Source organism: Ovis aries, chromosome 1, assembly GCF_016772045.2.
Source record: "Ovis aries strain OAR_USU_Benz2616 breed Rambouillet chromosome 1, ARS-UI_Ramb_v3.0, whole genome shotgun sequence".
Taxonomy (NCBI): domain Eukaryota; kingdom Metazoa; phylum Chordata; class Mammalia; order Artiodactyla; family Bovidae; genus Ovis; species Ovis aries.
In genome coordinates this window covers 247,883,946-248,105,844 of record NC_056054.1, presented here as the reverse complement: position 1 = coordinate 248,105,844, position 221,899 = coordinate 247,883,946, and the positions used below count along the sequence as shown (strand labels likewise).

The 221,899-nt window shown below is 40.0% G+C and overlaps 1 protein-coding gene, 1 non-coding gene and 1 pseudogene across 7 annotated transcripts; 1 reads left to right on the top strand and 2 right to left on the bottom strand.

The window, feature by feature from the left end:
• Positions 1-37,532: 37,532 nt before the first annotated feature.
• On the bottom strand, positions 37,533-38,161 carry LOC101108626 (translationally-controlled tumor protein-like; annotated as a pseudogene).
• Positions 38,162-42,404: 4,243 nt separating this feature from the next.
• Positions 42,405-167,078, top strand: RASA2 (RAS p21 protein activator 2). Of its 6 annotated transcripts, XM_060395186.1 has the most exons (25): positions 43,718-54,697; positions 54,784-54,888; positions 70,062-70,179; positions 74,976-75,079; positions 84,328-84,422; positions 93,978-94,054; positions 113,372-113,455; positions 115,043-115,115; positions 118,542-118,618; positions 120,463-120,564; positions 130,931-131,087; positions 133,601-133,749; positions 135,867-135,981; positions 136,469-136,543; positions 136,983-137,106; positions 139,900-140,006; positions 143,350-143,433; positions 143,890-143,967; positions 147,997-148,070; positions 148,633-148,742; positions 159,646-159,728; positions 160,584-160,792; positions 161,499-161,602; positions 161,946-162,135; positions 164,003-167,078. In XM_060395186.1, exons 3-25 carry the CDS (start codon positions 70,103-70,105, stop codon positions 164,028-164,030), a joined length of 2,376 nt encoding a protein of 791 aa, XP_060251169.1. In that variant the 5' UTR covers positions 43,718-54,697; positions 54,784-54,888; positions 70,062-70,102; the 3' UTR covers positions 164,031-167,078. The 6 variants fall into 6 exon arrangements, with proteins under 6 accessions (XP_060251176.1, XP_060251162.1, XP_027815600.1 ...); XM_060395193.1 differs by lacking the exons at positions 43,718-54,697; positions 54,784-54,888 and adding an exon at positions 42,405-42,555 and having other exon boundaries at positions 148,633-148,739; XM_060395179.1 differs by lacking the exons at positions 43,718-54,697; positions 54,784-54,888 and adding an exon at positions 42,413-42,555.
• On the bottom strand, positions 156,488-156,594 carry LOC114111029 (U6 spliceosomal RNA). The gene has a single exon (XR_003587155.1). It is a non-coding gene; the product is annotated as a U6 spliceosomal RNA (small nuclear RNA).
• Positions 167,079-221,899: the final 54,821 nt, after the last annotated feature.

Genomic DNA, 221,899 nt, shown 5'->3' with positions numbered 1-221,899 from the left:
CCCCGTCCATCACCAACTCCCGGAGTTTACTCAAACTCACGTCCATCAAGTCAGTGATGCCATCCAGCCATCTCATCCTCGGTTGTCCCCTTCTCCTCCTGCCACCAATCTCTCCCAGCATCAGGGTCTTTTCCAATGAGTCAACTCTTCGCATGAGGTGGCCAAAGTATTGGAGTTTCAGCTTCAGCATCAGTCCCTCCAATGAACACTCAGGACTGCTCTCCTTTAGGATGGAGAGTTTTTAGATTAACATTAATACAGTCTGCTTCCCAGGTGGTGCAGTGGTAAAGAATTCACCTGCCAATGCAGAAGATGCAAGACATGTGGGTTAGATATCAGAGTCAGGAGGATCCCCTGGAGAAGGAAATGGCAACCCGCTCCAGTACTGTTGCCTGGAGAATCCCATAGACAGAGGAGCCTGGCAGAATGAGACAAACAATAAAAGGACATTAGGTTCCGCTTCAACCTTGGGTTGTACTTGACCAAGTGTTTCCCATTCTAGAAACAAGTTATACTTGCTTCTTACCTGGAAGGATGGGAGGTGACCCCACCGCACACATGCGCACACACACACACACGGTGAAGTTACATGCAAAAACCCCTGGAGCAAGGATAGACACCATGGTAGGGTATGGCATGATACTCCCAGAAGGGTAAAAAGAGGTGTTTGTTCTTTGCAGGTTCTTTGCCTGCAAAGAGTGAGAAGCGTCTGTGAGTCATGTATGGGCCAAAAGCTAGCCATGGACAATCGCTACAGACCATGGACCAGCTTGCCCGCATTCTCGAGTGGCCACCAATAGAACACAGAGATTCTACCACAGGCCATTTACCCATAAAGGGTGAAAAGGAAGAAGCTGCATTTGCAGGCTCGGGGAGGAAGGAATAGAGCACCTGAAAACCACTGAATTGCTGAACAGTAGCACCTACCTTCGGAGAAGGCAATGGCACCCCACTCCAGTACTCTTGCCTGGAAAAATCCCATGGACGGAGGAGCCTGGTGGGCTGCAGTCCACGGGGTCGCTAAGAGTCGTACACGACTGAGTGACTTCCCTTTCACTTTTCACTTTCATGCATTGGAGAAGGAAACGGCAAACCCACTCCAGTGTTCTTGCCTGGAGAATCCCAGGGATGGGGGAGCCTGGTGGGCTGCTGTCTATGGGGTCGCACAGAGTCGGACACGACTGAAGCGACCAGCAGCAGCAGCACCTATCTTGCATACTGGGCTTCCCAGGTGGCACCAGAGGTGAAGAACACCACCTGCCAATGCAGGAGACATAAGAGATGCAAGTTCGATCCCTGGGTCAGGAAGATACCCTAGAATAGAGCATAGCAACCCACTCCAGTATTCTTGCCTGGAGAATCCAATGGACAGAGAAGCCTGGCCTCCTATGGTCCATAGGGTCACGAGGAATCAGACACGCACGTTGCATACTGGCCAAGGCTAAGATGCTGCCAGCCTCTTAGGCCAAGTGAGGATACCAACTTTGTAAGCCATTAGGATATGTGGTCTGTTTCCTATGCAGGCAGTCGGATAATTGCACCTTACAGTCACTGGGCAATTGATGTGTGATGGTCCCATGAAGCCAGAAGGAAATACACAGGTACTGTGGCAGCAGGAAGCCTTAAGGGAATGGGAGGAAGCTGTCCATTTGGAAAGAGTTCAAAGGAAGAAGCACGTGAGCTAGGCCTACACCAGCCAATGCATTGCATTTTCATGGTCACAGTGACTGGATCAGCAATGTGCACGTGACCCACTCAGAGCCAAAGAGACTTAGTGACTCCTGGAAATGCTGTAAATGAGAAGAGGTGATTCTCTCCTGACTGGACTTGCAGCTGCGGAGATAGAGTCTGGACATACTGCCTCCTCCTGGCCTGGAGCTGAGCCTGGCCACCTTGAGCTCCTGAGATCGTGACGGTCTCAGTGGAAGAACCTCAAGATGGAAGAAGTTGAGTCCTGATGACATTGTTTGAGCCCTGAGTCCAGCCACATCTGAAGTCAGTGCTACTCCTGGGTTTCCAGCGAGGCAATGAGCTCCCCTTGTACCCATTAGGGCAGCATTCCTGTTTCTCCTGGTGTGGGAAAGAGGAGAAGGGTGTTCTCTGAGCAAGTTCTGACATCTCAGGATTCCTGATATGCAGGTGGAACTGAGATAAATCCAGGCAGCTGAGGCAAGCTCCTCAGGCTCGAATGGTCACCAGAAGTTATCTTACAAACATCCATGCCATTCTCAATCTTGAGCAACATTCCTGACCCCAGAGTGGGAGCCAACAACTTCAAGGTATGAATTTGAGCTCTAAGGTCAACACCAAGATACCAGCATTTCTATTGCATGTCTCCCACAGAAAACAGCATATATTTAGAAGCATCTCACTGAAAATGAAATGGAAACTTCAGCTCAAGATTTAGAAGAGCTTCCAGCTGGAGACAAATGATAAATTAATTGGATCACTCCCGTGATTACTAATTTAAATGTGTAAAGTCTCACACATTTTTTAAATGTGTGAGGGAAAGTCTCTGATTTTCCCTTTATTCAAAATTCTGCCTTTATCCCTTTCTTTGAGTGGTGGTTAAAAAAATACATATGGAGGGTCATTTTTTTTCTTCTGTTCTTTTTTGCTTTTTTTGTTTTTAAAGAAAAAACATACACAAACTAAAGTGCAAATTTCAAGTGTACAGTAGCTTGATGGATGTAACATGTAAGACAAGCAACTCTTCCTCTCTGGGTGTGTGTCCTCTTCTACCAAGAAAGTGAGGGAGCATTTCCTAAGTTTCTCCTCAGAGACCTCTTCCAAGCCAGTGACACCCATTCTGCATGTTTTAATGCAACAGCACCTCTATCTTGATGGCAGTATATCTTTCACCCCACACCTGATGCAGGGGCCCTGTGTGATTGGCCCTGGATAAATCCCTGTTAGGGTGAGTTCCCCCCAACAGCCACCTTGACACTGCCTCCAGAAGAGCCCAGCTTTCGGAGCAGGAGCCTGTTGACCAAAAAGCCTACGGCCCATAGGACTGCCACACTTGTCATAGTGCACACAGCACCTGGCTAAGGGGAGCCAGGCACCCCCGTCACAGCCATGCTAGCAAATGCTCACACACAAATTTAATACATAATTAGGTGGATGGATGAATCTCCGTTCCAGATCCTTCAGGGAGAGGAAAAGGACTAAACAAAGAAGAAAGACGATTCTGAGGTAAGCAGGCTGTTGTCTTGACTGGAAAGGGATTCCCTAGCCATCTCACCTGATGTTTATTTTCAAATCAATTTCCAGTTCCTCTGCAGTGTAACTGTGCAGTCAAACTCCCTGGAAATTCTCTGGAGTCCAGCATCTTGCTTTAAGCCATAATGAAACCAGAGTGTTTATAAATTATTTGCTGAAGGGTTTACTTTATGCCTAATAATGTTAGATCCCTTCCCAGGATTGGGGGATATATGTCAGTTAAGAGGCTTTGGAGAGCTATCTACAGAAAAACCAACTTAACAAGAAATTCTGAAACTTGGTTGTGTCAACAAGGACTTAGGCCTTGATTCACACCTGTCAGCGCTGAAGCATGTACCCTCAAAGAGAGAAGATGGCCAAAGCCGGTGCAAGCATCGGGCATTTACACCAAGAGCCAGAAGAGAGGGCAGCATGGCAAGACCTTTCTCCCTTCTTCCAAGTCTCCCAGTAGTCCACCAGTTAAACTAATCCTCGGTAAAGAGGAAGCAGATGGTTGTGATAAGTGTTATCCTGCAAGCTGGGCTCATAGTCACCAAATGGCTGCAGGAAGCCTGGACTCTTTGAGCACAGGAGAAGAAATGAGTTATGAGTGAGCAACCAACCTGTTTGCCACAGGACAGCCACATGGGCAGTTATTGGCAATCTCCCAGGTCAAGCCAAATTGAACTAAATAAATTATTTTTTAACTTTAAATAATCCCATTTCCATAGTAAAATTGGATGACAGCCAATGGACCAGGCAGCCAAGGGCTCTGTGCAAAAAGCCCTGGTGGCTTCTGGAGGCCTTCAGTGACAATGAGGGCCTTCTTGCTCTGTTTACCACAGATCGTCTCCAGCAAATGCAGAGACTCAATAAGTGCACTTGGCCTCTTCCTGGGTAAAGGTCACAGCTCTGAGAGAAAGCCGCTCATTGTATGGCCTCACAGAACAGTCATCATTTGTTTCTTCTCAGTGAAACTCAGCAGCCTGGGAACAGAGCTGAGCGCCCTTCAACTTCCCTGGTGAGCTCTGCCTCAAGAGCACACCCACAGGAGCCGGGATAAATGGCCCCGTGAAGGAGGTGTGGGGGTGGGGTGGGCAATGACCCTGGGAGGGCCAGAGGTTGAGGGCAAGGGGTGATTTCCTGGGAAGTACCAAAAATGTCACCTAAGAGGCTCATGTACTAACAACTCGCCTTTTATTTCCACCGTTTCTCTGCAGTTATGGAGGCAAGACCAAGGCTACCCTGATTACAGTGTGTGTGTGTGTGTGTGTGTGTGTGTGTGTGTGTGTGTGTGTGTGTGTGTGTGTCTTAGAGATCAGAAGCTGGGTATGTGTGTGTGAGTGGGAGGGAGGTGAGCAGGACCAGAGGGCCAGAGAGCAAGTGGCACCTGTTGTAATTAACCCACCCCACTCCCTGGGATCACCCTAGGTCCACAGGGTACCACACTTTATCCTCCTTCCCAGGGTTGGGAGGAGCCCATGAGATCATGGCAGAAGAACAGGTGTATGCTGGATCAGTGATCATTGTCATGTGCTCTCTGGGCCTCTTTTTAAACTTCATCCACTTCCTGCTTCTTCTCTCATCCTTTTCTCCTTGTTTCTAGACATGGCTGCAGAAGTCAGGAGCCCACTTCCTCCAAGAACAGGATATAACCACTAGAGGCACCCAAGATTATTTCAGGATAAATGAACATTTTGTGGTTTAATAGACATGCATTTTTAAAACTTTTTCAGTCAGTTCAGTCACTCATTCGTCAGTTCAGTCACTCATTCGTGTCTGACTCTTCATGATGCCAGGCTTCCCTGTCCATCACCAACTCCCAGAGCTTGCTCAAACTCATGTCCATCGAGTCGGTGATGCTATCCAACCGTTTCATCTTCTGTCATCACCTTCTCCTCCTGCCTTCAATCTTTCCCAGCATCAGGGTCTTTTCCAAGGAGTCAGTTCTTTGCATCAGGTGGCCAATGTATTGGAGCTTCAGCTTCAGCATCAGTCCTTCCAGTGAATATTCAGGACTGATTTTCTTTAGGATTGACTGGTTTGGTCTCCTTGCAGTCCAAGGGACTCTCTAAAGTCTTCTCCAACACCTCAGTTCAAAAGCATCAATTCTTCAGCACTCAGCTTTCTTTATGGTCCAACTCTCACATCCATACATGACTACTGGAAAAAAACATAGCTTTGAATAGATGAACCTCTGTCAGCAAAGTAAAAACCAAAACTTCTTACTACAAAAAAAAATTGTGAGTTGTATGGTGGTCATGAGAATTCCTTTGGTTCTTGAATTATTTCTTCAGGAAAAGAATGTTGAACTCCCCATAGTGCTAGAGGAAAATGAGACCTGGATGGAGGGAATTTGGATGGATGGCATCTTGGAAATAAAAGTAGTGATTTCAGTATTAAAAAATCAAGACTTCGGGCTCCTCTACATCATATTCCTGTTACATATATGTCTCAGGTGGAGCACTTTCTCTTTGCACATTAACAAAAATCTTCCTGTAAATTACTCAATGGAAATAGCTGCTTTTTAGGGAATAATATAGGGAGTTGATAATTTTTTTATTGTACCCTGATTTCTAATTCTACTTTCATCTAAGTCTTTTAATAAACCTCTAAATATCTTTCTTTTTATTTCTTCATCCAGGAAATTATAGAACATTTCTGATGTTTCAATGAGTTTTTAGTTAAGAATTTTAAAGGTAATAACGATAGTCTTTCAAGGGCTTCTCTGGTGGCTCAAAAAAGAATATGCCTGTCAAGCAGGAGACATGAGTTCAATCCTTAGGTTGGGAAGATCCCCTGGAGAAGGAAATGGCAGCCCACTCTAGTATTCTTGCCTGGGAAAGTTCATGGACAGAGGAGCCTGGAGGGCTACCATCTATGGGGGTCACAAGAGTTGGACATGACTTAGCAACTAAACAACAGCAATATAGTCTTTCAAAGAAAGTCTAACTGAAATAAATTTCAGTACCCTAGAGGCTTCCCTGGTGGCCCAGTGGTTAGTGCTTCACGCTTCCTTTGCTGAGGGCATGGGTTCAATCCCTGGTCATGGGAACTAAGATCCCGCATGACACGTGGCCAAAAAGAAAATTTTAGTACCCCAAATAAGAAGCTACTTCATATACAAGATTACATAGCTCACATTTCTGTGCCATTCTTTTTTATTAATTCTTCTTTTCTTGTTACAGACTCAATGTAACTAAGACATCTACTGTCCAATCCTAAGAAAAAACAAATTTCAACTGATTTTGGGTTTAAAGAATTCACTTAGTCAGTTTTATACCTGTGAGTAAAACTATTTTCCCCCTACCCTGCCCCAATCTTGGAAAACCTCTTCATGGTGCTTCCTGGACTTAATACTTTCCCAGATGAAAAATATTTTCATATCACAGCAGCTCAAGAAACGTTTCCCACATTTAATGTTCTTGTTCTAATGAGTATTGCCATCTCCTCAGTCCCACTTCATCCTCCTCCCACTTTTAGAACAAATGTCTCAGTTAGAAAATGCCTCTCGGGTGTTCCCCGGCAGTCCAGTAAGGACTCTTTCATTGTCACGGGCCTGGGGCCTGGGTTCAATCCCTGGTCAGGGAAATAAGATCCCATAAGCCTCGTGGCTCAGACTTGAAAAAAAAAAATCAAGAAAGAAAGGAGAGAAAATGCCTCTCTTCTTCAGTGGAATTTGAACCTAGGGTCACATCTTGTTTTCTGGACCTCCAGTCACTGAGAACGTACATATAAGCTTAAGGTATTTAAATTACTGTACACACACATACACAACTAACATCTATTTTCATATCATGATAACTTTTTAAAATGAACTATATCTTAAATATGAGAGCAAAAGCAACAAAGAAAAAAATAGATAAATTGGACATTATCAAAATGAAAAACTTTTTGCTTCAAAGGACATCATTTGAAAATGAAATACACCCCTCAAAATGGTAGAAAACATTTGAAAATCATTTATCTGATAACAGACTTATATCCAGAATATATAGAATACAGTGATAACTCAATAATAAAAAGATAAATAACCCAATTTAAAAATTAGAAAATGATCTAAATATACATTTTCTCAAAGAAGGCACACAAATGGCTGGCAAGTACATGAAAAGATGCTCAATACCATTAATCATCAGGGAAATACAAATCAAAACCACAGTATAGTACCACTTCACACCCAGTAGAGTACCTATAATAAAGAAAGATAACAGCAAGTGTTAGGAAGAAGGCTGAGAAACTGGAACCCTCATACACAGTTTGTGACAGTGTGAAATCTTGCAGCCTCTTTGAAAGCAATCTGGCAATTCCTCAAAAGATTAAACATAGGATTACTATATAACCCAGTAATTCCACTCTTAGGTATGTACCCAAAGAAATGAAAGTATATGTCTACATAGACTTGTACACGAGTGTTCATAGCAGCATCTGGCCATTCATAATGTCTGCAAGGTATAAATAACCTAAATACCCATCAACTGATGAAAGGATAAATAAAATGTGGTATATCCACACTGTGGAATATTATTTGGCCATAAGGAGGAATGAAGTACTAATACATACTACAATGTGGATGAACCTTAAAAACATACTAATAAGTTAAAAAAAATCCAGAGAAGATCCCATGTTACATGACTCCATTTATATAAAATTTCCAGAATAGGCAAATCTATAAAGATATAGAATATCCATAATCACCGAGGGCTGGCTGGAGGGAAGTGGAGAGTGACTCCTCATAGGCTTGGAGCTTCTTTTGGGGGTGAGGAAAATATGGTAAAATTGTGATGATGGTTGTATGAGTCTGTGAATATATTAAAAACCGTTGAGGTGTACGCTTTCAATGAGTGAATGGTATGATGTGTGAATTTCACTGTTACTAAAAAGTGAATTATAAGCAGTAACACATTTTAAATAATCAGTGAAAAAATTTCCCCCCTCTTTACAGCTGCCTTAATTGTCTTGTGTTCAAGTATTCTGAAAGACCTTGATGAATAATATGCAAGGAGATACCCTTTAAAATATTTAAATCATCTTACAAATATAAGAAAGTACACTCAATGTTGAAGCCATTGTTATTTGGTCAGTGTGTATTAGTTCCTTCATATCAATGCTCAATAAATACTTGTTGAATAGGATGGAAAGGGGTGAATCAAAGTTCTAAAGTTGTATTTGGGGAAAGAGCAAGATCATTTGAATCGTTCATTTGGAACAGAGAACAAGAATAGGTAATCACAATTCCAAAGGGAATAGTAGTAAAGAAGATTTAGATGTTGAAAGTTACTAGTTACTGGAGTTAAATATGTGTGGTATTGATACAATAATTGACAAACTGCTTGAAGAAACAGAAATAAGTCGCCAACTGATTTTTACCTATAAGATTATTGAGTTTATAATAAAAGAAGGAACAGAAACCAATGAAAAGAAATCGGCCTGTTAAACAGATGGTGTTGAGGTTACTGCCTATTTGGAAGAAATATGTGAAACTTGGCTCAAGCGATACACTCAATGTCAAATGAATTAAGGAGTGCAATGGAAAATATAAAATCAGAAAAAACAGGGCATCCCTGGTGGCTCAGTGGTAAAGAATCTGCCTGCTGATGCAGGAGCCACGGGTTCGATCCTTGGTCCAGGAAGACCCCGTATGCCGTGGAGCAACTAAGCCCGTGTGTCACAGCTGCTGAGGTCTGCATGCCTTGAGCCTGTGCTCCACGAGAAGAGAAGCCTCTGCAACCAGAAGCCCACACACCGCGACTAGCGAGTAGCCCCTGCTCGCTGCAACCAGAGGAAACCTGCGCACAGCAACGACAACCCAGCACAGTCAAAAATAAATAAATACAATGTTTAAAAAAGAAATAAAATCCGAAAATAAAAACTAAGTGCACATATACCCAGTCTCCGGTCAGAAAAGATATTCTGAGCATAAAAGTGGTGATAAAAGTTATCACAAAGGAAAAGATTGAATTTGGATCCATAAAAACTGACAATTTCTATGAAAATAGTACAGAGAAGGCTACACACACACACACACACACACACACACACACACACAGACTAGGAGAAAATAGCAGCACATCACATATACATATAAATGGTTCGCATCGTGGCAGTCCAAGCATTGGTTGGAAAAGAACTTCCAGGCACAGAGTATTTCAGAAAGGGGTGAGTTTATTAAGGGCAGGGAGCAGAGATAATGAGGGCACTGCAAATGCAGCGGACTGACCTCCTGATAGACCATGGAGAGCCAACCATTAAAACAGCAGGCTGGCTTAAGGGCGAGCCGGCCCCTTTTGTGTGTTTGTAGCCAGTTTTTATAGCCTCCAGACAAAGAAAATTACTGCTGGAAGGATGGCATCAGGTGATCAGTTAGGGTGCTGTATGGTGAATACCTGGGTAGGCGTTTTTGCCTAATTTAGGGTCAGGAAACTGGCTGGTAAGGATTGAGGTGCTTTTGGCCACAGTTACAATGGGGCTCAATCAGTTCCAGAGGTGACTGGGCTCTGCATCTGTGGCCTTGGTACAAAGGCTCACACCTGTGACCCTGGGATCGGACTCCACAGTTCTGTTGTATATGCAGTTCAGATCTGTTGTATATAACTATTTCCTAGGAATCAGTAAAAAGAAAACATGCTTCTCCTCCCACCTCCCCAAATAAAAGAATCATAAAGAGGTTCCACTTCTGATATGGAACCTGGAATCAGGAAAGCAAATAAAAGATAACATGTTGTTGTTAAGTTGCTCAGTCATGTCTGACTCTTTGCGACCCCACAGACTGCAGCATGCCAAGCTTCTCTGTCCATCACCAACTCCCAGAGCTTGCTCAAACTCATGTCCATTGAGTTGGTGATGCCATCCAACCATCTCATCCTCTGTCGTCACCTTCTCCTCCTGCCTTCAATCTTTCCCAGCATCAGGGGTCTTTTCCAATGAGTCAGCTCTTCACATCAGAGGGCCACAGTATTGGAGTTTCAGCTTCAGTCTAGTGAATATTCAGGGTTGATTTTCTTTAGAATTGACTGATTTGATCTCCTTGGAGACCAAGGGACTCTCAACAGTCTTCTCCAGCACCAGTTCAAGGCATCAATTCTTCGGTGCTCAGCCTCTTTTATTGTCCAGCTCTCACATCCATATATGACCACTGGAAAAACCATAGCTTTGACTAGACAGACTTTTGTAGGCAAAGTAAAGTCTCTGCTTTTTAATACACTGTCTAGGTTTAATACACTAATACAATGTCTAATACATTGCTTTTCTTCCAAGGAGCAAGCATCTTTTAATTTCATGGCTTCAGTCATCATCCACAGTGATTTTGGAGCCCCCCAAAATAAAGTCTGTCATTGTTTCCCCATCTATTTGCCATGAAGTGATGGGACCAGATGTCATGATCTCTGTTTTTTGAATGTTGAGTTTTAAGCCAGCTTTTTCACTCTCCTCTTTCACCCTCATCAAGAGGCTCTTTAATTCCTCTTTACTTTCTGCCATAAGGATGATGTCGTCTGCATACCTGAGGTTATTGATATTTCTCCCGACAAGCTTGATTCCAATTTGTGCTTGGTCCATGGGAGAAGGGAATGGCAAAACATTTCAGCATTCTTCCCTTGAGAACCCCATGAAAAGTATGAAAAGGCAAAAGAAAAAGATAAAATATTAAATACCAAAACATTGGACTTTAAAAGAGAGTTAGGCAATCTGTCCAGACTGGCAAATGAGCATTTCCTCTTCAACACTGATGTGATAAAACTACTGACAGGAGACCCTGGGAACTCAGCATCATTTAAGTCATACATTTCTCCTAAAACGGACAAATAGGCCAAGATGTGCATATGTGTTTGACATATAATGTTTGAATATATATGTGTCCCTAAAAAGTATAATTAGTAGCATCTTTGTTTGGAATTCCATTAACTATTATGTTTGTGCTTTTCCAGTTTAATAACAGATATTTATAATAATGACCAAGGCACTGCATGTTCTTGAAGTTTCCTTTCAATAATCCTTCATCAACAAAAGTGCTGTCACACCATTGTTCTAGAATGTATTGCTATCACAGATATCTGTGTCTTAAAGCCACTAATGCATACACTGTTTTTTCTACTATACACTCCTTATGTGTAATGGAAATTTTACTATTTACTGTAGAAGATTTCTTTCTCTGAAATGTGGTGAATGGAATTAAACAAAGCTACTATTTAATAGACAAAGTTAAAAATGGCAAGTTTTGCTGAGGAAATGAAGCCAAATTTTTTTAATGTCTAAGAAAAAAATGTAAATGACAGGGAAGATCCTCAATCAGCAAAACTTAGATGGGACTTCAGCATGTTTATTTTAAAGAAATAAAATGATTGAGCAAAAAACTAGACTTTTTGTTTTCTCCAACAGGTGGCACTACTCTAGCACCCTGCCGCATGAACGCAGGCTGGGGAAAGGCCACCAGAAACCACCAAGCCCATTTCCTGTAGCAGTGATCATGGGATCTGTTATTTACGTTTGACTGTGGCCCTCAAGAACCTCCTTCTGTCATAAAGCATAACCTAGTACAGGCCCACACATAGAAAAGCACTTCATAAGTGTATCTGTGTATTTGTGGAGGATGATTCCAATCATTCTTCCTAAATTCACTCATTTGTTCATGCATTTACATAGTCAATAAATATTTATTGTGGGCCTCTCAAATATCAGGTGGGCCCCATGCTTAGGGCTGGAGGTATAATTATGAAGAAAATACATGGACCCTATTCCTATGGTTTCATGGAGGACACAGACATTACTGAAATGCTCACTTTAATGAAATCATCACAAATTATGATAAGTGATCCAAAGGAAAAGTACAAGTCATATAACAGTACAGACACCAGGATAAGATGGAGCTAAGACAGAAAGGCTGCACAAATATGGATGGAATTCTGCACAGAATGAAACAGGAATTGTCTAAAATGTTCAGATCTACCCCGTGAGGATCTATTTAGTTATTAGGAGGATAAATAGCACTCTTCAGAATCATCCACCACCCTTGCCATGGTAACCAGTAGACACAATAACCAACAGGCACAGAACACTGTCCCGTTCATCTCCCACTAAAGACTGCACTTCAGCCGAAGTCTGGGATAATTTCACATGTTCTCTCCTAAGTGGCTTTCCTTCTTCTAGCTTCTATCCCTTTAAATATAGTAATTCCATCAGAGGCTACACATAACCTACAACTTAAACTTCCCCAACATGGTTTTCTTAATATTGGTTCTCTTCTCACGAAAGAGTCAAAAGCTCTGACTCCCTCAAAGCTGACATTCCAGTTTCTCATTACTTCACAAAAGGATCTCCATGACACGCTCTAACTTCCTTTCAGTCTGCTTCCCACTGGGCCCTCTACAGATCTTGTAGGCATTTCTTAGTATACCTACCATCTTGGAACAGACATTGCCTATCTCTGTCCCCTACCTCTGTTCCATGCCTTTGCTCCATACCATTCCAGGCATTTGTGTAGTTTTCTTTCTTATCGATCAATGATGTCTTCCTTAAAAGAAAACCACCGGCTTTTTAGGTGGTTGAAAGTCCTTTTAAAAAAGAAATAAATAGACATTGGAGTAGAAAATGGCAACCTACTCCAGTATTCTTGCCTGGAAAATGACATGTACCAAAGAACCTGGTAGGCTACAGTCCATGGGGTCACAAAGAGTCAGACACAGCTTAGCATGCACACAATGTATAATATATAATTTTTACTGTTGTGTAAAGCAAAGAACAATCTTTCTCAAAATATTATAACTTAATACAAAATCTTGAACAAAAAAAAAGAAAGAAGGAAACATGATGAAAAGAATAGGGGGTTTGTTTTAAACACACTTGCTTGGCAAAGTAAAAGTTGATAACTCACACGTGGAATCTAAATATGACACAAACAAACCTATCTGTGAAACAGAAACAGACCTACAGATATAAAGAACAGACTTGTGGTTGCCAAAGGGGAGGCAAATAGGAGAGGGATGGATTGCAAGTCTGGGGTGAGCAGATGTAAACTTTTATATACAGGATGGATAGACAGCAAGGTCCTACAGTATAACACAGGGAACTATATTCAATATCCTGTGATAAACCATAATGAAAAAGAGCTTGAAAAAGAATGTGGATATATGTATAACTGAGTCACTTTGCTATACAGTAGAAATTAACCCAACATAATAAATCAACTATATTTCAACGAATATTTTTTTAAATCGGTAACTCTATGCTAGTCTTCTCATTAAAAATATTTTATTACACTGATCTTTTGAATTGTAGAGTCTGGGAAGCACAGCCCTACAAAGAAATCTCCCTTGGCAGGCTCTGGCCTGATTTCATTTGGGAGAGAAAATTACCCCACACATAGGAGAACTGTCCTAGTCCTGAGGCCCTGTGATTCCAGGCCAAGAGAACTTAATGGATGGTAAACAGATTTCCTTTCTGTTCAGGTTTGCCCTCAGAGCTCTGGTTTCCTGTCTGAGGACCTACATCTTCTTCCGGCCATTCACTGGACAGACGCGGTCTACCCACAGGCTGCGGGCTTGGCCTTGCAGGCCTCTATGGAACAACCACATTAGAACATGACATGTGATAGGAAAAATGATCAAGTTCATAACGGTGATAATTTCATTTTGGAATATCCAAATATGCTGGTTTTTTTTTTTTTAAATTTCCTTACACTGCCCTTCCCCCTGCTTCATATTTCTAGCGGTTTCTACTTGCCTCAGGAAGGTTTAGGGTTGTTACAGAAGGGAACAAAGAGAAAGAGGAAAAAAAAAAAGTTAAGTATCAGCTTCCAAATAGGATTTTAGGATTTTTCCATCAGATAATCTTGAAAGCTAGGTTTCATAAGAGAAATAAAATATGTTCTGGATTCCTTGATTTCTCTTGTTGGCATAGCTTGCAAGGCCTCCTCTGTCTGTGCAGGCTCTGGAGTCCTGAGAGCCACCTATCCCAAAGCCTTCTTGGGAATCAGCCCTGGGCCCCCGCCCGCCTGAGAAGGGAATTTGCCAGTACTGGTGGAGGCTGAGCGCTGAAGCTCTCAGGTGAAGAGAACAGATCTGTGCTGGTGCAGACCGAGTGCTAAAGCTCTCAGGTTGCGAGCAGATCTGAGGAAATGACCACTGTTGGCTGTTCAGATAGCACAGAGGAGACAGGAGTGAGGGGCTCCATGGCCAGGAATACCCCTAGAGGAAGCATGGTCTGCCTAGGAAATGAGGTGCCCGTGCTGAGTGACACACAAGGGGTAGGGCCACCACCACCCCTACACACCAGACCCTGCCTGAGTAGGCTCTGGAAGGGGACTCCCACCACAGCAAGCAAGCCCCAGTTTGCTGCAACTGCCTGCGGATCTCTGCCGCCACAGACGCTTTGTGCATAGCCCAGTGTGGCCACCGTACCCTTCCCTAGCCTGAGTGAGCAAGTGTGTCCCAATCAGCCACTTCTTTTACTCCCTTTCATCTGGGCAGAGAACAGATGCCTGAGGGTGGCACACACACAGAAGTGGGGCTGAAACCAAAGCTGAGCCCCAGGGGCAGTGTAACTAAGGAAGAGGAATGGAAATCTCTCTGCGCAGCTGCACAAGTCATGGATTAAATCCCCGCGATTAGCATGGTAAATCCTGTGTCTGGAATATCTGAAGAGACAGCAAGCATTCCCAGAACTGAGAATGGCCTGACTTCAGCAGGAGTGGACTTTGTGAGCAGGTGCACACTCTGGACCTGCTCAGAGTCTGGTCTGGCCCCATAGTGCCCACATCAGGTCCAGATACCTGCACTGTGTAGGCTCTTGATTCCCCAGCCAGAAAGAGGTCAGGCCTGGGCCACTGGAGGGGGAGTGCCAAGTCCAGGATATCGGACTGCCAGAGAATTCCTGGATCCAGGGAATGTTAACTGACATGCACATTGCTGGAGATATTCGTCTCAACACCAAGAACTGGCTCCTCCCAACTGACTACAGGCTCCAGTGCTGGACACCTCATACCAAACAACTAGCAAGATAGGAATACAGCCCCACTCATCAGCATAAAGGCTGCCTAAAGTCATACTAAGCTCACAGATGCCCCCAAAATACCCCATCTGACACAGCCCTGCCCATCAGAAGGAAGACTCAGCTCTACCCACCAGAGCACAGGCACCAGTCCCTCTCCCCAGAAAGTCTACAAAGCCCCTGGACCAAATTCACTCACCAGGGGATAGACGACAAAAGCAAGAGGAACCATAGTTCCTGCAGCCTGGGGAAAGACCATAAGCACAGTAAATTAGGCAAAGTGAGATGATAGAATATGCTGCAGATGAAGGAGCAAGGTGAAAAAAACAAAACACACAAGACCAAATGAAGAGGAAATAGGCAAACTACCTGAAAATAATTCATAGAGGTGTTAGTAAAGATGATCCAGCATGATGTTAGATGGTGTTAGTAAAGGTGATCCAAGATGATGTTAGATGGTGTTAGTAAAGGTGATCTAAGATGATGTTAGATGGTGTTAGTAAAGGTGATCTTGGAAACAGAATGGCGGCATAGATTGAGAAGATACGAGAAATGTTTAACAAGGACATGGAAGAACTAAAGAACAAACAAGGAGTGATGAACAACAGACTAACTGAACTGAAAAACACCCTAGAAGAAACCAACAGCAGAATAACTGAGGCAGAAGAATGGATAAGTGAGCTAGAAGATAGAATGGTGGACATAAATGCTGTGGAGCAGAATAAAGAAAAAAGAATTTTTTTAAAAAATAAGGACAACCCCAGAGACCTCTGGGACAACATTAAGTGTCCCAACGCTCAAATTATAGAAGTCCCAGAAACAGAAGAAGAAGAGCAAGAGGAAGGGGTCTGAGAAAAAAAGTTGACGAGATTATAGTCAAAAATTTCCCTAATGTGGGAAAGGAAACAGTCAACCAAATCCAGGAAGTGCAGAGTCCCATACAGGATACACACAAGGAGAAGCATGCCAAAACACATATTAATCAAACTAACAAAAATTGAATACAAAGAAAAATATTTAAAAACACAAAGGAAAAGCAACAAATAATATACAAGGGAATCCCCATAAGGTTATCTGCTGATTTTTCAGCAGAAACTCTGCATGCCAGAAAGGAGTGGCAGGATATATTTAAAGTGATGAAAGGGGAAAACCTACAACCAAGATGACTCTTGCAAGGATCTCATTCAGATTTGACAGATAAATCAAAAGCTTTACAGAAAAGCAAAAGCTGAGAGAATTCAGCACCGCCAAATCAGCTTTACAACAAATGCAAAGGGAATTTTTCTAGGCAGGAAGCACAAGAGAAGAAAAAGAAGTACAAAAACAAACTCAAAACAGTTAAACTGGTAATAGGACATACATATCAATAGTTACCTCAAATGTAAATGGATTGAATGCTCCAAACAAAAGACATAGACTGACGGAATGGATACAAAAACAATAACTTATATATGCTGCCTACATAGGACACATAGAGACTGAAAATGAGGGGATGGAAAAAGATACTCCATGCAGATGTAAATCAAAAGAAAGCTGGAGCAGCAGTAATTATATCAGACAAAATAGACTTGAAATAACCAAGAGACAAAGAAGGACATAACATAATGATCAAGGGAGCAATCCAAAAAGGAGATACAACAATTGTAAATATTTATGTACCCAACATAGGAGCACCTGAAGATGTAAGGTAAATGCTAACAGCTGTAAAAGGGGAAATCGATAGTAACACAATAACACTCCACTTATACCAATGTATAAATAATCAAACAGAAAATTAATAAGGAAACACAAGCCTTAAATGACACATTGAACCAGAGAGACTTAATTGATATTTATAGGATATTCCATCTGAAAGCAACAGATCTTTCACACAACTTTCTTCTCAAGTGTACATAGAACATTCTCCAGGGTAGATCACATCTTTGGTCACAAATCAAACCCTGATAAATTTAAGAAAATTAAAATCCTATCAAACATCTTTTCTGACCACAATGCTAAGAGGTTAGGCATCAATTACAGGGGGAAAAAACTGTAAAAAAAAAAAAAAACCAAACCAAACACATGGAGGCTAAACAATATGCTATTAAATAACCAACTGATCACTGAAGAAATCAACAAGGAAGTTAAAAAATCTAGAGACAAATGACAATGAAAACACAATGACCAAAAACCTATGGGATGCAGCAAAAGCAGTTCTAAAAGGGAACTGCAATAGAACCCTACTTTAAGAAACAAGAAAAATCTCAAACAAATAACCTAATCTTACACCTAAAGCAAATAGAGAAAGAACAAAGAAAACCCCAAAGTTAGTAGGAGGAAAGAAATCATAAACATCAGAGCAGAAATAAATGAAATAGAAACAAAGAAAACAATAGCAAAGATCAATGAAACTAAAAGCTGGTTTTCCAAGAAAATAAAATTGATAGACTTTTAGCCAGATTCATCAAGGAAAGAAGGAAGAGGATTCAAATCAATAAAATTAAAATTAAAAAGAAGTTACAACAGACATCACAGAAATACAAAGGTCATGAGAAACTACTACAAACAACTATATGCCAATAAAATGGAAAACCTGGAAGAAGTACAGACTCTTAGAAAAGCACAAACTTCCAATACCGAACCAAGATGAAACAGAAAACATGAAGAGACTGATCAAAGTAATGAAACTGAAACTGTGATTTACAAAACCCCCATCAAACAAAAGTCCCGGACCAAATGGCTTCCCAGGTGAAGTCTATCAAACATTTAGTGAAGAGCTAACACCTATCCTTCTCAAGCTCTTCCAAAAACCTGCAGAAGAAGGAACACTCCCAAGCTTATTTTAAGAGGCTACCATCACCTTGATACCAAAACCAAACAAAGATACCATAAAAAAAGGAAATTACAGGCCAATATCACTGATAAAAATAGACACAAATATCCTCAAAAAAATACCAGCAAACCGAATCCAGCAATACCTTAAAAGGATTATAATCAAGCGGGATTTATCCCAGGGATGCCAGGATTCTTCAATACATGCAAATCAGTCAATGTGATATACCACATTAATAAATTGAAGAATAAAAACCATATGTCTTCCCTGGTGGTTCCATGGTAGAGAATCAAACTGCCAATGCAGGGGACATGGGTTCGATCACTGGTCCAGGAAGATGCCCCATGCCATGAAGCAGCTAAGCCCATGTACCACAGCTACTGCGCCTGTGCTCTGAAGCCCAGAAGACACAACCACTGAAGCCCGTGTGTAGAGCCCATGCTCTGCAAAAGAGAGGCCACCAAAATGAGAAGCCCACATGCCCCAGTTAGCGAGTAGCATCCACTGACTGCAACTAGAGAAAACCCTGCACAGCAGCTAAGACCCAACATCACCAAAAACATAAGGTAAATCATTTTTTTAAGTGTATCTGTTTAAAAAACCATATGATCATCTCAGTAGATGCAGAAAAGCTTTTGACAAAGTTCAACACCCATTCATGATTAAAAAAAAAACATCAAAAAAATGGGCACACAGTATAATAAAGGTCATATATGACAAATCTACAGCAAATATCATTTTCAATGGTGAAAAACTGAAAGCATTTACTCTATGATCAGGAGCAAGACAAGAGTGTCCTCTCTTGCCACTATTATTCGTTATAGTTTTGGAATTCCCTGCCATGATAATCAGAGAAGAAAAAGAAATAAAAGGAATCCAAATTGGAAAAGAAGTAAAGCTGTCACTGTTTTCAGATGACATGATACTATACCTTGAAAATCCTAAAGAGGCCACCAGAAAACTTTGGGGCTAATCAATTAATTTAGTACAGTTTCAGGATACAAAATTAATATACAGGAATCTCTTGCATTCCTATCCACTAACAACAAAAGATCAGAAAGAGAAATTAAGGAAACAATCGCATTTACCATTGCAACAGAAGAATAAAATACCTAGGAATAAATCTGCCTAAGGAAGAAAAAGACCTGTATGCAGAAAACCATAAGCTGCTGATGAAAGAAAATAAAGACAACACAAACAGGTGGAGAGATACACCACGCTCTTGGATTGGAAGAATCAATATTGTGAAAATGACTATATTACCAAAAGCAATCTACAGACTCAATGAAATCCCTATCAAATTACCAATGGCATTTTTCATAAAGTTAGGACAAAAATTATACAATTTGTATGAAAACACAAAAGACCCTGAATAGCCAAAGCAATCTTGAGAAAGAAAGATGGAGCTGGAGGAAACAAGTTCCCTGGCTTCCAAATATACTACAAAGCTACAGTAATCAGGACAGTATGGTACTGGCACAAAAATAGAAATATAGATCAGTGGAGCAGGATAGAATAATAGAATTCTGAGATAAACCCACTCACCTATGGTCACCTAGTCTATGACAAAGGAGGCAAGAATATACAATGGAGAAAAGATAGCCTTTTCATTAAGAGGCATTGGGAAAACTGGACAGCTATACGTAAAAGAATGAAATTAGAACACTCCATAACACCATACACAAAAATAAACTTGAAATGGATTAAAGACCTAAATGTAAGGCCAGACACTATAAAACCCTTAAAGGAAAACATAGGCAGAACACTCTTTAACATACATTGCAGCAAGATCCCTTTTTACCCACTTTCTAGACTAATGAATATAAAAGCAAAAGTAAACAAATGGGACCTAATTAATCTTAAAAACTTTTGCAAAGCAAAAGAAACCATAAACAATATAAGACAATTCTCGAATGGGGGAAAATATTTGCAAACAAAATCACTGACAAAAGGTCAGTCTCCAAAATATATAATAAGTTCATGCAGCTCAATATCAAAGAAACAAATAACCTAATCAAAAATGAGTAGAAGACCTAAATAGACATTTGTCCAAAGAATTTATACAGATGGCCAACAAACATATGAAAAGATGCTAAACATCACTAGCTACCAAAGAAATGCAAATCAAAACTATAATGAGGTATTACCTCACCCTAGTCAGAATGGCCATTATCAAAAAAATCTACAAACAATAAATACTGGAGAGGGTGTGGAGAAAAAAGAACCCTCTTACACTGTTGATGGGAATGTAAATTGATACAGTCACTATGGAGAACAGTATGGAGGTTCCTTAAAAAACTGAAAATAGAACTACCAAATGACCCAACAATTCCACTACTGGATATACACCCAGTGAAACTGAAAGTCGCTCAGTCATGTCCGGCTCTTTGCAACCCCATGGACTGAATAGTCCATGGAATTCTCCGGGCCAGAATACTGGAGTGGATAGCCTTTCCCTTTCCAGGGGATCTTCCAAATCCTGGGATTGAACCCAGGTCTCCGCATTGCAGGTGGATTCTTTACCAACTGAGCTATGAGGGAAGCCCAGAGTAAACTATAATTCAAAAAGATACATGCACCCCAATGTTTATTGCAGCACCATTTACAACAGCCAGGACATAGAAGCAACCAAAATGCCCATTAACAAAGGAATGGGTGAAGATGTGGTGCGTATATACAGTGGAACATTACTAGCCATAAAAAGGAACAAAATGGTGTCATTTGCAGAGAAATGGATGGACCTAGAGACTGTCATACAGAGTGAAATAAGTCAGAAAGAGAAAAACAAATAATCATATATTAGCTCAGTTGGTAAAGAATCTCCCTGCAATGCAGGAGACCCCAGTTCGATTCCTGGTTCGAGAAGATCTGCTGGAGAAGGGATCGGCTACCCACTTCAGTATTCTTGGGCTTCCCTTGTGGCTCAGCTGGTAAAGAATCCACCTGCAATGTGGGAGACCCGGGTTCGATCCCTGGGTTGGGAATATCTCCTGGAGAAGGGAAAGGCTACCCTTTCCAATATTCTAGCCTGGAGAAATCTATGGACTGTATAGTCCATGGAGTCACAAAGAGTCAGACACAACTGAGCAACTTTCACTTTCACTTCCACTTTTCAATGCATGACTAATGTATTAACCTAGAAATCTAGAAAAATATGGAATCTAGAAAAATGGTAAAGATGATCTTATTTGCAAAGCAGAAATAGAGACACAGAGGTAGAGAACAAACGTATGGATACCAAGTGGGAAAGTGTGGGGGGAATGAATTGGGAGATTGGGATTGACATGTATATACTACTCTGGGGATTCCCAGGTGGTGGAGTGGTAAAGAATCTGCCTGGCAATGCAGGAAATGCAGAAGACATGGGTTTGATCCCTGGGTCACGAAAATTCCCTAGAGTGGCAAACGGCAATCCAGTATTCTTGTCTGGAAAATTCCATGGACAGAGGAGCCTGGTGGGCTACAGTCTGGTGGGCTACATGGGGTCGAAAAGAATCAGACACAACACGTATATAGAACAGACAACTAGTGAGAACCTACTGCATAGCACAGGGAACTCTACTTGGTGCTCTGTGGTGGCCTAAATGGGAAGGAAGTCCAAAAAAAGGTGATATATGCATATGCGTAGCTGATTCACTTTGCTGTACAGCAGAAACTGACGCAACAGTGTAAAGCAGCTATACTCCGATTTTTAAAAAAAGAAAAAAAAGTAAAGGGGACATGCCTCATTCCCTATAAGATCATATAAAATTGAATTGGTCAAATAAATAGGAATAGGCACTGAAAAAAATGTCCTCTGATGCTTCATAACAAGCCCAACTATTTTGTACTTTGCATATTTCCTTTAGTTACATGGTGGCTTATTCCTTTAGCACATTTTTCTCTTGCAGTTTTGAATCTGTGAGTGATTGATACCATAAAGATATGTGTTTGTCTACTGGCTAAAAAAAAAAAAAAAAAAAGACCTGTGGTTGCCAAGGGGGAGGGAGATGGGGGAGGGATAGATAGGGACAGATTAGGAGCTGGGAATTAGCAGATGCAAACTATTACATACAGAATGGATAAACAAGGTCCCATAGGGAGCTATATTCAATACCCAGTGATAAACTGTAATGGAAAAGAATATGAAAAAGAAAAAAAATACGTATGTAAAACTGAGTCACTTTGCTGCATAACAGAAACGAACACAACATTGTAAATCAACTTATACTTCAATAAAATAAATTAAATAAAACAAAACAAAAGTCAACTTGATCATAGAGCTTTACACGGGGAAGTAGAGAAGGAAAAGAAAGAGGAACCCCCACCTCCCCACCCCCCACCTCATCAGTACTAGGTTGTCAGAGATGACTCTAATCTCCTTTTCCCTGATTCCACCCAAAGTGGGCAGGTTTGTTAAGTAGGTGGGGGAAAGGCTGGGGGCATCTGAAGTCTTCCTCTTTGGGGCTCTGGGAGGGGCTCACCTTGCAGGTTGGCTGGCATCACCCTGGGAGTGGCTACATCCCAAATGAACTCAGTAGCATGGCGTGATTCTGCAGGGAGAGAGGCAGAATCTAATTTCCTAGGCTGGCCCCAGGAATAAATTGGGTGAAGGAGCTTCCATCTGGTCCGGAGAAGAGGCCTGGGGAGTAACTGAGTTGAGAGCCAATGACCACACCTCAACCCTCATGAAGGGAAGGTGAGTCAACAGCAAGACCCAGGGTGGACATTCTCAGCAAGAGCCAGGTGGAGGATGAGGGGCCTGCAGCAGCAGCAGTCAAAGCAGAGACAGAGGCATCAGTGAGCTTCCAAGCCAGGAGGATTCAGACCACAATTACTATAAACACAGCCTCAGCAGCAAGTCTTCACTGAACTCCCAGGGATGGGTTAGATACAACCCAGGAAAGTCCAGACCCCTGGCCCCCACAACAGAAACCAATAAGGAAGCAGAAGATGCTACATGGGTCTGAGGTTTCCATATTCTTCTCTCTGTCCCTCCAGGGTTGTCAGCCATAATTCCACCAAAAATTCAGACAGCATCTCAAAAAGAGAAAAAAGGAGGATGCAGTTGCCTAAGAGACACAGCATTTTTTTTAATACCTAAAAAGATGATAATACCTAAAGGTAAATACCATGTACCTAAAATGTCGATTTAAATTGTGCCAGAATATTTCGCCTTCTATTTAGTGGTTGGAAGCATGTAAGAAAGATGAGAACAATTTTGGAGAAATGAAATGCTACATCTTCTTTGCACATTTGTGAGTAGGGTGAAAAACTCAGCAACTCTTCACACATGTGCGTGCTGCCAGGTCTCCCTGTCCTCCTCCTGGCTGCTAAATTTGGTACAGCCTGAGCCGTTCAGTCCCTCCCATCCACCCGCATCCAACTGTGGAGAAGAGCTGGGAAGGTCCAGATTAGATCATTGGAGAATCAGGGAAAAGGCAGAGGGATAGAGTACAAGTCACAGGGATAGATTCTAAGGGGGAATGGAGAGTGGGGGTATGACTGTTTACCAGAGGCAACAAGTGGAAGTGGGTGGGGGCTGCAGATGGACGTAGAGAGAGAATGGGTGGGTGAGAGCTGCTAATCTGGGGACAGAGAGTGAGGAATGGAGGGTTGGATATTAGAGAAAAAGAAAGATATTTTGATAAAAGCTGCTCTAGATTCCATACTGGGGCCTCATTTATATTCCTTGTGATAGAGGCCTCCTTGGTGGAACAGTGGATAAGCATCTACCTGCCAATGCAGGAGACACAGGTTTGATCCCTGATCAGGGAAGATCCCGCATGGTGCGGGGAAACTAAGCCCATGTGCCACAAGTACTGAGCCCACACTCTAGAGCCCAGGGGCTGCAACTACAGAGCTCACACACTGCAACTACTGGAGCCCAGGTGCCCTAGAGCCCATGCTGGGAAACAAGATAAGCCACTGCAATGGGAAAGCTGCACGCCACAATTAAAGGAAAAGGTCACACAGTAACAAAGACCTCATAGCCATAAATAGGGATATGTGTATATTGTGTATATTATATATTATATATATATATATATATATAATGCTTAATCACTCAGTTGTCTCCGACTCTTTGTGACCCCATGGACTGCAGCCTGCCGGGATCCTCTATACACGGGGATTTTCCAGGCAAGTATACTGGAGTGGGTTGCCATGCCCTCCTCCAGGGAATCTTCCCAACTCAGGAATCAAACCCAGGTCTCCTGCACTGCAAGCGGATTCTTTACTGTCTGAGCCACCAGGGCTTATATATATATATATATATAATATATATATATATATATATTCCTTGAGATGAAATGTGTAAATCCTATCTGGACTTTGCTTCTTGGAACCCCATCTACTTAGGGCCTAGACCATGTGGATCTCAGTTTTGACAGGTCTCTGACTTACACACACAGTGACCCCGCTACTATATAGAAAGAAAAGAAAGTGGAGTCGCTCAGTCGTGTCCGACTCTTTGCAACCCCATGGACACCAGGCTCCTCCGTCCATGGGATTTTCTAGGCAAGAGTACTGGAGTGGGTTGCCATTTCCTTCTCCAGGGAACTTCTCGACCCAGGGATCAAACCCAGGTCTCCCGCATTGTAGACAGACGCTTTATCATCTGAGCCACCAGGGAATGCATTAACACAGAGCAGAGGATGATTTTGACTCCCAAATGACATTTGGTGATGTCTGAAGACATTTGTGACGGTCACAACTGAGAAGGTGCTAGTGGCATCTAGCCAGACATGCCACTAAACATCCTGCAATGTGCTGGACAGTGCCACCCCCCACCCCCAGCGAAAAGTTCTCTCAGCCAAAATGTCAATAGAGCCACAGCTGAAAAAACCCAATACAGAAAGATGGAAGAAAGGGGCCACTGTTTCCTTTCCTCTTCTCTTCCCAAAGACCAAGTGAAAGACAGCTTTTCTTTTTCATTTTAAACACTTTGTGATATTAATTCTTAAAATGCACTACTTACTCACAGTTGTATCAGCCAAATCATAGAATTCAGATTTCTGGAACATTTAGGATGGGAGAGGGTCCACTGAAGAATTTCACACCCTATGGAAAAATAGAGTTGAATATGAAGGTTTCTAGAAAGTTCATGAAAAGTCCTTATACATTTTTTATTCTTTATATAAAATTATAAAGCTAGCACACCAGATTAAATAACTATCACACTTTAGATGTGATCAATATGAGTAGTCATAGTTACTCTCCATCTTTTGCTTACTACCAGTGAATCCTAGGGAGAAGGCAATGGCACCCCACTCCAGTACTCTTGCCTGGAAAATCCCATGGACAGAGGAGCCTGGAAGGCTGCAGTTCATGGGATCACTGAGAGTTGGACACGACTGAGTGACTTCACTTTCACTTTTCACTTTCATGCACTGGAGAAGGAAATGGCAACCCATTCCAGTGTTCTTGCCTGGAGAATCCCAGGGACGGGGGAGCCTGGTGGGCTGCCGTCCATGGGGTCGCACAGAGTTGGACACAACTGAAGCAACTTAGCAGCAGCAGCAGCAGTGAATCCTAAAGGAAATCAACCCTGAATAGTCACTGAAAGGACTATCCCTGAAGCTGAAACTCCAATACTTTGGCCACCTGACGGGAAGAGCTGACTCATTGGAAAAGACCCTGATGCTGGGAGGGACTGAAAGCAAAAGGAGAAGGGGGTGGCAGAGGATGAGATGGTTAGATAGCATTACTATTCAATGGACCTGAATTTGAGCACTCTAGGAGATAGTGGACAGAGGAACCTGGCATGCTATAGTCCATGGGGTCACAAAGAGTCACACATGACTAGTGACTGAACAACAGTAAAATTGAATCCTCAGAATCTAGCTCTTCTCCCATCCCTCCTTTCAGGACACTTTCACTGAGATCCTAATAACTTTTTTGTGTCATTGCAGATAAGACATCTATTAAAATGGATTATTGGGGATAAGGAGGTAGCCACCAGCTGATAAAGCCCTCTAGAGATCTGAACATAGTAACCAAGTATGAAAACAACTTGAAACTTTGAAATTAATTTTCCAGCTTCTACAACAACCCACAAAAAATAGAAGATGGTTAGATCTAGCCCACTTCGAGACAACAGTTCATGACCCATGAGCTTCTGCTCTCCTCTACTACCTCTGCCAAAAATGAAAAAAAATTAGCTGCTTGTGAAATACACAGCCTCAGCTCAGGGGAAGGATTGCAAACCCTAGACCCTACCTCCTTCCCTTCCGCCTTCTTCATCTGGCTTCTGAGATGTTGCCTTTTCCTTACATCTAAGCTTTCTGCAAAGCTGTTCAGCCCAGTATGGTTATGTGGTCTGATTGGTTTCCTTTGCGGGCTTTAAATTCAGAATTTTAAGCTCATTTGTTAACAGCTTCTCTGAACAGACTATCTCATTCATTTGCTCATTCATTCATCATTCAGCAGTCATTGAATAACTGCCTTCGGTGTTCTCCCATGTTTTCTATGCATAAGAGAGGCAAAGACAAACAAAATATCATCCAGTTGTAATAGGAAAAAACAAATCTGACTCAATATTGGATCAGTTTCTTTAACTTTTACCTTTTTATTCTGTTGCTTTTTCTACAAGTCGAGTGTTGCCTATAGTCTGAAATATACAGGATAGCCTATTGTCAAGGCTCTGACCTTTAACTGTGTAACATCTTTCCATTAGTATAGAGATAAAAGGTTGCAGAACAGAGAATAACCTTTGTGTTGTTGCAGGTTTACAGGAACATCATAGCCTAACCTCTGTTTGACAGCTGCTGAAGAAAGGATACTGACACCAAAAAGTCTGCAACAGCCAACTACACCTCCTCCCCTCTTAGTATGAAAGAAGCCTGAATTCAGACTCTAGTAATATGATTCTTTGGGACACCAGTCCACCATCTTCTCTGTCTGCTGGCTTTCTGAATAAAGTTGCTCTTCCTTACCCCAACAACTTGTCTACAGAACAAACTTAGATATGGTAACACAGTCTTTGAGAATCTTACATAGAGGTGAACAAATAGGAAAGGTAAATGTGTTTTGGGAATTACAGTGAATGTACGTACAGCGTACTACAGTGGAACTAAGACAGAAGAGGCCAGTTCTACAGGGCAAGCCAGATATATCCCAGGTGCCCATGTGTTACAGAAATATTTTCAGTTGAACCTATTATTGAAAGATAAATAGGTATGTTGGTGTGATGCACAGAACTGGCTGCCTGTTCTGAGGGTATTTCTCTTCCTTTTTTCGGTCACAACATTAATTTTGTTTAGGTCTCGGGTCTCAGGCAGAAATGCACTTTGGGAAGGAGAGTCCATCTCCAGATTCAGGGGTATTAATGTTGACTAGACTAAGACAGTTATACATTCATCATGAGATGTTAAGGAGAAGAAACCTGGTCAGGGTTTGAAGGAGTATGGTGGGGATGACTTGCAAAAAAAAAAAAATCTGGGAAGGGTTTTCCCTCTAATAAAAACTGAAAATTACACTTTAGGAGAAAATGCTCATTCCTGTAATTGGTTATGGGATATCTGGAGCTGCAGCAGTCATCTTGTGCCCATGAGCTCAAAGTAAGAAAAAGGCAAAGAAGATAACTCAGAACCTTGACATTGTTGTGTTGATAAATTAATCATCCTGGGGCTGTGTACCTGACTATACCCCACCCCAATTTTTATTGTAATAAAATACACATAACATAAAATTTACCATAGATTTGACTGTACAGTTCAGCACTTTAAGTATCGTCACACTGATGTGCAACCATCACCTCTATTCATCTCCCGAACTCCTTTCATCTTGCAAAACTGAAACTCTGTACCCATCAAACAATGACTCTCCATGTCTCTCTCCTCTCAGTCCTTGGCAACTACCATTCTACTTTATGTCTGTAGGATTTTGACTACTCTAAGTTCCACATAAAAGTCCAATCATGCACTTTATGTATTCTTATGACCAGCTTATTTCACGTCACGTAACAGCCTCAAGGTTCAGCCATGTTGTAACATGTCAGATTTACCTTCCTTTTTAAGATTGAATAGGATTCCATTATCTGTATATGCCACATTTTGCTTAGTCATTCACCAAATGTCCATTCATCAGTGGACATTTAGATTGCTTCCACCTTTTCACTATTGTGACTGATGCTGCCATGAGAGTGGGCACACAAAGCTTTTTGAGACTCTGCTTTCAGTTCTTTGGAGTATATACCCAGAAGTGGAATTGCTGGATCATGTAGTAATTCTATTTAAAAATTTTTGAGGACCCATAGGACTCCTTTTTACGGACAAAATAACCTGTAATTGTTTAAGCCATTTTCTGACAGTTTTTCTGTTCAGTTCAGTTCACTTCAGTCGCTCAGTCATGTCCGACTCTGTGACCCCATGAATTGCAGAATGTCAGGCCTCCCTGTCCATCACCAACTCCCGGAGTTCACTCAGACTCACGTCCATTGAGTCGATGATGCCATCCAGCCATTGCATCCTCCGTCATCCCCTTCTCCTCCTGCCTCCAATCCCTCCCAGCATCAGAGTCTTTTACAATGAGTCACCTCTTTGCATGAGGTGGCCAAAGTACTGGAGTTTCAGCTTTAGCATCATTCCTTCCAAAGAACACCCAGGGTTGATCTCCTTCAGAATGGACTGGTTGGATCTCCTTGCAGTCCAAGGGACTCTCAAGAGTCTTCTCCAACACCACAGTTCAAAAGCATCAATTCTTCAGTGCTCAGCTTTCTTCACAGGCCAACTCTCACATCCATACATGACTACTGGAAAAATCATAGCCTTGACTAGATGGACCTTTGTTGGTAAAGTAATGTCTCTGCTTTTGAATATGCTATCTAGGTTAGTCAAAACTTTCCTTCCAAGGAGTAAGCGTCTTTTCATTTCATGGCTGCAGTCACCATCTGCAGTGATTTTGGAGCCCAAGAAAATAAAGAGTCTGACACTGTTTCCACTGTTTCCTCATCTATTTCCCATGAAGTGATGGGACCGGATGCCATGATCTTCGTTTTCTGAATGTTGAGCTTTAAGCCAACTTTTCCACTCTCCACTTTCACTTTCATCAAGAGGCTTTTTAACCTCTTCACTTTCTGCCATAAGGGTGGTGTCATCTGCATATCTGAGGTTATTGATATTTCTCCTGGCAATCTTGATTCCAGCTTGTGCTTCTTCCAGCCCAGTGTTTCTCATGATGTACTCTGCATAGAAGTTAAATCAGCAGAGGGACAATATATAGCCTTTATGTACTCCTTTCCCGATTTGGAACCAGTCTGTTGTTCTATGTCCAGTTCTAACTGTTGCTTCCTGACCTGCATACAGATTTCTCAAGAGGCAGGTCAGGTGGTCTGTATTCCCATCTCTTTCAGAATCTTCTACAGTTTATTTTGATCCACACAGTCAAAGGCTTTGGCATAGTCAATAAAGCAGAAATAGATGTTTTTCTGGAACTCTCTTGCTTTTTCAATGATCCAGTGGATGTTGGCAATTTGATCTCTGGTTCCTCTGCCTTTTCTAAAGCCAGCTTGAACATCTGGAAGTTCACGGTTCATGTATTGCTGAAGCCTGGCTTGGAGAATTTTGAGCATTACTTTCCTGGCGTGTGAGATGAGTGCAATTGTGTGGTAGTTTGAGCATTCTTTGGCATTGCCTTTCTTTGAGATTGGCATGAAAACAAGAGCTTTTCTGTTACTTGCAGCCAAACGCCTCCTACTTAGTATGATGAAAGGAGGGAGGGAATATTGGACAAAGAGTGTATTTGAGTACAGTAGATCTGCACAGAACCACCTGGCACATTTAGGAAATGGCAAAGAGTTTGACATATCAGCACATGAAGTGAAGGAATGCATCAGTTTTATTTGTTGTAGAAAAAACAGAGCCCACCTTAGCTACTTTAAGCTGGAAACAAATGCATTGAAGTAGCTGGTAACTAAGAATCTCCTGGAGGGTCAAAGAGTCAAGTTGAACAGTTTTTTCACCTGATCACTCAATACCCAGCTAATCACAATCCCCAAGTCACGCATCTGGTAAACACACACAGACACTGTGGTTTGCACAGGATACAGTAACCCAGGCTTCTATGTTTACTGCCTGAGGTCTTTCCGCTATGTTTTGCCACCTTCATCAGCAATGGCCTCTTCTTCCTCATATTTCTCTCCTCTGAATTAAATTCTCTCACAGCTAAAGCTTGGAGAAGGAAATGGCAAACCACTCCAGTATTCCTGCCTGGGGAATTCCATGGACAGAGGAGCCTGGCAGGCGACAGTCCATGGGGTCACAAAGAGTTCAGTTCAGTTTAGTCGCTCAGTCATGTCCGACTCTTTGCGACCCCATGAATCACGGTACACCAGTCCTCCCTGTCCATCACCAACTCCCGGAGTACACCCAAACCCATGCCCATTGTGTCAGTGATGCCATCCAACCATCTCATCCTCTGTCGTCCCCTTCTCCTCCTGCCATCAATCTTTCCCAGCATCAGGGTCTTTTCAAATGAGTCAGCTCTTCGCATCAGAGAGATGGAGTTGGCGTTTCAGATTCAACATCAGTCCTTCCAATGAACACCCAGGACTGATCTCCTTTAGAATGGACTGGTTGGATCTCCTTGCAGTCCAAGGGACTCTCAAGAGTCTTCTCCAACACCACAGCTCAAAAACATCAATTCTTCTGTGCTCAGCTTTCTTTATAGTCCAACTCTCACATCCATACATGACTACTGGAAAAATCATAGCCTTGACTAGTCAGACCTTTGTTGGCAAAGTAATGTCTCTGCTTTTGAATATGCTATCTAGGTTGGTCATAACTTTCCTTCCAAGGAGCAAGCGTCTTTTAATTTCATGGCTACAATCACCATCGTCAGTGATTTTGGAGCCAGAAAAATAAAGTCAGCCACTGCTTCCACTGTTTCCCCATCTATTTGCCATGAGGTGATGGGACCAGATGCCACGATCTTAGTTTTCTGAATGTTGAGCTTTAAGCCAACTTTTTCACTCTCCACTTTCATTTTCCAGAGGCTCTTTAGTTCTTCTTCACTTTCTGTCATAAGGTTGGTGTCATCTGCATATCTGAGGTTATTGATATTTCTCCCGGCAATCTTGATTCCAGCTTGTGCTTCTTCCAGCCCAGTGTTTCTCATGATGTACTCTGCATAGAAGTTAAATAAGCAGGGTGACAATATACAGCCTTGACGTACTCCTTTTCCTATTTGGAACCAGTCTATTGTTCCATGTCCAGTTCTAACTGTTGCTTCCTGACCTGCATACAGATTTCTCAAGAGGCAGGTCAGGTGGTCTGTATTCCCATCTCTTTCAGAATTTTCCTCAGTTGGACAAGACTAAATGACTAACACACATGTCTAAAGCTCCCTGGGGGAAACTGCATCCCAGTTTGAAAGGAGACTTTGACCTTGAGAAGGTGGGACACAATGTTCTGAGACTCATTCAAATGCAGTAGGAAAGAGGGATTTCCCTGGTGGTCCAGTGATTAAGACTCCACACTTCTACCTCAGGGAGCACAGGTTTGACCCCTGGTGGGGGAATTACAATCCCACAGGTCCCACAGGGCAGCCAAAATAACCCTCAACCAACTAAACAAAACAAAAAAACCAAAACACCAAATTCTATAGGAAAGAGTGCTCTAACTGAGTATGCCATGGGTATGAGAAAGGGAAATATGAGAGCTTATTATAGACTGAGAGTTTCCCAGGTGGCACAGTGGTAAAGAATCTCCCTGTCAATTCAGGAGATGTAAGAGATGCAGATTCGATCCCTGGGTCAGAAAGATCCCCTAGAGCAGGAAATGGCAACCCACTCCAATATTCTTGCTTGGAAAATCCCATGGACAGAGAAGCCTGGTGGGCTACAGTCCACGGGGCTGCAAAGAGTCAGACACAATTGATCACACACATGCACATGTGGACGGAACATCTGTGTCTCCCTGAAATTCATATTGAAGCCCTAACATATATATGATGGAGTGTGGCTATGTTTGGAGATGGGGCCTTTAAGGAAGTAATTAAGGTCAAATGAGGTCGTAAGAGAGGGGCCCTGATCCAATAGAATTTGTGACTTCTAACTGCAGGTGGTGACTGCAGCCATGAAATTAAAAGACACTTAGTCCTTGGAAGAAAAGTTATGACCAACCTAGATAGCATATTCAAAAGCAGAGACATTACTTTGCCAACAAAGGTCCATCTAGTCAAGGCTATGATTTTTCCAGTGGTCATGTATGGATGTGAGAGTTGGACTGTGAAGAAAGCTGAGCACCAAAGAATTGATGGTTTTGAACTGTGGTGTTGGAGAAGACTCTTGAGAGTCCCTTGGACTGCAAGGAGATCCAAACAGTCCATTGTGAAGGAGATCAGCCCTGGGATTTCTTTGGAAGGAATGATGCTAAAGCTGAAACTCCAGTACTCTGGCCACCTCATGGGAAGAGTTGACTCATTGGAAAAGAGTCTGATGCTGGGAGGGATTGAGGGCAGGAGGAGAAGGGGACGACAGAGGATGCAATGGCTGGATGGCATCACCGACTCGATGGATGTGAGTCTGAGTGAACTCTGGGAGTTGGTGATGGACAGGGAGGCCTGGCGTGCTGCGATTCATGGGGTCGCAAGGAGTCGGACATGACTGAGCAACTGAACTGAACTGAACTGAACAAGAAGGGACACCAGAAAGCTCATTCTCTTTCTCCATGTGTAAGCATCAAAGAAAGGCTATGTGAGGACAGAGTAAGAAGGCACCATCTGAAAGCCAGGATGAGTGCTCTTGACAGAAATAGAGTTGACCACAATCTTGATCTTGAACTTCTGGCCTCCAGAACTGTGAGAAAATGAATTTGTGCTATTTAAGCCTCCCAGTCTGTAGTCTTTTGTTATGGTACAGAGTTGCAGGGTGTCCCATGGTTCCCATCAACGCCTGAAAACCTCCAGTTTGCAACTACTTCATTAAGGATTTTTAGGTAGGAAAATGCAAATTGGCATTTTTGAAAGACAGCTCTGGTGGTAAAGCAGGTAGGGTGGGAGAGGGATAGGAAGTAAAGACCCTACTTAGGGGTGTCTCAGTAACTGAAGGGAAAGATGATGAGAAGCTGAGCTAAGCAGCTGCAGTAGAAACAGAGAGGACCAATTTGAAAGGAATTAAAGGGGCAGCATCTACAGAATCTGGTTACTGAATACAAAAGACGAGGAAGAAGAAAGTGATGACTGTCTAGTTTCTAGCTTGGGCAGTTGGCCAAGTGAAGATGTAATTCATCCAAGCAGAAAATGTAAGGAGGAACACGTGTGGGGAGAAAAAGAAATTCACTTTTATAAAGTCTCAAGTATCAACACACAAGATACTTATTCATGACATGGAAACAGAGTGTCTCACAGAGGACAAACCAGGCAGACACCACCTTAACCAAGCGATCAAAAAGTTAATGTCACCAGTAGTGGGATGGGTAGTCACCAGGAGCTTCCCAAAAAGATGTACTGAGAAGAACTCAGCATTGCTTATGTAGTATTCCTGCCAAAAACACATAACACAAACCGGGGGAATAGTCTGTAAAGTAACTGACTGGCCTATATTAATAAAAAATGTCAAGGTGTGAAAGACAAGGTAAAATCAAAGAACCTTCCCAGATTAAAGACATGTAACAGTTGAATGCAACTCGTGATCCAGGATTTTCTTTTTCTATAAAGATCATCATTGGGACAGTTGGAGAAACTTGAATGCGTTAGTCACTCAGTCGTGTCCGACTCTTTGCGACCCCATGGACTGTGTAGCCCACCAGACTCATATGTCCTTGGAATTCTCCAAGAAAGAATACTGGAGCGGGTTGCCATTTCCTTCTCCAATAAATTATATATATATATATATATATATATATATATATATATATATATATAGTATTGTTAATTTCCTGACTTTGATCATTGCACTAACTCATATAAGAGAACCCTGGTGTTTTAGGGTATATACATGCAAATATTTAGGGTTAGAGGCACTACACATACTCCAAAAGGGTTGCAAGAGATGGGGAAGAGGGAGAGAGGGATAGAAGAGAGGTGGGGAGAGGGAGATTCAGAGAGAATGGCAAAGCCATAAAGCAAATATTTTTAAATGACTGGCCTGTATTAATATTAACTGTATTAACATTTGGATGTATATCCAGGTGGCTCAAGTAGTAAAGAATCCTGTTGCCAATGAAGGAGAGGCAGGCAGGAGACATAGGCTCAATCCCTGGGTCGGCAAGATCCCCTGGAGAAGGGAATGACTACCCACTCCAGTATTCCTGCCTGGAGAATTCCATGGACAGAGGAGCCTGGTGGGCCACAGTCCATGCGGTCACAAAGAGTCGGACATGATTGAATAGCTTTCACCCTCACTTTCATCTATGAGCCTAAAATGATATCTAAAGACAAAGTGTTTTAAAAGAATATGTTTGTTGACTCAACAAATTAGATGTAGGTGCTTGCAGTTATCAGAGTTTTGTGCATTTTTTATTGAGTAAGCATCCTCCATTCCTAGAGAGTGAGCCCTTAGCAAACTCACCTCCTGGGTTCACGTCATCTATCCTTTTCACCCCATGCCCCTTTGCAGTCTCCCTGAAAGATACACACTCTCAGGCCTTCACTCTGCTTTCCCCAGGAACAGCCAGTCATTCAGATTCTTGAGACTCCATGTGCCCTTGGGCTGAGAGTCCCCTGGACCGACAGCCTCTTGGAGGGAGCATCCTTCACCTGCTGTCCTCCTGGGTCAGCCTCAGAGTTCCAGCCTGATTAAACTCATCATCCCTGTGTCCCATCCTTTCAGACTATCCTCCTCATAAGAAGTCAGAGAGAGTCTCTGGACCACTCCCTCCCAAGAACTGGGAGACCTTCCCCAGCCAGTCTCCTTAAAGGACCATCACTTTCTTTTGGAGTCTAGGGGTGATGAGTGGCATGATTGGTCTCTCTCGTCTCACTTTCTTGGTGTGACAGGACAGTACTATGGGTGCCTCCTCACTTCCTTATATGAGAGGCCAGATCTGTGCAGGATCCACAAGAGTCTGGAGACCCATTTTGCGGGCAGGCTTTGGCCATCTCCACATTCTGGCTTAATACAGCAAGAGGCTGGAAAAGTCTACCAGAAAGCGTTGTACCTGGCCTATGGCATTTCCCCATGCCCTTCTTGGGGGCAAAGATAAGGAGGGCATTTCTTATCAAGACAAGTGAAAGTGACCTCCAAGTGATGCTTCATTGCACCTGGGGGATGCAATGTGACAGAGCTGAAAAGTCTAAAGGCAGGAGGCTGAGGCTACTGCCCTAAGGTTGCAGAGCGAGGGAGAAGGAGGGAACTGGGATGAGGTGCAGTGGAAGGGAGCTTCTGTCTACTGAAAGGGCACACGATTCCCAGGAGGGATTGATCAGAGACATCTCTTTTAAGGGATTCATCCAAAGTTGGGGGTGTGGGGATTGACCCAGCAGAGAAGGGGGCTGAGGAAATCTAGGGGCCAAATGTTTGGTGTTGTCAGCTGTTGGCTGGAGGAGACATGGCCAGAGTTGAGATTCAGAACAGAACCTCCAAGAAAGTCACCTGAGTGGTCCATGAAAGAAAGAGGCTGCTTTGAGCATCATCAGACTCGGACAGCCACAGTGCCACATCATGCCAGGACAGGTCATCTAAGACCGGGTCATTCTCCATAACCCCTTCCCCTGGACCCCGCCTATCCCTAAGGAGTCAGCAACCACACTGAATGCAAAAGGAGCTCAGGAAAAAGGCAAGAAGTTAAACTCATCCACCCTCCTCTCGACAACCTTCCAGCCTGTTGTCATTCAGTCACTAAGCCAGCTCTTTGCCACTCTGTAGACTGTAGCACACCAGGCTCTTTTGTCCTCCACCATCTCCCAGAGTTTGTTCAAATTCATGTCCACTGAAGTCTGTGATGTTACCTAATCAGCTCATCCTCTGTTGCCCCCTTCTCCTTTTGCCTTCAATCTTTCCCAGCATCAGGATCTTTTCCAGTGAGTCCACTCTTCACATCCAGCCTGGGGCAGGTCTAAATCAGGGCAGAAGAAGGCGGCTTGATACTAAAGTGAGAAGTTTTGATTATTAGTTTGAACTAGACACTTAGATTACTGTCATGAGACATTTTGGGTCACTAAAAGTGACTAGACAAGCAGCAGAACCTGTATGACACTTCACCCAGGGTTGAAAGAGAAGGAGACCCAGAGTAGGGAGAAAAGCACTTGGAATCAGAAATAAAATTGTTTTGTACACACAGGATTCAGCTTATGCAATAAAATGGCCAGTGCAGGCAGGAATTACTAGCTCCTATTCCTCCAATTGGGCTTCCCAGGTGGCGCTACTGGTAAAGAACTTGCCTACTGGTGCAAGAGATAGAAGAAACGCAGATTCTTTCCCTGGGTTGGGAAGATCCCCTGGAAGAGGGCATGGCAACCCACTCCAGTATTCTTTTCCGGAGAATCCCATGGACAGGGGAGCCTGTTGAGCTATGGTCCATAGGGTCACACAGAGTTGGACACAACTAAAGCAACTTAGCATGCACGCACTCCTCCAGTCAGGTCCTTTCTTTCTGGAGTCATTTTTGTCTCCTGTTCCCTTCTTTGTTCAGATAAGATTCTCCTAAGGGTTCTTTTCTGGAGCTGGTGTTGCTGTTTTGGGATTAAATGCCCAAACAGCTTTTTTACCTCTAAAACACCGTGCAGAGCTGCTCAGAAGTTATTCTCACCATCAGGAGTGACTGACTGCCTTTCAGAACCAGGGTCTCCCAAACTTTCACCACTGAGAAAACTGCCCAGTGGGAGATGTATCTTCCTCGGATGGCCCTGGAGTGGTGTGACTGGGAATGTGCACTGTGGCCAGAGCTGCATCAGTTCCTGCCCCACGGTATCCTATTTACTAGCTGTCTGACCTGTGGGACTTTTTAAACCATCCTGTGCTGAGAGATGCAGAATAACTACAACCACAAAAGCAACGATAAGCAACAATCATATCAACCTGTGTGTGTCTTACGAAGAGACTGGCTCAATACAGGGCACTATTAGTTCTGTGTTTTGCCAGAAGAGAGAGACATTTTTCGGAAGAGTTCCTTTGTTATTGAATCTCTCTACCACCGAGCTTTGCTCCAGAGGAAGCTTTGGGCCAGTTCTATAGCCAGATCCTTTCTGTGCGCTCAATCGCTCCAGTCACGCCTGACTTTGTGATCCCACGAACTCTAGCCCACCAGGCTCCTCTGTCCATGGGGATTCTCCAGGCAAGAATACTGGAGTGGGTTGCCAGCTCTTCTCCATGGCTCCTTTCTACTGCTACCCAAGTCCCCTTTTCTCCTTTCTTAGGGTTTGGAAGAACTCAAGGGTATCATGTACTGCAGGCCCACTGCATTATTCTCCCACAGCTCCCAGAAGGTGGCACGTCGATCTTTAACCTGCCATGAGTAGAGCCTGCTGGGTCTCCAGCCCCATCCTTTTTCTTTCTTTCTTTTTTTTTTTTAAGTTTAAATCCATTTTATTTTTAACTAACCTACATGATATGATTTTTTTCCCCTCAAAAACAATGCCTCTGCTCCAAACAAATCAACGTTCAAAACAAATGAAGAACTTAAGATGACATCAGTCTCCTTTGTCTAAGTCCTGGTGTTGTGTGGATGAAAAGCAGCAGCCAGACAGTGATGATCATGGTGAGAGATCCAAAATCAGTGTCAAATTTGCCAACATTTTGCATTTCTAAGCCATCCTTAAAGATAATCGTCTATGGTGTCACATCATCCTCAGGGTAGTCCATCAGAGCAACCCTGCCATCTGGATCTTTTTCACTGATAAAGAACTGATAGTGTTTGAAATCAGCAAGGATGTGCTTGATTTTTTCTGCAGTCCTTGTCATAAAAGGTTTTACTTCTTCTAGTCTCCGTTCTTCAAATTTCCCTTTGATTGACTTCATGTAATCTTTGATGGCCTTCTTGTAGGCTTCTTTTGTGAAGCTGGTTTCCTAGAAGTGACGGTTCATGACAATCATCGACACCAATGATTACTTACTGTACTTTTGGTTCCTTTGCCCTCTGGGCCTTCAGCAGAGGCATTTCTGCCAATGAGCCTGTCATCAATGTTACCCTCCGTCCTACTGACCATCTTTCCCACCCCTCCAGACATAACCTGTCTGCGACTTTCTAGATCTTGCAGATGTCTGAAAAACATCTCATCATGGCTGATGAGGTCCCAGTAGATTGTCATGGTAGCAACTGGAGGGACGCCTTGGTGGTGCTAGCTTAGCAGGAGCACAGAGTGCAGAGCTAGTGCAGTGCTGCCGGAGAAACACTGGAGTGAGATGGGGGGCAGTGGCAGAGGGGGTGGAAAAGTCCTATCTTTCTTTGATGACCGCTGGAGGTACAAACTCAAATGTGTACCACGCAGGCAAGTGACAAAGTTCTTGGCCTCAGAAGACCTTGAAAATCAGCTGGGTCCTGCTCTGGGTCTTGCCAACTGGATAGAGCATGCTTCCAGTGTTCAGGGTGAATGGACAAATATATCCAGACAAATACAGAAATTTCTTGAGTACAGAGTAGGAGATGAGACAAGTGCATGATTGTTCAACTTTCCAATTTTCTTTTCAGACCCATTGTTGTATCAGTCTAAAATGACAGGAAGGGACTTCCCTGGCAGTCCCATGTTTAAGACTTGGCCTTCCAATGCTGGGGACTCAGGTTCGATCCTTGTTGGGAAAGTAAGATCCCACATGCCTCCTGGTCACAAAACCCAAAACATTAAAAAAAAAAAAGAAGAAGAAGAAGAAGATAATGTAAAAAATTCAGTAAAGACTTTGTAAAAAATAAAATGACAAGAAAAGTCACTGTCCGCAGTGGAGACGGAGTGGATATACCATCACAGTTTAAAAGGAAGGAGGCTAAGAAATGACTGGAGTCAGGCAGGCTTAAGGGCATAGACTGTGCCATGCTCCAACATTCTGGCCTTCAAGTTCCTGTTCTGGAAGCTGGGCAAACACGAGACTATTTTTAATAGAGGAGCTAGAGGTTTTGGGATAAAAATTGGCATGTGTTTTTTTTTAACACATCCCTGTTATGGCCCTGTTTGATCTTTAGGTAAACTGTTAAAAGTACATTCTGAATATTCTGCAAAATATTCTGAATGTTAAAGGTATTACTTCACCTTTCACCACTGTAACTTATCAAAAAGAAAAAGGCCAGTTGCATTTAGAGGCAAGTTGTACAATGTAACCGAGTGCATAATACTTGAGATACAAGTGAGATGAATAGGAAAGCAAGTCATCAATGACCAAAGGAATTTGCTTCTCCACTAATTCTGCCTAATGGGTGTACAGCCCTATGGAAATGAACTACATTTCAATATTAAAAACAAGCACATTTCTCTTCCCCATGACTCACCAGAAAGAATGCAAATAACTAACTCAGGGCCAGGAGGTAGCCTTTATATTGCTGGGTTGCCCTTATATATTGCCCTTATATTATGGGTTGGTGGGTGCTGACTCAAAACACTCCTCTATTTGGGGATTAGTTCCTAGCTGCAGGACATATTCTTAATGAGGTCCCCTACTTTAGCCACCATGATGCCAGCCAACTTATGGCGAAATGACTGAATGGGTTAAAAACTTGTGAAGAAATAGGAAAGGGCAGAGTAGTGAATGGAGGGGGTAGAGATAGGAGTGAGGGCCTTTAAACACATTCATTAATAATTTGAGGAAGGAAGTGAAGGGCAAGTTTGTGTATGATGCAATATTGTTCCAGTTACTAAACATCATGAAGAAATGAGAGGAACTGTAGTTGAATTTAAAACACAATGCAAGGGCCATTAAGGGAGGGGGATACAACAGGCTTCTTGTCATAGTGAGTAAATCTTTTGAGTCTTGACAGAAACTTATTTCCCAAATATTTTACGTTAAGGAAACGCTGACTCTGCTAAAAATCTCTGCAAAGCAGACCAGTACTAGCAAAAGAATATTAATGTCCTTAAATGTTTGAAATAGAGTAATTTAGGACTACTTTCAGATGGAGAAAAAAATGGAGTTTCTGAGTTTTAGTGAAATAGTATGATAATTCTGAAATCTGCAACAGGAAGTCTGCCTGGGAGGGAAAGAGGGAATTTTACACTTCTGTAAAATTGTTTTCAAACAGTTTAGTGATAGAGCTATGCACTTGGGGTTAAACTTGGGAAAGACAGAAAATTAAGAGAATCTGTACAGACAATATTTTAAAGAAAGGAAGAAACCTTGGAAAACTAGCCTTGAATTTAAAATTACAGATTGTTATTAAGGTGTCCCATTCTTATCTTAACTATTTGGACAGGTATGAAAAGGAATAATAAAGACAAATCAGAATTTCCCAAACAGAAACATTTCAAGTTTGCAGAGTGGAGGAATAACTGAGCTAATATGATTCAAGTCATTCATTCAAAAGATATTTATTGGGAGAGTTAAAAAAAAATGAACCTAGAAGAAGAGATAAACAAGTACACAGGTAACAAATCACCAGGTAGAAAACAATCAATGCCACGAACAAGTAAATATCAGAACCTCTGTCCACAAGAACCTCTTTCTGAGAGAACAAAAAGAGATGGATGGGGCAGCATTTGGTCAGGGAGGAGGAAGAACTGTACTAAAAGCGTCAGGCTGGTTGGAAAAGTGGCTCAGTGCAGTGAGAGATGCAGCGTCAGGTAGGCCAGGTCCAGGACCAACCCTGAAGACTCGCTCAAGGAATTTGAACTTTACCCTTCATCATTTCTAGTACTCTTTATGACCTGTAGTGTAGCTTGCTGCAGGCTGAAGGGATGAATGAAGCCATTGAAATGCTTTTTTGAGCAGACAAGTGACAAACTCCAATTTTTGTTTTAAAAAGATTAAGTGGTGTGTAGGAAGGAGGAGGATGGGATATCTATTCTAAAAGCTTACTGAGTTAACCCTACTTTGTGCCCAGCATTCCATTAGACGCTTCACACACACATTCTCAATAATGATTTAATCCTGAGAATCACCCTTTGAAGAAGGAAGAATAAGTACAGAAATTTCCATTTTATTGTTAAAAAAAAACAGGTTCAGAAAGGTTGCATAACTTTCCAAACGTCACACATGTAAAAGTGAATTAGTCTCCAACCCAAGTTTGTCTCATAAGCTCCTTCTTTTTGAAAACACACACAAACACTGTAACATGTTGACACTACTCAAATGAGGACAGGATGGTTTTAATAAGGACAATGACGGGGAATGGAAAGGAAGAGAGAGAAGAGATTTCAGCAGAGTCAGAAGTATGTGGCTAGTGAAACCTGTATGGGGATAAGGGATTCAAAAAAGAGCCTGTTTCCAGTCCAGATAACACAATGTGGCTGTGAACTCAGATCTGCAAATGAAGATAGGGAATTAAGTTTAGGGTTTATTGTTTGAAATGACAGCAAAACATTCATACAAGAGGAAGCAGGTTCATTTTCTCCAACATGTGTAAAAATCACATAGAGGTCACTGGCAACCCACGCAGAATTTAAACTGTCACTCCTAGGCCACAGACACATACCAAGGCCATTCTCTCTGGCTGTCCAGCCTTTGCACAGGTGGCTTCTGCTCCTTGGCACCTTTCTGCCTCTCCCTGTCTTCAGTTCATCCCTCATCCCATTTCCCAGGACAGCCTTCCCTGACTCTCCAGTTTAATCACCTTAATTCTTTTCTCCCAGTGCCTCTGTCCTTTTCTGCGTCTCCTCCCAGACTGAGCAGCTGGAGGGCTGGGGCTGTCTTCACCCTGACATTGTGCAGTCTCTGAAGGTATCTATTGTTAAAATCTGACCCTCAAAAAATATTTGTTGGCAGCCTGACTGATTGCTATTGTTGCCCTAGAAAACAACCCTACCCTGCCCTGTTAAGTCACAGTTTCTTCCTTCTTAGGACAGTGCAGTTAACCTCAAGACTAGGAAATCATCTTCCTCCTCACATACCAGGCTATTATTCATGCAGTTTACTCACTGCAAAAAAGTTCCCTTGAAAAAAAGCTAACAACTAGTCAAAGATTTACGAGCTTCCTAGTGTCAATCAACTTTTCAAACAGATCACTTCTGGGCTGGGGTGTGGGGAATGGAACCCTTCTTTGCTCTTTGTTTTCAAAATACCCAAGTGGTGGTAGAGGCTCTTCAAAATTCCTCTTCGGGAGGGTCTCAGGCGCTGCACTCAGGTTGTGATTGGAAGTATGGACCTTTTTTTGAACCAGCTTTCTCAGAGTAAACAGTGTTCTTACTTAAAAGTAAGAATTTCTCTCTGTGTGGTCCAGCTTGAGGGTGAGGGCATGTGGCTATCACTGGGGAAGTGGGGGAGTCTCTAAGGCACCTCGGCTCCTTTTGAAAAAGGTAGCGTTGAGGTCCACTGGCAACTGTCAAATTCCATTCTATGTTCTTTCCGCAGGTATTTCCCTTGAGCGTTAGATGTATAAATCCGCTGATGGGGCGGGGGCGGGGGGCGGGGTAGTTGCGGAAACCAATTCCCAGAAGGGTCTGGCGAATCTCGGGAGGGCTGGGGTTTTCTCATTGGGGTTTTAAGGCCGCTCACAGCCACGACTTGGAGCCACACTTGGCTAGAGTGTTGGCTTTTACAAGGCCAAGCCGAGGAAACGCACGAGGTGGGTTCGCGCCGGGCTGTACGGGTTCGGTGGAGGGGGGGCGGTGACTGTGGGGCCGCGGGTGGGGCGGGGGGGGGGGGGGGCGGGGCTAGCCAGGCCGAAGTCCCGGGGCGGGGCCAGGCGCGCGGCTCGCCCTCGCGGAGGCCGCGGGCTGGGCTCCGCCTCGCCGGGCTACGCAGGCGGCGGAGCTGCGGCACAGGCCGGGCGGCACCATGGCGGCGGCGGCGCCTGATGCTCTTGCGGGTTTTTCCGAGGCGCCGGCTCCGACTGCGACGGCAGAGCCAGCGGCCGGGGGCGAGGACAGTCGTGAGGTCCGAGTGCTGCAGAGCCTGCGGGGCAAGATCTGTAAGCGGGGGCCGGGGTGAGGGAACCCACCCGGCTGCGACGGCGGCCGCGGGGCTGAGGGGGCGGCGGGCGCGCGGGGGTGGTGGCGCCGGGACCGCGGGGCCGAGAGGGGCCTGGCCGGGGGCCGGGAGGAGGGCCGGCACGAGAGGCTGGAAGTGGGGGTGTGTTGGAGGAGGCGTCTCTCAGACGGGGCGGCGTGGGCTGAGGCTGCCCCAGTCCGGGGAATTTGCCAGGGACTGGGATGGGGGGGGGGCGGTGCTGGGGGCAGCGCCCGCGCGAGGGGCTTGGCTTTGGGACGCGGCCTGGAAGAGGGGACGCCCCGGCCCGGGGTGCGGCCGGGGGCGCGGGCCGGGGGCGTGAGGAGCTTCCGGCTGTCCTCCGACGCAGGCCTCCAGGCGGCTGAGGGCGTCGGGAGCCGCACCGTGGTGGGAGCCGGGCGGTAATTACCGGGGGGCGCGGCCGGAGGAGGAAGGCGTGGAAGTGGGGCTGGCCGGAGGGGAGGGGGCTGCCTGTTTTTCTGGGTTCTCGAGGTTGGAGAAGGCGCCCAGAGCTGGAGGAAGAGATACGCCCCGGGACTCGAGCGGCCGCACGGGTGCTCGAGAGTGAGCGTGCCGGGAGGGGCAGGGGCCGGACACCTGTACTCGCCCCACCTCGCTGCGGCGGGGACTTGAATCGAGAGACAGCGTGACTGACAGGTTCTTGAGGCAGGATGTAGTGGCTTCCTGTGAGCAGGTCTCAAAACACAGTCATCCAGCCCTCACTTAACCCACTTAATTCCTTTCTTTCTCATGCATTTAATTGTTTGTGAGTAAGCCAACCTACTTGCCTTCACATTTTTACTTAGAGGCCCCGAGTATTTCTATAGACAGACTATTTGAGTTCAGTCATTTGGACTTTTTTTTTTTTTTTTTTTAATGACCGTTTGGCTTTCGATTGTCAGTTTTTTTTTTTTCATAGTAGTTTGTTCAGAAGAAATGCTTTTTGGTGGGGGGCTATTTGTAATTTATATCAAATACAGCATATTTTTGCTTTGGTCGATAATTAGCTTTGCTTCCTTGATTCTGTATCCTCAGATTGGAAACATGCTTCATGTTTCATTTAAATAGCCCTTAGTCATGAGTATTTTTTGCCTTGAAGAAAATCAAATTGCTATAATATGGTTAACAACGCTCTTTCTTGAACAGGGTGTAAAATTTTCCTCTTTCCTTATAGTGATACTATTAATTGAGCTTAAATTCCCCCACTTTATTTTTTCAAGTTGCTCCCCCTTTCAAGAATTTAGGATTTTGTTAAACCTCAGAAGCAGACATCTTAAATTCTCTCACCTTTTTATTTCCACAAGTAGTCCTGCGGTTCTTAAGAGAGTACAGTTCTTAAAACCTGGAAAAAATGACAGCAGAGAAGATCTTGTCAGTATCTGAGTTCCCAACATAACCTTCTAGGATATAAAATGTTTTCAGTATTCAAATTAAGTATTATGCTTAATATTTCATAAATCTAATATTTGGGAAAACTGTAAATGAATGGGTTGGAGAAGGCAATGGTGACCCACTCCAGTACTCCTGCCTGGAAAATCCCATGGACAGAGAAGCCTGGTAGGCTGCAGTCCATGGGGTTGCTAAGAGTCAGACATGACTGAGTGACTTCACTTTGACTTTTCACTTTCCTGCATTGGAGAAGGAAATGGCAACCCACTCCAGTGTTCTTGCCTGGAGAATCCCAGGGACGGAGGAGCCTGGTGGGCTGCCATCTATGGGGTCGCACAGAGTTGGACACGACTGAAGCGACTTAGCAGCAGCAGCATAAATGTATGGGTAGAGCACCTCTCTTGATGTAGTTTTTCACATTTTCACTGCTTTATATTTTAGTGGCATTCTATGTTAGGTAACATCTGTTGGAGCCTTGCTGATTTATATAGCTGCAGATTATACCATGGAACTACATATACACATGTCTTGGAGTTGAGAGTTGGGCCGTTTTCCAGGAGTTAGCTGCCTGGCATCCCATTCTCACCTCCTCCATGGCAAAGGTAGCACAGTAAATGATAACATTGTGAGTGAAACTCTAGCCTACAAATAAAAAAACACAACTTTGTTTCTATGGGAGAGAGCAGCTCTACTCTCCAGACTTGGAGATTGAACATCTTATTGCCCAGAATGCTATTACCTCTTTAGCCATAGTTGAAGTATTACATCTGTTATCTCAAGTCAGTTTCTTGCTTTTTGAATTGCTCAGCCTATAGCTCAGGTCATGGCCTGTCTGTTGTATAGAAAAAAGGCATCAGGATACTTACTTATGAAGGTTCTCTCTATTTCCCTCTTTTTTTCTTTGCCCTCCTTTTAGCTGGTTGGTTGACCTTCAGAACCTGTGAAGAGGTGCAGTTTTCTGTTTCCCTGAAACTGACATGTGGGTTTTGCAGGTTGGGGGCTGGGGGGCTGGAAGAGTCATTATTAGCAGGTGCTAAAGTCACAGAAATGGGATGATAGTGGTTCTGACAATGCAGATATTAAGCAGCTTGAGGGTGGGGGTGAGCTTGTCAGCTCTCTTCACAATGCTAGGAGACCTTGGAGCCACTGGCCTGGAGATGTGCTGGCAGATTGCAGACTGCTGATTGAGAGTCTCTGACTTGGGGAATTAGAGATTCATAGGTCTGAAAGTACACCTGAAAGAAAATGTCCTTTTTCCTGGACTTGGACCCTTCAACTCCAAATTGTGCCAGCATAAAGTGAGGAGGAATGGGTTTATATATACACACACACACACACATATATACATATGTATGTATATATTTATGGGGCTTTCCCAGTGGCTCAGCAATTCCCGCGAATTGCTCCTGCAATTTAGGAGTTGTTGGTTCCATCTCTGGGTTAGGAAGATCCCCTGGAGGAGGGCATGGTAACCTACTCCATTTTTCTTGCCTGGACAATTCCATGGATCTTTAGACATTTCATTCCAGTATTTATTAATTTTCCCATATCCCATTTAATTTTCACACACATTTCCCACATACTCCTCAAGGTGAAATGACATTTTGTGGTCACTCTCCCACAGTCAACTTACATTTGCAAATCCAGGGTGCTATAGTATTTGAGCTTATATGCTGATCCCCAGTTGCCTGAGGTCATATTAGTGCAGTAGGAAACCATGGCAGCTCCAAATATTAATAATCAGCGTGCAGGTTTGGTTGTTGGATGTCCTAGAGTAGTTGTATGAACCTTTGATACAGGAAAGTTAAGGTTGTACTCCAGACTCCATCCTTTCATCTGAACTCCTGTGTAGTGAGTGACTGGTATGTTAGACTTCTAGAAACACTTTGGCCCCAGCCCTCTAAAAACAGCATACATAAGTGAAAGATGGGGATTAGGGCTTTCTCCTTTATACTCTCAGGCTTCATGCTCTTATTGTGTGATGTCCTCCTTTTTGGTTAGTACTTTTTGTTAAGTTTGCTCTCATCAGTTAAATCATGTTGCAAAAATGTCGCTCAAAGAACCCACACCGCCTTATGCATGGATTTACCTGCTCGAGGGAGACCAGATTGATGAGGGAGACCAGATTGATAAGGTAGCCAGTGAGGATCTGTGTGAATATTGAGATGTGTGGTACAGTATGAGATCTGTGGGACCGTGATGTGTCCCAGAACTTACATGTTCTCCTTGGTATCTTCAGATGAAGCATGACTTAGGACTGTTTGACAAAGTAGGATGTGTGGGGTCTGGTTAAGTGCTTGAGTTTAGATGCTTGGTCAAGTGAGTCTCACCTAGGTTTGATTCTGCACTTAATTTCTGACTTTTGTTAACCTCTGTGTGTCTCTGTATTCTTGTGTGTAAAGTGGGGGTAATAAAAACACCTCTATCTCACAGGATTGATTTGAGGATTAAATAAAACCCCTTCTCTGATCATTTCTCTTTCTCCTCCCAAGGAGCTGAATCAGACTTGGACCATCTCTTAGGAAGGAGTAAAGTAATAAATAAAAACTAATGTTTATTTTATGTTTTGGTACAATATGTGCTGGCATTTCCTGATGTACAAAGCTGATTAAAATCAAGAGTCCTGAATTCTGTTTCATACATTGTTAGTTGTTATTCATGTGACTTTAGGCAGCTCACTTACCTTTGTCATCTTTAAAATGGAAATAAATTCCTCATCACTAGGCATTTTTACTTGTTGTTCCCTCTGCTTGGGAGTGCCTTCCCTTTCCTCCACCCCATATTTATGTCAGGGAACCCCTGTTCATCCTTCAGAAGTTTTCTCCATGTGATCTCCTAGCCAGAGCCTTTTGGGGGAGCATTGCTACCTTCATTCCTGGAGAGACTGTTAGGCCTTTGTACTGTTGGGGGATCACAGTTTGTTGTTGATTTCCTTATTACAGCACATTTTATAGAAATCATTTATTTCCTCCATTAGACTGTGAATTCTTCCAAGGTAGAATTCATTCTTGTTCATGTTCTCTTTTTTTTTTAAACTATCCAGGTGTCAGCATGGTGCCTAGAACAAAATTGGCCCTTAGAAAATGCCTTACTTCTCTATATTATCCTGAGGGAGATTTTAGATACATGCTAGACATGAAAGTGTTCTGTAAATTTTACAGCTAAGCAAACTAGAAAGTTATTAAAAGAAAACTACATGGGCCTATGGCAGGAAGTTCATCCCTTTCAAAATCACAGTGCCAGGTGACCTTAGGTTTGAACTGTTGCCAAAGTTACCTCATTAGGAAAAGTATTAAATTTTTCTAAATGCTCAGATTGCTTGTTATTAGGGGATTGAATATTGTTACCTGACTGTATTCCATGAATATTGTTACTAATTGGTCCTGACCCTGTAACAGAAAAATCTCATAATCCCACTTTACACATTAGATGTTTTTACATGGCAGGTTTAATTTTTTTTGATAATAAAATACAAACCTAAGACAATTTATTGACCATGCAATAGAATTGAGGAGAGATTAAAAAGAGTTTATTCATGCTGAGAATTTATTATCAGATATTTGAAATGAGATGAGTTATTTAATAAGTTAATAGAAAGAGGTTAAAAAGGGTTTGTTCATGCCAAGAACTCATTATTGTCAGAAATTTAAAATGAGATGATGAGTTATTTACGATGGAGGAAGAATCCATCTTTCAGATGGATAGAAATGAGAGAAAAGGGTTCTTTGTAAAAGTTCACAGAGCAGTCTGCTAATCATTTGCTCTGAGGAAGACAGGAGGTAAACCTCAATGAGTTCATAGAATTTTTCTTTTTTAACTTAGGACTCTTTGAATAGACTCTTAAGAGACTGTGAAACTAATGTAGCTAAAATAAAACTATTGCTTTATCCTTTAATCGTAGATGCTAATCCTATTTCTTGTTAATGTGCTTTATGAAATTATTTGACTATAATAGCAGATTATGTTTTACCTGCTATACTAATGAAATTCTTTGTGCTTTTGAGAGCTGCTAACACTTTTGTTGTAATCAGTTAATATAAATCAAGAAACTTTTATGTATATTAAGAAATTTCTGTGATACTCTTTAGATTTGTATGTCATTGTCACCAAAAATCCCTAGCTAAAATAATTACACTTTATAAGGTTATACTAGTACAACTCATGCAAACATCAGTGTACAGTACTCGGTAAATTTGTTACTGTGAACTTAGTTCTAAGAATATCATTAATGACAGAATGAGTTTGGGCAAATTCTTTAACTTTGCTAAGCTTCTGTTTTCTTGCTTGCAAAATGAGAGGGCTGGATGTGGTCTTTCACGTCCCTTCCAGCACTGAGTCTTTGATTGTTGCGTTTTAACTTGAACCATTTAGTTTAACATAGCACATCAGGTGCTTTTATTTTAGTGCTTAAATGTGTTTAGTATACTTACTGTGTATGATATTTAGTATTTTTAAAAACTTATTTAAGATTTACTAGATAAGATTGTTTGAATCCTAACAATTTTTTTTTTCCTGTGACTGTTACTTTATTCAGCAGTACTCAATGCATATCTGAGTTTCTTTGAGGACCCTAGCCTACCAGACTATGAAATGGGCCTAAGCCCATGAGATGAGAAAAAGTTCTTACTAGTTTATCCTAAAGTGATAGTTTCTTTTAGACATCTGTATTCTTAGAGAATTATAGAAGGTTAGGTGGGGGAAGTAGAGAACATATCTTGTTCAGTCCTCTCACTTTACAAATGAAGAAGTTGACACTCAAAAACTCCATTAATGGACTGCTGGGTGTTAGTCCACTGCCATCAGTTTTTGCTAAAACGCTACATAGGATGAACTCATTAGTATGAATGTTGCAAAAGTACTGTGTTTAGTGGATGAAGATGACGCTGCCTGTCTAATGATAATATCCAGAAGAGTACAGATTTTCACTGAACCATCTATACATTCTCATCTGTTCCTTTTTAAGAACCGTGTGAAGTGGTTAGGGTTAACAGTGAAACTGTGTTTGTAATTTAAGTAGAGTTGAGCCTGGATGTTTACCTGTTTGTGTCATGCTCTGAACTCAGTTGTTTTCAGATGTGACTGTCCATCAGTGTCACCTGTGAACTTAAAAAAATTCTGATGCGCAGGCTTTACTCCAGACCTACTAACTCAGAATCTCTGGGTGGTGCTTGGACACGTGTAGGTTTAAAACATTCTGCAGGGGTGGGCAGCCAGAATGGTGACCCTCTGCTTTTACCCATTGAACAGACTAGCCACCCACTACCTGAATGATAGCAACCTGCTGTGTGTGACTGTTTAAAAGATACCAGTAGAAATGTCAGTGTGAGCACAGGGAGGTTTTCAATTGATTGTTTTTAAATGTCTTCCTTTTATTTGATTAGATAGTACAAATACTTGGTACCGTATTCAAGAGGTAAGTAATGGTATACATTAAAAAGTTAACTCCTTTCACTTCTTTTATCCTCTAGCCATTCCCTTCCCGGAAGCAAGCGTTACCAGTTTCTTGTGGATCCATACAGAGTTTATTTAGGCACTTACACTTAAATGTATGAGTATTGGTATCTCTCTCTCACCAATGTACACATCACAGAAAAATATACACATGGTTTGCATCTTGCTTTTTTATACTTAATGGTAATCTGAAGATTTTTCACAAATAAATGTGTGTGTGTATATATATATGTGTGTACATATATATGATTTGCTTTGCCTGTGTGTTCAGTCCTGCCCCACTCTGTGACCCATGGACTGTAGCCCGCCATGCTCCTCTGAACTTGAGATTTCCCAGACAAGAATACTGTAAGAATTTCTGCTCTAGCAGATCTTCCCAACCCGGGAATGGAACCGGCGTCTCGTATGTCTTCTACATTAGCAAGCCAAGTTCTTTACCACTGAGTCACCTGGGAAGCCCCACATATATGTGAGATATATATATATATCTCATACATACACACACACGGGAGAAGGGGTGGAGATGAGGGAAACTACCTCGTTTTTTTAACAGCTGCATAAAAGTTCATCATCTCAATACACCACAGTTTATATAGCCAGTCCCCTATTGATGGACATTTAGGTTTTTTCTGATCTTTGCTATTACAAACTTTACTGAATAAATAATTATGTTATTTTAAATATTTTTTTAAATATATAAGTTTATTAATACATAAATAGGTATGTTATTTTTAATGATTTCATGTGTCTATAGGATAAATTCCTAGATATTAAGTTGGTGAATTGAGTGGTATGTGCATTTTTATTTTGAAAAGACAGTGCCAAATTGCTTTTCATAGAAACTAACAATTTTTGCTCCCATCAGCAATGTAGGAATGCCTATTTCTTTATACCCCCATAGTGTGTATTTTAAAACTGCTTGATCTTTACTTGTCTGTTACATGAGAAGGAACGCTAATTTTTAGTTTTAATTTGCACTTCTAAAACAAAGTTGAGAATCTCTTCATATTTTTAAGAGTCATTTTTATTTCCATTTTTTGGTGTTGATTTGGTTTGCCTTTCCTACTGAATTATCAGTCTTCTTACTAATTTGTGGGAATTATGCTAGTAAGGAAGTTAATTTGTTTTAGTGGAAAGATTTTTTAAAATTTAGATGTCTTGGCTGATGTCTGCTTGTATTCTTGAGGAGAAGTTGGTTGTGACATACAATAAGGGGGGGTCTTGTTGGTTTCGTCTACTTAAATAATTTCTGATATTAGAATAGAGATGGAAAAAGAACTGTTTGAGGAAAAGTAAGTGAAGACTTACTATAAACAGGAACTAAAACGTAAACAACAGATTGGGAGTAGATATTTGCAACAAATTCTACAGACAAAGAGAAAACTCTTATATAACACTTAACCTGTGTGCCAAGCACTGTTTTATTTATTTATTTTTCTTTCTTTATTTTTTCTTTATATTTTTTTTTCTTTTTACAAAGCCTCCTAAGGCCTGCCATGTTGTCACACCACATTCTGTTGGTCAAAGTAAGTTACAGGGACATCTCAGATTCAGGGGTGGAGAAATGGAATCCACCTCCTGATGAGAGGAGTGGCAAAGTATGTAAATTTGAAATAGATGGATAGTTGATGACATTTTTTTTTGTGAAATAATCTACCATGATACCCAAGTGATGTGTCAAATTGGAAATTTTCTTTGGTTTTGTCTTTGTTTTTTTTTAATTTTTATTTTTACTTTATTTTATTTTACTGTATTGGTTTTGCCGTACATTGACATGAATCCACCACGGGTGTACATGCGTTCCCAAACATGAACCCCCCTCCCACCTCCCTCCCCACAACATCCCTCTAGGTCAGCCACTACATAATGACCAAGCACTGTTTTAAAGCACTTTAAGTATTTCAACTAACTTAACCCTCATGGTGACTGTAAGTACAGTTATTATCCCCATTTTTACAGATGAGGAAACTGAGGCATGGAATAGCTAAACTAAGTAACTAGCCAAGATCTGTCAGCTAGTGAGCCCTGGGCAGACTGGCTCTGTTCCTCTTAACCTACTATCTATACTCCCTATTTGTTCATATCCAGAATATATAAAAAGTTCATCCAAATTTTTAAAAGGAAAAGGCCATTAGAAAAATAAAGGATATAAATAGGCATTCCACAGAAAAGATACAAAAGGCCATAAACACAAGAAAATACTGGAAAGGTTTAACAAAAATTAATCAGGGAAATAAAATTTTAAAAAGTCATCAGTTTGTGAAAAAAACCAAAAACCCAAAAGCTCATTAATTTCAGTATTTGGTGAAAGTTTAAGAAAACAGGTACTTTCTTCACTGTTGCTTGAGTTTAAATTGGAAAGCAATGTTGGAGAGCATTTTTCCAATACCGGTTAAAAATTTAAATATGTATTGGGCTTCCCTGGTAGCTCAGCTGGTAGAGAATCTGCCTGCAATGCAGGAGACCCTGGTTGATTCCTGGGTCAGGAATATCCACTGGAGAAGGGATAGGCTACCCACTCCAATATTCTTGGGCTTCCCCAGTGGCTTAGATGGTAAAGAATCCACCTGCAATGCAGGAGACCTGGGTTCGATCCTCCTCCCACCCTCTGGAGGAGGGCATGCAACCCACACCAGTATTATTGCCTGGAGAATCCCCATGGACAGAGGAACATGGAGGGCTACAGTCTGTGGATTCACAAAGAGTTAGACATGACTGAGCGACTAAGTATACACAGCACAGCACACCCTATATGTTTCTACTTCTGCATATCTGCCCTACAGAAACACTTACACATTTGCAGAAGAGGTGTATACAAAGATGTTTATTGTTACCTTGTTGGTAAAACAAAACAGAGGCAACTTAAGTGTCCATCAGTAGAAAAATGACTAAATAGTATATTCATATACATATTTTATAACAGCTAAAAAGAATGAGATGTATCTATAGTGTGAAAGGAAAGAACTTCAAGAAGTATTATTGTGGGAAAAAGAACCCTGTCATTAGGGTGATATGTATAGTTATATGTATCTTATCCTCTTTATATGTGTATGGTAAAAAGGACAGAAAGATGTTTGAAAAGATGAACACCATTGGTTGTTAGTAGTGGACAAAGGGAATTGGCCTTATAATGATTTACTTTTCTAGGAAGTATATTTATGTATAAGCTATGTTATCAAAAAATGACTATTTGTATAAATGAATTTGATTTAGTATTAATCTTATGCTGTAAGAGCCTCTCTCTCTTTAACTGGTGCAGAGTATTCTGTCTGCAAAAACAGTAACCAAAGGTTCAGTCAGTTCAGTTCAGTCGCTCAGTCATGTCCAACTCTTTGCGACCCCATGGACTGCAGCACGCCAGGCCTCCCTGTCCATCACCAACTCCCGGAGTTCACTCAGACTCATGTCCATCGAGTCAGTGATGCCATCCAGCCATCTCATTCTCTGTCGTCCCCTTCTTCTCCTGCCCCCAATCCCTCCCAGCGTCAGAGTCATTTCCAATGAGTCAACTCTTCCCATGAGGTGGCCAAAGTACTGGAGCTTCAGCTTTAGCATCATTCCTTCCAAAGAACAGCCAGGGCTGATCTCCTTCAGAATGGACTGGTGGATCTCCTTGCAGTACAAGGGACTCTCAGGAGTTAGGTTGGATGATATTTTGAGTGCACATAAAGACAATTTTTCTCTGAAGTTTTTTGGTAACTGATACAACTTCACACCCACAAAACTGTAAGAATAATATAGTGAATTCCTATTTGCTCTGCCTGTTTTCAACAGTTGTTTGCATTCAGAAAGTTGACTTTTAAAAAATTCAGTGTTTCAGAGGAATGTAGTAAAAACAATAATTCCAGTCCCTTAAAATACTTTAACATGTGTGTGAGTGTTACAGAACCTTTTCATTTTGAATTTGGACAGTTTTACTTTATAAAAAAATTTTCTTAGTGGATGGGGGAAATGGACTAATATTTATTATTTACTCTTTCCCAGGCACTTTCGAGGATATTTTGTAAATTGTTTCATTAATTCAATTTCATGAAGAAATTTGTGCTTAATTCCAGTTTTAGCAAAGGAGCACACAGAAAGGTTATTTGCTCAGGGCTCAGTGGGGCAGAGCCAGGTATTCAGAAGGTATTTAAGACATCAAAGTCCATGTCTTTTTCTCTGTCAGGTTGCCTGTCATGGCATATTGGGAAGAGCTGATGAGTCCATTTCTTTTGTCAAGAAGTTGATAATTATCCCTAGATTGGTTTCTGTCTAAAGTAATGGATAGTCAATAAAATTAAAATGTTGAAATGCTATAAAAATTTATATTTAGTTCTTTTTTGAGGATCACAAAAAAATGTTACTCTTCCATTGGCTTGACTGTGCTCATGTGAGTTTCTGCATGTTAATTGTTCTCTTAGAACACAACACTCACATACATGCCACCTGTGTGGTGCAACTTCTTTATATCTTTTTTTTTTAAATCACTAGGTCACAGCTGAATCCCATTTTAGCTTCCTGGATGCTGTTACTAGAAATAGTGGCCTTATCCCATGTATGTATGACTTGTCCAAGTAGCCCTCAGTTCTGCCACCACCTGGTTATGGCCTTTACTTTACTTGCCATAGGAGGCTCTCTTGGTCAGCTCAAAAGCCTCTAAAGATTCATGTCGCCATAGGGACCACTGGTCTATCCTAGGAGAGCTTTCTACCATATGTGCTTCAGAGTTTGGGCTGCTGCTCGAGAAGGAGGCTGTGAGAAGCTTTGGGATCAGCACACGTTCACAACTGAAACCAGAAGTGGGCAAGGCAAACCACAGGAAGATCCTGCCTGCAACTTGGTGACGTCTCTCTATAACCCATGGACATTTCCTGGCAGTACCTTGCGAAACTTGTCTTTTCATGTACAGTAGTTTGTTCTAAACTGAGCTTCAGTCAGAGGTGATTAATATGATAGCAATATAGATAACTGTATGATAATTATTATGCACATGACTTGTGTAAAACACTCTAATTACATTCTGTAGATTTTCACACTGAAGAGCTGCATCTTGCCTACTAGGACATTTTGAGGAGTTGCCATGGAATTCATGCTTTAACCTTGGCTTTCTGCCTTGTCAAGAATTGTTCAGGTATTAAAACCACCAAGCAGTTCTTGGCTCACCACCTGAACTGTGCTGGATTCTGGGAGTCTTTTGCCCACTCAAGTGCTTGCTCAGTGCTGTTACCTTGTTTGTATTTTCCTAGTAATTGCACAGTACCTTATTTCCATGATGGAGCAGGAGTGCAGTGTTCGTGACACTTTATTATTCTCTATTTATTTAACTTCCAGGTCCCAGGTTAATATCATAATGGCCATTCTTAGGTCGAATCAGATTTCTGATAATAATTATGTAATGTGTTGATTTTTTAAGGTTGCCAGTCGAATCGGATTATAGAATCTCAGATGACTTTTTTTTTTTTAAGTAATTTTTCATTTACTGAGAGTGAGAAAAGCTGCTTGACAATCCAGTTCTCTGATCATGTTAATTTTATACACTGGAAAGCCCTGCATACTAGATATTCCAGCAGTCTCCATATGCCTATTTGTGACTCATTCTCTGTGTGAATAATATCACAAGTATAAATGTCTATCTCTTCAGTCGTGCTTTTAAAGTGACAACTAAAGATGAGGGAAGTAATAGCTATGTAATATTTGTCTCTCTTCAGTAGTTCTTAGGTGAGCTTCCAAGGTGGCTCAGTCGTAAAAAATCCACCTGCCAATGCAGGAGACTTGGGTTCAATCCCAAGGTCGGGAATATCCCCTGGAGAAGGAAATGGCAATCCATCCAGTGTTCTTGCCTAGAGAATCCCATGGACAGAGGGGCCTGGCAGGCTACAGTCCATGGGGTTGCAAGAGTTGGACGTGGCTTAGCAACGAAACAACAGCAACAGTTCTTGGGCACCCCACCTCCTTGTTGGTTACTGTACACCTGGGGCAGTCTGACATACTCTGAAGAGGGTGACTGTGAAACCATTCATTCGAAAGGTCTTTTTTGGCAGTTTTTCTCTTCTGTTCTCCTTGGAAAGCTGTAAAGAGAAATGAATGAGAGAGCTCTTGTCTCAGATTTCTTTATTCTGTAGAAAATATTTATTAGATTAAGTACATAGAAATTGGTTGAATGGTAAATGAAAATGTAGCATGTTGAAAGCATGAATTTTCTGCTGCTTTTCTAATAATCATCTAACCTCTCTGAGCTTCAGCTTCCTTTTGTATAAATTGGAGGTAGTAGTTTTTCTGATCTTACAGAATGGTTATGAAAAGATTGGATGACTTGGCATACTGCCTGGCACATTTTGCTCAGTTAAGTGCTGGCTGTAACATGAGTAGAAGTAATAATTGGTAAAGTTTATGTTCATAGTTTTCTTGATGAACAATTAATATAAATGTATATCTAGTTCTTATAGTGTTTATCAGGCTAAACTGGTCAAGGGTAGCAATATCTAAAAACATTTGAAATCAGTGTTGCCATGTGCTCTTTTTACAACTTTTCAGGATCTTAAAGTTAGGGGAACTTAGAAGATTAACTAGTTAAGGAGTTGCAAACTCCAGTCTACAGAGACCACCAGGCATAGTGAAGGAAAGCCAGGTGGGGATTGTTAGGATTTCAAGAGTATCTGTCTACAGTTTCCATTCAGAACCTCATTGCCAGGACTCTGATTGTTAAAGAGAAACCAGAAATGTGGATTTATTTATTGTTAACTCTTCCAGTTCTAGATGTTGGCTACATTTTTCCTAACACTGTGCAAGCCAAACAAATCTCTGGCTGGCTGACCCCCAATTTTTGCCCTCCCCCTCCATCTGAAAGAGTTCAGGCATCTCATTTTAGAGATTTGGAACCTGAGATACAGAAAGGCCAGGTGTTTTTGCATCAGTTTCTTCCAGTAGAAATGTATTATTTCTGAAATAAAAGTTTCATTAAAAAAATGAGCTCCTCTGGTGTGTCCAGTTGTTAAATTACAGGTAATCTTTGGTCAGACCTAATAGCTTGAGTGAAGGGAATTGTGTACAGATGCTATTTCTTAGGAATCTGTAACCAGGGAAGGGCACTGCTAGTTACTGTTTACTGAGTGTTTATTTTGTTCTAGGCCTTATGGTAAGTGCTTTACCTGAGCTGGGCTTCCCCGGTGGCTTAGCTGGTAAAGAATCCACCTGCAGTGCAGGAGGCCTGGGATCAATCCCTGGGTTGGGAAGATCCCCTGGAGAAAGGAATGGCTTCCCATTTCAGTATTCTGGCCTGGAGAATTCCATGGACTGTATAGTCCATGGGGTCACAAGGAGTTGGACACGACTTAGCGACTTTCACTTCACTTCACTTACCTCTGCTGATGGCCACAGTAGCCCTTGAAGCGTTATAATGACTTCTTTTACACAGGAGGTTGAGACTAGGACATGCAGAGTATTAAGCACAAAATTAACACTGAAACTCCTGTCTCCAAAATGAATTTAATCTGCTGTACTATGCCAGTACTGTAGATGTTTTCAGAATTATTTTCAACTTTTGTCTTACTGGTAAAGTTAAAATTAAACTTTATATGAAAATTGAAAGACCTTGTATGTTAACATTACATAGGATTGTCTTGAGACATCCCTGCAGTCCAATGATTAGGACTCTGTGCTTCCACTGCAGGAGGCACAGGTTTGATTCCTGGTTGGGGAACTAAGATCTCATATCCTGCATGGTGTGGCCAAAAAGAAAAAAAATTGTATCTATAACTAGATGGTATAATAGTGTTTTATTCTAAGCTTGTGTATACCGAAATTTATGTTTTCAAGTGTACATTTGATTCCTTCACTCCATTTTTTGGTTGAGTACATAAATGATGTTTGCATATTTTTATATCTTCCCCCCATCTAAAGTTCTAATCCTCTGTTTAGGTTGATACTCCAGTTATTAGAACATCATATCCTGAATCTGGGCAGATTCTGGATTTTCCCTCTGTAGTATCTCTTCCATATTTCTTTTTCCTCCATTGCCCCTTTGTTACCTTAATTTAGGCCCTGTAACTGTCAGTGATTTTCCTGAAGCATGGATTTGATCGCACAGAAACTTGCAGTGACGCTGTTGCTTGCTGAATGAGATTAGAACTCCTTGGCTTGACATCACAGGCTCCGTGCAGTGCCACCTTCCTTTTACAGCTGCGTCCTTTCTACTCCCCTTTCATCTCTCTGCTTGAATCAGTTTGTACTGTTAACTGCTTTCTTCTTGAAGGTGCTCCTCCTATTTCCACCTCCTGAGCTTGTTCCTGTTACGCCTTACCCCTCCAGTGTTATCCCTCTGTCCCCAATTTCTCTATTAAAAAAAAATTACTTGGAAGACATTATTATGAAGATTAAGTGACGTACATGTGAAGTCCCTAAAAAACATCATCTGTGTGTGTGTGTGTGTAACGTAAGTATTTGATAAATGGAAACTATTATTATGATTCAGCTTTCCTCCCACTGCAGATAAGGCCCTTTGCAGTTTCTCTTGGGAGTTATTCGCATTCTGAACCTCTTTTATTTCTGTGCTTAAGGTATTCTTTGCAATAGATGGGAGATCCTACAGGATCTCTTAGGATAGTTTCAGAAAGGATTAGCTGTCTGTTCCTCTAGGCACTTCTCTGTTCAGAAAGACATGAATAGCAATGGAAAGACTAGGCTTTGGAATTTGATTTTTGTCAATTCACTGTACTGTCAGTGTAACTATGATTTTTTTTCCAATTTAAGAGTAATGCTTATGTCAAAGGTTGTTGTACCAACCAAATGGGATATTTTAGAAAATGTTTAGTATTGTCTCGGAGCATGCAACTGCTTGAGAAATATTTGTCTTCTTTCTTATCCCAGTAATGTCTCCCTCTAGGACACAGAAACACACATACAGACCTATAGATATAAATGGTGCACATAGTCCCTGCAAAACACACATAAACACATATGTGCATACTTGCATTCATGCCCAGAAGCATATACACTGGAATCTCTCCCAGTACCTTGATACTTGGAATTCTAGTTCTAGGTAAAATTATATGGTAGGATCTGTATTTATACCCTTTGACCTTTGTATAGAATCACTGATCTTGTACACATAGAGTTGGGCATCTTTCTATTTCTGTTAATCTAGGTTATCAGTTTTGATTTCCAGTAGTGTTTATCTTCTTGGTTTAAATTGTTTACTTTTTGCCAATGACTAAAAGCTGTGTTCTATAAAATGCTTACTTGGCTTCCCTTTTTCTTCAGATATTTATGCAGAAGTTACCTTGTGGGTGGAGCCTTCCTTGGCACCCTTCCCTCTGCCATTTCATGTGGTACCTGTTCCTTCTTAATACTAACATACCATTTTATTTATTTTTTATCTGTCCATCTTATTAGCTCAGTGTGGACACGGTTTTTGTGTGTTTTTCGCACTCATGTATCCTTACTATCTTAGTAGGCACTCAGTAAATGAATGTGTGTATCTCAGGAGTGTTTTGTTTATTTTCAATATGATGTCTCTGTTTTAGCACTGTGGAGATTTTGAAATTTAGTGCTTTCGGTAACTATACAGGAGACATTTTCTTTTTAAACCTTTGGAGCAACTGACATGGATCAGCTTATAGCAAACATAAAAAAAGTTTATTTGCACTTTCATAATTTGTGATGTGGTGTTAGAACCTCTTCTTTGCTCATGCTAAAGTTATAAACATACACATTAGTAGATATTTCATTATCTGTTATAAGCTAAGCATGGTGCTAAAAATTGGTTTGGTCAGTTTATATTCAGCAAAGAGACATACAGCAGTCTCATTTGCTGGTTCCTTCTTGACTCTACTAACGCAAAATGATGGAGATCTCTGAGGCTCAGTCGTCAAATCTCTTCTCTTTTTTCCGTATTTACTGTTCTTATAATCGTGGGTAGTCTTATGGTTTGAGAAATACTATGTGCTTGCTAATGATTCTCAAGTTCTATCTCTAGCCAGCACTTCCTTGCCTGCTACACATCTGCACTTGGATATTTAAAGGCATCTCAGACTTAGTATCCTCTCTTTCTCAACAAGGAGCTCTTTGCTCTGGAAGTGGGATCTCTCTTCATCCAGCTGCTCTGGCTGAAACTCTGTAAGAAGTGATCCTTGACCCCCTTTCCTCTTACACCCACCCACATCCCAAATATCAGTAATCTTGTTGGCTTTATCTTCAAATTATATGACCAGTTGGCCACTTCTTTGCATGCCAAGACTGCCTGTCTGGTCTAAGTTAACTGTAATTGAAATTATTACAGTAGCCTCCTGTCCAGCTTCCGGCTTCCACCCTTTTCCTTCTGCTGATCCTTTAGAACAAAGTTAGATCATGCCATTCTTCTGCCCATAATCCTTCAATAACTTCCCATCTCATTCAAGAAAGCCTAAGACTTTCCATTGGCCACAAGACCCTATTCAACCTGCTTCCTTCCCCACTCCTATCTCATCTCTTACTGTTTCCTCCTTCCTACCTTGTTTATTGTTTTACAGCCATACTGGCCTCCTTGCTGTTCCTTCATTATGCCAAATTATCCTCTGTCAGGGCCTTTGCATATATTGTTTCTGCTTGTGTCTTTCCCTAGGTATCTGCATGACTCATTCCCTCATTGACCTCTTTCAGATATCTCGAGTATCTCCATATAAAGTCGTTCCTCGATTCCCTGTATAAAATAGCATTGCTGTCCTCCCTCTCTCTCCCCTCTGGGCGTGGCACTCCCTAAGTCTCTTCACCTTATTTTCTTCCATGGCAATAAATATTATATACTTGGTTAAGAGTTTATGATGTTTATTTCCACTGTCTAAATTGTACAGTGGTTCCATGTGGGCAGAGACCTATATTTTTTATTTATTGTTATATTCCCAGTATTTAGAAAGGTGCCTGGCATCCTGTAGGGACTTAATAAATATGTTAAATTAAACAGAACTGGTGCAATATAATATGATCCTTATAGTCGAAGTACAGATACATTGCAGTAGGAAAGAGAGGAAAAGGTGACATGACTACGTAGGAGTTGAGGGAAGATTGTACAGAGATGCCTTAAGCAGAGCTTTGTGGGGAAAAAGATCAGGTGAGAGCATCCCATGCGGTGAAAATAGCATTGTAAACGTTCAGAGGCATGAGAGAATACAGTGTTTTCAAGGAACTAAAAGTGCAGTACTGCTGGAGCATAACTTGTGGGGCTATGATTAAATAGTAAGTAGATAGTGCCAGATCATGAAGCATTTTTATGCCAGATTAAGAAATTTTAGATTTTATCCTGCAAGGCGGGCAGTGGTAGGTAGTGTGGAACCACTGAAGGCTTGAGCAGGAGTGGTATGTAACATATTTAAAAAAAGGAACTAGCAAGAGTCTGAAGGATGGGATCCAAGCTAAATATACCATTTTATTATATACTCTGTATTTGATGTTATAAGATTTCAGTGATGCAGGGAAACAATTACTATCACATGAATGGACAGGCGGCTATTTCATTTTATGGTTGGACAAAACCAGGGATGTGTCTGTCACGTGAAGGTGTTCTTGGCATACTTGCAGCCCATCTGTGAGGGAGAAGAAGTTTTAAATGCCCAGTGGAGAATTAGTTCATCTTTAAAACCCTTGCTTTAAGAGAGAAGGTTTGTTTTTTTGTTTTAATTTGGTTAACAATTACGTTGTAAGGCATGTAGACTAGAAAAGCTCTTAAAGAGCTATTGTTTAGTTGCTAAGCATGTCCTACTCTTTTGTGACCCCATGGACTGAATGTAGCCCACAAAACTCCTTCTGTCCATGGAATTTCCCAAGCAGGAATACTGGAGTGGGTAACCATTTTCTTCTCCAGGGAATCTGCCTGACCAGGGATCAAACTGTCATCTCCTGCATTAGCAGACCAGTTCTTTACCACTGAGCCACCAGGGAAGCCCTCTTAAAGAGTACCAGTTATGAATTCAACAAGAAATGGTCTTGTTACAGAGTAAAAGATGTTGTGCTTGAAGGCCAGGCTCCTTTCTTCATAGAGGAACAGTTGTTTGTCAGTAATAGGCCTCCTGTTAATTGATTCCTTGTTGAAGGAAATAGCAACACTTCTAAATGTAATCAGATCTGTACTGTTTGCTGTGGGGCCAATAATACATCTGCCTTTATAGGACAAGTTCCTACCTTTGTATATGCACAAAATTTTTAAAATGAAGACTAAGCTAAAAACATCTCCTACTTTCATTCAAATGCAAGTAAAAATTATTTCCATTACTTCAGCCATCTTGCTCAAGTGTTGTATCTTAGCAATTTATTGAATGTCTTGAACACTTTACTCTTAATAGAGTTAAAATAGGATGTGTAAATTTAAGGATAAGATGGAGGTACACAAAATAGTGCACATGGTTCAGATATTGAGAACTGGAGAGTTCCAAATTCATGGAGACATGATATTGTATTATCAAGTATGTTTTAAAAATCACATTTGTCTTCGAAGTTTTTATTTTGTATTAGGATATAGCTGATTAACAATGTTGTGGTAGTTTTAGGTGAACAGCAAAGGGGCTCAGACATACATATACATGTATCCATTCTACCCTGAACCCCCCCTCCCATCCATGCTGGCACATAATATTGAGTATAGTTCCATGTGCTATAAAATAGGTCCTTGTTGGTTCCCCATTTTGAACATAGCAGTGTGTACATGACCTTCTCAAACCTCCCAGCTATCCCTTCTCCCCAGGCAACCATAAGTTCATTTTCTAAGTCTGTGAGTCTCTTTCTGTTTTGTAAATAAGTTCATTTGTATCATTTCTTTTTATATTCCAAATATAAGGGATGTCATACGATATTTTCCCTTTTCTTTCTGACTGACTTCACTCAGTATGACACTGTCTGGGTCCATCCACGTTGCTGCAAATGGCATTTTTCATTCTTTTTAATGGCTGAGTAATATTCCACTGTATATGTGTACCACATCTTCTTTATCCAGTCCTCTGTTGATAGACGTTTAGGTTGCTTCCATGTCTTGACTGTTGTAAACAGTGATGGAATGAACATTGGGATGCATGTATCCTTTCGGATCATGCTTTTGTCTGGATATATGCCCAGGAGTGGGATTGCGTATGGTCATATGGTAGCTCTATTTTTGTTTTTTTAGGGAACCCCTCTCATACTGTTCTCCACAGTGGCTGTAGTCATTTACATTCCCACCAACAGTGTAGGAGGGTTTCCTTCTCTCCGCACCCTCTCCAGCATTTATTATTTGTGGATTTTTTGCTGATAGCCATTCTGACTGGTGTGAGGTAATACCTCACACCAATTTGCACAAATCAAATGCAAATATTTGATTTGCATTTCTCTAATAACTAGCAACATTGAGCAGCTTTTCATGTGCCTATTGTCCGTTTGTATGTCCTCTTTGGCGAAATGTGTCTTCAGGTTTTTGGCCCGTTTTTAAGTGGGCTGTTTGTTTTGATACTGTTAAGCATCATAAGCTATTTGTAAATTTTGGAGACTAATTCCTTATCAATCACATCTTTTGCACATATTTCTCCCAGTCTGTGGGATGTCTTTTCACTTTGTTTATTGTTGCCTTTGCTGTGCAAAAGCTTTTGAGCTTAAGTAGGTCCCATTTGTTTATTTTTGTTTTTATTTCCATTATTCTGGGAGATGGATTGAAAAAGATATTGCTGTGATTTATGTCAGAGAGTGTTCTGCCTATGTTTTTCTCAAGAAGTTTTATAGTGTCTGTGTAGGTCTTTAATCCATTTTGAGCTTATTTTTGTTCTAGTCCCATCACTTCATGGGAAATAGATGGGAAAACAGTGGAAACTGTCAGACTTTATTTTTGGGGGCTCCAGAATCACTGCAGATGGTGACTGCAGCCATGAAATTAAAAGACGCTTACTCCTTGGAAGGAAAGTTATGACCAACCTAGATAGCATATTCAAAAGCAGAGACATTACTTTGCCAACAAAGGTCCGTCTAGTCAGGGCTATGGTTTTTCCAGTAGTCGTGTATGGATGTGAGAGTTGGACTGTGAAGAAGGCTGAGCGCTGAAGAATTGATGCTTTTGAACTGTGGTGTCGGAGAGGACTGTTGAGAGTCCCTTGGACTGCAAAGAAATCCAACTGGTCCATTCTAAAGGAGATCAGCCCTGGTATTCTTTGGAAGGAATGATGCTAAAGCTGAAACTCCAGTACTTTGGCCACCTCATGCGAAGAATTGACTCATTGGAAAAGACTCTGATGCTGGGAGGGATTGGGGGCAGGAGGAGAAGGGGATGACCGAGGATGAGATGGCTGGATGGCATCACTGATTCGATGGATGTGAGCTTGAGTGAACTCCAGGAGTTGGTGATGGACAGGGAGGCCTGGCATGCTGCGATTCATGGGGTCGCAAGGAGTCGGACACGACTGAGTCTCTGAACTGTATAGAGATAAGGAATGATTTAATTTTACTTTTTTACATTTGGCTGTCCAGTTTTCCCAGCACCATTTGTTGAAGAGACTGTCTTTCCAACATTGGGTAGTCTTGCCTCCTTTGTCAGAGATTAATTGGCGGTAGGTGCATGGGCTTATTTCTGGGTTTTCTGTCCTGTTCCACTGATATATATTTCTATTTTTGTGTTAGTACATACTGTTTAAAAACCACATCTAAATGCTACAATAGGAAATGCAGAAGTGTTCTCTGAAAGCAGATAGTAACAACCATGCAGAGAGTCAGGATCTATCCTCCCTTTTCAAGTTGACACTTTCACCTTTTGGGTGTGCTGTGCTGTTCAACTCACTGTCTAATGGAACACAAAAGTCGTTGTCAGTGAGATATTACTTTATAATTTCTGAGTCCATGTTTGATCCAGATAGTCACATCTATTAATAGCTGAAAGATTTACCAAGCTCTGATGACCAGTAATATGAAATGGGATTTTTAGATTTGTTAGAAAAGGTAGAAAGGATAAGAAAAGAAGCTAGTCAGGATTAGGTTACAGAATCAACTCTAGCTAGTGTAAGCAGAAAGAGATTTAATAAAAGATTTTAAGTGACTTACATAGAATTGTTGGAAAGACTGAAGGAACAGACTTTAGTAAAACTTTTAAGTGCTCAGTCGCTTTAGTTGTGTCCTGACTCTTTGCGACCCTAAGGACTGTAGCCCGCCAGGCTCCTCTGTCCATGGGACTCTCCAGCAAGAATAGTGGAGTGGGTTGCCATTTCCTTCTCCAGGGGATCTTCCTAACCCAGGGATTGAACCCATATCTCTTACGTCTCCTGCATTGGCAAGTAGGTTCTTTACCATGGGCACCATCTGGGAAGCCCTTAAACTTTGAAAAACAATATTCAAAAGCCACATTGCATTGGGGCCATGAAGGGGGTTACCACCTCTTTTAGGATCAGGAAGGTGCCTGAAAAATTAGGAAATTGTAACTTTTAGCTGCTAGTCTTTAGAACCTTGTCACCTGTGCCATGATCAGAAATCTGTCACTGTTAGGAAACAGCCGGCAACAAGTAAACGGTTGTCACTGCTGCTGGCTCGTGCTGCTGCTGTCACGCACACGACCTGTGTGACAGAATGGATACTGTGTGTCCTTCCTGATACCTGTGAAACCTGTGACTGGATACCAGGACTGCAGCAAGTGCTGCTATAGAAAACCTGGGCATCTCCATGACAGTGCTTACTAGTAGAAGCAAACTAACTGCCACCTCCATTCTCTTTTGTCCTCCAAATTTCCAGAGTGCATCTGATTGATGGAATTTAAATCACAGCCACAACCCTAACTGCACGAGAGGCTGGGAAATGTAGTTTTTAGCTTTCTAGTCTCTGCAGTACAGGAAGTCATACTGACCCACCATATCTACCACAGATACAGACCCTGATTTTCCTGAAGGCCAGCCATCACCACGTAGGCTATAGATAAATTGAGAAAGATTGCAAGTAATACCATGAAATAATGTTGAGAAGCTTATAAGTGTTTGTATTTTAGTATATTTTTATTGTTTTATAATGAAACATTAAAAAATTGCTGAAATTGGTTCTCCACCTGTATGATGAATTCAATGGTCTGTGTATGCCCCAAGTTTCCTGACATTATTACCACAGAGGGGGCTCCGTGGTAAAGAATCTGCCTGCCAATGTGGGAGTTGTGGGTTCGATCCCTGGGTCAAGAAGATCCCCTGGGGAAGGAAATGGCACCCCATGCTAGTATTCTTGCCTGGGAACTCCCATGGACAGAGGAGCCTGGCAGGCTACAGTCCATGGGGTCGCAAAGAGTTGAACCCAACTGAGCGACTGAACACACACATCCACACACACAGTTTTATTAGTAGAGCTTCCCAGGTGGATCAGTGGCAAAGAGTCGGACATGATTTAGTGACTAAACAACAACAAATATTATTAGTGTTCTTGGGAGTTATAGTAAAGAAATAGGTTCAGAAGCCAAATTGCAGATTCAGGCTGTGAGTAGGAGGGGAAGAATTGGAGCAGAGATTATAGAATAAGTTTTCCAGACGCTTGCCTTTTAAGGAGCAGTAGTTTTTTGTTTGTTTATTTTTCGACCAATGCACTTATTTATATACAATAATTTACTAGAACCAGTGAGACCCTATGAAAATATCATATGTAGGACAAGTATAATCTTCTCAAGTTCCTCATTTCTTTGTGTGTAGCTTAATATAAAGAGTGTGCTGTTAAAATAATCTTTGTTTAGAGATATATGGAGTGCAGCATAATTTTTGTGAATTCTCTAAACATCAATTACTACACTTTTGATTTTTTAAAATAATTTGGCAATTAATTATTTTGATTAATGCCAGTTACTGCTGTAGTTTGGAGGTAGTTTAAAGACTTGAAAGTTGACTTAACATATTAGCGTGGTCGATTGGTGATCTAGCATTGATTAGATGATTTTACTTTATTTTGAACAGCAGGGACAGATATTCAAAGATTATGACAACTTTTCTATGAAGTGACGTTGAGCGCATTTTATATTTTATATATTCTGTAGAATTTGAATTTTTACTTATTCTGAGTAAATATCTAATACTGTCACTTTCATTGGATTCTGCAGAGAAAATAATCCCGTTTCCCTCTTAAAAAGATGGGTGGTGGAATATGTGTACATTTATACAGTGTAGTTTCTCAAGTTGCGCCGGTGTGAATGAAATAGCAACATGTTCAAGGGCAATGATTTAATATTCCAGATTCCCTCATTAGATATGGAGCATGTTTATTATGATTTTAATTCCAAATTTGTTTACATTGCAAGCCCTTTATGGTGACCGAGGTGGATTTTCTGCTAAAAAAAAGAAAAAATCCTCAAACCCTCTGGATTGTACAGAGGGGAGGCAAAAAAGGAAAGACTTAAAGGAGAAGGTCGAAAATAATGAAAATGAAATTGTTGGGCAGTGTGCTAGAGTGAGAGGGAGGAAATGGGGATGAGAGAACACAGTCGAGGGATGAGCTGTGGATAATAGGGACGGACATGTAATCTTTTGAGGAAGAGGAGAATGGATGGATACAAATTCAGGTATACATTATTTTTGCCTTTTAGGAAACTAGTGAATTTGTAAAGGCCAACCCATATTGGGCAGTTTAGGGGTCTCTTAAAAGATTAGATTCCTTTATTTTGACTTGAAATGAATATGTTTATTCTGTGACATGGTAACTTGATTTTTTTTCTAATCTCTCAGTGATGAACTAAATAACAGTATCTTACTGGTGCTCTTCCATTGATTTTTCTAATTTTACTTAATTTTACTTTTAATTTTTGAGAAGTATATTTTATTCAGTGGACTTACTCAGGACTTAAGCAGGAGAGACAACCTCCCAGATGGCTCTGAGGGACTTTTCCCTGATTTTTCTAATTTTAATTAAAAATCAATTGTGTATTGAGTTTTTCACAGGTACTTAAGTTTCTGATAGACTTCTTTAAAATAAATTGGTTCAAATGGCCTTTGGTTTTAAAGTTGGTAAGCAGAAAGAGACCTGAGTTTATCCAGCCCAGACTTTTGTCAGGAAAACTTGTTCTTCCCAGGTTTGTCTGAGGCCATTTGGCCACTTAGTACCAAAGGTAATACGGAAAGCTTAGTTTCATGATTCTCAGGGAAATGCTCTTTCCCTAATGCCTACCACCTTTTTTCCTAATTTAGTACAGTGGTGTCTGATTTCAGCACCCGCTTCTCACAAGAACTTCAAAACTAGTCTTACTTGATTCTTTAATATTCATTCAGCACATATTTCTCAATAGTTGACAGTCACTATTTGAGATCCTGAAATGAGGTAGCTAAGAACTCCCTAAGAATGAGGGAATCAGATATAAAAATGAAGAGTTTCAGATAGTTGTAAATGCTATCAAGAAAACAGAGAAATAGAATACAATAGCAGGAAAATCCCATGGACAGAGGAACCTGGTAGGCTGCAGTCCATGGGGTCGCTAAGAGTCGGAGACGGCTGAGCGACTTCACTTTCACTTTTCATGCATTGGAGAAGGAAATCGCTCCAGTGTTCTTGCCTGGAGAATCCCAGGGATGGTGGAGCCTGATGGGCTGCCGTCTAAGGGATCGCACAGAGTCAGACACGACTGAAGTGACTTAGCAGCAGCAGCAGCAGCAGCAGGATTATTTATTGTAGATAGAATAGTACGGACGGGTTTCTCTGAGGAAGTGGCGTTTGCGCGGAGACCTGAATGAGAGGAAGAGACAGCCATATGAAGATGGGTTGGAGGACTCCAGACATAGGTCCTAAGCTTGAACAAGTTTGACGTGGTTGATGAATGGAAAGAGGGTGAACACTGGGGAGAGTGGGAGGAGAAGAGGTCAAAGAGAGGACAGTTGAGTGGGGCTGGATAGACCAAGAGAATTTAGAAATGGATTGACTTCTGTTCTCTGTTTAGTTGCTCAGGAAGAATCTGAGTCTGATTCTTTGTGACCCTGTCCACAAGATTTTTCAGGCAAGAATACTGGTGTGGGTTGCTGTTTCCTCCTCCAGGGGATCTTCCCAATTCAGGGAGCAGACCTGCGTCTCCTGAATTCCTGGTGGATTCTTTACCCTCTGAGCCACTGGGAAGCCCCGGTGAAGTCAGATGGTATTGGAGTAGGGGAGTGATTGATCTGAATATTGTGTTTAAAAGATCACACTCCTTGCTGAAGAGTGAATTGTAGGATTATACTGATGAAGGCAAGGAGAAGTGGTTTCATTTGGGATTTATTATGGAGTTCTGTTGGATTTACTGATGGACTGGATGTGGGAGTGGGAAGTATGGGGAGCAGGTGAGAGAAAGAGAGGAAGATGGTGGTAGACTGGGGAAAACTGGCTTTTAGGGGAGGAAGTCAGATGGTTTGTTTGGGACTTATAAAATTTGAGAACTCTACTGGATATTCGAAGAGGCAGTTGAATATTCACGTCTAGTGTTGAGGAGGAGAAATCAGGCCTGGAAATGACCTCAGGCCTCTGAGAGGCATGGGCATTAACACCATATACTGAAGGAATTTGCTTAGGGAAAGAAGACGAGGTGGCCCAGAACTGAGCCCTGAGGCACTGCAACATTTAGAGGTGAGGAGGGAAAGAAGTCAGCAGGGGGCCAGTGATGTAGGAAGAAAGCTAGAAATACTGTGTTGTCGAAGCCAAGAAAAAAATGAGTTTTAAGGAGAGATGTTAGCCTTCACTTTATTAAACAGTGCTGCCAGATCAGGTATGATGAGGACAGAGCAATAACCTTGCAGTTGGCAATATGAAGGGCATTGGTGACCCTCCCTAGAGCAGCTTCATTGTCGTCATGGAGTTAAAAGCTGATTGGATGGAAGAATGAATGTAAGGTGTGGAATTAGAAACAGTGACTGTAGATGTTTGCTTTTGAGAAGTTTTGCTGTGAAAGGGAGTCTAGAAATGGAATGATGTCATGAGGGGGAGGTAGAATCAAAGGAGATTTTTTTTCTTTTTTGTGCTGTTTTTACAATTGGGAAATACCAGAGTTTATTTATGATCTGATGGTAATGATCCAGTAGAGAGGACAATTAATGATACAGGAAAGAGGGATTAGTTGTGGAGACAAGTCCTTGGGGTGGTGCCAGTGGGATGGGATGAGAGCACAAGTCGGGGGCATTGCTCTTTCCTGGGACCAGGGATCCAGTGGTATAACATGATCTCACATGCCTCTTTACACACAGCTCCTCCCCTCCGTCTCACCAGACTATTTTACAGCAAGTTTATTATCTTTCTGTAATCACTAATACTATTTTCTGTGCTATATCTTATATGTTTTTCATTTAATGCATCCCATATAAAGTTTAGCATGAAGCAGCTGGTGATATTTAACACCAGTTTTAATTTTTGTGCCAACAGGTGAAGCGAAAAATTTATTGCCATATCTTGGACCCAACAAGATGAGAGATTGTTTCTGCACCATAAATTTGGACCAGGAAGAAGTTTATCGTACCCAAGTTGTTGAAAAATCTTTAAGGTTTGTAAAAAATTAGTAAATTATCACTAATATGATATATATTGAATGATAACTTTTATATGTTTTCCTGACTGTTATCATCAAGAAGTCTTTCTTCATCTGAAACTTTTATTTTCCTTTTAGTTTCTGAATTACAGAATCTCAGAGTTTGAAGGAGCCTTAATGTTCATTGAGCTGGACCAAATCCATTATGCTTAGTTCCTCCTGACAATTATTTTTGACAAGTCGTCATCTGGCATTTGCTTAATGTTCCAGTGACCAAGGATTTCACTGCCTCCTAAGCAGCCTGTTAGGTCTTAAAACTATTCTGACTCTTGGAAAGCTCTTAGATTTAGTCGGTTAATGTCTGTCAAAAGGAAAACCTACTGTATGTCAAGAACTCGCTGGGCGCTATTTATTCATACATCCACGAAAACAAGATGGACGCAGTACTTGCTTTCATGTGGCTTTTCATTGCCTCAAAAATGTATCTTCCTTTTAATTGTTTCTAATTCTGTCATTGGATATATGGGGAACAAGTTTAATCCATCTTTCACATGATAGTCTTTGAAGTTTTTGAAAACAACCACCAATACCTCAGTTTTTTTCTCTAGGCTAAATTTTGCCCACTTATTTGAAATTTTCTCAAAGTACATCATAATTTTATTTTTCTTGAGAATAAATTATCCCTTAACGTTTATACAAGTCACTTAACTAAACAGTGCACTGTAAGGGAACGAGCTCTTAGGTAGATTTCTCATTTTTTGGAAGTGTAGTAGCACTGCAAGAGTATCATAGTAAATTCTAATTCATAAAATTGAAATGTGCCACCTCTTCCCTTTAATAGTGTTTGTGGATATAATTCTAGTGCAGAGCTGTGCTGGAGGGATACAGTCTTGTCCAGAGATAAAAGTTAAAATAAGGGAATCAGGAGTTGTTGGAATGAACATATGATGGATGAAATATTTAGTAGCCCAAGAAGATTTGAATATACTTCACATCTTTAATCATAAATCACCTGCCATGTTTTATTAGAATTCTGTAATTTACATAAATGATGAAACTGAGTCACCAAAAGACTGAATAACTTGCACATTTAATAAAGGAAGTTAGAAGCAAAACTGAGATTGGAACCTGAAACTGTTTCTTAATGTATGTTGATTACGTATCACATAAAAATCAGTGATATATAAAACTAGTAATTTTCAATAAGTTGAATACTTGTTTAGTTTCTACTACATAGCCTCGTAAATGAGGAACTAAAATTAGCTTACCTTTTGTTTTAAACCCTTGCCTTGCCAGGTATTTGTGTTGGGGAAAATTATAAAACCAGTTGTTTTTGCTGCTGCTGCTGCTTAGTCGCTCAGTCATGCCCAACTCTTTGCCACTCCCTGGACTGTAGCCCACCAGGCTCCTCTGTCCATGGGGATTCTCCAAGGCAAGAATACTGGAGTGGGTTGCCATGCCCTCCTCCAGGGGATCTTCCCCACCGAGGGATCGAACCCAGGTCTCCCGCATTGCAGGTGGATTCTTTACTGACTGAGCCACCAGGGAAGCTCAAGAATACTAGAGTGGGTGGCCTGTCCCTTCTCCAGGGGATCTTCCCGACCCAGAAATCAAACCGGGGTCTCCAGCACTGCAGGCAGAGTCTTTACCAGCTGAGTTACCTGTCCACCTTAAGTTATTTTTCTAGATTCATAGCCACTTGGAAGCTATTTTAAGGCTGTCAATGGTTACCTTAGGTCATTCCAATACAATTAGACTAGATGTTTTTTGGATTCTAGGTGCCTCCTAGCATTCTTGCGAAACTGGGTGAAAGAATCTGTAGTATGAACCCTTGCTCACCTTGCTTTCATTTCAGTGTTTCTACTCTTCTGAATGTTGTGATAAGCTGTTAAGTCAAAAGACAGTAGATATCATTTAGATCTGTTATGGGTTCTGAATCTTACAGTTTTTATAGGTAGTCTGGTTATAAAATTTCATAGCAGGTAAGTAGGAGTCATATATGAAACCCATAACTCCTAAATCTCTGTCTCAGTCCTTTTGAGAAGTAGGACATCTATAAACACACCGAGTAGCAATACTTCTCGTACCTTGTGCTTCTCTTCCCCCACCAGGAATTTCCTTGGGGGTGATACGCATAATCATAGGTCAGTGGTAACAGTAGAGTGTAAGTCTTGTCACGGCTCCTCACCAACCTTGTTGAATACTTTTCTCAAATGGATTGATTAGTTAACTTACTTATTTATAAAATAAAGACATGGGCACCCAGATGTGGGGATTAGGTTGTTGAGATTGTGATGATACAGGTGACTTAGTGAATAATTTTCATCTTGTTCTTATTTGGCTTTAGAATGTGTTTTAAAAATAGTATTTAAGAGTGGATGCATGATATATAAAGGAAATTATCAATTTTATGATTTTTTATAAAGTGACAAAAAGGAGAAAAATACCTACACGTCTTTGCCTAACAGTTGTTTTATATTAACTTCTATGTTGAGACTAATTAAAAAGATTATTTTGACAGACCAATTTTTAAAAGTTTATTTTGGTTACAATTTGAAGTGTAGTTGTAGTGAAGAATTTGAAGTGAAAAATATATTGACAGAAGTTGACCAGGTTTTGTAATAACTGAGAAGCTGAGTCAACTGTTTCCTGGATAGGGTCAGAAATGACTTCTTTAAGAGTCATTTGGGCTTCCCTGGTAGCTCAGCTAGTAAAGAATCCTCCTGCAATGCCAGAGGCTCCGGTTTAATTCCTGGGTTGGGAAGATCCCCTGGGGGAGGGCAGGGCAACCCACTCCAGCATTCTTATCTGGAGAATCCCCATAGGCAGAGGAGCCTGGAGGGCTACAGTCCATGGGGTGGCAGAGAGTCGCACACAACTGAGCGACTAAGCACAGCACAGCACAAGAGACATTTAGTTTGCATTTCATCTTTTTAAGTTGTGACATCCTGAAGAGATTGTAATTTATGGTGACATTTTAAAAATACCTTTTTAATTCTTTAAACATTACCAGGAAAGAGGTACTCTTGATAAAGGATGTTGACTAGTGTTTCAGAGATTCATGTCTTAGTAGGAGAATTTAAATATTTAAATAGCATTTTTACAGTGAACTTAGAAAAGCTGTTTTGTAGGAGAAAATCTTAGCAATTTGGGGGAAGGCAAAGATTTCTTTACTTAGGTGCCAAAAGCATCAATCATAAAAGAGGAGAAATAATAAATTGGATTTTGTCAAAATCAGAGCCTTCTGCCCTTTAACAGATACTGTCAAGAAAATGAAATGGCAGGCGACACCTGGTATAAAACGTTCTGACAAAGGACTTGTGTCCAGAATTTATTAAAAAAAAAAAAAAAACCCAATGAGAAAGCAGACAAATCTTTTAAAACATGTGGTAGAGACTCCAACAGTTCCTATATACAAATGGGCAACAAGCACATGAAAAGATATTAAACATCCTTATTCATAAAGGAAATATAGTTTGTATATTTCTGTCTCTATGCGTCTTGAACATAATGTGTCATGATAGAAATCGGATTACTGGTTCCCATGACAGTATGGAGGGAATGAGTACGCATGGGAACTTTCTAGGGAGATGGAATTTTCTTTATCTTGATTAGGGTAGAGATTACACAGGTGTAAGCATTTATCATGTCATTCACTGGAATAGCTAATTTTTTTTCAAAATGACTTTTAATTGATGTATAGTTGAGTTATAATGTTATAGAGTAGCTAATTTTAAAAAACTTCCCGTAGCAAAAGTTGACAATGATGTGGAACAGCTGGAGCTGTCATACATTGCTGGTAGGAGTGTAAAATAGTATAGCCACATTGGAAACAGTCTGACAGTTTCTCATAAATTAAAAATTCACCTACCTTTTAACTCAGCAATTCTGTTTTTAGTTACCTCTCCAAAAGAACTGAAAGCATTAAAGAGCTTTATAAAAATGTTCATAGCCGCCTTATTTTTGATAGCCTGAACTGGAAACAACTCAGATGACATTACTAGGAGAATAGACTGTGGAATATTCAATAGTCAATATTCAACAATTCAATATTCTGTTGTCCCAACAATTAGAAGAAATGAACTAAAGATATATGCAGCAAAATGGAAAATAATCTCATAGGTATTAAACTGAGTGAAAGAAGCTGGATGCAAGTGTACATATTATTTGATTCCATTTATAGGAAATCTTACAATAGATCTTTAATGACGGAAATTGGATCACTGGTTGCCTGTGGCAGGTATGATGGAGTAACTGCAGAGAAACAAGAGGGAACTTTGTGGGGAGTTAGAATGTTCCTATATTTTGATTGGGATGGATGCTACACAGGTTTGGAAATTTATCACAAGTCAGTAACCTCTGTACTTTAAGTTACATGTTATATGGTTTGTACCTCAATAAAGCTGATTAAAAATAACCTAATTTAGTTTTTAAAAATATGTTTTAAAGAACATTTTACATAACCATATTCATTTTAGTTATTATATATTGTGATTTGCATATTTTTGAGATAATAGTGTGAATGACACTGTCCTCAGCTCTCAACTGTGTCCACTTTAAGGTGAGCATGACCTCAGGCAATTACTGGATCTTCTGCCCACAGGACTCCAGAAAATCTGTTTGTTCTGAGCCCAACCCAGTAGTCAAGGTCCTTTCAGAAATTCAGCTTAGTTTGTACAGGGCTTACTTGAAACTTAGTATAGAGAATTATTTTGGAATTCTTGATGTTTTTCTTTATGGTTTAATTTGTTAAACCATATGAGGACACTGTTGAGTTTAAATTTAATGAGCTTTCCCTCTTTTCTCTCTAGCCCATTTTTCAGTGAAGAATTTTATTTTGAGATTCCAAGAACTTTCCAGTATTTGTCTTTCTATGTTTATGATAAGAATGTTTTACAAAGAGACCTTCGTATAGGTATGTACCATTCATAATTATCTTTTAATCACAACATTGGTGTTTATATTCATTCTTTTTCTAAGTATAAAGTATTGAAAACAACAGAATAATATACTCTCAAACTTCTAATCCTTCCCTCTAGACTTCATGTTCATTTGCAGATCTGATTTTTAATTTGTATGCTCAACTTGGGCGACACTTTGTCAGGGAATTGACATGACCATTTCACTCTAGTCATGGTGCCATATATTTGTGTAATGCCTGATGGGTCCCTTTTCTGTAGTATTCATTATACTTGTTCATCAGTTTGTTGTTTAACATCTAGGTGCGCTAGTTGAATATATATATTTATGAAGGCAGAGACTGTCACTCCCAGAGTGCCTTAAATTTGGTGAATGATCAGTACAAGAATCATTGAATGATTCAAAGAATGTTTTTATACAAAGATCACAGTATTTGATCCCTACCACGGAACAGCTGTTTTTGAAGTGTTCCTAATAGAAGTAGTAATAATTCACTTTAATCTGATCACATGTTTTCTCTCTGGCTGTATTGGTGACCAGTAGCTCTGTTTCTTGAACAATTTCCTGAGGTACGATCCGTGAGCATCAACTCGGACAGAACTAACTGGCCACATATGTGTCACATTTGTGGCCTTTGCACCACTGTCTCTGAATAACAGGTAGAGGTCTTTCATTTACACGCATTACTTTCTCGTTTTAGTGTCCTCAATTTCATCATCTCCATCTCTCCTTTCCAGTTTCAAATATGCTCATCACCTGCAGTTTAAATGATTAAGCTTTATTTAACTTTGACCTCTTGACTACCATATAATTTGTTTCTGCTTTTACTGTTGAACTCCTGAACAAGTGATTTATATCTTTCTGCTTACTACTTATTTCTTTTTAAATCACTGTAATCTGACTTCATTTTTGAAGTTTACCAAAATCATTTAAAAATACCTTTTTAAAAACAGTAATATTTGTTCTTAATTCTAAAATTATTACACGTTTTAAGGTACTGGTAATGATTCTGCCTAAGAATAGCTACAGTTAATGATTTGTATCTTCTCATGCTTTACTTCATGCATTTAATTATTATACTGTATTGTTTATTCAGTTTTTTTTTCCTCTTTGACTTAATTTACATTCCCTCAAACATGACATGGGCATAATCATTTCACTGTACCTTGGAAATTATCACTGAAAATTTGTTGTTCTTGGATATTATTGAAAATTTTTTTTCTGACTTGATCAGTGAAAGTAATACTTGATTTTTTAAAACCTGTATTTTCTGATTACTAGTGAATTTGAGGAATTTTTATATGTTTATTGGTCTTTTACATTTTTCTTCTGTGAATTAGTTAGTTCTTTTGCTTATTTTTCTTTTGGGTGGAATTTTATTTATTCTTATGCCTCCATATTTGGTAAATACGTTAACTTTTGTCAACTATATGCATAGCAAATACTTTTCTTCTGTCACAGAAGGCATTTCATAGTTTTCAGACCTCATCTGCCTCTGTGTCACATTAGACTCTTTGGATTGCTTATTCAACTTGTTGAAAGCCAAGGAAAAGGCAGTTTAATAATATTGTATTTTCCTAATTATCTTCCTTCTGACTTCTTCTTTACTTATATGTAGACTTTTCTCTGTCCAGCAAACCCTTAATTATAGATCTTCCCAAGGCTCCATCCTTAAACACTTGTCTATGGTATACAAAAGGTGGGAATATTAAGGTGAATAAATTTCAAGTTGCTCCCAGGTTATCTGGCTGATTAATACTAATATATTTAATAAGGTCTGTGCTGGAGGTAGGAACAAAGTGCTTGGGAGCATAGAGGAAAGAAGAGTTAATTGTTTGGTGAAGAATTAACAGAGACTACCTGGGTAGGAAAAGAAAGAAGTTTCAAGATAATAGGGATTAGCAGAAGCAGAGAAGAAAAGATGAGTCGTATTTGTGGTGTATCTGCTGAAATATGTAAATTACTTAGGCCAAGGTTGGTAGAACGTGAATCTGGGAATGTAAATTGGACCAAGTTGTGATGGACACTTAAAGCCATGCTAAGGAATTTGGACTTTACTCTGTAGACAATTTAACCTTTTAAGAATCAGGAACCTTTTAAAAATTATGTGTAACTGTATATACGAATATACTTGTGTATTTTAACAACTTCCTGTGGTCTGAACAATAATAAACTCAGTGTCCATAGATTACATATTTAAAATGTGTATACATATATATCAGAGAAGGTGATGGCACCCCAATCCAGTACTCTTGCCTGGAAAATCCCATGGATGGAGGAGCCTGGTGGGCTGCAGTCCATGGAGTTGTGAAGAGTCGGACACGACTGAGTGACTTCCCTTTCACTTTTCACTTTCATGCATTGGAGAAGGAAATGGCAACCCACTCCAGTGTTCTTGCCTGGAGAATCCCAGGGACTGGAGAGCCTGGTGGGCTGCTGTCTATGGGGTTGCACAGAGTCGGACACGACTGAAGTGACTTAGCATACATATATATAACTATATATACACATATTTTTAAAGTATGAAAAATCTGCTTTAACTATATCATGTATGGTTTATGTTTTAGAATAGAGATTAGAGGCAGGGAGGCCATCAAGGAGGCTGTCATCAGATGAGATGAATAGGGCAATGGCAGTGGAAATGCAGATGAGGGAATGTCCTTCATAGGAATAGCTTCACATAGGATTTAAGGACTGAGGAGATAAAGGGGGGATGTAAGAAAGGAAAGAGTTAAAAATAATCTTGTTTTAATAGCTGTCATTAACTGAGATAAAGAGCATTCAGGATGAGAAAGGGAGAGGATGACTTTGGTTACAAACAGGTTAAACTTGCATTACCTGGGGAGCATCTTGGTGGACATGTTTGTTGATTGTTGGAAACACAGATGTGAAGCTCACAGAAAAGATCTGAATTTGATGTTTGGAGATGTGATATTGAGAATCATTAGCATTATGTGAAACTTGAAGCCTCTGTTGGAATGAATGAAATTGCCCTAGGAGCACTTCTGTAGGCTTACACGGGAAATGAGGCCTTAGTGAAGATTGATAAAGTGTATCAGGAAGATTGGAAGAGAGAGAGGAGGGAAAGCAAGGAGATCTCTTAATGGAAAGACAAGATTTGATAGAGGCTTTTGGTGATTATTAACAACACTTGAGAGAGTATATATCTTTGATTGACTACTGTGACTTTTTAAGAAAATGTTTTGAATTTTCATTATCTGTTTACTCATAGTCATCGTATAGTATTTCTTGAAAAGGCCTTTAGTTGAGGTTTATAATTATTTCCAAAAATTGCTTTTTTTTTTAATTTATTTTTTAAAGTAAAAATCAATCTTTCGTGGAGTGGTATCAGAAGGTCATAACTTGCTGTAGGAACTGTAAAAAAAAATCTTAACTAAATGTAGAAATTTTTGTTTTTTCTTTTATTAAAGTAAACAGAGGACATATGTAGCCTTTAAAATTGGAAGGTAATCTTGATATTTTCACTTATTTTATAAGTCTTTGCCCAGTTGTAGGCTAAATAGTACCATAGCATTTTCTGGGAATTAAATTTGAGCTAGAGTTGAGAGAACCATCTTTTTAACTTACAAGGATCTAAGAATGTGTACTGGTTGGATAGCTTTAAGAGCTTATTTGTTTTTTATTTTTAATTGTTCGATGATATATGGAGAACCTTTCTGGTGGTCCAGGGTTTAAGAACCTGCCTGCCAGTGCAGGGGACATGGGTTCGATCCCTGGTCCTAGAAGATCCCATGTGCCTCAGAGCAGCTAAGCACGTGTGCCACAACTGCTGAGCCCACAGACTCTAGAGCCTGAGTTCCAGCTCCACAACAGAAGCCAGTGCACTGAGAAGCCTGTGCTCCGGAGCTAGAGAGTAGCCCCTGCTTGCTGCAACTAAAGTGAAAGAAAGCCTTTGTGCAGCAAAAGATCCAGTGCAGCCAAAAATAAATAAATCCGTTAACTAATTTTAAAAAAGAAACTGGCATCTAAACCCTGATTAGATGTTATTTTGAGATACTAGTCTGCCATCTTCTTAGTTTGCCGCCTTTCCAAATAAAGTTGTTATTCCTTTAAAAAAAAAAGAATATTTTTCTTTTTGTAAAATATTTAGTTATAATATTACAGACAATTAATTTTGGTCACTGACTGCCCACCCCACCCCCGGTCCCCTTCCTGGAAGTAACAACTGTTATTAATATGGGGCATAATTTTTTGTATTAGAAACCTCTATATGCCAGAACAGTTAGGATGAAAACTGATTATAGATTAATTGAAAATTGAGACCTAGGAACCATGTTACAAAAAGATAGGAAATTGTAAAAGTAAGGCTTTGAAAGTCTTTCATTGTGTGATGTGTTGTCCTATGATATAGTGTCTTCTTCCCTTAAAAAGGGAGAAGAAGAGAAGAGAGAAACTTTTTGTTAAGAAAAAATTCCAATTCCAGTAAGGATCCTAATAATGTTAAACATATACATTTTACCTCCTAATGTATATTTTCTAATTAATTTAGTTTTCAGAGGAATCTAGGCTCAAACAATTGAACCATGGTAGACTGGTTAACTTGTATTTCTTACCTTTTGATTCAGAATGTTGTAAGAGAATTTTACTAGGATATCAGAGACCTGAATTCCATTTATGACTCTTACCACTCACTGGCTTTGTGACCTTAAGCAAGTCACTGGACCTTCTTAGGCCTTGTTCACCTGTAAAATGAGGTTGGGTTTAAGACAGCTAATGTGTTTTTCAACATTAGAATTGTCATTTCTGTTGGCACTTACTTAGCTCTTAGGTCAAACCTACTGTTTAAATAGCTTAAGGCTACACTTTTGTGTCTGCTGCATAGGAACTGTATCAGTTATCTATTGCTACATAACAAATCACCCTAATACTTAGAGGCTTAATTTAGCAATCCTGTATTTGCTCATGATCCTGCAGGTCATCAGTTTGGGCCAAGCTCAGTGGAGTGGCTCTTCTGCTGGTCTTACCTGGAGTCACTAACATGCAGTTACTTAATTGACTGGGCTGAATGATCTGATCCATGTGTCTGATGGCTGGTGCTGCTGGCATGTGCTCCCCCTCCAAATGATGTTGAGGGCAAGTCCTACTGCAGATGCGTATTAAGACTACTGGCATTACATTTGCTGGTATCCATTGGCAAAAGTAAGTGGCATAGCCACACTCAGAGTCAGTGCTGGAGGAGACAACACAATGGCATAGACCAGGGAAGTATGATTTTTTGAAAGCCATTAATATACCAGTCTGCCACAGAGACCAAAAGGAATTATTCTAAACCCTGTACACTAAGGTACCTAAGTGTTGCCTGTTACTGATACTGCCAGAATTTGTTCAGTCCTCTGGTTTTTTTTCATCTTATATAGGAAGTCACACTTATCCCTACATTTATCTACCCTTTCATCATTTCTACTAGTAATCAAGTAGGAACAAGGCCATCAGGATGTTGCCAGTTAGTGATCTGTATCAGGATGAAATTTCTAAGAATATGTTATATCTAAAAACGGGGCCCTAGTAGAACACAGTTTTTATGGATGGTAAGAAAATGCTGCCTAGAAGTGGTACTGGAAAGCTAAGAATATATATATATATATTTACTTAGAGACCAACAAAGATGGTTTCTGTGTCCACAGTTCCTTCATTTCTTTTTGTGTTTTCTCTCCTTGTCTGATTTTAAGAAACTGATATAGCATCTGGTATATAAATGTGTGTATATCTGGTCTAAACTTTTTCTGTCTACGAGTTTGTCAGTATAGTGGGGAAATGAAATAGTACCTTTAAATAATGTGTTTTGTATTTGGTTCCTGGGTTGACTGGTTAATTATTTACTTGTTTATTTTAATTTTATTTTTTTGAGTTTTAGAGCCTAGCAAATGTTTAGTCAAAAGTTCTATTCCTAAGAGATTTTTCCCAGTTTAAGCAAACTGTTGAAATGACTACTCCATAAATTATACATGATTTTACCATATACTTCCTTAAGTAAACAGTGTTTCCCAAAGACATAAATTAGCTGTCAGATAGAGAATAGGACTGGATAAAAGTTATTTTCAAAAGAGCCCAGGTCCTCAAAGTTGTGTCAAGAAACATGGTTTCCAGACATACCTAGTGTGACGCACTGGGGGTTATTTGTTTATTTTTGATGTTGCTGATCTCATAGCTAGTGAAATAATGAGTTACCTTTGTTTAAAATAGTAAACATTAAAACACTGTTGGAGACCATAAGGATGCACAGAATAAGTTTTTAAGATCATTGGAACTGAATCTTGTTACAGAGGAGGTAAATGAGATGTAGAGTTTAAATAAATCCCCCAAGATCACAGAGCTAATAAGTAACAGAATTGACAGTCAGCTGAGAATTAGTGTCTGTTGGAAGAACCTGAACAGGAGCACCTTGGTTTTGAAATCGGGCTCTAGCACTCGTTAGTGTGCAGGTTTTAGTATCATTCAGCTTTCCTAATCTGTACTATACCATCTACCCCCAAGATTGTTACGAAGATTAAACAACATGTGTAAGAATGTTTACTCCCCCGTAGATATTCAGTAAATTTTGGCTTTTCTTTTCAGTTCGGTGCTCATTCTACTAAAATCAGGCTGCTTACATTTTGTATTTAATAGCTGCTGTTATAACTTCTTTAACTAAGGATAGCTCCCAACAAGAATGAGGAACGATTTTTTAGGTCTTACTTGTATTTCAGAAACTTGTTCCTCCTCTCCCTGTTCCTTTCTTTCTTCTCTGAATTTCCTTCTCCTTTACCCTCCAACCTTTCTCATTCATTAATTTATTTATTTACCTTCCCTCCTTCCCTTCGTAACTCCTCTCTGTCCTGTTTGATTCCCTAGGGCTGATGACATTTCTTTTTCAAGTGTTATATTGCCCAATGAAATGCTGAATGTGTTGGCTGGTATCCTAATACCTAATGACTTCAAATATTTTTCTTTGTTTTTCTGTCATGCTTTGTCAGTTTCTTTGACTTCTTGAGATCCTATGCTCTTCTCTGCTTCTTTGGACTGATTAGTCTCATGCAGCCAAATCTTTACATTTTACAAATTGATATCTTAAAAGGAACTTGATAAGAGTAAGAGCTGGGAATAAAATTGCAGGTTTTTCTCAACTTAACAACAAATGGCTTATTTATACAGCTAGTCAGAACAGAGTTTTTCTCCCAGAGGATACGAACCGTTCAATTCTTTTGTGACAGTGAGTACCATGGACACATGAGACATGAAGTAAGAGAAGAGGGTCCTTGCTTCCGGGCTTTTTTTTTTTTTAACCTTTGAACTAACTTTTGGTTAGGCACTTGTAACAAAGATGTGTTTCCACTGATCTGTGTTGTGAGTCATAAATAGAACAGATATTTCTTAGATTTCTACTTTAGTTTTTAGAAGCATTATTGGTTAAGTAGTACTCTTGCCTGGAAAATCCCATGGACGGAGGAGCCTGGTGGGCTGCAGTCCATGGGATCGCAAAGAGTCAGACACGACTGAGCGACTTCACTTTTCACTTTTCACTTTCATTCATTGGAGAAGGAAATGGCAGCCCACTCCAGGGTTCTTGCCTGGAGAATCCCAGGGACGGGGGAGCCTGGTGGGCTGCTGTCTATGGGGTCGCACAGAGTCGGACATGACTGAAGCGACTTAGCAGCAGCAGCAGCAGACTTTGGTTGAAGAATTCTGGAAATCAGCTTGCCATTTAAAATATAGTGTCATTGTGATTATTTGTTCAATGAGTAAATGAATCCATCAAACCAGTACATTTCCCAAAAAACTTTTATTTTTAATGGGTGTGGGTTGCCGTGCCCTCTAGGGGTTCTTCCCGACCTAGGGATCAAACCTGTGTCTTCCTGCAACTCCTGCACTGCAGGTGGATTCTTTACTGCTGAGCCACCAGGGAAGCCCCTAAAAAGCCTTTTTTTTTAAGTTGAGGGCTTGCTTAAGTGATGTTTGGATGTATTGTACATGCACACATATACATACATATTCATAAATTATGTATAAAACTAAAAATCCTGGAAATTGTCGAATAGGGTCTGTATGGTTACTTTTTAATTAATAGCTTTATAGATGTGTTATATACATGCCATAGAACTTACCCTTCTAAAGCTTGTAGTGCCATGGTTTTACGTATATTCACAGAGTTGTGCAACCATTACTACTAATCTAATTCCAGAATAAAATTTTAAAGACAATTTTTCTGTGTTTGCTTTCTTGTTATGTCTTTCCTTTCCACTTGATACACTAAAATTGATATATCTTGACAGAAAACATTTTTTTTTTTTACTGTTTTCCATAAGTTTTCAAATGTTGAACTGAAAGACCAAGCTAGGTCATAAGTGAAAGGATATGAAGTATAATTTGGGCACTTAAATGAAAATTTTTATTTGGTGAAATCAAAGAAAGTGAGCTATTTTTTACTTTAACGTATATCCTTTGTTGAAGTTTTTGTGTTGAATGTTGGAATAAATTGTCAGTCATATGCAAAACTATCTACTTCTTTAAACTTGAATTGAGGAAGGAAATGCTTTGTAACCAACATGGCAAATACTTCATTATAATAAGAACATTTCTGTTTCTTCCTCTCATACTACTTTGTTCATTGCTCTGTGTCTGTTTCTGAGACATAGAAACTCTTTAGGGAACTGCTTTGATTTTTTTTTTTTTAATGCATTGAAGCAACATAAGGCAGTGTTTACAATGTTTTGATAAAATCAAATTTTCAGTAAAATTATTTTACTCATAATTTCAAGTCAGTTTTCAAAATTATTAATGACCATATGAGATTGTTATTTTCTGTTCTCTTATTTGGAGCTTATAAACTCTTATTAAGTGCAGATATGTCTGTTTAGACAAAACACAGTTTATTCATAGTGTTAAAGAATTGGGAGGATTAGTTTGCATTATCATTGTACAATCATTGTACATTGCTTTTTATACTGAATGTACTCTGGGTAAAAAAGTGAATCTGAATAAGTACTGAAAAGTGCAATTGTATATAAATATGACTGGGTTTTAGTCTAATCCCCTAATTCAGAATGGCTCAGAGAAGGGTCAGTCAAGTGGTAGAGGAAAATGAGGCACCTTTTCATTCTTTAAAATACAGAAACTGCTTTATAAAAATGGATTTTGGTATCAGCAGATAAAAATTATTTAAAAAAATTTTTTAATGTATTATATGTAATGGTGCTGATGATTATAGAAAATATGTTTCCTCATTGTTTTACTTATTTATTATAGGAAAAGTAGCCATCAAAAAAGAAGACTTGTGTAACCACAGTGGCAAAGAAACTTGGTTTTCGCTACAGCCTGTTGATTCCAATTCAGAGGTTCAGGTAAATATTAAGGAATAAGTGATGGAAGAGATTGTCACTCACAGAAAAGAAGTGAAAAATGAACTGATTATACTCGTTCATACAGAGAGAGCTTATCATACTTATTTTAAATTCTGGCACCATGCATTATACATCTCTGGTAACATAACTGGAAGAAAATGCCTTGCCACATGAAATCAAGAATAATGTATGTGTATGTGTTTGGAGGGTGTGTATTAGGAGGACATTTGTTTCCCTGCCTTAGTTCTTTTGTTTGAGTCACAGTAGCAAATTAGTAATTTTTTTAGATGAGGAAGAAGTTTTAATGAAAAAGATATGTTTTATTAACTCAGAGGAGAATCCTTAGAACTGTGTGATTTCATCTGTTCTGATCAGGATGCTCTCTTTACTCTGGAATAAACTAGATTTGGGCCAGTGTTATTCATTCAAACCGTGCCTAAGCCCTTCATGGAGAGCCTTCATACCCACCGTGTTTCCCGTTGTTCACCTTTCTTTTTATTTGAAAGGATATCATTACTCATTTCAAAGCTGTTGCTTTAAATAAGAGATCTTTCCTCTTGCCAAAATGAGAGATCGTAAAGATTCTGTGTGTGAGTTAAAGAAATATGTTCAGCTGTGTAGCTTAACTTTGTATTTGTTTCTGAAAAGTGTGAGCTGCTCTTCGAAATTGTTATTTCTATCTAAAGGGAATCCTTTTTCTTTTTTTCTGGTAACCTTGTTTATTTATAAAAATATGGTAAGGATTGTGAAATTGTTTCCCAAGGGCATAACTGCAAGCAGAATTCTTCCTCTCTTAAAAGAAGTTATAATTTGCCACTGTGACTCAAACTGAAGTTTAAGGCAAGAAAGAAAGTACTGCACGCACACCCACAGATGTTTGCAAATAAAGTGCCCGTGTCTCTGTTTCCTCATAACCTCTCAAGCATTCTGTTTGATTAAATTCTCAAAAAATTAAGTATTTTTTTGCTAAAATGCCTTCTTAAGTATAAAATATAATTGAAACTTTTTTCCTTTCCTCACTCTATCCCATTTTAATGTTCTTTTCTTTACATTTGACAATAGCTTTTATTCTTATCCCAGTTATACTATTTGGTAAATGATCCAGGTGGGAGGCAATGTGATGATATGGAAAGGGTTTTAAACTTGAAGTGTAAAAATGTAGGTCCTAATTTTCATATGTGGTTATTTTACTGACCTTGAATTTTATTTCTGTAAAATGGGAATGAAAGTTACCATGTTGACTCAAATGATTATGAGAATTAAGTGAAATACCTTTAAGAGTACTTCAAAAGCTGTTAATAGCTATACAAATGTAAAATGTCTGTTTACCACTAGTCAGTCAGGTGTTCATTTCCCTGATATGCCTTTACCAGAAGGTAGACAGGAACGTTTTGAAGTGCTTATTTTTCTCTTTAATAGGTGTAACAAAAAAAGAAAGATACGGAAAAGACTTTGAGAATTGGTCTAAAAGGAAGTTTGAGGATTATTTTAAAATGTAGTTTATTAAAGTCCAGTGTTATTCTTATGACTAATGTGATCTGTTAAAGGATTTAAGGGACCCAGCTCTCCAAAGTTAGTTATTTCTGTAGAATACTCTTTATATAATTATTGGAGATGGTATTAGAGATCAGTACTGGGAAACAGACTTTTTATTTGATGGTGTATATTTAATGGTATGTCCAAAACATGAAAATCTGCAAATAGCATTTAACTGTTAGATATTGTTATATGTTTTATTTGCTATGAATTATTTTCATGACCATGAGTTATTAACCTTTACAGTTCTTTTGTCTTAAATGATAGTTACTTTGTAAGATCCACTCACTATTTAAAATAAATTTTAGAAGGAAGAGTATTTCAGTGGTTGGGAGGGATGCATAACACTGGTCACATTAATGTGTATATTGAAAATATTGTTTGGCCCCAAAACAGATCTCAGAATATTAAATTAACCTTGTGAGTCTGAGAAAGATAGAAAAGCAGCTTGATTCATACAAATTCTATTTTGTTAATTTGTTTCTTGCTTAAATTTTACAGAATTTCATAAAAATGTCATGGAAATAAGAGCAACTGGTGAAGCCTTAGGAGAAAGCAATGAGACAGGTTGAGTTCAGCAGGAATTTAAGCTAATAATTGCCATTAGTAATTAGAACAGCATATACCATGCACAGTACTAAGGACTTAATATATATTATTTAACTTAATCTTCAGATTAGCATTGTGAGTTGTAGATAGCATTATGTCCATTTTACAGATGTGGAAAATGGACTCATAGAGGTTAAATGATGTCTGCACAGTTACAAAACTATTAAGTGGTGGAGCCATGATTCCTATAAAGAGCTTATCTGATTCTTAAATTCCCAACCACACTGTTTTACTGCCTTTCACTTTTCTGTACTGTTGGTCAAAAAAAGATTCCAACAGATTATTAGGAGAATCACTTAGGAAAATCTGAGTATAAGGCACTGAAGTGTACCAAATTAGCTCAAAGAAAAAGGGAAAGATGATAGACAGTTCCTAGGGAGCTCCTTGGAGTATGATTATAGGAACTTTAATATGACCAGTGAGAGCTAGAACGTTGTCAGGCAGTTACAGAGGAGCTGCAGGTTCTTACTATAACAGACCAGATACAGTTCACATAGTCAAAATGGTTTTTGAGATTTCTCATAAAGTACACTAAAATATTGTTTTTAATTTCTCATAAAGTACACTAAAATATTGGGTGGTTTATTTTTTTTGGTTGACCGGTGCATAAAATAGCTGGCTTGCATTCGGCACCATGGCAAATAAATATATACTGCATGGACTTTCTCTCAATACAGCAGTAGGTACTGCAGAAGGGACACAGGAATGAAACCCACTGATGCATTTCTCCCTACTCATGTGTTTATTGTGCTCATTTGAGTATAAGTGCTTATTATTTAAATAGTGTTTCTTTCTTTCCCTTTTATTTTGTAAAGTGAATAGTTACTGTTTTCTGTTTCCCCTCTAGTTTTAATAACTATTCACTTTGCAAAATGAAGGAGAAAGAAAAAAATGATTTAATGATGGGATTCCATTGTATTCCTTTTATATATCTGATGAGACTACATGTCTCTCCCTTCTGCTTCTCTCCATAAACCCACTCTAATTTCTTAATGACAACTAAAAAAATACCATATCAGTCTTTAAGCCTGTTTGACCATATGGCCCTGTCACGCTAAGGGCTGTAGTCAGGCCCTTAGACCCCTCACCCTAAGACCTCTAAGGTCTGACTCAGTTCTCTGTCACAGTTTAGAGAGAAAATTTGGCAGATTTGGGTTAGCCCACTGCAGTCTAATTTGATATGATTGGGGAGTAAAGTTTTGGGGCTTGTCCTATAAGGAAAGGGTTAAGGGTTGAGGAAACGATTGATATCTGCTTCAAGGGAGATACTTGATTTCCTGGCTCCAATTGGTATTTGTACCCAAAAGAGTTGCTAAGTTATTGTTGCCTAAGGATCTTCAACTGTGCATGAGAACTTCACTCATTCTTCAGTAGATAGGATTCCTTTCAGTGCTGAAGTTCTAGGGAAGTAACATGCAGAAACATAATTTAGCCCTCAAATAAGAAGCTCCCTTAGTAGTAAGATGGGTTTTATATCAAAACAATTCAAAAATTGCTAAGAACACTTAACCCCTTACCTTGAATTGTTTCCCAGATGCTTTATTAATTGCTGTTAATGTTAATTTTTTTTCAGTTTTCTTTTCAAACATTCAAGATAAATAATATTTCATGAGTGCATTTTTCTATACTTTTTTTTTTCCTTATTTTGTTTTGTTTTGCAGCATTCCTCTGTGGCTTGAACTATTCTTTTCTCAACCTACTCTAACCTGCCTTCAGACCCCACCGTGGGTTGGAGGGAATGCATGGACAGCTTTCACTAATGTTTCTGTGTTACTGGGTCTGGTGGTCATTTTTCAGTCCTCTTCTTACATGGCCTTTCAGCAGCTTTTGGTATTGTTGACTGCTCCCTGTTTTATGAAGCATGTTCTTCCTTAATTTCTGGTCCTGGTTATCATCTTACTTCATTTGGTGTCGTTTCTTTGTATTTTTTGCCACCTAAACAAAGTTAGGTGTTGTGTTGGTACCCCTTCCTATAAGTTCTCTTTTGGCTAAGGTGATCTGCAGCCATGCTTTTAAAGCTGTTTGGTCCTGGAGTTCACCACAAACTCTTTAAGTATTTTTCTTTCTTTATTTTTCAGGCATTATGATTAAAAAGTATGCTTTTATATTTGATATGACTGATTAAACCAAATCGTTCATATGGAGAAGTTGGTGTTCTCATTAATTAAGGGTATTTGTCTCAACACAACTTGTACAAGCAGTAAACCCAGATGCAGTGTCAGTCACATCCTTTTGCTGTAATTGCTTAGTTAATAAGTCTTTACCAACAAGCTTATCTTGAATTTCTGGATCATGCCATAAGTTATTGGTTGTTTTGTAGGTTTTTTTTGGTGTGTGTGGGGGTGGTAATATGGCTTCTGCCCTATTTAAAACAAGCATTAAAAAAATGCAATAACAGTGTATTCTTATATGCAACTGTGTGTATGTTTTTTGTTATAAATTTATAGAAAACATTTTTAAAAATAAAAATTTTAAAGTACAGTGATTATAGCAAATAATGCATACATTAGGATTCCTTTAAACATGTCCAGTTAAGACATAATGAGTATGTAGGTATTTTTAAAACTGCATCTGTAAATTTGTAAACATGGACTAATAAAGGAATGAGTCATTCTAGATCAAAATAAATAATTTTTAAAGAGAAAGCAAATCCATCTGTAAATAGAAGATAATTAAGTGCAGCCTTTATTTTTTCATCAGATAGGCAGCTGTGTCCAAAATGATTCATAGAATTAATTATTATATAAAAGAACATTGACCAGAAATCTAGAAGTTTCCTTCAGATGAAGAAAAATTTTCATCAGTTGAAAATTACTGAGTTCTGTGAGATTATTGTTAAAATTTAGTGTTTTGTGATTGAAAACTAAAGACCCATGCAGTTTTTAAGTGCATGTATTGTGTTTTGCCCAAATACCTGTGTTCATTTGACTTTCCCAAACTATGCAAAAATTCGTGGAATATCTACGATATGGTATGAGAATATATATACTATAAAATTAAAATAATCTCAGATTTTTCTATGTGAAATTTTTATAATAGTAGCTGAAATAAAGTTAGAATATAAACCCTCAGATAGTACCAGAGTAATACAGGCTTCTAAGTATGCTGCTTATACATATTAATGTGGTATAGTTGCTTATATCAACCTACCATGATTAGTGCTCTGAAATATATATAGAATAATGCCCTCTAAGAAGTTGATTTGTTTTTAAATGAGAATATAGAAGATCAGATATTTGGTCTTCCATTATTTCCTCATATATAAAGGGTATGTTATTTTGTTATTGAACCTTCCTTATGAGGATGGATAATAAGAAAGCTATGGTGGGTCAAATCACACTGCACATTTATCACCAGATATAGTTTCTTGTCAGCATCTTACAGTTACTTCTTTGTAAGTACCGTCCCTGTTATTTTTAGTCACCTTAGGATTCTTTATCTTCTGTTTTCATCAGTTTTACTATGCCCTGCCTACATGTGGTTTTCTTTATATTTATCCTCCTTGGGTGTTCCTAGGGGCTCTTACTTTCTGTGCCTTGATGTCTGTCTTCAGTTTAGGAAAATTCCAGGCAATTATCTCTTTCCATTTTTCCCCTTGTTTGTTCTTTCTCTTCTCTTCTGGGACTTCAGTTACATGAATAATAGACCATTTTACTATGTCTCATATGTCTCTTATGCACTCTTCCTCTCTGACTAATCTATCATCTACTTCACCAGTCCTCTTTTCAGCTATGGCTAATCTGTGGTTAAATACATGTTCATTTTGGTTATTTTATTGCTTAATTCTGAATTTTTCATTTGACATATTTTATCATTTCCGGGTATTTGCTCAGTTTTTCATTTCATTTTCTATCTCAAAAAACCTCCAAACCAAACTCTATGTCAGTTAAATCCATTGTCTATGTCTCTTACGAATCTGATCCTCTCTGTCAGGTTTTGATTTTTTGGGTTTCTTGGAGGGGGGGTTGGTGTTTGGTCTAATGGCATGTTTCATAATTTTTGATGGAATGCTGGATATTGAAATATGAAATATTTTAGAGATAACTTGAAGCTCTGGATATTTTTTCCTCCCTCCAGAAAAATTTGCTTTTGGCATGTGGTTAGGCTAGAGGCTGATCTCTTTAACCCAGTTAGGGATTTGGCTGATTCCAGGCTAGATTTCACTCACTGTTCTATGTTGTTCGCCTTTTCTGCTCAAGCATAGGCCTTCAAAGATTCCAGCAGAAAGCCTGGGTGTTTACAAGGGCCTCTCTATCTTGGTGGGCCCTGGGCTCCTGCTTTTATCATTTCCAGCATGAGATTATAGAAAGTTTTGAGTAAGCTTTTTAGCCTCTCAGGCCACTGCTGAAGTTAGAGAGTCCCTTCCAGCAGCTTCTTTGGTTGCTCTACCGGCAGCTTCTGTTTACACCTCATTGGCTAGAACTCTATCTTATGGCTATCCTTAGCCACTGTCCCTGGCTTCAAAGGAAACTAGGAACTGTTTTGCTGAACTCATAATGTTTTACTGAAATCTGGTGGCTCAGAGGGTAAAGCGTCTGCCTACAATGCTGGAGACCTGGGTTCAATCCCTGGGTTGGGAAGATCCCCTGGAGAAGGAAATGGCAACCGACTCCAGTACTCTTCCCCTGGAAAATCCCATGGGTGGAGAAGCCTGGTAGGCTACAGTCCATGGGGTAGCGAAGAGTTGGACACAACTGAGTGACTTCACTTTCTCCCCTCCCAGCCCCAAATAAACTTGTTTTAATACTCTCCATATTTATAAAATGGTGACAGATGTAAGTAAAACTGAACTTGCAGGTGAATATAGTAGGGAATACCAGATTTTTCTTAAGTGTTTCCAAATATGGGTTTGTAACACTAAAAAGGACCTTCAAATAATTTTTAAAACTTTCTGTTCATTTTCTTTTTTTACTAGAAAGCAAAACACATTGATTGGTAGTAGAAACTTTAAAAATCTAGATGAACTTGAAATCCTACCAACCAAAGTTTGATCAAGCTTTGTAGTAATTTTATATAGCAATATATGTAGTATGTTTTATTTTTACAAATTAACTTTGAACTATATACCCTATTTTGTGATTTGTTTCTTTTACTAAGTATCATATATATATATGTATATTTCCATGTTAAAGTATATAATGAGGGTAGTACTTACAGTTTAGAAATTAGTTTCCTTAATTCAGTTCATAATGCTTTTTAATTTTAGTGTTCCACCCTAGTAGTATGTATCTTGTGTCTCCTTGCTCTCTCTCCACTCTTTTTTTGACCAGGTTAATACGTAATTATGTTATTGTTGACTAATACTAAAAGAATGTTCTGTTTAACAGCCAGTGGAAGTAATGAACATATTAGGTAGCCTCTGACTCAATGGCAATGATTCCTGGTAGAACCCCATTAAATATCTTCTTTATTTCTAGTCTTGACTTGATACAGTGTTCAGTACATTTGATACAGTGCATGATATTGTCAGTGAAATTATATTATACTGTTCTTCTACTCTTTATTAATAGTTTTTATTGTTTTTAAAATAGAGTAGATCCTAGACGTTTTCTGAGAAGCATTTGGGAGTGCCCTGTTAGTATACAGTTTCTACCATAAAACACATATATGTTAAAATGGTACAACTGCTTTGAGATGGAAATGTTGATGCAGTTGGCTAGGCTCACTCATGAGTCAAGTGACACAGATGCTGGTGTGACAGCAAACTAGGATTCAGAATTTTCGTTGAGTCATAAATTACTACATATCATGGACCTTCTCGAGATCACTCTTGAATAGTAGGGGCGTGAATATTAAATGCCTGATGAATGAAAGACCTGTTTTATAAATCACATATGATTTTATAAATAATTTATATCTAGGTTTTTAGTGGAAGGTTTGCTAGATCTAGTTCCAATTCCACCTAACTGCTAATTTTATGGCAACTGATGCCTTTGTTTTTTAGAGCTTAACTTTCTTATGCAGACTTTTATGTTGAGATACATCAATGCTTATCGCTCAATCCCTTGAGCTTTATAGTCAGTGAACCTCAGAATCTCTCTTGTATAAAATATGCCCATTAAAAATAGGCTGATTCAGGTTAGATTTCTGCGTATGTCTAAAGGCTTGTTTCAAAGAAGAATAGTAACTATATAATAAACTTTTCATCCTCTGATGAAATTACTTACGTCATTAGTCTCTAGATATCACACCCTTGAAATCTTCACTTGGTAGTGTGACAGTTTGTCATGTCAGTTGGGTGGAGGTAATCTAGCACCAATTCTTAACCAGTTCTGAATTGCTCATTACCAGTTTAGAATTGCTCATCCCTGATGGCAGGGTAGAAATAATCAAGTCCTGGATTATATTGTTCCTAAGCCTTTGTTTCTTGAGAAGTTGATAGTTTGCTTTAAACTTACACTGCTAAATTTTTTAAAAGTCCATTTGTTCATGGCTTTTTAAGAAAGTAGCCCTTATTTTCATTCTTAGCATCCTATGTTTTCATCAGTGTTCTTCACCTGTTTATTGTCTATCCAACTAGATTGTAAGTTCTTATAAGTAGTAACTTTGTTTTACTTTTTTCTTTTTCCCCCTCACCGCATGGCTTTGGGATCTTAGTTCTCTGACCAGGGATTGAACCTGGGCCCTGAGCAGAGACAGCATAGAATCTTAACCACTGGCCTACCAGGGAATTCCCAATGACTTTATTTTATACTTATGTAGATTCCTACCTACTCCTACAGTGTCTCCTAAAATATAGTAAATATTCCATAAATCTTAATTATTTGAGAAAAGTAAGTGTGACAAATTGAATCTTACCAGTTTTAAGTTATTTTTATTGTTTAAATTTGTATGGTACTATCTTTATACTTATCTTTTCTGGACAAAACATTCTGTGTCTTGAATTTGCTCAATTCAAATTTTCCTAAAATGTGTGTTATCTTCCTAATGCATGATAATTGAGATAAATAAATATTTGTTGAATAGGGAATAGAATTCTTAGATTTGAATATCATGTTCAATATAAGCATTTGACTGCTTATCTCTCAGATTTTGATATGCATTGTTGGTTATAAGTCATTTAACATGTACTTGATGTAGACAAAGCCATGTGCTAAGGATCACTAAAATTTAGTTAGTGGATAACTAAATGTTATGACTGCCATTTGAAAAAGAACATACCTTTATAGCACGTGGAACTCTGTTCAGTGTTATGTGCCAGCCTGGACTGGGGGGAACTGAGAGAAGAATGGATGCATGTATATGTATGGCTGAATCCCTTTGCTGTTCACCAGAAACTACCACAGCATTGTTTATCTGCTATACCCCAATACAAAATAAGAAGTTTAAAAATATATATATACCTTTACTTAATATTTTGTCAGTAAAATAGATTTCTCAATTTGTGATTTTTTTTTTTTGTCTTTATAGGGTAAAGTTCACCTTGAATTAAAACTGAATGAACTGATAACAGAAAATGGAACTGTGTGCCAGCAGCTTGTTGTACAGTAAGCATATTTCTTTTGCCAAAATCAACTAGAAATAATTCTCCATTTTGTATTCTTTGACTCTTAAGTCAACTCCTTATTTTAAATACTTCAAAATCTTTTTTTAAGAAATGAACTCTGCTATGTTATTCCTTTATTAATTTGTTTTCTAGTTTATTTTCTCACATCTAGTCTACTCAGGTTATATATGTCATTAATTCATTCAACTAATAATTTATTTATTTAATGTGTGTTAAATGATAGATGTAGGGTGTTTTCATAGGATCACAGATAAACATGTGTGTATAGCCTAACAAACAGGAAGGAGTTGGAAAAGCTTCCTAGTAGATGGCCTCTAGAAACTCCAATAGATAAAACCCAGCAGGGCATTACGGACCCTTAGGGCTAAAACTGAATGTGTACCTTGAGATTACCAGTGTTGATTCTTACCTGCTTTGAAGTCCTTTTTTACACTTTTGCTCTCAACTCATTTTTATCACCCAGACTCTAATCTTCTAACTGTTTAGTAAATCTGTTCCAGCCTTTTCCCTCTGTCCAAAACCCTTCCTCTGGGCTGTCAATAAACAACTGAATATCCCTGACTTCTGAATGTTTTCTCTATGTCTTAACTGATATGTAGTGAATATCCCCTGAAGTACTGTTCCCTCTGCTGCCTTCTTAGTTCAGTTGCTCAGTCGTGCCTAACTCTTTGTGACCCCATGGATTGCAGCATGCCAGGCTTCCCTGTCTATCACTAATTCCCCAAGCTTACTCAAACTCATGTGCATTGAGTTAGTGATGCCATTCAACCATCTCATCCTCTGTGATCCCCTTCTCCTCTCACCTTTCAATCTTTCCCAGCATCAGGGTCTTACCCAATGAATCAGTTCTTTCCATCAGGTGGCCAAAGTGTTGGAGTTTCAGCTTCAACATCAGTCCTTCCAGTGAATATTCAGGACTGATTTCCTTTAGGATGGACTGGTTTGATCTCTTTGCAGTCCAAGGAACTCTCGAGTTCTCCAACACCACAGTTCAAAAGCATCAGTTCTTCGGCGCTCAGCTTTCTTTACAGTCCAACTCTCACATCCATACATGACCACAGGAAAAACCATAGCCTTGACTAGACGGACCTTAGTCGGCAAAGTAATGTCTCTGCTTTTTAATATGCAGTCTAGATGTGTCATAGCTTTTCTTCCAAGGAGCAAGCGTCTTTTAATTTCATGGCTGCAGTCACCATCTGCAGTGATTTTGGACCCCCACAATATAAAGCTTGTCAGTGTTTCCATTGTTTCCCCATCTATTTGCCATGAAGTGATGGGATCAGATGCCATGATCTTAGTTTTCCGCACGTTGAGCTTTAAGCCAGCTTTTTCACTCTCCTCTTTCACTTTCATCAAGAGGCTCTTTAGTTCTTCACTTTCTGCCATAAGGGTGGTGTCATCTGCATATCTGAGGTTATTGAGATTTCTCCCGGCAATCTTGATTCCAGCTTGTGCTTCATCCAGCCCAGCATTTCTCATGATGTACTCTGCATATAAGTTAAATAAGCAGGGTGACAATATACAGCCTTGATGTACTCCTTTTCCTATTTGGAACCAGTCTGTTGTTCCATGTCCAGTTCTAACTGTTGCTTCCTGACCTGCATATAGGTTTCTCAAGAGGCAGCTCAGGTGATCTGGTATTCCCATCTCTTTCAGAATTTTCCACAGTTTGTTGTGATCCATATAGTCAAAGGCTTTGGCATAGTCAGTAAAGCAGAAGAGGATGTTTTTCTGAAACTCTCTTGCCTTTTCAATGATCCAGCAAATGTTGGCAGTTTGATCTCTGGTTCCTCTTGCCTTCTCTGTCTGAGGCTATGTATTCTACGGGCCAGGGAGCAGGGTCAGTAATACTCTCCTACTGCTGCTCCTAACAGGCTTCCCAGGTGGCGCAGTGGTAAAGAATCCACCTGCCAATGCAGGACATGCAAGAGACTTGCGTTCCATCCCTGGGTCAGGAAGATCTCCTGGAGGAGGAAATGGCAACTCACTCCAGTATTCTTGCCTGGAAAATCCCATGGACAGAGGAGCCTGATGGGCTACAGTCCATGAAGTCGAAGTCAGACATGACTGAGCTACACATATACTATACTGCTGCTCCAGACTATTCTCCTAAAAAAAAAAAAAACCCAGCTCCTTTGACGTATGCTCTTTCTGTGTAAATATATATTTATATTATGTACTTATATATGTCTGCTGCTGCTGCTGCTAAGTCGCTTCAGTCATGTCCGACTCTGTGCGACCCCATAGACGGTAGCCCACCAGGCTCCCCCGTCCCCGGGATTCTCCAGGCAAGAACACTGGAGTGGGTTGCCATTTCCTTCTCCAATGCATGAAAGTGAAAAGTGAAAGTGAAGTCACTCAGTCGTGTCCAACTCTTAGTGACCCCATGGACTGCAGCCCACCAGGCTCCTCCATCCATGGGATTTTCCAGGCAAGAGTACTGGAGTCTACACACACATAAAATACTATATATATTACTTAGTTAATTTCTTCTGAACTCTTTTAAAGAAGGTTGCACATACCATAATCCTTAATATATCAGTATGTGTTTTCTAAGAATAATGACACTATTATAAATAGTATAAATATAATATTTAAATGTACTCTATTACAGTTTTTGAATTTAGGAAATTTAACATTGTTACAATAAAAGTATTATCTATAGCTTTTATATTTCAGTACTTTACAGTTACTACATTTTACTTTTGTCAACTGTTCCAATAATGTCCTTTAGACATCTTTTTCTCTCCAAAAAAGTATACGGTCCAAGATCATGTGTTAAATTTAGTTGTAATGTCTCTAATCTCCCTAACCTGTAGTCTTTATCATTTTTTGTCTTTCATGGTACTGAAATTTTTGAAGATACAGGCCAGTTATTTTTTTTCAGATATTCCTCAATTTGGATTTGCCTACTGAAAACAGTTAAGATTTGTGTATAGTTTTTCTTCTAGACCGAGAGCATATAGTGAAGATATTTGGATTAGTCCGCCTTGCACTATTCTCAACTCTATTCAGTTTGGTTATGTTGTATACGTGAAATACAGTTAAGTGGATTGATTTGGTTTGTTTGTATTTAGTTTAATGTTTTCCCCCATCCTTGTTGGTTTACTTTTATTTTTTGAATATGTAGACTATCTGGATGACTTCAGAAGTCAAAACTATACCAAAAGGCATTACTCAGAGATGTGTTAAATTCCCATCTCCTTATATCCAACTCTAGGCAACCATAGGGGCTTCCCTGTTAGCTCAGTTGGTATAGCATCCACCTGCAATGAGGGAGACTTGGGTTCGATCCCTGGGTTGGGAAGATCCCCTGGAGAAGGAAAAGTCTGTCCACTCCAATGGGTATTCTGGCCTGGAGAATTCCGTGGACTGTATAGTCCATGGGGTTGGAAAGAGTCAGACACGACTGAGTGACTTTCACTTTCAGGCATCTATGATCTGGTTTCTCTCCCTTTATTTTTTGCCTTTTACAGAATGTTCTATGAACAGATTTATATAATATATAATCTCGTGTCTTTTACTTAATATACTGCTTTTTAAGATATATCCATATTATATATCAGTATTTCATCCTTTTTTTAGGTATTTTTTATTTTGTGTCATAACTTATTCGTAGATACTGTTGTCCTTGTTTTACAGGTGATGAAACAGTGCACAGATTGGTTAAATAAGTCCAAGTTCATATAGAAAGAGTGGAGTCTGGTTTTAAACTCTGGCAGTTTGATTTTTTTTTTTTTTAGTTTTGAAATAAATCATAGATTTACAGGAAATTACAAAGTACAGAGAGGTCCTTGGTACCCTTCACTTAGTTTCCCTCAGTGGTTACATCTTACATAACTATAAATACAATATAAAAACCAGAAAATTAACATTGCAGAGTATACATTTTATCATTTTATCATGTGTAGATTTGTATAACCACCACCACAATCAAGATACGACATGATTCTATCACTGTAAATATCTCTCTTATGCTAGCCCTTTAAAGTCACACCCACACTTCCCCTGCCACCATCTCTAATCTTGCAACATCTGATCTGTCTCCATATCTAAAATTTTGTCATTTCAAAAATGTTATGTAAATGGACTCTTATAATATGTAACCTTTGAAGTTGGCTTTTTCCCCAGTCACATCCAGCCAGTTTTTGTGCACAGTTTTTAAAATCTGTTTGGCCAATTTCTGTCTTTTATTTAGTGAATTTATACCACTTACTTTTAATATAATTACTGATGTTAGGCTTCAGTTCTGTTCAGTTCAATCGCTCAGTTGTGTCTGACTCTTTGTGACGCCATGGACTGCAGCACACCAGGCCCCCCTGTCCGTCACCAACTCCTAGAGCTTGCTCAAACTCATGTTCATCAAGTTGTTGATGCCATCCAACCATCTCATCCTCTGTTGTCCACTTCTCCTGCCTTCAGTCTTTCCCAGCATCAGGGTCTTTTCCAGTGAGTCAGTTCTTCACATCAGGTGGCCAAAGTATTGGAGTTTCAGCTTTAACATCAGTCCTTCCAGTGAATATTCAGGACTGATTTCCTTTAGGAGGGACTGGTTGGATCTCCTTGCAGTCCAAGGGACTCTCAAGAGTCTTCTCCAACACCACAGTTCAAAAGCATCAATTCTTTAGTGCTGAAGTATTTATTGTACAACAGTAAGAACCTCCATCAGTGTTAGTCTTTCAGCTATCTAACACAATTTAGAAAAGAAGAGAATTCTGAGTCTCTTGTATTTAGTTACATATTTGCTCTTTCCGTATTTTTTCCTTCCTGTCATTTCAGGATCCCTTATCACTGTCTTTTATGTTTAGAGAATTTCCTCTTACCATTATTTTTAGGATAGGTCTACTGGTTACACTTCCTTTTAGTTTTTCGTTGTGTGAAAATGTCTTGATTTTTTTTCTTCATTCCTAAAGGATATTTCACTGAACATAGAATTCTTGGTTGATAGTTCTTTTTTTCCTCAGCACATGAAAAATGTACTATTTCCTTTTGGCCTCCATGATTTTTGATGAGAAATCCACTATCATTCAAATGGTTTTTCCTATACAGATTTTCCTATGTTTCTCTCTGGATACTTCCAAGATTTTTTTCTTTGTCTTTCATTGTCTAAGTGTTATAGTTTGACTATAGATTTGTTTGGGTTTATCCTACTCAGCTTCTTGAACCTTCATGCTCATATCTTTTGCCAGATTAGGAAATTTTTAGCCATTTTTTCTTGTTACGTTTATCAGCCCTGCTAGATTTCTCCCCTGTCCTTTTGAGACTCCAGTGGCTTGAATGTTAGATCTGTTATTATCCCATACATACCTGAGGCTCTGCCCACCACCCCCTCTCTTTTTTTTTCTGATCTGTTTTCCCTCTGTTGTTCCTATTAGGTTATTTCTTTAAGCTCACTGATTCTTTGTTCTGTCTGTTCTACTCTTGGACTCATCTGTGGAGTTATTTTTATTTTGGTTATGGTATTTTTAAGTCCTAAAATGTCTACTTGGTTCTTCTTTATTTCTTTGGTAAGACTTTTTTTTTTTTTTTTTGCTGAAACTTTCTATGTTTTCATTTATTTCAAATGTGTTCATAATTGCTCATTGAGTCATTTTTATGATGCCTGCTTTCACATTTTCTATCAGATAAGTTCAGCATCCATGTTGTCTCAGTGTTGTCATCCTGATTGTCTTTTCTCATTCAAGCTGGAGATTGTATGGTTTCCAGTTCTATCCTGTACATTTTGGGAATTATGTAATGAGACTCTGAATCTAACCAGACTCTGACTCTCTGCTGGTGGGGGAAGAGGAGTTCCTATTCATTATTATCATGTAGAAATAGAAGCCCAGGTTCCTGAGTCAACTGCTGTTGATACCCCTGGAGGAAGGAGAAGAGTTCCTTGAAACTGCTGAATGAGAGCTGGTTCAGGCTCCCCTTTGCTTCTTCCTGTTACCACTCTGACTGGGACAGGGAGGAGTACCTTATTACTGTTCCCTGTGGCCTCCAGTGATATCCTGGTTGGGAGGAGTCAGTTACACCTACAAAGTGGTGAAAGTCTAACTTTCCCTCTCAGCCTTCTCTGATGCCACCCTGACCTGGAGGGGGAGGAGTGGTTAGACTTGGTGGCGATGGAAATCCGTATTCCTCACGTGGTCTCTACTGACTCTACAGGAAGAAGGGCTCATTACAGCTTGTCAGAGGTCAAAGTCTAGGTTCTCACCTCAACTTTAGGCCTTTGTTGATGGGGGTGTGAGGGTAGAGCCAGTGTTTATCATGGTGTTTAACTGGAATAGATGGTTATTGTCTAAAAATGGCTTCTATCTTGCTAAGCTGGCTAGAGAAAGCTGGCTTTTCTCTGGGCACTTTTTGTCTCTTCCCATTGGTACTTCTGGGTTGGTAGCTTCTCTGGTACTCAGTCTGGGATATATAAGGGATAATAAGAAAACCTAGGGAATTCACTGCTGAGTCCCAATTTTGTTGGTTTCCAAGATCTCTGATTGACTTGCCTTCTTCTCTTCACTGCTTAGTTTTATTATGTTTGTTCAACATCCCGGGCTTTTAGCCATGCTTGATGGGAAGAAGAGGGAGATACGCATCTACTCCATCTTGTCCTAGAATTGGAAGCCAGTTCATTTCTTTTTATTTAAGAATAATATTCCTTTGTATGGAATTTGTTTACACGTTCACCAGCTGATGGATATTTGAATTGTTTCCTATTTGAGGCTGTTATAAAGAAAACTGCTATAAATATTCACAAACAGGTCTGTATGTGGACATATATTGATCTGCATTCTTTCCTTCCTTGTCTTTTTCACTTAAGCCTTCACTGTCCATACTCAATGTCCATAGAACAATGGAACTCCAGTAGTAGCTTTGTGGGGTTTATTGTTGATTTCTCAGCTTTAGAGGTATTTTGAAGTTTGTGGTATTTTCTTTTTTTCAGTGATGTTCACGGCTTTCTGTGCTGTTTTCTTTGCGCTCCTTGCTGAACTTAACAGTTCTGGGGAGAGGTCTGTGGAAAGTTTCATATCCCAGTAGTTGCCATTACTCTCTAGGCCTAGAAAGCTCCCCATTGTAGCATTTCTTGAACTTCAATAAGACTTCCATCCACTGATCTTTACCACATTCTTTCCTTCTCCTATTTTACTTTCTTCTAGGCCTTTTTCCATGATCTGGCACTGTAGTTACTTTCTTACAGGTTCCCTAAACTCCCCTGCCCTTCTCTTCATCCCTTTAATATGAATGAACTCAACCTCTTCCTTTGTGTTCAGTGTGCACCTGAATATTGCTAGAGAAAAATCACACAGAAAGACTAATTAAATTCATGGTCACAAACCTCACATGGGTACTTGACAATTAATGTGGAGTTTTACTATGCTTCTCATTATACCTGTGAGATTCTCCATCTCTGCAAACTGTAAATTGGTCACAGCTTCCTGAATCCAAATCTGCAAACCCGGATTGGCCTCCATCTCATTATCCGTAACGCTTAGTAGATGCGGTGCCCCTTCTCTTGTTGTGAGTGAGTTCTTCCATTTGAGCTCTGGGTTCTCTGTTGTTATCCTACTAAAGGACTTTGCTCCTTCATTTATCCCTTCTTCTGTTTCATCAGTGTTATCTGCTCTTTTAGGTTATTCTCAGTAGCGTATAAACATGTTCTAGGATCTTGCATTCTAAAAGACGTGTTCCCAGGCCTCATCTCCACTCCCCGTTCCCACTACCATCCCTGTTTATCTGCTCTCCTTTGAAGGCAGAGTTCTCAAAGTAAGACTGTGTAATAGCTATGAGGGGGGTGTATGTGTGCGTGCGTGCGTGTGCATGCGTGTATGCATGCTAGCTCTGTTCACTGTAGGCAGTGTCATCCCAGGAGCAATGAATATGCTCACTTCCTATATACTTGATTCTAAATAACATTCTCCAGTCAGGATTGTACACTAGATTTTTCTGTAATTATGAAAATGTCTTTTGTCTTAATTGTTCATTTTGGTGGCCAGTAACTGTGTGGCTAATTGAAAACTTGAAATACGACTAGTGCAGCTGAAGAACTAAATTTTAAGTTTTGTCTAATTTTAATTAATTAAAATTTAAATAGCCACATGTGGCTACTGGCTGCCTATTAGACATGCTCCAGTAAAAAGAAGGTGAATTTTTTTTTAAAGTAGTGACTTGTTTGAGAGTCACTGAAACAGAGAAAAATATAAAAGATGAGCCTAGAGCTTCTGTGGAGTCAGAAAGTAAGGAATTGCTCAAAAAATAATGAGGCCATGTAGAAAGGATGTTGAAGTCAATTAGAAAGAGCTCCAAATAACCAAGTCTGGGACAATTTGAGCATCAAAGTGAATAATGATAATAATAGATTAAAGTCTGTAAACTAAATGTCAGTGAGCTAGTGCTGATGTAACAATTAAGTACATGGTAGAGAAAGGACTGCTTTTCCTTATTTGTGAATATAGGATAAATGATAGAAATAAATCACTGTTAGCAAGTACTACAATATGGGCATAAGTGTAATGACAGACAGCATATATGCATAGTCTCAAAGAATAACACTGTAAGATGTCTGATAGGTACGTACCATCTTAGCCCGTGGTGGTACTCACTTGTCTCTGACACTTTGCAACCCCAGGCTCCTCTGTCCATGGAACTGTCCAGGCAAGAATATTGGAGCTGGTTGCCGTTTCCTCCTCCAGGGTATCTTCCCATCCCAGGGATCAAACCTGGCTCTCAGGTCTCCTGCTTGGCAGACAGGTTCTTTCCTATGTATCACCTGGGAATCCCCATCTTAACTGAGTGCTCAAAACTAATGTCACCAATAATGAGACATTCAATACCTCCTGGAAGTTGCATTAAGAAGGATACCAAGATGCATAACCTTAGTCGAATCATAAGCAAACATCAGACAAATTCAATTTAAGGAATATTTTATAAAATAACTGGCCAGTACTGTCAAGATCATGGAGCAGAGAACCATTTTGGATAGAGGAGACTAAGTGGACATGACAAGCTAAATGCAGTTTGAGATCCTGTGTTGCATCATGTGCCAGGAAGAGGACATTGGTGACATTTAAGTGAGGTCTGTAGACTAGTTAACTTTATTATTAACTAACATCGTATCAATGACTTTTCTGTTTCTATAATTCTACTCTGATTACACAAAATGTTAACATTGGGTGATGGGTATACAGGAACTCCAAATATTTAACAGCTTTTTGAAAGTCAAAAATTAATTCAAAATAAAAAGTTTGAAAAATTGTCTACAGCTTGTGCATCCAACCCAGATCTTTTTTTCTAGCTCCAGACTCATTGTCCACCTACCTTTTTTGCCTTCCACTCTGATGTCTCACAGCACACAAATTTAACACATTTAAAGCTGCAATATTGACTTTTATATCTGTTAATATCTAACTCTTCCCCACAGCATTAGCAGATAGTACCACCGTCCACCCGATTGATCAAGCCAGAAATCTGGAGTCACTTAAAATTTTTCTCCTCTACCCCACCACAGATAGGATTGTTTTTATTGGTTCTATAAAAGTTTTTCTTGAATTTTCTAATTTTTAATAAACATCTACTGACATTTCCTTATTTCAAACCATGAATCATTTCTTACCTTGACTATTTCAATAATCTTTTAACTCTTCTTCCAGTCAGCAGTCCATTTTGTTTGTAAGCAGCCCAGAGCAGTCTTTTGGAACATAAACTAGATCATGGCAGTCCCCTGTTCAGACCCTTGAGTTTGCAGTGCATTTATTTAGAATAAAATTCAGGCTCCTTACCATGGCCCATAGATCCAGCGACCTCCCCTGCCTTTTGATCTTGTTTTGTTGCATACTTCCTATGAACATGCTTGTTCTCCCAGTTCCTTGAGTGTGACATTACTCTTCTGGCTCAGAGATCTGCATCTGCCTTTCCTTTTGCTGGAAATGTCCTTATGCCCATTCTTCTTCTAGTTGGTTCATTCTTGTCTTTTTTAAGTTTCAACTTAATGTCACTCATCCTAAAGTAGGGTACCCTATTCTTTGTCTTCCATAGCACTTGCCACTGTTTGTAGTTATTATTTTTTAGTAATTGCTTGTCATCTTCAGGTAGACTCTAAGCTCCATGAGGGCAGGGGCAGTGTTTGTCTTACTCACTTCATGGCCCCAGCATCTGGCACTTAACTAGGCACTAAATAAATTTTAAAACATGGCCCCAGCATCTGGCACTTAACTAGGCACTAAATAAATTTTAAAACAGATAAATGAAGAAAGGTTAACATTTGACTTCTTAATGGATGAATAGAAAATAGCTTGTCTAGAAAAAGTGTTTTTTTCCAAAAGGAAAAGAATAATACAAACAAAAATATGAAGTCAAGAAACAGCGTGGTATTTTGTGTGTGTGTATAATTAAAAGCAGCTTGATGTTGCCTGATATATGAACATTGAGTCAGAGATTGATCAGAAATTGATGAAATAGTCTGGAGCTAGTTCTTAGAGGCTCTTATGTACCATATGAACTTATAAAACTTAGGAGCTTATGGAACTATTGGAACGTTTTAGACAGTAGAGAGTGAACAGATTTGTATCTGGTACTGCCAAAGCGAGCACCTGATTTGCATTTTAGAAAGATCAGATTTGTGACAGCAGTAAGTACAGAAACTAGGGGGTGAACTTGAAGGATATTACGCTGATGCTGGAGAAGACTCTTGAGAATCCGTTTGACTGCAAAGAGATCAAACCAACCAGTCAATCCTAAGGGAAATCAATCCTTAATACTTGCTGGAAGGACTGTTGCTGAAGCTGATGCTCCAATAATTTGGCCACCTGATGCGAAGAGCTTACTCATTGGCAAAGACCCTGATGCTAGGAAAGATTGAAGGCAAAAGAAGGGAGCAGTAGAAGATGGTTAGATAGTATCACCAACTCAGAGGATATGAATTTGAGCAAACTCCAGGAGATAGTGGAGGACAGAGGAGCCTGGCGTGCTGTAGTCCATGGAGTCGCAAAGAGTTGAGCATAACTTAGCGACTGAATGATAACAATGAAGGGTCATTGGATTTACTTTATGAGATCCAAGTGAGAGTGGATTCTGTGCCAGAGCAATAGTTGCAGATATGAGAAAAGAGGCCAGATGAAGTAATATTTAGAGAGTGGAATCACTGAAACATATTGATTGATTAGATAATAGAAAGTGAGGAAGAAGGAGGAATTATTCCAGTATGGCTCCTAGATTTCTAGCTGTGTTATACAGGGGTGGTGATGGTATATACAACAAAGAGAAAATACTGGAGAAGGAGCTGCTTTAATAGATGGTAGTGAGTTGAGTTTTAGCTGCTCTTGAACATCTATGTAGGGATTTCCATCAGACATTCAGATACAGAAATCTTTAACTCTGTGGTGAGATCTCATATACAAGTGTATTGTTGATAGTAGTTGTGGCCATAAGAATAGATGTGATAGATTGTAGTAGGGTTAAGGGAGGTTATGTAGCATAAAGAGAGCAGTTGCTAGCAAATCCAGTAGTAGAGGGCTTCCCTGGTGGTTCAGATGGTAAAGAATCCACTTGCCAATGCCAGTGCAGGAGACCTGGGTTCAGTCCCTGGGTCGAGATGATCTCCATCGTCTCGAGAAAGGAATGGCAACTCACTGCAGTATTCTTGCCTGGGAAATCTCATAGACAGAGGAGCATGGCAGGCTGCAGTTCATGGGGTCACAAAGAGTCAGACACGACTGAGCAGCTAACACTTTCAGTTTTTTTCCAGCAGTTAGAATTAGAAAAACCTGAAGCATACAGATAGGTGTTACAAAGGAAGTTAGGGTCAAGGAAACCAAGAGAGAAGAGAGTTTCAAAGAGAGAGTGATCAGAAATATTGCATGCCGCCAAGAAATCCAGTGAGAATACCCCTGAAAAATATGGATAGCATTTGACACTCAGGGGACCTTAATGAGGAGAGTTTCCATGGAATGAAAAACAGAAAAAACTGGATTTCAGTAAAGGGAGGAGTGAATAGGAGGTCAAGAAATTAGGAGAGAAAATAGAAAAATTAGATAGGTGCAAAGTGACTTGAAGTCCAGGCAGTAATTTTTATTTTAGAGAAACGGACTGAGGTAAAGAACCTCAGGAGAGAAAATTGAGACAAAGTGAATATATGGTTGTTGCTAGTATATGGAAGTTGTTTTATATCCTGCAACCTTTTTACATTCACTTATTAATTCTACTAGCTTTTTAAAAATAGGTTCTATTCAGTGTTGTACACAGTCAGTTATGTCATCTGTGAATAGATGGCTTTACTTCTTCCTTTTCAGTCTGTTTCTTCCTTCATGGTACTGGCCAGAAACTCCAGTACAATGTTGAATAGAAGTGAGAACAAACATTCTTGTCTTATTACTTATCTTAGGGGGTAATTTTTCAGTTTTTTACCACCAAGTACAGTGTTAGGTATCCATCATCAGGTTGAGAAAATTCCCCCTTTGTTCCTAGTTTGCTGAGAATTTTTACCAGAGATGGATATTCAGGTGATCTTAACACTTATTTTTTGTTTTTATCTGTTAAAATGGTGAATTTTGTTGACTGATGGAATGTTTAAACCACATCCACTTGGTCAATGTTGTGTTAGTATTGTTACCTATTGCTGGCTTTGATTTGCTGAACTTTTGTTAAGGATTTTTGTGTCTCTATTCATGAAAGATATTAGTCTGTAGTTTTCTTATAATGTCTTTGGTTTTGTAATCAGGATATTAACAGTCGCTTTGGATGAACTGGGAAATAGTCTCTCCTCTTCAGTTTTCCAAGTTTTTATAGAACTCATGTAATTTATTTTTTACATGATTAGTGTAAAAATTCACCAATGAAGCTGTCTGGGCCTGGAGTGTGTTTGTTTTGTTTTATACTGTATTTTTATGTCTGCTTGATAAATTGAACTTGTTATTATAGAATATCCCTCTTTATTCTAATATTGGTAATATTCTTCATTATAAAATCTAGTTTGATATTAATACACCCACTCTGGCTCCCTGGCTGGTTGGTTCACTTGCTTTCTTCCTTTTTTCATGTTTGTAATTTAAATTTAATACTAGAAGATTTTTAGTCCAACTTCGATTTTATACTTATATTTCTTTCCTCTTACATTGAAAATCTTAATCCATAACATTATATACTTAACAATGATTATTTACATTATCTTATAAAATAGATACAGTAGATTCAAAATAATAATACCAGTATTACCACTGATGATTAGGTTATTGAATGAAGTTTTAGAAGTTTTAACTGTTCTATTTGTTCTAAGACTATATATCACTAAGGATTAGAATCAAATACTGTGCTCTAGTCTTTTGACAGAGAAGGCGATGGCACCCCACTCCAGTACTCTTGCCTGGAAAATCCCGTGGATGGAGGAGCCTGGTAGGCTGCAGTCCATGGGGTCGTGAAGAGTCGGACACGACTGAGCGACTTCACTTTCACTTTTCACTTTCATGCATTGGAGAAGGAAATGGCAACCTACTCCACTGTCCTTGCCTGGAGAACCCAGGGATGGGGGAGCCTGGTGGGCTGCCATCTATGGGGTCGCACAGAGTCAGACACAACTGAAGCGACTTAGCAGCAGCAGCAGCAGCAGCAGTCTTTTGAACTAATTCTAGTTCTCTCTTTAAGTTTATTTTCACTTTGGAAATATAAAAGTTTTCTATGTTTGCAGATTCAAAACTGTGTCAGATATATCTGAATAAGTCCCCATTCCCAAATTTTAGTCTTGTCAGTATTTTTACAAATACAAGCAAATAAATTTATGCACATATACTGTTATAAATAAAAATATATTAATGTTTCCCATTCCATTCTTATACAAAGTATAGAGTTCTGTAACTTCTTTCCTTTTTTTTTTAATCACTTCACTGCTTTTTTTTATTTTTTACTTTACAACATGGTATTGGTTCTGCCACACATCAACATGAATCCGCCACAGGCATACGCGTGTTCCCCATCCTGAACCCCCTTCCCACTTCCCTCCCCGTACCATCCCTCCGAGTCTTCCCAGGGCTCCAGCCCCAAGCATCCTGTATCGAACCTGGACTGGCGATTCATTTCTTATATGATATTATACATGTTTCAGTGTGAAAATTACTAGAGCTAATCAATGAATATAGTAAAGTTGCAAGATATAAAATCAACACACAGAAGTCCCTTGCATTCCTATATACTAATAATGAGAAAATAGAGAAATTAAGGAAACAATTCCATTCACCATTGCAACGAAAAGAATTAAATACTTAGGAATATATCCACCTAAAGAAACTAAAGACCTATATATAGAATGTAACTTCTTTCTTCACTTAAGAATATATACTGAAGATCTCTCCATAATCAGTGTAATTAGAGAATAGATATTTACTCCATTCTTTTGACAACTATGTAGAATTCCATTGTATGGATTTACCATAATTTATTCAGCTAGACCCTTGCTAATGGATATTTGGATTGTCATTACTCATTGATTCAGCTTTCCTTTAGTTAGTATTAGCATGGTATATATTTTTTCTGTTTTTTACTTTTATTTTTATCTTATATTTAAAAGAATTTCTTAAAGACAGAGTATAATTTTTTTTGCCCCATCTGAAAATTTTTGCTTTTTAGTTGACATGTTTAGACCATTTACATATCTGTATAATGTGTCTGTTACTCTACCTTCATGTTTAATAATCTTTTCTTCTGCCATTTCTAACCTTCTATTAATCCCACTCAGTATTTTTCATATCAGAACTTGTAGACGTTCAGATTTTAATGTCTTCTGTGTTTCTACCGAACATATGAAATGTAGTCATAACTTTTTCCATGTCCTCATCTACTGACTCTGTCATCTGTGTTATTTCTGGATCTGTTACTATTGATTTGGCTTTTTTCCATCCTGGGTTATATTTTCTTGACTTTTTTATGTTTCTAGTTATTTTCTGTTGGATGCTAGACATTGTGGAGTTGCTGGATACTTTTGTATTCTTACGAATATAGTTGAAGACTTAAATTATTTGGAAACAGTGTGATTCATTTATGGTTTGCATTTAAGCTTTGTTAGCTGGAACCAGAATGGCCGTTTAGCCTGTGGCTAGTATTTTCCCACTACTGATGCCAGCACCCATAAATTACCAGCTTTTTACCATGCCCATGGGATCTCTTGATAGTCATTTGTAGGCTTCAGGAATTGTCCCCTCTATTCTTTTCTAACTACCCCTCCCCCCCACCTCTGCCTCACATGTATATGCTTATCAGCACATACAGTTTCCTCACAGGTATGTGCTTATCAGCACTCAGCTGAAGACTGGGGATGGGCAGGTGGTGTGGGTACTTTTCTAGCTCTCTGGTGATTTCTTTCACTCTGTGCAGTTCTGTTTCCTCCAGCACCCTGTCCTGGGAACTCTAGTCACCTTGGCCTTCCCCAACTGACAGCCCCTCTCTTTCTTCTCGAGGAGACCGTCTAGCAGTAGCCCAGGACAGTTAGAGGGCTCACCTTGTTTATTATCCCCTCGAGATTACTGTCCTGAACTTCTGGTAATTATGCTTTTTTTTTAAAGCTATTGAAGTGGGAGGATAAATGTGTTCCCTGTTAACTCCCTGTACTACTGCATACTCTTGTATGTCAGTTCAGTCACTCAGTCGTGTCTGACTCTGCGACGGCATGGACTGCAGCACGCCAGGCCTCCCTGTCCATCACCAACTTCCGGAGCCTACTCAAACTCATACCCTTTGAGTCCATGATGCCATCCACCGTCTCATCCTCTGTCATCCCCTTCTCTTCCTGCCTTCAATCTTTCCCAGCATTAGGGTCTTTTCCAGTGAGTCAGTTCTTTGCATCAGGTGGCCAGGGTATTGGAGTTCATCTTTAGCATCAGTCCGTCCAATGAATATTAAGGACTGATTTCCTTTAGGATGGACTGGTTGAATCTCCTTGCAGTCCAAGTGACTCTCAAGAGTCTTCTCCAACACCACAGTTCAAAAGCATCAAATCTTTGGTGCTAAGCTTTCTTTATAGTCCAGCTCTCACATTCATAAATGACTACTAGAAAAACCATACCTTTGACTAGACAGACCTTTGTTGGCAAAGGAATGTCTCTGCTTTTTAATATGCTGTCTAAGTTGGTCATAGCTTTTCTTCCAAAGAGCAAGTGTATTTTAATTTCATGGCTGTAGTCATCATCTGCAGTGATTTTGGAGCCTCCCAAAAATAAAGTCTCTTACTGTTTCCATTGTTTCCCCATCTATTTGCCATGAAGTGATGAGACTGAGTGCCATCATCTTAGTTTTCCGAATGTTGAGTTTTAAGCCAGCTTTTTTACTTTCTTCTTTCACTTTCATTAAGAGGCTCTTTAGTTCTTTGCTTTCTGCCATAAGAGTGGTGTCATCTGCATATCTGAGGTTATTGAGATTTCTCCTGGAAATCTTGATTCCAGCTTGTACTTCATCCAGCCCATCAGTTCACATGAGGTACTCTGCATATAAGTTAAATAAGCAGAGTGACAGTATACAGCCTTGACATACTCCTTTCCCTATTTGGAACCAGTCTGTTGTTCCATGTCCAGTTCTAACTGTTGCTTCTTGACCTGTGTACAGATTTTCCAGGAGGCAGTTCAGGTGGTCTTATATTCCCAAAGAGTTTGTTGTGGTCCACACAGTCAAAGGCTTTGGCATAGTCAATAAAGCAGAGCAGAAGTTGATGTTTTTCTGAAACTCTCTTGCTTTTTTGATGATCCAAAGCATGTTGGCAATTTGATCTCTAGTTCCTCTGCCTTTTCTAAATCCAGCTTGAACATCTGGAAGTTCATGGTTCACATACTGTTGAAGCATGGCTTGAATTTTGAGCATTACTTTACTAGCGTGTGAGATAGGTGCAATTGTGTGGCAGTTTGAATATTCTCTGGCATTGCCTTTCTTTGGCATTGGAATGAAAACTGACATTTTGCAGTCCTGTGGCCACTGCTGAGTTTTCCAAATTTGCTGGCATATTGAGTGCAGCACTTTCACAGCATCATCTTTTAGGATCTGAAATAGCTCAACTGGAATTCCATCACCTGCACTAGCTTTGTTTGTAGTCATGCTTCCTAACGCCCATTGACTTGACTTTGCATTCCAGAATGTCTGGCTCTAGGTTGGTGATCACACCATCATGATTATCTGGGTTGTGAAGATCTTTTTTGTATAGTTCTTATGTGTATTCTTGCCACCTCTTCTTAATATATGTAGAAGTTAATATTTGTCTTTTAGTTAAAAAAAAAATCCTAGGCAAAGAATCAAATCATTCTGTACTATAAAGAAGTTTGGACTAAATTTATTTTCCTTTGTAATTTCTAGAAAATGTGTCATTATCTAATGCTTTGTATGTCATATGTAAATAAAATACAAGATAATTTGGTGTAGTAAGGTTATTTTAACATTAATTTTAACTCATGGTTTATGATGTGAAGTTGTTTGATTTACCAATTAGAAGCGTAATTAGGAAAATATTTCATAATATATGTAGCAAGTAAAATAATCTGTATTTAATACTACTACTTGTTTGTCAGAAAACCTAATTTTTATACTTCTATTTTAAAATTATTTAAGAGTACTTCTGAAGATTTTTATAGACTCATATTTTTGGGTTACGGGTGTTTTTTTGGTTTGTGAATATTCTTGTCGAAGTCTTTGTATACTGAAAAGCATTTTTCTCATTGTTTTCATACTTCATAAAATTATAGTGAGTTTTTATAATTAAGATTTCTCATAATTAGTGTTTACATCAGATAAGTTTGGTATTATGAAGAAAGTATGGGTTGCCCCAAAGTTTGCTTGGGTTTTTCCATATTATGTTACGGAAAAACCCAAACAAACTTTGTGGCCAAGCAAATACAGTTTATTCCGGCACAGTGGGAATGTAGGAGGACTTTGAACTTTAGAAATGGAGTTAAGAAAGTAGAAGTTGAGTCTCAGCCTACTTCTTACAAGTTGTATTACCTCTTTAGCATTATTTTGTTATTTTCTCACATAAATTTTTTAGCCTTACTTTCTTCTTTAAAATGACATGATTATACCTTTCTCAAAGACAGTTGTGAGAATTAGGTGCATTCTGTGCAAATAAATAGTAAACTGCAAATACTATGTAAAAATCAGGTATCATTTTGAGACTTAGCCTAAGAAGTATACATTTCAAACAGTATGTACAGTGGGAAAATATGACTATACCCAAGCCTGACATTAATAACCAGAATTGTTGTCTTGACCTGTACTTTTCATCAGTTAGTTTCAGAAAGTTTTTTAATTTGATTTTTGATACCGAATTTAATAGAAATGAGTCATATTATCATTTCTTTCTTTACTTGGCAGCATACCATTTGCACTTCACCCACATATATGATCTGTGGGTTGTAGAGAGAAATTAGAATGTCGTTCGGTAGCTCACATCTTTCAGCCAAGAATGCTTTTCACCAACACTCATGAGTTTATTGTAGGCACTGGGAAATGTACACCCTTAGATGGTCAACTGAATTTGTGAACCTCAGTAAAGAGAAAATTTGAGGAGCAGGTCATTAAGTCAGATTCAGTGTTCTTTGTAAATACCAGTAACTATTATCCATGGAGTAGATGAGATGATCTTGGTTTTTATGGCCTAAATCATTTTCTACAGAATGATGCAGGAGCTGTTATTGAGAGTCAGAATAAAAGGCTGCAGGACTGTATGTGGCTTGCTCTTTATTTATGAATCAGATTTTAAGTGGAAACCACAGTTGTTTCCTTGTTTCTCATTCATGCTTCAGCAGAGGATATGATGCTACAGATTTGACTTGGTTTGTAGTTTCTCCTTTAAGGTTCACACCCTTTTCTTTTCCTTTTTAGAAGCCACAGTCAGTTTAATGTATTAGCAAACCACAGCATGTACCTTGTTGGATATGCTTTGTGTGCTAAATATTACTTGGTAGTCTCAGTACTAATTGTGGTGGTCTAGTCCTCTTTTGGAAGTATAGCATAAGTAAATGAGTTCCGGGAGCTCAGCTCAGTGCTTTGTGATGGCCTAGAGGAGTGGGGGTTGGAGGGGTGGTAGGTTCACGGGGGAGGGAATATATGTATATGTATAGCCGATTCATGTTGTACAGCAGAAACTAACACAACATTGTAAAGCAATTATACTATTCAAAAAAATCCAAAAAAAACAAGTGCATGCATGCGTATGTTTGGGATAAGTGGTATATAGGCATACAACTATAGACATGTGAAAATCAGTTTTAACCCTTTGAGTTTATAACTTGTATTTAAAGATAATGTTTTATGTTATTTAACTTGAGTATAATAATGTTAATTTTCTCTTATTCTTCCTTAGTGTCAAGGCGTGCCATGGGTTGCCTCTCATAAATGGACAAAGCTGTGACCCTTACGCAACAGTTTCTCTAGTGGGCCCTTCCAGGTAATGTTTATTGAATTAGTATTAGATTTTTAAGTTTAATAATTATAATATTAAGTTTCTAAGAGAGCATATTAAATATCTATTTATGAAATAGACTAATGAATGCTTTTTGAAAGAAAAATCTTCAGTTCTGTTATACACTTGGAAATAGCCAACTATTCTTTTATGAAGGAAAACAAGTGCCATTTCAAATCTACCAGACTCTTAGGCTATGGGGAGCAACCTCTTTTATAGTATTTAAAATGTACTTTAAAACATGAACTTGACCTTCTTTCACCATCAGCCTTCTTATTTTCAAACGTCTTAGATTTTATTGCAGATAGAATCCTGTTTTAAGAAATATTAGCTCAAAATAGCAAGGAAGTTTCAATATTTTTATCTAGAAAGCAAGTCAGGACTAAAAATACCTTTTCTGCTTGTGCCATCTGTGCTGTTCAGAGAGAATTCCAGAACATGGTGAAGCACACTGCATCATTGATTTAAATTACTTATGATAATTTATAGAAAATCTATAGCAATTTTTAGTATTTTCTATTTTATAATTTCATTATGGTTTCTTTCAGAGCCTGACTAGTTGAAATTTGTTTACAACTTGAAGGCTTAGAATCAAGAAACAAAGAGCATAATAATGCCAGACAGAAACATATATATACATACACAGACATGTACTGCTTCTTCCCAGCCCCAAGCTCACTATGTATCTTATTTTTAAGAAAATAACCAGTAAGTCACTTTGAAAAATGTATTTGTCCCTATGGTATGTAAAGCACCATACCTCGTACTTACTGGGTTCTCAAGCAATAGTATCCTATTATTAGTGTAGATGGTTTTAAATTTAAAAGCAGATACTCAGTCGTATAACATTCATGCTGTCAAAGGGATTTAATTCTCCATGTTTCAAGTGTTTAGTGGAATTGTTCTTGGTTTTTGTTCTTGTTTATAATTAGTACCCAACAGATTCTTTAGTGTAAATGCTTAGTAATGTACAGATAGAAACTGTTTATCATCCAAGTTTGAAAGTCGCTATTGGTTTTGATACTGTGCTGTGGTTGTGAAGGATGTTACTGTTGGGGAGCTGGTAAAAGTCTCCGTGGGACTTCCCTGTACATTTCTTTGCAACCTCCTCTGCATCTCCAATTATTTCAAAATAAAAAGTTTTTTTTTAAAAAGCCACATTGTAGCCAAAGTCCAAGAGGTAAACTGAGTTAAATGTGTTCTGAGGTATTTTTCAACATAGAATAAGGTGTTTGAATCTCATTGTCTTCCTTCTGCCATTTATTTTGAGTTGCTTATATAATAGAATGTGTTATTTAAAAACCCCTGAAGGAAACTTTGACAGTCAATCTAATATAGCCATGGAATAATAAAATCTTGGCATATATCACATATACAAAATTTGTGTCTTTGATTTGAGTTTTTAGAGACACATCAGTTTTTTCCCTCAAGTACTATTTAAAGCTACTGCCTTCCCTGAGTCATCCTAACAGTTAAACAGAAAAGAGGCCTGGCTCCCTGGTTGGAAATAGCATGTTTTATAATTGTGTACTGTTAAGTTCTACAAGGTAAAACTCTACCACATTGGAACAGGAATGACCAAAAGAAGACAAAAGTAAAGAAGAAAACGAGCAATCCGCAGTTTAATGAAATCTTTTATTTTGAGGTAACTTTTTGTTTTCTTTAAATGTTAATACAACTAAGCATTTTTTTTCCTGAAAACTATGAGTCCATGGTGTGACACAATGGAGGCCCAGTGCAGAAAACGAAGGCAGAGCTCTGATTAATTTGAGGAGGGGGAGGTCTAGGACCACACCCATTCTTCAGTCAGCCTTGGTATCACACCCGCCTTCACACAGAACCCCACCTTATCCAGCACCCCCAGGACTCTTTGGCAGAATACTCCTTGAAAGCCATTAGTGAAGTAAGTGCAATATCCACTTGTTAGATCTGGGTTCTAGTCCCAGTTGAGTTTGAACAGATCACTACATGAGAGACTCAAATTTCTTGTGAAAGGATAATTTTGTCAGAGCAGTAGCATCCCAACCTAAGTCATAGAGTTTTTATGAGGTTCAAATGTGAAAATGCTTTGAGATTATAAAGTATGATATGGTTAAGGCCTTGTTATTAACTTCTTTTTAGCTAAATCACTCTAAGGAGACATGCTTTTTTTCATAGAGAACTTCAACTGCTTTGAAGTTACCCAAAATACAGGGCTTTGAAGTTCCTTATTATGGAGCTGCTGCTGCTGCTGCTAAGTCGCTTCAGTCGTGTCTGACTCTGTGCGACCCCATAGACGGCAGCCCACAAAGTTCCGCCGTCCATGGGATTTTCCAGGCAAGAATACTGGAGTGGGTTGCCATTTCCTTCTTCAATACATGAAAGTGAAAAGTGAAAGTGAAGTCGCTCAGTCGTGTCTGACTCTAGTTACCCCATAGACTGCAGCCCACCAGGCTCCTCTGACCATGGGATTTTCCAGGAAAAAGTACTGGAGTGGGGTGCCATTGCCTTCTCCATAATATGGAGCATTGTTAAATAAATCCTTTTTCATATTTGAAAACTACAGGAAAAAACAAAAGTAAGCTCTATTCTAAAAGATTATGTTCTGCCCATAGGATAGGTTGCAGTTGAAATTAACATGTAGGAAAGATTTTTTTTTTTTTTAAGTTACATTTTGTGCTTTTCCTTTTTTACATGGGTTTTTTTGTTTGTTTGTTTTTTTGATATTTCGAAGTGAAGAGAGTGAGGGCACATCTAGCCATGCCTGATTACTGTGCTTTAATAAAGGAACACAGTTGAAGAAAGGCCAGAATTGAAGCAGGAAGAATTGTGGGGGTGGAGGCAAGGCAGAAAAAAAAAAAAAAGAAAATGTACCAGTGTGAGATTTTTCCATTTTCCAGGCAAGGACTTACTTAATTCAGTTGTTCCATATTTAAAAATGGCTATTACATCTAGCCTGAAAAAAATCCAAGAAGGGGCAAAATGTCCTTTGAAAGTCAAGACCTGACCTGTTTGGTATATGCAAGCATGCATATGAAGCCTCAAAACATTCATTCGAAGGGCCCTTTTGTTGAGTTTATTATAAAGATAAAAGTTCAGTCTCTGTTCTCTAGCTAGAGTAAGAGACCAAAAGCATGCACACGCATACAGACATGCAATAGCAGGTGCTGGGGAGCTCTGCTGCCGCTGAGTTAAGCCAGAGGAAAGAGTATTAGAGATGGAATGTTTTGAACAAAGACATAGAAACAGAAAGTTATGTCCAAAGAGTAGCAAGTAGTGATTTGACTGAAAGGGAATAAAGGGAGTTAAGCTTAGAAAGATAAAGTAGGACCAACTAATGAAAGACCTTGAGAGCAGGTTGGAGTATTGGACATTGAATATTGTTGAGCCCAGAGATAACAAGAGTAATGAAGTATTTTGAGAAGAATTAACCATGATCTGTGGGCCAGATGGCTACGAGAGAGAACAGAGATCAAGAGACTGTTGTAGTCTAGGTGTTTTTTTTAAAAAAAGGAAAAAGCAAAAGCGGGGGAAGAGTCTGACTCGAGAGAGTAATATGGAAACAGGGCGGAAGAGAAAGATGAGAAACTACAAATGGCAAGATAACAAATTGGTTACAGAAGAAAAGATAAAAGGAGGAGTCAGATGTTGTCCTCATGATTTCAAATCTGGAAAAGTTAAGAAGGAAAACAAGTGGTTCAGTGTGGGGCATAATGAGCTTGAGCTCTGACATGTGAAATCCTCCCATAGTTCATGACTAAGATGGGTGATGACTGTAGATAAAGATTCAAGAATTGCTTACAGTGACTCAAGAAAGCAAGCCAAGGGTGTAGAGGTATGCAAGAAAGGAGAGAAGTGAACCAGCTAAGTTCTGCCACATATTAAATATTTGACTTTGAATGTGTTTCTTAATGTCTGTACTTTAGCTTCCTCATTCTCAAGATGAGGATAATAAATCTAGCCCTGCCTGCCTCAGAGCAGTGTTCTGATGAACACAGAAGATAATGAATATGAAAGCACTTTGTTAACCGTACAGCCCTGTGTAGCTTAGAGCAAAATAAAATATAAAACCCTGGAGAAAACCCATGTGTGTATGTTCTGAGGAAGAAGTAATGGCAGAGGTAGAAGCAAGGAGAGCAGAAGGTAGCCCAGATCATGCTGGGTAAACTCAGAGAAAAGAATATCTCTGGGAAAATGGAGGATGTTTGTATGGTCACTCGTTCAGATAAAGGGGTCATGGAAGGTGAGAACTCAGAATTTCATCATCAGACTTGATGATTAAGAGAGGGGTTTTAGGAGGGTGATCTATGAGGAAGCCAGATTATAAGGAGTTACTGTAGTGAGTGGGTGGTGAGGAAGCGGAGGCTGTAAGAATGGGTAGCAGTTTTGAGATACTTGTCTGTGAAAGGAAAGAGATAGGAAGACCATAATTTAAGGGGGGGAGAATTTTTCTTAGACTTGAATGAGGTGAACAGTATGGTCAAGAAAGCTGCAATTAAAATAGATCGAATGCTGACTGCATGTTTACTGCATACCATGTGGGGGTGGAGCTGTCTCAGAAAAGAGGAGGATCATCTCACCCTCTGATTCAGAAAAGGATGAGAAAAGTCATCCAGTCAACAGGCCTCTATGGGAACGGACGTGTTCAGGTGGACAGTAGTTGAGGAAGTTCTGCCAATGGCCTTGATATTTTCAGTAAAAATGTGAGAAGGAAGTGTGAGGGTGGCATTGTTATCTTGAGAAATGTGGGAAAGTCTTCAAACAGTTCCTAGCTTATGCAGTTTCACTGAAATAGAACACTTTTACTCTGAGTCACCAACAGATACATATGAGCCAGAGAACCCAGTGTTCCTACATATTCAGTCGATAAAGGGTATGGAGGTAAAGTTGATTTTGATGTTTTATTTACCACCTTATCTTTACCTCTCTCTGCTACTTCCATAGCTGTTTGTATATTTAGATTTGGGATCAGATATTACATGGGCATTTTCTTCTGTTTATAAAAAACACAAACACTTTAGGGGTGGTTTTTTTAAAGTTTGTGTAGGAAAAAGATATTAAAAATTTTTTTACTAAAATGTTTTGTTTATAGGTGACGAGATCCAGTAGTTACACGAGAAAGTCCCAGTTCCAAGTAGAAGAGGAGGACATTGAAAAGCTGGAAATTAGGTATGTGAATTGGATTTTACAGAGTTGCTGTTTTCTGTGCCAAAAGAAAAATCCTAAATTTAACTGAAAAAGATGACTCAGCCTTAACAGAATTCTCTTTAGCAAGTTCATCAGTGAAACTGAGAGGAATGTACATTTTAATTTAAATTATCTTCTAATTTAAATCCAAATTATCTTCTCAAAATCTGATTTCTTTGCAGAAGTAGTCAAGGTGTATCTATTTTTTAAATGACCTTATTTTTACCTATTTATATTTTTAGTTTTTCCCAAATATAATTGCTCCTTAAAATTTTAAATCATAACATAATGGATGCAAAGAATATATAGAAAAGTAATTATATACTAGCCAATTTAGAAATAATTTTTTTATTCTTCTTAACATATCTGCTGTCTAACAGAAATTTCAGTGAGGTAAGAAGTCTTGTAAGATAACCCAACAGGTGCATGTGTTTGAAGTTTGTGCTATTTCCTAGGTCTTAAATATCTATGCTGTTTGGGAGGTGAAAGTTTTGTATATGCATGTATAGGTGTGGTGTTAACAGTGTGTTCATCTGAAGGGTGTATTAATCACATGTTTGGAATGACCAGGTAATGTATTTTTTTTAAATCACCTATCTTTACATATTAACTGGTTTTGAGAAAGAAACTGTAGTCTTGTGTTGGTTTCTTTTCTCAAATTCAAAAATGTAATTCTGTAGTCCTTATTTCTACAGGTTAAAATAAAATCTAGATTTTGGAACTAAGAAACTGAAGTACTTTCTTTTAAATTATTTAAGATAGTTAAATTCTGTGCTTTTAAGGAAAACTACGGTAGTATTCTGCTTTCTTAGTTTAGCTAGTGAGGTGTATGACGGTGCTAACATCTCTTATTTTTAAGCATGTGAAATTACTTGTCTGGTACTTTCACCATAAGCATCTTTGCCATAAGCACCTTTACTGTAAACATCTTTGCCACAGACATTTTCACCACATAACTAATTGGCTATAAGTCAACTTTGCTGTGAAAAATAAAATAACTGGTTGACAGTTTGATTTCAACTGGTTGAACTGCATTAGTGTTTCCTCTAGTTATCTATGTAATTGATAGCTTTATTGATCAGACAGGTGACAGTGATTTGCCCCAGGAGTTGGTTTCTTATTTTGAAACACACCACATTGGAGGAGAGTCTGAGGGCCTCAGAGGCATAGAGTTGAACCCACATTTCCCGTAGAACTTTGAAACATCTGTCAATAGACATGGGACATTGTGCCAAGAATGAACAACAGTGTGGATGGCTTTCCCAACGCAGTACAAAGCTCAGAAGCAAGTAGTGTTTGGAAATGGACATCTCTTTTAACAAAGGAAGAAATTTTAGCAAAACAGTGTAATGCCAGATGAGGAGACCAATCAATAAGCAAAAACAAAAACAATGTGTAAAATACTGTGAACGAAAGACTTAGAAGACAAGTGTTTAGGTACAGCCCACAAAATAAAATCAGTTATTTGTGAATTATTGCCATGAATTTATACATATTTTGAATGTATTAAAATTTTATATTTTGCAATGAAGTCTTTTTAATTTTATTTTTTATGTTTGTGTCTTTTTTAATGTCTCTCTTTTATTTATTTATTTTATCTTTTTATGACAGAGTTGCCTTATAACCAGTTAGTTATGTGGTGAAAATGTTTGTGGCAAAAATGCTTGAGGGAAAGATGTCTGTGGCAAAGGTGCTTATGGCAAAAGTACTCAGAACCTTAAATTAATGCTATAATACAAATTGTAATAGTTTGAAGCTATTTAGTCATGTTTGTTCTCTTACACATTGTTTGCAAAAAAAAATCAAGCCAATTTTAAAATTTTCAGGATCGACTTGTGGAACAATGGAAACCTGGTCCAAGATGTTTTCCTCGGTGAAATTAAGGTTCCTGTGAATGTATTAAGAAATGATGCCTCTCATCAAGCCTGGTAAGAAGACAGATACTGTAGTGAACTACATAGTAGGTCAACCCCTTTCATGCACTGTTTGTGCAAATAAATGGTTCTTTTAAGTATATTTTAAGTTTTGAATGGATAAGCCCAAAGTCATTAACACTGATGTGGCCATTAATTTATTGTTACAGAAATACGATTATTTTTGTTTTATGACTTGCCCTCTGGTACTGAGATAAAAGAACTGAATTGTCTAGAATATTTTCCTGTTCAAAAACTTAATCTTAACTCTGAAGAAAAAATGTAGAACATTTCAAACATTACATAAGAGTTGCTCTTGTGAGAGAAAGTTTGATCACAGATCAACATCTGTAGTTCACAAACTTTATTAACAGGCATAGGAATTGCGAATGTTTGAAAGCAAAGGGTTTATTGTAGAGATTCTGCTGTTATGGAATCTCACCAGTGATTTTTCTTCCCCAAACCCTATTGAAATGTACTGTGAATGGCTCTGGTGTTATTTTCTTAATGTCTGGGATCTAGATGTTGAGCTCATTCAGTTAATGAGCTTTTCAGGGGTTCTGGTGGCTCAGTATTGGCTACAGTATTAAACCTTTTCTTGACTTCTTATAACGACATTAAATTCATGTTAATGTTCAGACATTAAACTGATGTTAGTTTCCTTAGCAAAATCAGTGTGAAACTATTGCTTTTTTTCCTGTCTACAGCACATAAAAGCAGGTATGTCCTCTCCCCTCCAGTAGGTTGCCCAGTAGCCCTCATGCTAAACTTGGGTTTCAACTGAGTATAAAACAACATGCCTTCTCATTTGCCTTGTAAGGCCCCCTTTTAGTGCTCAGCTTCAGTTGCCTGGAAGAGGACTTGAAACCAAGTGTTCCGATGTTTCTTACTGTGGGCAGCAGTCTCATTTGTCTGCAGGATCCTGCCTCTCCTGAGTGCCTGCCATCAGGCATTCTTCACTTTGGTCTATGTAGTCTCAAAATTTTTATTTTATTTTTTTACCTTTTGCTAATGCAGATCTAAGATTAGTCTTTATGGTGGCATTTTATATGTTGTAACTTCCAAAACGTGTCCATAGATGGGGCAGGGGGTGGGGGGAGGAAACTTGGGCATTTTTTTAATTAACATTTGAGGCTTGTCATTCCCTCCTGCCGAATTTCTACCATCTTATATAAAGTTAGCATACATTTTTTAAATGAAAATTTCTGAACTCAGTTCATTGCCTTTAAAGTGATATGCCATGCGTGCCAAGTTACTTCATTTGTGTCTGACTCTGTGCAACCCTGTGGACTATAGCCCACCAGGCTCTTCTGTCCATGGGCTTCTCCAGGCAAAAATACTAGAGTGGGTTCCCATGCCCTCCTCCAGGGGATCTCCTGACCTAGAGATCCTGTGGCTCCTGCATTGCAGACTTAACCACTGAGCCACCGAGGAAGTCCATAGCATGCTACTTGGTACAAAATAACACGTAAGTTGTTGTGCCTCCCAAGGCTTCTCCAAGTGAACTTGAAATGTGCCATTATAGCCTGTATTTTAAACAAGATGTCTCCAAACAGGCCCTCCAAATTTGGCAACAGTTTGTCGAACTACCAAGTCAGGATGTATGAGCACTAACAGAAATTAATTTTATTCCTGTAGAGTTATTTTTGGCCAGTATATGTTAAAGGTAACATGCCAGAAGTATGTGTTAAAATTTATGCAGCATGAAATAGAAACATCCTGCTCATTCATTTACACTTCCCTATACGTGAGGAAATATAAAAATGTGAATGCAATTTCCTTTTAAGTCAGATTAAAACCCATTCTCCTTTGTCAGTTGTAGAACTGCAGTGTCCCCTTGTGGGGTTGTTAATAACTAAATGAAAACTCAAGAAAAGCTTTACCTTCAGGATTCCAAGTGTATTTTTTCTAATCTCAATAGTAGGAAAGAGAATAATTATCAGTAATATAATTCTGTTGTTTGAGAAGTATTCGTTTGCTTTCCCTTTCCACATTATTTCTATTTAGCATTTACTATTAGAGTCTTTTCCTGAAAACTGATTTTTTTTTTTTTCAAAAAATATTTATTATTTTTATCTATTTGGCTGTGCTGGATCTTGGTTGTGGCATGTGGGATCTAGTTCTCTGACCAAGTATGGAACCCAGGCCCCTGGCATTGGGAACATGGAGTCTTAGCCACTGGACCACCAGGCATGTCCCCTGAAAACTGATCTTTTGTGGTTTCAATTTTGTTCTCAAATTATGACATGATTCAGTTACTTTCCCTTTCCTTTGTTAACTAGTCAGTTCCTTAGTGACAGTGTGTATTCTTTATTCTGAAACTTCTGTTAAAGTGTTAGGATTAGCTCATTAGTGTCGCTGTTAGCTAGTTTTAACTTTCACATATGTAAACAACAGAACTCATTCACATGGTTCACAGTTCAGAAGATAAAAGTCTTACCTCCTGCCCCTGTCCCGTAGCTAACCTCTTCCGAGGCATCCCATGTTTTGAGTTCCTGGAAATATTTTATGTAAATACAGGCAAATCCATCTTCCCTCTTCTTTACATGAATGGACACATATTGTATCATGTTCTATACCTTTTTTTCAGTTAGCAATTTAGTAGAACTTCATTAAGTATTTGTCCACTCTTTATAGTGGTTAAAAGTATGGACTCTAGAATCAGACTACTGTGGTTCAAATCCCATCTCTGTCATTAACTACCTGGGTGATCCCTGACAAGGTATTCCACCTGAATGCCTTTATTTTCTTTGGCTATGGAATGGGGGTGGTACACTTAATACCTGCCTCCCAACATTAGAGGATGAATTGGTTTCACGTAAAATAAGTGCTGTGACCATGGGTATCTCTCACACTCAGCATAGTTACTGCTGCTGTCATCACCATTATTCTGCATCAGTACCTACAGAATTTCATCTTTTTTTTTTTCCTTTGGTACCAGTACTCCATTGGTGTGGAATGGTATAAATGAAGAGAACCTTAGTGCTAATATAGTTCTGTCTTATTTTACCAGTAACCTGGTGTCAGAGAACTTATTTTTTTTTTCATAATTTTTATTTTTACTTTATTTTACTTTACAGTACTGTATTGGTTTTGCCATACATTGACATGAATCCACCGTGGGTATACATGAGTTCCCAATCCTGAACCCTCCTCTCACCTCCCACCCCATATCATCTCTCTGGATCATCCCCATGCACCAGCCCCAAGCGTCCTATATCCTGCTTCGAACACAGACTGGCAATTCGTTTCTTATGTGGTAGTATACATGTTTCAGTGCCATTCTCCCAAATCATCCCACCCTTTCCCTCTCCCTCAGAGTCCAAAAGTCCGTTCTATACATCTGTGTCTCTTTTGCTGTCTCTAATGCAGGGTTATCATTACCATCTTTCTAAATTCCATATATATGTGTTAGTATACTGTATTGGTGTTTTTCTTTCTGGCTTACTTCACTCTGTATAATTGGCTCCAGTTTCATCCATCTCATTAGAACTGATTCAAATGTATTCTTTTTAGTGGCTGAGTAATACTCCATTGTGTATATGTACCACAGCTTTCTTATCCATTCATCTGCTGATGGACATCTAGGCTGTTTCCATGTCCTGGCTATTATAAACAGTGCTGCGATGAACATTGAGGTACATGTGTCTCTTTCAATTCTGGTTTCCTCGTTGTGTATGCCCAGCAGTGGGATTGCTGGGTTATATGGCAGTTCTATTTGCAATTTTTAAGGAATCTCCACACTGTTCTCCATAGTGGCTGTACTAGTTTGCATTCCCACCAGCAGTGTAAGAGGGTTCCCTTTTCTCCACGCCCTCTCCAGCATTTATTGCTTGCAGACTTTTGGATCGCAGCCATTCTGACTAGTGTGAAATGGTACCTCATTGTGGTTTTGATTTGCATTTCGTCAGAGAACTTAATATGTGCGAGACCTTTGTGTGATTGTACATATTGGTACAATCATTTCCTCCTAGATGATCCAAAATGAACGTTAAGAAAATTAATGCAAAGATCTTTTCATGTTATAATTTTTTAATTTTGAAAGTAAAATTCGAATAGAAATAAAGCACATGATTGGAAGTCTTTTTTTTCAACATAAGCACTTTATACAAATTTAAAACTGGATTAATATTTACTTAAGATGAATTGGTTTTCTAGTTTGCTAGTTTTGCCGCCTGTCTTTGGTAAAAATCCATTGATAGTGATTATCTTTCTGGAACCAGAAGTGACATTCACGTATTGGAAAAGCTGCCTCTGAACAGTTATTTTCCAGCTTAGGCAGCATTATTCACAAATAATGGTAGTCTTTGTCTACATACCTCAATTTTAATTATACAGACCTTGTTAAAACTTTCAAACGCTGGCTTTTTTTTTTTCTTTTAAAAGGCTGACTCTTGAGATCATTAGAATTGCTTTTATGCCTAACTATAAATTGAAAAAAAAAAAAAGTGAGCAACTGAGTGCCCTTTTCAGTTAATAACTTCTTTTTAAATTTCTGTCCCTTATTCTTTCAAACTGAAACAGCTCATTTAAAAACTAAAGAAAAATATACTTGAGATTTTTTTTGTTATCCCTAGACCTTAGACACACCAAATACCCTCAATGTAACAAATCTTGAGGTTTTTCTCTTTAACTCTCATTCATACAAGATTGATTAATTCACAAGGGATCCTTCAGATGGTTGAAATTGAGCTTTTTGTAACAATATTTTAAAACAATTAACCACACTTACATAATTATATAAATTTTTCATCTTTAGTTATTTAATATATTTTAAGTGGTAGCAGTTATATGTATATAAATGTTTTATAAATCACATTTACTCTGTGCAAAGCACTATTCTAAATGCTCTACTTATATAACCTCCTTACGGTTTTTATAAGGATTAATCATTTAGATACTATTTTTACTCCTTATGTAACAGATAAGGAAACAAGCACAGAGAGATTGAGCAGTTTGCCCAAGGTTGCAGAGCTGGAATTTGGACCAAATTCTTTTGACTCCAAAGTTGGTGCTCTTAACCAGTGTGCTATAATAAGTTAGTACTTTTCACCTAAATGCTTTAGAATATGTTTAAGACTCAAAAATATTCTCTGTTTTAAGTTGCCAGCAAATATTTAAGTGTCCCTTTTAATATTATTAAAAAATAAATCGCGTGAGTGATCCCTTCTCATTTGAAAAAAAAAAAAAGATCTTTTCAAGGAATGGGTAGGACAATTTTGTAATTCTGTATTTTGTTCTAGTAGACATGGATGAAATACTTTGTCCATAGGAATTTCCCATTCCTGCCAAAGAAACCCAAGGAGACAAGTTTAAAAAGAGTGTCCGGAGAGAGCCCTTCTGGAGTTCCTGAGCACCCTAAAACAGTGTATACATAAAAATCAATAACTGTCATATCACTGCCTGAATCCCTCTGCAAAGAAAGTTCCATGTTAGGACTATAGACCTATTTTGCGGATATTTTGTAGTTTTATGAGAATACCGGAAGGATAAGTTATTCCTTCCCCCAGCAGTTATTCCCCCAGATAGGGAATAATACACTCTGAGGATAATTTCTATAGAACAAACCAAAATAGAGTCTGTAAACCTGATTAAGAGTGTGAGGATACTGTTTAGGGTGGGTAGGACAGTCCCTGGGAGGCAGAAGCAGGTTGTAACTGTAATACATTTCAGTTCAGTTCAGTTGCTCAGTCGTGTCCGACTCTTTGCGACCCCTTGAATCGCAGCACGCCAGGCCTCCCTGTGCATCACCAACTCCCGGAGTTCACTCAGAGTCTTGTCCATCAAGTCAGTGATGCCATCCAGCCATCTCATCCTCTGTCATCCCCTTCTCCTCCTACCCCCAGTCCCTCCCAGCATCAAAGTCTTCTCCAATGAGTCAGCTTTTCCCATGAGGTGGCTAAAGTACTGGAGTTTCAGCTTTAGCATCATTCCTTCCAAAGAAACCCCGGGTTGATCTCCTTTAGAATGAACTGGTTGGATCTCTTTGCAGTCCAAGGGATCCTCAAGAGTCTTCTCCAACACCACAGTTCAAAAGCATCAATTCTTCGGCGCTCAGCCTTCTTCACAGTCCAACTCTCACATCCATACATGACTACTGGAAAAACCATAGCCTTGACTAGACGAACCTTCGTCGGCAAATTAGTCTCTGCTTTTGAATATGCTATCTAGGTTGGTCATAACTTTTCTTCCAAGGAGTAAGCATCTTTTAATTTCATGGCTGCAGTCACCATCTGCAGTGATTGTGGCGCCCAAAAAATAAAGTCTGACACTGTTTCCACTGTTTCCCCATCTATTTCCCATGTAATACAAGTAATCTTATTCTACTATATATGGAAAACAGGAGTTAGAATAGAAGGGGCAGTTAATCTAGAACAGTAAAAAAGGCAAACATGGGTGAGTACTGCCCATTCAAGCCCAGTCACGGGGTAAGAGCAATCTGTTTTAGAAGCATTGTTCTTTCCTTGGCAAAGCTGTCTTAGCTGAGAGATTCAGTTCAGTTCAGTTGCTCAGTCATGTCCAACTCTTTGCAACCCCATGAATCGCAGCATGCCAGGCCTCCCTGTCCATCATCAACTCCCAGAGTTCACTCAGACCCACGTCCATCAAGTCAGTGATGCCATCTAGCCATCTCATCCTCGGTCGTCCCTTTCTCCTCCTGCCCCCAATCCCTCCCAACATCAGAGTCTTTCCAGTGAGTCAGCTCTTCACATGAGGTGGCCAAAGTACTGGAGTTTCAGCTTCAGCATCGTTCCCTCCAAAGAAATCCCAGGACTGATCTCCTTCAGAATGGACTGATTGGATCTCTTTGCAGTCCAAGGGACTCTCAAGAGTCTTCTCCAACACCACAGTTCAAAAGCATCAGTTCTTTGGTGCTCAGCCTTCTTCACAGTCCAACTCTCACATCCATACGTGACCACTGGAAAAACCATAGCCTTGACTAGATGGACCTTTGTTGGCAAAGTAATGTCTCTGCTTTTCAATATGCTGTCTAGGTTGGTCATAACTTTCCTTCCAAGGAGTAAGTGTCTTTTAATTTCATGGCTGCAGTCACCATCTGCAGTGATTGTGGAGCCCAACAAAATAAAGCCTGACACTGTTTCCACTGTTTCCCCATCAATTTCCCATGAAGTGATGGGACCAGATGCCATTCGTTTTCTGAATGTTGAGCTTTAAGCCAACTTTTTCACTCTCCTCTTTCACTTTTATCAAGAGGCTTTTTAGTTTGTCTTCACTTTCTGCCATAAGGGTGGTGTCATCTGCATACCTGAGGTTATTGATATTTCTCCCGGCAATCTTGATTCCAGCTTGTGCTTCTTCCAGTCCAGCGTTTCTCATGATGTACTCTGCATAGAAGTTAAATAAGCAGGGTGACAATATACAGCCTTGACGTACTCCTTTTCCTGTTTGGAACCAGTCTGTTGTTCCATGTCCAGTTCTAACTGTTGCTTCCTGACTTGCATATAGGTTTCTCAAGAGGCAGGTCAGGTGGTCTGATATTCCCATCTCTTTCAGAATTTTCCACAGTTTATTGTGATCCACACATGATTCCATAAATCTCAGTGTTATGCCCCTATAGTCACCACAGCACACCTTCTGATAGATAATTTGGCTTTCCAAATAGCTTGCCAGTAGGTAAAAAAATGTATTGACCAAAGATAAAAAACTATAAGTTAACAGGTAAAAAAATATATTAGTTGAAGTGAGAGATTTAGATGAAACACTGTGGAAAATGGTGATAATAGTTAAGCCAGGTGATAAATGCATGGGGTTATGGTGAGGGTGTTGCTTGTTAATAGTTTCACTCTTCTCCCTACTTTTGTGAATGAACATTTCCAAAATATATCAGTCACAATAAGGTACAGGTAGCTTTGCCACTTGAATGCGGTACAGTCTTACTTACAGTCTTCCCTCTGTATTCGTGGGGGATTGGTTCCAGGAATTGTGTAGTTCAAACCCATGTTGTTTGTTTGTCAGCAGTATTTCTTTCCATAAATTTAGTAATTGGCCTTCTATTTTAAACATATTAGTCTCCGCTCCGTCATAGTGATTCAGATTCACTTCTAGGTCTGCTGATTGAACTAGGTATCTGAATTTGCAGAGCTACAGAACATACTACACTGCCCTGTACACATACATGCTACACCGTGGGAACTGACCAAAGTGATGCCCACGTCAGAGTGATTGGGCATCTGCCACCTAGACTTCCGTCAGAGGCACTTCGAGTCATTTTTGCTGACAGGCTTATTTCCAGTTATTTCCATAGGCAAATTATTTACATCATTATTCTCAAATCAGAGAGTAGAAGTTCTGAAGCTTGGTTTTCTGAAACAGGAATTCCTTTTTTGTGGGTAGTGCTATAATTTCTATATAATTTCTTCTCCTTATATTACCATTCTTTCATTTTTTAAATGTTGCTTGGTTAATTCTCTGTTCTCATTTATCTTTATCATATCCTTCTCAAAGCTAGTATTCTGTTAAAACCTCCTCTCCTATTTTTAATCAAGTTAGTGTATTAGGGGAGGACATAAGTGGTAAATGTCAGAAGTAAATGTCAGAACTACTGACTTCTTTATAAAAAGCGCAATGGAGTATTTCTCAGCCATTAAAAAGAATACATTTGAATCCGTTCTAATGAGATGGATGAAACTGGAGCTGATTATACAGAGTGAAGTAAGCCAGAAAGAAAAACACCAATACAGTATACTAACACATATATATGGAATTTAGAAAGATGGCAATGATGACCCTGTATGTGAGACAGCAAAAGAGACACAGATGTGTAGAACAGACTTTTGGACTCTGAGGGAGAGGGAGAGGGTGGGATGATTTGGGAGAATGGCATTGAAACACGTATAATATTATGTAAGAAATGAATTGCCAGTCTGTGTTCAACACAGGATGCTTGGGGCTGGTGCACGGGGATGATCCAGAGAGATGATATGGGTGGGAGGTGGGAGCGGGGTTCAGGATTGGGAACTCGTGTACACCTGTGATGAATTCATGTCAATGTATGGCAAAACCAATACAGTATTGTAAAGTAAAATAAAGTAAAAATAAAAATTAAAAAATAAAAAAAAATGCATTCTGGCTAATGATTGAAGGAAGAATGATAGAATTATAGTTTTCATTTTGAAACCTGTGCAGATTAATGACTCTTGGCAGTGATCATCAATAATTGGAAATATCACAAAAAGGAGAAAACAATAACATTAGTGCCTCCTGGTGTAACTACACAATACTATCAATGTATTCCTACCAGAATATCAAATCTCAATCAACCAAGCCCCTAGATATACTCCAGTCTCCAATATACTCCAGTGTACAGGAAATAAGAGGAGACAGAAGAATATGTTAAATGATACCATGGGAGATAGAGTTAACATAGTCCCAAGACTGGAAAATTCTATAGATAAATTATCTGATTTCTTAATTGTTTGAATCCATCAGCCAATTACAGTCTATGAACTTGGATTTGAATAGACTATTAGAAAACTGTTCAGTAAGTTCGGGAGAATTTGAATACTGAGTGAATAATGGTAAATTTGAGAAGTTTTTAATGTCTATAGTTATATATACCAAAATATGTATAGATGAAATTAGAAAACACCTGTACATTGCTTTAAAATAATAATGAATAAGTGGGATGGGAGGAGTGAGTAGAGATGTGGCTAAAACAATAATGGCTTTGAACTGATAATCAGTAACATTAGATGATGAGTACATGGAAGTTCAGTATTCTGCTCTTCTTACTTTTGTATGATTTTTAAATTTCCATGACAAATAGTCTTTAACTTAGATTTCTGGTTTTGGGCCTACAAATTCATGTGAATCCGATTTTTGCAGCTGAAATTGTTTTCAATATAGTTGCAGTGCTAATCCTTTAATAATATAAAAAACTCTTTATAAACCTTCAACCACTTACTCTTAAAAAATAAGTTCAAATTTTTACAATATAGGATTTACTTTAAAATGAGATCACTTACATTTTCTTATAGTGTGTCTTATCTATTTTAACCAAATGTATCTTTCTTAAATTTAGTTAGTAAAGTGTTATTTTTGATAATACATTGGATTTTCAATCTTTTATAATATTTTTCCTAACCTGCAGGCTAATCAGACTCTTACTCAATCCTTTTGAGATCTTGACTTTTGTATTATCTATTCTTTTTTTGTTTCCTGGATAAAAATCTATATTTAGTTTTCTAGTTCCATTTACAGCCACTACTTAGCCTCTGAAAATTAATGCTCTGCTACTTAATGAATTATCCTAACATTAAATACTGACTTTTCTTTTTTTTTTATAGCTTAGTTGTTTAATTATCTCTCTAGCTTTGATGTACATTATCATTGCATAGAATTGATTGTATTTTTTCTTTAGGTACTTGCTACAACCAAGAGACAATGGAAACAAGTCATCTAAAACTGATGACCTGGGGTCCCTTCGATTAAATATATGTTATACAGAAGACTATGTGCTTCCTTCAGAGTACTATGGTCCTTTGAAAACACTGCTGCTAAAATCACCAGATGTTCAGGTACTTTAAAAATCTTATGTGTTGCTTAATAGTCCTGTGAAAGTTGCTCAGTTGTGTCCAGCTCTTTGTGACCCCGTGGACTATAGGGAAGTCCATGGAATTTTCCAGGCCAGATTACTGGAGTGGGTAGCGTTCCATTCTCCAGGGGATCTTCCCAACCCAGGGAACAAACCCAGGTCTCCCACATTGCAGGCAGATTCTTTCCCAACTGAACCTCTTGTGAAGCCCAATATGAAAAGGCTAAAATAATTCTATAAATGATGAGAAAAAGATTTCAGAGTATCAAATTTTATTAAAACTATATATATGTGAGATAAGAAAGCCGCCTTCAGCGGTCAGTGCAAAGAAATAGAGCAAAACAATAGAGTGGGAAAGATTACAGATCTCTTCAAGAAAATTAGAGATACCAAGGGAACATTTCATGCAAAAATAGGTTCAATAAACGACAGAAATGGTATGGACCTAACAGAAGCAGAAAATATCAAGAAGAGGTGGGAAGACTACACAGAAGAACTATACAAAAAAGATCTTCATGACCCAGATAATCACGATGGTGTAATCACTCACCTAGAGCCAGACATCCTGGAATGTGAAGTCAAGTGGACCTTAGGAAGCATCACTACGAACAAAGCCAGTGGAGGTGATGGAATTCCAGTTGAGCTGTTTCAAATCCTAAGAGATGATGCTGTGAAACTGCTGCACTGAGTATGTCAGCAAATTTGGGAAACTCAGCAGCGGCCACAGGACTGGAAAAGATCAGTTTTCATTCCAATCCCAAAGAAAGGCAATGCCAGAGAATGCTCAAACACCGCACAGTTGCACTTATCTCACACGCTAGCAAAGTAATGCTCAGAATTCTGCAAGCCAGGCTTCAGTAATACATGAACTGTGAACTTCCAGATGTTCAAGCTGGTTTTAGAAAAGGCAGAGGAACCAGAGATCAAATTGACAATGTCCATTGGATCATCGAAAAAGCAAGAGTTCCAGAAAAACGTCTGTTTCTGCTTTATTGACTGTGCCAAAGCCTTTGACTGTGTGGATGACAAGAAACTGTGGAAAATTCTGAAAGAGATGGGAATACAGACCACCTGACCTGCCTCTTGAGAAACCTATATGCAGGTCAGGAAGCAACATTTAGAACTGGACACGGAACAACAGACTGGTTCCAAATAGGAAAAGGAGTGCGTCAAGGCTGTATATTGTCACCCTGCTTATTTAACTTCTATGCAGAGTATATCATGAGAAACGCTGGACTGGAAGAAGCACAAGCTGGAACCAAGATTTCCGGGAGAAATATCAATAACCTCAGGTATGCAGATGACACCACCCTATGGCAGAAAATGAACTAAAAGGCCTCTTGATAAAAGTGAAAGAGGAGAGTGAAAAAGTTGGCTTAAAGCTCAACATTCAGGAAACTAAGATCATGGCATCTGGTCCCAACACTTCATGGGAAATAGATGGGGAAACAGTGGAAACAGTGGCTGACTTTATTTTTGTCGGGGCTCCAAAATCACTGTGGATGGTGACTACAGCCATGAAATTAAAAGACGCTTACTCCTTGGAAGGAAAGTTATGACCAGCCTAGATAGTATATTAAAAAGCAGAGACATTACTTTGCCAACAAAGGTCCATCTAGTCAAGGCTATGGTTTTTCCTGTGGTCATGTATGGGTGTGAGAGTTGGACTGTGACGAAAGCTGAGCGCCAAAGAATTGATGCTTTTGAGGTGTGGTGTTGGAGAAGACTCTTGAGAATCCCCTGGACTGCAAGGAGATCCAACCAGTCCATCCTAAAGGAGGTCAGTCCTGAGTTTTCATTGGAAGGACTGATGTTGAAGCTGAAACTCCAATACTTAGGCCACCTGATACTAAGAACTGACTCATTGGATAAGCCCTGATGCTGGAGAAGATTGAAGGCAGTAGGAGAATGGGACAAAAGAGGATGAGATGGTTGGATGGCATCGCCAACACAATGGACATGGGTTTGAGTGAACTCCGGGGGTTGGTGATAGACAGGGAGGCCTGGCGTGCTACAGTCCATGGGTTCTCAGAGTCGGACACAACTGAGCAACTGAACTGAACTGATATGTGTGTCTAGATATACACACGCATACTCTATGTGTATGTACGTTTTTGTGTGTTTTATTTGAACCAGAGTACTATATACCAATATCTGGTCCAAATTTCATCTCTGATAAAAAATTAGAAAATTATTTTCATCAGTGTTATGTGCCAGCCTGGATGGGAGAGGAGTTTGAGGGAGATTGGGTGCATGTATATGTATGGCTGAGTCCCTTTGCTGTTCCCCTGACACTATCACAACATTGTTTATTAATCAGCTATACCCCAGTACAAAATAAAAAGTTTTTTAAAAAAAAGTTTAAAAATTAAATATTATACTATATAATAATTATAGTTAATGAGCATATTTGAATTACTTGTTAATGGATAGTGATTGAACATTTAATCATGCTTCTCTGATTTTGTGCTTGTTTTCCACCTTTCTGTATTCTAGCCAATATCTGCCTCAGCTGCTTACATTTTGGGTGAAATATGTCGAGATAAAAATGATGCTGTTTTGCCCCTTGTACGACTGCTGCTCCACCATGATAAACTTGTTCCTTTTGCCACTGCAGTGGCGGAATTAGACTTGAAGGAAACACAGTAAGAGTTTTATTTTATTAAGTGTTAATTGTGTGCCACTGAAATTGGGCTTTAATTTAACAAAATTTTTCACAATCTCAGTTCTTTTATATTGACCAGCCTTTCTGTAGAGAGGTCTAAAAGGACTATGTAGCAAGTAATAAAAGGCAGTTGTTTAAGTTAACAAGCAGTGTCCACCAACAGTAAAGTTAATAATTAATGAAGTTTTTTTTTTCCCCACTTGGTGTCAAAATTTCCTGTTCCTGATCTTTGCTTTGTCATTGTAATGATTCATGTGTCACAAATAAAACACTAGGACAGATTTTTTTCCCCTTATCCATTATATATATATATATATATATATATATATATATATATATCACCCTGATATGCACATGTGCATCACTATAAGCAAAGCTAGTGGAGGTGATGGAATTCCAGTTGAGCTCTTTCACATCCTGAAAGATGATGCTGTGAAAGTGCTGCACTCAATATGCCAGCAAATTTGGAAAACTCAGCAGTGGCCACAGGACTGGAAAAGGTCAGTTTTCATTCCAATCCCAAAGAAAGGCAATGCCAAAGAATGGTCAAACTACTGAACAATTACACTCATCTCACACGGTAGTAAAGTAATGCTCAAAATCTCCAAGCCATGCTTCAGCAATACATGAACCATGAACTTCCAGATGTTCAAGCTGGTTTTAGAAAAGGCAGAGGAACCAGAGATCAAATTGCCAACATCCACTGGATCATGGAAAAAGCAAGAGAGTTCCAGAAAAACATCTATTTCTGCTTTATTGACTATGCCAAAGCCTTTGACTGTGTGGATAACAAGAAACTGTGGAAAATTCTGAAAGAGATGGAAATACAGACCACCTGACCTGCCTCTTGAGAAACCTATATGCAGGTCAGGAAGCAACAGTTAGAACTGGACATGGAACAACAGACTGGTTCCAAATAGGGAAAGGAGTACGTCAAGGAGTACATCACCCTGCTTATTTAACTTATATGCAGAGTACATCATGAGAAATGTTGGGCTGGAAGAAGCACAAGCTGGAATCAAGTTTGATGGGATAAATATCAGTAACCTCAGATATGCAGATGACACCACCCTTATGGCAGAAAGTGAAGACTAACTAAAAAGCCTCTTGATGAAAGTGAAAGAGGAGAGTGCAAAAGCTGGCTTAAAGCTCAACATTCAGAAAATGAAGATCATGGCATCTGGTCCCATCACTTCATGGCAAATAGATGGGGAAACAGTGTCAGACTTTATTTTGTTAGGCTCCGCAATCACTGCAGATGGTGATTGGAGCCATGAAGTTAAAAGACACTTACTCCTTGGAAGGAAAGTTATAATCAACCTAGATAGCATATTAAAAAGCAGAGACCTTACTTTGCCAACAAAGGTCCATGTAGTCAAGGCTGTGGTTTTTCCAGTAGTCATGTATGGGTGTGAGAGTTGGACTATAAAGAAAGCTGAGTGCTGAAGAATTGATGCTTTTGAACTGTGGTGTTGGGGAAGACTCTTGAGAGTCCCTTGGACTGCAAGGAGATCGGTCCTGGGTGTTCTGTGGAAATAATGATGCTGAAGCTAAAACTCCAATACTTTGGCCACCTCATGTGAAGATTTGACTCATTGGAAAAGACTCTGATGCTGCGAGGGATTGGGGGCAGGAGGAGAAGGGGACGACAAAGGATGAGATGGCTGGATGGCATCACTGACTTGATGGACATGAGTTTGAGTGAACTCTGGGTGTTGGTGATGGAGAGGGAGGCCTGGCGTGCTGCAGTTCACGGGTCGCAGAGTCGGACACGACTTAGCAACTGAACTGAACTGAACTGATGCACGTGTGATATTAAAAGCAATCAGATGGCTTCCCGTTCCTATCAAGTCTAACACTTGTTTTAGAGACACACTACTTTTGTAGTTCGAATACAGGTTGCTTTTCTTGTTAGCTTGTTTTTTTATATTTTTGTTAAGGGATTTTTGTAAGTGTGAAAATTCTTAGAGTAACAAACTTTTAAACGGTTGGTAAAAATTACTAAAATTGTGTACATGATCAAAGTCAAATGCCTTATTGATTTCACAGCCTTTGTTTATTGCACTTGGTTTTACCTTGTTTCTGTTTGTATTTCAGAGATGCAAACACAATTTTTAGAGGAAACTCCTTGGCTACTCGATGCCTGGATGAGATGATGAAAATAGTGGGAGGGCACTACCTGAAAGTAACATTAAAACCTATTCTAGATGAGGTACAGTATATACCTCAGATAATAATATTTTGTCATTCTTATAGTGTCTCTTCCATCAGGTGATCTGGTGATATGAATGACATATCCATTCATACAGTCCTGAAAACATAAGGCTGAACACTAAAGTAAAATAGATGATTTAATTTTCCTTTAATGTATTTTTAGTTGAATGCACATTATAATGTACCCTACATAATTATTTATTCCTTACCGGATTTATTGTAGCTAGAGTTTCAAATATGTGAAAGTTTTTTTGGTATAGTTCTTTAGGTGTATACATTATCTCTGGATGAGGGTTTTAAACTTGATTATAGTTTAAATTTTTATAATTATTTTGTATGATCAGAAAAATAACAGTTATTGGATTGGCCAGAAACTTTCCTTATGCTGTTAATTGAAAACCCAAAAAAACTTTTTGGCCACTATGAATGTTTCCTTTTTCCAAATTATTTAGAAAAGAGCATTAAATGAAAAATTACTTTTCCAGATATGTGAATCCTCAAAATCCTGTGAAATTGATCCTATCAAATTGAAAGAGGGAGATAATGTAGAAAATAATAAGGTAAGCTTTTGCTATCTTTACAACTGTGGTAACATTGGTCTTAATGGTGTATCTCTCTCTCATTGTGTTGTAGTAATGCTGTTTGGAGGGAAGCAGTGCTTTTACTTACATGATGCCCATACTATTAGCAGCATTCCCTCCGTTTAGTTTTCAGAATGCTGTTTCCCTGATTTCTCTTTGTATTGTTTTATTCTTTGTGGCTTCCTGTGAGTTTTCTTCTATACATTCACCTCTTATATCTAACTAGTCTAAATCTAACTTATTAAATGTGGTCAGGATGCAAATTGTCCTTTCACTGAATGAATTTAGAGAAGGGAAGCAAAGCTTTAGAATACTGGATAGACTAGTATATCTCATTTTCACTGCATTTTTTTCCATAAAGGGTATTGAAGATGTATAAAAGTAAAAATCTTAATGTTCACCTTTTTAAACCCTGCAGGAGAATCTGCGTTACTATGTAGACAAGTTGTTCAGTACAATTGTCAAATCAAGTATGAGCTGCCCCACTGTAATGTGTGATATCTTTTATTCTCTAAGGCAAATGGCTACTCAAAGATTTCCTAGTAAGTGCCTTGTTTTACTAAAATATGCCATCTTTTACTGTATGATTTTCTGTAGACTTATGTATTTGGTTTATGTAAAAGGTTTAAGGTTTTAAGTACAGTTTTTTTTGTTTTTAAAAATAGTTCTTGCTTACTAATGAAATATATGATTTAATTTAATGGCAACTTTTTACATGCCAATCGAAATCACTATTTTTAAGAAAGGCAGAGATTTCAAACTACCTATTATATAAGTAAACATTTATACTGGATGCTTGTAAGACTATTAAATATGATAGATAAAAACACCTTTGTCATTTGTGCCAGCTCTATTTTCCACTTGCATGCATTCAAAATAGTGAGAATTTTTAGTTCCATACAACTGACTAGATTTGACAGTTTGAGAATGCTAAGGTTTTATTGGTGAGCGGTTTTTACAGAAATGACTTTAGACATTAGAAACATCTCTGTTGCAATATACCTAGAATTTTGAGGTACATATATCAATAACTGGCATGCTTTCATTTTGCAAGAGCAGTTGTGTCCAAGCTTTGCTTAGAAACATTTCATAAAATTAATAGTTGCTACCTCTGGTTGTCAGTACTTGGCATTATTCTGTTTATATGCATCTCTGATAAGTAAATAAACTTATTTACTATGGCTCTGTCCTGATCTGCTTGTAATGGAGGGAGGGTAAAGGAGATAAGGCAGCTACTTAAATTATCAGTCTTAGCCAGCTGTGTGAAACTATAAGTTTATTTCTGTAACCATCTGAAGCGATTTTGCTACTTTATCATATTTTTCAAGTCTGCATGTGCGCACAGGTGTTTGCAGTTATCTGCCCCTCCACTAAATTAACCAAAGCTAAAGTGAGCCTGACTTTTTTACCTAACAGGTAGATAAATTCAACCCTAGACGTCTTTGCTAATTACAGTAAGGCTGTAAACAGTTGGCTTGAAATAAGCATACTAAACCCAGACTTTGTAATAAATATCGGGGGCAGGAGTGGGGGGCAGAGACATTAAAATATAGAAGGGTGAAGTGCTGAGATTTTATTTTTAAATAGTGAGTTAGACCATAATAACCATGTTGAGGGCTTAGTGAGCAGGACAGTGCTAGCCTGAATTAGCTCCTCTCTCACCTGCACACCACCACATGAGGCAGGGACGTTCTCCTTCATCAGTTAATGAAACACAAGTTTAGGGAAGTCAGTGATTTGCCAAATGGCCCGTGACATGGCCAGCAGGCATGCTGGGTCTCAAACCTGGGCCCAACCCACTCGAATGTGTTACTAATCACCGTAGTCTACCCAGGGATTTTGACCTCAATATGCATTAGCTGTTTAATTCTTATTCATATGGATAATCTAAGATACATTTTTATGATTTTTTTAATAAATGTAAATGTATTTCCTTAACTCTCTTTGTTGGCCTGAGATATTAACGTGTCTTCATATTCTCTATAGACCCCAGTAGTGATAGTTTTGTTCTCATAAAATATTTGCATTATTTTCTCATTTGTACTTAACTATCCTGGAAAGATGGGTGGGGAGCGGGGAGGAAGCAGTCACAGAAGCAAATGTTATTATATCACTATAAAGTATATTGTACTTAGTTGCTCAGTCATGTCCAACTCTTTGGGACCCCATGGCCTGCAGCCCACCAGGCTCCTCTGTCCATGGGGATTCTCCAGGCATGAGTACTGGAGTGGGTTGCCATGCCCTCCTCCAGGGGATATCTTCCCAACCCAGGGATCAAACCCAGGTCTCCTGCATTGCAAGCGGATTCTTTACCAATGAGCCACTAGGGAAGCCCATAAAGTATATTGGTATATTATTATGTAAAGAATTACACAGTAAATGACTTGGTGACTACGTGCTGAGTAGCTCAGAAGAGTTACTCACACCAAATGCAGACATTGTTTACCTCACCACCTGCGTCTCTGCCATCTCATTGACTGTTGTGTTAAGTGTTGACTCCAGTCTGAAAGGAAAGCTGTAGCTGAGGGATCAAAGCCACAAGTTGTCTTCAGTTCATCAGCATTTTTATAGGTAATATTGGCAGATTTTTTAAAGTAAAGATTTCTAATTATTTTTGTTATACAGCCTTTGATTTTATCAAGATTTCTGAGGGGGAACTGAAACAGTATCCCGAAACTGAAGAGTCTCCTCTCCTAGTCTTAGGGGCTTCAGTATTACCACTGGATAGTACTGCTGCTGCTGCTGCTGCTGCTAAGTCGCTTCGGTCGTGTCCGACTCTGTGCGACCCCATAGACGGCAGCCCACCAGGCTCCCCCGTCCCTGGGATTCTCCAGGCAAGAACGCTGGAGTGGGTTGCCATTTCCTAGTCCAATGCATGAAAGTGAAAAGTGAAAGTGAAGCCGCTCAGTCGTGCCTGACTCTTAGCGACCCCATGGACTGCAGCCTTCCAGGCTCCTTCGTCCATGGGAGTTTCCAGGCAAGAGTACTGGATAGTACTAGATACTTTTATTTTTGTTGTTGTAATTTCAGGAGTTTCTTCTTATAGATGAGGAAAGAAGTATTTTTCCAAATTAAAGTATTCCTCACAACCTAGCAGCTTTGCCTTTCGTTTTCTTTGTTATTTCTATTTTTTTTCAAGTTTCATTTTTTAGTCATAGGATTTTTTCCCTTTAATTTGGTCATAACCATTACTATCATTTCATCAACTCAGTTCTTACTAGCCAGGTTATATTTATCTCCTATTAAGTTTACATGCTTTTTTCCAGTACTTTTTGTCATCTTCGTTTTGTAATTCAGTGTTTTGTGCATGACATTTCACCATTTTTTTCCTGCAGATGACCCTCATGTTCAGTATTCTGCAGTGAGCAGCTTTGTATTTCTTCGTTTCTTTGCTGTAGCAGTAGTATCACCTCATACTTTTCATTTGCGACCTCATCATCCAGTAAGTGGTGTTCTTTTCAAAGCTTTATTCCATTTTTGTTTATTTTCATTAAAATAAGAAAAAACAAAATAACCAAGGCCAGTTGCACTTGGCTGTGCTTTCTTATAACCAGTACCTAAATATAACTGGTTATTTTCCTTAGCCATTTCATTCTTTCAGAAAAGGCTGAAAGTCCCATTAGTTTTGTGGTTAAAAGATACTTACGCATGAGTAACACAGTGTTGGTACTAGTTGCAGCTTGGTGATGGGTAGGAAGAGAGCTCATCATCTTTTCCCTCTGCTCTTGTGTACATTTGTAAATTTCTTTACAACAGGGTTGTCTTTTTTTTCTTCCGTTAGTTGTAGGTTTAATCTTACAGATATCTTTAAATCTCACAGACACTTGAAGAGGCTCATTTCTGAAAGGTGTAGAAACTCATTGGAATGTAATTTGGTATCTCCATATTTACTTTTCATTCACCTGAGATATTATAAATGTATGAGATTTAAAACTTAAGGCATATAATCTTTTTGTTCTAAAGTCATACTTACTTAAACCTTAATCAACACTACGTAGATTGACATGTTTCTTAACAGTTTGTTGTTTAGTCACTGAGTTGTGTCCAGCTCTTTGCAGCCCCATGGATTGCAGCACGCCAGGCTCCCCATATTAAACATTTAAAACTCCTTAATTTTGCTGTTTCTTTTTCCTTCTCATACAGTATATTTTTGCTAAGTCTGTAACCTTTTATGTTCCAAACATTTTATAATCTTATCTAATTGTATTATTGCTGTTTTTTGTAGCAAGTAATAATAATAAAAGCCAACATTTATTTAGTGCTTGCTTTGCACTACACCTTGGCCTAAGTACTTTACATGTTGTAACTTAGTTCTCCCAGTAACCTTATGAGGTAGGTTCTGTTATAATCTTCATTTATAGATAAAGTGAAAGGTGCTCAGTCATGTCCTACTCTTTGCGACCCCATGGACTATACAGTTCATGGGATTCTCTAGGCCAGAATACTGGAGTGAGTAGCCTTTCCCTTCTCCAGGGGATCTTCCCAACCCAGGGATCAAACCTAGGTCTCCCACATTGCAGGAGGATTTTTTACCAGCTGAGCCACAAGGGAAGCCCCATTTATAGATTAGAAAACCACAATTCAAGAACTTCTTTAGGAATTGTATGACTACAATTAAAATATTACGATTTGATCCCACTCAGTTTGAACCGGATTAAATGAGAATTCTGACCCATTCAGTCCTCCCAGACTATGAGCTTACCCCTGTTCCTTACTGCCTCTTAGCAGGTCAGGTGTGTGAACACCTGCAGTATATTCAGTGCTGTGCTCAGCCCTGGAGAGGCATTGATGAGGAAGACACACCTTCCCCTAAGGAAACTTGCTAATACAGTGTAGGGGAGACACCGAGGTTTTGTAGTCAAACTGGGCTCTGAAGGCCACCTCTCCTCTTAGCAACTACACACTGGCCATTCATTTAACTTGAGATTTGAGTATAACCACACTGCTGTGGTAGTAACACACCTTTTCTTGTCAAAGAACGAATGATCTGTGAGTAGCTGCAGTGGACCAATGTCCTTTTGTTCATAGGGCTGTCTTTTCTGTGGTTCTGTTACTTGAAGCTGTACAGGGCTTTGGAGCAGAGAAAGCGTGATGGCATTCTGGACATAAACAGAACTCCTACCTCTGAACATGTGACCTTGCCTTGTATTCAGACTTGGATTTGCATATCCCTGTAACAGATGGGTTGCAGTAAAATCCTTCTAATCACAGACTCTATTTTAGGTCACCTTTCTAATCAGTATGCCGGAAGGACTGCTTCATACTGTCATGTAACTTTATTGTTTGTTTTTAAATGAACCTTTCCTTCTAATTGGGGAAATAAGGCAAACACATAAGACACAGTCTAAAACTGCAAGCATAAATCTAGCACCAGGTGAGCAACACAGACAGTTCATGCTGTAGAAACTGAGAGCATGGAATAATCCTGGTGACCTGAGAGTGATGACGTTGTCAGGACCAGTAGTGAAAGTTAGAGTGACTGAAGAGGAGAACCACCGTTTAGAAGGTCTTTGAATTTTGAGAAGTCAATTTTAGTAGAGGAGAAAGGAAGAAAATCCAATTGAAAAAGATTAAGGAATAAGTAGATGAATGCAGTTTTACCCAAGCTTGAGCAGGGAAGTCTTGATGAAATTCAGTTTAAATTCAGCTTGTTAGCAGATTGTTAAGAATTTTATATTCTTCAAAGGCAGAGAATTAGAGGGACCTTTTATAGATATAATGGAATCCTGGATGTTGTAGCTAAAATGTTTTCTGAATAACCATAATTAAGGTGTGTAACTATTTCATAAGTATATCATAACTAGCATATCTCAGATATTCCTTCTTTTTCAGAATTGCCTTACATCCTTAGCCATCTCTTCACTTCACAGTCACTATTTTCAGTGTGGTGATACTAAAATATTAAGGAATATCAACCACTTTAGTTTACGAAAGCATTTCTGTATCTAAATTTTCTTGAATATGTCTTTTGATGGCAGATATTGTTTACCTGAATCTCCAGAACAAAAAAGATGTTTTATATAGTGATAGAGGAATTAGTTATACAAAATGTATGGATGTATGAAAACTCACCAGACTATATACATTTAAAATTTGTTCGTTTCACTGTATGTAAATTATACCTCAATTAAAAAAAAAAAAGGAAGCAGCAAGGATTTGTTATGGAACACTATTTGGTCAGTTTTAGTTATATTTACTCTTTCTAGCAGACAGCCCTGGAAAACACCTTGGATTATAGACTGAAATAGTTACTTTCTGCTAAAATCGTACATGAACTGAATGATTTCTCATTTCCTAAGCTGAAGTTAGGTCTTTGCTTCCATGGTGAAAACAGTTGATTACAGAAGCCATAAGATTATTGAATATGCTTACAAGTGGGTTGAGTACAAAAAATTTGGAAATTGCCACTTTAAGTCATAAAGTAGAAAGAAGTAGATGCCATTGACATTCCAAAAGTAAATAAAATTTTTTTAGGTAGTCCCATCTACCATACTGTACCCCTCCCTAAAAAATAATTAATTAAATTATGACTTTCCAAAGTAACATGTCATTAGATATATTTACTTCAGGAGGGATTGTCGATTACATACGGCTTCTTTAGTCTTTTAATTCCTTAGTCCAATGAGTTGTGCCCATCTTTTGCTTTATTTTAACTGGTTTGAATGAACATTTTTGAGGCACTGTTTTTAGAGCAGTGTAGCCCATTCACTCTGTTCTACTTTTTACACAAATTCTATTCCTTGAAAACCTAACAAGACTTTTTGTGTCTTTTCTATGTTCTTTAGGATCCACAGACAATCAGAACATTAACTCTCATCTCAAAAACTATTCAGACTTTGGGAAGCTGGGGGAGTCTGTCCAAAAGCAAGGTGAGTGTCACTTTGTATTGTTTTGTGTTCACGCTTCTAAATGTTGTTGACCCCTATGACCCCTGCTCCCTCACTGCTCACTCCCTTCCAAATTAAAAACAAAGCAAAATCAAAAACTATATATATAGAGAGAGAGAAATGCGATAGCTGTCTTTTAAATCTCTTCTCTTAGTCACCTGTTGAAGAAGACAGTTTCGTTTAAACTGATGTGTCTAAGATGGGGTAGAGAGTCTAGTTAACAGATGTAAGAGCCTTGTCTTTATCTTTTTGTGCCGTAATCATCCGGCAGCTCTTGAGAGAAATTTTCAGCTCCAAACCCCATGACTCTTTTGAAATATATGATTGAACCCCTTTAGGCCCTAATCCTAAACTTAAAAATACAGCTCATTATATTCCTTATTCTTAGTTCTCTAGTTAACATATATAAGTTCTGTGTCTGTGTTTTTTTTTTTTTAGTCAAGTTTCAAAGAGACATTCATGTGTGAATTTTTCAAAATGTTTCAAGAAGAAGGATATATTACGGCAGTTAAAAAGGTAATGATTGTTTTACTCTGGAAATATTAACTTATCAAATAGCATTAGGGAAATAACATTTTATATTGTTCCTAGGAATCAATCCCCAGTTTAAAAAAATATATTTAAACTATCTGTCACATATAAAAAGGCTATCTTTTTCTGCCATTCTCCCTCCATACATAACTATGGGTTTTTAAGCTATGGAAATACCTAAATGAGTTTTAGCAACAGCTACTATTGCCAGTGTTTTTAGTAACACTAATTATAAATATCTAGAGTTAAGATTTCTTAACAGCAGCACCATTGACAATTTGGTTGGGTAATTCCTGACTATGAGGGGCTTTTTTGTGCGTTGTAAAATGTTTAGCAGCAGGGCTGGCCTCTACTATTAGGTGCAAGTAGCATAGTCCCAGTTTTTACAACTAAAAATGTCTGTCTCTAAGCATTGCCAAAAGTCCCCTGAGGAACAAAATTGCCTCTGATTGAGGATCTCTGGTCTCGGGAGAAAGGCTTAATGGTACCTGGTATAAAGTGGGCACTTAATTGACACGGGAAAAAAATATATGAATTATTGAATATCTCATATACAGTATAGGCTTGTGGTTAGTAACCTGAGGAAAGTTAATTTAATATGTATGAAAGCCTACAGTATATCATATCCTAACAAAAGGCCTACAACAAACCACAGTTGCTATACTTAGAAGCTGAGAGTGTTTTGAGAAATTTTTAGTTTCTTGAGTCTTTAGTTCTGAGTCATCCCAAACAAATACGCCATTGTTATAAAACCCTAAAAATTTGTAAAGAAAAGTTATTTTGAAGTATATCTAAGCTTAGCTTGAAGAAAGTACTGTCTTATTTTTCACAGTTCTCACTTAATGAATCCAAACTAACAAGGTCAGATTTTAAAGATTGCATTCAAGTTCTGTAGTGTGCTTCACTGGTGACTGCCAAGGGGTCGCTAAGAGTTGGACACGACTGAGCAACTTCACTTTCACTTTTCACTTTCATGCACTGGAGAAGGACATGGCAACCCAACCCCAGTGTTCTTGCCTGGAGATTCCCAGGGACGGGGGAGCCTGGTGGGCTGCCATCTATGGGGTTGCACAGAGTCGGACACGACTGAAGCAACTTAGCAGCAGCTGCAGCAGCCAAGAGTATATTTTGTTGAAGAGCACATTTTGTTTGTATTTTTGTGTGTGTACTTTAAAAATTCTTACAAAGACTCATGAATGAAAATGATTATTTAAAAAATTAAAGCCAGTTGGAACTTTTTTGTCTAGAATAACAATGTAAGTTCAGCCCCCCCCCCACCAAAAAAAATATATATATATATATTTAAGCAGTGATTGAATGCTTTTGAGGAAGAAGTCTTTCAAAACAATATGCAGAGTGGTACAGTGGGTGAGAATCTGCCTGCCAGTGTGGGGGACACAGGCTCAATCCCTGGTCTGGGAAGACTCCATGTGCTGCGGAACAACTAAGCTCACATGCCACAGCTCCTGACGCCTGCGCGCCCTATAGCCCGCAAGCCATAACTACTTTTCTGCATGCTGTAGCTAGTAACGCCCATGTGCCTAGAGCCTACTCTCCGCCACAAGAGAAGCCACTGCCACGAGAAGGCCACACACCACAACCAAAGAGAGCCCACGTGCAGCAGCAAAGACCCAGCACATCCAAAAAGGAAAATAAATAAATAATTTAAAAGGGAAAAAGATAACTCACATGTCCCCTTTAAAAAAAACACACTAAAAAACAAAACAAAACAAAAAAAAGAATATGCAAAGAATAAGCTGGCTTTTTTATTTTTAGGACATTGTTGAAACAGTTGTGGGACAGTGTAGGCAGACTTCTGTTGGCAAGATTATAATATACTGTCTTTTGTTTGGGGGCTGTTTTTCCATTTCCATGACCCAACCTCTGGCAGCATCTGATTTCTTTTTCCTGATACAATCATCAGAATGTGCATAGTGGGTAATGTCAGTGGAGAAAGTATTTAAGGGTACCAGTTTAGTCTGCTCATGATCTGCTCTGAGTCACCCACTCATGTTCCCATGAACTATCACTGTGGTACATCTCCTGTCTCAGATTTGTATAGGATATTTTGCCCTGATATATGAATTTTCTTAATTATTTACTGGCTAAATCTAGATATTTGCAGCACTAGGAATTGCAAAAGCTTAAGAAACCCAATTTCTCATTTAATTAGTGGTGCTCTCACTAGTGACATTGGTCACTGCTCCAGAAGAGAATAGTTTATAACTCTGAATGCTATACTTAATTTCCACAAAGTCTAGGAAGAATACCAGAATAGGTCTATAAACAGGTTGACCATATAATTTAGTGTCCAAACCTACAAAGTTTTCAAGAATAAAAAGAAGTACTTTGATTATGCCAGGACCAAAGTTGTAGACAGAATGGCCCTGAGCAAGGTGAGGCCTGTATTCTCCCTGCCTAGAGTCCACCTTAATTATTATGTTTCCTTCCACTTTGTATAACTAGGTTTACCTCATATTCCTTAACAGTAGAACAAGTAATAAATTTAATAACTATAAATAAATATTAGATAAGAAAAGTAGTGCCCACAGGCAAACCTAAGAATTAAAATATTCAAGTAATTCTTTCTCACTCCATTAGTGCATGGCCCATTTGTGAGAACTGAAGATGCAGTAGGACACTTCTTTAGTTCCCTTCAATACTTGTTCTTTGTCACCCACATATGATTCAAAAGAAACTCTGTCCTTGTTCTTTCACTTACTAAGATTTCTTCTAGCGAACTTGAAGTAAACATCATACTGGAAAATACCACAAATGGAGATTCTCACGGGCAGTCTATAGACAGTCCTAAGAGAAAATGACTGTGCCCACAAATTCTACCTTAGATTATTCTCTGTCATCCTTACTGGAATGTACTTTGTTTTTGTTTTAAAACCCTAAGCGGGACAACACAGAAAAGTATAAAGGAAAAAACAAGGACTAAACAAATAGTTCACTTATGGGGCAAAATAGGAGTCTTTTCTAAGAACAGGAATTGTCTCTGAACCCCGAATTCTCCTCTCCTTTGAAGAGAAGGCCACGTGTCAGGAATCTCTTGACCAGTTGAGGTAACATATTCATGGAGCTGAATGCTCATCATTGGGTGGTTTGCCATTGCTGGATTTGGGTACTCCAGGTTTTCTTGAGCCACCACTTTCTCACATTTTCCATAGGAAGTTTCTAAATGGTTATTAGATTTCCAGGTTGTTCCAGAGAACCCAAATTATACTTTAGTCAGAAACTGAAATATTACCTCTGAGGGCTGAAGTCAATTATGTGTAATAAAAGCCCTCAAACTTTTCTGTAAGGGCCAGTGAGTAAATACAGACTGATGGCCACGTAAAGGCAGTACTGCATATTTCTCTATGATTTTACAACCCTTTAAAAATTTTAAAAATGTTCTTTACTTGTGGGCCTTACAAAACCCAGTTGAATTTGTCCTGCTGAGCTGTAGTTTGATGATCCATGACCCAAAATAGAGGTTCACAACCTGTATCAAAAATCTTTGGGAACAGAAGTGTTTCAGAATTCAGTTTTTCAGACTTTCGAAAGATAATAGGTATATTCTATATATTATAGGGGATCACAGGATAACATCCCATAATCAAACATATGAATGTTTATGTAGCATTGTAGTGAATATCCACTCTAAGTAGGATAAATACAGGCTTTAAATAGCCTTTCCCCAGTTTACGTTGTTACTGTAAATGAGTTTACTGTAAATCAGAAGCAAAAAGGTCTGCATACTCAGAACTTTATAGGTTTCAGAGTTGCAGTTAAGGGATTGTGGGTTGAGTTATTTCTATAGGGACACATATTCTGGGTTTTAAGTAACTTTAAGGATAAGCTTTTCAGAATACCTATTGTATGTATTTTGGGGTCTTCCTCTACAATTAAATATGTGTTTTGCTTTGTTCCTTAATAAAGAACTTCACTATATTATCTGTCTGACACTGATTAAATTTATGAGGTACCTTACCACAAAGTGTAACATTTGCCCCTTTCTTCATTTAGTTCTTGGATGAAATTTCATCTACTGAAACTAAAGAGTCCAGTGGTACAAGTGAGCCTGTGCACCTGAAAGAAGGGTAATTTAATGAAACTAGATATTAAAGTCGTATTTCAGTATAGACAGTAAGTAAGTACAAAGAGCATGGGTGCAGAAGTGAAGAAGACTGGGTTTTGTTCTGTGCTAAAACTGCCCATAACATTAGTCAGGTAATTCACCCTCACTATCCTATTAACTTCATGCCATACAGACATGACTTCTTTCCATACAGCGCGAGAGTTGTTTTCAAAAACAGTGAAAGTATGGGTGTTAGAGTACTTTGAAAAAAAAGTAACAGCATTGTTCAGTCTCAGTGTTTTCATTGGAAGTTAAAGGGGGAAATTACTCATTTGGCCTTTTTAGTTTTGGATAGGACAGTTGTAAATATTAAATTATTTGAAGATTTTATTCCCTTAGTATGGCCAAAATAAATCGTAGCAGTTAAAGATGGCAAAGACGTTTCATCTACATAATATAGTCTTTGACAACTGTTCATGTCATTTAAAATTAAAAGAGGAAATGACTGTGCCAATTTTTTTGTTGTTGTTTTGGATTAACTCTTAATATTTGTAGCTAAGTGTTTACATCTGTTGTTTTGGCAGTGAGATGTATAAAAGAGCTCAGGGAAGAACTCGGATTGGAAAAAAGAATTTCAAGAAACGGTGGTTCTGCTTAACAAGCAGAGAGCTCACCTACCACAAGCAGCCAGGTAGTTGTGTTTACGCTTTTCTGTGGGGTCTCCTCCTGATTGCCAGTGAAGATGTCTTTTTCCGCTGCTCAATGTGACTAGTGAACCTTTTTACTAACGTTAATAGCTTATGGTTTCTCACAGTGATGCATACACGCTAAAAATATAATAAATATGTGACTAATGACACCATGTAAATAACATTTTTTCTCTTAGATTGACTTGTCTTGTGTTACTAAAAATGGTATTCCTACAGTATGCTCTGTTTTCTAAAACTCCATGGTAAATCCATTTTTTTAAAATTAGTATATAAGGAACAACAGTTAGATATTTTAGAACTTACAGGTTTCTTTAACTTCCAGAATCAGATTGGTAAGAATCAGTTTCTAATAAATGAGAGTGTTTCAGTAGTTTGCCAGAAATTCCCACAGTTATACCATAGACAGTGTTTCCTATTCAGTTAAAACATTCATTCATTTATATTATCCCGGCTAACTCTTAAGATGAAGATTCTAGTAATTTGCCTCCTGAAAAGGCACAAATTGTCTTTTTGAGTAAAGAAAGCCATCTTCCTATAGTGTGATTTGAGAGTTTCGGAGAGGCAAAGTTTGTCCCTAAGTGGACTGACATAATGCTTATCATCTCTGCCTTTTGAGTGTATTCCTTTGGGGTAAAGCATTATCCATAAAAGGCCACTAGCCTCTGATATCTTGGCAAGAACTTAGTATCTTGATCATAGGTCACATACAGTAAACTCCCTTCTGTTGGAAGTGATCAGGACCCAAAGCGTTCACTTAGCCAAAAAGGTCAGTTAAAGCAAGAATCACTTTAAAACAACAACAACAAAAGATGCATGCGTAGCTTAAGTAGTTATGTTTGTTTACCAGTCTTTTGATAGAGAGCCAAGATCTTTGCTTGGTTGATTTCTCCAAAGTGAAGCTGGAAATTATTAATAAATACTTGAAAAGTGATCCAATTATAGAATCCTCTTAGAGTCACAATAGTTACCCTAAGCTTTTGCCACTGTCTCACACCCATATAAATCAACTTGATTTGTGTGGGTGCTGGTCTCCTTTTTTGAAAAGCTTTTCAGAGTGCCTGATTTTCAGATAAATATATGCCTCTTGGTGTCACTTACTGTGTGACACTTACTGTGTCACTTTACATAATGTTAAGTAAATTATAATTACAGCATGGAAAAATGGCATAAAGTCTGGGAACAAACCTAGCAGACTCTGTAATCAAAACAGCCTAACCAGTGGAAATCAAAGGGTACAAGCTTAATAGAACCCTAGCAGCCACAAGGATTCAGTGCCTCATGAGCATCACTCAGGATGTTTCACAGGAAATGGAGTCTTGGTTAATCTGTCAAATCTGTTAGGTCAAGAGTGCTTGGTATAAATTCTGAAATGATAAACACCAGACATAAGATACTTTCAAGAGAATGTCATTTCAGTTAAGCATGGGTGCTTCAGTGGAGATTCTTAAGGAGGAAAGTGAAAAGAAATTTTGTTTCATAATTCCTTAGAATCTTTAGCCAGAATGACCGAATATGTCCAAATACAGTAGTAAGACATATGAAACCAGATGTACTATATTTTTAGGCACCTAGATATTTTGTTGTGGAATATGAATATTCTAATGACTAAAGATCAACAAGCTGCATCCCTGCACTTCCAGACAGCATTCTTTAAGCTACACGTTTCTTTGTTTTAGTGGTTATAGTTTATATTGAATACTATATAAATGCTCTCACATATATAGTAACATTTTAGTAATAGCTGGTATAATATGCTGATTATGTTTTCATAAGTTAGTCATTTTCTATGAATAAATTGGCTGTTTTCTCCTCATTTAAAGTATTTTCTAATCTAAACCAGTACTCTGAAGTCTTTGCTTTAAGACTTTAGAAATCAGATGATAGTTTCAGATCCTTTTCCTCTAGAAAAAAATGGATGTACACACAAGAGACACAAAGTCTCACATATAATTTCAGGAAGTTCATAGTTCCAGAGGTTATGCACAGTTCTCAGGAACTTGTGTTCTATCCAGTGATCTTATGAGGATAAAATTCTGTAGAATGATTAGATTGGTCTAAGCTATAGAATAGACACATTAGAAGTTCCATTATTTTCAGGCCTTAAGAAATTTAACATGTTGGAATGGTATTGGAGAAATGAGCTCTGTTACATGAAGTTTAGAGATTATTTACCAAAGCCTACAGTTTTAAGCATCCATGCTTTTTGTTTTTAACTGTTTTGTTGGATTTTTCCAAAATGTATTACATGCTTCCCTGCCTTCTAAAAAAGAGTTCATTGAACGTAAGTTAACATTTTCTAGATGACTTGGGGCTCTCATTGATAATGTTAATGGTCATTTAGTACTCTGATGTGGTGGTGTTTTCAGGGCTGCTTACGGATGTGTGCAGCTGTTTCTTCCCAGCTACATGCCTTGGACTGCTGTGCTATTTTGTGTTCATGTGTTTGCTTTATGCAGTTTTCCATTATCCCCTTTATGTTCAGGCTGTCACCTTAAATTTCTTGTGCTGTCAGTGAATGGTAATGTAACATCTCATTCCCATCTGTTACCCCCAATTCCATTTTTACTGCTAATATACTGTGAGTAAGGATGTAGGTACTGTGTTTGTTAAAATTATGTGTATGATTAAAAGGCTTTGACTGAACATTTCAGGACTTTCCTCTGTGAATAAAATACATAGGCTTTGGATTCTCCCTTTGGTTGCTCAGCAAACGTTTTGCTTACTTCCTGGTTCCTTGCAATTTTCTGCATAGCTAAGACTGCTAGTTAGATAGTTTCTTATTACACTTTATAACTTTGGTGTTTCAAAGAGTGCCTCCCAGTTATTCTGTAACATAGCTTTAAATCATTGAGTCTTCCACTGTTTACTCCTACGGGACACTAATATTCTGAATGAAGTATTTCTGTCACTTAGAATCAAATAATAAGATTCTTTTTCCAATTTACTAGAAAAATAATTAGGATTTTCTCAGTTTTAAGGGTTTTTCTCAAATAAGTTAAAATTTGATGCCCACTTAAGTAATAGTAAGCAACTAATCTTCAATATCACAGAACTAACATGTGGCAAATGAATGTCATAGGGCGTTCATCCAGCCGTCACCATGGTTACCTTGACAGTTTTGGGGGGATCTGTGTGCCTGTGATTATGGTTTGATACTGCTCTACTGTAAGTGGTCATCTTCTACAAGTAGTTCTTCTAGTTGTCTGCTGTAATCAAATGTGATCCACGTTGCAGCCTTTTCCCATCTCGTCGGTGCAGCCTCATCTTTTGCATTCTCTATATGTGGCTTTGCCAGGTTGATTCTTGAAGTTCCTTTCAGTTGTGCTCTTTTACATTCATGTTTTTGCATCTGCTCTGTCTAGAAATCTTTCTTTCCTTCTTTACCTGTGTAATTTGTTGTCCTTTAAGCCTCAGATCCAATGTCAGCTCTTTATGGAAGTCATCTTCATAAAGCTCCAGCTACTTCAGTTGAGTATTCTCTTACTGTATTTTTTTAGCGTATTAGTGGTAACTTTTGTCACACTGTGTGGTCATTGCTTTTATGTCTTTCACCCCAGTCTTTTACAATCCTCGGTGTGTAAGGACCATGTTTTTACTACTATCATTAGGCGTGTATTAATTTGTAATAAATGGTATTCTTCAGAGAACACCATGTCTTCCAGATATGCTGTTTTCTGAATTAAGAACCACTTTCTAAAATTTCCACCAAACTTACTAATAATATATGATGAACAAATTCATCTCTGAAATCCCATATGTGTTCTCCAAATTTGATTAGATCTTGTCTACTTGGGGATGACCTTTTATACACAGTTATGTATGTAGAGCCTACACAGTTTCCATATGCTATCTGTGTTCTAGCTCGTATAATCTATGGACAGTATAAAAGAAGTTTTCATGATGTTTTAAACACAAATCTCAATACTTGTTTTTTACCTGCTCCTGTCTTAACACACGGGGCTTCCCAGATGTCTCAGTGGTAAAGTATCCGCCTGCCAATGCAGGAGATGCAGGTTCGATCCCTGGGTCAGGAAGATCCCCTGGAGGAGGAAATGGCAACCTGTTCCAATATCCTTGCCTGAAGAATCCCATGGACAGAGGGGAGCCTTGTGGGCTACAGGCCATGGGGTCGTGAAAGAGCTGGACACAACTTCGGGACTGAGCACACATTTTGATACGCAGGGCTCTGGAGTATTTTTTTCTTTAATGTGTCATGTTTGCGGATTTGAAGGTTCAATATTTTTTAAGAAGTCACTTCTCAAATTCATCTTGATTTTAACACAGTCCCACTACAAATCTACAAGGTTTTTTTGGTAAAAATTGACAAATTGATTCTAAAATTAATGTCAGTGGGGGAACAGAGGGCTTACAATGGCTGAAGCAGTGCTGAAAAAAAATAAACACAGTTGAAGGACTAAGCTACAATATTCAAGTCTGAGATTTTGACATAAAAGATAGAGGTGAACAGTCAAGAGTCCAGAAAGACACCCACACATATGGTCAGTTTAGTTTTGACAGAAGTGTCAAGACAGTTCAATTGGGAAAGGAATGTATTTTCAACAAATGGTGTAGGAACAACTGGGTAAACACAGAAAGTGAACTTCATCTTATGTCATAGTACACACAAAATATAATTCAAGATCAAGCATAAGAGAATATCTTTGCAACCATGGAGTATGCAATGATTTCTTAGGCTGTTAAATGCACTGAACATTTTTTAAGATAAATTGAACTTCATTAAAGACTTTTCCATATTTCCCCCTTTCTGTCATTGCTCCTTCTTTTTTTTTGTTCTAATAATGGGCATAAAATATATTGCTTGGCAGTTGAAATTTTTCAATAGGTGATTGGGATTTGAGTTTCTCAAAGCCATAAGCTAAGGGTTTTCACCAGCTTAAAAAAGTTTTTTTACTTATTTCTGTCCATTTTTTCTCCTTCTTAGGACTCAAATTATACTTATCCAGGCATGCTTGAGACCGTTTCACAGGTCTCTGTGAGACTCAGTTCATTTGTCTTCATTCTTTATCTTTGTTCTTTAGCTTGGATAATTTCTATTTACGTTCATTGACTTATTTACCATCTCAAGTCTTTTTAGCTAAATGTGATGAATTTGTCATTCCATTTATTGTGCTTTTCAGCTCTAAAATTTCTGTTTGATTCTTTTTATAGTTTCTGTTCTCCTCTTTAAAGTCCACATTTGTTCAGTCATCTTTAGCATATTTTCCTTAAATTATTTAAACATTTATAATAATGGCTTTGCTTGCTAATAGAATAATTTCAGCATTTGAGCCCACTCAGACTCAGGTTGTTGGCTACTTTCTTTCCCAAGTATGGGTCACAGTTTTCTGTTTTTCACATCTTATTTTTTTGGTTAAAAACTGAACATTGTATGTAATAAATTATAGTGTGTCTGGATTCTGTTCTTCTGAAGGCTTGCCTAGATTCAAACTGCAGTGTCTGTTTTGTGTGTGTGTGTCTGTCTGTCTGTCTCTCATTCTCTCTCTCTCATTGTATAGCTGCTATTGTCTTTACTCAGATTTTGTTTTATTCCCTAATCCTAGCTACCTCCCTAGGGGTCTCACCTGAGCTTTCTTAGCTTAGTGGTCAATCAGTGATTTGATCATAGAGCTCAAATCCCTGAAATCAGTAAGTCATCTACCTTTTATCACCTGTGTTGTTTTTGAATCAGAACATATTCAAAGGCACAGCAAATTCACAAGTCTCCGCAAGCTTTCCACTTTTGCCAGGCTCTGGAATGATCCACATACAGGCATCTTTAGCAGTCAGCCAGGGATGTGGTCTGTTTATGATCTCAGCCTTGCTATAGCTCTGTAGTTTCTAAAATCTCACCCTTAGGCTGAATCTGCAACCTTCAGCCAGTAAACCTGTGAGTTTTCACTGAACTGAGGAGTTATGGAAACAACTTCTCCCTGGAAGACAATAAATCCACAGTTTTTAACCTAAGCTATAGCAATTGCTCATGGATGAACACTTTTCAGATTTTTACTTGCATTTGGTTATTTTCCAGCACCCTGAAGTGGTTGTTTTTAATAATTTCCCCAGTCTTATACTTATTTTCTGAGGAATAGAAGTATGCAACCTCAGTATACTACTACCAAAAAAAAGATTAATAGTTACTTTATTTCAGCTATGTTCCTTAGGACCAGTGTCTAGCTGGACTTCTGTTTTTCTTGGGGTAGTAATTTTTTTTAATGGAAATAGATTTCACATACCGTAAAATCCACCTGTTGGAAGTATATAATTCGTTTTCAGCATATTCACAAAGTTATGCAGTCACCACTGGTCACAGAACATTTTCATCCCCCTAGAAAGAAAACCTGTACCCATTAACTGCCCTGTCCCTCCTTCTCCCAGCCCCTGGCAAACACAGATCTGCTTTTTGTCTCTCTGGATTTGCCTCTACTGGACATTTCATTTAAATGGACTTAAAGAGTAACCTTTTGGGCTTCCCAGGTTTTGGGCTTTCTCATCTTCCTAGTGGTAAAGAACTTTCCTGCCAACGCAGGCGACATAGGAGACGTGGGTTAGATCCCTGGGTTGGAAAGATCCCCTGGAGGAGGGCATGGCAACCCACTCCAGTATTCTTGCCTGGAGAATCTCATGGACAGAGAAGCCTGGAGGGCTACAGTCTATAGAGGCATACAGAGTCAGACATGACTGAAGCGACTTAGCGCGCATCAGCACGCAGCCTTTTGTGACTGCCTTCTTTCACTTAGCATGATGTTTTCAGAATTCGTCTGTGATGTGGCATGAATCAGTACTTTATGGCTGAATAATATTTCATTGGATATATTCCAGATTTTACCAGTTTATCAGTTGATATACCTTTAAATTGTTTCCAGTTTTTTATTATTATGAACAGTGCTGCTGTGAACATTCACATACACGTTTTTGTGTAGACATATATTTTCACTTCTCTTGGGTCTGTATCTAGGAGTAAAATCAGTGAGTCATATAGTAACTAACTTTATGTTTAACTTTTTGAGAAGGTGATGGTGATTTTTAACTAAAACTGTATTTGGCACTTAATAGGGAAACTTAATACCCTCACATTTATTGTGATTACTGTAACCAATGTTTTGTTTTGTGTTTATTAAGCTCTTCCGTTTGTTGGGATTGGTTTTTTTTCCTGCATTTTAATTGGAATAATCAGTCCCACACATATTCACTCTGTCTTAATCTAGTGAAAGAATGTGGACATTCTGTTTCTACTTTTAAAATGTTAACAGATAGGTTTAAATTTACATGTTCATCTTATTTTCTGCAGTTAATCACCGTCTCCATTCAAGCTGAGAAGGAGCATAGCATATTTTCAAATTTATTTTTCCTAACACTACCTAATGAAGTCATCTTAATTTTAGTTCTAGTTTCTGTTTCTTTTACCTTTTTATGTTTTCATCATTTTTTTCTAACCATGCATGTGTGCCAAGTCGCTTCAGTTGTATCCGTTTGCAACCCTGTGGACCATGCTGTGCATGGAATTTGCCACCAGGCTCCTATGTCCATGGCAAGAATACTGGGGTGGGTTGCCATGCCCTTCTCCAGGGAATCTTCCCAACCGAGAGATTGAACCCACGTCTCTTACCTCTCCTGCGTTGGCAGGCAGGTTGTTTACCACTAGTGCCACCTGAGAAGCCCTTTTCTAACCATTCTTTGCAGTTTTTCTGATGTCTTTGCCCAACACTATTTCTTTTCTTTTTTTTTTTTCAAAAATATGGAACGCTTCACGAATTTGCGTGTCATCCTTGCGCAGGGGCCATGCTAATCTTCTCTGTATCGTTCCAACCTTAGTATATGTGCTGCTGAAGCGAGCACTCAACACTATTTCTTATATTAACATTTTTGTCTTTTTCCTGGATTCTTACTTATTTTGCAGGAGTTATGTCCTCAAGGAATTATTCCATATAGCTTTAGGGCTGATAAATTTTCAGAGTTCTTACATATTGGAAAAAGTATTTTACCCTTACATGTGAATGATGTTAGACCGGATTTAAAATCATTTCCTGTAAGATTTTTAAGGTATTTCTCCACGATTTACTAGTTTCCATTGTTGGTGAGATTTTGTGGTGGCTCAGATAGTAAGGCGTCTGCCCGTAATGCGGGATACCCAGGTTCTATCCCTGCGTCGAGAAGATCCCCTGGAGAAGGAAATGGCAACCCACTCCAGTACTCTTGCCTAGAAAATTCCATGGATGGAGGAGCCTGGTGGGCTACAGTCCATGGGGTCGCAAAGAGTCGGACACGACTGAGTGACTGCACTCATTCATTGTTGGTGGTAAGGATTTTGATGTCAGTGTTAGTCTTGATTCTTCTCCTTGGAAACCCTCTGGACTTTCTTTAACGTTCAAGCTCTAATATTCTACTGCCCAGTGTCTTAAGTGTTACCTTTCTTTCTTCCTACACTTCCATTCTTTGATCAGCACTTGATGGGTCCTTTCAGTCTGAAGATTTCTATCTTTATTCTTGGACATTTTCATTGGTACTTTTCTTCTGAACAGCTCAGTTGTTTCTGGAATGCTTATTGCCGCTGATCTCAAAACTCCTAAATTCATCCATCATGGCTCTCTTATCTTTACTTTCTCTGTCCTTTTGTACTGTATATTTGGAGAGTCCTCAGTACAATCTTCTGTTTTACTGATTCACTTTGCAATTCATTCAAGTTAACACTAGCAACTTCAGTTAATTTCAGTTAACTCTAATAATAATAATGTCATGTGTGCCTGGGAACAGTGCATTTTCTCTCTGTCTGCTGTGATATAATTTGTCCAGAAATGAACACACACAGCAATTCTAGGATGTGGGCATGCTTTGTGTATTCAGCAAATCTAAAGAGTTGTTGAAAATCTACAAAATCTACTTCCTGCACAATTTTTAAGTTCTCTGGACTCTGTGATGCCCCATGTAGATTGGTACCCAAAGGCATGTCTCCTCTGCCCCCTCATTTGTTACACCCCTGATCTCCTCCAATGTTATTCTCTTTGTTGTATGTGTTTCCTTCAGGGTGCTGATTTTCCTCATCTGTTTGGTGATTTTTTTTGGCAATTTGCTCATTTTTGTGCATTCACCTGCCTGAGGGTCGTAGCTCATGGCCAGTGGTTTAGAGGGAGGGACAGGATGAGCTGCTGACAGGCAGGGGTGCTGGTGCTCGTCCCCTGGCATGGGCACCGTCAGCAGCCTGTGGCTACCCTGCTTTCCAGCCAGTATGCATCTTCACTGCTTCAACCTGGGACTGTGCCTCTGTGGACTGTTGCTTAGTACAAGCGGGTTGAGGGGGGCAGTATGTGAGGACCTAACTGACTCAGCTGCTCCAAATGCAGCTTACCACTTAGTCATCCTGATAGACATCTAAGTATGCCCCACCCCTCACCCCCCAGCTCTCTATGTCCAGTGACTCTGGCTTGAAGCTCTTCTGACCAGCCCTCCTTTTGCAAATGTGTCTTTTCCTCCATGCGGCTCCTGCTGTGGCTTCTTTCAGCTTCCTTCCTCCTCGCCTCCCCTCACCCCTTCATGAATTTGATCTTGTCTGCTTCCAGGAGACCGATGATAATCTTTTCCTATTTTCCCATGTATATATAATTTGTAATTGTTGAATTTAAATGTCGTTTCCTCAGAAAAGTTTTCCCTAACTGCCTGACTTAAAGTAACGCCCCCCGAAAAAATTTTAAAAAATAAATGAAGTAACGTCCCAATTACTTCCTGTCACGTCACTTTATGTTGCTATCTTTATTGCATTTATCTCTACCTAATATTTGTCCTTCGTCAGTCTTTCCAGACCTAAATACAAACTTCATTAGGGGCTTTATATGTTTTATTCACTGCTCTATCCCAAGTGGTTAGGACAGTGTCTAGGATAAACATGATAGCTAAATTAAGTGACTTTACAATATATTGTATATCACACATCTGCTTGAATTACACATATTTTAGATTTTACAGCAGGAACTAAGCTTAGCAAGTACTCTTTGTTAATCTCTCTGTTCAATAAAGAAAACCTTTTTAGTGTCTTTAACCCAAAAGCTGTACATTAATCCATGAATAATATAAAAGATCTTCACCTTCAGCACTTGAGCCCACAAGTCATTAAACTGAAGTTTGTTGGGAGGAGGGAAGCAAAGTTTTCATTTTCTAAGAACCATGTTTTATATGTAAATGACCAGAAAAGTTCATGATTATATTTGCTTAGTTTCTATGACTATATGAATTGTATTTTATTCAAGTAAATTTTAAGTTGAAATGCATCGTAGCCTCATGCTATTATGGAGCCCCTTTAGCAAACAAATTTCCAAATTCTTAAATTAGGTTAATGATTCACTCTACCAAATAAAATTTTTACTTTCATTCCCTGTATCTCTTAAAGTAAATTTGGTAGCTCTAGTCAGCTGACCAGACAGTATGCAACAGTAATGAACAATTTTTCAGTTTCAAATAATTGTTTTGAGGGTTAGTTCCTTAGGTTGGAGAAGCAGAAAAACCCACTTCGGTACAGTCAGATTCTTTGTATATATAATAACTCCATGAAAGAAAATTCCATGTCTCAGCAAGTTTTGAGTAGGCCTTTATTGTTAATTATGTATTTATTCAGTCTCTATATAATTAATGTTACAAAGTACAATAACATTTTTATTTTCTACAGAGATCAAATTTATTCCCTAATTTTAATTTTAATTAAATAAAGAGGAAGCCACATTGTGGAAAACAATGAAAATTCATTTGGTCCATAAAACATATTTATTATGCACCATTTAGAAATCTGTAGGTTACTTACACACCCACCGTCAAGAGAATGATCTTAAACCATATAGAGTTAACCTTTCACCTTTATAACTCTGATGAAAATTATTTTATCTTACTTCTTTTATAATTTAGGCAAAGATGCTATTTACACAATTCCAGTGAAAAACATTCTTGCTGTGGAAAAACTGGAAGAGAGCTCTTTCAACAAGAAAAATGTAAGTTATATAATTTAAAGTTTTTTAAACTGTATACTATTACTTAGCTGAAAATTTTAAAAGAGGTTTAGTATTTGTTTTTAATCATTTAACATCTTATAATTGGTAGCTGGAACTCTGTTTAAAATTGTCCATTACTGTTGATGCTTTGTATAGTCCACCTCACCTATTAAGTTAAAGATACTTTTTTCAGTTAAGAATTCTTTACTCAATGGGGTCAGTGGTAAAGAATTCGCCTGCCAGTGCAGTAGATGCAGGTTCGATCCATGGGTCGGGAAGATCCCCTGGAGAAGGGAATGGCAACCATCTCCAGTATCCTTGCCTGGGAAATCCCATGGACAGAGGAGCCTGGCGGGCTGCAGTCCATGGGGTCGCAAGAGTCGGAAACAACTGAGTGACTAAACAACTTCTCTCAGTACTTGAGTTTTATCAAATTTCTCAGCTTGACCTTCAGAATATAGTCCCAGCCTGTCTGTGCAGCCTAATCCTCTGCTGCCCGTCAGTACATACCAATAGATACCAGTGCACTCAAGTAACCAAGATGATTTCCTTGTTTCTATTTTCCCACTGCTCTCTTTACCCATAGGTTTTCCTCTGTCTGAAATTCTTTCCCTTTCTTCCTATTTGTATGATAGCCCCTTTCCTAGGACTCGTGTAGTTTCTAAAAATTATATTCTGTTGTACTGTTTAGTACCATGTAACTCAAACAGTCCTGGGGACATGCCAGTTTATGATATACCTGAGCAACAGTTACCTAGCCATGCAAACTATATTTCTGTTGTGTACCTTCTTGTGTTTTGTACTGTGTTTGATTTTTAGACTGTTACTAACTTTTTGTCTTAATTGTCTGTGAAGATGTTCCAAGTGATACACACGGAGAAACCACTCTATGTCCAGGCAAATAATTGTGTAGAAGCTAATGAATGGATAGATGTGCTCTGCAGGGTGAGCCGATGCAATCAGAACAGACTCAGCTCTTACCACCCCTCCGCGTATCTAAACGGAAGCTGGCTCTGCTGTCTGGAGACCAGTGAAAATGCTCTTGGCTGCAAGCCATGTACTGCGTAAGTTTCTTTTTGATTAAAAAGGCAGTGTCTTAAATGTGCTGTATTCATACAATGGAATATTATTCGTCCATAAAAAGGAATGATATCCTGATACATGCATGGATGCATCTTGAAAACATGCTGAAAAGAAGCCAGAAAAACATGCTAAAAGAAGTCCGACACAAAGGCCATGTACTTTAGGATAACACTTACATGAAGTATCCAGCATAGGTAAATTGATGGAGACAAAGAAGATTAGCAGCTGTGAGGGATTCGAGGGAGGGAACAATGGGGAGTACTTAATACAGAGATTCTTCTGGGGTGATGAAAATGTTCTCAATAAATTGTGGTTTCACAAGTCAAAAAAAGGAGGGCAGTGTTTAAATAGATGTGCAAACTTGAGCAAGGTATTGAGGAAGAAGGGCCTAGCGTTCTTGTTGTAATTGCATGGAACAGCCATGGTAGCTTTACAGACTTATAAAGTAATATGATGACGCATGGGTAATGAAAATGATTGCACTTTAAAATCCTCTTCCTTTTGAGTATAGTTGCATAATGACCAAACCTAAGGATCTCATTCTATTTAATTAGCACGTTAGACTAGATTCCTAAGGTTCCTTTTACAAAATTCTGTGTTTCTGTTTTCAGTCTCAAACCGTCAGAAGTCTCTAGCATGTTAACAAAATGATATTTTTCCAGTGTCTTTTATTTCATTTTTACACAGAGGTGTCCCTGCAGACATCCAAATAGATATTGATGAAGACAGAGAAACAGAAAGAATTTATTCCCTTTTCACCCTCAGTTTACTTAAGCTGCAAAAAATGGAAGGTAAGTGTATAATTAAAATTCTTTTACATAACCATGATCCTTCATTACCAGTTCATGAAGTGTTGCTTTGGCATTATCGTAAAGTCAAAAGATACTCATAGATTTATCAAAATGTTACCTATATGGAAGCTGACAAACTCCCAAAGGGAGTTCTTTAAGTAAAAATATTGTTTTTGCATAAATGTAATTATCATAATTAATAAAATGTATGGATTTTGGTTGTCTGTGCATATCCAAGGGAGCTTTTCCCAGCTTGAGCCCCTCTTGAAAAGTTCTTATTTATATTACAGATTATGCTTCATGGGTTTAGTTGTCTGATCAGAGATTTCATTTCTTCTTGTAGAGGCTTGTGGAACTATAGCAGTCTATCAAGGACCACAGAAAGAGCCTGATGACTATTCCAACTTTGTAATTGAGGATTCTGTAACAACCTTCAAGACAATTCAACAAATAAAAAGTGTCATAGAGAAGCTAGATGAACCTCATGAAAAGTATAGGAAGAAAAGATCAAGTAGTGCGAAATACGGGAGCAAGTAAGTCCTGTTAAGATACTTTAGACTTTTTTGAACGTAGTTTGAGCTTTCCTCTGCTACCCTCTACTCACACCTGAAGTGCAGGTCTCCTGCCTACCTTTATCTCGCAAGACCAACTTAGAACCTTTCTCTTGTGCAGGAATCTCCTGAGTCACTCCTGCAGGGATCTTTTTCAGTTCTAGCATCATTCATTGTGTTGGGACAGTACCTTATCGTCACTTTCAGTGTTATATTTCAATATAATCATTGAATTGAAAACGTAGTAGTTTCTTGTTTTGATTTTTACTGATCCTCTTCTTCATCTGTCACAGTACCTTTATACATCCTAAGTACAAAAAAAAATTAGCTTTGAAAGTGCTAGAAGTATTTTATAATTGATGCTTTGGATACATCTCAGAGGCAGATGGACACTGATAGAAACAGCAACAGCAGTTATTAAGGGCCTTCCTCCTTACCGCTAGACACTATGCCAAGTACTTTACATTCCATCAATTAGATTTTTTTTAGCAGCAAGTAACAGAAAATTCCAATGGCTTAAATAATAGGAAAGTGTTTAATCTCGCAAATTATAAGTCCTGATTTCTACATTTAGCTAGTTCAGCTCAACACTGTCATCAAGAACAATCCAGCCACTCAACCATCTTCAACAAGATGATTTCTGTCTTCCTCAGGCGGGTGCCCTTATGGTCACAGCTGGACTGCAGTAGTTCACATTTATAATAATAGGTCTAGAGGCAGAAAGAGCTATTTCTTCCTCAAAAGGAAAGAAACCTTGTCTAAAGTTACCCTGGCTTCCCCTGAACCATGGGGCTGCCCAGCACCAGCACTAGAATCAGGCTTCTGTTTGCACAGAGGTAGATAGGAAGGGGTGGTTCTTGGGCCAGCAGATAAATGTCTGCCACGATGTGCACACTCTCATCGATCCTCACACCAGCCCAACACAGTTATATTCCCATTTCACAGCTAGAGAAACTAAGGCCCAGGGAAGTGAAGTGCCTTGCCCAAGGTCATTTTTTTTTTAATTGTTCAGTCATATCTGACTCTTTGTGACCCCATGGATTATAGAGTCCGTGGAATTCTCCAGGCTAAAATACTGGAGTGGGTAGCCTTTCTCTTCTCTAGGGGATCTTCCCAACGTAGGGATTGAACCCAGGTCTCCCGCATTGTAGGCGGATTCTTTACCAACTGAGCTGTCAGGGAGGCCATAGAGCTGATGAATAAGGGGGCTTTGAATCTTGGCCCCAACCATTTTAAGTATTTTTTTAAACTTATGTGGATGGATCATTTTAATTGTGTTTTATAAACAATGAAAATCAGTTTGACAGGTATAAATATTTGTGTTCTGCCTAGATGGAAGGCTCAGTACACTGAAAAGGTTATTGTAAGCATCCTGTTACTGTCTTTTCTACATTAGTATATTTTGTTCTCTTCCAACAGTAAAGTAATCCAGTGTTCTTGGAGCCATGGCAGGTTTCCATATGAGGTTCTAGCCAGTGCTTGGCATCCTTCCTAACTAGTATTCTCCCCCCACCGCACCCACACACACTATACCCCTTCCAGTTGTATTTTTCTCTCTTAAAACCTACCGTTCTTTCTTGTGCTAAATATTTTATTTGTTTATCTTATTTTTTCTGTACCAGAATATAGGCTCCACAGCGCCAAGGGTTTTGTCATTTTTCTTCACCTCTGTGTCCATAGCTTCTAAAACAGTGCCTGACATTTACTGGGTAGTCACAGAAAGCTTGCTAAATCAGTGAAATAGGACTTGGCAAGAGAAAATTACAGATACTGAATGCTATGAGATAATTTGTTACTTTTTACAATTTTTTTTTTCAATGTTTGAAAAATTATTTTTATTATTTTCTAGGGAAAATCCAATCGGGAAAATATTTTAGAGTTTGGCCAATTGATTCAGAAGAACTGGAAAATATTTTAGTTGGAGTTTTTCAATTCATCATGTATTTTGTTCATAGTATTTAAGAATGAACATCGGCTTCACTGTCACCTGCATTCACGCTGTATTTAATATTTAATAATTGAAACCAACTGTTTGGAAATTCCGGTGTGATGTTTCACTAGAGAATTTAAAACCCAGGATTCCCTTCATATCTTATGTGTCGAAAGCCATGTTTCTGCAACTTCTTTTTAATAGAAAGACTCTTACTAAAGAAGCTTTATAACAAAAGGAGAACTCCTCCATAGCAAGAAACCATCTCTTCTTGTAACACTCCGTGTTCTGTGGACTTTTCACTACCATTAGTGCCTGCTCTATACTGCCAACATTGTGTTTTACTAGGAAAATTTCAATCCATGACTATTCAGAGCTTTCCGTTTAGTTCATCTAGACCCTTCCTCTTCAAAAAAAAGACAAAAACAAAAAAGATCTCCTTTGACCCATCGGTCATTACACATTACATTAGGGACAGTGACAAAAACTTTAGAAAACTACCACAGCACCCTTGAAAGTCGGTGGACCTTTTACTCATTTCGAGATGCAGACAGAGCTCAGATAGCAGAAATCAGGGAACAGGTACTGTTGTCTGCATCTTGTTCACGTGTGGGATGAGTGATGGCAGATGAAATAAAACCAGACCACTAAATTTTTTTTCACCGTTTAAACATCAGGTACTCATATTTTTGATTTGAGAGTTCAGGTGGTTGTGACTTCTAAGGACTTCACTTCTGAAAAAGAAGAGAAAGTAAGCAGTGGGAACAGGTGGTGGTACAATCACTCGACCTCACTCGTTGCTCCATCATTATAAGGGTCACCACCACGGGACACCCTCCTCCCCACGTGAGGGTGAGATCCTACTCGAGGACAGTCACTCAGCGCACTTTACTCATCTGGGCAACCCCAGATTATACTTCAGATACTCCATGGTATCTAACCTTTATGATCAGTTGAATGATCAGTGTTTAAGTCTAGAAGTAATGCTTTCTTGAAAATGTTTATATTTCACTGCTGTTTCCTTATTGCCTGCTAGCCAAATGGAACTGGGCAAGCAACTGTTTAAATCCTGTTTTTCTCTAATAATTTACCTTTATCCTAAAAATCATAACTGTAAATAAGCAATCGAAGCAAGTTGCCACCTTGAAGTTAAGAGGGATACACTTTGCTTCATCAGTATTAAAAACCATGGTACTCTTATTATGTGTTTTTAAATTCAAAACATTTTCTAAATGTGGTACTTTGAACCTTGGAGTATTTTACATATTTCTGTTTAAAACTGTGACTTATTAATGTAAGTCTAGCTAGTAGTGCTTTTTTGTTTTCCCTGAGCATAAGCTATATTTCAAGATACACTTTGCCAATTATGTTATTGGTGAGTAATTGTTTTTAAATTATAACGTTACTGGGTAATTATTTTTAAAGACCATTGGCAAACAATCAAAGTTCCATAAATGATTATAACTAAGCAATGTATTTCTCTAAAGGTCTTGTAAAAATCAGTTCGTTTTATTTAAGGATCACTCCTAGTCTGCATTAAGTTATTCCTGGCCCATTTTAAAGACAAGTTTGAAAAAGTCTTTTAAATTTTATGAGCTTGTAGATTCCATAAACTCCACTGATTATCAGTGTGAAAGAATTTTACCATTTAATCCATTTCTCACTGTTGAATTTATTCAGATTGAAATTTCCTTTTCAGAGTCTCTGAATGTCCGCCTGGAAAGGCCATGTGAGCATTGCCAGGTACCACTCATTGCTCTCCAGTGGCTGCTTGACTTATATTCTGACATTTCTAATATCAAGCCCTTGGTAACATAATACCAAGTTATGACTGTTTTTAAAGATCATAGTGTTCTCAAAGGGACCAAGGCTGTCTGAATATGTAACTGAGAATTTGAAAAGAATTCAGTTACTAGTTCTTTTCTTCACTCTTAAACAGCCAGTTTGACTGGAATTAACCACCTTGGCACAGCCTAAAAACAAGTAATGTGAAATGAAATTTTCTTTGAAAGTCTTCTGAAATAAGAGACCATGTCAGTGGGACCCACAGATAACCGAGGTACTTTCAGTTGCTTCCAAGGGCCTCATTCCTGCGCTGTTACTTAGGAGTACTTCGATTTTTACTACCCGATCTGCTTTCTCTCCCTTTCCCAAACTTGAAAAATACATGGCAGCTCACTTTACCCTAAAGCCCTGAAAACCCCGAGAAAGAAAGCAAAGAATGATATGGAGAAACTCTTGCCATAAATGCCAATTTGGTTCTTAGTTTAGCCATTTCCATCATTTGAAATTGTGGTGTGTGTCGCTTGTCTTGTTGTCCTTGTTTGTTCTTTGTGTAGCTTTGTTTTTTAATATTCATTTAATATGATAATAGGCAATAGCAACATTTTTTTTACTCCCAGGAATATAATTTATCAAATTGAACTATTTTCTTTGCCAAAGAAATATGTTTATTATATCACGGGTAATGATTTAAGTGTTAAAACAAGGCTTTGCTTATTGTACAAAAAAAAAAAGGGTGATGAATGATGTAGCTTTTGTTTCTGTTTCTGAAGCCTAATTTCATTCATTTTTCAGAAAGACTCATTCATGCCAGGTTTTAGAAGACAGATGTCATTTTAAGTAAAAGCACCTTTAATTTGTTCTAACGGTACATCCTGTAAAGACAAAAAGCTACAAAGCCTTTTAGGTGTCCTTACAGTATGTGAAAACTACAGAACTCATTCTAGAGTTAAATTACCAGTCTCGATTGATATTATTTGCTTCCATTTTTATTAACTTGGAAATTAATATGTTGCTAGTAAATATTGGTTTTTACAGTGTCCAGTTTGAAAATGTAAGTTATCAAAACTTAATGTAGTGAATTCGTGTAGCCATGTTGTATTGTTGAGAATGTATTTTTATTTAAATTTTATTTTCTTATCAAGAGTATTATAAAAATTAAAAACTTTTGTAGCTGTCGCTTGGAAATAACAAATAAATTACAAGAAGCCTGTCCACTCTCTGTGTGCCCTCACTTTCTCACTGATGTTAGAATCTCTGCTCATTTAGAATGACCGTAACTCACCTATTAGGAAGGGAATAGCAAGTGAGGAGTCCTCAATAACAGAAGAGCAAGCCATCTGAAAAGGGTGCAGAAACCTGCGGCATTTATCGGGCTGGTTGTTTGGACCGAGGTCCTTGTTTGTTCATTCAGCAGACTTGTCTTGAGGGCCTGCCGTGTGCAGGTGCTGTGCAGGACCCGTCATTCCCAAGAGCCGTGCATGTCCAGTGTGTGGGAGTATACTCCACTCATCTGAGTCCACAGCTTAGAACTGACTTGTGCCCCCAGTGAAAGGAGCCAGGATCTTCCCCGTTACTACCCTCATCATTGTCATTGAAGTCGCTCAGTTGTGTCCTACTCTTTGCGACCCCATGGACTATAGCCCACCAGGCTCCTCCATCCATGGAATTTTCCAGGCAAGCATACTGGAGTGGGTTGCCATTTCCTTCTCCAGGAGATCTTCTCAACCCAGGGATCAAACCCAGGTCTCCCGCATTGTAGGCAGATGCTTTCAGCAGCTTTGTTTATTATTTCTAAACTAACCTTGATAAGACCTAGCCCCTGCAACTCGAGAGGAATTGCAAGTTGGTAAAGATGAAGGAATAAGGTTCTGAATCTCTTAAGTATCTTATTTTTATTGAAATACCAGACTCACACACGAGCCCATGTATTAGAACAGACCTTAGGAAAATTGGTAAGGACATAGTTGAACTCAACACTCACCATCAGCCAGCTGGATATAATGGGCATCTATAGACTTGTCATTTAAAAAAAAAGAAGAGGCCTTAGAATAGAAACATCAAAAGGTTCTATGCAAGTTTTATTCACGATACAAGCTTAGTTCTTCAGATAGAGGAGACCATATTTTTGGTGGGTTTCCCTTTTCAAGTGTCATGATTCCAAAATAAGAGCCACCTGAGGCCAAGCAGAGTCCCTTCCTGTTGCAGTTGCCAGTGAGTTTCCCTGCTACCCTAAGGCTCAATGGCCAGTGTGGTCCTTCAGAGAACACCTGCCTTGGGTATACGTGATGTACTTTAGAAATAAACTGACCCGTGTCCAGAGACCGTGGGTCTCATTCCTCATTCACATCCTCACCTGAGGTTTAGACTCTCGTGGCTGAAAGTCTCACTCTGGCTTATCGTTTTGCCATGTGACATCTTAGTTTGGTGAGCCATTTGGTGCCATGTTTTAAGCTTGTGTCTAAGTATTAAATTAGCAGAGAAGGTGTAACCTGCTTAAAGCCCTATTTGGATTTATTTAGTTTTCTGCGTTGTGTCAAATTGTCTTTATTTCATACTATCAAAGCTTTTGTGCTTTCTTTGTATTGATCTACTTTTTGACATGGTCTAACTCCAGTAGATACATGGGGTTTTTGCTCATCAAAAGTCCTGTCTCGAGTAGACAACATTGTTTTCCAAATTTAACACATATTCTCAACTCCACCCAGAACTGAGAAGGCCACACTGCACTGTTAAAAAAGCACCCATCATTTTAGACAGACTTGGTGCAGGGCAGACTGAGGGATGCTTCAAGAGGCATGTCAGAATCTCCCTGAGGCGATAGAGGGCTCAGACATAGTTTGAAAAGGCATAGTCAATAAAATTTGTACACTTGAAAGTGCAAACACCTGTTTTTGTAGTTCATACTACAGAAAAATCTCAGCAAAATCTTGACCCATACAAATGTGTAGTTTTTGTCCAGAGGCCCTTTGCAGTATGGAGCCTGCGATATTTGTGTTAATATGGGGTGTTTTTAACTTTTGGAAACACTGCAATATGGGCTAACATGAATTCCAAATCCTGATCCCCAGTCTCTTAAACTCTACATCAGAAGTTGGTGTTGGGTAAGAATACAGCCACAACCGCTGCCTCCTTTCACAACCGCTGCCTCCTTGCAGCTTGCATTCTGAGGAGAGAAGGCAGATTAGATGAAGAGGTAAAATGTGTCAGATGGTGAGAAGTATTATGGAGCAAAGTAAAGCAGGGAAGGGAGACAGCTGTGTATGGGGCTGGAAGGGCTGGGATACAGTTTAAAATTAGGGGCTTCCTTAGTGGTCTTGTGGCTAAGACTCTGCTTTCCCAATGCAAGGGACATGGGTTCAATCCCTGGTCAGAGAACTAGATCCCACCTGCTCCCACTAAAAGATTGCATCCCTCAATGAAAGACCCCACACGCCACAATGAAGATCAAAGATCCCATGTGCCAAAAGTAAGACCCAGCACAGCCAAATAAGTAAATGAGTAAATATTTTAAAAATAAACTTAGGTTTATTCTAAGTTTAAAATAAACTTAGAATTCTAAGATTCTCCAGCAAGACCTCACTAGGAAGGTTACATTTGAACCAAGATCTGAGGAAGATGAGGAAAGGGAGTCTTACAGAAATGTAGGGAAAGATCCTGCCATCTCAAAAACGGCAAGGAGATGAGTGTGGCCAGAACAAAATGGGTAAGAGAGACTGGTAAGATCTGCAATGAGGGAGGGTTTTGAGCAGTGGAGTGACATGGTGGACTTGGCTTTTTCAGATTGCTCTGGCTGAGAGAAGTCTCACAGGCATAGGAAGCAGTTGGAGATTGGGTTGAATCATGTGAGGTTCATATGGAACACAGAGGACCCCCAAACAGCCAAGGGGAGCCTGACAAAGGAGACCAGCAGCTGGAGGAAACTGTCCTTGACTTCATATTCTGAAGCTACAGAAATAAGACAGTGTAGAAATGGTACAAGAGGTGCATGGGCCAGAGGAAGAGAGCGCCCAGGAATAAACCCACAAATACATGGTCAGTTAATTTATGACAAAGCTGCCATATAAAGGACATAGAGTAGCCAAAGAATGTTGTTGGTCACTTAAGTCATGTCCAACTCCACAACCCCGTGGACTGCAGCTCACCACGCTTCCCTCTACTGAAATTTGGTCAAACGCATGTCCATTGAGTCAGTGATGCTGTCTAACCGTCTCATCCTCTGCTACCCCCTTCCTTTTTTGCCTTCCATCCTTCCCAGCATCAGGGTCTTTTCCAGTGAGTCACTTCTTCCATCAGGTGGCCAAAGTGTTGGAGCTTCAACATCAGTCCTTCCAATGAATATTCAGGGTTGATTTCCTTTAGGATTGACTAGTTTGATCCCTTGCAGTCCAAGGGACTCTCAAGAGTCTTTTCTAGCACCGCAATTCAAAAGCATTAATTCTTCAGCACTCAACTTTCTTTATGGTCCAACTCTCCCTAAGGATATGTCCCTCAATAAATCGCTTGGAAAATGGAACATCACAAGCCAAAGGACACTGCACATCATCTGCTTTGCACACAAAACTAAACACACAGCTGTGCACATCAAGCCCTCCCTTTGTTGAGTCCTCTAATGACAGACCCCCAGCAGTCAGCCACATACAGAAGATTCTCCCCAACTTTTCATCACTTTTTCTCCATGGCATAACCTTACAGCAGGTCCTGAAGAAACTGAGATCCACTAAATGTGGTTCCAGCTCTGAATTATCCTGAAACCAAATCCCTGGCATGTCCTGTCATCTGTGTTAAGTCACCTCAGTTATGTCTGACTCTTTGCAACCCCATGGACTGCAGCCCACCAGGCTCCTCTGTCCACAGGATTCTCAAGGCAAGAACACTGGAGTGGGTTGTCATTTCTTCCTCCAGGGGATCTTCCTGGCCCAAGACGCGGACTCCCTCTCTCAGGTCTCCTGCATCGACAGGTGGGTTTTTTACCACTAGCGCCACCGAGGGAGCCCTCCTGTCAGCTGTGCACAGAGCCAAATCTGGGGGCAGGTCAGGCAGGTCCTGCACTGTTAAGAGAGGCAGGTTTATCGCCCTCTGCTGGCCAATTGTGAAATGCAGGCATCACCCACTCAGCAGTTCCGTGGAGGCCAAGATCCCTGCTGTCAGTCCTGCTGAATCTGTTATACTTTGGGAATTCAAAGGGATGGAGGCCAATATCCCATGACTTCTCAAAGAGTTCTAGAACAATTAGAAACAATGAAATGAACGTACATACAAAGTTTACAACTCACACCTAAAATCACTCAAAATTGTCCACAGACGCATTTAAAAATATAAACATCATAGTAACTAAACACGGCCATGGGTTTGGTCACATAGGTCAGGAGCTTTGACTTTTAATGTACAGCATGAAAAGCCCGCACAGAAAAGGGAGGGGGGAATTAACATGCACCGTCTACAACTAAAAATTTTTACTTAGGGATACCAAATTCAAAACCCAAAAGATAAGCCTCAAAGTGGGAGAGAAAGAATTTGTCTTATAAAGAATTTGTAGTCACATTAAACATCGACAAATCATGCAGATAAAAGTACTTTCTTTTGCTAATGCAAGTTTTATGTTTGAAATTACTGGGAAGTCAGTAACATTCCAAAACCCCATGTCAGTACCACACCAGAAAACATCATGTTATAGGGAAAAACATTTCTCTACAAAGTCCAAGCCTTACCCACGTGCGGTTCACACAAAGAAACATCACCACTCTCCTAGGAGTCCGTGTAACTGACAGGAACTGTGAGAGGTTATATTAGGAGCCACTGTGTCTTCCATATTGCAGATGACCAGGATGTGACAGAAAGAGTGAACTCTAACGTTTCCAATTTTCCGCATTATTCCAACAACAAACTATTAGAACTAATCTATGAATTCAGTAAAGCTACCAAATCAACACACAAAAATCAACTGCGTTTCTAAACACCGATAAGCCATCCGAAAGAGAAAATCAGTTTGCAACTGCATCAAAAAGAACAAAATACCACGGAATAAATTTAACCAAGAACTTGAAATACCTGCACGTGGAAAATATTGAGACTGATGAAATCGAAGATGCAAATAAATGGAATGATATCCGGTGTTTGTGGATGAAAAAGAATCAGTAGTGCTAAAATGCCCATTCCACTCAAAAGAATATATACTTTCAATGCAATTCTTAACAGAATTCCAATGGCATTTTTCACAGAGACCGAACAACCATCCTGACATCTGTATGGAACCACAGAGAATTCTGAACAGCCAAGGGAACCTGAGAAAGGACACCAGCAGCTAGAGGAAACTTTCTCTGATGTCAAACCAATTAATCTATGACCTATTAGATGTCTCCTGGTTCAAAGATCTCAAGTGTGAAAAGACATGCTTTGGAATTGCTGTGATACATGGATTCTCAGATGAGCAAAAATAAAGATGATTCTGTCTTTGAACTCCATCTAGATTCATGGAATTCTCAGACGAACAAAACAAAAACATCATACGTAAACCTCCAAACATACATGATTTTAGTAAAAGATTAATATCTCAGATAGTTGGGTAAAGAAGGATCTTTCACTGACTGGTATTGAGAAAATTGTAATTGTCTAGGAGAAAAAGTCCTATCTCACATGTGATACACACACACATACACACACTCACGCACACACACTCCAGCTCGACCAAAGATGTGAAACCAAAAACCAAGAACATAAGAATTTTAAAAGAACTCTGCTGCTGCTGCTAAGTCACTTCAGTCGTGTCCGACTCTGTGCAACCCCAGAGACGGCAGCCCACCAGGCTCCCCTGTCCCTGGGATTCTCCAGGCAAGAACACTGGAGTGGATTGCCATTCCCTTCTCCAGTGCATGAAAGTAAAAGGTAAAAGTAAAGTTACTCAGTTGTGTCTGACTCTTCATGACCCCGTGGACTGCAGCCTACCAGGCTCCTCTGTCCATAGGATTTTCCAGGCAAGAGTACTGGTGTGGGGTGCCATTGCCTTCTCCTAAAAGAACTCAAGGTATAACAATTGTTATATTATCAGAATAGGGAAGGTTTTTACAAATAATGTCAAAAATCGAAAGCCACACAGAAAGACTGATAATCTGACTGCTTAAAAACAAACAGAAGCCAGTGGTAAGGCCAACACTGTGCCACCATCAAAGTGAAAAAACCACAGGTGAGCTGGGAAGTAGCCTGGCGACTCACCCCACAAGGCCTTGACACCCTGTCATGTCTCCAGGGTCCTCATTCTCCCCAGAGCTCCACCTACATGGCTGCTGCCATGCCAGGTTATACAGGCCTCAGTCATCTCCCAACATGCAAGAGTTCTTTTATTACAAAGACAGTGGGTTGAATGGTGGCCCCAAAAGATGTGTCCCCCAGAACGTATGAAAGGACCCTACTTGAAACAAAGGGTCATCGCAGACTTAGTGAAGAAGCTGAGAAGAGGTCATCCTGGATGAGGGCGGCCCAAATCCAATGACAGTGTCTTTATATGAGACGGAAGAGGAGAGCCCAAGAGAGAAGCCACAAGAAGATGGAGTTGGAAGGGAGGTCGCCACAAGCCCAGAGATGCCCAGAGCCCCCAGAATCTGGTAGAGGCAAGAAGGAACATTCCCTGGAGCCTCCTGAGAAAGCATGGCCCTGCCCACACCTTGATTCAGATGTCTGGTCTCCAGAGCTGGGGGAGGATGAATTCCTGTTGTTTTAAAAACCCCAGCTTGTTGTCATTTGTCATAAAAAGCCACAGGATAGCCACACACACAGACCCTGCCCTACAGACTTCTGGCAGCATTTCAGTCTCCTGACTGAGAACCTTCAACGTCACCATTCAGATCACTAATTAAGAAGCAGGCAGGACTTGGTGGTCCACTAGCTGAGACTCCACGTTCCCAATGAGGGGGACCCTGTTCAATCCCTGGTTGGGGAACTGGATCCCATATGCCACGACTAAGAGTGTGCATGCCACAATTAAAGATCCCACATGCCACAACTAAGACCTGGTACAGCGTGAATATTTTTTGAAAAGAATAAGCAGGCAGTTACGCAGATGAAAACCCAATCGGGATACTTGCTGTGCTGAGGAGAAGAGTTCTGCAGTTGGTCAGAGTTCTGGTACTTTCTCCCATGTGGGCCAGCAGCCCCCCACAGGGAGTGTCCTCACTGGAAAGCTGGTACATGTGTGGAGGCGTCTCTGATTAAACATTACCTGACCCCCAAATTAGTGGCTCCTGAAGTTTATCCCCCCTTTCTGGTAAAACACCCGAATATGTGCAAGGACCTTAACGGCTGGAGGAAACGGCTTGGAGCACCACCAGTGACAGCCCGCATGCTGAATCGCAGGCCACACAGATGGTCCTGGCCTGGGTGTTGTGGAAATTTTCCGTTTGCCTGTCTGGGCTACCCCTCCTTTCTTGCGCCCCCGCCCCCACTGCTTTTTTCCTTTCCTCACCTCTGTCTGTCGAGAACTTCCAGAAGCAGGTGCAGGCAAGACATCCTCTTCTTCCTTGGCAGGTGGCAGCCGGGCAGCTCCTGAGAGGCCCTCTCAGACAGGCCACACTCACAGTCAGGGGCCCTCACCACCCCCATCCTCGGCTGATGGGGCAGCAAATGTGGCTTGAGGCGCACCCGGAGGTGCTCTTGCCGCCTGGAGGCGGTGTTCACAGTCCTGGGGAGGCACACCTGGGAAGGGCTGGCCGGCCCAGTCAGGCTGCCCAGGTCGGCCAACTGTCACCCGTCAGCGGCTCAGGGTGGCAGAAAATGGGTTTTGTTGTGCTGGCCTGCTCCAAGGAATGAGTGTGGGGTTCTGAGGGCCAGGAGGAACATGATCTGCACCTCTGGCTTGTTTTCTAATCATTTTACCTGGCCCACAAGTGGGAGGCAACTTCCAGAATACCCACTCCTCGGGAGAGAATCCCAGGAGTCAAGAGAGTAAGGGGCAGGGTTGGGGGGAGGGTGGAGACAGAGGCCTGGTGCCCCAGGGCAGTGTAAGCCTCTGGAAGAGCCAGAGGAGGGAGGCTGCCCAGAGTGAAGCCTGGGGTCACAGACCTGGCCAGGAGCTGCTGCTTCTTAGTTCGGGTCCTGCTCTGAGGTGCTCGGGGTCAGCGCTGACCAGCAGGTGGGTTGGGGGTGCTCTGCTGAAGGGCTCTGTGCATGGATCCTTTGCGCCGACTCAGGCTGGGGTCCCCGCCCAGGAGGGCCCCGGGCCCTGGAAGGGGCCTGCCCAGAAGAGCCCCGTGAGCTGCCCAGGTGAGTCCTAGCCTCTGGAAGGGGCCTGCCCACTGGAGCCCCGTGGGCAGCTGGGTGCCAGCCCAGGTGAGCTCCATATCCTGGGAGACGCCTGCCCAAGAGACCCTGTACACAGGAGGGGCATGTGAATGAGCAGCCTCTCTTTGCAGCCGGCACAGAGTTGCTTAGTGACTCACCTGTGGGCAGTGCTGGGATGGGATGGGAACCAGGAATTCCTGCAGGCCCTGAGCACCCCTGCTGCTGCTGCTGCTGAGTCACTTCAGTCGCGTCCAACTCTGTGCGACCCCAGAGACTGCAGCCCATCGGGCTCCCCCGTCCCTGGGATTCTCCAGGCAAGAACACTGGAGTGGGTTGCCATTTCTTTCTCCAATGCATGAGAGTGAAAAGTGAAAGTGAAGTCACTCAGTCATGTCCGACTCTTAGCGACCCCATGGACTGCAGCCCACCAGGCTCCTTTGTCCATGGGATTTTCCAGGGAAGAGTACTGGAGTGGGGTGCCATTTCCTTCTCCAGAGTACCTCTGGGCCCATCTAAATAAACAAGGACAATAGGTGAGACCTGGCGGCTGTGAGACATGAGGGAGGCCCCACAGGTACCTTTTGTTTCATTCACTTGACACCATGGAAGCCTCCCAAGGACAGAATGGACAGCCTGCCCCAGGCTGGTGGGAGCTTCTGGTGACCCTGAAGTGGACATGGGAAGGAGGGACCAGGCAGGAGGGGAGTGGGCACCCAGGCAGAACCATAGTGCTCAGGGGGTGAGACTTTCTGGGTCTGAGCTGGGAGTAGATGAACACGCGGTGACTGTGACCCAGGAAAGCTGCTCCAGTGGCATGATGCTGAACCCACATCAGGACAACAGTTCTTGGAGGTGCCTCCCAAAATAGGACTGCAAGAAGAATCCTGTTAAAAGAAGGTTTTATAACATCAACTTGCTGAAGGAGAGGTTTTGCAAAGCTAATCCCCCTAACAGGAGGCTCTGGTCCCTTCAGAGGGGAACGAGGAAACAGCTGGGAGCTGACAGCACACTGGATGGGTGGTGGGTGCAGACCCCACACTCTGGCCCCATGTCTTCGTTTCTGGGTGTTACTTGGCTTCTCAGAGAGTCAGCTGTGTTCATGTTAGTGAGAGCTGAAAGCCAGTCCATTTAAATCACTTAGTAAGTACGGCATGTAGTTTATATATTATTGCATCTTCCTCACTAGATGGTCAGTGATTCCAAGGATAAGGAGGACCTCCACTGTACCCACAGCTTCTTGCCCTTTAGATGAAGAAGACTGAATACATACTCCGTGAATGAATGACGTTCTGTGGCTGATGGAGAAGCAAGGGCTGTGGGAGAAAGACAAGTCAACTGGAAACAACCTTCATGATCTTGGTCAGATAACCCCTTGGGGTTTTGGTTTCCCTACACATGTAAAATGTAAAAGTACCTTCAAGAACAAGGTATTGGGCCCTTGCTATGCACTCAGCCCTCTGCTAAACCCAGGAGCCCCTGGGATACTGCCCCCCAAGCAAGTCAAAGACTGGAGCAGAGTTACCTGAGGTCCTTCTACAAGGTCAATACCCAGGCAAGCCCTGGGGTCCCTCCCACACACCCACCACCTCAACTAATTGTCAATAATTCAGTTCCTTCATGGCCCTTTCCTGGCAGCATGTTCCCAGTTCTCACCCAAAGCTCCATGATTATGAACCAAACCAGCACCGCAGATCCTGTTAGACCCTATATTTGTATTATCATCCTTTAAAGAATTAATGGCCTTCCCAGGTGGCTCAGTGGTAAAGAAGCTGCCTACCAATGCAGGAGATGCAGGTTTGATCCCTGGGTTGGGAAGATCCCCTGGAGGAGGGCATGGCAACCCACTCCGGTATTCTTGCCTGGAGAATCCCACGGACAGAGGAGTCTGGCGGGCTACGGTCCACAGGGTGGCACAGATTCAGACATGACTGAAGCGACTTAGCATGCATGCACACACACATTATTGAAACAGCTGACTTACAAATGAAACAGTCTGGTGTAGGAAAAACCCAAGGTGTTAATTAAACAAGGAGTCTGTTATATTTAGGTGACTCCAATGCCGCGGCACCCACATAAACAAACCAAAATCCAAGACTGTAAAGGCCTCAGCATCCTGACAATGCTAAGAATGATGAATAAGAAACAGCCAACCAGGCTTTTAGTGATCACAAATCAGTGTCCTTTCTTCACTTCTGCACTTGACATGAAAGTCTTTCCCTGGCTCCCATCTGCAGAGCCATCTTAACCTCTTCTGGTTTGGTGCAGCCCCATCTGAATTGACTTTTGCTTAAATAAATTCTTAAAATTATTCAAATGCCACACAGGTCAGTTCATGGGGGTCTGAGTGATTGTGTCCTCTGCTGAACTAGGCACACAATACATTTCTAAACAGATGTCATCATTAAGACTGCGAAGCCTCAGTCTCAAGAGAGTGGCCCAAAACCCTGATGACACGTCCTTCAACCCCTCAGGTTCTCTCTGAAGGGGATATCACCTTGTTCTGTCTGAACTATAAGCCCCTTATCTTAACAGATCAGGGCATCAGGCAACCACCCCTCCCCCTTCCCACCACCCCAACCAAGTGCCTAGAGCTCTCCTCCCAGACTTCAGCCTCACGGGTACCCCTGATGATGCTCTTGTCCACAGGCAGTGGCATTTGGGACCCAAAGGTCCTGACCCGTGCTACCAAGAAGGCCTGTTCCTTCCACAGGGACACAAACAGGTGGGGGCTGGGAGATGCCACGTGAGGGCTACCTGTGTCCCCGTCCCCCACTTGCCCTATGGAAGAGCCCTGGCAGCCCCCTGGGATGCCCCTGAAGACGCTTCCAACTAAGTGACAGAGAAGCTTCCTTTGTCCTTTGAGTCAGGCTTCTGTCCTTGAGGGTCCAGAGGAAATCTCCCTGGATCACTAATGCTGATGACAGGGACTCAGTTCGTGGTGGTGGTGACGCCCTCCTCCAGGGCAGGGGGGCTTCTGTCTCTGCACTCACTGCTGTGGGCTCATGGCCCAGAGTCTCCCAGCTCATGCAGCTGCAGACCCAAGTGCCTACCAGACTTATCCAACAACAAGATGTTCACCAAGGGAAGGAAGGAAGGAGAGAGGGAGGGGAGAAAAGATAGGAAATCCAAGTTGGGATTTTAGTGAAACTACAATGAATTTTTTAGTGTAAGTAGGTTCCATGAGGTATTTCCATATTCTGTGTAGCAGCTGCGGCTTCTCCACATGCCTCTAGAGGACAGTCCACAGGAAGAAATACTCTTCCCTCGGCAGCTCCTAATTTCAAGTCTATGGCAGAAGAGACCCACTCACCCAGCCCTCACTCTGATGATGGAATCAGGTATTCTTCCTGAGATGAAGGAGCACGGGACTAGCAATCCAGGCTGCTGTGCGTGCATCCCAGAGCCTGGCTCCATTGCTTGCCAGCCTGTGCCCTTAAGGCAGGTCCCCAGCTGGCATCAGCCTCCATTCCTTCCTCCAGAGACTGGAGAGCAAGTGCACTGCTTCCATCAGGGGCCAAAAGCCTGTGGTCAGTGATAAAGGATGACACCCGTGTCAGGATGGCTACTGTCCTCTGGATCCCTAAATCCAATCCATGCAAGGGGCCACCAGCTTACTCTTTGTTCTTCCCCATTTGAAACATAAAGCATCAGTGCAGGTGGAGCTAGTGGTAAAGAAGCTGCCTGCCGATGCAGAAGACACAAGAGATCCGGGTTCAGTCCCTGAGTTGGGAAGATCCCCTGGAGGAGGGCATGGCATTCCACTCCAGTATTCTTGCCTGAAAAATTCCATGGACTATAGGAGCCTGGTGAACTACAGTCCGTGGGGTCATAGTCAGACACAACTAAGCAACTGAGCATGCACATATATACACACAAAGAATCCATGTGAGGCCCCATAGCTGAGGGAGAGGGCCAGGACCCCCTTAAACTCTAAGGGAAAAGATGATCTTCCTGGGGGGGTGTCACCGGAATTAGTGCTTCCTCAGAGTAGAATGGCTCCCTCAGTCCCCTGGTTCCTTCCAGACTAAAAGCCCTCTCTGTGGAGTCTTTATATTCAGGAATTGTATTTTCAGAGCATCTTCTACCATTTTTCAGATTCCTGCATCATCTGAACTTTCACAACCTGGGGGAGAGAGCCCTGACCGCCCTTTCAGCCTCACTGGATTCTGTCTCAATGCCTACATCTCCCTGGCATCCAGCCCATGCTCCAGATTGCCAACCAGGGGGCAAGGTTTCAGTGCTGGACACCGGGGTCGAAGTGGACCACAGTGCTATAAATGGGGGAAGAGACCAAGGAGGCCCTACCACGCGTGTTCTGAGCAGTCTCTTAGGGAATCCTCACAACAGTCCTGACACCATGGCAGAGTCTGCATCCTGAGAGGCTGAGGGACCTGCCCAGGGAGGAAAGTGTGGGCCCAGAGCTGTCCTGCTCACTAGACTAGTGGGTGGAGCTGGAACTCAAGGCCTCAGGACTTGAAAACAGACGGATGAGAGCCTCAGTGGCAGCGAGTCCCCTCCTACCAAGAATCAAGAGGTAGGATGTGGCCCAGCCCGCTGCCCAGCCTCTGAGTGGGAGGGACCCAGAAGGGGTCACCAGGGACCAGGAATCTGGAAGCCGGACGAGGAGACACGGAAGCAGCAAGGATCCACCTCCGGGGTGTCTGACTTCAGACAGACCAGCAGTGTGTCCATCGGAGGTTTGTGTGCACCTGGGGGAGTGCGGGCCACAGCCAGGATAAAGAGGTGCTATCAAAATCTGCGGTCAGGAGCCTGGGCCAGAATCCAGGGAGACAGGTGGGCCAAGGTGGCAGTGCTGGGACCTAGAGCACTTAGGTCAACACAGCACCCTAAGGGCTAGACATACACCTCATTTGCCGAGCCCAGATACAGGGCACTGAGCTGAGATGGGGCCTGAGTCACCCCTACCCTCAAGCTGTGGTTCCCCACACCTGCCTGCCAGATCCTCAGTGAGCCCAACTGGCAAGCCTCTTACTCCCACACAAACCCAGATCTCAGGGGGGCTGGCCTCCCCAACATGACACGTTCCCAACGTATATATGCATTGGCCTGGCTCACTAACGGAGCTTCCTGCCCAGTCTGTGGACACACTCTGGGGCAGAGGGACGCACTAGGGCCCAAGGCTCAGGCCTCAGGCTCCCTCCTCTCTCTGGCTCAGACACCGTGCACTTCAGATGGCCAGAGAGAGTCCAGGATAAACCTCTCCTCAGGGAGTGACCATTTCTGGGGACCTTCTAGAACGTGGTCAGGGACCAGTCGGACTTTTGAGCCCCTTCAGACAAACCCCCTTTATCCAGGCCTGGGAACCAGCTTCTTATCTCTCCCTACTAATCCTCCCACTTAAGCACAAATCGCTAGGGGAGGGAGAAACACCTCTTCTCAGGGCTCTGCAAGTCAGTTCCCCAGCTGTGAGTTAACATTTTGGGGAACTTTGGAAAGAAAGAGAAACATTAGACTAGTGGTTTTCAAAGTGAGGACCCAGGACCAGTAGCATCAATATCACCTGGAAACTTAATAGAAATACAAATGCTCAGACCCTTCCCTGCCAGACCTGCTGAGTCAAAGCTCTGGGGCAGAGCCCAGCCATCTGGTCAACCTGCCTTCCAGGCAATTCTGACAGTTAACTCAAGTTGGAGAGTCCCTGATTTAGCCATCAGGAGCTGCTCTGCACAGATTCAAGTGCTGTCAACTCCATGTAGAGGGGAAACCAGCCTCAACATCTTGGGGCAGAAGCTATTCCTAGAAGCACCAGGTGATACCCCAATGCTCTCTGACTTACTTAGGTGTTAACATTGGGGGGAAAAGCCTGAAGCTGAGTCAAATTAGTGTGGAGCCACCAGAGATAAAAAATTAAAGTTTCCAAAATATTATTGTTGGGAGTACTTAGGAAGGCGCTAGTGTGGTGCCTTTTACATAAATATTATGAGTCACAATAACTGTGTTTATCTTCTTTTTCCTTCAGCAAATAAGGAAACATCAGTGGGGGTGCTGATATTTATTTATTTTTGGATGAGCATCGTGATAGTGGAAACATTTCGTATGTGATTATAGAACCCTGGAGCTAAAGCACTGCCCCTGAGGAGGAGCAAGGAGTTAATTGGTAAATAATGTAGACATTTCCTTCGGGTTAAAAAGATCCCAATGTGTCCCATTTGTTTCTAAGTCACGTCACTCCAGGCGTCTTGCTTCTCAATAAAAAGCAAGATCAAGTCAGTGGGGGAAGGCAAGCAGTCCTGACAGAGGGTGCCTGGCCCAGCAATCTCAAATCACACTGCCTTTTTTGTGCTCAGTTTCGCCTTGTTTCTTGGCCTCATGGTAGGGCTGAGAAGCCCGATGTACTGCAGACTCAGACCTCTGACCTTGTCTGGAGCCAGGCTCTCAGGGAAATCCTTGAGTATGGATCCCTACAGTGATCGCCATAAACCTCCTGCCTAAAATCCCTGCTGACCCACAGGGCTCATGCACTAAATGGAAGAGAAAATGGGGCCCCTGTGACCTGTGATGGTGAAGGCCTATTAAACACATGAGCAAAGTCAAACCCAAAGACAAGGTGCCTCCTCTGACTCTATATCCTTGAGAATAAAGCTGGACATGTGTGGCATTGGAGATAAGAATGATTTTTAAGATTGGATTGAGAGAAACAAAACCATATGTTTATACAGAGGCATGTCAGTTCAGTTCAGTTGCTCAGTTGTGTCCAACTCTTTGCAACCCCATGAACTGCAGCACCTCAGGCTTCCCTGTCCATCACCAGCTCCCGGAGTTTACTCAGCCTCATGTCCGTCCAGTCGTTCATGCCATCCAACCAACTCATTCTTTGTCATTCTCTTCTCTTCCCGCCTTCAATCTTTCCCCAGCATCAGGGTCTTTTCCAACAAGTTGGTTCTTCCCATCAGGCAGCCAAAGAGTTTCAGCTTCACCATCAGTCCTTCCAATGAATATTCAGGACTGATTTCCTTTAGGATTGACTGGTTGGATCTCCTTGCAGTCCAAGGGACTCTCAAGTGTCTTCTCCAACACCACACTTCAAAAGCATCAATTCTTCAGTGCTCAGTTTTCTTCACAGTCCAACTCTCACATCTATAAATGACCACTGGAAAAACCATAGCTTTGACTAGATGGACCTTTGTTGGCAAAGTAATGCCTCTGCTTTTTAATATGCTGTCTACGTTGGTCATAACTTTCCTTCCAAGGAGCAAGAGTCTTTTAATTTCATGGCTGAAGTCACCATCTGCAGTAATTTTGGAGCCCCCCCAAAATAAAGTCAGACACTGTTTCGACTGTTTCCCCATCTATTTGCCATGAAGTGATGGGACTGGATACCATGATCTTAGTTTTCTCAATGTTGAGCTTTAAGCCAACTTTTTCACTCTTCTCTTTCACTTTCATCAAGAGGCCCTTCAGTTCTTCTTTGCTTTCTGCCATAGGGTGGTGTTATCTGCATATCTGAGATTACTGATATTTCTCCTGGCAATCTTGATTCCAGCTTGTGCTTCATCCAGACCAGCATTTCACATATGTACTCTGCATATAATTTAAATAAGCAGGGTGACAATATACAGCCTTGACATACTCCTTTCCCAATTTGGAACCAGTCTGTTGTTCCATGTCCAGTTCTAACTGTTGCTTCTTGACCGGGACACAGATTTCTCAAGAGGGGGGTCAGGTGGTCTGGTATGCCCATCTCTTTAAGAATTTTCCACAGTTTGTTGTGATCCACACAGTCAAAGACTTTTGGCATAGTCAATAAAGCAGAAGTAGATGTTTTTCTGGAACTCTCTTGCTTTTTCAATGATCCAGCGGATGTTGGCAATTTGATCTCTGGTTCCTCTGCCTTTTCTAAATCCAGCTTGAACATCTGGAATTTCATGGTTCACGTACTGTTGAAGTCTGGCTTGGAGAATTTTGAACATTACTTTGCTAGTGTGTGAGATAAGCGCAATCATGCGGTAATTTGAGCATTTTTGGCATTGCCTTTCTTTGGGATTGGAATGTTTTATGTGTAATAGCCAAAAAATGGAGACAACTGAAACTGTTGTCTTCAACACTGTTACCTTCAAATTGTTACCTTCATTAACAGGTAAATGGAAAACGAAGCTGTGATATGTCTGTCCCAGAGATGGAGTACTCGCTGCTCAGCAAAATAAAAACATGAACAACCAACACCGCCAACAAGGGGGGAATCTCAAAGTTGCCATCTTGAGCAAAGGAAGCCAGGCATAAGAGATAACGTGCTGTGTGATATATTTGTATACAGTTCTAGAAAGTGCAAACTAATCTACAGTGACAAAACACAGACCAGTGGTTATCTGGGGGAGGGGGAGGGGACTAGGGGAGGTTCACAAAGCCACATAGAAACGTTGGTGAGGGCTGGATCCCTTCACCCTCTCCACTGGGGTGGTGGTCTCACAAACAATTTACATATGTCAAAATTTATCAAATTATATGCTTGAAGATATACTGTTTATTATATGCCAGTTAAATGTCAGTGAAATTTTAAAATATATGGGTTGGCAATTTTGACTGTTTCTTGGAGAAACTGGTCACATTTCTGCTAGAGTCCCTCCTCTTTCTGACTAAACTGGAAATAGATTATTGTTGACATCAAGAGAAATAATGAGGGGCCTTTCCTGGTGGTCAGTTGGCTAAGACTCTGCATTCCCAATGCAGGGGGCTCATGTTAAACCCCTGCTCAGGGAACTAGATCCCACATGCTTCAGCTAGGTGTTCATATGCTGAAGACTGAAGATCCTGTAGGCTGCAACAAAGACCTGGTGCAGCCAAATAAATTAAATAGATATTTTTTTTTAAAAGAGAGAGAGAGTAGGTATTTCAGGACAAATGGAACAAGTGTTTATGAGTCTGTGGGGCAGGGGAGTGAAGAAATATATCTCTTTCATAGCAACTGTGCTATTAATCATCAATAATCTGAGCATTTTTTGTCTGATCATTGTACATTACCAGGCTGATCATTGTACATTACCTTATTTAATGCTCATGCAATCTTGAGAATGCTGAAGAAGCTGAAGTTGAACGGTTCTATGAAGACCTACAAGACCTTTTAGAACTAACACCCAAAAAAGATGTCCTTTTCATTATAGGCGACTGGAATGCAAAAGTAGGAAGTCAAGAAACACCTGGAGTAACAGGCAAATTTGGCCTTGGAATGCGGAATGAAGCAGGGCAAAGACCAATAGAGTTTTGCCAAGAAAACACACTGGTCATAGCAAACACCCTCTTCCAACAACACAAGAGAAGACTCTACACATGGACATCACCAGATGGTCAACACCGAAATCAGATTGATTATATTCTTTGCAGCCAAAGATGGAGAAGCTCTATACTGTCAACAAAAACAAGATCAGGAGCTGACCGTGGCTCAGATCATGAACTCCTTATTACCAAATTCAGATTTAAATTGAAGAAAGTAGGGAAAACTGCTAGACCATTCAGGTATTACCTAAATCAAATCCCTTATGATTATACAGTGGAAGTGAGAAATAGATTTAAGGACCTAGATCTGATAGATAGAGTGCCTGATGAACTATGGACGGAGGTTCGTGACATTGTACAGGAGACAGGGATCAAGACCATCTCCATGGAAAAGAAATGCAAAAAACCAAAATGGCTGTCTGGGGAGGCCTTACAAATAGCTGTGAAAAGGAGAGAGGCAAAAAGCAAAGGAGAAAAGGAAAGATATAAGCATTTGAATGCAGAGTTCCAAAGAATAGCAAGAAGAGATAAGAAAACCTTCTTCAGCGATCAATGCAAAGAAATAGAGGAAAACAACAGAATGGGAAAGATTAGAGATCTCTTCAAGAAAATTAGAGATACCAAGGGAACATTTCATGCAAAGATGGGCTCGATAAACAACAGAAATGGTCTGGACCTAACAGAAGCAGAAGATATTAAGAAGAGGTGGCAAGAATACACAGAAGAACTGTACGAAAAAGATCTTCACGACCCAGATAATCACGATGGTGTGATCACTCACTTAGAGCCAGACGTCCTGGAATATGAAGTGAAGTTGGCCTTAGAAAACATCACTACGAACAAAGCTAGTGGAGATGATGGAATTCCAGTTGAGTTATTTCAAATCCTGAAAGATGATGCTATGAAAGTGCTGCACTCAATATGCCAGCAAATTTGGAAAACTCAGCAGTGGCCACAGGACTGGAAAAGGTCAGTTTTCATTCCAATTCCAAAGGGAAACAATGCTAAAGATTGCTCAAACTACCGCACAATTGTACTCATCTCACACACTAGTAAAGTAATACTCAAAATTCTCCAAGCCAGGCTTCAGCAATATGTGAACCGTGAACTTCTAGATGTTCAAGCTGGTTTTAGAAAAGGCAGAGGAACCAGAGATCAAATTGCCAACATCCGCTGGATCATGGAAAAAGCAAGAGAGTTCCAGAAAAACATCTATTTCTGCTTTATTGACTATGCCAAAGCCTTTGACTGTGTGGATAACAATAAACTGTGGAAAATTCTGAAAGAGATGGGAATACAGACCACCTGACCTGCCTCTTGAGAAACCTATATGCAGGTCAGGAAGCAGCAGTTAGAACTGGACATGGAACAACAGACTGGTTCAAATAGGAAAAGGAGTACGTCAAGGCTGTATATTGTCATCCTGCTTATTTAACTTCTATGCAGAATACATCATGAGAAACGCTGGACTGGAAGAAACACAAGCTGGAATCAAGATTGCCGGGAGAAATATCAATCACCTCAGATATGCAGATGACACCACTCTTATGGAAGAAAGTGAAGAGGAACTAAAAAGCCTCTTGATGAAAGTGAAAGAGGAGAGTGAAAAAGTTGGCTTAAAGCTCAACATTCAGAAAACGAAGATCATGACATCTGGTCCCATCACTTCATGAGAAATGGATGAGGAAACAGTGGAAACAGTGTCAGACTTTATTTTTGGGCTCCAGAATCACTGCAGATGGTGATTGCAGCCATGAAATTGAAAGACGCTTATTCCTTGGAAGAAAAGTTATAACCAACCTTCAGTTCAGTTCAGTTCAGTTGCTCAGTCGTGTCCGACTATTTGCGACCCTATGAATCACAGCACGCCAGGCCTCTCTGTCCATCACCATCTCCCGGAGTTCACTCAGACTCACATCCATCGAGTCCGTGATGCCATCCAGCCATCTCATCCTCTGTCGTCCCCTTCTCCTCCTGCCCTCAATCTCTCCCAGCATCAGAGTCTTTTCCAATGAGTCAACTCTTCACATGAGGTGGCCAAAGTACTGGAGTTTCAGCTTTAGCATCATTCCTTCCAAAGAAATCCCAGGGTTGATCCCCTTCAGAGTGGACTGGTTGGATCTCCTTGCAGTCCAAGGGACCCTCAAGAGTCTTCTCCAATACCACAGTTCAAACGCATCAATTCTTTAGTGCTCAGCCTTCTTCACAGTCCAACTCTCACATCCGTACATGACCACCGGAAAAACCATAGCCTTGACTAGATGGACCTTAGTCGGCAAAGTAATGTCTCTGCTTTTGAATATGCTATCTAGGTTGGTCATAACTTTTCTTCCAAGGAGTAGGCGTCTTTTAATTTCATGGCTGCAGTCACCATCTGCAGTGATTTTGGAGCCCAAAAAAATAAAGTCTGTCACTGTTTCTACTGTTTCCCCATCTATTTCCCATGAAGTGATGGGACCGGATGCCACGATCTTCGTTTTCTGAATGTTGAGCTTTAAGCCAACTTTCTCACTCTCCTCTTTCACTTTCATCAAGAGGTTTTTTAGCTCCTCTTCAAACCAACCTAGATAGTATATTAAAAAGCAGAGGCATTACTTTGCCAACAAAGGTCCGTCTAGTCAAGGCTATGGTTTTTCCGGTAGTCATGTGAAAGGTTGTTGTTGAATAATGCAAAGACATCGGGATTCTTGGCCCCAGAGGAGGAGAATTCAAGTCGAGGCCAAAGATGAGGCTTGATTGCTCAGAGCTTTTGTGTAATAAAGTTTTATTCAAGTATAAAGGAGATAGAGAAAGCTTCTGACATAGGCATCAAAAGGGGGCAGAAAGAGTACCCCCTTGCTAGTGTTAGCAATGAAGTTATATACTCTCCAATGAATCCAAAGAAAGTCTGGAGGTTGTAAGGACCTCACCAGATCTACTCCCATAATTTACATTTTAAGAAACAGAATTAGCCAGAAGGTTTAATCCAGAGACTGTCCTCAGGCAGGATACATTATTGTTGTATAATCCTAAGGAATGTAGAGAAGGAAAAAATGTTTGTCCTTTCTTCCTCCTTGAGAATTCCAGACCCCTCTCTCCTTGGGGAACCCTATTCTTATCAACCTGCCTAGGAAATGACTCTCTCACATGTATGGATGTACAAGTTGGACTATAAAGAAAGCTGAGCCCCAAAGAATTGATGCTTTTGAATTGTGTTGGAGAAGACTCTTGAGAGTCCCTTGGACTGCGAGGAGATCCAACCAGTCCATTCTAAAGGAGATCAGTCCTGGGTGTTCTTTGGAAGGAATGATGCTAAAGCTGAAACTCCAGTACTCTGGCCACCTCATGGGAAGAGTTGACTCATTGGAAAAGACTCTGATGCTGGGAGGGATTGGGGGCAGGAGGAGAAGGGGACGACAGAGGATGAGATGGCTAAATGGCATCACTGACTTGATGGACGTGAATCTGAGTGAACCCCGGGAGTTGGTGATGGACAGGGAGGCCTGGTGTGCTGCAATTCATGGGGTTGCAAAGAGTCGGACACGGCTGAGCGACTGAACTGAACTGAACTGAACTGAACCTTGCGAATAGTTACTGGACTCAATTTATAGAAGAGCAGACTAAGGGAGATGCCTGACATCCTAAGGAGCGGCAAGCAGATTCAGGATTTGAAACGGGTATTTATTTATTTGTGTGTACTTCTCAAACTTTCTACAAGGAAAATAAACTACTATTAATCAGAAATCTTTCAGTCTTTAAAATTATTATAATCACTTGGTAACAACACTTGAAAATTTCTTCTCCTGTAAAGGTAATTCCTACTGCTTATTGAAACTATTAGGTACCACATACTTAATTGTTCCTTTCTTTTTTTAATAATTTCTTTTTAAATATTTATTTTTATTTATTTGGCTACACCAGGTCTTAGTTGTGGCACATGGGATCTTTAATCTTCATTGCAGCATGCAGGATCTTTTTCCGTTGAGGCATGCTCGATCTAGTTCCCTGACCAGGGATAGAACCTGGGCCCCCTGCATTGGAAGCATGGAATCTTAGCCTCTGGACCACCAGGGAAGTCCCTAATTATTCCTCTTCTCTGATGTTGAGACTCAAGAGTAGATGAGCTTGTGTCCCAAATAACTAAGCTAAGAAGTGTAAGAGCCAGAATGTGAACTCAGAACACTTTGTATGTGGAACACTTGTTCTTTTCACATTCGTGGACCCAAATTTCGTATCCACCAAATGCTTGCATGGCCGTTTTAACTCCCTGAGTCCCTTCCAGTCCAGGAGGTGTGTACACAGATTTAACATAGCTGGAGTCACTCTGTCCATCTGTCACTGACTGTTCTATTTTCTATTTAGACCAGTGGAGCAACATTTTCCATCCTGTTACATGGACTTCTCATTTATTCTTTAAAGAGATGTGCAATATTTCATGCAGTTGATGTATTATAGTCACTTGCTTAGCCATCACTTTATATCGGTCTGCAATGAGCTTTTTATGGAAAACCATGCTATCTGTCAAGGAACCAAAAAGATAGCTGGTAACTTATAGTGGCCTCCAAAAATAGCAGAGAGAGAAGCAGAAGAGGAAAGATGCTCTGATGATTTGAGGCAGATCATCCACATCCCAGCTCAGAACAGGGAAAGGCTCGACAGCATTACCTCTTTCATCCTTGAGGAGGAAGGCCACCGGGTTTAGGGAAAAGTTTGTAAGGATCTCTCCATGGTGATGTTTGCAGAGCATGTGTCAAAGTTTGTTTCTGCTTTTCAATAAATGGGCACATTTTTCTTACACTCACTACAAAATAAAGATTATTCATCTACCCTCTTCCTTATGGATGATATTTTAAATTATTTGCCATATGGGATTTTTTATCTGAATTAGGGAGGATTGGGGTTCCCTGGTGGCTCAGACAGTAAAGAACCACCTTCAATGTGGGACACCCAAGTTCAATCCCTGCATTGGGAAGATCCTCTGGAGAAGGATCTACCCATTCCAGTATTCTTGCATGTCAAATCCCCATGGACAGAGGAGCCTGGCAGGCTACAGTCCATGGGGTTGCAGAGAATCAGACACGACTGAGCAACTAAGCACAGCCCAGCAGCCATTTCAGTATTCTTGCCAAGAAAATTCCATAAACAGAGGAGCCTGTGGGCTACAGTCCATGGGGTCACAAAAAGTCAGACAGAACGGAGTGACTGAGCTCACACACACACACACACACACACACACACACACACACACATATGTGTATGTAATTCTACTTTTAATTTTTTAAGGAACTACCACATTGTTTTCCTTAGTGGCTCACCATTTTATTTACTTATATTGAAATATAATTGACATATAACATTATATTGTTTCAAGTGTATAACTTGAATTAGTCAATACACACACGGCAAAATGATCATCATAAGTCTGACTAACTTCTGTCACCATATGTAGTTACGAATTTTTTTCTTATAATGAGAACCTTTAGATCTATTCTCTTAGCAGCCGTCGAATACGTAGTACATACTATCCACCACAGTCACCATGCTGTACTTTACACCTCTGTGCATATGTGCTTAGTCACTCAGTCATGGCTGACTCTTTGTGACCCCATGGACTATATAGCCTGCCAGGCTCCCCTGTCTATGGGGATTCTCCAGGCAGGAAGATTCTCCACTGAAGTGGGTTGCCATGCCCTCCTCCAGGGGGTCTTCCCAAGCCAGGGATTGAACCCAGGTCTCCCGCACTGCAGGTGGATTCTTTACCATCTGAGGCACCAGGGAAGCACATCTCCATGACTTACTTATTTTATAACCATACCCCCTTTACCCATTTCCCCCTCCTCTCATCCCCTGCCTCTGGCAACCTCCAGTTGTTCTGCATGAGCTTGAGTTTGTTTTTTTTCTTCTAGATGCCACATGTAAGCGTGATCATACAGTATTTGTCTCTGTCTGTTTGACTTATTTCATTTAGCATAATGCTCTCACGTTTCATTCATGTTGTTGCAAATAGCAAGATTTCATTCCTTTTTATAGCTGAATATTATTCTATTGTGTATATATAGATAACTGTATATAAATATCACATTTACTTTATCCATTCATCCAACAATGGACACATTATTTCCATGTCTTGTCTGTTATAAATAATGCTTCAATGACCATGGGGGTACATACATTTTTTTGAATTAGTATTTTCACTTTTTTTAGATAAATACCTGAAAGTTGATTACTGTATTATCTATATGATAGCTCTACTTCTAATTTTTTGAGGAAGCTCCAAACTGTTTGCTGAAGTGGCTGCACCAGTTTACATTCTCACCAACAGTGCTCAAAGGTTTCAATGTTTCCACATCTTTGCCAACACATATTTCCTGTTTTTGTTGATAGTAGCTTTCCTATACATTTTTAAATGGTTTTTAAAAGTTAAAAGAAAAAGAATATCTCACGACGTATCAGTTGAATTTCAGTGTCATGAAGAAAGTTTTCTTAGAGCACATGTATGTTTGTTCATTTACATATCTATGGTTGCTGTTTTCGCACTCCAATGGCAGAGTTGAGTTGTTTCAACAGAGATGATGGCCCGCAAGCCTAAAATATTTACTGTCTGGCTTTTTACAGAAAAAGTTTGCCAACTCCTGCTGTAGGAGCTTCTCCCTGGGATGACGGTGGGTCAACTTGGACTAAAACTTGAAAGTCACACATTGACACACTAGTGGCCATGAATCTATGAAGTCCGTGCTTCCCACCTGCCTTCTTGGCCCTCAGTTGCTTTCTCAGTAAAGACCTCAGCCACGCTGTTGTCACCTCGTCTCAGCTCCAGCATGCAGGCTGTTCTCTGGATTGGCCTTGTTAAAGCCAGGATGCCGGAACCCCCTGAGACTCTACACCTCCACCCCCTCTCACCTCAGATGACATACATGCTTCAGAGCCTGGGATCTGCTCCCCAGGAACTGCTGCCCTGACAGCCACTACCTGGAAGCGCGGGGGACCATCGACATCCACAGAACTGCACTGCTCAGGATGGCACATTTGCACTCGGTCTTCATCCCTGTAGGCCTTTTCCCTCACACTAGCTGCAATGGGTTTGCCTTCTATGAGAGCCTGACTACGATACCCCATAAAAGTCCTTTGTTGGGTGTAGTAATTTCCCCAAGGATTCGCACACTTCGACTATTATACAGCCTTAAAAGCATGCCTCTATGCCTATGAAAAGTATCTTATGAAATACTGAGTGGTGGATTTGTTTGTTGGTATGTTCTAGATTTTCCTAAAAGGTACCATATCATTCATGTTGTAGAGGGAAAACAGTAACACATGGCATATGTTATATTTGATCATAATCAATACAACAGAAATTGCTTTGAACAATTAGTTCAGTACACATTTTGGGGAGTAGATGGTATCTGCCAAAGGTTTGCTAATTACTTAGAATAAAAATATTCCATCTCCCCTGATATATAATGAGCTTATAGAAATAAGAAAATAAGAAAAAAAATGAAAAAATAATAAAAAGATATGTACAGTAGGTTCACAGAAAGGGAAATATGGTTTTTTAAATATACAAAGAAATGCTTAATCTCACATGTAATAAAAAATACAAATTAAAACTTGATGAGGAATACCATAAATTTTCTATGGCAGGACGATCAAAGAAAGAAAGGGGAAAGAAATGACATACTCCCTTTGTGGAAGGCCTTTCCCAATGCTCAGGGTGCATCTATATTATATGTTAACCAGACCTCCTCAAAGCAGGAGAATGAAATCAACCTTTGAGAAAAAGCTGGCCCCTTTCTTCAGGTGCCAGCATTATAATTCTATGATTAATGTATTTCTTTTTCATCTGAAATAAGGGGTTGCATTGCCCAAAGGCTTGTCTGTACATGCATTATTGACAACAACAAAAAAATTTATGAATTGTGTACACAATGCTAACCTGTCAGAATGATACATAATTTCTTCATTTCAAATATGTATAAAACTGCATCTCTAACTCTTAATCCATGGATGAGAACCTGTTTCCTGGGTTGGAATCCTCGGTCTGACTCAAAATTCTCTTTCCTTTTTCATAGCTTGATTGTTATTTGATTTTTCATCAACAAACTACAAGGTACCATATTCCACCTACCAGTTTGAAAAAGAATTTTAAAGTCTTATACCATATTCACTAGAGTGTAAAGAAACAATTACTTTTAGAAATTGCTGTAAGAATTATTTGATACAGATGGTAATTCAGCAATGTCAATCAAATTATGACTATACATCCCCACTGACAAAGCAAGTTTCACTCAGACATTTGTCCTATGAATCTATAGATAGACATGAGCATGAAATCTTATGTACAAGGTTTTTCTCTGTAGCCCCACGCGAAAGGGCAGAAGATGATGAACATCCTAAATCCTAAATATCCACCAAGTCTATTCAAAAAAAGTGTTATTGAATGAAGAAAAAGATGGCAGAGGAGTATGTGGACAAGGAGTACATCTCTCTCCACGGACACATCAGGAATACACCTTCAGACACAGAAGTGCATGCAGAGCACCAGTTGAGAGCAGACAGGAGTACCTGACCAGTGGAAAAGAATATATAGACCCATGCAAAACTCGGTAGGACAAAGGAACCAGTGGGGAAAACAGGAGTGTTAGTAAGACTGGACCTGCCATCCGCGGGTGGGGGAACTGAAGCAGGGGTCCGATCCCCACACGAGGCAACTGTCTGAGTCAGAGGAGAAACAAAGCTGAGAGTGAAACAACTGATCTGTGGCAGCCTAAATGGAATGAGAATCAGACAGTCCTTGCTGCAGCCATACATACCCCGCATGGGGACAAGGGGCCCCTGGAAGGTGCAGCAGTTGGGAGCTGGAGTTTCAGGATGGTGAAGCAATCCCAGAGCAAGGGCTGCTGTTGCCTGTGGAGAGACAGATCAAGGGGAGGTGAGGGAGGAGATCGTGATGGGAAATGCTGGCAGAGAAAAGCCAGGCAGCCATGGAAGCAAGACGATACTGCTAGTCACACAAAGATGGTGGAGCCATCACCATAACATTTCTCACCTCACACGCCAGCAAAGCAGCTGAACAATAGAGAGGCTGGTCCATCAAAGGCCTGATGCACTGAACTATAGCATAGGACCTCACCCAGGGTGCCCCTTTAAGTGCCTGACCCACTGATCTACAGAGTAGGGCCCCAGCCAGGGCTGCCCCTCTATGTGCCTGATGTGCCAAACAACAGAGAAGGACCCCAGGCAAGGGAGCCCTCTAAGTGCCTGAACAGGAAGAGCTTCAGAGAAAGACTGGCTGAAGAGGCCTTCTGAACACCAGCTAAAAGATGCTCCAAAAAAAGACTCTGATAGGGCCATAACTCCTGCAGTGGAGACAGTCTGTGTCCCTACACACTTGGCACCAGCAGGGTCCCCACAAGCCAAGCAGCTGAGCCACCTTCATGCTCAGGGCTCACTGGGGCAGAGCTGCCACAGGCGAAAATAGTCTTCTGTCTATGCACGCAGGGTCGCTTTGGTCATGTCCGACTCTTTGCAATCCTGTAGACTGTGGCCTGCCAGGCTTGTCAGAGAGGGCGGTTCTCCAGGCAAGAATACTGGAGTGTTTGGCCAAGACTGGTTGCCATACCCTTCTAGAGCACCATATTTCCTGTTGCCCTAGCCACCAACTCCCCTGAGTATCTGGTGCTGCCAGAACCCCTGTGACCCAAGCAGCTGCATCACCTTCACACCTGGGCCTCACAGGGGCAAACCAAAGTCCTCCAGGGCAGCTGCAGGAGCAAACCCCAGTGGATGACCCACGTGCAGAGGTGGAAATAAAACCACAATTGAAACCCAGGGGCAGTGTGGCTAAGGAAGAAGACCCAAAATCTTCCCACCAGCTGTACAAGCTGAAGATTAAATCCACATGATCAGCTAGGCAGACTCTGTGGCTGTGGAATATATAAAAGGTCATTGAGAGCTCCCACAAAAGAAAACACGCTAGTTCTGATAGCTGTGGACTTTGGAGGCAAGAACAGAGTAGAACCAGAGTAGAATCTGAGCTGCCCCCACAGCAGGTCCAGAGATCAGCACAGTGTTTGGGGGCATCCTAGGGAAGTGAGGTGGACTGTGACTCCCAGCGAGGGAAAGGACTCTGACAGCAGTAACTCAAGAAAAACATTTATTATTTTTATGTTTTGACTTGTTGGGCTTTTTCAGTTCTGTGGAATTTTCCTTTCTTTCTCTTTTTTTTTTAATTTTAATTTTTTAAAACTAATGTTACTTTTTCCTACATGTATTCCTTTGTTTTCCTACTGTTCTTTTCTCCTTGCAGTTAATCTTTAACATATATAAATCTTCTTTACCTACCTCTATTTAACTTTGCATATCTATTCTTTTCTTCTTTGCGTTCTCTCTTTGCCTCTCAACATATTTGTTAGTTTTATTTTCATTGCTTTATTACCCAATGGGCACCTTGCTTTAGTTTTGTTTGCAGTTTGTGCTTTAGTTACTTTTGTTCTGGTAGATATAATTTTTTATTTCCTTTGTTCACTGGGTCAATTTTTGTGCTTTATTTTTGTTGGAATGTTTTGATTTTGCTTATGGACATATATGCTACTGCTAAGTCACGTCAGTCGTGTCCGACTCTGTGTGACCCCCTAGATGGCACCCAACAGACTCCTCTGTCCCTGGGATTCTCCAGGCAAGAACACTAGAGTGGGTGCCATTTCCTTCTCCAATGCATGAAAGTGAAAAGTGAAAGTGAAGTCGCTCAGTCGCATCCGACTCTTAGCAACCCCATGGACTGTAGCCTACCAGGCTCCTCCATCCATGGGATTCTCCAGGCAAGAGTACTGGAGTGGGGTGCCATTGCCTTCTCCGATGGATGTATATGTATACGTGTATATTCAGCCATAATTTTTATTGTAATAAATCTCTGCCTCTATGTTGGGCTTTTACAGTTCTGAGGTGTTTTTCCTTTTTTTCTGTTTTTTCTTTCATCTTCTTTTTTTCTCTTCTTTTCTTTTCTCTTTTTTATAATTTTAATTTTTAATTTTTTAAAACCTGTTATATTTGTTCTACATATATTCCTTTGCTTGCCTTTCCTGCTGTTCTTTTCCCCTTGCAGTTAATCTTTAATGTATATAAATCTTCTTCTTATACCTCTAACTTTGCATGTCTATTCTTTCTTTTCTTTCTTTCCTTTTGAAGGAAATTAGAGATGCCAAGGAACATTTCATGCAAAGATGGGCTCGATAAAGGACAGAAATGCATCCAACAGAAGCAGAAGATATTAAGAAGAGGTGGCAAGAATACACAGAAGAGCTGTACAAAAAACATCTTCACAACCCAGATAATCCCAATGGTGTGATCACTCACCTAGAGCCAGACATCTTGGAATGCAAAGCTAAGTGGGCCTTAGGAAGCCATCACTACGAACAAAGCTGGTGGAGGTGATGGAAGTCCAGTTGAGCTATTTCAAATTCTAAAAGATGATGTTGTGAAAGTGCTGCACTCAATATGCCAGAAAATTTGGAAAACTCTACAGTGGCCACAGGACTGCATAAGTTCAGTTTTCATTCTGATCCTAAAGACAGGCAATGCCAATGAATGCTCAAACTACTGCACAATTGCATTCATCTCACACGCTAGCAAAGTAAAGTTCAAAATTCTCCAAGCCAGGCTTCAACAGTACGTGAACCATGAACTTCCAGATGTTCAAGCTGGACTTAGAAAAGGCAGAGGAAACAGAGATCAAATTGCCAACATTTGTCGAATCACTGAAAAAGCAAGAGAGTTCCAGAAAAACATCTACTTCTGCTTTATTGGCTATGCCAAAAGCCTTTGTGTGGATCACAACAAACTGGAAAATTCTGAAAGAGATGGGAATATCAGACCACCTGACCTGCCTCTTGAGAAATCTGCATGCAGATCAAGAAGCAGCAGTTAGAACTGGACATAGAAAAAAAGGCTGGTTCCAAATCAGGAAAGGAGTACATCAAGGCTGTATATTGTCACCCTACTTATTTAACTTATATGCAGAGTACATCATGAGAAACACTGGTCTGGATGAAGCACAAGCCGGAATCAAGATTGTCGGGAGAAATATCAATAACCTCAGATATGCAGATGACACCACCCTTATGGCAGAAAGCAAAGAAGAACTAAAGAGCCTCTTGATGAAAATGAAAGAGGAGAGTAAAAAAGTTGGTTTAAACTCAACATTCAGAAAACTAAGATCATGGCATCCTATCACTTCATGGGAAATAGATGGGGAAACAATGGAAACAGTGGCAGACTTTATTTTTTAAGCTTCAAAATCACTGCAGATGGTGATTGCAGCCATGAAATTAAAAGATGCTTGCTCTTTGGAAGAAGTTATGAGCAACCTAGACAGCATATTTAAAAGCAGAGACATTACTTTGCCAATAGAGGTCCATCTAGTCAAAGCTATGGTTTTTCCAGTGGTCATGTATGGATGTGAGAGTTGGACTATAAAGAAAGCTGAGCGCCAAAGAATTGATGCTTTTGAACTGTGGTGTTGGAGAAGACTCTTGAGAGTCCCTTGTAGTGCAAGAAGATCCAACCAGTCAATCCTAAAGGAAATCAGTCCTGACTATTCATTGGAAGGATTGATGCTGAAGCTGAAGCTCCAATACTTTGGCCACCTGATGCAAAGAACTGACTCATTTGAAAAGACTGATGCTGGGAAAGATTGAGAGCAGGAGGAGAAGAGGATGACAGAAGATGAGATGGCTGGATGGCATCACTGACGCATTGGACATGAGTTTGAGTAGGCTCCAGGAGTTGGTGATGAACAGGGAAGCCTGGCATGCTACAGTCCATGGGGCTGCAAAGAGTCGGACACAACTGTGACTGAACTAAACTGAACTGAACAGCACATTTAGAATATTTAGCATGTTTTGTTATCACTGCTTTATTCCCCACTTGGCACATTGCTTTAGTTTTGTTTTCCAGTTTGTGCTATATTTAGTTTCGTTCTTAACTGGTAAATATAATTTTTTATTTCCTTTGTTTGCTGGGTCAATCTACTGTACTTTATTTTTGTTGGACTGTTTTGACTTTGCTCATGGGTATATATGTGTACATGTATATTCCATTATTTTAATTATTATTTGCCTGATTTATTTTGCCATTTGTTTGGAGTTCATTTTTGGCTTCTCATTTTTGGATATTTGTTTAATCTCACTTAATGCCACTTGCGGAATCTTTGTTTCTGACCAGAGATCAAGCCCTGAGCCTTTGGAGTGGGAGCACTGACTCCAAGACTCTAGACCACCAGAGAATTAATCCTAGGGAGTATCAAATAGTGTGAACATCACCCAACCACCAGTAGCAGCACTCTGCACAGGACACGTCATCTAAACAACAGACAAGACAAAAATACAAACCCAGTCATCAGCAGACAGGATTACCACCTCACTCAGCCTTGTCCATCAGAGGAAAAACAAACAACAAACAAAAACTCAGCACAAATCTCACCCTATACAGGGCTTACACAAACCACTGGACCAATTTTAGGAGGGCAGAAACCAAAAGGAAGAAAGAATTCAACCTTCTCCAAGGTAAGAATTCAACTTTCCTTGAAGCCTGGGAAAATGAGACCTCAAACACAATAAGTTTAAAAAAAAATAATGAAAAGGCAGAGAAATACTATACAAGTGAAGGAACAAATTAGAAACACAGAAGTCCAAATAAATGAAGAGGAAATAGGCATATTACCTGAAAAATAATTCAGAATAATGAAAGTAAAGATGATCAAAAACCCTGAAAACAAAATGGAGAAAATGCAAGAATCAATTAACAAAAATCTAGAAGAATTAAAGAATAAATATGCAAAATCAAACAGTAGAATTACTGAAATTAAAAATACTCTAGAAGGAATCAATAGCAGAATATCTAAAGCAGAATAACAATTCAGTGAGCTGAAAGATAAAATGGTGGAAATAAGTTCTGAAGAGCAGTATAAACTAAAAAGAATGAAAAGAACTGAGGATAGTCTCAGAGACCTCTGGGACAATATCAAACACACCAACATTCAAATTATAGGGGTACCAGAAGAAGAAGAGAAAAAGAAAGGATATGAGAAAAATTTTGAAGAGATTATGGTTGAAAATTTCCCCAAATGGAAAAGGAAATAGTCAATCAAGTCCAAGAGGAACAAAGAGTCCCATACAGAATAAACCCAAGGAGAAACACACCAAGACACATACTAATCGAACTAACAAAGACTAAACAGAAAGAAAGAATATTAAAAGCTGCAAGAGAGAAGCAACAGGTAGCATACGCTTAACAGCTGATCTTTCAATAGAAACTCTACAGGCCAGAAGGGAATGGCAGGATATATTTAAAGTATTGAAAGGGAAAAATTTGCAACCAAATTACTGTACCCAGCAAGGATCTCGTTCAAAATTGATGGAGAAATAAAAAGCTTTTCAGACAAGCAAAAGTTAAGAGAATTCAGTACCACCAAACCAGCTTTACAACAAATGTTAAAGGGGCTTATATAGTCAAGAAATACAAGAGAAGAAAAAAGATCCTCAAAATCAACCCAAACAATTAAGAAAATGGCAATAGGAACACATATCTCAATAATTACTTTTAATATAAATGGATTAAATGCTCCAACAAAGAGACACAGACTGGCTGAACAGATACAAAAACAGGACCCATATATATCCTGTCTACAAGTAACCCACTTGAGACCTCAAGACATACAGACTGAAAGTGGGAGGATGGAAAATTATATTCCATGCAAATGGGAAGCAAAACAAAGCTGGAGTATCAATCCTCATATCAGATAAAATAGACCTTATAAAAAAAAGAAGATTACAAGAGATAAGAAAGGACATTACATAATGATCAAGGGATCAATCCAAGAGGAAGACATAACAATTATAAGTATCTATGCACCCAATGTAGGAGCACCACAATACATAAGACAAACACTAACAAGCATAAAAGGAGAAGTTGACAGTAACACAATAATAGTAGGAGACTTTAACACCCCACTCACACCAATGGACAGATCATCAAAACAGGAAATAAGGAAATACAAGCTGTAAATTATGCATTAGATGAGACAGATCTAATTGATATCTTCAGGATATTCCCTCCAAAGGCAGAAGAATACACCTTCTTCTCAAGTGCACATGGACTATTTCAAGTGCACATGGAATATGACCCGGACCACATCTTGGGTCACAAATCAAACCTCAGTAAATTTAAGAAAATTGAAATCGTATCAAGCATCTTTTCCAATCACAACACTATGAAACTAGATATTAATTACAAGAAAAAAATTGTGAGAAACGCAAACACATGGAGATTAAACAACACACTTCTAAATAACCAACAAGTTACTGAAGAAATCAAAAGGGAAATCAAAAAATTTCTAGAAACAAATGACAATGAAAACACGACAACTCAAAACCTATGGGATGCAGCAGAAGCAGTTCTAAGAGGGAGGTTTATAGCAACACAATCCTACCCAAGAAACAAGAAACAGATCAAATAGACAACCTAACTTTACACCTAAAACAACTGGAAAAAGAACAAAAAAACACCAAAATGAGTAGAAGGGAAGAAATCATAGAGATCTGAGAAGAAGTAAATGAAAAGGCAATGAAAGAAACAATACTACAGATTAATAAAACTAAAAACTGGTTTTTTGAGAAGATAAACAAAATTGACAAACTTTAGCCAGACTCTTCAAGAAAAAAAGAGAGATGAATCAAATCAACAAGATTAGAAATGAAAAAGGAGAGGTTACAACAGACAATGCAGAAACAGAAAGGATTATAAGAGACTATTATGAACAACTATATGGCAATAAAATAGATAACCCAGAAGAAATGGACAGATTCTTAGAAATGTTCAGCCTTCCAAGACTGAACCAGGAAGAAACAGAAATTATGAACAACCCAATTACAAGCACCGAAATTGAAGCTGTGATCAAAAATCTCTCAAAAAACAAACGCCCAGGACCAAATGGCTTCACAAGAGAATTCTATCAAACATTTAGAGAAGAGCTAATGCCTATCTTTCTAAAACTCTTTCAAAAAATTGTAGAGGAAGGGAGGCCACTATCACCCTGATACCAAACCCAGACAAAGACAACACACAAAAAGAAAACTACAGGCCAATATCACTGATGAACATAGATACAAAAATCCTCAACAAAATTTTAGCAAACAGAATTCAGCAACACAACTTGATCACACACCATGATCAAGTTAGGTTTATTCCAGGGATGCAAGTGTTCTTTGATATATACAAATCAATGTGATATGCTATATTAACAAATTGGAAGATAAAAACCATATGATAATCTCAATAGATGCAGAAAAAAGCCTTTGACAAAATACAGCACCTATTTATGATTAAAACTCAAAAAATGGGCATAGTCTACCTCAACATAGTATGATAAGTCAGAGCAAACATTATTCTCAATGGTGAAAAACTGAAAGCATTCCCCTAAGATCAGGAACAAGACAAGGGTGTCCACTTTCACCACTATTATTCAACATAGTTCTGGAAGTCCTAGCTACAGCAATCAGAGAAGAAAAAGAAATAAAAGAAATCCAGATCAGAAAAGAAGAAGTAAAGCTATCACTATTTGCAGATGACATGATACTATACATAGAAAACCCTAAAGATAGTATCAGAAAATTACGAGAGCTAGTCGGTGAATTTAGCAAAGTTGCAGGATACAAAATCAATACACAGAAGTCACTTGCATTTTTATACACTAACAATGAAAATTCAGAAAGAGAAGTTAAGAACTCGATCCCATTCACCACTGCAACAAAAAGAATTAAATATCTAAGAACAGACTTACCTAAGGAGACAAAAGAACTGTGCACAGAAAATTGTAATACACTGATGAAAGAAATCAAAGATGATATAAACAGACAGAGAGATATTCCATGTCCTGGGTAGGAAGATTCAGTACTGTGAAAATGACTATACTACCAAACATGATCTACAGATTCAGTGTGATCCCTACCAAATTATCAGTGGCATTTTTCACAGAACTAGAACGAAAAATTTCACAATTCATATGGAAACACAAAAGACCCCAAACAGCCAAAGCAGCCTTGAGAAAGAAGAATGGAGCTGGAGAATCAACCTTCCTGACTTCAGATTATACTACAAAGCTACAGTCATCAAGACAGCATGGTACTGCCACAAAAACAAAACTATAGACCAATGGAAAAAGATAGAAAGCCCAGAAATAAACCCATGCACTTATGGGTACCTTATTTTTGACAAAGGAGGCAAAAATATACAATAGGGCAAAGACAGCCTCTTCAATAAATGTTGCTGGGAAAACTGGACAGCTACATGTAAAAGAATGAAATTAGAACACTTTCTAACACCATACACAAAGATAAACTCAAAATGGATTAAACACCTAAATGTAAGACCAGAAACTATAAAACTCTTAGAGCAAAACATAGGCAGAACACTCAATGACATAAATCAAAGCAAGATGCTCTATGACCCACCTTCTAGAGTAATGGAAATAAAAACAAAAGTAAACACATGGGACCTGATTAAATTTAAAAGCTTCTGCATAGCAAAGGAAACTGTAAGCAAGATGAAAAGACAACCCTCAGAATGGGTGAAAACAATAGCAAATGAAATAATGGACAAAGGATTAATTTGCAAAATATACAAGCAATTCATACAACTCAATACCAGAAAAACAAACAACCCAATCAAAAACTGGGAAAAAAACCTAAACAGACATTTCTCCAAAGACATACAGATGGCTAACAAGCACATGAAAAGATGCTCAGCATCGCTCATTATTAGAGAAATGCAAATCAAAACTGCAATGAGATATCACCTCACACGGGTTAGAATGGTCATCATCAAAAAGTCTACAAACAATAAATGCTGGAGAGGGTGTGGAGAAAAGGGAATGCTCTTGCACTGTTGGTGGGAATGTAAATTGATACAGCCACTATGGAAGATGGTATAGAGATTCCTTAAAAAACTAGGAATAAAACCACCATATGACCCAGCAATCCCACTCCTAGGCATACACCCTGAGGAAACAAAAATTGAAAAAGACACATGTATCCCATTGTTCATTGCAGCACTATGTATAGTAGCTATACCATGGAAGCAACCTAGACGTCCATCGACAGATGTATGGATAAAGGATTAGTGGTACATATAGACAATGGATGGAGAAGGACATGGCAACCCACTCCAGTATTCTTGCCTAGAGAATCCCGTGGACCAAGGAGCCTGGTAGGCTGCTGTCCATGGGGTTGCACAAAATTGGACACGACTGAAGTGACTTCGTAGCAGCAGCAGCATAGACAATGGAATATTACGAATCCGTAAAAAGGAACACATTTGAGTCAGTTCTAATGAGGTGGATGAACCTAGAACCTATTATACAGAGTGAAGTCAGAAAGAGAAAGATAACTATCGTAATCTAATGCATATATAGACTATGCATTAATCTAGAAAATGGAATCTAGAAAAATGGTACTGAAGTATTTATTTGCAGGGCAGCAATGGAGAAACAGACCTAGAGAATAGACATGGACATGGGGAGAGAGTGAGATGTATGGAAAGAGTAACATGGAAACTTACATTACCATATGTAAAATAGATAGCCAACAGGAATGTGCTGTATCGCTCAGGAAACTCAAACAGGGGCTCTGTATCAACCTAGAGGGGTGGGATGGGGAGGGAGATGAGAGGGAGATTCAAAAGGGAGGTGATATATGTATACCTATGGTTGATTTATGTTGAGGTTTGACAAACAACAAAATTCTGTAAAGCAATTATCCTTTAATAAAAAAAATAAAAAATTTAAAAAGTGTTATGTCTATATAAGAATTTTAATGGGAAAGACTTTTATGTAGTATGAAACTGAAAGGCTGTGGTTGCAAGCTTTGTGTTACACCAGGATTCGTAACCTCCAGAGGAGAAGATTTCAATCTGGGGCCAGAGACAAGGCTTGACTACTCAGAGCTTGTTGTATAGCAAAGTTTTATTAAAGTATAAAAGAGATATGGAAAGCTTCTGACAAAGACATCAGAAGGGGACAGAAAGAGTGCCCCTTTGTTAGTTTTTAGCAAGGCATTTTAGGGGAAGGAAATGGCAACCCACTCCAGTACTCTTGCTTGGAAAATCCCATGGATGGAGGAGCATGGTAGGCTATAATCCATGGGTTCACAAAGAGTTGGACAGGACTAAATGACTTTACTTTTTAGGTCTGTTAGCAAGCTGCTAATCAGATAAGGGAAACACCTCAAGGCTGAGGGGCCCTTCTCCTCAGGCCCTTCTCCCAGAATATGCATTTTTGAGATAGAATGGCACCCCCCAGCCATAAAACAATTGACATGAATACTGGTTTGTCGAGCCATTATCAGCCCAAGATTTGAGAAAAGAAAAAAAGGTTAGTCTTACGTAGAACCAAAAGGCAGATTTCAAAGCAAATACATAGTTTCATGAGAAAAATGCTTTGGTTCACTCAAGGTTTGAGAAAGGGAACCAAGTGTTATCAACACAGAATTTAAAGAAGCCTCATGTAATTTTGTGTAGAGAAGGGGGGAAAAAAAGTCTGCCACTTGCAGTTTATTTACTCCTGCTGCCTGAGGACCTCTGGTCTTGCTACCTGTTAAACCTCTCAAAACTAACCAAAATTTAATATTAGGTTAAAGAAAAAACAACATATAGAACAGTGGATTCAGTATGCTATCATTTGTATAAACATATTTGTTTCTCTATGCATAGAATTTCTTTGAAAGACTATGTAAGAAAAATTTAACATTGGCTGGAGAAAATGGGGGAAGCAAAGGGTGAGACTGACTTTTCACTGTATACTCTTGTACCTTTGAATTTTGAAATATGTGATTATAATACCTAGGCTTCAAAAATTGTTTTTAAAAATTAATTTTAAAAAACCCTCCCACATAGAGCAATATGGTAGGCTGGATGACACCAAACCTTCCCACCACAAAACACCTAATACTCTGGGGACATATATATATATATATATCTTAATATTTTAAAATTTGTGGCTAAGTTGACATGAAATTAAGAGAAAACCTCAGAAGTCAGAATTATGAGAGAATACAAAACTAAGAAAGCCAGCTAATGCTAAAGCATGACTGCACTAAGGCATCAGTAAATTCCTGCACAGAAGGACTCGGTGTTCAAGACTCAGGCAGAAGGGCAGAAATACTGTGCGAGGCCCTGGCAAGAGGAAGTCAGCACTTAGAGTCTCAAAGCTGGTGCCTTAAAGAAGATCCTTAATGAAGGTGGTTTCCCTGGTGGCTCAGTGGTAAAGAATCTGCCTGCCGATGCAGGGGATGCAGGCTCGATCCCAGGGATGGGAAAATCCCCTGGGGGAGGAAATGGGAACCCACTCCAGTACTCTTGTCTGGGAAATCCCAAGGACAGAGAAGCCTGGTGTGCTACAGTCCAGGAGGTCACAAAAGAGTTGGACGTGACTTAGCAACTAAACAACAACAACAACAAATCCATGGAAACATCTATCCCCCAAAGGGTGATAGCAAGAAAACTTGCCGATGTGGCCTTGACTCTGGGTAGAGGGCCATAAAGTTCCCCTGGAAGCCTTAACTCTCCAACTCATTATATAAAGGCAACATACTTTTGATACCCAGCAAGAAGCAAGAAAAGAACTCAGAGATAGTCTTGCCCGTGAATATACAAAATCCTAAATAGAGTGGCAACAGACCAGTTATTGATCAGCAAATATAATACAACATGACCAAGTTGGGCTTATCTCAGACCAGGTTGGTTAAATATTATAATCCAAAATCAAAATCCAACTGAATAAATTTTGAAGATTTTATTGGCTTTATTCAATGATTCATGAAGCAGCATCCATTAGCAGATGGAAAGGAGCTCCAGGGAGCTATACAATATGAGAGACTAGGCAGAAGGGGGCAGGAACAAGGTAATCATACTAGGCTAAAAGCAGGCTGGTTATTTCAAGGTCCTTTTCCTTTAGGGGATAGCAAGAGTCCAGCCAGGCAGATGACCTAACTAATGCTAATCAGGTGATTCCTCACTGACTGGTTTAAGACTGTAATTCTGGGAGAGCCAGAAACTATAAGTAAGTCTTAGTTTGGTAACATGGGGCTTAGCATGACTGACTGCATTTGGGGCCTGGTGTCTGGTTTTTAACATTAGAAAATACATTCATGCAATTGACCACATGGACAGACTAAGGAAGGAAGGTATTGATCACCTCAAATACGGACAGGAAAAGCACTGGATAATGATTAAATAAAACTATAAAAAGCTAGGACCCCGATGAAGGATGTCCCTAAAATACTATGGCAAATACCATTCTCAACGATGAAACTCTGAAAGCTTAAAAAAAATGGAATGTGAAAATGCTTGTTCTTATAACTAATCAGTGTTAAATAGGTCCTCACTAGTACAAATAAGAAAATAGTAAGAAATAATAGATGGAAAGGGAAAAAACCAAACTGGCATTAAATCAGGTGATAGTCTTTATAGAAAAGCACAAAACTCTACACCAAATTAGTAGAATTAATAAGAGATCTGGTCAAGGTTGTTGGACACAGGTCACATAGAAACACTAATTGTATTTCTGCATACTAGTAATATTGGGGGGAAAATATTTTTTTATAAAATACCACATATAACTGCAATAAAACTGATAATATACCTAAAGAAGAAATCTAACAAAAGACAGATTTATGGAAACAAATTGTGTAGTGTAATTGGGAGATCATTAGTATAAACTAACGCCAAAGCCTTTGACTGTGTGGATCACAACAAACTGTGGAAAATTCTTAAAGAGATGGGAATACCAGACCACTTGACCTGCCTCCTGAGAAATCTGTATGCAGATCAAGAAGCAACAGTTAGAACTGGACATGGAACAACAAACTGGTTCCAAATCAGGTAAGGAGTACATCAAGGCTGCATATTGTCACCCTGCTTATTTAACTTATGTGCAGAGTACATCAGGCGAAATGCTGGTCTGGATGAAGCACAAGCTGGAATCAAGATTGCTGGGAGAAATATCAATAATCTTAGCTATGCAGATGAACCACTCTTCTGGCAGAAAGCAAAGAACTAGAGCCTCTTGATGAAAGTGAAAGAGGAGAGTGAAAAAGTTGGCTTAAAGCTCAACATTCAGAAAACGAAGATCATGGCATCTGGTCCCATCACTTCATGGCAAATAGATGGGGAAACAGTCGAAACAGTGTCAGACTTTATTTTTGGGGGCTCCAAAATCACTGCAGATGGGGATTGCAGCCATGAAATTAAAAGATGCTTACTCCTTGGAAGAAAAGCCATGACATACCTAGACAGCATATTGAAAAGCAGAGACATTACTTTACCAACAAAGGTCCATCTAGTCAAAGCTATGGTTTTTCCAGTGGTCATGTATGGATGTGAGAGTTGGACTATAAAGAAAGCTGAGCACTGAAGAATTGATCTTTTGAAGTGTGGTGTTGGAGAAGACTCTTGAGAGTCCCTTGGACTGCAAGGAGATCCAACCAGTCCATTCTAAAGGAAATCACTTCTGACTATTCATTGGAAGGACTGATACTGAAGCTGAAACTCCAATACTTTGAGTACCTGATGTGAAGAACTGACTCATCTGAAAAGACCCTGATGCTGGGAAAGATTGAAGGAAGGAGGAGAAGGGAAGGACAGAAGATGAGATGGTTAGATGGCATCACTGACACGATGGACATGAGTTTGAGTAGGCTCCAGGAGTTGGCCATGGACAGGGAAACCTGGCGTGCTGCAGTCCATGGGGTCGCAAAGAGTTGCACACAACTGAGCGACTGACTTGAACTGAACAATTCTAACAAACTCCAAACTCTGGATGGTATAACACAATAGAAGGGTTGTTTTTGTTTTTGTTTTTTTTTTGTTTTCTTGCTCTCCCAAAGTTCAGTGTGGGTATTCAGTGGGAAGACTTCCACACAGGGACTGGGGGACCAAATTCTTCTAATTTGTGGCCTTCTGTTTCCTGGGGCCTCAGAATCGTCTTCCTGATCCCCTGCACCCCTCTCCAGTAAGGGGAATAGTCAAAGGGAGGAGGATCCCAGAGGAGGGCCAGGCCTGGCAGTGTGGCACAAGGCAGTCTCTGCTCTCATTTCATTGTTCAGAACCCACCCATGGGCCCCATCACCCTTAGGAAAGCTGGAGGAGGGTGTAGTCCTGGTGTGAGCTAAAGAAAAGGGAAGTGGGCTGTCCAAAAGAGTTCTCACCACAGACATGAGACAAGATCAAGACACGTTTATTGATAGGAAGACCCCATATCAAAAAAGCACTCGTTATCCCCAAGTTACCTTTTAGGTTTGATGCACTGCTCATCAAAATCCTAACAGAGCTTTTCATGGAACTTGCACAGCTAATTTTAAAATATATTTGAACGAAGAAATGGCCAAAAATAGCCAAAGTTTTCCTAAATATGGGGGGAGGGGGAACCTGCCTTGTCAGGAAATATAAGTTTCTATCAAACTCTAGTAATGGTATAGTATTGGCCCAGGGACAGAAAACTATACCAAAGGACCAGAAACAAAGGCCCATAAGCAGAGCCCCACATGCAGGGGTGACACGTGAGAGAGGAACCACAGGTCAGCAAGGAGAGGATGACTTTCCAACTGATAGCGCTAGGATCAGTTAGGTGTCCTTTTGTCCGCTTTATCATTTTCATCGTTTTATTGCTTTTCTTGATAAACTGTTAAATATGAAAGGCTGAACTCTAATGATTTTAAAAGAAAGTACAGAATATCCTTAAGACCAATTGGGAAAGGATTTTTGAAAACAGCACAGGGACCTCCCTGCTGTCTTGGTCCAGTGACCAAGACTCTGTGCTCCCAACGCAGGGGTCCCAGGTCTGACCCAGGGAACTGGATTCCCACATCTGCAACTAAGCGTTCACACACCACAAATAAAGTTCCTGAGTGCCGCAACTAAGACCCAGTGCAGACAAACGAAGTATTTTTTTAAAAACACACCACACAAAAATGTCAACCAAAAAAGGAAATGATTGACAAAATAAACCACACTAAAATCAGGAAGTTGAGTTCATCTGAAAAAGTCATTAAGAAATTGAAAAGCCAAATGATAGGCTAGGAGAATATGTTCTCAATACAAATAACTAACAAGGACTTAGTATCCAAATATAAGAAGAAATCAATAAGATAAAGAAAACAACCCTGGAGCAAAATAAAGACAAGAACAAGTTTCCACTAAAAAAGGAGACTCAAATGACGAATAAACACATTTAATTACACCTCAGCATGGTTTATGAGTTTCACCTCATTAGTAACTGTGAAAATGCAAATTAAAACTGCAATAAAATACTGTTTTCCAGTCATTAAATGGGCAAAGTTTTAAATCCCCAACCAAACAACTGGGGACAACAGGCATTTTTTCACAAGATGTATACATATGTTGTAAATCTATAAAGAAAAACAAGGGAATAATACATACTTGAGAATAGGGGTTACTTCAGGATGAAAAGACAAAGGGAGGGGCCCATGGGAGGGTGTCCTAGTCTCTGTACTTAAATGAAGGTTAGCTACACAAATTTATTATTATTATTATTATCATATATGTGTTATATATATAATATATATATTCTATTGTATATACACATATATACATGTTCTACTATATGTTGAAAATATTTCATAATTTTTAATCAGAAATTGATTTAAAATGAAGTAGACACTATCTTTAGTGACTTTCCTGGTGGCCCAGACAGTAAAGCCTACAATGCAGGAAACCCGGGTTCAATCCCTGGGTTGGGAAGATCCCCTGGAGAAGGAAATAACAGCCCACTCCAGTACTCTTGCCTGGAAAATCCTATGGAGGGAGGAGCCTGGTAGGCTATAGTCCACGGGGTCACAAAGAATCAGACACGACTGAGTGACTTCAGTTTCACTCACTTTCATAGACAGTGTCATCCTGCTTTGTTTCCTGAGACACTATCTTGCCTCTGGAAGACCTGAAGCACAGTCAAGAAAACAGAAAATCAAATCATCCCAATTCAACGTAGGTGGGTATTAATGCTCCAAGAGCACCAAGAAGAGAGAGGTGTCAATTCTGCCTAGGAACATGGAAGCAACCTAAATGTCCATTAACAGAGGAATGGATAAAGAAAATGTGGTACATATATATGATGGAATATCAGTCATAAAAAGGAATGAAACTGGATCATTTGAAGTGATATGGAGGGACCTGGAATCTGTCATACAGAGTGAGGCAAATCAGAAGGAGAAAAACAAATATTTATATTAATGCATGTATGTGGAATCCAGAAAGATGGTAAAGATGAGCTTGTTTGCAGGGCAAGAATAGAGACTCAGTTGTAGAGAACAGACATGCAGAAACAGAGGCAAAGAGGAGGGTGAGACAAACTGGGAGAGGAGGACTGATGTATACACACCGTATATCTATTTAGAATAGATGGCATCACCGGCTCGACAGACATGAGTCTGAGCAAACTCCAAGAATTGGTGATGGACAGGGAAGCCTGGTGTGCTGCAGTCCATGGGTTTGCAAAGAGTTGGACATGACTGAGCGACTGAACTGACTCAACTGATCTATTTAGAAAGTTAGTGGGAAGCTCGACAGAGGTTCAAGGAGAGGATACATGTATACATATAGCTGACTTACTCTGGTGTGTAGCTGAAACTAACATAACATTATAAAGCAATTATACTCCAATAAAAAAAATTCTGCCTGGGAGATTTGGGGAGCCCCTCCAGATGGAAGAAAACTTTGAATGGAGCGTTGAAGAGCAAGTAGGAGTTTCCAGAGAGAGACAAGCATCCACGTTAGCAAGGCTAAATTTCCAAAGTGGGGGTGAGGTAGGGGTGGCATGAGAGACCTCGAGGAGGAACTGCCCAGGAACAGAGACCCTGCTTTCACGAGGGTGTCCATGCCACACGTCCATTTTTGCTATTAGACTGAAGACAAAATCGTTGTTTTTATTGTTCTTGCTGTTGTTTTCCAAGCCACCCACAAACCTGGCACCCATAAATGGAAAATTGAATCTCCGAAATAAATGAGACTGTGAAACAAGTGTGAAATAGTCAGGTAACCATGACAAGCGTGGGTCCATCCATCCTCAAGGTGGTGAGATTCCCCCATCCCGTCAGACTGCAGGTCTCTCACCGTGCACCCTTCTTACAAAGCAAACAGAATGAGCTTGTGGCGGCCTTTGCAAAGCCCAAGAAAAATGTTATGGTTATTCTGTGTAAACATAAGGGTAGCTTTGAGAAGAAAAGACACTGTGAATTTTGAGATCTGCCTAGATTTTAGATACTTCACATCTAACCACATCACAGTGCCAGAGAAAGGTAGCAATTTTTCTTCCCCAGCAAAAATATAGCCAGACCTATTAATTAACAAAATAACTAAATTGGCATCTAGCTTTCCCTTGACACCGCTTTCTGTTCTCTGGTAGAAAAACTGAAAGAGGGAAGGGGGATAGTACAGTTCTGGAAGGCAAGTAACAGGCCAATAGGGTTTGCCACATTCACAACAAGTCGGTCCATACAGAACAGAATGGGTAGACCCATCCGTAGAGAGGGCCTAGGTAAAGACCCACAAGGATCCCTTCAACTTTGATAATTATCTTCCATTATTGTTAGAAAAACCATGTTCAGTTCAGTTCAGTCGCTCAGTCGTGTCCGACTCTTTGCGACCCCATGAATCGCAGCACGCCAGGCCTCCCTGTCCATCACCAACTCCTGGAGTTCACTCAAACTTATGTCCATTGAGTCAGTGATACCATCCAGCCATCTCATCCTCTGTTGTCCCCTTCTCCTCCTGCCCCCAATCCTTCCCAGCATCAGAGTCTTTTCCAATGAGTCAACTCTTCGCATGAGGTGGCCAGAGTACTGGAGTTTCAGCTTTAGCATCATTCCTTCCAATGAACCCCCAGGACTGATCTCCTTTAGATCCAACCAGATCTCCTTGCAGTCCAAGGGACTCTCAAGAGTCTTCTCCAACACCACAGTTCAAAAGCATCAATCCTTCGGTGCTCAGCTTTCTTCACAGTCCAATTCTCACATCCATACATGACGACAGGAAAAACCATAGCCTTGACTAGATGGACCTTTGTTGGCAAACTAATATCTCTGCTTTTCAATATACTATCTATTGGTCATAACCCTCCTTCTAAGGAGTAAGCGTCTTTTAATTTCATGGCTGCAGTCACCACCTGCAGTGATTTTGCAGCCCAAAAACATAAAGTCTGACACTGTTTCCACTGTTTCCTCATCCATTTCCCATGAAGTGATGGGACCAGATGCCATGATCTTCGTTTTCTGAATGTTGAGCTTTAAGCCAACTTTGTCACTGTCCTCTTTCACTTTCATCAAGAGGCTTTTTAGTTCCTTTTCACTTTATGCCATATTCTGATATTTCTCCCAGCAATCTTGATTCCAGCTTGTGCTTCTTCCAGCCCAGTGTTTCTCAGGATGTACTTTGCATATGTTAAATAAGCAGGGTGACAATATACAGCCTTGACGTACTCCATTTCCTATTTGGAACCAGTCTGTTGTTCCATGTCCAGTTCTAACTATTGCTTCCTGACCTGCATATAGGTTTCTCAAGAGGCAGGTCAGGGGGTCTGGTGTTCCCATCTCTTTCAGAATTTTCCACAGCTTATTGTGATCCACACAGTCAAAGGCTTTGGCATAGTCAATAAAGCAGAAATAGATGTTTTCTTGGAACTCTCTTGCTTTTTCCATGATCCAGCGGATGTTGGCAATTTGGTCTCTGGTTCCTCTGCCTTTTCTAAAACCAGCTTGAGCATCTGGAAGAAAATCATGTTACCATTATCTAAATCCTCCAGAAATTCCTTTTCTTTAATCAGTGTTTTTCACATACCCTGGGGCTTGACTGAAGGTCTTTGGTGTTTGAATTACATTATGAGCGACCTAGTAAGGCAGGCAGAAGCCATGGAAACATAAGCTGACATTGTTTTAACTTTTATCTGTTTTTGGTCTCTCAGCAGGAATCAGGCAAAGAATTTCAGAAGAGTCTACTAATCTCTCAAAACTGACAGTTGGGCTAAGGATGTCAGGAACCCCTTGTCTAACCCTCACCCTTGAAGAATGGGGGTATCATATTGCATTGGCTGTTTTTTATTAAGAAACCTAACATGTTTTGGAAGATTTTTTATTGCTTTTGCTTCTATTGTTGTGAATGCTTTTGTTAAACCCAAGGAGGAAGTAGCAGCTGACATAGTGGGTTTGAAGTCAGACAGAAATGATTAGAAGCCAGCTTTTATGCCTTGGTTTTAGTAGTTCCTTCATCCAAACAAATACATTGTAATTTCATAACCCCACAGTTTCCATTTCTTAATATTTATGAATAACTCTACATCAAACATATTGTATGAAAATTTTTATTTCCGGTGACAGACACTGTTGGCTTCTCACCCAGAAATCACTCGCCTTCCTTCCCTTCCAAACATACCCTGATGTTGTGCCGGCAGGCACATCCACCATGGCGACCTCAGTCCCTTTGTTAAAGATATGTCTGAGGGGCAGGCATGTTGTCCTATTTTGAACAATGAAATTAGAAGGTAAGTGTTTCAGAGGCTTCTGGGAAAGCATTTCTTGAAGAAAATCTGTTTCCCCCCTTCTGTCTTCTTTTCTGCTTGGCCACCGTCATTAAGAACAGGAATTTGAGTTGCAAACAGCTGATAGCGCCGCCACCAGGAGAGAAGACAAACTGGATTGCAGAATGGGAAAAGAAAGCTCTGAGGTCCTTTCTTACATCATGGATACTCCAAACCAACTCTGGGACTTCTTTCCACCAGACTTTCTGTTGCCCGAGCGCCAAGTTGCTTCAGTCGTGTCTGACTCTGTGATGTAATGGACCGTAGCCCGCAAGGCTACTCTGTCAGTGGGATTCTCCAGGCAAGAATACTCAAGAGGGTTGTCACGCCCTCTTCCGGGGAACATTATTTCTCCTGCATTAGCAGGCAGGTTCTTTACCACTAGTGACACCTGGGAAGCCCAGACTTCCTGTTACATGATCAATAAACATCCGACTGCTGTTGCTGTATTAACTGACTCTCCGGCTGCTGGCAGCTGAAAGCATTCTAGTTTCTACAATCTAAGTATAAATGATTTCCTAGAGTAGGATCCCAAGTGGGGAACTTCTAAATTATTGATACATACACACAAATCTCACTCCAGAAGAGGTCTAATTCACACTCCCATGACAACAGTGAGACACATTCTTACTGCAACCTTCTCAACACTGAGTCACCCAAGGAGGAAGAGCTTTCTTTAAAAATCACTGCTAATTTGATAGGCAAACTTACAACTCAAAATTGGTGTTTGTTCATCTCCATTTGGTGAAGCGAGCCATGACTGGACTTGGTGTAAGACAGCCTAGTGGCATCCCACCCAGGAAAGGAGGGGTGAGGCTGGTCTCGAGCTTTGAGAAGCATTCCTTTACACTCAACGTTCAGACTTTCTAAGAGTGAAGATCCCTAAGGCTGATGGGACAAAGGAGTTGGTAAGTATTCCACAAGGAGAGAAAGTGGCACAAAAGGAACTTCCCGGGGCTTCTTATTGTCTCCTAGGTTGACGGATTCTAGCATGATTGGTCTGGGGTAGGGTCCCAGGCATGGGCATTCTTTTGACCCTCCAGCTGATTCTAATGTGTAGACAACGTTAGAGGCACTGATATAGCCCACATTGAAGACTTAGTTTTTTTTAATCATTATCCTGCTCACCTGCAAAGACTATTTGAAGCCTCCATGGAATCTCTCACTGGAAAATATTCCTTGACCCTTTTAGTTATAATCTTCATTTGGGATGTTTTTTCTGATCAGATCATGTTTCAGAAACACCTGAAAATGACTGGAAGGCCAGGGCTCAGTGAACTTCCTATATCTAACGCTGATGAACTTCAGGCCTCCCCAACCCATGAAAACCTCCTCTGCCTAAGAACCTCCCAGCTTCCCTGCCTGGTGCAAGGGCCTCACCGTTTCTCCCCTGAACATTTTGTCTTTTTTCCACATGGACCCAGTCAGGACTGACTGATGAGAACAAACAGGAGAGGGGCGCTTCCCCAGAACTCTGGAGGGGACGAGGGCTGGGGAAGGCGGTGGTGGCCCTCTCTGCTCTTTTTCTTATGCCTCCAGTCAGTGCTGGAAGAACATAGGTGTAGACAAAGCTACAACAGCTGCAGTCCCGAGCACCCATTCCTGAACCTCTCTTTGGACCACTAGAGGGTGTGTGTGTGTGTGTGTGTGTGTGTGTGTGTGTGTGTGCGCGCGCGCGCGCGTGCGTACGCTCAGTCACTCAGTCGTGTCTGACTCTTTGCAACCCCATGGACTATGGCCCACCATGCTCCTCTGTCCTCAGAATTTTTTTGCCATTTCCTCCTCCAAGGGATCTTTCTGACCCAGTGACTGAACCTGTGTCTCCTGCACCTCCTGCATTGATAGGCAGATTCTTCACCGCTTAGCCACCTGGGAAGCCCTACTAGAGGTGGTAGGGGCTTATAACTTTGGCTTTCAGGTGATCTATTCAAGTCAGCTGAACAAAGATTACCAGGTGCTCGCCTGCAGTCAAAGATAAAGATAGTAGATTTACTGGGCTTGCAGGAGAGGATGGGCCCAGAGGCTCCAGAGAGGGGAGCTGGGAGGGACTTCTCACAGGACCACCCAGTGCTGAGTGATTCTTAGATGCTGAGTGATTCTTAGACGGCACGAGGAAGGTGGGGGGCAGTCCTAGCCAGATGCTGTCAAGAACAGAGCATTTTGGTAATTGAACATCTAATGTTATCTAGAAAACAGGGGGCACTAGACTTGGTTGTAACTGATGAGGTAGCAGTCAGATTTCTCAGCAGAGGGGGGTTGGTCAGTCACTCTTGTGTTTAGAGAATGGCCTTGCTCAGTCTCCTTCCAAACGTTTTGGAGGGTGGGGGGCTTGCCTGAACATCGCTGCCATGCAGGTGGGAAAACCAACAGTCTGGCTGCCAGCAGGACTGGCTTGGCTTTCACGTTTTTGGTTTAAAACCCCACGTTCTTCTTGAGAACTCAAAGAGATTATGTCATCATTTCTTGCCTCTGCAATCCCTATTCTCTTCACAACAGTGACTATGTGCTTTCAGAGAGGGGTCAACAATAAAACTTCTAAATAAAATGATCCCAATCAAAACTGTGAAACCTGATCACTGCACCCTTTTTTCATCATGTAATTGAATGTTTTCACATTCTCTGAAGATGCATCAATCAAGGAGTTCCTGTTTCCAGCAATTCCCATTGTGCTTGGGGGTAACAGAAATCTGATCAGCTTTGCCTTAACTAAACCAGGGGTCCCTTTCCTTACGTAATGAGAACCCAGAGGTGGTCAACCTGGATGGGTTCAGTGGCTCCACGATGCTATCAGAGACCTGACTCTTTCCATCCATCTTCTCAGCTATCCAGGCTGCGGTTGATGTCTGGAGGTGATATACAAGACAGCAGCTTCACCTTCAGTGTGATGACCGTATTCTGAGTGAGAAGAAACGGAAGAACAAAAGACAAACACTCATACAACTTGGGTCTACCTGTTTGAAGAGCTTTCTGGGAAGCCTCATCTATTAACTTCTGCTTCAGTCTTACCCAGCATTGCAATGTCACATGGTTACCCCATATCCAAGTAACGCCAGGGATGTTGTTTTCCTAGCCTGGCTTACTAGTTCAGTTCAGTTCAGTCATTCAATTGTGTCTGACTCTTTGCGACCCCATGGACTGCACCATGCCAGGCTTCACCGTCCATCACCAACTCCCAGAGCTTGCTCAAACTCATGTCCATTGAGTCGGTGATGTCATCCAATCATCTCATCCTCTGCCGTCCGCTTCTCCTCCTGCCTTCAATCTTTCTGATCTGGAAAGCATCAGGTTCTTTTCCAGTGAAGTCAGTTCTTCACATCAGGTGACCAAAGTATTAGAGTTTCAGCTTCAGCATCAGTCCTTCCAATGAATAGTCAGGACTGATCTCCTTCAGAATGGACTGGTTGGATCTCCTTGCCATCCAGTGACTCTCAAGAGTCTTCTCCAACACCACAGTTCAAAAGGATCAATTCTTTGGCACTCAGTTTTCTTTATGATCCAACTCTCACATCCATCCATGACTACTGCAAAAACCATAGCTTTGACTAGACGGACCTTTGTTGGCAAAGTAGCATCTCTGCTTTTTAATATGCTAGCTAGGTGTGTCATAGCTTCTCTTCCAAGGAGCAAATGTGTTTTAAATTCATGGCTGCAGTCACCATCTGCAGTGATTTTGGAGCCCAAGAAAATAAAGTCTGACACTGTTTCCATTGTGTCCCCATCTATTTACTATGAAGTGATGGGACCAGATGCCACGATCTTAGTTTTCTGAATGTTGAGTTTTAAGCCAACTTTTTCACTCTCCTCTTTCACTTTCATCAAGAGGCTCTTTAGTTCCTCTTCACTTTCTGCCATAACGGTGGTGTCATCTGCATATCTGAGGTTATTGATATATCTCCGGCCAATCTTGATTCCAGCTTGTGCTTCATCCAGCCTGGCATTTCACATGATGTACTCTGCATATAAATTAAATAATCAGGGTGACAATATAGAGCCTTCATTACCCTTACCATAGTTTGTCCTCAAGCCAAACAACAGGGAGGGAACACAGCCCCACCCACCAACAGAAAATTGAATTAAAGATTTACTGAGCACAGCCCTGCCCATCAGAACAAGACCCAGTTTCCCCCACAGTCAGTCTCTCCCATCAGGAAGCTTCCATAAGCCTCTTATCCTTATCCATCAGAGGGCAGAAAGAATGAAAACCACAATCAAAGAAAACTAACCAAACTGATCACATGGATCACAGCCTTGTCTAACTCAATGAAACTATGAGCCATGGTGTATTAGGGCCACCTAAGACAGATGGGTCATGGTGGAGAGTTCTGACAAGATGTGGTCCACTGGAGAAGGGAATGGCAAACCACTTCAGTATTATTGCCTTGAGAACCCCATGAACAGTATGAAAAGGAAAAAAGATATGACACTGAGAAATGAACTCTCCAGATTGGTAGGTGCCCAATATGCTACTGGAGATCAGTGGAGAAATAACTCCAGAAAGAATGAAGAGACGGAGCCAAAGCAAAAACAAAGCCCAGTTGTGGACGTGACTGGTGATGGAAGTAAATTCCAATCCTGTAAATAACAATATTGCATAGGAACCTGCAATGCTAGGTCCATGAATCAAGGTAAATTAGAAGTGGTCAAACAGGATATAGCAAGAGTGAATGTCAACATTTTAGGAATCAGTGAACTAAAATGGACTGGAATGGGCAAATTTAACTCAGATGACCATTATATCTACTACTGTGGGCAAGAATCCCATAGAAGAAATGGAGTAGCCCTCATAGTCAACAAGAGTCCAAAATGCAGTACTTGGGTGCAAATGACAGAATGACCCTCTGTTCCTTTCCAAGGCAGACTGTTCCCTATCACAGTAATCCAAGTCTATGCCCCAACCAGGAATGCTGAAGAAGCTGAAGTTGAATGGTTCTATGATGACCTACAAGACCTTCTAGAACTAACACACACACACACAAAAGATGTCCTTTTCATCAGAGGAGACTGGAATGCAAAAGTAGGAAGTCAAGACATACCTGGAATAACAGGCAAATTTGGCCTTGGAGTACAAAATGAAGCAGGGCAAAGTCTAACAGAGTTTTGCCAAGAGAACTCACTGGTCATAGCAAGCACCCTCCTCCAACAACGCAAGAGATGACTCTACACATGGGCATCATCAGGTGGTCGATACTAAAATCAGATTGTTTATATTCTTTGCAGCCAAAGATGGAGAAGCTCTATACAGTCAGCAAAAATAAGACTGGGAGCTAACTGTGGCTCAGATCATGAACTCCTCATTGCAAAATTCAGACTTAAATTGAAGAAAGTAGGGAAAATCACTAGACCATTCAGGTATGACCTAAATCAAGTCCCTTATGATTATACAGTGGAAGTGACTAATAGATTCAAGTGATTAGATCTGATAGAGTGCCTGAAGAACTATGGATGGAGGTTCATGACATTGTACAGGAGACAGGGATCAAAACCATCCCCAAGAAAAAGAAATGCAAAAAGGCAAAATGGTTGTCTGAGGAGGCCTTATAAATAGCTGAGGAGAGAAGAGATGCCTGGCTTACTAACAAATGGGCCAAAATTGAGTTAAGTCAGCAAGGTGGAAATAGAGAGTGGATGTTCCCCGCTCACCAGTGGCTGAGTCATGCACCCTGTAAACCATCTTTTATTGAGAAGTACTTAGGTGTGTTAGTTATATAGTGGAGATGGAGGAAATTACTCCAAAATGTAATGGCTTAATACAGCAAATGTTTATGATTACATACAATTTCTGAGAGTTGAGATTCTGGGAGCAACTTGGCTGGGTGGTTCTGGCTCAGAGTTGCTCATAAGGCTATAGGACTTGAAGGCTTAAATGGGCTTGAAGGATCCACTTTCAGGACATCTCATTCACACAGCCCTAGGTTGGGGGCCTTTCCCAGGGCTGCTTGGGTGACCTTACCAAGTGGTAACTGGCTTCTCCCAGAGAAGACAAGGAAGAGACAAGGAGGGTGTCATGATGCCTTTTATGACCTGGTCGCACACCATCGCTTCTGTCATATTTTATTTGTTAGAAGCTGAGTCACTAACTCCAACTCACACTCAAGGAAAGAGTGATTAGGTTCTGCCTTTCGAAGGGAGGAGTAGATATAGTTGTGGAGACATTTATAAACCACTTCCTCTGGGGGTGGACTGCCCCTGAGCTGTTCTGCCCCCTCTCACCTCACACCATCCTTTGCATCACTTCCTTCCTCTCCTCACTCTCCCTCTTTCTTTCTCCTTTTCTTTTTTCTTTTCCATCATCAGGTCTCCTGGGTTTCCTCCTCTATGGCAGAACAGCCTCTCTCCCCAAAAGCCAAATTCATCTCAAAGCCCTTCTAAGACTCCAGTTGCTAGAGTCAATGGGGAGCAAATCATGATTATGGAGTGATTCTTTTTTGTAGTGTTTTGGGGGTTTAGTATTTATTTTGTTTAATTTATTTGGTTGCAGGATCTTTTTTTTAGTTGTGGCACATGTGATCTTTAGTTATGGCATATGGGATCAGTTCCCTGACCAGGGATCAAACCAGGGCCCCCTGCCTTGGGACTGCAGAGTCTTAGCTATTGGACCACCAGGGAAATCCCTCAGTGTTGATTCTTAAGGTCTGATCAGGGCTCGAGAACCAAAAAGATCATGAACATCTACCCTCTTCCTATACATAAATAGAAAACCAAAACATTACACTGCAAAAAAACAGATAAAGAAGTTCAACAAAGTTCTGACTTTTCCCAAAACTATTTTGCTAGGGTTTTTCTTAAAACATGAAGTATCAAATTCTGTCCTTGCATTTTCTGTTGTTGTCTCCCAGCTTTGCAGGAGCTCAAAACACATGTTTAGCATGTCCTGTAATTCAGCCCTGGTGAGTCACACCCTAAAATGTTAACAACTGTGAAATGAGCTCTGGGCTGCCCTGACTCACGATGCTGGGTGTACGAAGAATCCATATAATATTCTCAAACTCGTGCCCATCGCACCCACTGCCCCAGCCATCCTTGTGGTCCTGGCAGGTAATAGCTGCTGTGACTCAGGTTGCTAGTTATCTCCCAATATCCGTCTTTCCCTTCTTCTGTAAATAACAGAAGTTCTCGTTTTTCACTGGGCTCATGTCTGCCTGGAACAAAGACCATCTTTCCCAGCCTCCTTTGCCCTAGGTATGAGCCTGGTGGGCTATGGTCCATAGGGTTGCAAAGAGTCAGACACGACTGAAGCAACTGAGCATACCACAGCACACGATCATGTCCATAGGTCTGGCTAGTGGAATAGAAGGCTCGATTTCTGGGAAATGTCCTTAAAGGGGAGAAAGTGCCCTTCTTTGTCCAGTTTTCCTTCCTTATATCTGAAATAGGAACAAAATTGGCTGGAGCTCAGCACCCATTTGGGGCCATGTGGTGAAAGTCACACTGAAGATGGCAGAGTAATAAAGCAGAAGGAGCCTGGATTCTTCATGATCTTGGGCCTTCAATAGCAGCTCTGGACTGTTTACCCATTGAGTTTCATTAACATGAAAGGGAAATTAATTTCTATATTTTTCCAACCAGTGTTAATGGGTTTCTGACACTCGCAGCTGATCCTAATTCTAGTGTTACATGTCTGTTACAAACCTGCCCACTGTGCACAGGGACTCCTCATCTCCTCTCTGATGGCCTGTCTAGTTTCTGACTTTTCTCTGTCCTGTCCTCATGGGTTCTGACCTTCCTGATCATTTTCTGTTTCCTAAGCATCTGCTTTTGAGTCCTGGTCTATAAAATGTAAGTGCACTCTCTCATCCCACTCCAGACTCCTCTTCTCCCACTGTCCTTCTGGCTACATTGTAGGAAGCCTGGACTAGGGCCCAGCAGGGGAAAGGAAGAGGCGGCACAGAGCAGAAATGACCTAGGGGTGACAACTTTTAGGGGGCAGCTCACTGGACAGTCCAATCTGTCCAAACAGAATCCCTCCCTGCCTTTCTTGACCTTCCCCACAGCTTCAGTTTACTTTGGGCCTACTTAGATCCATTCGGGTTTAAAATATACACTTAAAAATAGTCAGTGTGGAGGAGTTGTGGGACTATTTTCCACTTGCAGTTTACTATGAATTTGTTTAATCCAATTAATTTCATTGTTTATTGTTTCATTAAACATTTACTAAGAGCCGATTCTATACCCTACCTGAGAGACACAGATAAACAGATAGATACAGATAACTTATTATCTGATAGTTCTGGAGGTCAAAGTCCTGGATGGGTATCACTGGACTAGAAGCGAGGTGTCAGGACAGCTGAGTTCTTTTATGCGGGTTTGAGAGAATTCATTTCCACTTCTTCTGAGCCCCTAGAAACTGCCCACATTCCTTGGCTCTTTTACCATCTTTAAACCCAGCAACAGCCAGCTGAGTGCTTCTCATTACATATCTTCTTTTCATCACTCATCTCTAGCACAGCAGCGAAAGTTTCCCTACTTCAAGTTCTCAGACTTAGATTGGCCCCACCCAGGGAATAGCAGGATAGCAGTCCCATCTCAAGGTCTATAACTTTAATCACATCTACAAAATCCCTTTTGCCGTGTAAGGTACCATATTCATAGGTTTCCAGGATTGGGGCATAGATATATTTGGGGGCCTTACATTTGCAAGCCCCAAAGCCACGGCCCACAGCAAGAAATCTTAAAAATCTCTTTTCTGGGACTTTCCTGGCAGTCCAGTGGTTAGGATTCCATGCTTCTACTGCAGAGACCATGGGTTCAATCCCTGGTAGGGGAAGATACCGCAACTCATACGGCACAAACAAAAAGAAAAAAACCAAAATCTTAAAATAAAAAAAAAAATCCCTTTTCCTCCCCCAACCACTTCTTCCCAAAGCTCCAAGTGCTTTGCCCCTCTGTCCTCCATTTTCCCCAGAAAAACTCCCAGGCCCAACCCC

What these genes read in the sequence shown, in the direction of transcription:
- RASA2 (XM_027959798.3), top strand. Translation starts at nt 42,768, where the DNA reads ATGGCGGCGGCGGCGCCTGATGCTCTTGCGGGTTTTTCCGAGGCGCCG. An exon ending in TTAGACTTGAAGGAAACACA is followed by an intron (nt 133,750 to 135,866) that starts GTAAGAGTTTTA and finishes TTTGTATTTCAG; the next exon opens with AGATGCAAACACAATTTTTA. An exon ending in GGCTACTCAAAGATTTCCTA is followed by an intron (nt 137,107 to 139,899) that starts GTAAGTGCCTTG and finishes TTTTTCCTGCAG; the next exon opens with ATGACCCTCATGTTCAGTAT.